At 41.8% G+C, this 271,337-nt stretch overlaps 7 protein-coding genes and 1 long non-coding RNA gene across 10 annotated transcripts; 3 read left to right on the top strand and 5 right to left on the bottom strand.

Annotated features, from left to right (window-relative positions):
* The first annotated feature begins 4,163 nt into the window (after positions 1-4,163).
* On the top strand, positions 4,164-28,180 carry CYSLTR1 (cysteinyl leukotriene receptor 1). 2 transcript variants are annotated; one of them, XM_045847527.1, is made up of 3 exons: positions 4,164-4,621; positions 21,344-21,429; positions 25,675-28,180. In XM_045847527.1, the coding sequence occupies exon 3, from the start codon at positions 25,702-25,704 to the stop codon at positions 26,713-26,715; it is 1,014 nt and encodes a 337-aa protein (XP_045703483.1). In that variant the 5' UTR covers positions 4,164-4,621; positions 21,344-21,429; positions 25,675-25,701; the 3' UTR covers positions 26,716-28,180. The 2 variants fall into 2 exon arrangements, 1 of the variants encoding a protein (XP_045703483.1); XR_006786682.1 differs by lacking the exons at positions 21,344-21,429; positions 25,675-28,180 and adding an exon at positions 11,683-12,412.
* Positions 28,181-37,446: 9,266 nt separating this feature from the next.
* Positions 37,447-51,328, bottom strand: LOC123824382. Its single transcript, XR_006786683.1, has 3 exons — positions 51,279-51,328; positions 40,253-40,504; positions 37,447-37,673 (listed from the first exon to the last, which is right to left on the bottom strand). It is a non-coding gene; the product is annotated as an uncharacterized LOC123824382 (long non-coding RNA).
* Positions 51,329-51,505: 177 nt separating this feature from the next.
* On the top strand, positions 51,506-60,126 carry TAF9B (TATA-box binding protein associated factor 9b). Its single transcript, XM_045847519.1, has 7 exons — positions 51,506-51,626; positions 52,228-52,309; positions 52,630-52,766; positions 52,845-52,979; positions 54,199-54,274; positions 57,244-57,354; positions 58,105-60,126. The coding sequence occupies exons 1-7, from the start codon at positions 51,576-51,578 to the stop codon at positions 58,263-58,265; spliced, it is 753 nt and encodes a 250-aa protein (XP_045703475.1). The 5' UTR covers positions 51,506-51,575; the 3' UTR covers positions 58,266-60,126.
* Positions 60,127-69,049: 8,923 nt separating this feature from the next.
* On the bottom strand, positions 69,050-95,778 carry PGK1 (phosphoglycerate kinase 1). The gene is made up of 11 exons (XM_045847403.1): positions 95,617-95,778; positions 86,075-86,125; positions 82,385-82,540; positions 82,125-82,269; positions 77,705-77,808; positions 76,953-77,072; positions 72,761-72,875; positions 72,351-72,530; positions 70,302-70,479; positions 69,926-70,024; positions 69,050-69,545 (listed from the first exon to the last, which is right to left on the bottom strand). The coding sequence occupies exons 1-11, from the start codon at positions 95,679-95,681 to the stop codon at positions 69,505-69,507; spliced, it is 1,254 nt and encodes a 417-aa protein (XP_045703359.1). The 5' UTR covers positions 95,682-95,778; the 3' UTR covers positions 69,050-69,504.
* Positions 95,779-102,846: 7,068 nt separating this feature from the next.
* On the bottom strand, positions 102,847-118,757 carry LOC123824400 (toll-like receptor 13). The gene is made up of 2 exons (XM_045847549.1): positions 118,249-118,757; positions 102,847-106,518 (listed from the first exon to the last, which is right to left on the bottom strand). The coding sequence occupies exon 2, from the start codon at positions 106,416-106,418 to the stop codon at positions 103,563-103,565; it is 2,856 nt and encodes a 951-aa protein (XP_045703505.1). The 5' UTR covers positions 106,419-106,518; positions 118,249-118,757; the 3' UTR covers positions 102,847-103,562.
* Positions 118,758-125,900: 7,143 nt separating this feature from the next.
* ATP7A (ATPase copper transporting alpha) lies at positions 125,901-228,523 on the bottom strand. The gene is made up of 23 exons (XM_045847397.1): positions 228,314-228,523; positions 195,348-195,488; positions 185,134-185,623; positions 183,405-184,130; positions 179,175-179,360; positions 175,138-175,301; positions 171,142-171,303; positions 155,077-155,153; positions 154,659-154,884; positions 153,378-153,611; positions 152,187-152,278; positions 150,659-150,786; positions 148,983-149,137; positions 148,617-148,751; positions 146,070-146,264; positions 144,534-144,716; positions 142,162-142,378; positions 135,907-136,053; positions 135,163-135,305; positions 133,242-133,445; positions 132,603-132,720; positions 130,697-130,799; positions 125,901-130,332 (listed from the first exon to the last, which is right to left on the bottom strand). Exons 2-23 carry the CDS (start codon positions 195,465-195,467, stop codon positions 130,053-130,055), a joined length of 4,485 nt encoding a protein of 1,494 aa, XP_045703353.1. The 5' UTR covers positions 195,468-195,488; positions 228,314-228,523; the 3' UTR covers positions 125,901-130,052.
* A 3,222-nt stretch (positions 228,524-231,745) lies between these two features.
* LOC123824316 (cytochrome c oxidase subunit 7B, mitochondrial) lies at positions 231,746-236,909 on the bottom strand. Its single transcript, XM_045847443.1, has 3 exons — positions 236,751-236,909; positions 233,588-233,712; positions 231,746-231,943 (listed from the first exon to the last, which is right to left on the bottom strand). Exons 1-3 carry the CDS (start codon positions 236,788-236,790, stop codon positions 231,869-231,871), a joined length of 240 nt encoding a protein of 79 aa, XP_045703399.1. The 5' UTR covers positions 236,791-236,909; the 3' UTR covers positions 231,746-231,868.
* A 1,201-nt stretch (positions 236,910-238,110) lies between these two features.
* On the top strand, positions 238,111-266,878 carry MAGT1 (magnesium transporter 1). 2 transcript variants are annotated; one of them, XM_045847525.1, is made up of 10 exons: positions 238,111-238,308; positions 245,053-245,222; positions 248,054-248,171; positions 254,820-254,960; positions 255,456-255,596; positions 256,121-256,210; positions 257,051-257,114; positions 259,832-259,906; positions 262,444-262,534; positions 264,866-266,878. In XM_045847525.1, exons 1-10 carry the CDS (start codon positions 238,111-238,113, stop codon positions 264,879-264,881), a joined length of 1,104 nt encoding a protein of 367 aa, XP_045703481.1. In that variant the 3' UTR covers positions 264,882-266,878. The 2 variants fall into 2 exon arrangements, with proteins under 2 accessions (XP_045703481.1, XP_045703480.1); XM_045847524.1 differs by lacking the exon at positions 264,866-266,878 and adding an exon at positions 264,387-264,545.
* The last annotated feature ends 4,459 nt before the right edge of the window (positions 266,879-271,337 follow it).

The following is a 271,337-nucleotide window of genomic DNA, read 5'->3' as shown; positions in this document are numbered from 1 at the left end:
TGTATAGATCTGAGCTATGGGTATAGTAACCCTCTTTACCTACCTCTCCACAGTGCCATTACTATTGATTGTAGAATAATTTCAGCTCTAGAAAGAAAAAAAAAAGACTCTTCTATTTTGTGGTGAAACAAATGCACCTTGAGAAAGTCTCTTTCTCTCTGGCCTGTCTCCTCATTTGTACCCTGAGAGAGTTGGACTAGGTCTATTGACCTGACAAACCAAACAAGACAATGAGCTAACAGCTAGGGATGCAATGAGCTGGAAACCTGTCATACGCTCAAGAACTCAATTGAAGAAAGTGTCTAAACAAAATGATTTCTCAAGGTGCCTTTTCCTCTCTCTGAGTTCATGTCATCTATAAATCCTATGACATCGTTAATGTTTTGAAAGTTGTATGAATGAAAATCTTTTAACCTGTGACCCAAATCATACGTCACTAAGACAGAATATTGAAGAAAGAAATTAAGGAAGATACAAATAAATGGAAGCATATACCACATTCATGGATCAGAAGCATTAACATCATCAAAATGTCCATACTACCCAAAGCAATTTATAGGTTTAACACAATCCTTATTAAAATACCAATGACATATTTCACACATACAGAATATTTCAAAAATTTATATGGAACTATGAATGACCCAAAAAATCCTCAGCAATTTTGAGAAAGAATAACAAAGTAGAAGGGATCATAATATCTGACATCAAATTATATTACAAGGCCACAGTAATCAAAAAAGCCTGGTACAGGCATAAGAACAGACACATTGATCAATGGAACAGAACAGAGAGCCAAGAAATAAACCCAAGTCTCTATAGTCAATTAATATTTGACAAAGGAGGTAGGACGACAAAATGGAGTAAAAATAGCCTCTTCAACAAATGGCATAAAGAGACCTGGACAACTACATGCAAAAAAATGAAACCTGACCACCAACTTCCACGATACACAAAAATAAACTCAAGATGGATAAAAGACTTAAGTATAGGTCATAACACCATAAAAGTCCTAGAGGAGAGCATAGGCAGGAAAATCTCAGACATTCCATGCAGCAATATTTTCACAGATATGTCCCCTAAAGCAAGGGACATAAAGGAAAGAATAAACAAATGGGACTTCATCAAATTAAAAGACTTCTGCACAGCTAAAGAAAACATCAGCAAAATGAAAATGAACCAACTGTATGGTAAAATATATTTGCAATGATATCTTGGACAAGGGTTTGATGTTCAAAATATATAAAAAGAACTCACATGAGTCCATACCAGGAAGACAAACAATACAATTAAAAAATGGGCAAAGCACCTGAGCAGACACTTCTCCAAGGAGGACATACAGAGGGCCCATAGACATGTGAAAGGATGCTCAGCATCACTAGCCATCAGAGAGATGCAGATTAAAACCACAATGAGATATCACCTCACACCTATCAGAATGGCCCTCATAAACAAATCAACAAACAACAAATTCTGGCAACGTGTGGGGAAAAGGGAACCTTAGTGCACTGTTGGTGAGAATGCAGAGTGGTGCAACCACTGTGGAAAACAGTATGGAATTTCCTCAGAAAATTAAAAATGGAACTGCCTTTTTACCTGGCAATTCCACTGCTGGGATTATTTCCTTAGAGCCCTGAAACACCAATCAAAAGAACCTATGCACCCCAATGTTCATAGCAGCACAATTTACAATAGCCAAGTGCTGGAAGCAACCTAGGTGCCCATCAGTAAAGGAGTGGATCAAAAAACTGTGGTACATTTACACAGTGGGATTCTACACAGCAGAAACAAAGGAACTCTTACCCTTTGCAACAGCATGGATGAAACTGGAGAGCATTATGCTAAGTGAAATAAACCAGTCAGAGAAAGACAAAGACCATATAATCTCACCTATAAGTAGAATCTAATCAACAAAACAAACAAGCGAGCAAGATATAACCAGAAACGTGGAAATAAAGAATAAACTGACAGTGACCAGGGTGTTGGGGTGGTGGGAGTGGGATACTAGGGGAAAGAAAGGGAAGGGTCAAGTCAAGGAGCATGTATAATGGACCCAGAGACAAAGATAACGGGGTGGGAGGATTGAATGTGGGAAGTCGGGGTGAGCAGGGCACAGAGAGTAATGTGGGGGGAAATGAGGGCAAGTATAATTGAACAGCAATAAATTTTTTTAAACAATAAAAATTTTTAAAAAGAACAAATCATACTTCACTAAGAAAGAATCCCCATTGAATTACATATTATTGCCCCCTCCATCACCATTACCCTGCCTGGTACTCTCTACCGCAATAATAAAGGAATATCTGAAAGAGTCTGAGAAAATGAGAAAGAGTAGAGAGATGGCAGCAGATAGGTATCAGTCTGGACATGTCACCATTTCCTGAAATAACAGGAAATGTGAAGATAAGTATGTAATGAAGATGTGCAAAAAAAAAAGAAAAGGACAGAAAGGTAAGGAAAGGAGATGTTTTAAAATCTGCTGTCAATTATAGTAAACATGGTAGAAATTGATACAACTGTACAAGGCAAAGACCTACCATATTTTGCAATGTCTAAAGCGCACCTACATTTGTGGCACAAACCTCCAGGGAAAAAATCTTTCGTTTTAATTTTTAATTCAATATTTTATTTACTTTTATTTAGAAACCAAACCAACTATCAGATGCAAGGGTATTATTTTGCATATGGATATCATTATTGCTTTCCAGAGTTACACTTTTAATGCATAAGCATAAATAAAAGAATTAAAAACATTTCTGGAGATACAGAATTAGTACTATCCATGTATAATGCGCATCCTTAGTTTTCCCTCAAAAATTTGGGCAAAAATGTGTACATGAAGCACAGCAAAATCTGATGCCTGGGGATGGGTGGAGTTATGCCCTTCCCATCACCCAGAAAGCAGAGAAGCAACCAAGGAAGGAAGAGAGCAGGGGACGACACAGAAGCAACACAGAGCATCCCGTCTCTGCCATAGCTGTTGTGGTGCCATCTTGAAAGTCAAGGATCTAGCCCCTTTCTCCTTTTTTTTGCCTTACATGAATATGAACTACGCTTCCACCATACCTCAAGATGGCTAACAGTCCAGACTGAAGAAGAAGGAACAGCTCACCCTTTATCTCCCATATGAACTTCCCCTAGAGGCCTGGGAATCCAGCTACAGCTGAAGAAATCTAAGTTATAATGTCCCTGTAGTTAGTAAAGCTCTCCATGGATGATTAAAGTGTCTGGTCTTGGGTCCAAATGTTATCTCCCCCTTTAATTTGGTTTGTTGGCCCTTCCCCCCAACTACTACCATGACAATGAATTCTATGAACAAAGATGAATATTTCCAAAACCTTAGAGCCCTGGCTCCAGGTTGGCCGTGAGCTCATTCTGGTACCCACAGATGTGGAATCTGAGTACATGGGTTCATCCCCCCAGCAGGCAGCAGGCCACAGAGATGTTGCTGGGTTCACATTGTACTGAGTACAACGAAATTAGTTAGTAGTTATTGGGCCAGTTTTTAACGTGTTAAAACAAACATAAATATGTCTATCCCTCCATAGACCATCTTATATACTATAATTCAATATAACTGATGTAACCAACTCACATCAGGGCCTCTCCGTTTGGTTCATGACCTCAAGATGCTATTCCAAGCTCAAATAAGCACACAGCAGAGTGTCACGTCCCTATTCTCCAGAAGCCAGGGAGAGCATCCCATAGTTCAACACCCCAGAGTCTACCCAAAGGTCAAGAGCATCATTAACCTGGCTTCCAAATTCTTGACCCAGGTCTGCTGACAACAAGCCCAGTCATTCCAGATCATTCTCAGTGTGACAGAAGGCAACCCACTTTTAATTCTGTGGAGGCAATTCTGTTGTGGGAGTTTCAGAAAACCAAGCTCAAACTAAGGCAATTATTTTCCAGGAAATAAACCACCAGAAAGGAAAAGCCTTTTTAGAATGTGGATGGCATCACAAGTATTATAATGGGGGGAGAGAAAGAATGTATCTTGCCTAAAATCAAGTTTCACATAATAGCAGTTAGATCAGTCTATCTTCTTTCTCTGCCTACAAATAGTCTAACCACCCCCCCCCCCGCCCCGCCGCCGCCCGGTCATAAAAATCAGAGAGAACTACGTTGGACAGAGTACATTCCTTCCTGCTTCCCATCTCAGAGCAGCTGTGTGATTTCCTGAGGACTCTGTTGCTGGTGCTAGGGATAAAAGCACACAATAACCTCCAAGTCCCCAGTTCCTATCCTTCCACCCTCCCTCACCCTACCCCTCCCTCATTTGGCACCAGAGGAGCCAAACTCACCCATGCTTTAAACAGTTTGAAGACCAATCTGAAAGAGGAAGAAGGATCTGTATACATTGACTAGCATGTGCCCTGCCCCCTCCGCTCTTCAAAGACAGCAGCAGCCCATCTTTTCAAAGAAGCTTGCCTGAAGAGCAGGCGCCCTGTGAATGAAGTACACTCTCAGGGTCCTGCAGATTATTTAGATCCACTGTGCAGATCACCAATGACGGCTTAGCTGTGCAAGAAACAGGTACATTGGATTTACTGAAGACTTGGAGTTTGCTTCTGAGAACAAAAGCAAAAGGACCCTAAAGTGTCAGCCTTGAACTGTGCAGGTAAGGAGATTCAATGTTTCCATGCAAGGACCAGAACCGTATGTAGTAAAATTTTGCTGATTTTAGCAAATTCCTGGTAGCTTGGGGATCTGTCCTACGTGCTTTCAATTGGACTGCTTTATGTATTGGTCAGAAATGTGATAATCTAATCAGTCTGTCAACAAGTGTTGCTCAGTGCTTCTGCTAGGTAGGGGCTCAATGCTGCAAAATACAGAGGGGACACTCCCCAAGCCTCCAGCAGCTTTGCAATTAAGTCAAAAATGTTAAGGTGTATTTTCAAATCCTATTTTAAGGACTTCATGGAGTTTCTCTAATCTGTAGTGGCAGTTTCCTTCAATGTTGAAAGAAATATATAGTGACAGCTAAAGGGGGAAAAAAAGTAGAGAATTATCTGGTATTTTCACAAGGTAGTTTCCCCTTCATTACCTAACTTGAACCTGTCAATATCATGCTATTTAGAAAGGGTAAGCTTTACGATCCCTGTTTTGCAAATAAGGAAAGGGACTCAGAGAAGTGAAGAAATATTCTGGAAACATACCACACAACTAGAAACTGGCAAATTGGCACTACGGACTGAAAATAGAAAGCTCTCAACACTATAAATGAATATAAGGAAATTGCATGATCTGGTTAGCATCTTAAGACATATATGATACAGAGTGGGTTTACACAGTGCCAGCACTCCATACATTCCAATCAAAATCATTGGCCAGGACCATTCTTTATACTGGACAGCAAAAAGCTCTTTTTAAGAGTAAACAAATGGCTTAGTGGGTTCCATTTGTAGCTAAAAAAAAAAGGAAAACACTTGACTTTTGAATGCAACTCTCTGCCCCGAATTGCTCTAGTTGTTTTGAAATCTAGAGAGGGGCCATGATACCATATATGTATGAGGTGATTATTTAAAACTAAATGTAACTAAACCTGGACTTGGGACTGCACTGCATGCCCATGAGTTCCTGCAAAGAAGATCAATCAGGCTAGGAGCCGTGAACCCCCCAAAAATGGTAAGCTAATGAAAGTTTGCAGACTGAGTCTCAGCTAGAATCCAGTATTTCTGTCTTTCTAACCTGGAACTATCAATTTCATTTTCTACTACCTTTTCCCTGCTATCTTTAATCAAACTTTTGACGTGTTGAAGAACTACTTATCTGCTACAAAAATCAAGAGTTTTCCATGGTACAGGAAATTATCAATTTGCCTTTGCTATATCATTGGGATTAAGGGGTTAAAGGGAATGATCCTTAAGGTGCATATCCAACCTTGTGAAGCTAATGGCATGAAGGGTAAGTATCACAACTGTTCAGATAACATAGATGTGTGGATCACTAGTCTGACCTATTTGGCTATGTCTTATGTTCTTATTACAATTTGTCAAATACATTGTAATCTAGTTAAATAAGTGTTGACTAAGCACAGTACAGTCTGTGGCACCAAGCAAGGTAAGCTGCAGGCCCTAGGCTTGGGGAATTTACACGTGGCCCTGCAGGACACACCAAGGTGCCTGATCGGGCTACATGAAGGGATTGAGTTGAGGAATCACAGAAAATGAATCTGGATAGAAATGTAAGACAAGCTTATTCGACCTTTAATTCCAGGTACTTTTTAATGGGAAATCTCATTAGCAAACTTGGAATAGGTGATAAAAAATATTTTGAGGAGATGAGTTTCATAACTTGACTATGCCTGGAGAGAACTGGAGATGAGAGAACACTAACAGAGCAGAATATAACGAGGCTCTAGATTAGGTGGATGGCAGTGGAAGTGGACCATCGAGGAACCCAAGAGACATCCATAAGGAATCATAGAGGGAAATTGGTGAGGGATTAGATACAGGCAGCATAGGAAAGAAGCCAGAGACATCTCTGAAATTTGGAACCTGTGGGATCTGGGCAGTGGTGCTACTACTATTCCTAGGAATAGGTAATTCGAGGGCAGAAATGGGAATTGTAGGATATGATTAGTTCTGCTTGGACCTATTGAGTTTGAGGAGATGGCAAAATTTCCAAGAAGCAACGTCTTTGTTTATTTATTGATAGGGTAACCCACCTGAAGTGAGTATCTCTGAGAGTAGATAGATTTTAAAGATTTTATTTATTTATTTTTAGAGGAGGAAGGGAAGAAGAAAGACAGGGAGAGAAATACCCATGTGTGGTTGCCACTCACGCTCCCCCAACTGGGGACCTGGCCCACAACCTAGGCTTGTGCCCTGGCTGGGAATCAAACCGGCCTTTCAGTTTGCAGGCTGGCACTCAACCCACTAAGCCACACCAGCCAGTTCCAAAAAGCAATGTCTTATGACTGGTTGGAAGGAATGACCCCAAATGTGAATGATGGAGAAGAGGTGCAGGCCACAGTTACATCTGGGAAGTGTGATTGATTGCCAAGATCATATAAATGGCTCAACTACATTTAAAAGTTAAATTCAGTAAATCTAAAACATGGGCCAATAACTGAAATTTGTGCAGTGCCTACATTTTCAGGCCAGAGGAAGAGGACGGTCCTAACAAATAAGAGCCACAGAAATACAATTCTTCTCAAAAGATAGCAAGCATCTTGAGGGAAGGTATCAGGTTACTTCTTCTTTTTAAATCCCCCCTTCTCTACAAGAACTAGCACAGGGCTTCATCCACACCATGAGCATTCAATAAATGCTAAGTTATTCTTACGTAAGCAGCATGGAGAATGGAAAAGGAAATGGAGCCGAGGTCCAGACTTATAGTCCCCTTATATGTCCCCTTATATGTGGGCTTTCTTTTCTTTTCATCCAACCACTTTTCCCTAAAAAGGAAAAAAAATCTAGTTTGGAATCACATTTTGAGATGTCTGACATATAAAACTTCTTGTGATTTATCATCTACTTGACATTGATGGCCTCTGTTTTTACATAGGGCTGTTTTGGTGTTGTCATGGATTCAACACGGTACATGGAAGGAAGCTAACAATAACACATCAGCATCTCTGACACATGCTCTGTCAAAGCTCCTATGCAGTTCAGGCCTCAGAAGATATTAAAAGCTTATTTTCATTCCAAATCGGTTACCCTTTCCATTTAACTTAAATTTGAATTCTTGTTTAAGACGAGGACCTTCAATCAAAAGCAATCTCCTACAGGGGTATCCAACCCGCAGCCCGCAGGCCACATGCAGTCCCGGGTGGCTGTGAATGCAACCCAACACAAGATTGTAAATTTACTGAAAACATGATAAGAATTTTTTTGTGATTATGTTTCACAATATACTTAATGTGTGGCCCAAGACAACCCTTCTTCTTCCAGTGTGCCCAGAGTTGGCCCAAAAAGTTGGACACCCCTGTAAGAGAATAATTCTTTTCCTTCCAAGATCAAGGCATCGAAATACCAAGAAGTTAGAGGCAGTCCTCAGAGCTGGCTATGAGCAGAACTTACAGGGATTCCAAGTTTCTGATAATAAGGCAGAGACTTATACAGGTATCCCCGGAAGAAGGTAGTGCTTTATAAGTTCAAAGGTATGTTAGCTGTCTGTTACACATTTCTACCACCCAGGCTAAGGATCAAACTCTCTTCCACTGTGCACTCCCACACACATGCATGTACTCCTCAAGATCACTATTGCCATTTTGTGACTTGCATTTCCCTTCAAGTCAGTTCTTTTTTTTTTAAGATTTTATTTATTTATTTTTAGAGAGAGGGGAAGGGAGGGAGAAAGAGAGGGAGAGAAACATCAGTGCATGGTTGCCTCTCACATGGCTCCCACTGGGGACCTGGCCTGCAAGGCAGGCATGTGCCCTGACTGGGAATTGAACCGGTGACCCTTTGGTTCGCAGCCCGCGCTCAATCCACTGAGCTACGCCAGCCAGGGCTCAAGTCAGTTCTCATACATCACTTTATTCTGATTACACAGGATAAATGTTTGTGTCACAGTACCATGCAAGGGGGACACTGCATAATTACCTGTGAATGACACAGTCAAAGTGCCTTTTGGACTGTGACATTCTCCTGTATTTGGACTCCTACTGACAACAGATTGGCCCGATTTGATGAGTTTGATGTTCTCCCTTCCCTAAGGGATGAATGAGCTACTAGAGAAGAAACATCTGAGAACTGCCAGCAATGCCGTACCAACCCCCCTGTAGTTTCTAACAGTGAGAAAGCTGCTAAGCATGTCCCTGAAAATGGCAAGTGAAAAGGCTACTTATTGTAATAATAAGGCTGCAGCAATGGTGGGAAGATCTTTTTACTCCTTTCCCTGAGATCTTTCGTTATGTGGAGGGAAAGACATTGGGATCATTAGTACAAGCCTGGTTGTTTGGAGATTAAAACCCCATGGAGGTTGTGTGGTTTTGCTCCAGTCAATCCATATCCAATCACTCTATTAATATCTATTGCCCATTTGTCTATGGGTGAAGCCATTGTGATAGGCTAGGCATTGCATTCACAGAGCTTAAGAAAATAAAAAGGCTGGACTTCTTTTCTCTGTCCCAGACAATGAATCTACTTAAAGAGACAACATTCCTACACTTAAAAGATACAATACAAGGTGCATGTAAGTGCAGACAATGAACAAAATACAAGTTCAAAGAATAGAGATGCGAGCAGGGAACGGGGCAGTCAAAGTTGGTGTCAGGAAGTGGAACGTGAGTTCAGCCTAGTACGAGCAGGAAAGAAAACCATACAAATTTACATGTGTATAGTGCTTTCTAGTTTCCAGAATACTCATATTTGCTGATTCTCCATTCATGTATCCACCCAACAAACACCTGCTGCATCAAAAAATTTAATTAAACATTGTCCCAGGTACTTTACTTGGAGAGAAACCCTTCACAAAGGTAGACATATATCAGATTATCACTTTAAACATCTTACGATGTTATTCATTCATTATACAGCAAGAAGGCTTGGAGGGGACATTGTCCCTCAGTCTCTCACTTCCCTGAGCTCAGCTTTATGAGATGAACAGCACAACTAACTTTTTTATTTGACAATAATAGGATACAAGGAAAATAGGAAAAAGGGCACTGGGGAGTTGTCCAAATAAAGTAGGGCCCCACTGGGCTGCACTCTCACGAAAACTACGTTTCCTGCATCTTGCCACTGCTTAGCAAAAGTGGAAGAAGTATCAGCCTTAGAAGGCTGAGCCCGGGGTTGCAAGCTCCCCCACTTCCTCTTTTGCTTTGGCGCTTGCCCTTATCACCCCACCCCTGCTGGCATTCAGCCAACACATGCAGACCATCCGGTGCATACTAGCTAGCATTTACTAGAAAGGTAAAGGAAGCCTTGGTGGGGGCGGGGAGTCATTCAACTTAATAGATTCATAAAACTACATCCAAATACTGATTTGATCTTTCAGTCTCTCCAGTTGGCTGAATTCAAAACCAAGCATTATCAGTTTCACCCAGGCCAATTGTCAGACATGTCCTTGGGTCTTTAGCTTCTATCAGTCTCTGGCCGAGGCCACTTTTCAACTCTCCTTGAGCCTCACCAGACTACTTTGATCTTCTTTCTTTGGTTTGTTTGTTTTAAGCTCTTTGCCTCCTCTTTCATCCTAAATGTGCACATTCATCTTCCCAGCCGCGTTTCTTTCTTCTCCAGTGATTTATAAAGTGTCCATTCACAAGTCATGCTCTTTCTGATTTTTTGGAGTTTGTTAATAGACCCTACCCTTCTAGGGGTGTCCACATTTCACTTCCACTTTACATGATTATCTAGACCCTTGCACAATAACGCCTACATTTCCACACAAAAAGCATGCTCTGCCCTCAACCCTTTAGACCCCCACCCCAGCAAGTTAAATACTCTAGTACTCAAAAGCATTTCATGATACAGAGTTACTCTTCCGAAGTTGCTCAATAGGAGAGGAAGAGAGCCAAAATTAATAAAGCAGACTCACTGTCATTAATGGGCTCACCATCTAAATGGGTATGACAGATGTGTAAGCTAAAAGAGTTATTACATCACTGTGAAAAATAAGAGAACCATGAACAAGGGGGCATTTGTAGAGAATAACTTCAACTTGAATCTTGAATTATGAGTGGAAAAGTGCCAAGTTCACCTCTCTGACCTTTATATGTAAGGGTGAAAGAGGATGCATAGTTCAAGTATCTTCAGCTAGCCAAGGCATGATGAGATAAGAATGCTGAACTAAGTTGGTGGAAGAGAGAGAATCAGAAGACTCTGTAATAAAAGACTGAACAAAACTTGGAATGTACACATGAAGGATGAGGTTAGGATGGAGTGGCATAAAATATGACTCTCAGGTTCTGTGCCTGAATGACTAGAAGATTATTCACGTCCATTAAAAAAAAAGAAAAGAAAAACCAGTTGGACAAGTTGATTTTGGAGGGAAAAATGTATATTTGTCAGTAAGTATTTGAAACTGAGAACAAGGCATGTGATCCAAGAAAAGCAATCTGACAGGCAGCTGAAAATGAGAGACTAAAGTTCAGGTGAACCCTGACTCATGTGGTTTAGTGGGTTGGGGGTCATCCCACAAAGCGAAAGGTTGTGGGTTTGATTCCCAGTCAGGGCAAATGCCTGGGTTGTGGGTTCAGTTTCTGGTCCAGGGCCATGCAGAGGCAATCGATCAATGTTTCTCTGTCTTTCTCCCTCCCTTCCCCTCTCTCTAAAAATTAAGAAACAAAGTCTTGAAAAAATAAATCAAGTTCAGGCAAGTATTTTGTGGCTGAGCTACAGATTTTGAATCATCCACATGAAAATGATCTTTTTATATTATAGCAGTTGATAAGTTCTTGAGAGAAAAGAGAGAAGCAAAACATTGAACACCAAAGATTTGCATGTCACCAATTTTGGGTGCACTGACAATTCCTTTGACAAATCTGAGAAATCTGTCTTTGACAAGGGAGATCAAAAAGAAGAGCTGTTAACCCTGGCTGGTGTGGCTCAGTGGATTGAGTGTCTGCCAGCAAACCAAAGGGTCACCAATTCGATTCCCAGTCAGGGCACATGCCTGGGTTGCAGGTCAGGTCCCCAGTAGGGGACACGCAATAAGGAACCGGACATTGATGTTTCTCTCCCTCTCTCTCTCCCTTTGCTTCTCTAAAAATAAATAAATAAAATCTTAAAGAAGAAGAAGAAGAAGAAGAAGAAGAAGAAGAAGAAGAAGAAGAAGAAGAAGAAGAAGAAGAAGAAGAAGAGGAAGAGGAAGACCTGGTATTGCAGCAGCAGTACAGGAGCAGAACTGGACAGATGACCATAGTGCCTAGGTTCCGATCTCAGTCCTGTTACTAGCTATGTGCTCTCGAGCAAGTCACCTCCACTCTACTATCACCCCCAGGTTTTAGCGTTTTCAAATGTAAAAATTCACTGGAACAGTATCTCAAAGATCACTTCTGGCTCCAAATGGCATCTCTTCTTGGGTTATTAACAGAGGGCACATTTTACTGGCATGGGTCAATAATATTTTCAGAAAAGAGAATGGCCTAGAATTTCACTAGGCATCCATGATGTTCCTGCTACGTGAAACACTCTAGGGGAAACATGGAGACGGATAAGAGGGAGTGAAATGGGAAGAGGAAAGCGTGGAGAAAAGATTTCATCACATTTCTCAAGGAATCTAGTTGAACCTATGAGACCACTTTCATATTTAGAAATCATACTTCTGCTGTCAGGCTTGCACACCATTTTAGTTGGATGGGAAACAAAAGGCTTAATTTAGCTCTCAGAAAAGTTGTACTTTTTTGCTTTGGTTAAGATGTTCCAGGAAAGAAACAACCCTGTTAACTATTTCAAAATTACACCAAAGGAAAATAATAAAGTAATACAATAAATGAACTGGAAAATCTAATGTGCCTCAATAAAGCAATTTTGAAATGAGTTAGTCTGATTTAACACATTCATTAGGCGGCAAATGTCATGTGTTTTGCTAGGTTCTACAGAAACTATTCATATTATTTATATCTAGTTTTTGTCTTCTAAAAGTATATAATTTAGTAGTAGATATTAGACAAATACAGAAATTACTCTAAGAGAAAGTCAAAAGAAGTAGAAACATCAAGTAAATAAAAATTGAAAATCGAATTCTGTAAACCATCAACCTCTGTGGCAGACTCTGGCCAGCAGAGTTCCGCCTTGTTGTGGCTGAAAGAGAAAATAAATGCACAGGCGACAGTAATCCTGTGGAGAAAAAGGGAACGGCACGACTACTCTCTCAAGGGGAGAGAGAGCCTATGAGTGCCTCGGCCACTCTCTCAAGAGGAGAGCGCCCTGACCCTTGCCTAGACAGGCTTTTATTGTTTTTCTTGGGTCTGACATCAGAGAAAGATTTATTATCTATTACACAGAATATTATTGTCTACATTTTAGATTTAATCAAGGAAGAGAAAATAACATGCAGAGGGGAATGGCGGTGAGCTGATGAGCTCTGTCATTAGGAAAATTCACACAGGCTTTGGAAATTACCTTGAAGATAGTTGATACACATTTGTTATTTTACACTAGGGTGGTGGAGTTTTAGCAAGAGCAAGCCATAACAGTCGGTATGCACATTCTAGGCCTGATTCCCATGGGAAAACTCAGTTTGAAGGTCTGGCTCCCGCCCACCACCTTGCTTCTGCAGGTTTTCCATGCAGAGCTGAGTCACAGTTGCCAGGCTGAAACAAACCGGTCCGCTGCAGACCTCTGTGATCTACTGCTTCCCAAGGTCCTAACATCCTGAGAACACCTTGTACTTCCTGCCTCCTAAGTCTTCCTTCCACGTCTAACCTTTCTACTGACCCTTTATTTCCTCACTTTGATCTCTGGACCCCTATTTCCATCATAAGTAAGTTCTACAACATCGTAAACCTCTTCAAATAATTCTCCCATTACCTCTTTGCTTTAATAGAAACTTTGTCCCTCCCATCAAATGTAAGCTGCTTATAACAAACTGATGGTTGCCAGGTGAGAGGGGATTTGGGTGTTAGTGAAAAGTGTAAAGGGATCAAGAAGTACAAATCAGTGCCCTGGCTGGTATGGCTCAGTGGATTGAACATCAGCCTGTGAACCAAAAGGTCACCAGTTTGGTTCCCGGTCAATGCACATGCCTTGGCTGCAGGCCAGGTCTGCAGTTTGGGGCATGCAAGAGGCAACTGATCAAAATGTTTCTCTCCCTCTCTTTCTCCCTCCTTCCTCCCCTCTCTAAAAATAAATAAATAAGACCCTAAAAAAAAGAAGTATGGATTGGCTGTTATGAAATAGTCCTGGGGATGTAAAGTACAGCACAGGGAATACAGTCAATAATGCTGGGATTAAATATGTAAGGTGTCAAGGGGATACTAGACTTAGGGGGGATCACTTTGTAAGTTATATAAGTATCTTACCGTGTGCTATACACGAATATAATATCAAATGCCAAGCATAATTTGGAAAAATGTTCACTAACATACACAAAAAAGGAAGCTGCTTACTTTTCTACATGCTATGCAGTGTGAGCCCTAGAGAATCAATTGGATGTCTGTCTCCTGGCTCCCTGGTGCCACTTTAAACAATGACCCTTCTGCCATCGTACAAAAGTCATGCATCTGTGCTGCCTTCTAATCCTCCTTATTAATGTCATCACCTGTTGACCTCATAGTTCTTTTTCCATAATTCACTCAGTATTTGGGCATTTGGCTTGCAGTCTTCCTTTTGAACCCAAATCCTAGTAACTTCATCTTTCAAGTAAACAAACCAACCCAGTAAAGTGACTTCAAATTCTCTTGATCATCTTTCTGGAAAAACACTCACTCATGTCCCACTTTGGTTACTCATTCCATGGCTATACTTAGTTAGGACCATATTTATCAGCACACAACTGAAAATCTTCACGTCCAGTGTACACACTCTGACCTTTGCTTCTTTCATTCCCTTAATGTCACTACACTGTAGGTTCTTAAATCTCCAAGAATCTTCCAGTCTCTGGGTCCATCCCTTTTCTCCAAAGCTGCTAAACTACTTCATGGTTTTACTTTTAACCATTCTTTAGGCAGCATTCTCAACTTCCAGTACCCCACTGTCCTTCCATAACACTTGCTCTATGACCACCCCACTTTATATCCATTTAAGGGTTTGCATTTCTTTCTCTCCTACACCCAGGCTGCTGAACATTGTTGAACTAAATCACAAACCATGGAAAGCAACTCCATAAGGTTAAGGTAGAATCCTTTGTAGTCTTCAAAGATGTTTTTGAGCTTAACTTAATAGGTCACTGGAGACCTTTTTAAGGGAAGTGATAAGATCGCAACTGTGCTTTGAGATGAATAATTTGGCATATGTGATAAAGACAGACTCAACAGAAGAAAAACAAGAAAATTAAAAAGAATGGTATAGTTTCTAATACTCAGTTAACAGCAGTCCCATCTCTTCCTTAAAGAAAGAACAAAGAAATGCACCAATTCTTGGCTTTTGCACAGTCCTCTACATAACAGTTTGTTCATCTGCCGTGGTTTTTGCCAGTATCTGACTTTGTCTTATGTCAGTGTTTAGTGACGGGTCTTGTAGAATCTGAAACTTACTGGTATTTTTTGGACTATAAGATGCATCCCCCCCCAGTCTGGGAGGAAATGGGGTGCGTCTTATAGTCCGATTGCGGCTTGCCTGGCTAGAGGGAGTGGTGGCCTGTGTTATTTATGTTATTAACTATTTTACCACATTTTTTGCTTCAAAATTTTTTTTCACATTTTCCTCTAAAACCTAGGTGTGTTTTATGGTATGAAAAATAAGGTAATAACATGGCATCATGAAAATAGCACTGGACAGTGAGTCAGGCAATATGTCTGTGAGAGAAAGACCAACACCATATGACTTCACGTACATGTAGAACATAAAGAACAAAATGAATGGGCAAAGTTAAAAGACTCCTAGACACAGAGAGCAGCCTAGCAGTTGCCAGATTGGGGAGGGTTGGGGGGCAGAGTGAAAGAGGTGAAGGGATTGAGAAGTAAGACTGGCAGTTATAGAATAGTCCCGGGATGCAAAGCACAGCATGGGGAATACAGTCACTAATGTTGTAGGAACTATGCAGGGTACCAGGTGGGTACTGGAAATACCAGGGGCAATCACTGTGTAAGTATATGACTGTCCAACTGCTATGCTATACACCTGAAAGCAATACAGAAAAACACTGAGTATAAACTGTAGGTGAAAAATAAAATTTAAAAGAAGGTTATAATCTCACTGTGGAACTTTCAGTGTTTTAAACATCTGTAGAACTGAAGAGATTTCCTGCCACTCCCTCAACACCATATCTACCTTTTGAAAAGTGCCATTTTCTGAAACCACTAACTGACCTTAAAATAAAGCATGTTTTTTCCTCTCATTTTGAATTTTTGCATTATCTTTCTGTATCTTATAAAACAAAGCAGGCTCAGTGTACATTTTCACTTATCTCCTTGCCCCTCATAGAAAGCATATCTCTCCTCTAATGCAGACAAATTTGGTTCCTTGCACCTTTAATAGCCCACATAAGTGAATCCCTTTTCCTAAGTAAAAATATTTGTAATTTATTTTACTCCAACGAAGTGAAATCGGTAAAGTCTCCAAATTTAGACTAATACAGATACTCTTATTTATCCATTTTTTGACATTTTCTCACAATCTTCTTAGAGCCAACTTCCAGAATAAAAGTCATCTCCTAAAATCATTTTAGAGCCCAGTTGTTAGAAAGCAAACAAACTCCCATCTCTCACCCTGCTGATCAAATTTGACCCCGGCATCTCCCTTGATTAGGGTTGTTAAGAGATATTAGGTGTATTTCACTACTTTCCAAGACCCTACTTTTAAGGAAACAAAAATGTTTATGATTTGTTTAGCCTGTGTGGTGGATACCGGCCAGCAGTATCCATGTCTGTTGCGGATGCTCGTCGAAACATGAGAGAAAACATATACAGAGACAACCAGGTCCTATGGGGGAATAGGGACAGAAGGGCCACTCTCTCTCGTGGAGAGCACCCCGTATCTATTCCCAAGCAGATTTTTATTGAGCATACAGACTTAGTTTGTGGATTCACAGTCTGGCAGAAAATATCAAAAGAAGTAGCTGACTTACAAAGGTGCAGACAGAACCCCTGCTGTCATTCTGGGCAGAGATTGGGGTTTTATCTAACAGGGCTCAAAGGGCAGTTTTGGTTTCCTGTCTGTGCCTTCAAATTCTAATCTAATAACATCCTCCAGCAAACAGATCTCACAGGATCTTGCATATTCTATGTCCCAGGCCTGATTACCCAGGGGTCCGCCGTTTCTGGTCTGGGCTGCACCACCCCTGCTAATTTCCGCAGGCCTGAGAAGGGCAGGAGACAGAGGCAGCCAGGAGACTTGGATTTCTCACATCTAAGAACAAAGACTCAGGCTTTGACAAAGCCGAGGGGGCAGGGGTTGATGTCCATCACCCCTTCATATCCACAGACCTAAGTCTCTCCCCTTAGGGCATTCCCACATGATCGTGTCTGTCTTAGATTCATTCTCTTTCTTAGAGAATTGTTACTCATCATTGACTGCCGATCATGCCAGGGAAATAAGTTTTGTCTCCTTAGTGGCTCCTGGTCCAGAGGTCTTTCACTCAGCCTAAGTCACGGGGGGGGGGGGGGGGTTACAGCTTCCTGAGACCAGGCAGGGCGGTCCCCAACAAGCCTGGATAAACAAAGAGGTCAAAATCTATGTTTCATTATTCAAAAGATGATTCTGGTGGGGCAAGGCTGGAGGTGGGCCCAGAGTAGTGCAGGAATACATGGGGTGGTAACCAGGGGTACATTTAAATGAGGACAAGATAACATAAGAAGAAGTTATACTTTGGTACTAGAAGACATAGCCTCAGGACAAAATCACTCATCTAAAGAGAAGGATATTAGCGTACTTCTGTGAGTCACTATACTACACTCAAGGGAAGACAATCAAAATTCTAAACTAGCATATCAGGGTAGTCTGGTTCCTCAACTAAGTTCTCCTAAGAGGCCCTATTCCAGTAATGAAGCTGTCACCTTCATTCTACAGTATACCTTAGGGATAACAGCACGTCCAAAACGATGCCTCAGATTATTACAAAGCTCTCTTCCTGAGAGCCCTAAACTCTCCTTAGTACTCACTCATGCAGTTCTTCTTTCTACATGGAGTAACCCTTCTGTGGCCTCTGCCATTAACACTTTTCTCTAAGACGTGGAAGTTTGGATAGGGAAGTAGGGCTAGTGTGTATACACGGTTGCCCGAAAGACAGGGTTAGGGCTTAATCACAGGCGTTTGTTAGCTCTTGAGCAACAAAAAGCCAGGGCAAAACCAAGAGCTAAAAATGACTAGTCTGGCAGTGCTTTGCAAGGTGCTTTTGAGAGAAAAGAGCCTGAACATAAGAGCGCATGACAGATATCTTCAGGAATTGGAAACTGTTCAATATAGTAAAATACAAGGTTCAAGGGAGAAGTAGGAGTATTATTATACGTCATCTATGTGTGGGATAATGAGAGCCAGAACTAAAGAAGGAGTAGTGTTCATGAGGAAGAATGGAAAGGAAAAATGTCAGGAATTGGTATTAAATTGGGTAAAACTTAGCTGAAACTGGGATGAAATTGGGAAGGAGTCCAATCCATCCCCCCTCCCCCACCAGCTTCTGTGCTGCTTTCCCCAGCTGCAGTGTATCCAGTGCCTTCAGGGCTCAGAGTGCCAGGGCCTTTCTTTTCTTTCCTCTTGCCTTCATCATACTCCTTCCATCTGAGATGACAGAGTGATCAATTTGGGGCCTGACAGTCCTAAAGAATGTCACTTTAACAAGAAATCAAAGCCCATTGGAAACTCTGTAGAGTAGATTACAGGCATCAGCTAAGATGTGGATGGATGGATTGTTTTTTTCTGACCTAGCAGGATGGGCATCTTACACAAGAGATATAAAAAGGAACCGACAAAGGTGACTTTATGAGTTTCTCTCTTACGAGATCTGAAGAGTGGTGACTATACTGCCAGAAGCAGAGATGTTGTAACTTGTAAAACAACAGGCATTAGGCCCAAGAGAAAGACCCGTGAGCCCTAGAAAGTGGGACAAGTTTACATTTCACTGAAGCCATAGGTCTCTTACTCTGCTTGCTCTTCTTCCCCCTAAGATCAAGACTATTTCAAGGGGGAAAAATCATACCCTGATGTTCAAAGGTTTACTGAATGGCAAACTACACAGGAATTCAGAGATTATATAACACAACCCTATTGAATTACAGATAAGTGGAGAGAACATTGGGAGGAAGTGATTTAGTCAAGATCATGCAATCATCCACTACAGCCTGAGTTATGATCCAGGTCTCGAGTTTACCGGTCCTGTGAATTTTCCACCATGCCCACTGTCTTTCTTTAGGCAAGGATTCCCAGGATTGCCTCTGATATTGATAAGACATCAATAAAATAACATAGAAAAGTGATTCTTCAAGTCAACCAGTATTTAAAAGGCATGGTACTAGGCATGAAACACAAAACGAACATGACTTGATTATTGCCCTTTAAGTTGAGTGGGACTAGGTGGGCAGAATGGGGAAGTTCATAACTCCAGAGATGATTATGACTTAAAACAGGAAATGAAAATCAACAAGAAAACTACAAACAAAATACTGCAAGACTTCAAAGGAGAGAAATATTACATGGGGTTAAGAGGATCAGAAATGACTTCTCATTTGACTAGAAACACAGAAGAAAGAGGCACGACTACTATCTTCACTTCATAGAAAATACCAGCCTGGGGACCACCTCAGGCCACCACAGATCACCAGCTCTACCTGAACCACACTTAGAAAGCGCGACAGCCCTTTCCGTGCATAGGGAGTTCTAAAGCAGCAACAATAAAGAGGATGGTGTGGGACCTTATATTTTTAGATTATCTCTGGGCTCTCTTATTTACCTCATTCACTGGAGCTTGACCAGGTTATACCTTCAACGGAGGTTATAGGCTGATAGAAAGAGAGTGAATGAGTGAGAGAGAGAGAGAGAGAGAGAGAGAGAGAGAGAGAGAGAGAGAGAGTGTGTGTGTGTGTGTGTATCCAAATAAAAGGACTGATGGAAAGAGAATGTATATATATTCTCCAAATAAAAGATTTGAATAACTCCTGAATTAAGTAATTGAAGTCAAATCCTGCTGAGGCTATTGTCAGAGACAAGAGCCCTGAAGGAAGCCAAACAGGAAAAAGAGAAAAGGATGAAAGTATAAAGTCCCTGCTAGGTGCAAAGTTCAAACTTACCAAAGGAAGCACAGGAGACAGCTCAGAGTCTCAAAGTGGAGGAAACAACTGCAGTTCCCTCCCAGACAATGTAATGAGTGCACCAAATGGTAATTGCACAGCTACCACGGAAATGGTTAATGAGTATATTGGCCTGGTAAGATTAAACTTCTCATAGCTGGGTCTTTGAAATTCATTAACTTTGTTTCTCTTCCCACACTAGGGAGGAATCTAAGTTTGTCTAAACACAAAACTGTCAAAGAGCCAAAGTTAATTCTCTCCGCAGAGAAGATGAGTGCAATTACATAAGTCCAGGATTGGAAAGGATTTTTTCATTTGCCTGAGTAACAAAATATAAAAGCCAACTCTGTTTTCCACCTGCAACCCATTCTTCACCCAGACTGCTAGGAACAGGTTACCTATGTCAACTCCTTACCTGTAGAAGGTGGGAAAGTTCAGGGAGGAAAAAGAAATTGAAGATCTGAAAAATAATTAAGAGTACACAGTAGACTCAAACACCAATATTGTAGTTGTGGATTCAGGCTCCTAGCTTTAAAACTTATCTGTTCCTTTTTTTTTTTTTAATTTCCTTTACTTTCCTCTTGGTTTCCTTTTTTTTTTTTTTTTTTCAGTAGAGTTCCTTTGGAAAGTCCCAGCCTGTTTATAGTTGCTAAGAATAAACTGGAGGAAGATGTTCATTTTATTGTCACTTAGGAGCACAGATAAGTGAAAAGTGGTAACCTCTGTGGTCTTTGCAAACAGGAATGAAAGGTGCTGTAGGGCAGTGCAAATTTAGAAGAAAAAATGTTCAGGTTGCTGCTGTTCTAAGCCCTTCTGCTCATTTCTTGAAGAGGTATTATACTTTGTTGGATCTTTTTAATCTTTTATTATATATTTTTTTGCATTACCATTTAGTCCCCTTACACCCCCCTCCCCCAGTAATCACCACACCGTGGTCCATGTCCGTGAGTCCTGGACTTTATGATACAGTTTAATGGAAGAGAAGAGACATACACTCGTGAAAAGTTCACTGTACAAACTATGAAGTCATTGATCTCCAAAGGTATACTAGTCATCTAAATAATTTTCAGGGAGAAGAGTTCAAGGTCCTCTAAGTTATCCTTCCTTCAAGGAAAACTGTCCCTAAGCCATCCCAGACCGATATACTTCATGGTTTTGATGTTCTAACTCTTCTTAGAAACCTAGACCCTTGGATGGGAACTCCTACATTATTTCCCCCTCTAACTTTATTAAAAACTGTTTAGAAAAGAAAATAGGGAAAATACCATGATTTCGTAGCAAAGAAGATTTTTATAATACTGTGTTCATCTTTAGATACAGAAGCTATACGCACACAGAAGCAAACATCTGTGGTGAGCCTTGGTCTGTATTCCAAGTTTTGCCCCTGGGTATGTCAAAGTAAATGGGGATAAAAGAATGCAGCATAGACTCCAACGAGTCCTAAATTTGTCCGTAGAGCTTAGATATCCCATCACTCACTTGGATCTGAGTGTAAGGCTGCTAAGCTCCCATGATCCTTCTGGACTGCTTTTAATGTCATTAACTTCCTTTTCAATCTTATCATTTCAGTTTAGGCTTTACGTGATATTACATCATAAGAGGAACTGACCACAAAGCAGAACCCTTCGTGAAAAGTGCCACAGTGCAACGAAGAGGTATGGCTCCGTTTTCTAAATGATTGTTTTTTTGACTTGCAAAGTATCTTCTCAAAGTAACTCCCTTTATCATCTGCACTAAAATTAATTTTATTTATGTTTATTGCTTGTTTATATTAATCAGTTGAAAACCTCTTTCTTGTGTGCTAACACAGCTCTGACCATACTGTATTGTAACCTCTCCATACTGAGCCTATTGAGCCATCACTGCTGACCCCACAACACTGTGAGCTGCTTCTTTTTTTTTCTTAAGATTTTACCTAGAGAGAGGGGAAGGGAGGGAGAAAGAGAGGGACAGAAACATCAATGTGCAGTTGCCTTGTGCACACCCCCAACTGGGGACCTGGCTGCACCCCAGGCATGTGCCCTGACTGGGAATTGAACCAGCGACCCTTTGGTTCACAGGCTGGTGCTCAATCCACTGAGTCACACCAGCCAGGGCAGCTTCTCAGGTAGGAACGGGGTATTAGGCATCTCCTTCTCCATATAGTATGGGTCTCATTATTGGGGGACCAGAGTAACGCCACAAAAAATGAACTAAATACTATTTAAGCCCAGCAAAAAGCCCTCATCTGTAAAATGAACGGCTCGGATGGAGTAAATGATGCCTACCCCTTAACGACTTATTGTTTGAGAGTTTTACAGTCTTTTCTAATGACCTAATATAAGTCACTAATTTGATTTAGTTATAAACAATTGAACCTTAATGGAAAGAGTACTTGGACATCTTAATTTGGTCTGTGAGAACTGGAAAGTTTATTAATGAGACTAAAGATCATCTGTTTCTTTGTTTTTTTATTAATTTCTTTATCAGTTTTATTCGGCATAGTTCATTCAATAATCTGGGCATTTGAAATGTACTTACAATATTTAACAAACAAATGATTACTCTGTATTACTCTGTATGATTTTACGGCCTTCCTCAATACTTTAGGAAGCAGCTGTACTTAACAGAGCCACTGTAAGCCCTGAGGCTGGGAAGCTTTTCTTTGGGTTGGCCAAAAAGTCCTTTCAGGTTTTTTTCTATAAAGTAAAAGACACATGTTTCATTTTCACCAAAAACCTTACTGATTTGGATATTCTGAGTATGTTGGCTTTGTCTTGTGTGGTAGAATGTTGCTTGTTCTCAATCAGTCAATGTCTTGATTTGATCGCTATCAACTTCAACTGGTCTACCTGACCATGGAGCATCGTCCAGCAAGAAATCTCCACCATGAAACTTCACAAACCACTTTTGACACCTTCGATCAGTCACAGCACCTTCTCCATAAACTGAATGTCTTTTTTTTTTAGTTTCAGCTGCATTTTTACCTTTCATGAATAAATAATAAATAAATAATAAAGCACCATATGCTGAAAATGTTGCACATTTTCTTCCATCTTCAGTATTAAAACAGCTACCCAAAAGTTCACCAATTTTGATTGCTTTTTAAATGCACGCTGATATGACAGTACGCTCACAGTACGATCTAACACAATTGTTTCGAATGAAGTTACAGGCAACTAAGTGCCACTAGAGCCATCTTATGGAAAAAAAAAAATGAACTTTTTGGCCAACCCAGTATTTATATTAGAATGGAAAGATAAGTGTAAGTGATTTCGAATGAGAATCACTTCAAATCATAAACTTGTTCCATCTTTCACTTCCTCATTCACTCAATTGAATGTTTTGAGCACTTATAGTCAAGGTACATCTGTGTTAGCCCTGTACGCGGTGCCTTCCTATGTAGCGTATAGATAGTCTGCGAAGGAAGATAATATAGGCATACAAATCACTGATCTGCAAGATAAATTTGAAGTTCCTCAGGAAGGAAAAATACAGAAGTCACTTTGGAGGGGCGCTGAGGAAAGCCTTGGTCAAGAAAGTGTCACTTAAGCTGAAGGACAGCAGTTTTTTGCACATAGACGGAGAAAAGAGCGTTTCTAGTAGAAGAAATCCATGAAGATAGACAGGCGGGGGGAAAACATGTAGAAAATGTCCCTGGAACTGTAGAATAGTTGTTCCAGTGAATCTGAGGGTGTGCAAAAGGAAGAAGTGAGACAAGAAGCTAGGCAAGTTTAGCTGCAAGCGAACTGTAAAAAGCCTTAATTGGGCCAAGGAATGTGGATTTTATTCTGCAGGCACTCAGGAATCAGTGAAGGTTTTAGAGCAAGGACGTGACATAATTGGAAGCTATTATGTATGGAAAATTATTCTGGAAAGAGTTCATGGCAGGGTATAGTGAGGGTCGACGGTGATGGGAAGGAGAGATGGTAATTATTGAGTATCCTGTGAGCAAGGTACCTAAAACAAAGGCTTTGTCAAAAATCCCAACAGCGCCATCTAGTGCTTCACAACGTAACACTGCTCTTTTGGGGGGAAACCCAATAGGCTAATGAAAAAAGCCTCGATTATGTTTAGGCAGTTTCCCTTTCTTTCACGATCACACCAGACTTCAGACAACAAATGGTGAAAGAGATAGGTAACTAGAAAGCAAACTGAGAAATAAGGCAGAGGTTGGGAATAGTGAACTCATTTCTCTCCATTGTCTTATGATATCCACCCTCAGGATGATTCATCTTCAATGTTTTATCATATACCAACAGTTCTTGGTGAACATAATAACATTTTTAATGAAAAGGAAATATGGGACTAGCCTGGATGGATAGATGGCTGACACATCTTTGCAGCAAATATAATTGCTAGCAGTAGTAAGCCTGAAGTTTTATCCCACCTACAACCCCTACCATAGCTGTCTGTTTCTGTGTCCCTGATGCAGACACGAGATCAGTCTCCTCCATTGCTGGCAGTTCTTGCATGCGCAAGCGGTCCTCTCAGCTTACAAACTCTAACTCCTCTCTTACCACGGAGCAAAAGCTTTGTAAAAGGCCAATGAATTAGACTTCAACCGAACATTATCCACCATATTATATATTGATGAGTTGCTCCCCTCTTCCCAAAGAATAAAAGAATCTGGAAGAACAGTAAAGAAATCACTCCTTCCACACTATCTTATCCCCATTTTTATCTGATCAGAGCTTATTGATTGCCCTGATTAACTGTCCTGATATGGTTGAGCTAAACCAGATTAAGTAACAAATTCCTGCTATAAGAAATGATCATGTATTGTCCAACAGGAAGGTTTTGAGTGTGAGTCTAACAGAACAAAGATGAACAGCAACAACAATATACTCACAAAGTACCGCATTTTGCTGGGTATAATGCACACTTTTTTGCCCACATTTTTAGGTAAAAATCAGGATGTGTATTACACATGGGTAGTACCTGAAATACCTTGTGTCTGTTCTTGTGTTTTAGAATTATTTGTTGCATAAAATTTCTTGTGCCGTAATATGTTCAATGCTAACATTTCTTTATAATACAAAAAAAAACAAGTATCTAAATGTAAATAAGTAAAAATTGAAATAAAAGTTACAACGAAAGACATTTTTTCCTGAAAGTTTGGGCCAAAAACATGGGTGTGCAATATACACAGCAAAATAGGGTATATTCCAATGAGTTATACTGCACCTTTCCTCAGAGACTTAAGTTATGGTATAGATTTTAGAAGTGCATTTCACCTCTACGCAAGTATTTTCCTCATTAAAATAACGGCATGGCTTCCGAAATGTCTCCCGCCTTGGTGGTCAGAGTCAACCACATTATAGATTAAGATTATCCCCCAGGGGAGTTCTCTTAACAACAATTCCAATTACTTTTCCTGGGTAGAAGCATCACCCAGCAGATGTTACCCACTAAGCTCTCTTCTTGATAGAACCCTGCATTTTCACCCAGATTATCTTTTCCAAAAGAATTCAGTGCTCTTCCAATAAATAGATGATAGATAAATAGATACATTGATAGATGATAGATAGATAAATAGATAATAGACACATAGATGCATATTTATGAAACTATACTTTCCTTAGAACTTTTCTCTAATTGAATAACTCACAGTGAAGATTGACAGATGAGTATTGGAGTAATAATACTTAAAATAAAGCAGAGCTGTTGTACCTAGGTCTTGGAGATTAAGGGGAAGTCCATCAGGCAAACATGGGGAGAATAGGGAAGATGAAAGAGTGCTTCTCCTGGGGACAAGGTGCAGCTGAATCCCTCCTCATTGTCCCCCAGCCCTTGCTTCCTGCCATGGTCAAAGTGCATACAGAGTGACACTATAAAGTGAAACCTTAGTACTTCCTGTTATTTATGGTCTGGTAAAAATTGATAAGCCTTTTATAAATACGTGCGTCTATGTATTGTAGGCACCGAGCAGACATTCCTAGAAAAACATGGATGGAGCTGGAAACCTGACAGCATCCTCGGCCAGCAATAACACGTGCAATGGCTCTATCGAAGACTTCCGCAATCAAGTGTACTCCACCATTTACTCTATGATCTCCGTTGTGGGCTTCTTTGGCAACGGCTTTGTGCTCTGTGTCCTCATAAGAACGTATCATGAGAAGTCAGCCTTCCAAATATACATGATTAACCTAGCGGTATCAGATCTACTCTGCGTATGTACACTGCCTCTCCGCGTGGTCTATTATGTTCACAAAGGCATGTGGTTCTTTGGAGACTTTTTGTGTCGCCTCAGCACCTATGCCTTGTATGTCAACCTCTATTGCAGCATCTTCTTCATGACCGCCATGAGCTTTTTCCGGTGCATTGCTATTGTTTTCCCAGTCAAGAATATTAATTTGGTGACAGAGAAAAAAGCCAGATTTGTGTGTGCTAGCATTTGGGTTTTTGTGATTTTGACCAGTTCTCCATTTCTAATGTCCAAAAGTTACAAAGATGAGAAAAACAATACCAAGTGCTTTGAGCCTCCACAGGACCATCAAACTAAGAATCACATTTTCATCTTGCATTATGTGGCGCTGTTTGTTGGGTTTCTCGTTCCTTTTACTATTATAATTGTCTGTTACACAATGATCATTATGACTTTGCTAAAAAATTCCATGCAGAAAAATCTACCAAGTCGCAAAAAGGCTGTAGGAATGATTATAGTCGTGACCGCTGCCTTTTTGATCAGCTTCATGCCATATCATATTCAACGTACCATTCACCTTCATTTTTTGTACAATGAAACTAAACCTTGTGATTCTGTTCTTAGAATGCAAAAGTCAGTGGTCATAACTTTGTCTCTGGCTGCATCGAATTGTTGTTTTGACCCTCTCCTGTATTTCTTTTCAGGGGGGAACTTTAGGAGAAGGCTGTCTACATTTAGAAAGCATTCTCTGTCCAGCATGACTTATGTACCCAAGAAGAAGGTCTCATTGCCGGAAAAAGACGATGAAATATGAAAAGAATAGTGTAAACCCATCTCTGACGCAAATCAATGAAATATAGTTTCCTGAGCAAGTATTTTCTCAAATAATTATAATAAACATGACGACTTCCACTAATAATTTACAAATACTTAACTAGATGCATGCCTATAAATTTATCTCATTCATGCATCCACATTATGATAGGCCCTAAAAGTGTTTTTAAGTGTTAAAATTTCCATCCACAACTATTAACTAAATCATCTGGCTGATAGCCCAGTGGGTTGAGCACGGGCCTGTGAAGCAAAGGGCCACAGGTTCGATTCCCAGTCAGAGCACATGACTCAGTTGCAAGCCAGGTCTCCAGCGGGGGGCATGCGGGAGGAAACCACACATTGATGTTTCTCACCTTCCCTTTCTCCTTTCCTTCCTCTCTCTCTAAAAATAAAATAAATAAAATCTTTTTAAAAATTTTCATCCCATAACTATTAACTAAATTATAAATTTGATCATTTGTCACGAGGTGAAGAATACTCATGTATTGGCACTTAAAAAAATGGGTACAAGATCAAGAATTTCCCCTCAACTGAAAGCTTTACAAAGGACAAGAACTAGCCTTTTCAGATGTAAAATTAACAAACAGTTTTCGACCATACTAACATGTCCTTCTGCATGCATGGCATCAGATGACAACTGGAATGACCCAGGAGCTACATAAACTGTACTGCCGCCTTCTTCCTTTGTAGCATTGACTGACGAGGCCAAGTAGGGCCATTTCTCCCAACAGAACATACAAATGCTAGAAAAGCCTGGTAGTCAGCCAAATGGCCCTTAAAAGGCCCCATGCAATGTATAGTCTGCAAACTAAGGGAGATAAACCTGGTCAAAGACCAGTTAGTGTCCAAATGTCTTCTGCTCCTGACTCCCAACCCCTAAAAGACAATGGTGACACTTTTGTTCATCACTGAGGTTCTTATAGGGAATTCTCCCCCTATATGACACACAGACCTTCCTCAAGAAACCAGACAACTGGCATTTCTATCTTTGAACAGAAGTAGTTAAAAATGTAATGAAAATGGGTCTACATTTCTACATGCTCATTACTGGGATCAAAATGTTCTAAAATAGATTTTTAAGAAAAAATTGTTGATATTATAAATTGTTTTAAGGAATACTTATATTTATGCTTATGTGTATAATGATATGTAAGAAATTTTGCTCTGTGATATACATTTATGAGTGGAAGTGAATTACAAGCTGTACTAGTGTTTTATACTTTTTACTTTTTTATTGGCATGTTGACAGGAATATCAAGGATATGTTTACAATGGTTTTTATATCACAGTGAAAGCTTTGTTCTTAAAACAGCAAACAAAAATTTGATTATTGCTGAAATATAATTTTCATGTACAAGTTTCTACCAAATTGTGGTCTGTTCCTTAATTCTGTGTTTCAAAAGGCATATTACTTCAGAGGAAATAAATGATAATGGGGAAAAAAGTGAAGTTATGAAAAGAGGACTTCTTTCTAAATGGGTATGTTATTTCTATTTCATATCTAATGTTGCAAATCCATTGGGTAAAAACTCAAAACATAAGGAGAGAGGACCTCAAAGACACAGTAATAACTGATGCCCACTTTTCTTTTTAATTAAATTTATAGGGGTGGCATTGGTTAATGATATTATACAGGTTTCAAGTGTACATTTCTATAATACATCATCTGTATATTGCATTGTGTGCCCACCACCCAAAGTCAAATCATCTTTTGGAGCCATATATTTGAACCCCTTTAACCTTCAATAACCCCCACCCCCTTCCCTCTGGTAAGTACCATGGGGGTTTTTTGTTTGTTTTGAGAGGATGTTTATTAAAGCTGGGGGCAGTGAAACTTGGAAGGGCTTAGGATAGAAGAAGCAACAGGAGAGAGTCTAGGTGGGGCTGCCTTAGCTCACTGAGAAGTCAGAGAAAAGGGGGCCTTGGAGACAGGTTCAAGGGGTAGGTGGGGACGAGCTACCAGTGCCCACTGTTCTCCTGCTTGCAAGTCTCATGGGGTCCCATAGAATTTAGGTGGTGCATGTCTGAGAGGGAAGGGGAGGAAGAAAACGGTGCAGGCCTGCTCCTGGGAGTGGGCGTGCACCTCACCTGACAGTATTATGAGAGCTGCCTTTCTGTAACTGACTGCTTTTCTCTTGCTGCTTTTAAGATTCATTCTTTGTCTTTAACCTTTAGCATTTTAAACATGATGTGTCTTGGAGTGGGCCTCCTTGGGTTTATCTTGATTGGGATTCTCTGCACTTCCTGGATTTGTGTGTCTATTTTCTTCACCAAGTTACATAAGTTTCCTATCATTTTTTAAAACAGGTTTTCAATTTCTTGCTCTCTCTCTCTCCCCTTCTGACACCCGCCATTGTTCATGCCCATGGGTCATATATATAACTTCTTTGGCTACTGCATTTCCTATATTGTACTTTACATCCCCATGGCTATTCTGCAACTACTTATTTGTACTTTTTTTTTAAAGATTTTATTTATTTATTTTTAGAGAGGGAAGGGAGAGAGATAGAGATAGAGAGAGAGAGAGAGAGAGAGAGAGAGAGAAACATCAATGTGCGGTTGCTGGGGGTTATGGCCTGCAACCCAGGCATGTACCCTGGCTGGGAGTCGAACCTGGGACACTTTGGTTCCCAGCCCGCGCTCAATCCACTGAGCTACGCCAGCCAGGGCTTATTTGTACTTTTTAATCCCCTCACCTCTTCACTCATTCTCTCTCTCTCCACTCCCATCTGGCAACCATCAAAACGGTCTCCATGCCCTGGCTGACAGAGCTCAATGGATTGAGTGTGGGCCCGCAAACCAAAGGGCTGCTGGTTCAATTCCCAGTCAGGGCACATGCCTGGGTTGCCGGCTGGGTCCCCGGTGTGGGGGGGGCATGTGAGAGGCAACCACACATTGATGTTTCTCTCCCTCTCTTTCTCCCTCCCTTACCCTCTATCTAAAATAAATAAATAATTTTTTTAAAAATTAAGACCTCTATATAAGTTGTCTACAAGGACCCACCTCAGAATAAAAGACACGCAGACTGAAAGTAAAGGGATGGAAAAAGTTGCCTCATGAAAATAAAAAAGAAAAGAAACTGGGGTAGCAATATTTATATCAGACATAACAGACATTTAAACAAAGGCTATAATAAAAGACAAAGGAAGACACAACATAATGATGAAGGGATAAATTCAACAAAAGGATAAAACCCTTGTAAATATTTATGAATTCATTATAGAAGTACATAAATATATTAAGTAAATCTTGAGGACATAAAGAGAATGATTGATAGTAATACAGTGATAGTAGATTTTAACACCCCATTGAGATCATTGGATAGATTTTCCAGACAGAAAACCAACAAGGAAAGAGCTGTCTTAAATGGTACACTAGACAAGATTAACTTAATTGATATTTTCAGAGCATTGTACCCCAAAGTAGTATAATACACTATTTTTTCAAAATCATATGGAACATTTTCCAAGATAAACCACAAGTTAGGCCATAAACAAAGTCTCCATAAATTTAAAAAGATTAAATCACAGCAAACGTCTTCTCCAACCAAAATGGCATAAATACAGAATCAATTACAGAAAAAAAGATTGAAAAGCACATAAACACATGAGGCTAGCAATCATGCTGCTACACGGTGAAGGAGTTCACAATCAGATAATGTGCAATAGGCCAGTCAGAGAAAGACAAACGCCATATGATCTCACTCATATGTGGAATCTAATGAACAAAGTGAACTAACAAGCAACATAGAGACAGACTCATAGACGGTGAGCAGGATGACAGCTGGGTGGGGGGAAGTAAAGGGGTGGAGGGATTGAGCAAAAAGGAAAACAGACTCATGGACATGGACAACAGTGTGATGATTGTGAGGGCAGGGGGTGGGTGGAGGTAGAAGAGAGTATAAGGGGGATAAATGGTAATGGAAAAAATACAATAAAAACACGAAAAGGATAAACATAAACCTTGAGACAAATGGAAATAAAAACACCATGACCCAAAATCTATGGGAAACAATAAAAACAGTCTTAAGTGGAAAATTCATAGCCATACATGCCTACCTCAAGAAACAAAAAAATTCACATAAACAATCTAACCATACACCCAGAAGAACAACAAAGTCCAAAGTGAGTAGATGGAAGTAATAATAAAGACCCAAGCAAAAATAGATGAAATGCAGTCTACAAAAAAATGAAACCAAGAACTAGTTTTTTTAAGGTTTTATTTATTTATTTTTAGACAGAGGGGAAGGGAGGGAGAAAGAGAGGAAGAGAAAGATTAATGTGCAGTTGCCTTTCACACGCCCCCTACTGGGGACTTGGCCTGCAACCCAGGCATGTGCCCTGACTGGGAATCAAACTGGGGACCCTTTGGTTCCCAAGCCCACACTCAATCCACTGAACTACAGCAGCCAGGGCCAAGAGCTAGTTCTTTGAAAAGATAAACCAGATCTGTACACTTGACCCAGACTCATAAAAAACAGAGATGACCCAAATAGATAAAATAAGAAATGAAAGAGAAGTGACAGCTTACACCACAGAAATACAAAGGATTTTATGAAACAGTAGCTATTATATGGCAAAAGTTGCTGGAAAATGGATAAATTCATAGAAACATACAATCTTTCAAGACTGAATCAGGAAGAAACAAAAACCTGTAACATACAGGATACTACCTCAGAAATCTAATCAGTAATCCAAAAAAACCCTCAACAAACAAAAGTCCTGGCTTCACAGGTGAATTTCACCAAACGCAAAAAATAATACATATCCTGCTCAAACTATTCCAAATAACTGAAAAGGAAAGAAGGCTCCCAAGTCCATTTTATGAGTTTATGCTGATAACAGAACCAGACAAAGATACTACAAAAAAGAGAATTAAAGGACAATAACCTCTGATGAACATAGAATCAAAAATCCTCAACACAATTACCAGCAAACCAAATTCGGCAAAGCATTAAAAAGATCATACACCATAATAAAGTGAGATTTATTCCTGGGATGCAAGGTGTTTTTAAATTTTTAAAGATTTTATTTCTTTTTAGAGAGAGGAGAAGGGAAGGAGAAAGAGGCAGAGAAACCTCAATGTGCAACAGACACATTCATCAGTTGCCTCTCACACATCCCCAAGTGGGGACTTGCCCTGCAACCCAGGCAAGTGCCCTGATTGGCAAACGAACTGGCAACCTTTTGGAGTAAAAGCCAGCAACCAATCCACTGAGCGACACCAGCCAGGGCACAAGGTGTTTTTAATATCCACAAATCAATTAACATGATAAGCCACATAAACAAAATGAAGGATAAAAATCATATGATCACATCAATAGATGCAGAAAAAATATTTGACAAAATCCAATGTCCATTTGATAAAACCTCCGAACAAAATGTGATCAGAAGGAATGTACCAAAACATAATTAACAAAGATTATATATGACAAACTCACAGCCAACATCATACTCAATGGGGGAAAGCTAAAATCATTTTCCTTTTTCTGAATTTTTTTTTTCAATTACAGTTGACATACAATACTATGTTAGTTTCAGGTATATAACCCAGTGATTGGACATCATATAACCTACTAAGTTATGACTCCAATAAATCCAATACCCATCTTTCACCATACTTAGTTACTACAATATTATTGACTATATTTTCTAGCTTTTTCTTTAGTATCAAGAACAAGACATCCCCTCTAAAAATAAACAAATAAAATCTTAAAAAAAAAAAAGAACAAGACAAGGTCATCCACTTTTACTACTTTTATTCAACATCATATTAGAAGTCCTAGTTACAGCAATCAGACAAGAAAAAATAAATCTAAATTGTAAAGGGGCAGTAAAACTGTCATTATTTATAGATGACATAATACTATATAGAGAAAACACTACAGACTCCACTAACTACTAGAAGTGATAAATGAATTCAGCAAAGTAGCAGAATACAAAATACCAATAAATATTCAGAAGTCAGTTGCATTTTATAAACCAATAATGAACTATCAGAAAGGAAAACTAAGAAAACAATCCCACTTAAAATTATACCAAAAAATATTGAATACCTAGGAATAAATTTAACCAAGGGGTAAGACCTATACTCAGCAAGTTATAATACTTTGAAGAAAAACATTAGAGATCATACAAATAAATGGAAGCATATACTGTGCATATGTATAGAAAGAATTAACATCATTAAAATGCCCATAATATCCAAAGAAATCTATAGATTCAATGGAGTGCCTATCAAAATACCAATGCAATTTTTCAGAGAGCTACAACAAAGAACATTAAAATTTATAAAGAACCACCAAAGAAAAACCTGAGTAGCCATGGCACTCCTGAGAAAGAATAAAGTTGGAGGCATCATGTTACCTGACGTCAAACTATACAAGGCTATAATCAAAACAACATGGTGCTGGCATAAAAACAGACACATAGATCAATGGAACAGAAGAGAGGGCCCAGCAATAAACCCAAGGCTATACAAACAACTAATATACAACAAAGGAGGCAAGTACATACAATGGGGTCAAGATGGTCTAGTTGGGAAAACTGCACAGATTAAACACAAGAAAATTAAATTAGATCACCTTAGTAAGAGCATATACAAGAATACATTCATAAAGAATGAAACACTTAAATGTAAGAGCCAAAACCACACAAGTTCTAAAAGAAAACATATGCAGTAAACCCTCTGACACTGCTCTCAGTAATGTTTTTTTTTTTTTCCCTTATATTTCACCTTGGGCAGAGAAAACAAAAAATAAACAAAAGGGACTACCATCAAACTACAAATCGTTGGAACTTCTGGTCAAAATGGCAGCATAGGTAAACATGGTTCTTGCCTCTTCCCACAACCACATCAAAATTATAACTAAACTGCAGTCCAACCACAATTCAGAGCTACCTGAAATCGAGCTGAATGGGAAGTCCCACGACTACAGAATTGGAGAAGAAACTGCATTGAGACTGGTAGGAAGGGCAGAGATGCAAACTGAGCTGGTCCCACACCCAGGGACAGTGGATAAAACTCAGAAAGGGTATCTCAGCTGTGGAGATTGGCCCTGAGGAGCACGTGTTCCCAGCCCACACCAGGCCTCCCAGCTCAGGGCTCCAGTGCCAGAAAAGAAGTCCCCATAACTCCTGTCTCTAAAAACAAGTGCAGGCTGAGGCTGAGGGAGATGGAAACTTCTGGAGTCCTAGGCAGTTCCTCTTAAATCCTCACCAGAAAATCTCTTTATTGATTTTAGAAAGAGAGCAATTGAGAGAGAGAGAGAGTGATAGAAGAGAGAAACATTAATCGGTTGCCTCCCATACACACCCTGGCTGGGGATCAAACCAGCAACCTAGGTATGTGCTCTGACTGGGGATCGAACCTGCAACCTTTTGGTGTACAGGATGACACTCCAACCAACTGAGCCACCTAGCCAGGGCTTAACCACATTTTAAATACAGCAACTAACAAGAACTATTATGTGTTATGTAATATGCTAAGTGTCTTCACATATATTACATATGTTACATCCTGAACGGAGACCTTTGAAGTAGAAATTATCCCTATTTTTTAAAGAGAGAAAAAGACATTCAGAGAGATTAAGGGACTTACTTAGGACCACCAAGCTGGTGGAGGGGGAAGTAAGCTGAAGTGGGAACTTGAACCCAGACCTGCCTGATTTCTAAGTGCACTGCCTTTCATTTCCAGGGGTTGGGTTTTAAACCTAAATGCAATAGGGAGTACCTCTCACGCACTATAAGAAATCTTTTTTTTTAAGATTTTATTTTATTTTTTATTTTTAGAGAGGGAAGGGAGGGAGAAGGAGAGAGAGAGAAACATCAATGTGCGGTTGCTGGGGGCTGTGGCCTGCAACCCAGGCATGTGCCCTGACTGGGAATCGAACCTGCGACACTTTGGTTCACAGCCCGAGCTCAATCCACTGAGCTATGCCAGCCAGGGCTATAAGAAATCTTTAGAGAAGTACCACATAGAAGTTCAGGGTATGTGGCCATAATTGATAAATGTGTATATTTTAACATGAAATTATACTCTTCACTAGAGATAAAAATGAGTCTTTTTTGGTTGAAATTAAAACTTATTTTGCATTTAGTTTTCAGAATTTTCCAGTCAAATAACTTTTCATGTTATTTGCAAATTCTACACATTTTCAAATCAGATATTTATTTCCAGTGGTCAATCAAGGTGTTCTCTTTTGCGCAAACAGATCTTTGCCCACAAAATGGAGGGAAGGAGTAACCCCAGTGGAGAAGTAAAATATACTACCTGTCCAGAAAAACCTGGATCCCCTAAAAAAACGCACGTAAAGGGAGAGATTCATGCATGTAGAGTAAAAATTGGGTGGTATAAGTAATATTTTTGTATTTAAAATTTACCATGTCTTAAAAGTAACTATTAAAAGGAAATCTTCCTCTAATTTGCCCTCAGTTTTAGAAAATATTGTCTTAATCATTTGTATCTGAAATATTTCACCATATAAATGAGTTTAGGTGTAAACTGTGTTGTTTTTACTAGTTCTCTATTGAGTTCCCTACTTCTATCTCATTCATGTATGAGCAAATTACTGAACTTTATATGGCCCTTACAATTATGATTATTCCAAATAAGACTGTATCTAATATAGAAGCCAAAATTAGAAGGACACGTCAAAGATAAATGTCAACTTGACATAAATTATATTTGTGCAAATTATTTTGCCTCCAAACTGGCAAAATCAACTTTTACATACATACGTTGAGCATTTCAGTCTTTTCCAGAGAACTTTAAAATATTCATTAAATGCTCCATGTCCAATATTTCAGCCTGTAACTTGGATTATGTTTTTATCATCATTATTCATGTGAAAATTAATATCCTATCAAACTTTGTTTCTATTTTCCCTTCCATGAAAAAATTTGAGATAACTTTCTGGTAAAATACTTTTAAGTTTATTCAAGAGGGAAAAAAAGGAATAATTTTAATTTCATTTCTCTTTTCAGGACCACCCAAAGACGATGGTAGGACATGCATTTCAAGTTATAGTTTAGAAGTTAGTGAAAATTCAAATGGTAAGGCATCATGGTTTTTTTTAAGTTTATATTTTGAAATAATTTCATATTATCCTAAAAGTTGCAAAAACAGTACAAAGAAGTCCCACGTATATTCTTCACCCTGCTTATTCTAATACCTAATATCTTATACAGAACTTACCTGGATTTCCCCAGTTTTTGGTAATAAATCATGTTCACTTACTGATGTTTTATGAGCTTATGATCAATTCTACAGGGAACATAAATATTTAACTATAGTAAAAAGGTAATTGGACCACAGCTAATTTCCGAAATGGTCATTTCTTTCTACATACATGAGAACACAGCAGGAAGCCATAAAATTTATAAGCTATACATATACTGGATACATTTGCTTTTATGTTTTCAGTGAATTTCTGGAACATAATCTGCAACGGAGCTACAAGAGAATTTCTATATGATCACCTGCAACCTGGTACTACATATAAACAGAGTCTTTTTTGTGCTTCTATAGGCCGAAGCCAGGTGAGGAAACAGAGACGGGGAAGTTTTTGAATTGAGAATTGAAATGAACTGTATCGTACTACCAAATGTGTTTACAAAAGTAAGATTGAATTCTTTACAGTCACAAGGCGTTTTGTCTTCAGACATACTAACCAAATGCCACGCTTTCTCTTACACGTTGCTGTTCTCTGCCCTTGAAGGGTGAAGCAGAGTCCAAACAAACCAACGTCCAGTGTGGTCAGGTTTCCTGCGTGATTTGCATAATTGTACCTACACTTCCTGTATTGTAACCTCTGGTTTGTAGACAATAAATGTTATTAAAGCAGAGCAAATGGTTTTCTCGAACAACAAAATCAAATAATGCTAGAAAATTGTTTCTCACATGGTCATTAAAATTCTAATTTTTTTAAAGCTAAGGGTTTTTTATATGTTTTTTTTAATATTTTATTTTTTAGAGGGAAAGTAAGGAGAAAGAGAGAGAGAGAAACATCAATGTGTGGTTGCTGGGGGCCGTGGCCTGCAACCCACGCATGTGCCCTGACTGGGAATAGAACCTGCGACACTTTGGTTTGCAGCCTGTGCTCAATCCACTGAGCTACGCCAGCCAGGGCAAAAATCTAAATCTTTTAAATGTCTGGAACTGAAAAAGTAAGTTGATACAAATTGAGTTCTACATTTTTTTGTTTTGTTTTTAAAGATTTTATTTATTTTAGAGAGGGGAAGGGAGGGAGGAAGAGAGGAAGAGAAACATCAGTGTATGATTGCCTCTCATGTGGCCCCCACTGGGGACCTGGTCCACAACCCAGGCATGTACCCTGACTGGGAATCGAACTGGCAACCCTTTGGTTCGCAGCCCACACTCAATCCACTGAGCTACGCCAGCCAGGGCAGTTCTATGTTATTTTATTGTTCCACAGAGTCTTAAATTGTTTTGTACTAAAGCAACTTTATGTGCAGGGTGGAAGGGAGTGAAGGGGGGGGGGAATGGGAGAACTGTAATAGCATAATCAATAAAATATATCTTAAAAAAGAAGCAGCCTGAAAGTTATTTGAAAAAACTTTACATTTATTTTGTGTATTTTTATAGACAACCCTCTTCCTAATGTAAACTCGGAGGCACTTGCATGTGAAAAAGGCGAAGGAGAAGCAAGATGACACCAGAGGGCGCTCTTGCTCCAAAATGAGATGCCTGGTGAGAAAAACAGGACTGGGGTGGTTACATTGTTCCCCTTGATCCATTTGTAGTTCATTTCACTTTGGATGAATATCAGGTGTACAGCTTCCACTTCCTGTCAACATGGGGAGTGAGCATGCCTGCGCAATAATTTGTGCGTTTGCTTATTTGTAGTTTGGATCTCCTTCAACACAGTGTGAAACCGCCAAGCCCAGGCCTTCCTTCTCCAATCCATGTGGTTGTTACCTGGGAAGTACGTTATCAATTTATTTTATTTTATTTTGAACAGATTTTTAATTTATTTTTTGAGAGAAGGGAAGGGAAGAAGAAAGGAGGGAGAGACACATCATTGTGTGGGTGCCTCTCACATGCCCCTTACTGGGGACCTGGCCTGCAACCCAGGCATGTGCCCTGACTGGGAATCAAACCCGAGATCCTTTGGTTCACAGGCCAGTGCTCAATCCACTGAGCCACAACAGCCAGGGCTCAATTCTCTTAATTTCACTTGTGCCTTTTGGTGTTAATTATGGCTTTCTTATGTTTTTTTCTACACTTATCTGTATCTCATAGCATTTAATACACTATAATCTGTGACGCTGAAAGGAGCATGTCATAACTCTCCACAGTATCCAGTAAACACTGGTAGGAAAAACTCAATTTCTGTTTGCTGCATCTTTCAGATATCCGCACGTAATGGTGCTCAAATCACCGGTTATAGACTAGAATAGGGACAAATTGAAGAATCGCTGCTCTTGATTTACCCTGGCCTTTGTCTACGCTACGAAGTGCAAGGTCTCAGTGCAGCAAGTACATATTTTTGCAGAGTTCAAGTAATCCTAACAGTTTTTCCAATGTAAGTAAGGCAACAACTGGTGGCCTATGTCATCCACATTTATAATTTCCAGTGTAGCATTTCCAGTGCAGATAGCACGAGGGAGTCACACACTTCTAAACCTTTTGATCTCACCCTTCACCGGGACCTAATCAACAAAAGAAAAGACATACAAAATATACCCAGAGACATTGAAATGAAGAACAATCTAACAGCAGCCAGAGGGAAGGGAGGAGGGGACAGTGGGGAGAAGGGTTTTCAGGAACTACTAATAAAGGACACGTGGACAAAACCAAGGGGGAGGGTGGAATCAAGGGAGGGAGGTGGGTCTGGCTGGGCTGGGGGGGGAGTTGTGGGGAGAAAATGCAGACAGCTGTAATTGAACAACAATAAAGTAATTTATGAAACAAAATAAAATAAATAAAAATAAAATGCTAAAGAGAAAAAAGAATAAATAAAAACAGAATATATTCCATTGTTATAACTTACTCTTTGGTTAAACATATCTGGGATGTTATGTTTTTACACAATGAGTACCCAAATAAACTAACAGAATATTGTTAAACTTTAAAAAAATGTTCCAGTATTTAGCAACAACTTTCCGAGCATTTTTACTTGGCACTTAAAGCCCCGCCTACTTTCTATTCCAGCTGGATCTGCCGTTATTTCCTCTACAGTTCCCTGGTTCCTGAATTTTCGTGAGCTTAACAAGCATCTGAAATGCTTGTTTAAAAACGTCGATTCCTGCACCTCCACCCAGACCTAACAAAATCAAAATTTCTTTTTTTTTTTTTAGAAAGGGGAGGGAGGGAGAAAGAGAGAGAAACATCAATGTGTGGTTGCTGGGGGTCGTGGCCTGCAACCCAGGCATGTGCCCTGGCTGGGAATTGAACCTGGGACACTTTGGTTCGCAGCCTGTGCTCAATCCACTGAGCTACACCAGCCAGGGCAAATCAAAATTTCTAATCCAAAGATTTGCTAATCTGTATATTTAAAAAGCACCCAACATGATAATTACCAATAGGAAAAATTTCATAAAGTATTTCATACAAACAAGTTTATACTACCACCACCTCTAAGTATGCCTTCTACATTTATTCATGCCGTGTTCTGCCCGACTTTTCCCATAAAACCATATTTTTACATGAATGCTTCCCTGAAAACCTTAGTGATCGGTGTCTTCCTCTTCTGAACTACTGGAATTACCACTCATAACTTTGCGGTTTGGGGAGACAGTGTTACCCAACAGCAAGCGGGGTCTTGCTGCCCACCTCCGCCCTCCAGGCAAAGTTCCAGAGGCAATGGTTTGGGAATAAAGGAACCGAGTCTGTAGTCAAAGGCTTCACGGTTTTGGAGTCATAGCTTTCCACGAGCATTACTCACTTAAGCCTATCCAGGCAACGCTCTTTAAGTCTTTAGTTCCAGCTGTAATCACTTAAGCCTACCCATTAAGGCTAAAGTCTTTAACACCTGAGTTCTTGAACACCTGAGTTCTATTCTTCCCCTGTTTGTTTTAGTTACCTTATTTCTTTTTTTTTCTTTCCCCTAATTCTTTTTTCTAGTACTATCACATAGAATGTCTTCTTTTTTTTTTTAAGATTTTATTTATTTATTTTTAGAGAGGGAAGGGAGGGAGAAAGAGAGAGAAAGAGAGAAACATCAATGTGTGGTTGCTGGGGGTCGTGGCCTGTAACCCAGGCATGTACCCTGACTGGGAATTGAACCTGGGACACTTTGATTCGCGGCCCGCGCTCAATCCACTGAGCTATGCCAGCCAGGGCTAGTTTTAGTTATCTTATTTCTTTAGGGTTAGTTTACACGCTAAAACAACATAACACACAAAAGCTACACGATTTTGGAAGAATGGCCACCTTCTGCCTCAGAGCCCATCCCCACTAGAACACCCAAAGAAGAACAACCCTGCCCCTCTCCGCCCGGCCAGCCCAACCCTAGGCTGCACCCACAGTTTCTCGTCCCGTCCAACACACCTTACCTTCCGCTGGGAAATGCACACAGCTGCAGCACAACCATCCAGGCATCCTCCAGGAAGACAGGAACCCAAGGGCCCTTCTTTTGTTTCAAATCTTCTATCCCATCATTCCATGCGCTCCGGAGGCATCCAGCTTCTCAGGCAATCGCGTCCTGAATTGTTTACCTTTGTCTGGGGCAGCCTCCTCCTCCTCCTCCTCAGTGATGTGATCAGAGTTCTCCGAATCCATAGTCCAAATTTAGAGCAACCTGATAGCTGTCCGTATAAAGTCAAGCCATTAAATCTTAGGAGTCCTAATACTGAGCACCTAAGATGCATCTCCCAGATTGCCTTTCACAACTGGAAGTTGTTTTTTTAAGCCTGTCAGATTTTTTCGTTGTCCCTATTTTTTGTATTAGAAAAACGTCTCACAGCCACAGCCCTAGCTGGCGTAGCTCAGTGGATTGAGCGCGGGCTGCGAACCAAAGTGTCCCAGGTTCGATTCCCAGGCAGGGCACATGCCTGGGTTGCGGGCCACGGCCCCCAGCAACCGCACATTGATGTTTCTCTCTTTCTCTCTCCCTTCCCTCTCCAAAAATAAATACATAAAATCTTTAAAAGCCTCACAATATATATTTATTAGGTCGAAGGCCACAGCAACAGTGCCAAGGATAGGTAAGCTACTGCAGTGGGAATGCGGAGATGAGTGCATTTCAGAGATAATAAAGGTAAAACATCAGTGGAGTGGATTTATGCCAGAAGAGAGTATCCCCAACCTCCCAGGTCCTCCTTCTTACAAGCAAAAAACCCTGACCGTAACACAAGAAACAAGCATAGGAAGACTTTGAATGATGGAAAGGAAGAAAAATGTGAAAAGTAAAAGATCCTCAGGGCCTCACAAGTTGAGAAACAACACAGTGGTGAGGCCCCTGGCCTTCCTCATCACCTCCCACTTATCCAATTAAAAGGGTGTGGGAAAAGCCTCCAACTCAAAACTGCCAACAGGGACAGACAGGAAAAAACCTCCAAGAAAAGTCAGTCGTACGCCCCCTGCACCCCCGCCCCAAGAAAAATGACTCTGAAAACGGTAGCCCAACAACAGAAAATAATTAACATCATACCCACCTTACCACAGCCAAATGTCAATGGAAAACCCACACACACCCCTGCCCTTCCTCACCTCTGAAGTTTTAACAGATGGAGTAGGAAGCTCGGCATCCAACTCACCCTAGAAGCAAGCAACGTGATTTCATTTCTCCACCCAGGGGTTTCAGTTTCAGCAGAGCCACATAGGGAGTTCATCTTCTTTTTTTTTTAAGATTTTACTTATTTTATTTTTTTTAGAGAGGGAAGGGAGGGAGGGAGAGAGAGAGAGAGAGAGAGAGAGAGAGAGAGAGAGAGAGAGAGAGAGAGCGCGCGAGCAACATCAATGTGCAGTTGCTGGGGGTCATGGCCTGCAACCCAGGTATGTGCCCTGACTGGGAATCGAACCTGCGACACTGGGAGTTCATCTTCTATACCCCGCCTGGCAGAAGCAGGCAGCAGCGCTCTCATTCCACTGCAGGGACACCGTTGGCAAGCTGAGCCTCCACTCTTACCCTGTAGCAACAGAGTGGACAAGACACTGTGATTCACACTAATAGCACTCCACTTTCTTTCTACTCCCGTGTCAGTAGGCTCAAGTGAGAAGCTCAACCTGCACTTTGACCTACCCACACGAGACTGAATAAGATATGGGAAGCAGGACTCGTTAGTACTCAGGTCCCCCACTAGCAAGGGCCAGTAGAGAGCTTAACCTCCATCTCTACTCAGCATCACAGAGAAAGATCTAGATGGTAAAAGAAAAGAAAACAAAAACAACTATCTTGCTCTGGCTGGTGTGGCTCAGTGGATTGAGCGCAGGCCTGCAAACCAAAGGGTCGAGAGTTCAATTCCCAGTCAGGGCACAAGCCTGGGTTGTGGGCCGGGTCCCCAGTAGGGGATGCGTGAGAGGCAATTACATGTTGATGTTTCTCTCTTTCTCCCTCCATTCCTCTGTCTCAAAAAATAAATTTTTAAAAATCTGTAAAAATCACTATCTTAATTAGCATCCTACTCCTCTAGCACCCTTCTACTTGTGCTAAGGCCCAGCTGGGAGCTGAGCTTTTACTCCCACCCTGCAGGGACACAGTTCGTCTTCCCGTTACCACCTCCATGGAATCAGCAAGGCTCCATGGGAAGCTGGACTTGCACCAGCACTCACACCCCTCCCCCAATGCAGCACAAAGAGTTGCCCCACTCTTGCTAGAAGGGCATCAAAGGGTCCTAGACAGGAGCTGAACTTCATCACTACCCAGCGTTTACACTATACCTCTCACGGATACTGTGCACAAAATGATTCAAGACAACCTACAGTCTTCTAATCGTCAAAATGTCCAGACTAGTCATTTGTCATGATATAAGAACCAGGAAAATCACCGCTTCATGACAAAAACAATCAACAGACTCCATGATGAATCTGGGCAGTTATTTATATATCTGAGAAGGATATACGAAATTTTTCGGACTGTAAGATGCACCGGACCATAAGATGCACCTAGCTTTTAGAGGAGGAAAATAGAGAAAAAAATTTGAAGCAAAAAAATGTGGTAACATGTTTAATAACATAAATAACATAGGCCGCCACCCCCCACACACAGCAGGCCAGGTACTCTACATTCAGACTATAAGACACAGCCTTTTCCTCCCAAATTGGGGGGAAGTTGTCTTCTAGTCTGAAAATACAGGTGAGCAGCTATCAAAAAATGCTTCAGCAAGCAATGTGGTTGGTGTGGCTCAGTGGATTGAGTATTGGCCTGGGGACTGAAGGGTTGCCCATTCAAATCCCTATCAGGGCACATGCCTGGGTTGCAGGCCAGGTCCCCAGTTGGGGGCGTGTGAGAGGCAACTGGTTGATGTTTCTCTCCCTTTCTTTCTCCCTCCCTTCCCCTCCACCTCTCTCTGAAAATAAATACATTAAACTTTTTAAAAAATGCTTCATTCAGCAATTATGGGTTATCTTGAAACCAATGAAAAATACTTTTCAAATCTCAGCAAGGAACTATAAATTATAGAAGCAAATGGAAATTACAGAACTGAAAAATACAACAAAAATAAAAACTGTACTGGATGGGCTCAATAGCAGAGTGGAGATCACAGAGGACAGAATCAGTGAGCTTACGGACTGATTAATAAAATGTACCCAATAGGAAAATAAGAAAGAAATTAGGAAAAAAGGGAAAAAAATGAACAGTCTCAGGGACATCCAGGACAATAATAAAAGACCTAATATCCCTATTATTAAACTCCCAGAAAGAGAGAAGAGAAAAAGTGAGAATTAAAAATGATCCAAAGAGCCCTGGCTGGCGTAGCTCAGTGGATTGAGCTCAGGCTGCGAACCAAAGTGTCGCAGGTTCGAGTCCCAGTCAGGGTACATGCCTGGGTTGCAGGCCATAACCCCCAGCAACCGCACATTGATGTTTCTCTCTCTCTCTTTCTCCCTCCCTTCCCTCTCTAAACATAAATAAATAAAATCTTTTAAAAAATTATCCAAAGAAATAAGGAAAATGTTAGGTCAGAGTTGCTCAAGAAACCAGCGAGCTAAGGAGCAGGGTTTATTAGTGGGAATGAGAGGGAAAGTGGAGACAACCTAGGGAGGTTGGGGAGCCAACCAAGGGAGGTTAAGACTCGCTCCGTTGTCCTCAGGGCAGGGTTTTTAGGCACAAAACCCTGTGAAGGGTAACTGCTTGGGGCGTCAGCATCTGATTGGCTAGAGCTGGTTGCTGGGTGCCATTTCTGCTGACCACTGTTCTTGATACCTCTTGTCAGGCTCAAGTCAAAGCTGCATCCTGTTATGCTGGACAGGCCGACCCCAGACCGAGTCTTAGCCGGGCATCTGTCTGTCCTGGGTAGGGTCACCAGGCAGTTTCCCAGGCAGGCATTTTCCCAGGCTACAGTTTCCCACGGTACAGTTTTCCCGCCTGGTGACTTTCCATTCCTCCTAGGCCTACTACCTAGGTCTGTGAGAAAACATTCCAATGTGGGGGAAAATATAAACCATCAAATTCAAAAAAGCTGAGCAAATCTAAAATAAGAAAACAACAACAAAGAAATCCATGCCACCAAAACACAGCATAATTAAACTCCTGAAAACAAAGGGCAAAGAAAAAAATCTCAAAAGCACCCAGAGAGATATGGCACATTACTTACAGGTGAAGCTAAATTCAAATTAACAAAGATATCTCATCTGCAACCATGGAGTCCAGAAAAAAGTGGCACAACATTTTTCACATACTCAAAGAAATTTACTGCCAACTGCAAACTATATCTAGCAAAATGATCTTTCAGGAATGAAAAGGAAATGAAGACATTCTCATATTACCTTAAAAATCGCTACAGAAGATACTGCAAATGAGAAAGAAATGATAAACAGAAGAAGGTTTAGAACTTCAGGAAAGTAACAACATCGACTTTCTGTTCTAAGTTGCTGACATAAGAAGCTCCTGAATGCAATGCCCTCCACCAACACTGCAACTACAGCTACGCAAGGAATAATCCCCTCTGAAAGAAATTCAGAAACTAGCTTAGCAACTCATAAACCTTGAGCAAATGAGAAAAATACCCACGTCAAAACAAGTAGCAAAGGCTGAGATACACCCTCACCATAAACGCCACACATAGCACAGCAACTACTAGCTTCTCCCAGAGTAGAGTTTGGAGCAAACACATACCACCTCGACTTTTAACATTTATACCCAAGGGATGAGCAGCCAAAACAACTAACTCTGCAAGCCGATGGGGCATTTATTCAGGGAACACACAAGTCTATAGTAAACAAAGAAACAGTTCTTAACAGGCTTGTGAGGATTCTCAGTGGCTAGTCCCTCAAAGCTCAGCACAGAGAAATGCCCACTTTTTAGTCTTTTCCCCAAACAGGCCTGTTTGCATATTTTAAACCTATACCCTGAGGGTCAAGGTCCTTATTTAGCTCACAACTAAGGGCCAACTGCAATCTTCCTCCAGCCCACTCAAGGTCACCAGTACCTCCATGAAAACAGCTTGTGCGCATGTCTGGCATCTCAGCATTTGGAAGTGACACGACACTGGATTTTCTGGCTCTTGCGGCCAGAGGAGCTGGCATTCCCATAATACCATAGCAAACAAAGAAACAGATTTCATCTGGCTATGTCCCCAGGGCTCAGCTCACAGGCAGCTGCCACAAATTCCCCTCGCCTGGTCTTTCCCTGAAGGAAGCTGATTTGAGTAGGTTAAAAATTGAAGCCCGAGGTACAACTTTCAATCAGCCCCAATGTAGATGCTCATTGAAATCCTTGCCTTTGGGACACAGACAGGTCTTGGCTCACCTCAACTACTGAAAAGCACTACCAACAAAGAAGGTGGCTTGCTCAATCACTGAGGCTGGAAAGAAGACAAGAAGCTGGGAGCAGGCTGAACAATAAGGCTCATCTCCTAGAGGAGAGCATCCCTTGAAGACTGGGGAGGTGGCTGATTTCCTTCATGCACAGAAAACAGCAGAGAGAGTTAGGGAACATAAAGAAATTGAGCCCTGGCTGGCGTAGCTCAGTGGATTGAGCACAGGCTGCAAACCAAAGCATCGCAGGTTCAATTCCCAGTCAGGGCACATGCCTGGGTTGTGGGCCATGGCCCCCAGCAACCACACATGGATGTTTCTCTCTCTTTCTTTCTCCCTCCCTCCCCTCTCTAAAAGTAAATTAAAAAATAAAATCTTAAAAAAAAGAAATTGAGGAATATGATCCAAAAAGAACAACATAAAACAGCATGGAATATGAAGTCCTACATGAAATGTGAAGAGAAGTCTTTTACATGATAAAGAGTTCAAAATCATTGTCACAAAGATGCTAGTCAACAGCGAGAACAATGTATGAAACAAGTGAGAAATTCAATGCAGAAAAAAATTTAAAAAGACCAAACAGAAATCACATAGGTGAAGAATATAATAATGGAACAAAAAAAAATTCAATGGAGCCCTGAACAGTAGATAAGATGAAATGGAAAAAAAATGCTCAGCAAAGATGAAACAGGCCAATGTGAAGCAGGAGACGGCATAGGAAGAGCGCTGAGACTGCAATACTGTCACTGGCCAGCATTCATCACCCTGGTTGCCAGGAAACGCCTTTGACCAATTAGGTAGAATAAACAGTAAACCGAGGCAGGGAGGAGGAAGGAGATAAGTCTCACACGCTAACTCAGCAGTCCTGAGCCTGGTCTGATAATATTGCCAGATGTTACAACATCATAAGAAACACTATGTTAGCAAGAAAGAAGGAAAGTCCTTGCAATTCTATGTAGCATTTCCACTATCTGGGAAAGAAAGCCTTGACACTGTGCTTCCATCCCAAGCCCTGAATGTGGGAGAGGGTCCCCGGGGGCCCAAAGAAAGAGCTCATAAAACAGCTTTGGTTAATTGCCCACCTCTGGTCACTATCTGTTTTACGAGGGAGTCCCTGATGCTTGCAGAAAGAGCCCATCAATAACTTTGGAAAGTGCCCCAATTTTAATGAACTGCCTCCTGTCACGTATTTGTTTTACAACAAGATGACCAAATGGGGTCTGGAGCAAGATAAGGACTCTCTCTCTCTGCCCCACACATCCCTATGTTTGAGTAGTCACATTTCCCCAGGAAAGCTGGTGCCACATAATCAACATGTGACTTTTTCCCCTCCTATCCCACCAACTATATAAGTCCTGAGAAAAAAGGACTCTCTCTCTCTCTCTCTCTCTCTCTCTCTCTCTCTCTCTCTCTCTCTCTCTCTTTCGCTCTCTCTCTCTCTCTGGCTCTTGGCTCTCAGGAAACAGGGCCTCCGGCCACCTGGCCTCAGGCTGCCCAGGGGCTTGCCACCCTGGTCTCTAGCCTCTCTTGCTTTTCTCGCCCTGCTTTGCCCTGAAACTTTGCCTTTCACCCCCTACTCTACCCAGTCCTGTTCTCTTCCATGGGAACGGCCCACTAATAAACTGATTATGATAGGGGACTCAAAACTTGGAAAATTTTAGCTTAAGGTAAAAAGCTGTAAATCTAGCAAGTAATGTGTATGTTAAGCTTTTGTTTCAGAAACTACCTTTCAGATAAGGCCCCTCCTGGCTCCTGGGAAAAGCAGCCGACCTCCTGGGGCACTGGCTAGAGATTACCGCCTGGGGACATGTTGGAGGCATCCCAGGCCTTTAGTGTGACCACCCCCACCTTGGGAACAGCTAGCTGCAGAGAACAGGAAGGCTGCAGCTTCGCTCACCTAATCCTCCCTGAATCTCAAAGTCCTCACTGCACCTTGTTTGTCCTCCCCCACCCCCTTATAAAAGATCTGGCCAGGAAAGAGAAGGGAAGATGGTGTGTTAGGGTATGAACCAGCCATCTTCTCGAATCGCTGGCCATCTGAATAAAGCGCCCGTGAAAGATTCAATCGCTGTCATTGCTTATTGGATTTGGTAGTGACAGGCAGCCTGAATGCTGGTGTCTTTTCCAGTTACAATTACTTACTACTAGACTTCCTGACATGTAATTTTTTACATGTGTCAGCAAGAAGAACCAGGTCCCTCCTGTCAACAAATGGAACTCATCCAATCAGAAGAGCAAAAAGAGAAACAATGGGAAAAAGTGAAGATAGCACAGAGGACTTACGGGATAACATCAATGAAAGGAATATTTGCATTATATGGTTCCCTTGAGGAGAAAAAAAGGGAAAAAGGCAGAAAGAGTATTCAAAGAAACAATGGTAGAAAACATCCCTAAAATGGGGAAAGAAACAGACAAGCAGATCTAGGAAGCCCAGAGTATTCCAATGTACAAAAATCCACTGCATTACAATATATTAACAATGAAACTTCAGGGAAAAAATACATGAAATAAACAATTTCTTTTGCAATTGCAACAAAAATTAAAATACCTAGGAATAAACTTAACAAAGGACCTATATACTGAAAACTAGAAAGCATTATTAGAAATGATTGGAAAAGACACAATGAAATGGAAAGATATTCCATGTTCATGGATTGGAAGACTCAACAGAGTTAAAAGAGCCATATTACTCAAAGCAATTTACACATTTAATGCAATCCCCATCAAAATTGCAATGTCATTTTTTAGAGAAATAGAACAAAAAATTGTCCGATTTGTATGGAATCACAAAAGACCCCTATACTCTGGCTTCTCTTCAGATCGTATAAATCTTTCACATTTTACAAAAGACCCCAAATACTCAAAGCAATCCTGAGAAAAAAGAACAAAGCAGGGGTTATCTCACTCTGTACCTTTTAATTATACTACAAAGGGACGATCATCAAAACAGCATGGTGTTGGCAGAAAAACAGAAACACAGATGAATGGAAGAGAACTGAAAGCCAAGACACAAATCCACATGTATATGGGCAATTAATTTTCAACAAAAGAGCCAAAAACATACAATGGAGAAAAGGAATTCTTTTCAGTAAGTGGTGCTAGGAAAATCGGGAAGCTACATGCAGAATGAACAAAACTACTGCTGTTTGTCCTCCTACATTGGGTTGGCCAAAAAGTCTTGTATGTTTTGTCTATAAAATAAAAACCACATTTTTCATTTTCACCAGCAACTTTATTGATTTGGATATTGTGAGTGTGTTGGCTATCTCCTGCTATTGGCTTCCAGTGGGTAGAGGCCAGGGGTGCTGCTAAACATCTTCCAATGCATAAGGCAGCCCCACAGCAAAGAATCATTTGGCCAAAATATCAATAGTAGCAAGAAACATCACAAACCACTTTTGACATGTTCAATCACTTACAGCACTTTCTCCACATTCTGCAAAATTTTTTTTTGCATTTCAGTTGTGTTTTTCCCATTCTTGTTATAATAAAGCATAATATGCCCAAAATTTTGAGTTTTTTCTTCCATCTTCAATAGTTAAATGGCTGCACAAACCTTCACCAACTTTGACTTTTTTTAATGCACGCTGATATGACAGCGGTCACAATACAACATAATAAAATTGTTTTGAATGAAGTTAAAGACAACTAAGTGCTAGTAGAGACATCGTACGAAAAAAATGTAACAGACTCTTTGGCCAACCCAATAGAAAAATTAATGCAAAATAGATCAAATGCATCAATACAAGACCTGAAACAATAAATGCCATAGGAGAAAACATAGGTACTAAACTTATGGACATTGGTGTTAGAGAACATTTCATGAATTTGACCGCAAAGACAAGGGCAGTAAAGAACACATGAAATGAATAGAATTACATCAGGCCAAAAAAGCTTCCGCACAGCAAAAGAAACCGTGAAGAAAACAAACAGGCAGCTAATCAAATGGGAGAAGACATTTACAAAAAACATCTCCAACGAGCGTTTAATATAGAACATATACAAAGAAGTAACACAACTCAACACAAAGATTCCAATTAAAAATAGGCAAGGGCCCTGGCTGGTGCAGCTCAGTGGATTGAGTATGGGTTGTGAACTAAAGGGTTACCAATAAATCCGATTCCCAGTCAGGGCACATGCCTGGGTTGTGGGCCTGGTCCCCAGTGGGGGCCACATCAGAGTCAGCCACACATCGATGTTTCTCTCCCTCTCTTTCTCCCTCCCTTCCCCTCTCTCTAAAAATAATAAAATCTTAAAAAAAAAAGTCAGAGGATGTGAATCACTGTTTTATAACTACTTATTAACAACTGCCATAGTGCTGGCCGGGCTTAACTGTTAATTCAATGGAGCAGTTTGTTGTGGTACAGCTTGACTGGATGGAGCAATTTTGGGGAACATTTTATTGAGTGTGGATTGTGCTGGGGGGGAGGGGAAGGGCATGGCCTGGCTGAGTGCTGGGTCACAGTGCCTTTCCCTGGAATGGAGAACTCTAGGCATTCCTTGGTCGACTGTGGAGTAAGCATGAGTTGTCTTGGGAACACTTTAAGTCAGACAAAGTTTACTGATGTACGGTTTTCTAAGTCGCTGAGGCTGTTCAGTCAAGAGTGCGCAAGGGCAGGCATTTGGGAAGCAAATAAGGGACAGAGAAAACCAATCAGGGCCAAGGGGCAAGGCTGGGGGGCTCCGGTGGGGAATCCTGGTAGTGGTTGTTAGGTCGGAGTCGCTCAAAAAACCAGAGGGACAGAGCGAGCTAAGGAGCAGAGTTCATTAGCGGGGAATAAGAGAGAAAAGTGGAGGCAACCAAGGGAAGGTCGGACTGGTGGAGGAAAGTGGAGAAAGTGGAGCCAGCCAGGGGAGGTTGGGGAGCCAACCGAAAGAGGTTAAGATTCATTCCTTTGTCCTCAGGGCAGGGTTTTGGGGCACAAAAACCCTGCGAAGGGTAACGGGTTGGTGTGTCCCAATCTGATTGGCTAGAGCTGGTTGCTGGGTGCCGTTTCTGCTGATCACTGTTCTTAATAGAGCTTGTCAGGCTCAAGTCAAAGGTGCATCCTGTTATGCCGGACAGGCCGACCCCAGACCGAGTCTTAGCCGGGCATCTGTCTGTCCTGGGTAGGGTGGGCAGGCAGTTTCCCAGGCTACAGTTTCCCACGGTACAGTTTTCCCACCTGGTGATTTTCCTGCTAGGCCTACCTAGATCTGTCAGTGGCGAAAAGCTTGATCTTTTCAGCTGTGTAAAATGGACGACTATAACAGGGTTTTCAGTGTCACCAGAGCTGATCAAAGGCCTGTTGTGTAGAGAACACGTTACAGAGTTGCCAGCTTTAGCAACTAAAAACAGAGACCGCCCTGTGAAATTGAAATGTCGCATCAACAATAAGTAATTCTGTAGTAAAGTCTTTGGCTTTACACCCATGCTAAAAAATGTTGTTGATCTGAGATATTCAAATGTGACTGGTGTTCTGCTCTGCACCAGGTACACCTTAGCACGGCGGCAGGTGGACGCAACGCCCCTGCGGGGATTCCAGGGAATCCGAGGGGGTCAGAGTGGCGGCAGCCGGAAGGGTGAGGGAGGCCCCAGAAAAGGCCAGAGTGGCCCTTTCGGGAGCTTTTACACAGAACGGCTCTGGAAGGAGGAGCCTCTCGGCTCTTCCAAAGACTAACCTCGGGCTCCGCGAAGTTTTACCCGCACATTCCGAGCCTCTGGCGTCCCGGTCACGCGCCGCGGGGAGGGGTGGCGACCGAGGGGAGGCTGCGGGTGGGGCGGGGCCGGGCGGGGCGGGGCGGGGCGGGGCGGGGCGGGGGCGGGGGCCGGGCCGGGCAGGGAGGGGCGGGGCCTGGCCGGGAGGGGCGGGGCCGGGCGGTCCCCCCGCCCCCTTGCGCCCCTCAGGGGCGGAGCCAAAGCGAGCAGCTTCTGCCCGCATCCGTCTCTCCGCAGACGACGACGAGTGGCAGAACAACATGGAGCCGGGCAAAATGGCGCTGACCAAGAACTCTCCGAGAGATGCCTTGGTAAGTTCCGACGGTGACAGGCGGAGGGGAAGCCCTGGGCGTCGAGAGCCGGGGCGGGCAGGCCCGGGAGGACGGCCCGAGAACGGTCTCGCGTGCCGGCCTCCGCCCGAGCGGGGCGTCCCCGGAGGAGCGGGATGCGGGTATCTGGCTGCGGGGCTCTGTCCCGCCATCCCCGCAGTCCCGCCGAAGTGCGTAGGCCCGCGGGCCGGTTTGTCTGCGGGACCTCGGTCCCGGCCGCCGCGTCGTCTCCGCGAACCCTGACTCTCGCGTCCCCGATTCTCACGCTCACTCCCCCCATCACCTGCCTGAATGACAATCAGCTGTGGCCACCCCTTCCTCCGCCGGGAAAACCGACCCCCGCCTTTTTCTTCTCGCTTTGCCCTCACCCCCACCCCCGCCAAAAAAAAAAAAGTTTTCAGCAAAGAGGGTACGACGGCATTTGATGTGTTCCTCACGCTCAGGGGGGACGGTAAGGATAACTAATAGCTGGCGGCCCAAAGAAGGGGGACCTTGTACCCTAAATATAGGTACTACCTTGGGTCCAGGCTGGCTTTCTCATTTCCGGATTACATAGCTGGCGTTTTTTTATTTCAATCCACAGGTAATGGCACAGATCCTGAAGGATATGGGAATTACAGAGTACGAACCAAGGGTTATAAACCAAATGTTGGAATTTGCTTTCCGTAAGTTCACGAAACACCAAAAACTTTGCCTAACCTGTGATTTTGAGAAGATTCCTTTCGTCTAAAAACATTTTCAGCTACATTACTTTCACAGTATCCTCAAAGTCAGCCTAAAGCAGTAAAAAAGAGCCCAGAGAGGGGAAGATAGTGTTTATATTGTGACATATTTTGAAAAATTGATCCTACACATAGGGCGACTAGACACTAAAAGCAAAATGCATAAACTTTCTGGAAATGAATGGCCTCTTCCCTTAAGAAAAGTTGCCATAAATGTTAAGATGTTGTCATAGCTGTAAGAAAATAATGTTTTGTTCTTCAAGGATATGTGACTACAATTCTGGACGATGCAAAAATTTACTCAAGTCACGCTAAGAAACCCAATGTTGATGCCGATGATGTGAGACTGGCAATCCAGTGCCGTGCTGATCAGTCTTTTACCTCTCCTCCTCCGAGAGATGTGAGCCAACTTTTACTTAAAGTTCACTTTGCTTCTGATTTGGTCACTGTAGGTCTAATAACGATGTTTTGTTTTTAGTTTTTACTGGACATTGCAAGGCAGAAAAACCAAACCCCCTTACCTATGATTAAGCCATATTCAGGACCCAGGCTGCCACCTGACAGATACTGCTTAACAGCTCCCAACTTTAAGCTGAAGCCCTTACTTAAAAAGGTAAACATGTTTTGGTCAATTGAGCTTTTGAGAAACTGGAAATGTGTTAGGGCCATTTGTAAAAAGCGAGTATCTGTACGTAGATTAAAAGCTGATTTACTAGAATTTTGGAAAGGTGACTGCTTTGGCCCTGGCCAGTGTGGGATGAACATCGGCTTGCGAACTCAAAGGTTGCTGCTTCCGTTCCCAGGCAGGGCATGTGCCTGGGTTGCAGGCCAGGCCCCCAGAAGACGCAGCCGATCCATGTATGTCTTGCACATTAGTGTTTCTCTCCCTGTCTTTTCCCATCCCTCTCCTTCTCTCTAAAAATAAATAAAACCTTTCAAAAAATGCAATTATTGCTTTGAAAATACCATGTATTTTAGCTGCTATGTTCAAATATAAAATACAAGATGTTTAGAGCTAAAAGGAATCTCAGTGTTCATCTAACACAACACTTATTTTTCACATCGGGGAACTCACCCTAAACTTACCCATTGAGTTAGCACTAAAGCTAGAACGGATTCTCAAGTCTCATAACTACCAATCTTTCCACTGTACCATAGGTTTTGTAGCGAAGCCTGATAAGAGACTAAATGATACACTGTCAGGAATTGGACTTGTTTTCAGAAACATGACCTAAGGTTCCCGCACCACTGAGAACATTCTCACACGGGGCTGCATGTGATGTCTGAAATTCCACTATAGGAGAGTTTGTTTATTTGAGGGGCTTTAGATGTTGATTAGTTACAGTAATATTTAAAATTATACGGAATTTAGTTGTTATCCTAAAAAACACTCTACCTTAAACCAAATACTATATAAAATTATATATGTACATACATATAGATTTATATCTGCTTATGAAAGCCCTAGTTTTTTTATTTTATTTTAATCATTGTTCAAGTACATTTTTGTGTCCTTTACTCCCTTCCCAGCCCACCCACCCATCCCTCTCCCCCTCCCTCCCATTTTCACCCCCACTAGTTTTTGTCCATGTGTCCTTTATGTTTCCTGTAAACCCTTCCCATTCTCCCCTGAGGGAATTTCAGCGGAGAATGGGAAAACCCTAGTTTTAATGTCAATTCTTAGAACACCGAGAAGAAGAAAAACAACAACAGGACATTCTTGCCATGCATTATCCATGAATCCTTCACACCAACCATCCTGATTTCATTCCTGGTAAGTTCAGGTGTCGAATCGGAACATTAAAACGACTTTGTCTTGTTCAATCCCCTAGGGACCTAACCAGGGAAGACTAATTCCACGCTTAAGTGTTGGTGCTGTTAGTAGCAGACCCACCACCCCTACTATAGGTAAGTGAGCAAGGGAAACGCCTGTTCTGGCGGGGAAAGAAGAAGTGCGTCAGCACTTGATTTGGGGCTAGAATCCAAGTCGAAAGGTGAGTCAGAAATTCCCACATGTGTGTTGCCATCATTATGTTTCCTCGTCCTCTAGTAAAACTGGAGACATGTATTTGACCAGACTTCAAAAATGAGAAAGCCACAAAGGGGATCCGATCCCAAATGAGTATACATTTGAAACATGACCCAACCTCCTTGGTGGTATAAACTGTGATGCCAAAAACAGGAGCTGAAGTTGTGTTTTCAAAACAAATGGCATCGCCGAACACACTGATGGCAGTAGCCAGCTTATCAGACATTAAAGACATTTCAGAATACATTGGCAGGAGAATGCAGTCGAAAGAAAGTTCAGGAAGGTACAAGAAGCTGAAGGATATCAAAGGGGAAAATCATTCTGTTTTTAATACTAACCTGTTCAAAAGCAGTATTGATTGTGCTGTATCGCCTCTTCGTCTGTGCTCATCTGTCTCCGTCATTCTGTGGCCATTTCCTGCTCTCCGGCACAAGGTGTTCCAAGCTCATCTTGATTTTTCATCTCAGTCCTAGAATCAGCCATTTCTTCAAAGAGCTGTGATTCCTTTCCGTGGAGAACGGTGTTTAGAAACCATTATTTCTATCTTTTTAATGTCATTGTCTAGCTCATAAGAAAAATAGAAATAATGGACTTAGAGTTCCTGATTTTATTTTTTGCCCTGAATGCTTGCTGGTTTTTTTTCACAAAGTGTTTTTTAGAAAACAGTTCCCTTCTCTTTGATCAGTATTATTTTTTGGCTCTTGCTTAGAACCACGTCCTGTAGATTGCATATAGCTGTAGTGAAAGCAACATTTGATCTTTCAGTGTGTAGATAATCTCTCCATATTCTCAGGACATGAATTTACATTTTCAGCATTTTCAAACCAGCCTGGTATGGTATTACTTACACACTTCTAATTACCTGCATGTGACCTTTGTGGATAAATTTGCATGTATAATTTGTGTAACTTTGTGGTCATAAACTTTCTATCTGTGGATTCCTATTAAGTGGATACCAATTTTTTTGAAAGTTTAGGCTGTGGTCATCATGTACACACATGTTGACGAGGTAACCAATTTTAGGTGTCAGTTGTGATTTTTATTCCCAGCTAGAGCGCTTCTCAGTCGTTTTGCTGAGATCAGTAGAGTGTTCCTAGTTAGATATTATACATTTTAGATAGTCTTAAATCTATAGTTGAGGGAGCTGCCAAAAACTATTAAAGGTGCCGTTTTTAACTTTAACATTTTTTTCAATGAGTTTCATAATACATAAGACCTAAGCAACTACCCTGTTGAATTTCAAAGCCTCCAGTCCATACTTACCTAAATGTTAACAATTCCTTATAAGTAGTGGCCAGGAAAGCAATTACCTACCGTGAATTTCCTCGACCAAATAAAATACTTACAGTGATTGCTTCATGAAGCTTCACCAGATTCTTTGGAGCACTCCTTAATGCACGAGAAAACGTGCCTAGGGTTGGAGATATGTTCAAGTCTCACTTCCAGGGTTTGGGAAAGAAAGCACTAGGGCCCACGATTGCTGGGGACCTTTGGGTTCCCTTCCCATGGTTAGGCTTTCTTCTTGTATCTGGTGAGGAGGAGAGTTGTAGGGTTTCTTCAGTGATAGTTTTAGGGGTGGTGGTTGTTTGTTTTTTCCCCAGTAACTCTATCTCTGGGCACACTGCTGGTTCCAGGGGGAAAGCCTGCATCCCCAAAGGAAAAACTAGGAACATACATGTTTTCCGCAAATGCATTTTTTTTGGAGGGAGCTGTGATATCGGTGTAGATGCTGAGTCTTGAAAAATTCATTCATGAATCAAATGTGCCTCAAGTGCCTGTGAGAAGCAAGGCACAAAAGCCATGTGCTCTCAAGAATAAAAAACATCAGCTGAGGCTTACAAGTTAGTGAACAATATAAGACACTACTAATAAGGCCCCTACGTCAGATTAAGGGAATTTCAGAGGCAGGCAACGACTTATGAATAGGTCAAAAAGGTGATAAAACAGAGGTGGTATTTGAATTTCACCTTGGAATAATGGGTAGATGTAAAATGAGGGGGGCTTGGACTGCTTTTATCTCCAGGATCCCTTTCTACTGAAAAAAAAAATGTAGATATACAAAAAGAGCATTGTTGTGCCCACCTGGGGACCCCTGTCGGCTGTATTTGATAGGCTTTTGTTAGACGCATGTTCATTGAGCTTCACGGGCATAGGGGACATCATCTACTTCTCAGCAAGTGACAAAGATGAAAAGTGCCTCATGGCATAAGTGATAGAAACCTTGGGTCTTCCTTCTGCTGGCTTATTTCAACGCTCACCTTTCTCACTTCCTGTCACTACAATTCAGTGCCAGCAGCTGTTTGAAGAGCTTTACGTGGATGGATTTCTTTTGTTTAATTCTCACAAGAATCCTCTGAAGTAGATACTGTTGTCCCCCTTTGACAAATAAGAAAACAGAGGTACAGGAAGATTCAAAAACGGGCCCAAGGACACTAGGCTAGTTAAGTGATAAAAGCCTGAATTCAAACACAAGCAGGTAGACTTCAGAGCCTATATTTTCTTTTTTTTTTAGTGAGAGAGAAGCATCGATCAGTTGCCCCACATACATGCTCTGACTGGGGTTCAAATCCACAAACTTTTTTTATTTGGGTGCACAGGATGACACCCCAACCAGCTGAGCCACCCTGCCAGGACCAGCCTACACTCTACTAACCCACTGCCCTCAACTTTCAGCATCTAAAAGCTTACAAACACTTTCAAAGCTACTTCGCTCTCCTAATGATATTTTTTCTCACCTTTTATTAGTTTCCTGTGCTTTGAAGGTAGTTTCTGGTAAGCTAAGGAGGGCAGAATGTGACCCTGTATAGTAAGTCACCTAACTAACACGGTCTGTTAATTATAACTACAGCAACCCCACAAACAGTGTCTGTCCCAAATAAAGTTGCACCTCCCGTGTCAGTGACAAGCCAAAGATACTCGGTGCAGATTCCGCCTTCTCAGCCCACACCCGTCAAACCAGGTAACGTCTTACACGGGGTGGGGGTGTGGTGTAAGTGGTCCTTTTAAAATACCTTTTCTGAGTTGTGAAATCTCTGAGTACCATGCGATTATAGAACAGTTGACGTTCCTATAGCAAGAGTTAAATTGTTTTAATATCATACCAGGAAGGTGGCAGTAATGCTGCAAATCTCCGGGGGTCGGGGGTCTATGAGCCCACTATAATTGTATCAAATTTTAAATATACGTACCATTCGGGGGAGGGAGAGTATATAGTGTGATCATCAGATTCTCAAAAAATACTGAACGAAACTCAGGGCGCACAAATCTGAGGCATCTTCAGGGAAAAGCACTTGGGGCCGTGGATTGAGGTTCGCGTCGGAAACGGAACCACACACGGTGAACGGCTTGCATAAAATATTGGCAAGTAGGGGAAGCGGGGCTCCTCACCTGAACGTAAGCGTGCCTTCAGCGTGCGCCATGAATCCAGTGCGCTGCTTCCCATCACTCAACAGTACTAAGTAAAATGTTAGGTAGTTAAGTTAAAAAAAAGCTAACAGAATTCCTTTAACCTACACTACATACTAATTTGAGTGTTTAAAAATTTAATTCAACTTTTAATGGAGCATAATACATGGATTTCTTCTGTGATGTAGTTGCACCTTGTGCTCTTGAAATTAGTAATTACGGTCAGCTCTGCTGAAGAATTTTTACCGTAGATTTCTGGTCCTCGGTAATTCATACCTTGGGGGTGTTTCTCCTTTGTTTACAGTTCCTGCAACAACTGCAGTTCCAAATGTTCTGATTAATCCTTCAATGATTGGGCCCAAAAATATTCTTATTCCCGCCAACATGGTTTCATCACAGAACGCGGCCAATGAATCAAACCCACTGAAGAGAAAACACGAAGATGATGATAATGATACCGTGTGAGGAATACAGTCTAGATGTACTTCACATGCATAGTTGGTTTTGAGCCCAATATACTGAGCTAGAGCATTCAAGATCACAAGTTTTATCTTAGAAAACTTAAAAGTAGCTGCAGTAGTTTTCATATTCCTGTAAAGCGTTAGATTTCTTAAGTAAGGCTGCCAATGTTTTTTTCATTAGGCATCAAGTAGAATAAGTTAAGCACTTGTTTCTTAATAGTTTTGCTAACGTCGAGTCCTGCTATGGCAGTTCTATTTTTGGAAGCAGTTTTCTGCCTTGTGTCACTGACAGCATTTAAGTTGCAGTCTCTGCAGCCTGATCAGTGGACTAATCTTTAACAGCATAATTTCTAATCTGCATTGGAGTACTTACTCCTTTCTTTGGCAAGGTAAAATAGTCACTTCTACTGTCACCAGCTTTTTAAACCAAATCTCTCGATTTAGAAGACCTTTTTGGAGAGGATGGATTTAGAGGGATTCTAAATCCAATTTTGAATGTACTTAAGTTGGTTTTTTCTTTTTCTTTTTTTTTTTTTTTTTTTTGCGTTTCCTAACCTACCTCCTCAACCCCATTGCTAACCCCCATTCACTTCCTGCACCATCTCCTCCCCAGAAGCTTAAGTGTCTCCCCATTGCTCTTAAATTTGAAAGGCCAAAACTGGAATTTTAAAAATATCATTCCTGATAATACACCTTTGCATCATTTTTATATTTTTAAAACCTACATGATATGCCTGCTGTCCTGCAGTTCACTTTACCCTGAATGTTTCCGTTCTTCCAGAGCACTTGAGTTTTATCCCTGGTCTTGTATGCCCATTACACTTCACTCTGCTTTTGACGGGCAGTTCTGGGTCAGTTACATTCACTTTCAGTCTTATATTCCAAGTTGATAAGTCCACCATATTTCACACAGGTGACGCCATTGCTTAAAATCTGCCTTGATAAGTATATTTGCACTAGACCTAGGCAAAACCACTAAAGAGCAAGTGTTGGTTTCCTTTTTACCACATGCTTTGATCACTACTGCTTGAACCCTCCTCCTATTGGTATAATTCAGCTCAGTTTGCTAGCTGATTGCTGAGGATGGCGCACTTAAAATGGGATCACACCTGAAAGTTTTCTCCTGGTCTTCCTTCCTCTAGAAGGCCCACCACGAAAACTCAGTAGTGTGACTCGAATTGCACTTAGTAGGTGCACTCTACGTAGGGCCCCCAGTAGAAACCCACCTATAAACACCATGTTGGGACACCGTATTGGGAACGATTTCAAAGCTTTCAAAACTAGAAGCAGGTTTGTGCAGTTTTTATTTAACTTTGACATATTCAACGCAAGAGCACTTTTGCAGAATTTTCTAAGATTAATTTTCATATTTGAAGATCCTCAAAATTTAAAACACAAGTAAGTTTCATCCTAGGATGGTGCTTAATACATCTGAGACAGCCAGTCCGGTAACGGAAGAAATGTCTCATCCTAGTTTGAGTGTTTGGGGATGTTAGGAAAAGGTGGGAAGCTTACGCAAACGGATCTGGGCAACATCGTGGGAGAGAAATGGTCATTCTTTATAGCGTAGGATGGCGTCACTTGAATGTTCTCAGGGAGGCAGCATGTCACAAGGCCTCGGTTCTAGCCCTGGCTCCATCATCTACCAACTGTGTGACCTTACTTCACCTCTGAGCCTTGTTCTGTTTATTATTATTATTAATAGTAATAAGAAGGTAACAGCGACCCTGCCTACCTCACAGGGATGTTGTGAGGGTTGAACTGGTGTATGTGAAAGTTCTTTAGAAACTGTAAAATGCTGTATAACAAAGAGATTGTTAATGTATGCTCCAAGATTATTAATAAAAATGGATGTTTATCACTTATCCTTCCTTTCTGACTTAAGAGACGCAGGGAAATGAACAAGGCCCAGTAATCCTGAGGTCCAAAAAGCAATGAACATACGTTGCGTGGATGAATTAATTACAAATCAGGGAATTGCTTGCTTTTATTTAGAATCAACACAGAGAGAAGCAAAATAAAAATGAAAGAATACAGGTTTAAATCTGTTAAGAACATCCCATGCTCTATCTTTCCTGGGAATCTGTACATGTAACTGAGCGTTCATTCACTTACTGCGTCAGCCAGCCAGTGGGTGGTTTGCCCTTTCAGATGGAGCGTGCTTTATCTTGCAGATCTCCCTTCCCTAATTTCATGTCCTCCAGCTTCCAGGTGGAACTTCTTAAAAAATGTACCGACGGTACTTGTGGTGAGGACATTTCTTCTACGAGTAGGAGACAAGCGCCTTTGATCAGAGTATAGGAATGCAGCCCGCATGCCGGAGAATGGAAACTGTCATTCACACTGCTCTAAGGAGTCCAGAGCGAAGGGAAGTACTCAACAGTAAAGGGAGAAAACACTAATCAGAATAGCACAAAGAAAGTTATGTGTTTAATGTGCCACCATGTAGTATAGGGAACCGTTCTGTGTAATATGGCGAATGTAGCCCAGCCCCTGATCCAGAGAACACGGGGAGCAACTCTGCACACAGGAGCTGAGCCCACGGACCAGTTTTCCCATGGGGAATCAGGCCTGCATTGTACCTAGGCTGCTATGAGGCTTGCTTTTTTTTTTTAAAGATGTTATTTATTTATTTTTAGAGAGGGAAGGGAGGGTTAGAGAGAGAGAGAAACATCAATGTGCTGTTGCTGGGGGTCATGGCCTGCAACCCAGGCATGTGCCCTGAGTGGGAATCCAACCTGTGACTCTTTGGTTCACACCCTGCACTCAATCCACTGAGCTACGCCAGCCAGGGCTGAGGCTGGCTTTTTGCTAAAACTCCCCCACCCTGGATGGAGGCAGCAAATGTTTACTGCATATCCTTAAAATGGCTTCCTAAAGTCTGCTAAGCTTCCCAAGTATGGAGTGTAACCAGTTCAACCACGTTTCCCCTTGATCTGCAACCCTTCTCTTTGAAGTAATTAGCAACATTCTTTCCTTTGCTATCTGTAAAAGGTAAATCACCTACAGTGAACCCGTGCATAGTAAATGAGGACCATCCTCCATGTAATGTACCCAGAAAAGCAATCAAAGCCTGTCCAGGCAGGGGTCGGGTCCCTCTCTCTCACTCAGAAAGTGGCCATGCCGTCCCTTTTTCTCCACAGCACTTCTGTAGTCCCTGTGAATTTGTTCGTTGCACCCACAACACATGGGCCCCACGGGCAGGGGTCCACATCATCTGGCACCCAGGAAGAGGGACCCAGGGCTATGAGCCACAGTGGTGGCCAACACACCAACTTGGTGTGAGTACGCACGCATCAGCCCAGGCAAAGGCAGAAGACACACAGTGCTTTTCGGTTAGGTCATAGTGGGTGCTGGATTTCAGAGGAAAAGGGATTTCTCCCAAAGTCTCCCTCTTTTGCAGCCGCCTTACACCTGCACCCTCTTTAGTAAGCAGGAGCCTTGCTCTCTCTCCCAGGCATCTGTCGCAATCTCGCAGGAACGGGTCGAGCAATTAAGAGCCCCAAGGGCGCTTGCCACAATAAAGACACCTGTGAGAGGATAAGTTGGAACGTGGACCGTGTCAGAACACTAGGTTTCCCACCAGCCACAAGCAAAAGTCCACACAATGAAAGGCACACTATAAAAACACTCACAGGCCCATCCCCACAGCACAACCCCTAACTAGGTCTGGGCTTGGGAGAAAGAGAAAAGACTTTCCCTTTAATCAGCTTTAAAAACTGCAACTACTTACAGAGCGATTTACAAGCATCGCAGCAGATTCTTTCTGGCCGCCTCTTAGGGTCCTTTCAATTAGCATTTTCCCTCCATCCGCCTGCATAAGGAGAAGCAGATAATGAATGAGTGTTTCGCTTTTGACCGGACTCCGAAGATCGCTTTCCAGAAGAATTTAGTGTTAGCCACGGGCTTTGTAGGAGAGCTTTTGACATCTGCCAAGCTCTGAAGACAAAAGGCACTTCCTCCCCTTGACCCAAGAAATCGGGTGTTCACACATGAGTTGGATCCTTGTGACAGTGTCTGGGATCAATTCCCGAGATGTGCAGGGGACTTACAGGGACCTCCAAACTACTTACTCTACTTCTGGCTCAATGGGGAAGCACGATATAAAGCTTGGTCACGTAGCGCTTCGAGCCCCCTGTCGCAGTCCTAAATGCTTGGGGAGGACCCGGAACCCATAAGCGGGGTGAGGGTACTTGGAAAGTCCAGTACCCCTCTCCCTGACTGTCTGTCACCAACAGCACATTTCAACCCACTACACGCTCCTCACTAGCAAGAAGTAGGATTTAAAGGTGCAGACGGAGTGAAAGCACAACAAACTGGTTTTGTAATTGCTGTGCTTGAGGAGGGAGGAATTTCGGAAAAGGTTCTTTTATTTGTTAAAAAATTTTCTTTAGCCCTGGCTGGCGTAGCTCAGTGGATTGAGCACGGGCTGCAAACCAAAGCATCACAGGTTCAATTCCCAGTCAGGGCACGTGCCTGGGTTGCAGGCCATGACCCCCAGCAATCGCACATTGATGTTTCTCTCTCTCTTTCTCCCTCCCTTCCCTCTCTAAAAATAAATAAATAACATCTTTTAAAATAAATAAAATCTTTCCTGGCTGGTGTAGCTCAGTGGATTGAGGGCGGGCTGCAAACCAAAGTATCACAGGTTCAATTCCCAGTCAGGGCACATGCCTGGGTTGCAGGCCATGACCCCCAGCAACCGCACACTGATGTTACTCTCTCTCTTTCTCCCTCCCTTCCCTCTCTAAAAATAAATAAATAAAATATTAAAAAAATGTCTTTAAAGGTTTCTATGAATCCTCTACCATGGGGAATGGGCTCTCTAAGGAACAGGAGCAATGTTTTCAGCAAATTCAGTAGTTTTTGAAGGCTGCTAATGTCTCCCAGATAAGGGATCTTTAGATTTAGAAATAGGAAAAAGCAGGGCAGAGAAGCCCTCAGTATCAGGAAAGCTTAGACAAAAAGAGAAGGGACCCATGCATGCCAGCCAGGCCCTTTTCTTGGGTCACCCCGGCTGCTGTGAGCATCACAGCTCCCCCAACCCCCGCGAGACCAGCCAGGGTGCGGGTGTGCGTGAGCTCGCAGCACGGCGGGGCCAGGTCAGTCTGCCAAGGATGGGCAGCGGTGGAGCAGGGGTTGGTCCCCCTCTCATCCCCTCCTCCCGGTGCACGCAGGAGCAACCTTTCCCCAGCGCTGGGCACAGTCTACTGGGTCTGCCCCCAGGGACGCGGTTCCCCACAGCACCTTGCCTTGGCGGGAGCCTAGCAGCACACTTGGAACTGGCACAGACAGCATGTCTAAAGGGGAGTTCCAGCCAGGTCATCCCTGAGATAAGGGACAACAGCCCCCTCGCTTTGGGAGGCCCCAGCATGCTTAGTTTTGAAAAAGGGATTTCTATTTTGTTTACATTTCTACAACTGGAATAGGGGGCATTTCTCAACCCCGAAAAGGTGTGTGGTCTCTTAAATGTTTTGGTCCAAATGGGCAAGTTGGACGAATTCAGTCTTACATCCTTCTCGCCCCGCTTAATATTTGCAGGGACCTCCTCACTCTGGGGAATGCAGATCGCCTTACTCTAGGCGTTAACCCCAGAGGGTTACAACCTCCATTAACTTGGCAAACGGATGTTACTCTCTATTCCCCTATTCATTTCATAATATACTCCTTAAGTCAAAAGTTTGCCAATCTCTGGCTGGCGTAGCTCAGTGGATGGAGCGTGGGCTGCGAACCAAAGTGTCGCAGGTTCGATTCCCAGTCAGGGCACATGCCTGGGTTGCAAGCTATAACCCCCAGCAACCATACATTGATATTTCTCTCTCTCTCTCTCTATCTCATTCCCTTCCCTCTCTAAAAATAAATAAATAAAATCTTAAAAAAAAAAGTTTGGCAATCTAATCAGGCTTAACTTTTAAAAGACAGTATGCTTATGTTGGAATGTTATGTGGACTGTGTATGTTGTAGAAAGTTCAAGTCAGTTGTAGATGGTCTGTAAGGAAGGGATTAAGAAAGTGAAGGAAAGGAAAGTGTAGTATTGTGAAGGAGAAGGGTAAGAAGGAATAAAGGAAAAAGATGCCACATTCATGTGTGGCAGGGGAAGGGGAAGTAGAAAGGAAATAAGACGAATAGTAAGCATCTAAGTCTTTGAAACACTGCAAATTCTAGAACTACCAGGTCCCTAGAACAATAAGGTAATTAACTTCACTGCTCAAACTCATTGCAGCTTGCAGAAGCAGAAGGAGGCCTGTCTTTTTTTTTTAAAGATTTTATTTACTTATTTTTAGAGAAGGGAGAGAGAAAGAGAGGGAGTGAAACATCAATGTGCGGTTGCCCCTTGCACACCCCAGGCATGGGGAATGTGTTTTTTTTTTTAAGATTTTATTCATCCATTTCTAGAGAGGGAGGGAGAGAGAGAGAGAGAGAGAGAGAGAGAGGGAGAGAGAGAGAGAGAGAGAAACATCAATGTGAGGTTGCTGGGGGTTATGGCCTGCAACCCAGGAATGTACCCTGTCTGGGAATCGAACCTGGGACACTTTGGTTCCCAGCCCCCGCTCAATCCACTGAGCTACGCCAGCCAGGGTTTGTTTGATAATGTTTTAAAGGTTTGGTGAGCTCTTTCAACAATTGCTTGATCTATAGGGGATACCTGTTTTATGCCGAATTCCCCATCTTTCTAAGAAAGCCTGGTTTATGCAATATACCCCAGGCCATTATTAGTCTTGATTTCTTGTGAACGGCCTAAGTGGCTGAAGGCTTCCAGCTCTAACATTCTCTGCCGATTCCCCAGTGAGGGGAGGGGGTCTGTGGAGCACCTGGGTTAGTGTTTGCTTGAAAAGACAGGCCCCTGCCCTGGCTGGTATGGCTCAGTGGATTGAGCACTGGCTTATGAACCAAGGGGTCACAGGTTCGATTCCCAGTCAGGGCACATGCCTGGGTTACAGGCCACGGCCCCCAGCAACCGCACATTGATGTTTCTCTCTCTCTCTTTCTCTCTCTTCCCTCTCTAAAAATAAATAAATAAAATCTTAAAAAAAAAAGATGGTTTCTGAGGCAGGAAACACGCAGCGAGGGGACTGAGTTACGAAGGAGTCCTCTCATTCTGTACCACTTTCTTTCTTATCATGGGCCACAGGGAAGGTTTGGACATGAGAAAAAGAAGGGATACAGAAAACACTGTGCCAAAGAAGAGACTGAATTAGTTTAGGACGTGAAGGTTATAATCTTTTGTGTGTGCAGCCATGCTCATATTAACTACGGGTTAAAAGTAAATTTGCTACAGTTAAGCCTAAACAATTGTCATGTGTCAGTAATTCATAATTCTACATTAAATCAGGAAGCATATCTTTGCAGTATTCTACTTAAAATGCTCATAAATTATCCTCCTCAACAGGTTGTACTTCAAAACATAAATGCTATCTTTTTAAAAAGATTTTATTCATTTTTAGACAGAGAGGGGAAAGAGGGAAACATCAATGTGTGGTTGCCTCTCACACGCCCCCTGCTGGGGATAGACTTGCCTGCAAACCAGGCAAGTGCCCTAGACTGGGAATCAAAGCGGCAACCCTTTATTTAGTTCACAGGCTGGCACTCAATCCACTGAGCCACACCAGCCAGAACCCAATGCCATTTTTTCTAAATATATTTTTTAAGATTTTATTTATTTTTTAAAGAGTGGTCAAGGGAGCGAGAGAGAGGGGGAGAGAAACATCAATGTGTGGTTGCCTCTCCTGTGCCCCCAACTGGGGACTTGGCCCGCAACCCAGGCATGTGCCCTGACTAGGAATTGAACCTACAACCCTTTGGTTTACAGGCTGGCACTCAATCCACTGAGCCACACAAGCCAAGGCCCAATGCCATTCTTTTAAAATATATTTTTTAAGATTTTATTTATTTTTTTAAAAGAGAGGGCAAGGGAGGGAGAGAGGAGAGAAACATCAGTGTGTGTAATTGGTTGCCTCTTGTGCACACCCTACTGGGGGCCTGGCCAGCAACCCAGGCACGTCCCCTGACTGGGAGTCGAACTGGCCACCTTGCAGCTCACAGGACAGTGCTCAATCCACCGAGCTACACCAGCCAGGGCCCAATGTCACTTTTAAAAAAAAAAATAGAACAAAAAGTCATCAGATTTGTATGGAACCACAAAAGACCCCAAATAGTCAAAGCAATCCTGAGAAAGGAAAAACCGAAAACCAAAACCGAAGCCAGAGGTATCACACTGACTTCAAATTATACTAGAGCTACGATAAGCAAAATAGCATGGTATTGGCAGGAAAACCACACACACAGACCAATGATACAGAGCCGAAAGCCCATAAATAAAACCAAATGTACATAGACAAATTGTTTTTGACAAAGGAGCCAAAAACACAATGGAGAAAATAAAGCCTCTTCAAATGGCTTTAAAGGTGCAGGGATGTTTCCAGATCTTGGCAAGCGCCTATCAGTAGATGAGAATAAAAAAGATGTGGTACATTTACACAGGGGATTACTATTCGGCCATAATAAAGAAGGAAATCTCTTTCCAACATGGATGGACCTGGAGAACATTATGCTAAGTGTAATGAGCCACTCGGAGAAAGACAAATAAATACCAATGACCTCACTCATGTATGTGGAATCTAATGAACAAATTAAACCAGAGGCATGAATGCATGGAGCTTACTGACAGATCTCAGAGGGGAGGGGGGTGGGGGGACTGGAAGAGATTAGCTAAAGAACATATATGCACATATGCATGGCCCATGGACACAGACCAACAACGTGGGGAAGGCCAGGGTGGGGGAGCAGATACTGAATACAGGGGGACCAAAGGGGCAGATGGGGGATATCTGTGATAGTTATCAACAGTAAAAACAAATAAAATGGTACTGGGAAAACTGGAAAGCCACATGCAAAAGAATGAAACTAGATTAGTTTGTCCCCATGTACAAAAAGTAATTCAAAATGGATCAAAGACCAAAATACAAGATTTGAAACAATAAATTTCATAGAAAAATAGATACTAAATTATGGGCTGTGGGCTTCGAGAACATTTTATAAATTTGCCCCCAAAGGCAAGGGAAGGAAAGATAGAAATAAATCAATGGGACTATATCAATCTAAAAAACTTATGCACAGCAAAAAAAAAAAAAAGCCAACAGAACAAAAAGACAACCAACCAGATGGGAGATGGTATTTGCAAACGTCTCTTACAAGGGCTTCATATCCAAAATATATAAAGAACTCAACACCAAACAATCCAATTGAAAAATGGACAGGGGACCCGAATAGATGCCTCTCCCAAGCCATACAAATGGCCAACAGATACACGAAAACATATTCGCAACTTCACTATTAGGGAACTGCACATCAAAACCACAATGAAGCCCTGGCTGGCTGGCGTAGCTCAGTGGACTGAGCGAGGGCTGCGAACCAAAGTGTCACAGGTTCAATTCCCAGTCAGGGCACATGCCTGGGTTTCGGGCCACAGCCCCTAGCAACTGCACATTGATCTTTCTCCCTCCCTTCCCTCTAAAAATAATTTTAAAAATCTTTAAAAAAATACCCCACACAATGAGATACCACCTCACACCAGTTAGAATGGCTATTCTCAACAAGGCAAGTAGTAAGTGTTGGAGAGGTTGTGGAGAAAAGGGAACCCTCATTCCCTGCTGGTGGGAATGTCAACTGGTACAGCCACTATGGAAACAGTTATGGAAGTTCCTAAAAAAATTGAAAATAGTTACCACATAACCCACCAATTGTTCTCCCAATTCTTCTCCCAGGTATCTACCCCAAAATTTAAAAAAATTATTTGCAAAGATATATGCACCCCTGTGTTCAGTGCAGCACTATTCACAGCGGCTAAGACATGGAGACAACCGAAGTAGCCTTCCATTGATGATTGGCTACAGATGTGGTTCATACACACAATGGACTACTCATTCATAAGACAAAATGAAATACTGTCATTTGTGACCACATGGATGGACCTTGAGAATATCATGCTAAGTGAAATCAAGACAGAAACCAGGAACCATATGACTTCACTGGTGTGGGACATAAAACTCAAACTCATGGACACAGACAAGAGTAGGGTGGTTGCCAGAGGGAAGCAGGGATGGGGTAAGTAAAGGGGTCAAATATTTGGCGATAGATTACTTGACTTTCGGTGGTGGGCACGCAGGGAAATATACAAATGATGCATTACAAAAATGTACAGTGGAAACCTGTACGATCTTATTAACCAATTCCAGCCCAAACTTAATTTTACAAAAAGGTACATAAGTATATATAATCATAGCTTATGACATAGATGAGCTGTGAATAGTGTTTACGATCACAATGAAACCTAATCTGGATTTATGACTAAACTGCGTTGAGAGAATGAATGGGTAGTATTGTGGAACAGAGACTATATGAAAGCTAAATCATCCCATGTAAGAAATTAATAACTTTTAAAAATCAAGAATTGAACAGTATAAGCACGTTACTTAGAAACACGGGGAAAGAAAATGCCAGAAAAAGGCTGTTACCAGTGGTCCCTGGTGGGGAGTGGGAACTACAAGTGGGAAGAATGGGATGAGGCCTGTGTTTTGTTCCAAGCCTTCACTTTTTAAATTATATTCATGTGTAAAAGACGACAATGTCTGCCATAAAGTAAGGACCTCGGTAGAAGAGTAAGGTGCTGATCTAACCCCCGCGCCTCCCCGTCACTGCTGTGCCATTTGTCCCATTTGGAAATGTAGTTGATTCGATCCTTTGAGAGTCTGTTCCCACCCTAAGAAAGTATGACAAGGAGAAAAAAAATCCCAGTTTCAAAGAATACTTTTATTATTTATTTATTTACTAGATCTCCAACTTCCTCTCCCTCCCTCCTCACAGCTGGAATTTTATCTTGTTTTCATGTAGCAAAACGACGACAACGCTCATCAGAGTCAGCTACTCCAAGAAGAGGATGAAGCTAACAGGTTAACAGGCGAAATATAAATATATGCACTCTAGAACGCACAGTGGTTTAGCCACGAGCAAATGCAGATGGGATCCCGAAGAACGTAGCCAGATCCAGGGCGCAGTGAGGGTGAGCTGATGTGCCGCTGCCGTGCGGCTGTGCTCCGGTTCCTGGGCTGCATCTCTCGGCCACTAGTAGCTGGATCTCACCGGGGGGTGGGCGGGGGGAGACTGTAGCTAATACCAAGTAGAGACGCGGAAAGCACAAAGTGGAGTTACAGGATGCGCCCAGGAACCTTAAGGCGGGAAAAGGACTAAACATTGCTGAGAGCATCCACCCCAGGAAGGACTTTACCTGTTTTTGAGAGAGCACACGCACACAGAGACAGTGTTACTACAGGGTCCACCACTGAGTCAGATCTGTCACTTTCTATTTTCCCCACCCAGTAACAGGTCGGCTCTTCTTTAGCATGTATGGCCAGAGTTGGGGTCCCTTTTACGTTTTGGGTCCCAGGTCTATTGGAGCGCAACCTCTTTGAGAGTAAGTCTTCCTGTGGGCCCCTCCCCGCTTCAGACGGATGCCAGGAGCTTTATTTGGAGTTCCTCCATTTGTACTGCCCAGCTAAAAATGACTGCTAACGACAATACTACCTACTGCTATTACGTCCAGTCCACTCTACCCTCCGCTCACTACGTAATCCCCACCCTTCCCCCAAACACAGGGAAGAGCCTCACCTTCCAGGAGCTCCAAGCTGGCACCACCCCCGGTGCTCACGTGGCTGACTTTGTCCTCCGTGTTCCATTTGGCACAGCAAGTGGCAGTGTCTCCACCACCTGTCGCATGAAAGCCAGGTAAAAATGGGGAAGGGAAGGGGGGGGGAGGATCGGCACCACAACTTCAGGGCGGTGCACTCTCGAGCCCAAACACAAGCCGATGAACCCCCAACTGCATCCCATTAAGAACCTCCCCCCAGGAGTTACATACCCGTTCAGCTCTCAAGCCACACGCAGTGCCAATAAACCTAGGGAGACGCGCCCATCTCCGTCCTCCTGTCCTCTGACCGGAACTCTGCCGGCTCACATGTGTTAGGCTCCTACAGGACCCACTTACCTATGATGGTGATGCAGCCCCTGGAAGTGGCTTTCACCACCTCGTCCATGAGGGCCTTGGTCCCTCGGGCGAAAGCTTCCCATTCAAACACGCCCACAGGCCCGTTCCACACAATCTGCTTGGCCCTCGCGACAGCCTCGGCGTACTTCTTGCTGCTCTCAGGCCCACAGTCCAAGCCCTGTGGCGTACAGTGAGGAGAGAGGATGGGCCACCAAGAAAAGCGACTTGGAGAAGCGAACGCTACCTCCACCATGACCAAAACTCAAGGCTGAACACCAGAGTGTCTTCTAAAACCAAGATACCGCCCCCTTCAGTCTTTAAAAATTATAAACCTGTAGCCCTGGCTGGCGTAGCTCAGTGGATTGAGCGCGGGGCTTCGAACCAAAGTGTCGCAGGTTCGATTCCCAGTCAGGGTACATGGCTGGGTTGCAGGCCATGGCCCCCAGCAACCACACATTGATGTTTCTCTCTAACTCCCTCCCTTCCCTTTCTAAAAATAAATAAATAAAATCTTAAAAAAATAAAATAAAATTATAAACCTGTTCATGCCCCTTATGGAAGACCAAGTGTAAGGGAGAAGCCCCAAAGTTCTTTGATAAAAACATTCTTTGTCACACTATTATTATCGTCGATTATTGTGAAGAACCAGACTGGTGATTTTCAACCAGGGTCGGTTATGCCCCTCCCCAGGGGACACGTGGCAACATCTATAGACGTTTCTGGCTGTCACAACAGGGGTGGAGGTGGGGGGTGCTCCTGGCACCCAGCCAAAGATGCCTAAAACATCCTGTGACACAACAGCCTTCCACGACAAAGCGAGAACTGTCTGAGAGACGGCCAAAGAGCCGAGGCTGAGAATCACTGGACAAATCAGCGCTCTGCAAACTCTGGCGAGCATCAGAATCACCAGCGGGGCGGGGCCTGCGTGTAACTGCTGGGCTCCGTGCCCAGAGCTTCCCATTCAGGAGGTCTGGAGGGTGAGCCCCTGGAGCTGGCAGTTTTTGTTAATGAATGCCAAAATGGTGCTGACGCTGTTGTTCTCGGGACCACACTCTGAGAGACACTGAACTAAATAAAACCCACATGCCTAAAGAAAGAAAATGACTAGGCGAACTAGTATATCAGCATGCTATAATAGGGCTTGGTTGTCAAATCATGTAACTCGATTTATGTTTCAGGAAAAAGGCTCATCACAGTTATATTAATATTAGGAGTAGACTGAAAGTATGTTATCATTTCTGTAGATTCAAAGCCTTTGTCTATTTAATATTTTATACAGCTATTAAAATTGAGAACGCTACTATACATACATTTTTTCCCTGCTTGTAACCACTATAATTTTATTGCCTGTATGTTTTCATAGAAGAAAGATTTCTGTTTTAGAAAAGATTTTATTTATTTATTTTTAGAGAGAGGGGAAGGGAGGGAGAGAGGGAGAGAAACATCAATGTGTGGTTGCCTCTCATGCACCCCCCACTGGGGGCACACAAATGAGGCATGTGCTCAAATTTTCCTTTGAAACCCTTCTCCTACCATTTTTCTCTCTTTTTAAAATAGTTTTTTTTTAAAGATTTTATGTATTTATTTTTAGAGAGGGTTAGGGAGGGAGAAGAGAGGGAGAGGGTGTTGCCCTGCGAGGACCCCCTGCTGGGGACCCGGCCCACAACCCAGGCAGTGCCTTGACTGGGAATCCAACCAGCGACCCTTTGGTTTGCAGGCCAGCACGTAGTCCACTGAGCTTTATCAGCCAGGGCAGAAGAAACATTTCTTATACAGTTTTCCACGTAGCAACATAACTCAGAACGGCCCAAACCAAGAATGTACACAGCATCTCCCCAGCACATAGTTAAATACGTAATAAACAATACATAGATGAAGAAACAAAAAAAATGCTGTTGTACCAACATTACTGATGAAGGCAACAGCAATCTGACACCACTGCTTTTTCCCCATCCTGTAGAGATTCTTTTAAAATGCTTGTCGGTTGGCTGAACGAATGCTACCAAGTATTTTGGTTCACGCACACTACCAAGCACCCACGTGACTCACCATCCAGCCGGCAGGTATGCCAGAGGCCACAGTGGCTTGGCCAGTCTTGGCGTTCTCATCAAACTTGTCGGCAGTGACGAAGTCAACCGGCAGGGTAATCTTCACACCGTTCTTCTCGGCTTTGGCCATCAGATCCTTGACGATCTTGGCTCCCTCTTCGTCGAACAGAGAAGTGCCAATCTACACAGCGGACCGGGATGATGGAGATCAGCCTCTATACTAAGAACACGATTACCTCCCAACAATACGACATAAAGGAATAATTCCAAGACAACAGGCAAACAACTTGTCAAAATGAATAAAAATAGGAGTTTTTAACGGCTCACGCCAAAAGCTGGCTTTCTTTTTAAATCTAAATCAGTTTCTCTCATCAAGAGCCGTTTCACATCCGCGTGGCACTGCGTTCCTACCTCCATGTTGTTGAGCACCTTGAGGAAGGTAAAACCCATTCCACCACCAATAATCATCTCGTTGACTTTGTCCAACATGTTATTGATCAGCTGGATCTTGTCTGCAACTTTAGCTCTAGAAGGGAAAGCAAGAATCATCACCAAAGGAACAGCAACATGTCCCACAAGGTGACAAAAGCATTGGCTAAATCTGCCTATGTTTCTCTAACCCAAAAGGCCAATTCATTACTAAGAAATCCTGTTAGATCACAAAGGGCTAAGAAGACCTACTGTCATCTAAAGGAAGCATGATTTACAAATAAGTCTATTTTGCCTCTTCGCCCCTCGAAATTAAACAGTCAAGACTGATTATGCCTGAGCAAGACTGCTAATTGTGGGATTCCCAGAGCTCACTCAGAAGTATCTTAACCCGCCCTGGCTGGCATAGCTCAGTGGATTGAGTGCGGGCCTGCGAACCAAAGTGTCGCAGGTTCGATTCCCAGTCAGGGTACATGCCTGGGTTGCAGGCCATGACCCCCAGCAACCGCAAATAGATGTTTCTTTCTCTCTCTCTCAAATCTTTAAAAAATAAAAATGCATTTATTAAAAAATATACTGAAACAATAAAACAATATACACTTTTTAAAAAAAGTATATTAACCCTAAAGCAAGGATCAGATTATACAAGGTATGTACAGAACAAGTCCAGCCACTGTTAATATAACGAGATCAGTTTGCACAGCATTGATGTAACCTGACAGCCAAGGAGAGTGGACTGGAATGTGCACGTGTTAACAATGATGACCTCACTGTACTAGTCAGTGTACTAGTGGGTAAACGCTGCTGAGTGAGCATGTGTACTATGTGACCATCACATTCAAAATGACCAAGCGAGTACAGTGACAAATCTGCATCAGATTTTGCATTAAGCTTGAACTTTCCTCCATGGAAATTATTTGGATAATTCAGAAGGCTGCAGCTATGGGCAACTGGTGATTGGCAGCTTCATCAAAACAATACACCAGCTCATGCATCATGTCACGTGCAGTTTTTTGGTGGAGCATCAAATCACTCAGGTGACTCAGCCCCCTACAGCCCAGATTTGATGCCCTGTGACATCTGGCTTTTCCCAAAAATTAAAATCACCTTTGAAGGGGAAGAGATTTCAGACTGTTGATGACATTCAGGAAAATATGATGGGGCCCCTGATGGCAACTGGGAGAACTGTGTGAGGTCCCAAGGTACCTACTTTGAAAGGGACTGAGGTGTCACTGTCCTATGAACAGTGTTTCTTGTATCTTCTCCCATAAATGCCTCGATTTTTCATATTACATGGCTGGATACCTTCTGGACAGACCTCATATACCAAATGAATACATACTGAGCAAAAATAGAAAGATATTCACACTCTTAAGTCTATTCTCCGTGAGTGGGACATTTACTTTATGGCATTCATTATTCTATTGGCCCACATGATTCAACGTATTTATGACTACCTACTCCATGCCAAGCACTGTCCTAGGTCTCTAAGAACAACCAGTTGGCAAAGCCAGACGTCCCTATGCTTTGGAGCTTATATTCTAATAGAGGAAAATAGACTTCCGTTCACCTCCCTGTGAAAGACAAAAAGATCAAAACTAAAGAGAAACAAATTCAGTTGAAGCACAACCTTTAAAATCTGTCACATAAGAGCTTGCCTTCCGCCCTGGCTGGCATAGCTCAGTGGATTGAGTGCAGCCTGCGAACCAAAGCATCGCAGGTTGGATTCCCAGTCAGGGCACATACCTGGGTTGCAGGCCACGGCCCCCAGCAACTGCACATTGATGTTTCTCTTTCTCCCTCCCTTCCCTCTCTAAAAATAAAAGTAAAAGAAAAAATCTAAAAAGAACTTGCCTTCCATGCACATTCCTATATTATCTAAACCCCACTTAAATAAACAAATCACCACGGGCCCATTTCCTCTTCAGTCAATAAACAAGATGATGGCTACCCTGGGACAGGCACTGTGCTAGGGTCTGTGAAGTGGGCATGAAAACTGTAGTGATGTGGGGGAATGGATGACGAAAGACTGTTTATCTGGCTTGTACAGACTGGTCATCGTGAAGGGTAAGAATGGAGTGACTATTATACGGGGAGCGGGCAGGGAGCGTTGGAGTGGGGAGAAAACAAGAAAAAGACTCAACCTCTTCTAAACAATGTGGGATAGTCTATGGCTCATATTTCCTACTTCAATAAATCAATGGCCTGAAAGGACGGAAGGACAGGGGACTAATATACAAAAGAGGAGATACCAAACAACCAAATGCAATGCATGGACTTTTTCTGGATCCTTCTTCAAACTATAAAAAGACATTTCTGATGATCGGTAATTTCTGAATACATTAGTTATAATATCTAATTAGACAGGATTATTAAATTGTATTAGGCGGTTACTTAAAAGAAATTGTCTTATCAGTTATGAGATGCATACATAAGTATTATATGATATCTAAGGCTTACTTTAAAATAACTCCTGATAAAAAGTATTAGATGGTAGATGAAACCAGACTGGCAAAAATGTCAAAAATTGTTCGAGCAGAGTGACAGGTACCCAGGGGTTTATTATACTGTTCTCTTAACTTCTGTGCATGCCTGAGTGCTTCCACAATAACGTTTTTTAATAAAAATGTACAAATTTCCCGCAAATCCTTAATGGTCTAAGAAGACTACACTGCAAGGAAGGTGGCAACCTTCCCCAAAACAGCTATTTCAGGCTGAGTCTAAAACCTAATCGTGACCACTAGGTGGCACTCACTCCCACATTCCAGGTCTACAGAAGGCTGGAGAACAAAAATCAAGAGCTTAAAATCCTATCTCCAGGGAAGCAAAGATCAATCTGACCTTTATAACCCAGTGCATAAGAGGGGCAATGCTCCCAGGACACAGATAACCTGTCCCCAACTGAATTATTTTTAGGACCCTGAAGCTGGGCTCACGAAGCCTGGAGAGCAACTATGCTCCGGGAAATTGACACCCGAGTCCAGAGTCGGCTTTCAGAGGGGAATGCTGAGTGTGTTCATTCCCACGGGGGAAAAGCCCTGCTCACGGAAGGGTCCGAGGCATCCAGTCACCAAGAGGCAGCTACCTACAGAGCCAAACCAAGTGACAGGAAGTTGTCTTTACCAAGCAGCACCAGGTCCCTGTCCCTCCTCTATCGCCTACAATGTATCCTGCTAGCCTCTTGACCCACAATTCTGAAATTGCTATTTTTAACTAAGCCACTGCAATGTAATTATCCACGTGACACCTTTAAAATAGGAGAGGATATAATAAAATGGTACGTGATCTGGAGAAATGAGTTCTAAATGATATATTAAAAACACAAATGAGCCCTGGCTGGTGTGGCTCAGTGGATTGAGCACCAGCCTGTGAATCAGAGGGTCACCAGTTCGATTCCCAGTCGGGGCACATGCCTGAGTAGTGGGCCAGGTCCCCAGTGGGGGGGGCAGGAGGCACGCACAAGAGGCAACCAATTGATGTCTCTCTCCCACATTGTTCCTCCGTCTTTTTCCCTCCCATCTCCTTTAAAAGTAGATAAATAAAATCTTTAAAAAATTAAAGAAACCCAAACAAGGAGATTCTCCTAGTCATCCCTTGTCAGACTGAATGTATGCGAAGGCCTCAAATGCTTCAAATACTGTTGGACAAGCACCTATGGCGGGAGTTTCCCATTCTTCCCCACAGAACCACCTTGTACTCCTTCCCGGCCCTATTCTGTCCCAGGAAGTTGACCTGCATGACGTCATCAAGGGACACCCTTGGCCTCGGGCTTCCAGCTGGGTTGCAGCCAACTGGAGTGGGGGCAGTATGTCAGGAGGAAACTGAAGGGACATCAGAATATTATGACACCACCCAATGTCCCCTGAGCAAAGGCCACAGTTCCTGTCAGAGAGCCGTCTCCACACTACCACCCTCTCTAGATTCTCGTCACCGTTCCCTCCCCCCTTTGCCCCTGCGGGCCTGGGGATGGTGACAGCTGTTACCAACGCCAGGTTACTGTACTGTCCCCTTTGAGTTTCCCTAAAAGCCACCTACACCTTTGGAGGTAGCCCCTTCGCTCAATTGCCCTGTTACCCAGTGTGATGGTGCTGCGTGACAATGAACCACCCACATTACACGGCCTCCTTCCGGGAAACACACTGCGGAAAGCATAAGGGTGAAGGGTTCCTCCTACCCGCCCAGGATGGCCAGGAAGGGTCGCTCCGGGCTTTCCAAGGCCTTCGCAAAGTAGTTCAGCTCCTTCTTCATCAGAAACCCGCCGGCTTTCTGCGGCAGATTGACTCCCACCATGGAGCTAGAAAAGACCAGAGACATTCGAAATGAGTACTAGTTCTCCCGATCCTAGAGACCGTCTCCTTAGCACTGAAGCATCTTCACAGTCTGTCTTTGGAGAGCATGCTTTTCATTCCGAAACTGCCACAAATATACTTAGTACAAGGTGCGCATTTCGACCCCCAGTGCAGTGTCCAGGGGAACTAATGAAAAGCAATGACCTCGCATTGATATTAACGGACCCAATTATTAATAGTCTTCAGGCCAAGGGTTTAATCCCAGTAAATAATCAGCCAGTTGATGACAAGAGAGGACTCCTCGATTTGCTTCCTACTGACAGCGTAAGACTGATTCCACAGCGTTCACAGAGGATGAGCTTTACATGCAGTAACCTAAGTTAGACACAGCGACTGCTTATAGAAGCTCAACCAAAAGCTGCACAATTCTCAAGTTTGACTTTTATTTATTTCCTCTTTGGACCAGAGACACTCAACAAGAGCCACGGTTGAATGAACTGGTTATCTCCAACTAGAGACAGAGGTCAACAGGACCACGCCGTAATACAGAAATTTCCGCAAGCAACCCAGAGTTTGGGCTGCTTGGGAAGTAGAAGCCTTGTGCTCCCGGCTCAACACCAAACAAGACTCTGGGTACCTGTGGGCTCGGTGTGCAGTGCCAAACGCATCGTTGACATACACATCCCCTAGCTTGGAAAGGGAGGCTCGGAAAGCTTCAATTTTAGCTGGCTCGGCTTTAACCTGCAGAGGAAAAAACAAAAAAATGGAAAAACCAACAGCAGTGAATGTTGATGGCTGCAAAGACAACTATAAAAGCAGGTCATACTGAGAGTCGTCTTGAACATCTCTAAAGACCCCGAGTTGGTGGGACATCGATTTTTACAACCAGCAATGGGGCCTGTCCTTTCTTTAAAATATTCCAGGTCTTCTGGTCATTTCTGCATGTTTCTGTTCTCTCTGCCTTCCAAAAATTCCCGAACCATGACTTAACCTGTAGTCCCATAAAACTAACTGCAACCTTTCTTTTTTACGTCAACACCTGAGGACATTTTTTTCCCTTGGTTTTTAAAGAGAGGGCGTGGGAAGGAGAGGGAGACAGAGACAAGATAGAGACAGAGATAGTGATGTGAGAGAAATGTCAAATGGTTGCCTCCCGTACACACGCAGACCAGGGATCACATGCACACGGACCAGATACAGAACCCGCAACCTAGACATGTGCCCTGACCGGGAATCAAACCCACACCCTTCCGATGTACAGGACGATGCTCCAACCAACTGAGCCACCCAGCCAGGGCACATCCCATTTTTTATTGGCCTCTCTGCAACCCCTACAACAAAATTGTGATTATTCTCCCCTCTCCTCATCTTGATTCATTTCCTCATTTTTACCATATTCTCCTTGTAAGAATGCTGGCTACCCCGGCCTTTCTGCAAAGGGAGCCCTCACACATGATCCTCATAAAAGCAACAGGGGAGGCCGACGGAAACAGGACACGAGAAAAGGGCCTCAGAAACAGTTTGTGTTGATTACAAGGAGGCAGTTTATACCATATGATCTCACTCATATGTGGAATCTAATGAACAAACTGAACTAACAAGGAAAATGGAGGCAGACTTACAGATGGAGAGCAGGATGACAGCTGGGAGGAGGGGAGGGGAGAGGGTAGAGCGATCGAGCAAAAAGGAAAAAGGACTCATGGACACAGACAATGGTGTGGTGATTGCGGGGTGGGGGTGGGGAGTATAAGGGGAATAAATGGTAATGGAAAAAATACAAGAAAGATTTAAATTTAAGCCCTGAGTGGTGTCCTCTGAACAAAAAGGTTGCCGGTTCGATTCCCAGTCAGGGCACATGCCTGGGTTGCAGGCCAGGTCCCCACTTGGGGGTGTGCGAGAGGCAACCACACACTGATGTCTCTCTCCCTCCCTCCCCTTCTCTCTACGCATACCAAAAAGGCATAATTCCTCTAGTTAGACTGAAGAAAAATGGCAAATTGAAAGCTCTCATGGAAAAGATGGTACAGAAATTAATAATAATGATAATAATAATCATCATCATCAGAACCTATTTCTCATTTTTATTGTATTTTACTTTTTATGCTATCACAGTGGTCCCTACTCTGTCTCCCTTTGCCCACCTCCACCCAGCCGCCGCTGCCCAGGCCTCCCCCTCATCACTGTCTGTGTCCATGGCTCAGCATCCCTTTCTCAGTTTTCACCTGCCAATACCTAGGGGAGAATGCTCCTAAAAGACCAATGCAGGGACACGGGATAAAGAAAACATTTTATGCCCTGGCTGGCGTAGTTCAGTGGATTGAGCACAGGCTGCGGACCAAAGCATCGCAGTTTCGATTCCCAGTGAGGGCACAAACCTGGGTTGCAGGCCATGACTCCCAGCAACCACACATTGATGTTCCTCTCTCTCTCTCTCCCCCTCCCTTCCCTCTCTAAAAGTAAATAAATAAAATCTAAAAAAAAAAACACATTTTATGCCTTCGCTTTGTTTTTTTACCCATTTTAAACTGGGGGGGGTGGAAATGGGAGCGAGGTGGGGAGGGGTGTGTGGGTGGGATGGCATGGGAGTAAAGGACAGAAAACTGTACCTGAACAACGATTAAAATAACATTTAAAAAAATAAATTAAGCAAGTAAGTAAACTCATGGCTGGCTCCTGAAATTTCCACCATTGAAAGCCACTGGACAACTTGAAATGTCAAGGAAACTAACTGAAAAAGTCAGAGACCAGCATGGTTGGCTCATGACTTCCTAAATGAAAGGTCTGGCCTCAATTTGCCAGCCGCCTCCGGCCGGGTCTAAGCCCTGGAGTCTATGCAGCTTGAGTTTCAGTCTAAAAGGGCACCAACTTTTCGGTCAGCACTTGACTGCGACAATTATAGCAAGAGCATGCCAAAGGCAGGGTAAGGCAGGCCCGGGGCCCGCAGTACTAAGAAAAGAAACTGCTTGAAAGCAGGCGCTCCGATGATCTTCAGCAACGTCAGGAGTACCACAGGGACAGAGACACTGGCCTCAGGACATCTCGTTCCCCAAGACACTGAGGACCTCGACAGTGCAAATTACTCAGAGGGTGACTTCAGCTTCCCTTCTACCAATAAGAAGTCCAACCATCCTCAAAGAGCTGGCTGTATTGTTTAATAGCTGAATTCCAGCTGTCTGATCAGAATAGTCTGTTTTGTGAGTTTCCTATGGTTGTTTTCGGATTTTTCTTTGTTTTAATTATTTTATTAATTTATTTTTAGAGAGAGGGGAAGGGAGGGAGGAAGAGAAGGAGAGAAACATCAATGTGTGGTTGTCTCTCGTGAGCGACAACTACTGGGGACCTGGCCTGCAACCCAGGCATGTGCCCTGATCAGGAATGGAACTGGTGACCCTCTGGTTCTCAGGCTGGTGCTCAATCCACTGAGCCACATCAGCCAGAGCAGCTTTTGGATTGTTTTTGTTCCATTTTTATTATTTGTCCCCCCCGCACCCAGTTGTTTTTGTGTGGCAACAGCCAAGTTGAGTAATTCCAACAGACATACACAGTCGTTATTGAGTGTATAACCCACAAAGTCTAAAATATTTACTGTCTGGCCCTTCCACAGAAAACGTTTGCTTCTCTAACAGACTGAACTACACATAAACCTCAGAACAGAACCACGGACTCTGTAACTTTAGTCAAGTGACTGCCTTTCTGAGGCTCAGTTTGTTTATGAGATGATGATACTTGTACTCCCTTATCTTAAGGAGAAATTCAAAGAAAAATGCTCTGTTCTTCTTAGGAAAAATGTCTGAAATCCAAGGCACTATCATTACGACCATCATTTACCAAAGTACAATCCATTGCCCCTTTCCACTTGACTTAGGAAAGTACTTTTTCCTACACACTTCATTCTTTTATAAGAAAATCCAACTTATGCCCTGGCTGGTGTGGCTCAGTGGACTGAGCACCAGCCTGAGAACCAAGGGGTCACCGGTTTGATTCCCAGCCAGGGCACATGCCTGGGTTGTGGGCCAGGTCCCCAGTAGGGGGCATGCGACAGGCAACCACACATTGATGTTTCTCTCCCTGTCTTTCCCTCTCCCTTCCCCTCTCTCTAAAAATAAATTAATAGAATCTTTTTAAAAAATGACATAGAGGAAAAAAAATTCCAAGCTCAAGCTTTACGTTTATTCCCCTTATAAATAAGAACGGACTGTCTTTCCATAACACACTGGGGCCTGTTGCATAGAAAAGCTTTTCCGGCCTCTACACACACAGATGAAAAATGGACTCTCTGGCGGAACCCCTGTGGTAGCACGACACCTCCCACCCCCACAACCGCCTGTGAGAATCTGCTTGCAGTACCTGGGAATCACAGCCTACACTTTGATAGAATTGTCACATACTGTCAGAAGCAAAAGTCTTATGTACCATAGGCCAGGCCTGAAACAAAGGGACAATTAGAAGCAGCATGTTCACTGAATGCTCTTACAGCCAAATGATGTTCATGTATGTTTCAAAGGTATTTTTTTATCCTTACCCAAGGACATGATTATTGGTTTTAGAGAGGGGGGGAAGGGAGGGGGAAGGGAGGGGGAAGGGAGGGGGCGGGGGGAGAGAGAGAGAGGGAGAGGGGGAGAGAGAGAGAGAGAAACATTGATTGGTTGCCTCCTAATATGTGTGCCAACTGGGGATCAAACCTGCAACCTCGGCATGTGCTGTGACCGGGGATCAAACCCGAAACCCTTCAGTTCACAGGATGATGTTCCAACCAACTGAGCCACAGCAGCCAGGCAGGGCTCAAAGGTATTTGAAAACTGCCTGAGCATATGGAAGAGTTCTAAGGGGCTAGCAATATTACATTCCTTGACCTAGGTGCAGTTACCCAGGTGTCAGTTTACTTTTTGATAATTTGTCAACCTGTAAAGCTATGTATTTGTGCATTTGATATGTGTTACACTTCAATGAAACGTGTCTTAGGAAAAACAAGCACGAGCTTCCTCTATTCTTCAATCACAGTCTCTTACAGACTCAGCCCTCCTCACACCACTAATGTCAAACACCGAAGGTCCTACCTTGTTCCCAGAAGCGTCTTTTCCCTTCCCTTCCTCCTCCACGTGAAAGCGAAGGTTCTCCAGCAGGATGACCGACCCGGCAGCTGGGTCAGCACAAGCTTTCTCCACTTCGGGGCCCACGCAGTCCTTCAAGAACAAGACATCCCTGGGGAGAGCACGAGAGGGAGAGGCATGAGCAGCGTGAAAGTGAAGAACCAGTCGCGACGTGCTTGACGTCAACTCCTGTGACAGAGCCCGCCCGCGCCGGAGCTGCCACTTACTTGCCCAGCAGAGATTTGAGCTCTACAGCAACTGGCCCCAAGGAGTACTTGTCAGGCATGGGGACGCCATCAGGCCGGCCCAGGTGGCTCATGAGAACAATGGACTTGGCTCCATTGTCCAAGCAGTATTTGATGCTTGGGATGGCAGCCTTGATCCTGCAACCAAAAAGAGACAGCAGGTAGAGAGCAAAGTCACTCCTAGGAATTCATGGGAAAGAGTGTGTTCACGGCTTCATGAAACATAAGGCCCCCTTTGTTCTCCCAATTCCTTCAAATCTCCTTTCGGCAACTCGACAACGGTCCTCAGGTACGTGCTCAGGGGAAGCAGTTCATTATAATAATGGCAACCCTCCACCTAGGACCGTACATTCTCATCGTGCTTTGCCCCTGATGCAGACAACACAACACCGCTGGCAGGCCCGAAGCTGCCATCTTCAGAAGGACTTGCCTGCAAGGCTGACCCTTGGTTAAGTGTCCAGAACTTGGCTTCCCATGTGGTCCCTCAGTTCTCTAACCAACAAGGGCCGTTCCCTCTTCCTAGACTGCCTATAAAAACAGGGCGATTTATGCTGGACACCTGCTTCCCTCTAGGGGGCTGGCATTTTACTAGCTGTCAGGCAGAAGGTACCTACATTAGCAGCTCCCAATAAAAACCTCGGACGCCAGGTGTGTAATGGGCATTTCTGAGCATAAACATTACACAGTTACTGCATTTTTTTTTCACTGCTGGAGAAAGGAACACACTTGGTGTGGCCCCTCATGGAGGGAGAGAGCATCAGACGCCCATGCACGGATTTCTCCAGACTCTACCCGTCTCTTCCCGTTGCTGACCCTGCCGTGCATCCTTTCAATGTAATAAACTTCAGCAGCGAGATGACGCGCTGTGTCCTGTGAGTCCCAGCAAATCACCAAATATGTGGTTGGTCCAAAACACTACTCTTATATGACTTTGGAAGAAATAGAAAACTCCTAAATCCTGAAACCATTAAAGGAAGTGAAGTGTAGGGAGAGCTGCAGTAACTTTTCTGCACCCATCACAGATCCTAAATCACTTTTTCACTTAGGAAAAAATATACGCATTACACAGAATGTTGTTTATATAACGCATCACCTTTACTATCTTACAGTTTAACAAAAATATTATTAAACTTCTTGTAAACATTTCCAATTTTTGTTACAAAACTGATACTAACTTTCCAGTTTTGCCAGTCTTCAAGAAATTAAAACTGATAATTAACACAACTATTCATCTGTTCAACAAGTATTATCGAATACTTCTTTTATGCCAGGTTCTGTTTCAGATTCTGAGAATACAACAGAAAATAAAAGTATCTGCTCTCATGGAAGTGAAATTCTAATGATGGGAGAGAGAACAGATAATAAACAAGTAAGATATATCTATCTCAGATGGTGATAAGAGCTATGGAGAACAATAAAGGTATTGGGGGGAAGGATGATTGGGAATGGAGGTGGAGGCTAAGTGACACAGGGTGGCCAGGGAAAGTGTCACCGATAAGGTGACATTTCAGCAGCATATGGAGCAATGACAAACCAAGTTCTGTTTCAAAAGTAACTTAAGCTATTAGGCAGATGTAAAAACTCATTTCTGCCAAATAAAGAGGAAACCTTTACCAGGTATAAAGTTTGCCCAATGAAACCAAATTAATCTTCACGGCTATCCTTTATCAGCAAGTTCTATTCTTTCTTTTTTTTTTTTAACAGTTGTTCAAATATAGTTGTCTCCATTTCCCCCCTACTCCCCTCTACCCCAGCCACCCCCACCTCCCTTCCCTGATTCCACCCCCTTTGGTTTTGTCCATGTGTCCTTTATAGGTGTTCCTGAAAACCCTTCCCCTTTCCCCCATAACCCCCTCCCACCTCCCCTCTGGTCACTGTCAGTTTGTTCTTCATTTCAATGTCTCTGGTTCTATTTTGCTAGCATCGCACAGTTCTATTATTTCTAATGCTTCATGAGTTCGTCGACTCCATGGGTTTCCAAAAATGAAGAGAACTACTCAGATACATTTCTCTGTGCCCCCCCCCCCCTTTTTTCCATAAAAGACCTTCATGGGCAGGCACATTTCCAATCTTTTCTGTGTGCTACAGAAAATGATGTAAACCACGAAGGGTCAGAGCTGCCTGCACAAAGACCTTCCACGTCGGTGCAGCAGGAATGTGCTTGGCAGGCTGCCAGGCTCCACTGTGGGGCCAACGTTCAAAAACGTTCTGGGTCTAGACCTGCGCGCTGTCCCATGTGGTTCCTCTCGGCCACGTGTGCCTCTTCAATATCACAGATGTGGCCAGCCCACACCGAGATGTGCTATAGTAGAAACACATGCAGGAGGATCTCAAAGACTTATACCCAAAAACCTTAAATGTCCATTGGATTATTTTATCAATTATTATACATGGAAATGATTATTTTGGGCTTCCTGGATTAAAGAAAATATATTATTAAAATTAAGTGCACCCATTTCTTTTGACCTTTTTCCGGTGGCACCTAGAAAATGGTAAAGTACATGTGGCCCATATTGTATTCACATTAGACAGCACCGGTCTAATGATTGCAAAGCGTCCTTCCAGCTTGAACCTTTCATTTAAAATAAAACGTTCTTGCTTTTGACTAAAATAATCTAGTCGAAAGCAAGAACAGAACTATCACTTAAAATTTCTGCTTCTGAATCTAGGAGCCAAAAACACTTGCAGCAGCTTAACCAGACTGAAGATATTACTTCTGAAGTCTCTTCCCTTAAGTCAAAATTCTCAAAAACGGATTTTTAGCTGGACCATCTGGAACGGGAGCTTGTAAAACTACATGTAAGCTTAATAATTACTCGTAGTTAAAAAAAAAAAATCCTTCTGTTGCAGTTCTTCATTTTGCAACTGAAGCCCAAGTACCCTGAAAGTTTCATTCTTTAAAAATACATAACCCCAGCCCTTGCGAGTGTGGCGCATTTGGTCGGAGCATCATTCTATAAATGGAAAGGTTGCGGGTTCAATTCCCAGTCAGTGTACATTACCTAGGTTGCAGGTTAGATCCCAGGTTGGGGGCATGCAAGAGGCAACCAACGTTTCCTCCCTCTTTATCCCCCTCCCCCTCTCCCTAAAATCAATAAGCATGTCCTCAGGTGAGGATTAAACAAATAAATAAAAATGTACAACCCCCCCTAAATTCTCCAGATTTTCAAAAAAATGGAGGCATAAAAAAATCACTTTCTTAAGATGCTTCTTTTCAATTTCTACATTCTCGTAAGAAAGCAGACCAGGGAGCTATTTAAATCTAGCTCCCCAGCGTATGTCATCGGTTTGGCTCAAATAAACTCTTATTTAAAAATCTCAGCCCTGGCTGCTGTAGCTCAGTGGATTGAGCACCGGCCTGTGTACCAAAGGGTCACTGGTTCGATTCCCAGTCAGGGCACATGCCTGGGTTGTGGGCTAGGTCCCCAGTAGGGAGCATGTGAGGGGCAACCACACACTGATGTTTCTCTCTGTCTCCCTCCTTTCCTCTGTCTAAAAATATTTTTTTAAATCTAAAAAAAAAAAGCAGACTAGAGGATAGGTTGGTAAACATTCAAGATGATATAGCTTAAGTTACCACAGTTCCACAATAAGAAAGGAAAAGCATTTCGTCCTATAGAGCCACAGCAATGCACATCTTAAACCTAACTCAACGCTCAGCAGGGACCTTACCTCTGGTTGTTCGTGATCTGGTTGTTCTTCATAGGAACATTGAAGTCCACTCTAAAAAAGAAAGTAAGTTTCAGGGTGAGAGCCATGGTCAATGCATTATTCCCTCAAACATAAGAGAGGCAGTTTTTGTAAACCAGTTGAATTAAGTTGCAAGTTCAAAATCACCTTAAAAGTAATCAGCGGTATTAGAAGCCAAGACAGCGACTGAATTACAACCTCAGAGTGGGTGTCTGGGGTTCGGATAATGTTTTACTTCTTGACCTGGGTGATTGCATAAATACGCTCATTTTGTAATTCTTTGAGGTTATGATCTGTGCCCTTTTCAGGATGTATCTCATACTTTAGAAGAAATTATAAAAAATTTAAAAATAACACCTAACTTAAATCACAGGAACTGGCCCTGAAGATCCTGGCAGCTAACACCTGTTCTATCTAAAGATTCTGTGCAGGCATCGCATGAAGAGTATCGAGTAACAGTGGCAGCTGGAGATGTAAGGGATAAGAAGAAACGAATCTGGATTCTGATTCCTTTGACATTATTTCTGGGTCCTAGTGAAGCGAACATCACTCAAAAGGAAAAAAAAATTATCTGGAAAAATAAAGCACATCAAGCGAACATCCTATTTTTTGGAGAAAGCCTGGGGCCTCGAGACCAGAAGAAACCCTGTGTTCGAGACCAAGTTTACACAGTACCCTTCAAGCAAAACAGACAATAAAAATCCGATAGGCTCTTTCAAAAAGCCTGCGAGGAGTGGAGCACGTGACCCTGCCCACCAGACACATGGGCAATGACAAAGGATGGCACGAGCAGAAATTTACTACAGTGTCTCCTTTACCATTTTTAAGAGCCAGCAACCCCTTCCCCCTTCTTCTGAACTCCTCGGAACCTCAGTCTACTTCAGTCCAACTAAACACAACAAGGTGTGGTAGGTCTTCGTAAGGTCTAAGTGTTGCTGCTAAGATCCTTTTCCAGGGATTTCTTTCCGTCTGCGGAATGCAGATGACATTATCTGCCTCACAGTTACCGTGAGATTAAATGAATTGGCGATTTGTAAAGTGCTTAGAAGATACCTGGTGTACAGTAAGTACCATACAAGTGGTAACTATTATTATATATGTTAATGCTCCTCCCCAGCGATAATTCTATGGGTTTAAAAGGCAGACCAACCATTACTAGTGTTAATCTAAAAGTAAGAAATATTTCAAAGTGAGAGGCAACAAGCATTCACAGAGACCACTAGGAATGCTCTTCGGGACTCACCTAACTAAGGCAGAAGCCCAGAGTTGCGATTAGGAGACAGAAGCAATGGGTGATTTATAAGACACAGACAGGGAACGATGACATCAATAGAAGGAATGCATCTCTGTTGGTGCACATAACACAACACAGTGATGGCAATTCTAAACAATGTTTCTAATATTCACTGCAGTAGTCATCAGCCCCTAGTGACAATAATTGACTTCTTGTTATCACTGCAAACAGTTCTCGGGAACAAAATGTTGTCCTAGGCCCAGTCCAAAGGTTACTGAGCCCTGGTCTATCACTCCAAAGATGCGAAGCACAGGAAGCGCAAGGCAGTTCCTCTGGCATGGCAGCTCCAGCTCCATTTGAAAGTGGCTCTGTTCATGTTACTCCTTGCACTAAAAACAGCTAGCATCACACGCTGAGGGGCTTCAGGGAAAGGATGACCGACCAGGGGTGTTCAACCTGTGTCCCACGGGCCGCAGGCAGCTCAGGATGGCTGTGAATGCGGCCCAACACAAAATTGTGAATTGACTTAATGAGATTTATTTTGTGTGATTACGTGTCTCAATGTATTTAACGTGTGGACCAAGACAACTCCTCTTCTTCCAGTGTGGCCCGGAGACGCCAAAAGGTTGGACACCCCTACTTGCTGCCATGCTTGAGCAGAAAGCTCCATTCCTAGTCCTTCCTCTCAAAGACCGAGGCCTGGCGCATGATTACGAAATCCTAGACCCAGTAAGATGCCCACCGACATCCTATTCCCTAGGCCTGTACAGGCACACCTCAGAGGTACAGCAAGTTCCGTTCCAGACCTTTACAACAGAGCGAGTATCACAATCAAATGAGTCTCACAATTTTTGTTGGTTTCCCACTGTATATAGAAGTATGATTATACTATACTGTTCACTATTAAGAGTACAATAGCATTACATCTTTTTGCAATAGGAATACTTTATTTTTTTTAAGATTTTATTTATTTTTAGAGAGAGGGGAAGGGAGGGAGAAAGAGAGGGAGAGAAACATCCATGTGTGGTTGCCTCTTGCATGGCCCCCACTGGGGGCCACCCTGCAACCCAGGCATGTGCCCTGACTGGGAATCGAACCGGCAACCCTTTGGTTCACAGGCCAGAGCTCAATGCACTGAGCCACACCAGCCAGGGTCAATGGCATTATATCTTAAAAACAATGTACAAACCTTCATTTCGGAATACACTATACTGCTAAAAGATGCTAACCATCATCTGAGCTTTCAGCAAAGTCATACTCACTTTGCTGGTGGAGGGTCTCGCCTGGACGTTGATAGTGCTAACTGACCACCTGAAGGCTGGGGTGGCTGTAGCAGTTCTTAAAATAAGACAGCAATGAAGTCAGCCACATTGACTCTTCCATTCATAAAAATTCCTCTGTAGCATACAGTGCTCCTTGAAAGCATCTGTATCATAGTAGAACTGCTTTTAAAATTGGAGTCAATCCTCTCAAACCGTGCCCTGCTTTATCAACAAAGTTTGTGTAATATTCTAAGTGCTTTGTTGTCATTTCAGTAATCATCACAGAGCCCTGGCGTGTGTGGCTCAGCGGACTGAGCACTAGTCCTGTACAAACTAAAGGGTTACCAGTTCGAATCCCAGTCAGGGCACATGCCTGGGTTGCAGCCCAGGTTCTCTGGTGTGGGGCTTGTGAGAGGCAACCACACAGATGTTTGTCTCCCTCTCTTTCTCCTTCCCTTCCCCTCTCTCTAAAAAGAAATAAATAAAATGTTTTAAAGAAACCATCACAGCATCTTCACCAGGAGAAAATTCCATTTCAGGAAACCACTTTCTGCCCTGGCTGGGTGGCTCAGTTGGTTGGAGCATCCCAAAAAGTTCTGGGATCGATTCCTGGTCAGGGCACACACTTATGTTGTGAGTTCGATCCCTGGTTGGGGAGTGTAGGGGAGCAACCAATTAATGTTTCTCTCTCACATTGATTTTTCTCTCTCTAAAAACCAGAAACATATACTCAGGTGAGGATTTAAAACAAAGAAACCAGTTCCTTTGCTCATCCCAAAGAAGCAGCTCCTCATTCATTACAGTTTTAACATGAGATTGCAGCAATTCAGTCCCATCTTCAGCCTCCACTCCTAATTCTAGTTCCCTGCCATTTCCACTACAGTTTCCATCTGTAGTTACTGCCTCCACTAAAGCCCTGAGCCCCTCGGTCATCTACGAGGGCTGGAATCAATTTCTCCCCAAATTCCATTGATGCTGATATTTTGACCTCTTCCTACGAATCATGCATGTTTTTAAAGGCATTTAGAATAGTGAATGCTTTCCAGGTTCTCACCTGGCTCTGCCCAGATCCATCAGAAGAATCACTGTCTATGGCAGCTGTAGCCTTGCAAAATGTGTTTCTTAAGTAATAAGACTTCAAAGTTGAGCCCTGGCTGGCGTAGCTCAGTGGATTGAGCGCGGGCTGCAAACCAAAGCATGGCAGGTTCGATTCCCAGTCAGGGCACATGCTTGGGTTACAGGCCATGACCCCCAGCAACCGCACATTGATGTTTCTCTCTCTCTCTCCTTCTCCCTCCCTAAAAATAAATAAATAAATCTTTTTAAAAATATTTTTTTAAAAAAAGACTTCAAAGTCGAAATTACCCCTTGATCCATGGGCTGCAGAGTGGATGTTGTGTGGGCAGGCGTGCCAACAACACTAGCCTCACTGCACATCCCTGTTAGAGCTCTTGGTCGACCGCGTGTATTGTCAATGAGCAGCACTGTTTTGAAAGGAATCTTTTTTTCTGAGAAGTAGTTCTCAACAGTGGGCTTCAAACAGTCAGTAAACCGTGTTGTAAACAGGTGTGCTGTCATTCAGGCTTTTTATTTCCTGTACCGAGCACAGGCAGAGTAGATTTAGCCTAATTCTGAAGGGCCCTAGGATTTCCCAAAGGGTCAACCAACACTGGCTTCAGCTTAAAGCCAACAGGTGCATTAGGCCCTAACAAGAGTGTCAGCCTGTCCGCTGATGCTCTGAAGCCAAGCACTGTCCTCTCCTAACTAGGGAAGTCCTAGATGGCATCTTGTTCCAACGTAAGGCCATTTCGTCTGCATTGCAAATCTGTTCTTCAGAGTAGCCACCTTCGTTAACAGTCTTAGCTAGGTGTTCTGGAGAACCTGCTGCAGCTTCTACATCAGCACTTGCTGCCTCCCCTTGCACTTGGGACGTTATGGAGGCTGGTTGTTTCCTTAGACCTCGTGAACCAACCTCTGCCAGCTGCAAACCTTCCTTCCTCGCCTTCTCCCAGCCTTCACAGAATGGAAGAGTTAGGGCACTGCTCTGGATGGGGATCTGGCTTAAGGCAACGTTGTGCTGTGGCTGATCTGAGCTCTCCAGGCCACTACAGCTTTCTCCACACAGGCAACAAAGCTGCTGTGCTCTCCTAGCATCCGCGTGTTCACTGGGATGGCACTTAGAAGCTTCTTCAGGAACTTTGCCTTTGCATTTACAACTGGGCTGACTGGCACCAAAGCCTAGCTTTTTGCCCTATCTCAGCTTTCGGCATGCCTTCCTCACGGGGCTTAATCATGTGTAGCTTTGGATTTAAAGTGACAGGTGTGTGACTCTTCCTTTCATTTGACCACTCAGAGGCCACGGCAGGGTTATCAACGGGCCTGATTTCAATACTGCCGTGTCTCAGGGAAGACGGACGCTCAAAGAGAGGGAGAGAGATGGGGGAACGGCCAGCTGGTGGAGCAGTCGGAACACACATACTATTTATTCAGTTCACTGTCTTAATATGGGGAGTCTGTGGCACCCCCAAATATAATCACAGTGGTCACATCACCGTAACCAACATAATAATGAAAAAGCTTGAAATATTGCAAGAATTGCCAACATGTGACAGAGACACAAAGTGACCAAATGCTGTTGGCACATAGCACCTGTGCGCTTGCTCAATGCCGATTGCACAAACCTCCCGCGTGTGGCGAGAACAGTGTTAAGTGCAGTGAGACAAAGCACAACAAAGCGAGGCCTGCCTGGACCCCAGGCTACCTAAGCAGAGGGCAGTCTTCCCAAAGGTGGGTTGAGGGGACAGTCTGATATTCAAACATTTTAGTTAATGTTTGCGTCCGCCTCTGAAAAAAAAGAACTACACTCTCCTTAGCTTCAGCATACTCGATTCTGACTCCAAGCATCTTCTTTAAATATCCTGCCAGCCAGAAAGCGCAGTCCAAAGAGGAGGGAGTATCCCATTACCACGGGTCATATGCTCCCTCTGCAGCCTCCCAGGAAGCCTGTGGTCAAAAGGGCTAAGAGCAAGAGGCAGGGCACAAGCCACCCCTCACAGGGCTTAGTCCGTCACCCAAGCCCTTTGAAGGAGGAAATCCTTTGGGCGCAAACACTGAAGATTCTGCCCTATCTATCCAAGCTTACACAGCTTACTGATGGGAACCGGACCTGTCTTCTCTTCTCACTGCACGTAGATTACCTCCTCTCATCATGTCCTGGACTCTCAGCAACAGCTCCCCTTTTAGCCCTTCCTCTCTGGGGACTGCACCCCAGAACCTGCTCTTGCCTACCCTTTCCACTCGTTCCATCCCATGTACAATCTGCACCCCTTCCTTTTCCGCTTCCCCGAACACTCAGGCATGAAATCAGATATGGCCACACACCTATCAGAATGGCTGCCATAAAAAATGAATGACAACACCAAATGCTGGTGAGGAACCAGAGACTGACCACTCGCATACTGCTAATGGAATGTAAAATGGGGGAGGGGGCTGCTTTGGAAAAGTGTGCAAATTCCTCCCAAGGTGAAGCAGAGGAATCCAGCTATTCCACTCCTAGGTGTTCACCCAACAGAAATGATAGCGTATGTCCGTATCAAGACTTGTGCATGAATGAATGTTCAAGGTTCGCACAGCTTTATGTGTAGTAGTCCCAAACTGGAAACAACCCAGATATCCTTTAATGAATGGGCTAAACTGGTAGAACATACATACCATAGAATTCTGTTCAGCAATACAAGGACTAAGTGAACTACTGATGCATGCAACAACTTGGAGAAACCTCGAGGGCATTATAATGAGTGAAAAAAGCCAATGGCAGCCCTGGCTGGTGTGGCTCAGTGGATTGTGTCAGATTCCCAATCAGGGCACATGCCTGGGTTGTGGGCCAGGTCCCCAGTAGGGGGCGTGTGAGAGGCAACCACACATTGATGTTTCTCTCCCTCTTTCTAAAAATACATAAATAAAATGTTAAAAAATTTTTTTTTTAAAAGCCAATGGCAGATTAGTCGTTAGCAGAGGTTAGGAATGAGGAAGAGGGATCATGACTCGATCGGGGTGGCATGAGGGAGATCTTAGTGGTGATCAAAGAGAATGACCGTGGTGGGAGTTACACACATCTGCACATGCGCTAAAACAGCATAGAACTATACACTTCTAAAGGCAACTTTCTACTTTTGCTATTGTACTATAATTACGTAACATGTATCCAAAGGGGGAAACTGGGTAAACACAGGACCTCCCTACTATCTTTGCAATCTCCTTGTGAGTCTCTGATTTCAAAATAAAATGTCAAAAATATTGACTTCATAGAAATATCAATTCTTTATCTCCTGAAATCTCAGGTGTCCAGGCCCAGTTCCATTAAAAGCTCTGAAAGGAACCATGTCCACCCTTGCTCCACCGCCCCTGACTGGAAAATTGGGATATTATGGCTGTCTTAAAGACTTTTTAAAATCTGCTCTCCGTTTTCCCTCTGTGTTTCTTTTTCTACTGCATCAAGGCTTGTTGCTTAACAAGTTGCAACAGGTCAGAGCAAAAGCGAGGCTTTCTGTAAAAATGGGGGGAGGGGCAAGCCAAAGGGAAGCGTTTCACAGACAGCAAAAGGGTGTGACTGGCATCCTATGAGAGGAAGAAAGAAAATGACATCGCAAAAATAAGCAGAAGTTTCTTCAAAGGTAAAGTCAGCTGATGTCCTAAAGAAATCAGGTGGGAGCTGGTGATTATTCCGTCAGGTTTCTGGCTATCTCAAGTTTCCTCGACAAAAAATCCCCCCTGGCCATGCAAGCAGGAGTCAGAAGACCCAATCAACAGGAGCTCTCATTTGCAAGACAAAGAAGAGCTAAGCGAAGCGGCCATTACTCCGGAGACCCCATTTCCAAAACACTGCCAGCAACCACCACCTAAGGGCATGGAAACAAAAAGAAATCTGAGCTGCCAAGGCATAGCCACCTCTGCTTCTCCAAAGAGTAGTGCTACCACGTGACTGTGTTCAAAAGAGGAGTTAATCATCAGGGAACAAAGCTTCCTGCCCTCAGGCCAAATAAGCACGATGTATCCAAATTCCAGGGGGCAGGAATTATAGATCGCAACCGCAGGAGACAAAAGGTCTGTTCTGCCTTTGTTCACTATGTCCCAGTGTTCAGAGGGCCTGGTCGGCTGCCAAGGAGACCCAGTTCTAGTCGTGGCTCTGCCACCAACTTGCTAGTTCAGTGACCTTGGACAGGTCATTTCCCATCAGCAAAACAGGACCAGCCAATCATTTCAAGGCTCAGGGTTAATCTGTGTCGAATGAAACTGATTCCTTGGGCAGGAAGAGATTTCATATTAGATCCAGAGTGAGAAAAGATAAGCACCTTCTCTAGTCCCAACCCCAGCCAACCCAGTGAATTCCTCAAGCCACTTTCCCAGCGGGGAGAGGAGGTAAACCCCAACACAGAAATTGTAGGAAGGTGACCAGTATGATGCCCCAGCATGCATCTGGAAAGGTCAGGCTTGAGCACAGAGATGGGAGGAAATAATTAAAACCTAAGATCTAGTTGCCCATGCCCACCTGTTTTTCAGAGGATCTGTCCCCTTTCCTTAACAACCTCTTAGGGGTAGGAAGGGCCTTTGTCTAATACCAAGATGACTGTAATTCCTACTTTGCCCAGATTGCAAAGGCCTTGATCATTTGGGAAAATGTGGACACCAGTTTTTTTTCATGGCCATTAAGCTATTGAGTTCTTTTGAGTATTTCCACAGCAAGGCACAGAAGGTCACTTGCAAATTCATAGCGGCCACAGAGAAATTAGAGGGAAGGAAGAGCTACTACATGAATTTTAGGGTACCCATACAGTTTCCTAATTCATAGTGCCTAGGGTAAAGGGAGATCCCCTACTACTTACGTGTCTGTTAATGTCCAAAAGATGCCTTCACTTGAACCAATCCGAGTTGGGAAAGGGGCTCAATCACATCATTTACATGGCTGGCCATCAATCATGTCCCAAAAAGGACAAGACTGCACAAGCCATCATAGCAGGTCCTTATGGTCCCCCAAAAGCACCACACTTGCATCCTCTGAAGTTATATAACAGTCAAGTGCACCAATCACACACCTAACTCCTCATGCACTTTGCCCCGGCACGTACACTCGTGCCACGCATTACAAGAAATGTACAAGCTCCATACACCATACTAGTAATGGAGACCAATAAGGGAGAAGCTATACTCGTTAAGTGACCAGGGATCCACACGTGCCGATTAAGAGACCCCGAAGGGCAAGGGGAGCTCTCGCCATTTCTAATACCCTGCTTCTTTAGCCACCTGTGGGGTGAGGCTGGAGAACAGTAAGAATGAGTAGCCACACCCTGTCTGCTTTTACGCAGCATGTGTCACGGTGCTGATGCCAACCTCACTGCCTGGAGTCCAACGACCAGGTAGGGCGCAGAGGCCTGTTACATAAACCGGGAAGGGCCACCTTCGGTGCATCCCACCCTTCTCCACTCTCCTACCCCCGATGCTTTAGGGGGTTCTCCTCCTGAACATCTAAACCAAAGCCCTGTAGGAAATCCTTCCTTTAACGCACCGACTTTTAAAATATGGGCCGTTCCTCATTTCCTTGAGATGGTCTAGGGCGGCAGTGAAGGGAAAGTAACCCAATGACCTTTCAAGGTCCCTGCCTTGGGGCCTAGGGTTTTCCAGACTAAGCCTTAGGTGCCAACTCGCCGAGTGGGAACTGGAGGAGACGGAACGCATCGCAGGAATAGGAAAGAGGTTAAAATGGGCCCCAGCAATCTGAGCTGTGCCTCCGCGGATCCACCCCAAAAGGGCAACTACAGCTGACTTAGTGGATTAGGAAAAAAGAGGTCAGAAGCCGTCCAACCCGGGCCAAGCCTCAGCCACTATGGTCAGCAGCCTCGCCCCGCATGACTAGACCCCATTAGACCGAGCCCAGGACTTAAAGCAACTTTGGGCAGGCGGAGAAGCACGTCGGCCCCGGCCGGAGGGCTTCCGGGGAGCCCCGAGGGCGCGCGGGCAGGTGTACAAATTACCTCATGACGACCCGCTTCCCCTTCACGTCCAGCTTGTCCAAAGTCAGCTTGTTAGACAGCGACATGTTGGCAATAGAGCAGCAGCAGCGAGAGCACGACGGACCGCACAGTGAGGGAGACAGCGGCGAGTGTGCGCTGGGAACGCGTGCGGACCGCGGAGATGCTCGCGGGCCTCCCCGCCCCGCCCCCAGCCCCGCCCTAGCCCCGCCCTAGTCCCGCCCATTCTCGGCAGCCGCGCGCCGCGCGCCGCTCACAGCTGCTGCTATTGGACGCAGCCGGAAAGCGCCGGCGCGCTTCCATTGCTCCAAACATCTGTCAGTCTCTGAGGGAGGTGGTCGGACGTGCGGCTACCCTTTGTCACGTACCGCACGCAGCGACCCGGAACCTTCCGGACGAAGGGCACCGCCGGGAGGTGGCGCTGCTGGGCCCCTGCGGAAGGAGAAAGGAGCCCGGTGGCTCCACGTGAAAAGATTGAAAGGCGACGGGCTGCCGCCTCGCCCAGAGCAGCTGCAGCTCCGCGCAAACCCACATTCTGGGGAAAAGCACCACCCCCAAGCCCAAGGAATTCCCGGCAGGCATGCCGGGATCGGTGCTAATGGCACCTCCCTTTGGAAAATTTCTGATTTCCTGGCTCCCCCAAAATAGTACAGCCTACGTGGAAAACAGCTTGGCGGTTTCCTATAAAATTAAACCTACACTTCCAATATGACCCAGCAATCCCACGTGTTTATAGCATCTGTATTCATAATTGGTGAAAACTGGAAACAATCCAGATGTCCTTGAATGGATACACAAACGAAGGCACATCTTACTGCTCAGCAATACAAACGAATGAACCATTGATATAAGCAACAATTGGCATGGCGATCATTTTGAATAAAAGAAGGGGTATTCCAAGAGTTAACGTATTGTATAAGATTCCAAATGTATGATGTTATGGGAAAGGCAAAAGTAGATGGAGATCAGATCGTTGGTTGCCAAGGACTAGGAGTGGGGGGAATGGGTGACTACCAAGAAATGCATGAGAAAGATTTTTGTGGTAATGAAACTATTCTGTGTCCTGAGTGTGGTAAGGGTTGCATGAATCTATACATGTGTTAAAACTCATAGAACTGTCCCCCAAATAAATAAAGTGGAAAAAAGAAAAACCTCTACAGGCTAGAATTGCTTGACTCAAACAATATGTGTAGCAACTGGATTCATCCCATAAGCCCTGAGGTTGTAAGTTCTGCTCTTTAGTTTGTAGTGCCCGTATTAAAAGAGAGCATCTTCCCCTGGCTGGTGTGGCTCAGTGGATTGAGCATGGGCCTGTGAACCAAAGGGTTGCCAGTTCGATTCCCAGGCAGGGCACATGCCTGGGTTGCGTGGACCAGGTCCCCGGTTAGGCAGCAACCACACATTGATATTTCTCTCCCTCTCTTTCTCCTTCCCTTTCCTTCTCTATAAATAAATAAATGAATGAATGAATAAAATCTTTAAAAGAGGAGCTCACTGAAAATTATATTTTAAAAAATAAAATACAGCATCTCAAAATAATCTATGGTGTTAGAAGTCAGGATAGCGGTTTCTGTTGGGCAGGAGGAGTGGGTAGTAACTGACGAGCTATGTAAGGGCTTCCAGGATACTGGCAATATTCTATTTCTTAATCTGGATGGGTTAGGGTTACCAGCTTTCTGATTTGCCCGGAACCGAGGGGTTTCCCAGGAAGCAAGACTTGCAGAGCTAAAACCAGAAGAGCCCTGGGAAAACTGGGACACTGGGCCACCCTAGCAGTTATATGAGTGTGTTCACTTTGCTAAAATCCATTGTGTCATATATTTATGATTCATGCACTTTCCTGTATGCATGCTATACAATATTTTGCCTTGAATTGGAAACAGATGAGCTCTGGTTTGCACAGCATACAGTACAACTGTTCTGTACAGTGACCTAGGCGTCTATTGACTCAGCTTAAGGTGGCATAATCATTTTCCTCAGTCATGTCATACAATTAGCCTTGTGCTAAATTAAACCATTTTCCACATAAACTGCTATTTATTTTTTAAACGTGTTATTTGTTTATTTTTAGAGATAGGAAGGGAGGGAGGAAGAGAGGGAGAGAAACAACAATGTGTGGTTGCCTCTCACACACTCCCTACTGGGGACCTAGCCTGCAACCCAGGCATGTGTCCTGACTGGGATCGAACCAGTGACCCTTTGGTTTGCAGGCCAGCAGTCAGTCCTCTGAGCCACACCAGCCTGGGCATAAACTGCTATTTAGACATGCTCTCCTTCATTTATACAAATAATTTCTAAATCTAGACACAGCGTTTTAGATTCTTCCCTATTAAAGTTCGGCCTGTTTCTGCTCTTATTCTGTTACATTTTACTGAAACATATAATGGCTTTGGGGACTCAGTGTTTTACCCTGGACCCCATGATCTTTTGCACGCTATGAAAAGGTATGGAAGAGCTCTCCAGCCACCCAACTCTATCCCCTTCACCCACCCTTGACATTATAGATCAACATCACCATTTTTCCCTAAGCAACACTTCCCAAAACACCAATTCAAACAAATACATGCAGCCCTATGTTCATATCAGCATTATTTACAGTAGCCAAGATCTGGAAACCACCCAAGTTTCATCAGTAAAAGAGTAGATAAAAAACCTGTGGTACGTCTACACAACGGAATACTGATAGGGGACTCAAGACTTGGAAAATTTTAGCTGAAGGTAAAAAGTTATGAGTCTAGCAAGTAATATGAATGTTAAGCTTTTGTTTCAGAAACTACAGATAAGGCCCATCCTGGCTCCTGGGAAAAGCAGCCGACCTCCTGGGGCACTGGCTAGAGATTACCACCTGGGGACAAGTTGGAGGCATCCGGGCCTTTTGTGTGACCACCCCCAGCCCCACCTTGGGAACAGCTAGCTGCTGAGAACAGGAAGGCTGCAGCTTCGCTCACCTAATCCTCCCTGAATTTCAAAGCCCTCACCTCACCTTGCTTGTCCTCCCCCGCCCCCTTATAAAAGATCTGGCCAGGAAAGAGAAGGGAGGATGGTTTGTTAGGGTATGAACCCGCCATCTTCTTGGATCGCCGGCCATCTGAATAAAGCACCCATAAAGATTCAATCGCTGTCATTGCTTATTGGATTTGGTAGTGACAGGCAACCCAAATGCTGCTGTCTTTTCCGGTTACAATACTGCACCGCAGTAAAAAAGACAGATTCTTACCTTTTGCGAGAGCATGGATGGAAGGACCTGGAGATTATTATGCTAAGTGAAATAAGCCAGTCAGAGAAAGACAAATACTATATATAATCTCACTTTTACATGGAATCTAATGAATGAAATAGACTAGTAATCAGAATAGAGGCAGAGGCATGGATGCATGAAACAGACTGACAGCTGTCAGAGGGGAGAGGGCGGAAGGGGGACTGAATGAAAGAAGGTGAAGGAATCAGCCAAAGAACATGCATGCATGACCCATGGACACGGGCAACGATACGGGAATGGCCTGAGGGAGGGGAGGAGAGGCTGAGTGGAAGTGGACTAAGGGAGAAAAAGCACGGACTATTATAATAGCATAAGCAATAAAATAAAATAAAAAAAATAAGAGACAGAGTTTCGAGTGATGCAACCATGAGGTCAGGAATGGCAGTCAACAGCCACCAGAAGCTGGAAAACTCAGGGTCCAAACATCCTCCTCTAGAGCTTCTGCAGGGATCATGGTGCAGCCCACACCTTGATTTTGGACTTCTGGCCTCCAGAACTGTGAGAGAATAAATCCCTGTTGTTTTAAACCACCATCCTTATAGTAAGTTGTTACAGAAGCCACAGGAACTGAATACAATGCATCACCCTTTTCTCTCAGTGAACACATTAGGCCTGGACGGTGGGAGAGGGCAGATGTGAGGCAGAGGAAGAGGGGAGATATTGTGATTTATTCAATAACCACCAGGTGGCAGTGCTGTGCAAGGGAACGCATAAAAACCTGTTCTACTGTTACTTCACGTTCTCCTTCTTCCCTCGGATATCAACTTTCATTCCAACCCACTGACCCCAAAACTTCTTTCTGGCCCTAAAAACTGCACACCTGGGCCTTGGACATCCAGAGGTTAGATGATAGATGTTAGATTGAGCATGTCAGGGATTGGTAAGCAAGGAAAGGAAAAATCTGTCTTTTAGTACTCTATAGTTTTAAGCACTGTCAACACTGTCACCTTTGGGAAAAAACAACCTAGGATTCCCTTCAGGAACGACCTTTAGCAGATGGTGAGGTGGACAAATCTGCTGGCTTTTATATTTCTAGCTGCTTCCCTTCAGTAAGCCCATCCTCCGACACCCATTGCTCCTTCTGCCCCAGGTTCTTCAATCGTGAGGAAGTAGAATTTCATAGCTAACATCTATGCGCCAGGCATTCTGCTAAACCCTCCTATACCTTATTCCATTTAATCCTTAAACCGGCCTAGAAAAAGCTATTATAATTATTCTGATTTTACAGGATGAATAACAGGTTTAGAGAGGTTGGGTAACAGGGTTACAGTTCCTAAGCGGTTGGAGCAAGCTTCAAACCTTAGTCAGCTGATATCAATTGTCATACTTAGTGCTACCTGGCTTCTATGTTTCGGCGCTAAAGCCCAGTTTCAAGACCAGGAAAGGAACCCAGGTGTGCTGTTTCCTTGAGTGGTGGGATCCAAGACACACTCCATCTCCAGGGAGGTGATAGCACTTCAGGAAGGAACGGCTGTGTCCAGTTTCAGCAAAGATGCCCCGCCAAGCATAGCTCCAGGGAAGAGGAGCCCTCAGATTCCAGAGATCTGGCTTGGACAATGGGCATGCAAGCGGTAATTAGCGTGAACCAAAGACTGGAGAAACTGCCCCAACCTTTTAATTTTTTTTTGAAGAATGCAAAATAATAAAAGTTCAGTTTTAGTTTTTTTTAAATCCCTGAACACACCCTGGCTGGTGTAGCTCAGTGGATTGAGTGCGGGCTGCGAACCAAAGGGTTACAGGTTCAATTCCCAGTCAGGGCACATGCCTGGGTTGCGGCCAGGTCCCCAGTAGGGGCCACGCTAGAGGCAACCACACATTGATGTTTGTCTCTGTTTTTCCCTTCCTTACCCTCTATAAAAACATAAATAAATAAAATCTTTAAAAATATATTTTAAAAATCAGGCACTATAATATCTTAAAAAACTAAAACAAAAGCCCTGAACACCTTTTTCTTTTAAAGATTTTATTTATTTATTTTTAGGGAGGGAAGGGAGCGGGGGGGGGAGAGAGAGAGAGAGAGAAACATCAATGTGCGGTTGCTGGGGGTCATGGCCTGCAACCCAGGCATGTACCCTGACTGGGAATGGAACCTGGGACACTTTGGTTCCCAGCCCGCGCTCAATCCACTGAGCTACGCCAGCCAGGGCTCCCTAAACACTTCTTTTCTACAAAAGCTCTCCACTTCTTTTCTTTATGCAAGAACATGATGGGTTAGTGTGTAAGGGTGAGGAGCCCACACCGATTTGAGCTTGAGTTTTCCACCAGTCTTGTCGAACAGGGCCTCAAAATCAGATATCATTCTATTTGAAGAAAATTAAGTAGTGTGATCTTTCTTGCATGGCCCATATGGCAGTTGTGAGTTATGTCCTGATACAATGTAATATTTACCCCATAAGCATCCAGCTGATGACATCATTTCCCACACAAATGGCCTCACATTATTTTTTACATTTTTTTCCAATATCCATCCATTTCTATGCAATTCAGGAGACTGGGAAATGTTTGAGTACACCTTGAAGGATGAACAAGATCAGCAAAATAGAGGGCTGGGGTGGGGGGTGGGCTGGGATGGGAGTAAAAGGCAGAAAACTGTACTTGAACAAAAATGAAAATAAAAAAATTTAAAAAAATACAGATTAACCCTGGCTGGCATAGCTCAGTGGACTGAGTGCGGGCTGTGAACCAGGCATCTCGGGTTCGATTCCCAGTCAGGGTACGTGACTGGGTTGCAGCCCATGACCCCCAGCAACCACACATTGATGTCTCTCTCTCTCTCTCTCTCTCTCTCTCTCTCTCTCTCTGCTTTTATTGAAGTCTGTATGTGAGGCAGGAGATAGTCAGGAAGGAAACTCCAGAGGCCCCGCAGGGCTGAGGTAGAAAACATCTATACATGACAAAGACCCCCTAAGACGGGTTGTTCCTGTTTTCTGGGACAACTCTGAATCATGGAATGCGCCTGCGCGCTACCCCTGGTTCATTATAATATCATTATGATGAAATAACAATGTGGGACTCCCTTCTCCAGTAGCCAATCAAGAAAATCATGGGAAACCACACATGCGCAGTAGCTTTGAAATCCAACTCCTTGTACCTGCGCAGGAAAAGCCCGCCAAAGACTAGCAAGGGGGCTTCTGCCCTATAAGAATAGAATCCCCCCAGCCCACGTGTCCCTTCTCTGCTCAGAGCTGGCTCACTCCCGTGTCCTGCGGAGTGCACTATCACTTAATAAATCTTCCCTCTTTCTTTATGCTATAAACTTTGTGTTCGGTTCAATTCTTTGTCCTCGATCACTAAGAACCTGGTTACCCGTGCACACCTGTGACATATGCAGTCTTTCTGTTGGTACAGATTCTTAGAAGTACAATTTGTTCTATCTTGACAGGAATTGCTTCGGAGAAACTAGCTGAACAATGTTCTCAAGCACCTATGAGGGTTCTCCTGATCGCCAGAGTGTCAGGCGACGTGTCTCCCAAGTCTTCTCCTTAATGAAACGGATACGCTTTCCAGATAACTAATCCCCTAGAGTGTGGACACCATACCTCAAGCAGCCCCCTTCACTCTTCCAACTGCCCAAAGTGTTGATGGGAGAGACCTGGTTCTCCTTGCTGACGCATGTAAAGAATTACATATCAGCAAATCGAGTAGTATGTAATCAGTTTATTAGTGGCCCATTCCCATGGAAGAGAACAGGACTGGGTAGAGTAGGGGGTGAAAGGCAAAGTTTCAGGGCAAACCAGGGTGAGAAAAGCAAGAGAGGCTGGAGACCAGGGTGGCAAGCCCCTGGGCAGCCTGAGGCCAGGTGGCCAGAGGCCCTGTGGCCCGAGAGCCAGAGAGAGAGAGAGAGAGAGAGAGAGAGAGAGAGAGAGAGAGAGAGAGAGAGAGAGAGACCTTTGTTCTCCGGACTTATATAGTTGGTGGGCTAGGAGGGAAAAAAGTCACATGTTGATTAACGGGTAAATGCGGCGCCAGCTTTCCTGGGAAAATGTGACTACCCAAATTTAGGGATGAATGGGGGTCTGTCCGCCCAAATCCTTATCTTGCTCCACTTGGTCATCTTGTTGTAAAACAAATACCTGACAGTTAAAATTGGGGCACTTCCCAAAGTTATTGATGGGCTCTTTCTGCAAGCATCAGGGACTCCCTCGTAAAACAGATAGTGACCAGAGGTAGGCAATTAACCAAAGTTGTTTTATGGGCTTTTTCTTCGGGCACTGGGGACCCTCTCCCACATTCAGGGCTTGGGATGAAAGCACAGTTTCAAGGCTTTCTTTCCCAGAGAGTGGAAATGCTACATAGAATTGCAAGGACTTTCCCTCTTTCTTGCTAACAGTGTTTCTTGTGACGTTGGAACACCTGGCAATATTATCAGACCAGGCTCAGGACTGCTGAGTTAGCGTGTGAGACTTGTCTCCTTCCTCCTCCCTGCCTCGGTTTACTATTTATTCCACCTAATTGGTAAAGGGTGTTTCCTGGCAACCAGGGTGCTAAATGCTGGCCAGTGACAGTATTGCAGTCTCAGAGTTCTTCCTATGCCGTCTCCCCCTTCAAAAGGACATTAACCACATGGTCTCGGGTCTGATGGCCATAAGCAGCTCACATCCTTTTCCCTGCAGAACACGAACACTCAGTCACACCCTTAGCCTCTGCACACCTTGGACAACATTGCACTTGCGGTCACCAAGACTTCCAGTCACTCAACCACAATTAGCTGCGCATTGTCCTTCTCCACGGTCTTGTTGCCCAGCGCATTTCTAATACGAGCCCAGAAGAGCGGCCTCTCGTGGACACAGTCTGGCCAGGTGATAAACGTCTGCCTGTTGACAAGCTTCCTGAGTCGGTGGTAGCTGGATAACTTATAGTTTGGGATCTCTTCCAGGAAGATCAGGATGATGACGTCCTGGTGCTCATAGAACATCTTGATGCTGGCCAGCTGCACTTCGAGGCGGCACCATTCACTGTGCAGGTAGTGGTTACTGACCACACACAGCGTCTTCCTGCTGGTGTTGATGGCGTTCTGAATGTTCTCAAAGATGTCTATCCCAGGTTCAAAGTCCCGGTGGTGAAGACAGAGCTTAAAGGTGGGCTGGCCATCTTTTTCAAGGGCTGGAACCAGCTCTTCATATACCCACTGCTCATCGGTGGCAGTGAAGGAGACAAAGGCATCATAGAGGAATTCCTTCTTTGTCCTATGCCACTTGGCCAGGTACCAGGCTTGAAATATGTAGAGCCCATACCATAGAGATGAAGTGATCTTGGCACCAGACCAAGAGAAGACCATTGTCGCGAGGACCAGACTGAAGGAGCTGAAGAAGCAAACCTTCGCCAAGTCAAAATTGCACATAGCATCGTCAAAGTCTACCAACAAGCTCTGGGTATCTGGCTGCTGACACGGGTAGCTCCGGAGGTAAGGGATATGGACATCCGCTGTGTTTATGGACCAGTTCTTGAGCCACACGTTGTCACAGTTGCATTGCAATTTGTTCCCATAGAGGTCAAAGTATCTCAGAGACGTCAAGTTCGCCAGATGACTCTGATTAACGACTTGCAGGTTGTTGAATCGTAAAGAGAAGACCTGAAGGCTTTCTAAGCCAGAGAACATGCCGGGAGTCAGTGACTCGATGTTGTTGTTTTCCAGGCGCAGCATCTGTAGTCTTTTGAGTTTTTGGAATAAGGAAATGTTTAAATAGAGACTCCGGGCTCCAGATTTTGTTCCGGAGATATCCAGCTTTGTGAGATTAGTCAGGCAGTCCAACTGGTGATGGTCCAAGAATACCATGGCATTCTTGCCTAGGAGTAGCTCCTCCAAGGCGTGCAGCCCTTGGAAGAGGTTGGTGGGAACGACCTGAACCCCATGCATTTGTCCTTCCAGGTTGAGTTGTTTCAGAGACTTGAGGTTCATAAATGGGGGAGAGCTCAAGGTCCTGGTGGTTTCGTAGGTGATTTTATTAAAACTGAGATTCAAAACTTCTAGATTTTCAAGGCCCAAGAAAATACTTGCAGTGAAGCTTGACAAGATATTGTATGCCAGGTCAAGTTGAGTAAGGTAGGTAAGGCCAGAGAAGGCATTCTTCTCTATACTATTCAGGCGGTTCTGGGAGAGAATCAGAACTTTCAGTTTCTTCAGAAAATAAAAGGTTTTGGATTTCAGAGTTCGAAGATTGTTGTATCCAAGGTCTAAAATCTCCAAATTTGGAAACTGAGCAAAGGAGTATCTGTCGATTTGCACTATCCAGCATCCAGCCACGTTGAGCTCCTTCAGAGAATACAGCCCATAGAAGGCCCTAGCACTGAGTTCCGTGATGGGATTTTTAGAGAGGAAAAGAAATTGTAGGGACCTCAAGGGTGAAAAGGCAAAATCTGGAAATCCTTTAAACTTGTTGTAACTCAGATGTAGGGTCGTCAAGTTCTGGAGGCCACTCCAGGTCTGGTTGGTGACAAAGGCAAGTTGGCACCTGTCTAGTTGCAGCCTTTGGAGGCTGGGCATGCCATTGAACTCACTGTCATTGAGGTGAACCAGATTATAGTTTTGTCTCAGGTCAAGGGACAAAAGCCTGGTACAGTTGGCGAGATGCTTTATGTCCCCTGCCTCCGTGGCCTTTTCCCTAAAGACCAAAGCCTCTAACATGGGCAGGCTTCTGAGGAAATGACACACACGGTTGACGTTTATTAAGTGGCTGCCTCGAAACACCTGGTCACTAAGGTCTATTTCGCTTAGATTCTGTAGGTGTTTGGCTGGAAGCATCTCCAGGCTCATGGATGTCCCACTGAGATTCAAGCTCCTCAGCTGGGGCAGAGTTTCCAGAGCCACATGCCGGACGTCTGCCAGGTTATTCTGAGAGACATCCAGAGTGGTCACATTAGGCAGTGACAAAGCAGAGAAATTTAATTCTGTTAGTTTGTTCCCCTGCAGGCTCAGCTGGGTCAGGGAGGCCAACAACCTGGGGCTGTGGTCCAAGATGCTGATGTTGTTGAGGGTGAGATCCAGGTATTCCAGGCGCGGGAGACGCTGCACCGCTTCGAGAACATTTGAAAAATTGCTAATATGGTTTCTAGACAAGCTTAAGTGTTTCAGGTTGAAAAGAGGGGCAAAGGCATGTTTGTGAATGTTGGTGATTCGATTATGGCTCAGGAGCAAAGTCTCCAAGTTGGACAGGCCCTCAAAGGAGTCGTTCACACTGCGAATATTATTTTCTATCAGGTTCAGAAGGGTCAGATTTTCAAGTCCCCAAAAGGCCCTCTTCTCAATCTTCCAAATGGCGTTCCACTCCAGTCGCAAGTCCACCAGAGCGGACAGATTAGTAAAGCCGTAGGAAGGAAGGGTTTGAATTTGGTTTTGTGTGAGGTTGAGGTGAGTAGTGTATCCCGGGATGTCAGAAATGGCCTCTGTCAAGTTGACGATCTTCTTCCGAATGCAGAAAACATGGCGAATATCCAATTCATACTGTGTACATTTACTGAATCCATATGTCTCTGCCAAAGACAGCAGAGACAGTGCAATGAAAATGAGGCAGAGCTGCTGAGGAGGCAAGGGGTTCTCTAAGCCCATCTTGTCAGCCCCAGACTTCAGAGTTCCCGTTACAAAGAATACCTCTTCCCGCGTCGTCCGATGCTCATTTTGGAAGAAATGGTCTTTCCATGTGACTTCGCTGCAAAGAAAAAAAAGAAAGCCATTTTGTTTCAATTTCTCTGTCAATATCTCCTCCCTCCTTCAAGAAGATGAAACAAAATTCTCCCCACGTTAACTTCCAAAACAAATCCACTTCTAAAGCAACTCTATGTATATCAATGAAGACCAGTGCTATTTCTCCCATAATAAAAATTGCTAGCATACGGAGGCATAACAAAACTTCCCAACACTCCTCTCGCCCCTGTACAATAAAATACCCCCCTTGGTATTTGGGCTGACACCTGAAATTCCACCATTGCAGATGCGCTTTGGGGTCTGTGGAGCTCAGTCCAGTTAAATGACTCATCCATGATAGGGGGAAAAAAACAACAAGGTTGACAAAGTTTACAGCTTGCCTCTATCTTTTATTCTGTTTTTAGATTTTTGTTTATTTATTTTTAGAGAGAGGGGAAGAGAGGGAGAAAGAGTGAGAGAGAGAGAAACATCAATGAGCAGTTGCTTCTCACACGACCTTAACTTGGGACCTGGCCCGCAACCCAGGTATGTGCCCTCACTGGGAATCGAACCGGCAACCTTCTGATTGGTGGGATAACCCTCAACCCACTGAGCTACACCAGTCAGAACTAATCCTGTGCTTTGGACAAACAATTTCACCCCTCTGAACCTCTTTTCTTATCCATACAATGGGAGAATGATACCTATTCCCTTATAATGTGGTGCAGATTCAACAAGACAACGTCAAGTGCACAGCTTGCTGCCTGGTACACTGTTCCATAAAAAGTTATTCCCTTTTTTTCACCTAAACTCTAGGCCACCACTGGCACAGTATTGTGTAGATCTCCTAGCTTTTGTCTCAAAAACACTGCTAGTCACAGAGGAACAAAGGAAATAGCATAGCTGCATTGAGTTGTTGTCTTTCCTTTGTATACATGTGTTGTTATGGGCACACACAAATATACGCCATTGCCTAGCACTATTTTGCAAAGCTAGGAATTACAAAACAAGCACCCATTATAGCAATATATACCTAATAACACAGGACTTTTTTGGATGGGTGCAATGATGATTAGCACAGTATTAGAACCAATAGAATCACAAAGCATGACTTTAAAAAGCTTTTTATAAGTGAAATAAGCTCCTTGCTGCTTACAACATCAGTCACCCTTGGCGCTACCCGCTTTTCCAATGTTTGTAATTCTTGTGGTAGTAAGTGGCATCTCATCGTCTTTGATTGACATATTTCTGAATATTTGTGATTAGGAGTCTTGCCATATATTTGGTAGCCATGTATAGTTTTCTTTCAGTGACCTCTTTAGGTATATCCTTTTTCCATTTATCAATAGGATTTCTTGTACATTAATCCCTTGGTGGTTTAATGATTTAAAGATCTTCCTTCACTTAACATTGTCTATAATATTCTTTGTTGACCGGAAATTTGTCATTGCGATGTGACAAAAAGCCTTTTTTTTTTTTGCTTTATGATTTTGCATGTGGATTCTTATTTTTTTAAAAAAAAATCATTTCCCTCTTTAGCCCTGACTGGGATAGCTCAGTGGATTGAGTGCGGGCTGCGAACCAGAGTCACAGGTTCAATTCCCAGTCAGGGCACATGCCTGGGTTGCAGGCCAGGTCCCCAGTGAGGGCCACACGAGGGGCAACCACACATTGATGTTTCTCTCTCTCTCTCCCCCTCCCTTCCCCTCTCTAAAAATAAAAAAAATAAATATATATATTTTTAAAAATAATTTGCCCTGTCTGGCATAGCTCAGTGGATTGAGCGTGGGCTGTGAACCAAAGCATCGCGGGTTTGATTCCCAGTCAGAGTACATGCCTGGGTTGCAGGCCACAGCCCCCAGCAACCGCACATTGATGTTTCTCTCTCTCTCTCTCTCTCTCTCTCTCTCTCTCTTTCTCCCTCCCTTCCCTCTCTAAAAATAAATAAATAAATAAATAAATAATAAAAAATCATGTCCCTCTTTAGATTACATTAAGTGCTGTACCTTTAACTCTACCTCTTCCATTTATGTCTAATCCATCTAAATCCCACCTTTGTATATTGTCTAAGGTAGGGATCCAGCTTTAGTCTTCAATTAGCAACGTAGTTCACTAAAACCTAAACAAAATCTGCTCCTTTTCTGGTGCTTTGAGGGGCATCTTTACCATAAGGCAAATTACTATATATACTTGAATGTAGTCCAGAGCTCTTTTCTTTTTTTTTTTCCAATGGCACCATTGTTTTATTTATTTTTCTTTTTCAATTAAATTTATGGGGGTGACATTGGTTGATAAAATTATATAGGTTTCAAGTGCAGAATTCTGTAATATATCATGTGTGCATTGCTGAACCTTTTTCTGTTCCTTTGTTTACTGATTAGTTCCTACAAGGGTACTGGGCCATTTTATTACTATGGCTTTAAAGTATACCTTAATATGGGAGAAAATGCAGACAGCTGTAATTGAACAAAAAAAGAAGAAACTAACATAAAGATAACAAAAAGAAAGTATCCTAATATCTAATAGGGTGAATCCTTTGTCTTTGCCCTTCTCTCCCAAGTTGATTTTTAAAGTGATAAGCAATTCATGAACTATCTTTCATAATTTAGATATGGATATATCTTCCAATATCTAAATATAATTCAGTCTATCAGCTTTCCCCCAAAGTCTTGCTGGAATTTAATTTTGCACTGCACTGAATTCGCAAGTTAATGTGAGGTGGATTGCTACAATTATCATGTTAAATCACCCCCAGTACGGACATGCTATATCTTCATGTAGTCAAAACTTCCCTTATATTTTAAATAGTTTTTTACCCTGGCTGGTGTAGCTCAGTGGACTGAGTGCGGGCCTGCAAATCAAAAGGTTGCAGGTTCGATTCCCAGTCAGGGCACATGCCTGGGTTGTGGAACAGGTCCCCAGTGGGAGGTGTGCGAGAGGCAACCACACATGGATGTTTCTCTCCCTCTCTTTCTCCTTTCCTCCCCCTCTCTCTCTAAAAATAAATGAATAAAATCTTTAAAAAAATAAATAAATAGTTTTTAAGTATTCTCTGTACAATTTTGTGTTTTCTGTGTTGTTTTCTAGAAACGTTTAGATTTTATTACTTTAAGGGATATCTTATTTTTTTTCCCTATTTAATTTTCTAGTTAGGTACAGCAAGGGTACCACAAGTTTTGAATTCTTTGTGTTATCATTAATAATAATAGAAAGCTTTCTGAACTGTCCTATTAGTTTTAAAATGTGACTGTATAGTCTTTTAGGTTTATCTGTCAATGATTATATTCTCTATGAGTAATGGAATTTATATATATATATATATATATATATATATATATATATATATTTTAACTATATCTTTTAAAAATTCATATTGAATATATTTCCTGTGCCTTTCCTTTATGTTGGTCTCACATAATATTGGTCGCAACCTCCAATACTATATTAAATTATAGTGATGATAGAAAATGTTTTTTGGTTAATAGGATGGCATCTATACATTTTGCCGTTGATTATTTTATTTGCTGTAGCTTTGGGTATACATCAAGTCAGAAAAGTTCCCCCCTAATCCTAATTTTTAAAGAAAGAATATAGTTGAGTTTGACGAGAACACAAACGAGGGAGGGGAAAACGGGGAAATTAACGGAGGGAGAGTGTACAGGAAAAGGACTTTCTTGTACAATTGATAAACTGGCTCTAATACGGCAGCATGAACATGGGCATTACTGGCTCACTACAAAACTCAGCAAGACCAATAATCTTAACCCGAGTTCATTTTATTTATTTTTAAAATATTTTTTTAAAGACTTTATTTCTTTTTGGAGAGAAGAGAAGGAAGGGAGAGAGGGACAGAAGCATCCATGTGGGGTTGCGTCTTGCGTGCTCAACTGCAGACCTGGCCCCGCAACCCAGGCACATGCCCTGACTGGGAATCCAATCGGTGACCTTTGGGGTCGGAGGCCATCATGCAGTCCACTGAGCCACATCAGCCCAGGCTGAACCGCATTTTATACATAGGGAAGTGAAAGTTCAGAGAGAGGAACTTGCACAATATTGCACAACTTAATATGTGTCAGAGTCGTGATTGAAATCATCTCAAAACCTCATGCTCTTTCCATGATATCCTGTCACCCTGTAATTCCAAAAGAGGAGTCACCAAACATTTGTAACGGTGATTTTATTATAGAGATATTTGTGTTACCCATCTTGGTGATTGCTTTGAAGAACGTAAATTAGGTGTGTAAATTCTAGAATATTCCAGAAAAGATGGTGTCAGAAGTTTCTGCTTACACTTTATATTCATGTCCATGACAGAGCAAATGCAAAAGCAATGCTCTTGAGAGTTTCAATTTCAAGTTCAAGGCAGCCCACCAGCATAATGACTGAGACGAATACATTGATTTAATACTGGAAGGCATTTTGACTTTATTAGGCCACAAGAAACAATGGGCCAGAGGAGGAGAGATTTCATTGTAAAAGTAAATAGAAGAAGAAGGAGAAAGAGGAAGAGGGGCAGAAGAGGAAGAAGAAGTAGTATAAGTAACTATGTCTTGCCTAAGTGTAGGGGTGCGGGAAACTGGGTAGACCAACACAGCGCCGCCAGATTAACGTATTCTCTGCTCTCAGACATGACAAGGGGTACCAATATGACCCCTAAAATCTATCCCTGTTTGTTACAGGACATTTTTTCTTTTTTTAATATATTTTACTGATTATGCCATTACAGTTGTCCCATTACCCCCCTTCACTCCCCTCCACCCTGCACACCCCCTCCCACCCACATTCCCCGCTTTAGTTCACGTCCAAGTGTCATAAGTTCTTTAGCTTCTACATTTCCCACACTATTCTTGCCTTCCCCCTGTCTATTTTCTACCTACCATCCATGCTACTTACTCTCTGTACCTTTTCCCCCTCTCCCCTCCTCCCACTGCCCTGTTGCTAACCCTCCATGTGATCTCCATCTCCATGGTTCTGTTCCGTTACAGGAAATTTTAAGTGAAGCAAAAATGTAAACATCCAAACTTGTCCAAACATCCAAATTTCCTGCCCTGACAAGAGACAGAAAGGGACAAGCCTTCTTGGTTAAGTTTCCCTGAGGACAGGACTAGTGGAAGGGAGTCCTTTTACCTGAAGCTGCTGCTGCTGTGGCTGAAAGCAGAGAAGCATTGAGAGCCAGTGCCAGAGCAAGAAGCCGAGTCCTGTCAGCCAGAGGAGGGAAGCTCTTGAAGGTGGTCAAAATGAAGGGCTTCTGGAAGAAGGTGCGGAACTAAGTTTAGCAAGCTGGGGAGATAACACCAGAGAGCAGACAGTCCAAAGAGCGAATAGTATGGGAAATCGAGAAGCCAAAGAACTTATATGCATGACACATGGACATGAACGAAGGGGAGGATGTGGGTGGGAGGGGGTGTGCAAGGTGGAGGGGAATAAAGCGGGGTATGGGACAACTGTAATAGCATAATCAATAAAATATATTAAAAAAAAACTTAAATGTACATCTCCATACCATAAAAATCCAGGAAAAATACATAGGCAGTAAAACCTCTTACATTTCCCATAGCAATACTTTTTCTGATATATCTCTTCATGCAAGAGAAATGAAAGGAAAAAAAATTAGCAAATGGGACTATATCAAACTAAAAAGGTTTTTTGGTTGTTTTTTTTTTTTTTGCATAGCAAAGATAACCATCAACAAAATGAAAAGACAGCCTACTAAATGGGAGAACATATTCACCAATGATGCATTTGTTAAGGGATTAATATCCAAAATGTATAAAGAAATTATAAAACTCAACAATAAAATTCAAACAATCCAATGATAAAATGTGCAAAGGACCTGAACAGACTCTTCTCCAAAGGGGACATACAGATGGGCCAGAGCCATATGAAAAGATGCTCAGCCTCACTAGCCATCAGAGAGATGCAAATTAAAACTACAATAAAATACCACTTTGCACCGGTCAGAGTGGCCATCATAACCAAGTCAACAAACAAGTGTTGGAGAGATTGTGGAGAAAAGGGAACCCTAGTGCACTGTTGGTGGGAATGCAGACTGGGGCAGCCACTGTGGGAAGCAGCATGAAGCTACCTCAAAAAACTAAAAATGGAACAGCCTTATGACCCCATGATTCCAGTTCTGGGAATATATAGAAAGAAAACAAACCCAAAACACAGATTTGAAATAATATATGCACTCCTATGTTCATTGCAGCGTTAATTACAATAGGCAAGATTTGGAAACAGCCCAAGTGCAGAGCAGTAGATGAGTGGATAAAAAAGCTGTGGTGCATTTACTCGATGGAATACTACTTGGCTGTAAAAAAGAAGGAAGTCTTACTGTTTGCAACAGTGTGGAAGGACCTGCAGGGTTATTATGCTCAGTGAAATAAGCCAGTCCGTTAAAGAGAAGTACTCCATGATTTCACTTATATGTGAAATCTGAAAAAGCAAAATAAACTAACAAACAAAAGAGAAACAAACTCACAGATACACAGAGAATAGACTGACAGCTGTCAGAGTGGAGGGGGTTGGGTGACTGGGTGAAAAATGTGAAGGGATTAAGCAAAAAACAATACAACAAACAAAAACTCAAACACACAGACAACAGCATGGTGATGACCAGAGGGAACGGGGAGGGGGGGAGGTAGAAGAAGGTAATGGGAAGATAGATGGTGAGAGAGAGAGACTTGGCTTTGGTGATGAAACAAAAAAGAAAAAGGTGAATGGGAAGAAGAAGGAGGAGGAGAGAGAGGAGGAGAAGGAAGAAGAAGAAGGAGGAGGAGGAGGAGGGAGAAGAAGAAGGAGGAGGAGGAGGAGGGAGAAGAAAGAGAAGAAGAAAAGCAAAAAATATATTTTAAAAAGATTTTATTTGTTTATTTTTAGAGAGGGAAGGGAGGGAGATAGAGAGAGAGAGAGAGGGAGAGAGAGAGAGACATCAATGTGTGTTTGCTGGGGGTTCTGGCCTGCAACCCAGGAATGTACCCTGGCTGGGAATTGAACCTGGGACACTTTGGTTCCCAGCCTGCGCTCAATCCACTGAGCTACGCCAGCCAGGGCAACAAAAAATATTTTTTAAATTTATTTTTAGAGAGGGAAGGGAGGGAAAAAGAGAGAGAGAGAGAAACATCAATGTGCGGTTGCTGGGGGTCATGGCCTGCAACCCAGGCATGTGCCCTGACTGGGAATCGAACCTGCGACGCTTTGGTTCGCAGGCAAAAAAATATTTTTAAAAAAGAAACGAAAGTAAAAGTGCCTGGTGCAAGTTGATAGACTTGTGTATCCAGTGGATCTGAGAATAACTGGGAGGTAATGAAAGAATTGAGGGAACTAGAGATATCCGGTTTGAAAAAGGGAACCATCAGGGACCACTGACTGTATTTCAGCAGCCACCACCCCCATTCCTTCTTTCTGCACAGCCTCTGTTTCCAGGCCTGTATACAGTAAGCAGGTAATTGTTTCTTCAAGACCTCGAAGGGAGGAGAGACAGAAGAGCATAATAGGGAGAGACACTAGCTTTCTTACCAAGAAACATGGACTTCATACTGGGCCTAGGCATTGATTCCATCACAGAGAGAGCCCTGGAGCCAGGAAATGCCTTCTAATCCCCAAATTATACCCTGTAATCCAGACAAAAGGGCCCATGACCAAAGCACAGCAAAGCCCTGAGTAGCTTGTCCATGAGGAGCAAATGTATTTGTCGTTCTCAATCCCGCCTGAGCAATGGAATCATCTAGGGGTTAAAAACAGGTATTTCCTGGGCCTCTCTCAAGTATCTGGGTTTTAAATAAATGCTTAAGTTATGCAGCCAGGGAGGAAAAGACCTTTGCCCAGTTGTTCTCAAATTTCAGCTTCAACCAGAATCACCTGGAAGGCTTTTTTTTTACTTTATTTTATGTGAAGATTTTATTTATTTATTTATTTATTTATTTTTAGAGAGAGGAGAAGGGAAGGGGAAAGAGAGGAAGAGAAACATCAGTGTGTGCTTGCCTCTCACACATCCCCCATTCAGGACCTGGCCTGCAACCCAGGCATGTGCCCTGACCAGGAATCGAACCAGTGATCCTTTGGTTCACAGCCCGCGCTCAATCCACTGAGCTACACCAGCCAGGCTACATTATTTTTATTGTTGACTCTGTTACAGCTGTCCCCATTCTCCTGACTCCCCATTTGCCCAAGGCTTTTTAAAACACACGTTGCTGAGCCCGACTCCCAGAGTTTTAGATTCATTTGGTCTGAGGAGGAGACAAGAACTGGAATTTTGCCCAGTTTCCCAGGTGATGTTGAGTTACTGGTTCAGGGACCATGTTCTATGAATAACTGGCATAGCCTATCTCTTTTAAAAGATGTTATTTATTTATTTGTAGACAGAGGGGAAGGGAGGGAGAAAGAGAGGGAGAGAAACATCCATGTGTGGTTGCCTCTCATGTGCCCTCCACTGAGGACCTAGCCCGCAACCCAGACATGTGCCCTGACTGGGAATTGAACTGGTGACCTTTCTGGTTTGCAGGCTGACGCTCAATCCACGGAGCCACACCAGCCAGGGCTTGTTATTATTATTTTTAATACATGATGTTTTCTCTGTGAAATTGGGAGGAGTGGACGCTTCCATCTCTACTTTTGGAAGGGTTTTGACAGTGCTATTTTTTGAAAATGTGGCTGGGGATGGCAGAAGTGACAGAAGGGGTGATCCCCAGTGCATGCTCTAGTTGGAGGGGGTCTGTGGAACTTGATGCCCAGAAAAGATATGTCAAAATTGCTGAGCACTTCACAGTTTACAGTGCTGTCACGGTAAGCTCCGTGAGGTTCTACAAAACAAGGAGGTGATAGAGGACTCAAGACTTGGAACATTTTAGCTGAAGGTAAAAAGCTGTAAGTCTAGCAAGTAATGTGTATGTTAAGCTTTTGTTTCAGAAACTACAGATAAGGCCGGTCCTGGCTCCCGAGAAAAGCAGCCGACCTCCTGGGGCAATGGCTAGAGATGACCTGGCGACATGTTGGAGGCATCCGGGCCTTTTGTGTGACACCCCCACCTTGGGAACAGCTAGCTGCAGAGAACAGGAATGCTGCAGCTTCGCTCACCCAATCCTTCCTGAATTTCAAAGCCCTCACCGCCCCTTGCTTGTCCTCCCCCGCCCCCTTATAAAAGATCTGGCCAGGAAAGAAAAGACAAGATGGTGTGTTAGGGTATGAACCCGCCATCTTCTCGGATCGCCGGCCATCTGAATAAAGCGCCCATGAAAGATTCAATTGCTGTCATTGCTTATTGGATTTGGTAGTGACAGGCAGCCCGAACGCCGGTGTCTTTTCCCGTTACAAAAGGAGGGCCAGAGAGGTAGCGTGATGGCACGTAGTCAGCAAATGGCACGTAGGATTGAGATTCAAGTGCAGACTGCTTGACCTCCAATCCCGGGCTCTTGCAACCTCAGCACAAACGGCCCAGGCACACACTTTCATGCCTGATCCCTAAGTCCGCTGTGTGGTCTCAGGGTCCCGTGGGCCCAGAGCACTATCTAGAATTCCTCCCTTTCCTTCCAACTGCTTCCTTTCGGAATTTCTGAGGCATGATGAATCCAATGACAGATCCCTGTAGTGCTCACAGTGAAAATTAACTCTAAACTGCCATATGTCATCTTAGAGAGCTTATTAGATTGAGAGTGAATGTTTCAAAAGCACTGTGTTAGTTTGCACAGCATATACCATGCCGTTGTGCTGGTGATAGGGGCTTAAGACTTGGGAAAATTTAACTTAAGGTAAATAGTCATAAATCTAGCAAGTCATGTGTATGTTAAGTTTTTGTTTCAGTAACTACAGATAAGGCCTATCTTGGCGCCTAAGAGTAAGCAGATGACCTCTTGGAGACGTCTGTACCAGGAAGAAGCAAGCGACTAGCCTTCCCCCTTGGAGGCAACTGTTGAATTTCAAAGGCTTTCGCTGACACCTTGTTTGCCCTCCCCCACCCCCTTATAAAAGATCTGGCTGGGAAAGAGAGAGCAAGATGGTTTGTTAGGGTATGAACCCGCCATCTTCTCGGATCGCCGGCCATCTGAATAAAGCGCCTATGAAAGATTCAATCACTGTCACTGCTTATTGGATTTGGTAGTGACAGGCAGCCCGAACGCCGGTGTCTTTTCCGGTTACAATGGCAGCACCTAACTGAGGATGCACGGGCTATCCCAAGTTCTTTTCTCCTACTATAGGAGACTGTTCTGTTGTGGTGTGGTCCCAGACAGGACCCACGCCCACGGATAGGTTCTCCCGTGGGGAATCAGGCCTGCAATGTACCTAGGCCGCTTTGAGACTTGCTTTTACTAAAACTCCCTCACCCTGCATTGAGACAGCAAGTGCTTACTGTAACTTCCTCAAATCCATGCTAAACCTTCCAAGGAGGAGTGTAACCAGTTCAAGTACTTTACCCTTTGCATTTGCAAAAATCCGTCTTCTGTGATGTGATTAGCGGTTTTCTGTAAAAGGCAACCACCAAAAGCGAACCTGTGCATAGTACATGAGGACCATCATGTAATGTGCCCAGAAAAGCAATAAAAGCTTGTCAAGCCAAGGGCCGAGGCTTGCTCTCCCCTTGAGAGAGAAGCTGCGCCGTCCCTTTTCCTTCACAGGACTCGGTGGTCCGTGTGACTTTCTCGTGCCTCATCCACCATGTGGCGGACCGCACGAGCCGGGGTTCGCATCAATCTACCATTGTAGAAGCTCAAGGTGCAAAACACAATGATTTGATGTATATATGTGGTTGGAAAAGATCATCACGATAAGTTCAGTTAACTCCCATCACCTCACAGTTACAAAATTGTTTTCCTTCTGATGGGAATTGTAAGATCTACTCTCTTAGCAATTCTCAAATACAGAAAACAGTACTGTGAACTAGAGTCACCCTGTTGCACGTTGCGTCCCCGACTTAACTTGTAACTGGAAGTTTGTACCTTTTTACCATCTTCAAGCCATTCCCTCATCCTCACCCCCGCCCCCCGGCCCCGCCGCCCACCACCTCTGGCAAGCACAGGTCTGATCTCTGTTTCTATGAATTTTTTTTGTCAGATTCCACATAGAAGCAAGATTATGCAGTATATTTGTCCCCCCACTCTGGAAGTGCACCCATGTTATTGCAAATGGCACGACTTCTATGGGGTTTTTTATGGCTGAATAATATTCCATTGTAGAAATATAGCACATTTTCTTTATTCATTCATCCACTGTTGGACACTTAGATTGTTTCTATAATCATGGCTATTATAGATAACGCTGCAATGAATGTGGGAGCACACGTATCTCTTCAGATCCGAAATTCATAAAAGCTACTTTAGTCACTGGAAACAAGCCTTGCTGGCTGATATGAAAATAAATGTTGGCCCTGGCTGGCGTAGCTCAGTGGATTGAGCACGGGCTGCGAACCAAAGCACTGCAGGTTCAATTCCCAGTCAGGGCACATTCCTGGGTTGCCTGCAGGCCACGGCCCCCAGCAAGAGCACATTGGTGTTTCTCTCTCTCTCTCCTCCCTCCCTTCCCTCTCTAAAAATAATAAATAAAATATTAAAAAAAAAAAGAAAATAAATGCTGTACCACCTCCATGTAGTTCCACTGCGTATGGTGAAATTTCTGTAAGTTACTTTAAAGACAACATATTATTTTCCTGATCCCTCAGGCTCTAGTAATGCCATCTGTCTCTTGGGACAATTCCGGGAAAGGGTTTCTTTTATTTTACAGCAATATACAACATACTAATCAAAGTTCAAAGAAAACAACATACCCGCAAGAAGCTCTTGGTCCACGCTCCCGTTGCTCATCTTTCTGTACTCAGATTTTCTGTAAAATAAGGAAATTCTTTCTTGGGAAGTTTCAAAACTTCAAGATGATCGCTCTGAGCTCTTAAGACATGTGACCAACTAAGAAGCATTTCTTCCTCTTCAGGCTTCATGGTTTGGTGTTGTCGCTGGATTTGCTCATTTTGGGGTCACTAAAGGAGTTTCCTCAGAAGCGCCAAAATCCCACTCGGGGTGTGTTGCAAAACAGAATTTCTAGGAGGAAGATGTTATCTTGCGCCCATCGCATATTCCTCCAGATTTCTTGCTCCCTGGGAGCTCATGGGGTTGCTCAGCTCGCTCAAGCCCTGTGTTGGCAGCAGTTCCAGCAAACTCGTCTGGAACCGCCCGTGTGAATGGGTGGGGAGAGGCCTCCCTTCCTTTGTTTTCTTCCTGGAACCGGTGTGCTTCTCCAGCTAGGTCTCAGCTACGTTTGAGCTTCGGGGTCAGGCTGTGCGACCCTGCTTCTTTCCGCTCTGACTCCTCCTTTTGGTCACCAACTTGGCTGCCTGTTAAAGAGATTACCCATGTTGCACTGCATTTTCTTTAGTCTGGGCTGCTGAATTTCTTCCTTCCCCTAAATGATAGGCAAAAGAAGCTCGTGAAGAGATTGAATTCTGAAGACATTGAAGCCACGCTATTAGGAACTGATTCAAAGCACTGACGCTTTCATTTTTGTGGGAAGAAGTAACACCACAGAAACCCATTTCCAGGGCCAGCCTTTGCCAGAACCGAGGAATTTGTAGCCAGGCCTTGGTAGTTTAATTTCAGTACTCTGTCCTTCACACATCTCTATAGTTCTATAGTACTGGGCACGGGAGGTGGGGAGGGGGGCACAAAGATAGCACTCCAGAAGCTTGGGTATCTGCCTTCTTTTGACAGCCCAGTGCTCCTAGTGTTTAAGTACTACAACCACAGCCTTTAGGTAGAGGTGCAGCTCATAAAAAGAGAAAAAAACAAGCCCTGGCTGGCATAGCTCAGTGGATTGAGCATGGACTGTGAACCAAAGCATCGCAGGTTCGATTCCCAGTCAGGGCACATGCCTGGGTTGCAGGCCAGGTCCCCAGTGGGAGCCACATGAGAGGCAACCATGCATTGATGTTTCTCTCTCTCTCTTTCTCCCTCCCTTCCCTCTCTAAAAAAAAATAAATAAAATCTTTAAAAAAGAGAGAAAAAACAGAATAGTATATTTTGTAATAACATCACCCTGGGGAAGGGGTGGGCTATACCTGAACAAAGTCTCTTTTTTTTTTTCCAGAAGAGGAGAGATTTCCCCCTAGCAGGATTTCCGAGACATTTTTTTTTTTAAATGGACGGTCCTCTCTTTTGGCTTTTTAATATTCTCACTCATACTATGGAGTACCTGTTGAATAATAGTAATAATAATAGAGCCCTGGCTGGCGTAGCTCAGTGGATTGAGCGCAGGCTGCGAACCAAAGTGTAGCAGATTCGATTCCCAGTCAGGGCACATGCCTGGGTTGAAGGCCACGGCCCCCAGCAACCGCACATTGATGTTTCTCTTTCTTTCTCCCTCCCTTCCCTCTCTAAAAGTAAATAAATAAATAAAATCTTAAAAAATATAATAATAATAGTTGCTGGAAAAAAATAGGGAGCATTTATCATATCCCAGGCATTGTAATGAGTGCTTTACATGTATTTACACAGGTAACAAAAAACTTTATGAGGTATTATCACTTTTGCAGTTTTTAGATGAGGAAACCGGGACACGGCATAGTTACATAATTCGCCCAAAGCCACCCAGCCAGTAAGGAACAGAGCTGTGACGGTATCTCTGTCCCACCAGCACCTGTGTTGCTTCCCTCGAGCCTGTGTCCTTTCTGCTGCCGCATTGAGTGAGTGTCTCCTCTTCTTCTGAACTCTCTGGATGTGCTGTGAGGCATCTGCCTTTAAAAATATTATTTATTTTCCTGGCTGGCGTAGCTCAGTGGATTGAGTGCAGGTTGCAAACCAAAGCATCACAGGTTCGATTCCCAGTCAGGGGACATGCCTGGGTTGCAGGCCACGACCCCCAGCAACCACACATTGATGTTTCTCTCTCTCTCTCTCTCTTTCTCCCTCCCTTCCCTCTCTAAGAAATAAATAAATAAAATCTTTAAAAAATTTCTTAAAAAATTATTTTAGCTGAGACAATTTGCAAAAGCAGGAAAGAAATTTAAACAGAAAGTCACACTAAGTGACACCACTCCTGAAACATTCTCTTCATTCATCTTTCTGGGAGTACTAATCCCAGGAGATTTTTCCTAATAGAAAGGTCTTTATAAGGCTACCAGCAAGGTATCCTCCCCTTCCGGGCTGCTCAGAGATGTAGTCTTTACATATTTCTTTCCAGAAACCATGTATGACCAGTTCTCTCAACTGAGTTGCAAGGAAGGCAAGGGTAAAGACTATCTCTGGCTCATCATGTAAGTAACTTATAGAAGAAATTCATGGTGCTAATAAGTGCTGTTTTGTGGGAAAACATACCACACTGCTGGTCTGGATGCTCTCTGAATTACACAAGCACTATCAGGCAAATAGCCTATAAAGTAGGGGTGTCAAACTCATTTTCACCGGGGGCCACATCAGCCTTGTGGTTGCCTTCAAAGGGCCAAATGTAATTTCAACCCCTTAACAGTTAAGGAGTAGTTACATTTATATAGTCCTAAAATTACCTTGCTACTAGCCTTGGCTGGTGTGGCTCAGTTGGTGGAAGCATTAATTCCCATAAACTGAAGGGTCACAGGTTCGATCCCTGGTCAGGGCACATACCTAGGTTGTGGGTTCCACCCCTTGTAGGGGTCCATACAGGAGGCAACTGATCAACATTTCTCTCACATCCATATTTATTTCTGTCTCTAGAATCAATGGAAACATCCTCAGGTGAGGACAAAATAAATAAGTAAATAAAAAGATGTTCTTAAGCCCTGGCTGGCGTAGCTCAGTGGATTGAGCACGGGCTGGGAACCAAAGTGTCCCAGGTTCGATTCCCAGCCAGGGTACATTCCTGGGTTGCAGGCCAGAACCCCCAGCAACCTCACATTGATGTTTCTCTCTTTCTCTCTCTCTCTCTCTCCCTCCCTTCCCTCTCTAAAAATAAATAAATAAAATCTTTAAAAAAAAAAAAAAAGATGTTCTTTGTAAGATGCCTAGGGTTTATCAGTCTTGAGTTATTAGACGTAATCCAGAAAATCAAATCCTGTTTTCTTTTGTCTTTTGAAACATTGTGGTACAATGTATGTAACATGAAATTCGCCCTCTTAAGCATTTTAAGCATACAACTCAGTGGCATTAAGTACCTTCACACTGAGTCACCAAATCAGACCTACACATAATCTGTGTCTGTATCTTTAAAAAAGTGGACCACCCACCTTGTCGGCAATGAATATCCTAGTACCTGCTGGTATCTTCGCATCATCCTCTATGTTCTTTTCACGAACCCAGGAAAGTGACAGCCTCTTCAGAAAGTCACTTCCTACCTATTCGGTAGGTCTAGCAGTTCAGAATTGATTTTCTTGTCTTTATTACACTCTTTTTTTTAAAAGATTTTTTATTTATTTTTAGAGAGGGAAGGGAGGGAGAAAGAGAGGAAGAGAAACATCAATGTGTGGTTGCCTCTCACATGGCCCCCAATGGGGATCTTGCCTGCAACCCAGGCGTGCGCCCTGACTTGGAATCAAACTGACAACCCTTTGGTTTGCAGCCCGCGCTCAATCCACTGAGCTATGCCAGCCAGGGCTTTATTATTACACTCTTAAATAACATTTTTATTCCTTTCTTCCTGCATATTGTAGCTTAAGTTGGAGGGTACAAACAGCCTCCTCTAGTCAAAACTGTTCCTTCTGACACATCCCTACAATAAAGTTGAAACCATTGCTTAGCCTTTTGTGTTCAGGTATGGACCATAAACATGTTACCTATCACTCACTTGCACACTCTGTACTCAACTGAAAAATGGGATAAATGATGTCTGTCTTACTCACGGGGTATCTGTAGGAGCCAGGGGAATATAAAAAGCTGCACTGATATGAAGGGTATGAAGGTTCTATCATGGTGGTCATGTTCATTAAAAGAAAACCTTCTGGATTGTTCTCCATCAATATTGCATTTAATTATTTTAATATGTTAGAAGTTCAATGTTTACTTTTCAAGACCAAATGAAATGTTAACATGTTGATGAAGAATAACACCTAACCTCTACTTGTAAGGGGATGCCTTTTAGTGCCAAGTGATAGCAAACCAAACCGGAAGTGGCTTTAAGGGTAAGGGAAATAAATGTACTATCCATCTCACATGGCAAAAAGTCCTGAGAGGGGCGGTTCCAAAGTTGATTATTGCCGACACCAGCAAGGGCGAGACAGCTATAGCAGCTCTGGGAATCATATCCTCATTTAATAACATTCAAAAATCTTGTCTTTTTTTAACCCTCTTATTTTAAAAAAATACCTTTTAAGGGGGCATACAATAAAATTGACTCTTTTGGTGTACAGTTCCATAAGCTTTAATACATGTAAACACACTGCCATAATCAATACACAGAAGGGTTTTCTCACGCCCCCCCCAAAGCCTTGAGGAAACCACTGATCTGCCTTCTGTTGTTATAAGTCTGTCTTTTGAAAAATGCCATCTTCCCTGGCTGGCATAGCTCAGTGGATTGAGCACGGGCTGCGAACCAAAGCATCGCAGGTTCGATTCCCAGTCAGGGCACATGCCTGGGTTGCAGGCCATGGCCCCCAGCAACCGCACATTAATGTTTCTCTCTCTCTCTCTCTCTCTCTCTCTCTCTCTCTCTCTCCCTCCCTTCCCTCTCTAAAAATAAATAAATAAAATCTAAAAAAAATGCCATCTAAGGAGTGGATAAAAGCATTGTTGAACATATATATATATATATATATATATATATATATATATATATATATATATATATATATATATATATATAATGGAATATTATTCAGTCATAGAATTGAATCTCACCCTCTGCAACAGCATGGATGGACCTGGAGAGCATTATGCTAAGTGAAATAAGCCAGGTGGTGAGAGACAAATAACATATGATCTCACTCATATGTGGAATCCAAAGAGCAAAAGAAACAAAACAGAAACAGACTCATAGACACAGAGAACAGACTGCTGGTTGCCAGAGTGGAGGGGGTTGAGGGGACGGGGTGAAACAGGTGAAGGGATTGAGAAGTACAGACTGGCAGCTACAGAGTCGTCACTGGGATGGAAAGCACAGCATAGGGAATGCGGTCAATAATACTGTAATAACTATGTACGGTGCCAGCTGGGTACTGGAAATATCAGGGGGACCACTTTGCAAAGTATATGATTGTCCGACCACTATGCTGTATATCTCAAACTAATACAAAACAATATTGAATGTAAACTGTAACATAAAAAAACATTATCTAAACAGAGTCACAGTCTGTAAAATTTTGAGACTGACTTCTTTCACTCAGCATATTGTGTTTCAGATCCAATAAATTTTTTGTGTATATTAATGGCTCTTTCTCGCTTATTGCAGAGTAGTATTCCATGGTATGGGTTTAGCACTGCTTGCTTACTCATTTGCCAGTTGAAAGACACTTGGGTTGTTCCTTGTTCTCGGCAATTACGAATAGAACCCCTAGAAGTACTTGGGAATAAGTTTTTGCATGAACGTAAGTTTCATTTTTCTATAGTTGTGTATCTCAACCAAGGACTCTTTTGCCCCCAGAGAGTATTTGGCAATGTCTGGAGACATTTTAATTGTCTCGACTTGGGCCGTGGGGGCACTACTACTGCCATCTACTGGATGCGTCCGCCAGGGACGCTGCTAAACATCCTACAATGCATATAGGACAGCTCCTCGCAACCAGGAATTAGCTGGCCCGAAATGTCAACAGTGTCAAGGCTGAGAAACCTTGATCTAGTGTAAATGCCTAGGAGTGTGATCACTGGGTCATATGGCAAGTGTATGTATACAAGAACTGGCCAAACTTTTCTCCGCATTGGCTATGCCATTTTAGATTTCCACCCGTAATATAGGAGATTCCAGTTGCTCCATATCTTTGCCAGCAAACTTGGATGGTTTAAATAGGTATATAGTGGGATATTTCACTTGTGCCACTTTTTAAGAGTGAAGAAACAGCTCCGTCTGGTGTGGCTCAGTGGATTGAGTGCCAGCCTGCAAACCGAAAGGTTGCTGGTTCAATTCCCAGCCAGGGCACATGCCTGGGTTGTGGCCCAGGTCCCCAGTAGGGGGCACATGAGAGGCAACCACACACACATTGATGTTTCCCTCCCACTCTTTCTCCCCCTTCCTTTCTCTCTAAAGATAGATATTTTTTTTTTTAAAAGGGAAACTTTGCCCTGGCTGGCATAGCTCAGTGGATTGAGCGCGGGCTGCGAACCAAAGTGTCGCAGGTTTGATTCTCAGCCAGGGCACATGCCTGGGTTGCAGGCCACGGCCCCCAGCAACCGCACATTAATGTTTCCCTCTCTCTCTCTCTTTCTCCCTCCCTTCCCTCTCTAAAAATAAATAAATAAATCTTTTAAAAAATTAAAAAAAAAAAAGGGAAACTTTTCCAGAAGCCCCAAGGAGAATCCACCTCGTCTCATTGTTCAGAACTGCATCACACGCCGCCTCCTAAATCAATCACCAGTTATGGAGAATAGAATTATGATTCATCACTGAGAATACTTGCTGACTTCTAAACATATGTTCTATAATTTTGTTACGCCTTCCCATATTTTCTCATGAAAAATAACAAAAATGCATTACTTATAAGAAATGCCATACTTTGATACTGTTCTCAGAAGACCATGTAATGACACTTTCCCTGCCTGTGAATACGGTAGGGGACAACTCAAGAATTGGCCATGTCCCATGTTCCTCCTGTTCCCAAAAGCTGTTGTCACAGTACCATAAGCAAATCAATTGTAAATCTGCTTTTTCCTTTCTCCTTCCAGATATTTGTCCAGTAGTGCAGACTTGGAAAGTGGATGGTCTCATGTCAGACTCAGGAAAGGGGGCAAGGGGAGTTGCGACTGATTTAAAAAAAGGATCTGACAAAATGAATACATTTTATCATTTTAGGTACATAATAAAGTGCATAAATGTTCTTTGTAGCATCACACTTCATTGCTTTATAGCAGGGGTGTCAAACTCATTGTCACCGGGGGCCACATCAGCCTCGTGGCTGCCTTCAAAGGGTCAAATGTAACATTAGGACTGTGTACATGTGACTACTCCTGAACAGTTAAGCGAGAGCTCGATGCTGCTGCTGGGTAGACACAAGGTGCCGGGCCGGATAAAACAAGGTGGAGGGCTGGACTTGGCCCTCGGGCCTTGTTTGCCACCTGTGCGGTAGACTGCCTATCAAAAGGACAATTACCTTCCTGTCTTGGATTCTCATCTTCACAAAATGATACCCAAGTGGAGTCTGAAGGAAAATAGATTTCTTCCCTCCCACTCTCAGTGAATAAATGGTGCTCCCTCTAATCCTGTCTCATTGTTAACAGTGAAAAAAAAACAAAAAAAAAAACACTAAAAAGGATAGTTTGAAAGTGCTGGTAGAGGAGCTGGATGATTTAACAAACGAGACACTGACAAAAACAATTTTTTTACAATACTATAATTATAAAGTTGAAGGCACATCCTTGGCAAATCAAAATATGATCAATTACATGCTTATGGAAAAACGAACTACTCAATAACTTGACTCTAGTACATGATTATTGCACAACATCGCCCACTGCTGTTTGGGTAGCAAACAATCAATGTTTAACAATGTTCAGTTAAACATTTCTTGAACCAAAAAAATGTAAGGTTGAGACGCCTGGTTTTGGCTACAAAAGGCATTTATTATCGATGCCCTTATGGAATCTGTTTTAAATGAAGAACAAGAATTCTTGCTTGTGTGCTTTATCTGGCTACTCACGCCAGATAAACTTCCCGAAGGACTATAGACATTTAGTGTCAAAACAGCTAATCATTTGGCATGGATTTATATCTTTTTATATTTGGTAAAATAATATTTTTAATGATAGAAAAGTAAGAATTAAACCACCAAAAAATCCAAAGGGAGTGATTCCAGGGATGTTTTTATTCTTGTTAAAATAACCAGTAACCAGATGCCTCAGCCACAGAAAACAACAACAGAGTAAAATAAATATTAAGAAAAACATTTTTAAAGCAAGATCCATAAGTAATGGAAAAAATTCTCTAAGAACATACATTCTTGATTTTAAGCTGTGTACATGAAAGATATGCACGCTTAAATTTTTGGAAACATCTGTCTACAGTGTTATTTAAGCATTCTGAACAAAATAATTTGTAAAAAGTTACAGCACAATATAAAAGTGTTTGTTCACAAGGCATCAAATTTAACACTAAACTGTTGATACTAAACTAGGAAAAATAACATTTCTAGTTTCACAAATGACAACCACACTTCTGTAGACTACAACACTAAATACTTTAGGTGTGTTTTAACCTTTGAAGTTCAAAAGGCATCTTTGGATATTTAAGAGAAAATGTGCCCGTAGTTGAGTCTGAATAAGCACTGAATATCAAAACATCCTGTTCACGTCAGCCTGAGGACATGGTTGCTGAGTGAATACAGAAGAATGATAACCGAATAACAAATAAAGAACCTCAAATATCAAATTCAAATACACAGTAGTCCCTACGTACCTGCGGTTTTACTTGCCCCTATCACTTATCTACAGTCAATTGTGGTCGGAAAATCCTCAATGAAAAATTCCAAGAAAAAAAGAGACAATTCATAAGTTTTCAATTGCGTGCCATTCTGAGTACCACGATGAAATCGCACGCTGCCCCAGTCCGTCCAACCCGAGACCCGAATCATCCCTCTGGCCCGCATCTCCACGCTGTATCCGCTCCCCACCGGCGAGTCCCTTAGTAGTCGTGTCATGTATCAGATTGACGGTCATAGTATCACAGTGCTTGTGTTCCAGTTGCCCTCATTTTACTCAATAACGGCCCCAAAGTACAAGAGTAGAGACGCTGGCAATTCAGATATGCCCAAGAGAAACCATAAAGTGCTTTGTTTAAGTGAAAAGGATGTATGATAGGGAAAAGCATAGTCCATGTAGCGTTCAGTGTTATCCACGGTTTCAGGCATCTATGGGGGTCTGCGAACATGTTCCATGTGGGTAAAGCGGGACCACTGTCAATTTAGTTTCTTTCTATATGGTAATGTGTGTGTATATGTGTGTGTGTGTTTATATCTGAATATGAATAGACATAGACACATTAATAAATAAACTTTGTTCTCACCAGCAACTAGTTATTTAACGCAAGTTACAACTAACTGAAAGCCACGTTTTGGGTCCCCTCCATGTACTGCCTCTCTCTCCCGTGAATACAGCCGCTCTGGGAAGCTCACGGGAGTTCAAGACTGCAAACAAGACTTGTGGGAGACAATTCAAAGATGCCTACAGACATTGAAAGATGGATTCTTTCTAAAGAGAGCATGTCTTCTGCTCTGGTAGTAAGGGCTGAAATGCGATCCTTAATTTCCCCCAGACTATAGGCTGCTCCTTGCACAGTCCTGTGACTTGGGTCCCTTGGCAGGTGGGGCTCAAGAGCACAGCTCAAACACACACAGAACAATGACAGCGGGAACTAGCTATATTCAAGTGCTTGAGAGAGAGAGAGAGAGAGAGAGAGAGAGAGAGAGAGAGAGAGAGAGAGAGAGAGAGAGAGAGAGAGAGAGAGAGAGAGAGAGAGAGAGAGAGGTGGGCTTCTTTTTTGAAAACTCCAATATACACCTGTCATATTAAGTGTTTCTTCTAGGTAAGATAGGCCATTGGAATGAAAGGTAGAAAATGTTGAAACTCAAACCAGCAGCATGGAAGGTAGCATAGGCGTTGGTCTAAGGAAAGGCCTAGACTACAAACTCATTCACACTTCATTACAATGGGTTTGCCTTTCTAGATTAATAGCACCTTCATGAAGTTTCAGCTCTCTCTAAAATAGCTGAGATAAAAATGAGATCTTTTCCAAATCTACAAAGACAGCATGGAATAATGTTGTAAACTTCTTGTGTGTGTGTGTGCGCGCGCGCGTGCGCATGCACGCGCGTGTGTAAAGGTAACAGGAAGTAGGCTGGGAAGACACCCATCCCCCACTCCCACCTGATGGCAGACTCTGTCCTATCAAAATGATTTTTAATCGTTATTACTGACCTCAAGCAGAGAAAAGAACATGTACTGATTACCAACAGCATGTGCCAGGCACTGTGCTAGCAGCTTTACATTATGGCAGTGGGAACAAAACATTGGAAATTCATTTATGTGTTCTCTTCACTTATGTATTCCACATATGAAATCCATCTCACAGTTAACAAGGGAATTTCAATAGTGAGACAAGTACCAGATCTCTGGCCAGTAGTGTATTATTCCCAGGCACTTGCAGGGGAATTTCTAAATTTATACGGCAATGAGAACAAGCCCCTGAATTTGCCAATCATACTAACTAATTAGCGAGTGCAAATGTTTTCAACTAGGGAAAAGTACACATTTGCCTGAAAGGTATATCACAACCTAGGGAAATTCTCATTGCGGTATTACAATTCATTGTATTTTTGGTAAAAGCAGTTTTGTGTAATAGCATTACTTTAAAGTCATTTTGAGGGGTTCCCTAAAACACTAAAAGACAATTAAAATCTATTACATGATATCTACCAGCTAAGGTCTTATAAAAAAAAGGGGGGGGGGGACAAATTTAGTGAGTCCAGGTAATTGTATGACCCGTATATGTTGAACATGGTTTAAAAAAAATCTTTGACAAATCTTTGATCTTTGAAAACAACAACTGTGGAAGAGGCTCAAAATCTTCAGTTTGGGCACCGATGCGGACAGAACCACCTAGCACTGAACTTGAGGAGTGAACGGAAAGCTTTCACCAAGCTCGGGAGTCACTGCGGGAAGAATCTGCTATGCTTTTTACAACGGAAAGATGAGAAGCAGGGCATGCTACCTTTAAGGACGTTTGAACTACAAGATAAAGAAAGGAACAAGATATTGGGAAAATGGTCAGTTATTTTTATCAATGAAACAACCACCCACGCTTAGCGTCCTCAAAGGAAACTACAAAAGAAAACACACTGGGTCATCTACGAAAGCAACTGCAAGGACGTAGGTGCAGGGAGAATAAGGCGGGGCGGGGCGGGGGGGGGGGGAATCAAGCCAGTACTAATTAAGGCACATCTATGTTTAAACAGTTTCTACTGTTTTCTTTCTAAAACTAGATGCTTTATACAATGCTCTGAAAGCCACAGTTCCCCCATCAGGCAGGGATCAGGGCTCGAGAAGTTCCTCAGGATCGTACTCTGAAATCTTCAAATACTTAACTACCGTTTCCTTCAGTTTTTTTTTTTTTTCATCAGCGAAAACGAATGATCTATCACTTCAGCAACAGTTTGGCAATCTTCAATGGTAGGGCTTGCTGGCTTGCTGTAAAGCTCACTGGCTCACTTTACCTCTTGCTAGGGAAAACAAAACAAGAGATTGGAAATTCACTCTAAATAAAGCTGGGTTCAGAGTGCCGATGCCCTGAAAAGGATGTTGTTACCATCGGGAAAAATGCAATGCCAATAAAATCCCTAGTATAAGAGCACGAGACCAACACCAAGTCCTTCCTCAATATTTTGCAAGGCGAAGGTGACGGCGGTGAGTGGCGAGTCAGTGCACACACCGACAGGCGGACAGGCGCTCAAGGGGCTGCCCCCTGCGGCCTGGCCTGTTACAACGCCGTGTCATCGTCGTCTTCCCTGTAATCTCCCACCAAGAGTGAGTGCTTGTCGGGTTCACTGGTGGCGATGCTGGTTAGGGACCGTTTATCCGAGCGCAGGGAGTTGATGGAGGCTCTGCTGTAATTCACAATGCGGTGCAGCAAACCCAGTTTCGGCGAATTTCTTGAGGTGTCATCTATTCCGATGTGAACGCTGACTTCCGAAGGGCTTTTCTGTCCCATCGGGCTTCGGGCACGCAGTTCGTAATTCTCGTAGGTTGGTTTCCTGTACCTGGACACAGGCAAGAGCACGCTGGTTTGAAATAACCACATGTGAACTAGGTGCCTGTTACATCCAAAACTGAAAGGAGATCTGCCCGGGATGAAATGCGCAAAGGCGTCCCTGCTAGGAAAGCAGCTCGAAAGGCGGCCCACGTGTAGTCACGTGATCAGTAGCCCCGCCTCTCAGAGCCCACGTGCTCGGTTTTACCCTGCTTGGTCTTTGTGCTTGCAATGTGATAATTACGTAGCTAACATTTGCATTAAGGCATTTGGGGCTTATCATGGATCAACATATACGAACAAAACCCACCAAGACAGACTGTGGACGATAAAAGGGATATAAAATAGGAACGTGAGCAAGCCATCGTACTTACAGTTTCAGGAAGAGAGAAGACAGTACTACCGAGACGGATGAAGCGGCCATCGCAGCGGACCCCATCCAGGGCTGCAGAACCAAACCGATGGGCATAAACACTCCTAGGAAACAAGGGTCGGTCAGGTAGGGCAGATGCTACTACGCGGATCCCTGATGTGGCTTCCAGTGCTTATTTACAGATCATTTCCTTGTTTGGAATTTAGCTTCCTGTCGCTGCAGATGTATGTGGCCGCCGATTTTCCACTAGCACAGCGCTGCTGTGAACATTCTCGAGAATGTCTCCCGGGGCACGCGTCTGAGAATCCGCCCAGAGCACATACCTACAGGGCACGCTGCTGGCTTATAACATGGACACATGTTCGGCTTCCGGTGGACGTTCCTAGCTTGTTCCCCCAGGCGGTCGTACCAGATCACAGTACCATCGACAGGAAATGAGAGTTCATGTTCCAACAACTCATTCACACTTGGTTTTGACAGACATGTTAATATTTGCTCATATGATATGGATGAGACAGGCTTATGGTACTTTTTAATTTTTTATGAACTTCTATGTATTTTCTACTTTTTGTACAATGATCACATATTATTTAATGTTTAAAAAATCGCTTGCCCCGTGAATTAATGTCTCTGAATTTTTAAAAAGATCTTATTTACTTATTTTTAGAGAGGGAAGGGAGGGAGAAAGAGAGAGAGAAAGAGAAAAACATCAATGTGCAGTTGCTGGGGGCTGTGGCCTGCAACCCAGGCATGTGCCCTGACTGGGAATCGAACCTGTGTTGCTTTGGTTCACAGCCTGCACTCAATCCACTGAGCTACGCCAGCCAGGGCTTGGATTTTGATTGTTCTTTGATTCTTTGTCCTCTCAGCATTGGTGTGTTTCTCAACAGCTTTGTGTTTGCTCTCATGTCATTTTATGTCTTTCTTTGGCTCCCAAATCAGAGAGGACAAGAAGAAAGTGACTATTTCTTCTACGTGATTACTAACTTGTACCAAGCTAAGTACAGGAGATTATCAGATGTTTATTATACCATTCTATATTGGTTTTTCTTGGTCATATTTCTTCATTCAGTATCTCTCTCATCTGGTTCCCAAACTGAAAAAAAAAAACCCCTGTTGGCTGTTATAACACTACATGAAGAGCAGGAATTCTCTGTATGTTGTAATTACAAACACGTGGCAATACAGAACTTCACGCAGAGGAAAAAAGACAGAAACTACACAGACTAAAATGCTAATGACAGTTGTGTTTGGGTAGTGAGATTAATGGAGAATTTGCTCTATTAAGCAAAAAACATAAGTAAACAGTTATACATGAGTATGACTGTACATGTAGAAAGAAATGACCTAAGGTAGCAAAATATAATTAACTGATGAATAGGTTAAGGGCATAGAGGTTTTCACTGCATTACTTGTTTCCTTGTCTATGTAAGTTTGGAATTTTCAAAATGTAAATTGGGAGGAAAATGTAAGATAAAACAAACCTGCCAGAATACTTATACATTCTAGACTATAATCAACATTGCTGAAAATTAAAATTGTTGATTTTGCCCTGGCTGGTATGACTCAGTGAATTCAGCACAGGCTTGTGAACCAAAGGGTTGTCAGTTCGACTCCCAGTCGGAGCATATGCCTGGGTTGCAGGCTGAATCCCTGGCAGGGAGGGGTGTGTGAGAGGCAACCACACATCGATGTTTCTCTCTCTCTCTCCCTCCCTTCCCCCCTCTCTAAAAATAAATAAATTCTTAAAAAAATAAAATTGTTGATTTTAATATTACCTCTCAGCACACCAGCACGCTACATACAAAAAAAGGAGCTCAAAACTAATAAAAGGACTAAAACTTCCAAAGCGATAGGTCTCTGAATGACTTCAGACGACAAAGCGATACTCGTTAACAGTCACATACCAGCAGCTATGGGGATTCCAACCAGATTATAAATTAGAGCGAAGACAAAGTTTATCCGAATCCTCTTGACTGTCTTCCTTGATAAATCAATACTTGCTACGACGTCCAGAAGATCATTCTGAGAACAGAAATATTTGTAATATTAGTGAGAGACTCTAGCTTGACTAGTAACCTCTGCATATGCTACTGTGTATATTGGAGGTGACATGTACTTTAGGGTGATATGTGAATAACTACAAATCTCAGATATCGCCAACAATTTGAGTCAGCCTTGGGAAGATGTTGTTCAAGAATTTTTCTCAGGGTTCTGAAAACACTCGTAGAGTTGTATGCTGGAAGAGGGATTAAATGCTATTAAAAGAACCTCAGTATGCATTGAAGCTAATTTTATTAAGTATATTCCCAAGTCTTGCTCTTCACTTTAGAGGCTTGTCCTCATTTGCTTCACTGGATTGAGCAAGTCTGGAAGTAAGCAGTAAGACTTCTCATACACCCACCACGAATCCTCCCAGACTCCGTAGCTGGGAGGAGCAAGGGACTTAGGAGAACAGAATCGTTGTGCTGGATGTACTTTACGACACTACCCCCGAGCATGGAGAGCAGACTTACACTCCGCAAAGTTCAGGCTACAGCGCTTACCCTTATCAAAACCACGTCGGCCGCCTCAATGGCTACATCTGTGCCCGTGCCGATGGCAATTCCCACGTTGGCCATGGCCAGGGCGGGGGAGTCATTGATTCCGTCTCCTACCATTGCTACCCGTTTGCCCTCTTCTTGAAGTTGCTTCACCTTAGCCACCTTGTGGGAAGGGAGAACTTCAGCAAACACCTTAGTGATGCCGACCTACATCAGGAAAAATAAACTCCAGTCAAGGAAGATTACTGAGTACCTGAAACAGAGCTCGGCGTTAAGGAGTTATCATTTTCCACCCACCAGATGTCCAAGTTTTAAAAGACTGATAATATCCAGTGACAGTGAGGATAGGGAGAGAGGAGCTCCCTTATACACTGTTGGTGAGTGTGTACATTGGTCCTGTCTTTTGCAGGGTATTAGCTAGCATCTATCAAAGTATGTGCATCATTTGGTTCCGCTATTCCACATCTCGCTCTATTTTGGACATACTTGTACACGCACAAAGGTTACATTATAATATGCAATATTACAACAATATTACCCTGTTGTAGTAACAAAATTTTCAAAACCACTGAAATGCCCATGATTAGAGAAATGGTTAATTAAATTATGACGTAGACCATACCATGGAATTCCATGCAGCAACGTAGAAAAATAAATAACTGTATGTTCAGACATGGACAAAGCGCCAAGGCATTTATACTGTTATGTAAAAAAGCAAACTGCTAACAATCTATACAAGAATCATCCAATTTATGTTGAAAATGCCAGAATGGTACACTTGTATATGAACATGGACACATATGAAACAGTGTGGGGGGGGGTAGGACTCGACAGGGAGCTTGGGAAAAGGAGGGCAAACTTTTCACTTTATATTCTTTTGTATTTTTTATGCAAGAATGTTATTTAATAGATGAAAAGACTGACATTGGAAAAGTTTGGAAGGAAAGGCAAATGTTGGGCTCAATAGCAGAAAAATGCTATTGGCTTGGCCAACAAATCCATTAGTTTTTTTCCGTAAGATGGCTCTTAGTCGTGCTTAGTTGTCTTTAATGTCATTCAAAACAGTTTTGTTAGACTGTATTGTGACAGCTGTCATACCAGGGTGCATTTAGAAAACTTATCGAAATTGGTGACTTTCTGTGTAGCCACTTTAATGTGGAAGATGGAAGAGAAGAAGCGACATATTCGGCATATTATGCTTTGTTATTGCAAGAAAGATAAAAATGCACCTGAAACACAAAAAAATTTTGTGCAGTGTGGAGAAGCTGCTGCAACTGATCGAATGTGTCAAAACTGGATTGTGAAGTTTCGTGCTGGAGATTTCTCACTGGACCACGATGCTCCACAGGAGGGCAGACCAGTTGGAGTTGATAGCGATCAAATTGAGACACTCACTGAGAACAATCAATGTTCTACCATGTGGGAGATAGCCGACATACTCCAAATATCCAACTCAGTTCAGTTATTCGTGAAAATGAAACATGTGTCTTTTATTTCACAGAAAAAAACACACGGACATTTCGGCCAGCCCCGTATGCCAGGCGGTGCATCAGAAGGCGGTGTTCAGCGTGTGCTGGAGGAGAAGTGCGCATGGATCAGAGCCTGGCTCAGGCCGGCAGCTCTGGTGAAAAAAGTATCAGCGACATTTGAAGGGAAGCATCGACAGAAATGGCTGCACAATGTCACTTAAGCATCTCATGAACTAAGCCAATAGATTTTTACTTATTACAGTAGCACATAGAGCCCAAACTCCTGGCTGAATAACATGTCGATTCTTTAAAGAACCACATCTGTGTACTTGGGGATAATGAAAAGAATAGCTCCTCTAAATTTTTTAGCATCTGAAGGAAGGGCAAGAAAGGAAACATATAAAGAGTTAGAAGTTACCACATACCCCGCCCCAACAACTACATAAACCGGTTACCTGAGTAGCGATAGACCGAGCCGTCTTGCTGTTGTCCCCAGTCATGAGAACGACCTCTAAGCCCATAGACTTCAGGGTACGGACAGCCAGCTCCGCTTCGGGCTTCACTGTGTCGGCGATCGCTATCAGGCCGCACAGCACGTCTAATACAGGGGCCCAAGAAAATGGGAGTTTGGAAGACGGAGAAAGCAGAATAATGTTCTGAGTTAACATTTCAGAAAGAAAAGAATTTTGTGAAGTCAGACTGTGCAGGGCTTGGCTTAACTCAAAATATCACCAAACCCACACAGAGTGGATACCACAAACCCTGCAACACACCTCCCGATGTGGTCATGAAAATTTCACACAGTAAGGCAGGGATTTTTCATGATGGTAGTAATAGGAAAATAAAAGGACAAGCTTTAATGGATACTAGAAGACCCCTTTTCTTTCCTTTGAGAAATACTGGCTGACACCCCAAACACTATAGCTAATTTAAAGGCAAATGAGCCAAAGGACCTGTATGTACAACCCATGGACATGAACTGAGGGAGGGGGAAAATGCTGGAGGGTGGGAGGGGTGCAGGGCAAAGGGGGGAATAAAATTGGGACAACTGTAATAGCATAATCAAAACAAATAAAGGCAAACGGAATTGAAAACTCATTTTTCTTCTGATAACATTATCAGAAGTCTCTCAAAACTGCACATGAAACAGTAACTGACATCACGACACCGAGTCACAGTGTACTTCTGCAAAACCTTACCATCAATGGCCACCAAGACGGCAGTCCGACCCTTTCTCTCATGTTCAATCATGCAGTCATCTACATCATTATTAATGACGAGACCATTCCTGATCATCCACTCCCGGTTACCAATGAGGACTTTGTACTGCTGAGCATTAACAGCATCTGAAAATACAGAAGTAACACTTAGCGAGTTCATTTCATTAGAACTTAGCGAGTTCTAACAACCCCACAAGGCGCATTCTTCCTGTCTAACCTTGACACTCACTACATGGTATATTTGACACAATGCAGCCTACAACACTGACTTTGCAATTTTCAAGAAACATACTCTGCTCTTCCGTGCCTCTGGGCCTTTTCATACGCTGCTGCCTCCACCTGGAACACCCTCCCCCCTCCTCCCAAAATACCAAACTCCATCATGTCCTGCAGGAGTCAGTTCAAACGTTTCTTTCTTGGTGACGCTTTCTGTTCGGCTCTTCCCTTTGACCTTTCAAAGCCACTGAATTAAATGAAAACTATCTGTTGTGCGTCAGTAACTGAATGTGGTTGAACAAAAACACGTAACCACGCTGATGCCCCAGTGTAAACGCGTGACCGTTAAGCTTCAGGGGGCCCTTAGTGCTGTCTGGCAATTCTACTACGTTTCCCTGGTCCAGGGGTGTCCAGCCTTTTGGCATCTCTGGGGCACCCTGGAAGAAGGAGAGTTGTCTTGGGCCACACGTTAAATACACAAACACTAACGAAAACTGATGAGCACAAAAAAAGGTCCGTGAATATTTTTTGTGATATCCGCCACCACAGATAAGCAAAAGAGTCTTCACATAGTAACCCTAATGATGCAGCAGCCCTTTTAATAATCTTTTAAAATCGTCAAATAGGTCCCAAGTCATCACTACTATAGAAAATGTACACATCCAAGTAATAAAACTTTTTTTTATTTTTTAAAGATTTTATTTATTTTTAGAGAGGGGAAGGGAGTAAAGAGAGGGAGAGAAACCTCAATGTGTGGTTGCCTCTTGAGCGCCCCCTACTGGGGGACCTGGCCCACAGCCCAGGCATGTGCCCTGACTGGGAATTGAACAGGTGATCCTTTGCTTTGAAGGCCAGTACTCAACCACTGAGGCACACCAGCCAGGGCTGATTTTTAAAATATTTGTACTATAAAAGAAAACAGAGCAACCCAAAACCTGTCAGATGTTTGCCATTGTATTTGAGAAACTAGTACATCAATATCTAGTTTGATAGAAGTACTTGCAAATCTTTCTGATTTCTCAAGGTTTTCATCAGATATTTTGGTTCTAATTTTACTCTTAGTATGTTTCATCCTTCAAAACAGTTGCTCGCAAATGTAGGTGCTGCCAAACAGCGATGACATGAATAAAGCGTGATTACGGAGCAAGGGCTACCTGTCTCTGGGAAAATAGGACCCGTAAAATTCCAATAAAGAGACACGACCAAATTTTTCTTTTAAGTTGAACATCCATAATGTTTTAAGTTGAAAATCTCATAACGTTTTAAGTAAATTTACGATTTTGTGCTGGGCCGCATGCAGCCTGTGGCCCATGGGTTGCATACCCCTGCCCTAGCCCATTCATTCCCCATTCCTTCTAAGATGTCTTCTCCCATCCTCATACCGGAGGATGACTGTGTGTCCTATTTCAGAAAGGGAAGAAAAGCAATTGGAAGAGAACTTCTACAAGCTCTCATTGCCACATCTCCTCAGCTACCTGTGCCCGTGCACACATTAATCTAGCTTTGCTTCTCTTATTATAAACTGCCCTGCTCCTATTCAAGGCCAACTTCTCCACTTGGGCACCCGCTCCCCCTCCTTTGCCTATTCTAGAACATCTCTCTAACAACTCACCCCTCGCTCTTCCTATATAATCAAATTTTCTGTCTCTACTATACATAGTCCGTGCTATCTTTTTAAAAAAGCAAAACCCTCTTGATCTCACTTACCTCTCTAGCTACTGTCCCCTTTCTCTACCTCTGTGCATGTGGCAAAAGTTCTGAAATGTGTTGAGTCTATTGGCTACATATGTCCAGTTCACATCTTCTCATTCTCTTGTGAATCCACTCCAACAAAGCTTTTGTTTCTACCACTTCAAAGAATTGTCCATACAGTAAACCAGTGACTTTTACTTTTTTATTTTCACTTATTCAGTTTTATTTTTTACCAGTGACCTTCCTTTACTTTAGTAAAATCTAATGGCAGTCCTCATTACACTTGTCCTACTGGAAGCATTTTGAAGTTAATCCCTCACTGCTTGTTGAAATACTTTTTTCCCTGGCTGGCGTAGCTCAGTGGATTGAGTGAGGGCTGCAAACCAAAGCATCGCAGGTTTGATTCCCAGTCAGGGCACATGCCTGGGTTGCAGGCCACGCCCCCCGGCAACCGCACATTGATGTCTCTCTCTCTCTCTTTCCTCTCTAAAAATAAATAAATACAATCTAAAAAAAAAAGAAATCTAGAGTCAAATTAGTTGGGATCTTCGTGGAAAAAGAGTGTTTAAAAAAATATTTTTTTCAAGTGGCTTCTAGGACACCCTACTCTTAGCAGTTGCCTCCTCACTCATCACCTCTTCGCAGTCTTCTTTTCGGATTCTCCCTCATCTCCGTGACCTCCTAACCCAGAGAGCTGCACAGCTCAACCCTCAGACCTCCTTCCCCCACTCTATCTGCTCTCACTGCTTGGCCATCTTACCCAGGCTTTAAACACTTTTTATACCAGCACTGTCCGACAGGACTTTCTTTGCTGAAGGAAATGTTCTATATCTGCTCCATCCAATGCAGTAGGCGCTAACGACACGTGGCAACCGAGCACTGAAAACGGGGCTAGTATGGTTGAAGGGCTGAATTTTAAATCCAGTTTCACTTTGCTTAGTTGAAATATTAGAAGTCACGTGTAACCAGTGGCTGCCATGTTGGACAGCACAGACCTATATATAAGTGGATCTTCTAAATCCACATCTCCAACCCAGTCCGTTTCCTGGAACTCCACACTTGTGCAGCCAACTGCCTACCTGATAGGCCCATTTATGTGACATCTCCACTGGAGTTTCTAATAGGCGTCCAAACTTCACATGTCGAAAACTGAACTCCCGATCAGCTTTCCTCTACAGTGCCTACCGCCCCGCACTGTGGTCTCCCCATTTTATTTAAAAGGTAACTCTACTCATCTATGTGTGGTTGCCTCTTGTGCACCCCGCACCGGGGACCTGGCCTACAGCCCAGGCGTGTGCCCTGACTGGGAATCAAACTAGAGACCCTTTGGTTCGCAGGCTGGTGCCCAATCCACTGAGCCACACCAGCCAGGGCTCTACCCATCTAAATTGCTTAGGCCACACACCTTGGCATAAAATTCTTGAGTCCTGTTTCACTTATACCCCAAACCCAGTCTGTGAAAAAAAATCTGTCAGCCAGCTTCAAGACACATCTCAAAACTGACCACTTCTTCTGATCCTTACTGTTACCTCACTGGTCCAAACCACCTGGACTACGGCACTAACGCATCTCCCCTCTTCTGCTCTCGCCCTCCCCCCAGTAGTGTGTTTTTACCACAGCAGCCGAAGTGCCAATTTTAAAATGTTAAGTCATATCCCAACACCCCTACACCCCAAACTTTCCAGTGGCTTATATCTCAGGGCAAGAACACAAGTGCATTCAATGTCCTTACCCAATCTAGTCCCGCGCTCCCCGCCTCTCTGGTCTTATCCCCGTCCCACGCATTTCCTGTGCTCCAGCCACACTGTTCTCCTTGATGTTGATGTTCATTCATTCTCCTGGCTCCAGGCTTTCGCGCTTACCACTCCTCCTGTCTGGGACGCTCTTATCACACATACACACATAACTTTCTCCCTCACCCGCCTCTGATTTTTGCTCAAATACCACCTTCTCAGGATTACCCTGCTTTATCTTCCTGCGTCGGACACGCTATATAGATATATTTAAATTTCATAGCTCACTGCCTTGTATTCTCCCCCCTCGAACTTAAGTTCCGTGAGATAAGCGCTTTCTCTATTCTGCTCGCTGCTGATTCTTCATTGCCTGGAACAGTGCTTAACGAAAGTGGCCACGTGAACAAAATTTTACAAATTGCAGGGGAGCAGAATCAGACAGGTAAATGTAGACTTTTCGTGCAGAGTGTCTAGTACAGTAACAGAGGCCGGGCACAGGTATGATTTAACAGGAAGGCAAGGAGTTCTGCCTGCGTGTGTCAGTCAGTGATGGCGTCACTGGAGATGTGAGCTGAGTCTTAACTGCCATCGTGGCCGAGGACACTGCCCAGAGAAAGTAGCAAATGAAATGATCCAATAAGCATGAAATGATGTGATGTAAGGAGGAGCTCTAAGTAGTTTCATATGGATGGAACACAGATGACATGGGAGGGGGAGGGGCAGGCAGTGGAAAAAGACAAAATGGGTGGTGCACGGAAGCAGGAGGCATATCACAATGAACATATCATAAACGAAGTCCAGAGAGCCTGGACTCTGCCCTCCAGGAAACAGAGAGCCATGAAAGCTGGGATCATTAACAGAATTCCTTGGATGAGCCCTGACTGGTGTTGCTCAGTGGATTGAAGTGCAGGCCTACAAACCAAAGGGTCGCCAGTTTGATTCCCAGTCAGGGCACATGCCTGGGTTGCCAGGCAGGTCTCCCCTGCCAGTAGGGGGCGGGCGAGAGGCAGTCACACATTGATGTTTCTTTCTCTCTTTCTCCCTTCCTTCCCCCCTGTCTAAAAAATAAATAAATAAAATCTTTAAAAGAAAAATAATTCCTTGGATGGGCTTTAGGATGTATGCAAACCTCTAAGACGGCAATTTTCTGAGGGATGGGCATAACTATTATCAAATTCATCAGAAGGTTGAAGATTTAAAATGGGTTATAAGCCACTGCAATAAAATGTATTAGAAAGTACTATCATTGCCCTGGCTGGCGTAGCTCAGTGGATTGAGCGTGGGCTGCAAATCAAGGTGTTACAGGTTCGATTCCCAGTCAGGGCACATGCTTGGGTTGCAGGCCATGGCCCCCAGCAACCGCACATCAATGTTTCTCTTTCTCTCTCTCTCTTTCTCCCTCCCTTCCCTCTCTAAAAATAAATAAAGAAAAACTAAAAAAAAAAAGAAAGTAGTATCATTAATCAGACTTGCGGGTTAGCAAAATCACTCCAGCACAAATCGGTGGGGAGGTGCTGGAATACTTAGGTGGGTGTTCAGTGTTTTGGGGGCAATGGATACACCAACAAAAAACTCAAGAAACAGGCCTTGGCTAGAGATACGGATTGTGGAGCGGGAGTGGAAGCCCACACGTAGCATAGTAACCAGTACGCATGCATTAGACTAGACAGGCAGTACATGAAAAATGAGGAAAAGACAAAGGACAAAACCCTGACAGCAAGAGAAACGAGGAATCAGAAGAGGATTAGAAAGAACAGCCAGGTAAGTGAGAGGAGAATCCAGAGAAAGCAGGGTCATGGGAGGAAGGGAGCAAAGAGATTTAGGGAGGAAGAAGTGGCCATCGCTGTCGCGTGCCTCAGCAGTATGGATGGGGCAGAATCCAGAGTGTGCAGTGAACAGGTGAGTTCAGTGAGCCTAGGCTACTGTTTCTGGAAGCTTAGATATAAAGGGAAAAATAGATGGGACGAAATGTAGATGGAAATACAGTGATTTTGATGGAAGATATGTTTATATGTTTAGAAGAAGGAGCCACTACAGGAAGAGAGTGGAGAAATAAAGCAGCACGGGGACATAAAAGAGAGGGAGGTCCCTGCGGAATCAAGAGCGCGTGGGATCCTGAGCAACAATGAGGGGATTCATTACACAAGATGGGGGATAAATCTTCCCCTGAAGCAGGAATAAATGCGGGCAGAAAAAGAAAGAAACAGCAAGTGTGTCAGAGCCTTATTTTTCTATGTGAAAAATAAGTCAGATAATTTGCTTAAGAAACTAGGTGTAAGGGCCACAGGGTCGTGTGAGGGATATAAAAGGTTTGGAGGAGCTGCGGTGAGAACTAAAAGAAAGAGAACTGAAATAAGATGGAAGATCAGCTGAGGTTAGATTTTATCACCCTACAGTGGAATCAAGGAGCACAGCTGGAAAATGTTTTCCAGGAACTGGAGCAAAGTGACCAGAGGCCTATGGTGAAATTGATTGGCAAGGATGAAACCGTAAGGCCAAGTTTTGTGTCTTAGATAACAGCTCAAGATTAGCAAGTTAGACATCAGGTAATAACTGTCTCATAATTGGCACTGCAAAAAAAAAATCAGCTTACTTGAGAGGTGGGCATCAATGATCATGGAAGACGAAGCTGATAACTGTTCATCACTTGCATCGATCTGAACCAGGGATGCATTTTTCACATTATTTTCCTCTATCTTCCAGTTATTCTTTTGTAGCAAGCCTTCGATATTGGTGACTTTACAGCTAATACCACAGCCTGGCACAACCTGGAAGTCTATGCAGGTACCCAAGGTTTCAGTGGCCAGCTCCTAACAAATAGAAACAGAAGAATTTCTCTGCTGCTCTAATAATCCAAGGTCATCATTAGCAAGATCAAAGATTCCTGCTGGTTAGCTACACGTTTTAGAATAAAACGACCACTTAGCACACTGCATTATTTGATAGCACATTTTAATGAGCACGAAGGAACGGAGTGTTGAATATAACGTTCAAAGTTACAGGCGAACCTCGGAAGCCTTTGTTTTAATCCCGCTCTCTAAAATGTACACCAAGCTCAGGGAAAGAACACACGGAAGGTTGAGCAATATTTTCAGCCCTTTCCAGTAGAGAATTACGAGGGAAAGATTTAATTCTGTTGTCATGTCAGATTTTCGGTTCAGTAGAGGGCAAAGGGTAATAAAGAACAGGCCAGTATCGCTAGAGTGCCCCTCTAGAACAATTCTGTGCCCTCGGTACGCCAGGGAGTTCTGGCTCTTTACATCTTCATCCTGTCGATTGTTTCATGTGGGTGTAAAGAAGCCCAGTCAGCCCTGGCTGGCGTAGCTCAGTAAATTGAGCACGGGCTGCAAACCAAAGCATCTCAGGTTCCATTCCCAGTCAGGGTACATGCTTGGGTTGCAGGCCATGACCCCCAGCAACTGCACATTGATGTTTCTCTCTCTCTCTTTCTCCCTCCCTTCCCTCTCTAAAAATAAATAAATAAAATCTAAAAAAAAAAATAGGAAGCAAGAAAAGTGAATTAAAAAAAAAAAAGAAGCCCAGTCAGTAATAGTTAATAGGCAAAAAGGAAAAAAAAAAACACAAATAAAGAATGGTAGAAATCGCCACATTTTAACTATAAAAGTATGTGGATAACTTGCAAAGACCTTGTACAAAGCAATGAGAAAGAGGCAAACAATTGTTTGGAAAAACGGGCAAAGGATTTGAGCAGACAGGTTACAGAAAAAGAAATTCAAATGGCTAATATACACATATGATAAAATGCTCAACCTTATAATTAAGGAAATGAAGAGCAAAACCATCAATGAGTTAACATTTTGTACTTATTACATTGGAAAAAAATAAAGTGTTGGCAGGAACGTCAGGAAACGGGCAGTCATAACTTCTGGGGGGAGTACACACCGGTACGACCTTCCGTGTGGGTGCTGGTAATACCTGTCACATGGGCACTGGTAATATTCATCAAAATTTAACTGCATGTACTCTTTATCCTTTGAAGTAGCAATGGCATGAATAGGCATTTAACAGAGAGATAAACTTGAAAAGCTGATAAGGATGTTAACTACATTGTCAGAGCCAAAAACCATCATACAATAGAATATAATATAGCCATTAGAGGCACTGAGGCAGATCTGTATGTCCTGCTATAGAAAAATCATTTAATAAAATTACAAAGTAACGAAGATTAATCATTGTGTGACCTTCGTATGTGAAGTTAAAAAAAACAATAAATGCATATATTTTGTTATATGGATTAAGAGTGGTTAATAGTCCTGGCTGGTGTGGCTCAGTGGATTGAGTGTCAGCCTGCAAACTAAAGCGTTGCCGGTTTGATTTCCAGTCAGGGCACATGCCTGGATTGTGGGCCAGGTCCCCAGTAGGGGGTGCAAGACAGGCAACCACACACTGATGCTTCCCTCCCTCTCTTTCTTCCTCCCTTCCCTTCTCTAAAAATAAATAAATAAAATCTTAAAAAAAGAGGGGTTAACAGACATACACTAATGAATATATTAAAAATCCTGAATTGTATACTTCAGAGGGGGGAACTTTGTAGTACATGAATTGTATCTCAATAAAGCTGTTATTTAAAAATATCAACAGCTTAAATCTTGGTAAACTTTGGAGAGAGGAATTATGGAAGTGAGCGGGAATGAAGCTCTCCCTTTTGTTTACGTAACTCTCTGAATCACCTGAAGTTTCCTATCATACGTATGTATTACTTCTATTTTAATTTTTTAGTCAACTGGGTTTTCTGTGTAGGATTATAATTAATTTGTTTTCATCTTTATATCTTTCTGTATAAAGAATCTAAGGCACATTATAAAGCAAAATAACAAAATACAAGTCTCTCTAACCCTCATAGCAACTAGTATATATGTAAATCATAGTCAAATGCCAGGCTGGATGTGGCCTGAATAATCCTACTAGCAGAGGACTACATTAATATACGAGGGGAAACCGTACCTGCTTGCAGTATTTGGTCACAGCCGCTCCCAGAGGGTGCTCACTGTGACTCTCAGCGGTTCCCACGATGGCCAGGATCTTAGTGCGTGGTATTCTGTTACTCTCCACTAGAACCTTGACTTGACTCACTACTGGGGTTCCATGGGTAATGGTTCCAGTCTTATCGAACACCACTACCTTCACCTGTAACAAAGGCAAAATACAATGCACCTATGTGACTTGATAATCCTTAATATCACCTTTCCAGAAATGAGAAGAAGGTTACCTTCTTAATAAACTTTGACTTCATAAACTGCCTCCGGGAGAATAAAAGGGAGGGAGTGAATAAGGGAAGAAATACTCTGTTACACGTAACGCCCCCTAGTGTAGACACATGTTAAAGAACTAGAACTCATTGTTAAAGGTTGACGGTTAATAGTTAATTACGAGTTGCCTGTAGTGCCTCCAGGGAAAGACACAGGCTTTAAATAGTCATGAACCACAGGTCTAGAGGGGAAATATGGGCATGGGGAACACAATTACAAGAGGAACGTAAATAATTAAGTTGCAGTGAGCGGCAGATAAGACCCGCTGGGAGGCTCTGAGTTTACTGCGTGTAGGTGAGCAGCTTGGCCTGAGACAGCTCAGGAATCAAAGGAGGAAAGGCAGCCCAGATGGGGGAAAAAGGACGAGTCTGGAATTAGAGAACAGTCACCTCAGAGTCGACAGAGAAATGCGAACCTTGAAAAATGAGTAGCTTGAGAAACAGATGAAAAGATACAACTGAATACAAAGCATGATTCCAGACAAGAGGGGAAAAAAGCTATAAAGGATACTACGGAGACAATTGAGGAAACTGGAATATGGACTGTAGGTTAGATAATAGTACAATATCAGCGTTAATTTCTTGGTGTTGATGTTTGTACTGTGGTTTTGTAAGAAAATGTCCCTTTTCTCAGGAAAGGAGGCTGATATCTGTAGTGAAGGGGATACAGAAGTTCTTTACACTATTCTTGCAATTTTTCTTTGAGTTTCAAATGTGGTTTTAGTTGAAGTCAAGCAGCCTTGATGGAGGTTGTTATGAACATCCTAATACGAGAGAGGCCAGGGATAGGATTATATTCCTGCAGTGGCGGTTGCAAACTGTCATCTGCTGGCAGAAAGGCACAGACACTGCGATGGAATCACAAGCAGTGTGTCACGGTGAGGGACAGAGTCACACACAGACAGGTTAGAAGCCTGAGAGATGATGGCGAACACCCCCTCTGTCTTCCTGCCCTAAAGACTTTTCTAGTCTGAGCTGGGGTGAGACTTCCGGTTTTCACACTGGCATCTGCTTGAAGAGACGAGGTCTCTGGAAGTTTTAGAGATCTTGGATAACCAACACTGACCTGGAGCAGAACCAAAAGAACACCTCTCCTACCCCAACCCTCAGGGTAGTGCCAGAAAGAGGCTCAGATTATGGGCCGGGTGGAAATAATGCAGGACTCTGTGTTCCTCAGTAGGCACGCTACTGCCAGTTACGATGGGACAATTCTTAAGTCTGGGATATCTTACCTTATGGGCCATCTCCAATGGCTCACCACCTTTGATTAGTATGCCGTTTTGAGCGCCTACTCCCGTACCCACCATCACAGCAGTTGGGGTCGCCAGACCCAGTGAGCAGGGGCATGCAATGCACAGAACTGTGATAGAGGCTTGGAAAGCAAAGCGTATTATCGTTTCGGTTTGGGAGATACTTCTGTTGTAGCCCTTTAGAAGAAATGCATGAATTTTGGTTACTGATTTAGAGGTGAACAAAGCAAAAGGAAAAAAGTTCACTATTTCAATAAAACCTCAATTTTGAAGTCATGCACGATCCTACTTAGCTACTAAAGTATGTGTTTTACTTACTAGTAAGAAAACTCTTTAAATTTTATGAAGATATTGTGACATAACTGGTAAACTGAGTCATGGTCCCCAAATCAAGATTTCAATTTTACTGATTCACAGTTACAAACTATGGAATAAATATAAGGAACATAAAAGTCAGCCTTTTTTTGCCCCATATTGAGAGGAAACGTTTTTATTAGGGACTTTCAAAAATAGCTGCAGCCCTGGATGGTGTGGCTCAGTGGACTGAGTGTTGGCCTGCGAACCCAAAGGTTGCTGGTTCGATTCCCAGTCAGGACACATGCCTGGGTTGTGTGCCAGGTGCCCAGTTGGGGGCATGCAAGAGACAACTAATCAGTGTATCTCTGGCACATGGATGTTTCTCTTCCTCTCTTTCTCTCCCTTCCCTCTGTCTAAAATTAAGTAGATTCTTTAAAAAATATGTGCAACCATGGAACCTAATTCTCAACCAATTTGATCCTAAACAAAAGGAATTCTGAACCTCTATATACTGACACCATAAATCTGCCTTTCACACTATTCCTGAAGACAATGGGGAAAAATCATCCAGCATGCGAAGGGAGTTTAATAACATCTCAATAAAAGTATCTGGGATGTAATAATGTGAATTGAGTATATCAGGTAGTGTAGCGCTCTTTTTTTAAAAAGATTTATTTATTTATTATTTTTAGAGAGGGAAGGGAGGGAGAAAGAGAGAGAGAAACATCAATGTGCGGTTGCTGGGGGCCATGGCCTGCAACCTAGGCATGTGCCCTGGTTAGGAATCGAACCTGCGATACTTTGGTTTGCAGCCCACGCTTAATCCACTGAGCTACACCAGCCAGGGCAAGGTAGTGTAGCTCTTAATGGCATGGAATACTTGCTTGTGTGGGTAAATATGATCAACTGTATTAGGGAAACTCTCCTAAGATCCCCTGAACTCATGATACAAATTCCAAAATACCTCCCAGCAACCCTCTTGCCCAATGCATGCTTAATTGACATGAATCATTAAAGAAACTTAAATATTGCAGTAATAACCACGTCACCAAACAGACACACAGTTGTTGTGATTCTACTTGTTCTTTAATTGAAGGGACAAACAGCATAAAAGTAGTGTGTAGAACAGGATGTTTTAAAATAAAGAAACAATAGTAAGACTTTCTTAGTAGTAACTGTTTTACAGTGCTAGCTTCTTACTGGGTTCTTAAATAAACTAAGTGATATACAGCATGCTATTTCTGTACAGTAACAGAGCTACAGGGACTTTCATAAACATCTAAACTGATACTTTCGTGTATGTCAAATGTGCGTGTTTTCACCTACACTAATTCCAATGCTGCAAGTTAGGTGTTATTGTCACTATATCACACACGACAAAACTGAGGCTGAGAAGTTGACTTAAAAATTATATCTCTAGCCTTGGCTGATGTAGGTCTATGGATTGAGCCCCAGCCTGTGAACCAAAAGGTAGCTAGCTGGTTCAATTCACAGACTAGGGTGCGTGTCTGGGTTATGGGCCAAGTGCCCAGTAGGGGGCGTCCGAGAGGCAACCACACATTGATGTTTCTCTCTCTCTTTCTCCTTCCCTTCCCCCGCTCTAAAAATAAATAAATAATTAGTTTTAAAGGATTATCTTTCTAAAGTGAAGCACAGTCCAGGTCTAGTTATCCACCTCATGACACCATACTTCAGAGTATCAAAGGACTAGAGAGAAGTAGGCACTAATATCACCTTTTATTTATAAAGCATTTAATAAATTCCTAAGTGTTTTTAATATATCATCTGATTTAACTTTCACAACAACTAGAAGTTATACAGGATGGGATTATTAAAATCTCATTGTATACACGGGGAAAATGAAATGCAGAGAGAAATTAAGTTGACCCAAGAGCACGCAGACCGTGTGTGGTGGAGCTCACATTGTGAGATTTGCCTCAGTATGTCTACAGTCCTTCATGAAAGCAGTATCATGCTGGAAATGAGACTAGGTATGAAATGTAAAAGTTCAGCACTTGCTTTGGGGAAGTCACGAGTCATAATGAAAAAATCCTTGAAAAGGAAATCTTTTATATACAGAAGTTCAAAGAAAAAGAGCCTATTCTTATCACTCTCCCACTCCACTCCCTTAAACATAGTAATGACTATTAAGGTTATTGTCCAATTAATGACTTATGCAAAAAATTCACGAACTGTTTTACATATGGTAAAGAATTGTCACGTGTCACTTACAGGAAAGTAGGTTTCGACAACTTGAAAATGTAGAAATCCAATTATAATCCAAACCAAGAGGGTAACAATGGAAATAATAACAATAAAAGGAACAAAGTAGCCACTGAGTTTGTCTGCAAACTGCTGGATGGGAGCCTAGAATTAAATAACATAATAACAATAACAATAACAATAACAACAACAAAAAGAACAATACGTAAGTCAAAGTCTCCTTTTATAATGAGTAGAGCACAAACGGAACTATTTTGATAAACTCCATATTAATGCAAATAGAATGAATCAAAGGAAAATACGAAAACTAAATAAACATTTACACTGAGTGGGCTTTAAAGAAGAGACTTTATTTCTCCCAAAGAGGTAAGTTACCTTTGAGGTTTGTGCCTCCTCCACAAGTTTGACAATTTGAGAAAGGGTTGTGTCCGCTCCAACGTGGGTTGCGCGGATGAACAGGGACCCATTCTGGTTGATGGAACCAGCAATCACTGTGCTGCCAGATTTCTTGGCCACAGGCATTGCCTCCCCTGGATGAGGAGTAAAGATAGATTCGGGGAACATAAATAAGCTGTATCATGACACATACCATCATTTGTTAATTGTCAAAAAATATCTAGAAAGGAGATTCTTTAAAAAAAAAAAAAGATTTTATTTATTTATTTTTAGAAAGAGGGGACGGGAGGGAGAAAGAGAGAGAAACACCAATGTGTGGTTGCCTCTCAGGTGCCCCCTACTGGGGACCTGGCCCACGACTCAGGCATGTGCCCTGACTGGGAATTGAACCAGTGACCCTTTGGTTCACAGGCCAGAGCTCAATCCACTGAGCCACACCAGCCAGGGCTAGACAGGAGATTCTTAATTTATGAAATAGAATCTGGACAAATGCCCAGGTGAAAGTTGCCCTCCCTATTTCTTTATGTTAGTTCTGGGCCAAATGCAGGCAGACATATCTAACACTGAAAAAACCTAATATGCTAGCTCTTTTTGTTTGTTTGTTTTTTAAAGATTGTATTTATTTATTTTTAGAGAGGGAAGGGAGGGAGAGAGAGAGAGAGAGAGAGAGAGAGAGAGAGAGAGAGAGAGAGAGAGAGAGAGGGAGGGAGGGAGGGAGGGAGGGAGAGAGAGAGAGAGAGAGAGAGAAACACCAATGTGCGGTTGCTGGGGGTCATGGCCTGCAACCTAGGCATGCACCATGACTGGGAATCGAACCTGCAACACTTTGATTTGCAGCCTGCAGTCAATCCACTGAGCTACACCAGCCAGGGCTTATGCTAGCTCTTGTTAGAGCCTTTTGGAGCTCCATGCAAGCCTCAGGTTACTTGTTCTCAGCCCATTCCCAAGGAACATTTAGAAATGTAGGAGGAAGTTCTCATCTGTAATAACTACTAATGCGGCTGCTACTGCAATTGAGTGGGCCAGGGTCAAGGATACTAAATGTACTACAATGTGCAAGAGAGTCCTCCAGAACTCAGAATTGTCCCATCCAAAGTCACAGTATCACCCCTACTGAGAAACGGAGAGACCTAAATTATTTCCTCCTTGATCTATAATCTAAGCCTCTTTCAACACTATCCTCAGGGTTGAGGTAGGAAAGGTGTTCTTTTGGTTCTGCTCCAGATTGGCCTTAGTTATCTAAGATGTCTAAACTAGTACAGGCCTACTCTCCGAGAGCAGACACTGACGCGGAAAACCTGGAGTTCCACCCCAGCTCAGACTAGAACAATGTTTAGGGCAGGAAGACAAAACAGGTAATGGGTCAGGTACATTTGCCACAGTCTATTGGGTTCTACCGCAGAATTACACAATTTCCTTTGGTTGTCCATTCCTATAATGAACAGTTCTCAGCAAAAAGAGCCGACACTAGCATAGCTAAATCCACAAAGCAAATCTGCAGAAATTGATTTGCTACAGTTTTGAAAAGAAATCATACTGTCTTTGCACATTATTTACTCATTCCAGTTTCTAGAAAAAGCTCTTCACCTTGCATGCCTACTCTTCATGAACACTTTGGATTCACTTCACTTTCATGACCCGCTGAAAGAACATACCTGTGATAAGGGACTCATCTACCATAGAATGTCCTTCGATGACACGGCCATCCACTGGAAATTTGCCTCCTGGGACCACTTTAATGATGTCTCCACGTTGTACAAGTTCCACATCCACTTGTTCTTCACTGGAAATGAGTGAAAATGAAAAGCATTATGACAATACGCTTTTCACACTGATTTTCCCGTGCAAGCTTTTTAGTTCCTAGCAAGCTTGCGGCTACATCGTTGTCAGCAATGGAAGCTTGAACCAACATCTCAGCGGGGAACCCCAACGCCAGTCCTGTTCTCTGGTGGGAAACAGCTCAGTGCCTGGCACAAAGTCAGAACTCTAACTATTTCTTACATGGTCTCTGAATGAATAAATGAAAACTTTTGAAAATAATGTCCTGGGTTTTATTTAACTGAATAGTTTATTTATTGTATAAATCTGCCTACATAATTTCTTTAGTGTACAAATGAGACGTACAAAAGAATGAAATCTAATCAACACTGTAGTTCTCACTTCCGGTTAACAGGGAACACAGGAGTTATAAAACAAGGTAAGTGACAACAGAAGCGAGCGAAGAGACACACCTGGACTGTGGCATATTTACGGACAACTGATGGATGTTTCTTTAACAAGTCGAATGTTTGGAGAGGGAGAACAGAGGAGGAAAGAAGAAGAGAAAAAGAGAAGAATGAGCTCTTCTAGAGTAAAAGAAAGTATAACGATTATAGCCTTGACTCAATTCCAGTGCAAACAATGAAACTTAAACCATTTTGGACACAACAGGAGAGATGTGAACACGAACCGCATATGAGACGACATTAAGGAGCTTTTGTTCACCTTATTAGATGCAATATGGTGTTACAGTTATATAAGGAAATGTTCTGCCCTGGCTGGTGTGGCTCAGTGAATTGAGTGCCGGTCTGCAAACCAAAGGGTTGTCCCAGTCAAAGGCACATGTCTGGGTTGAGGGCCAGTCCCTAGTGGAGGGTGCGTGAGAGGCAACCACACATTGGTGTTTCTCTCCCTCTCTTTCTCCCTCCCTTCCCCTCTCTAAGAAATAAATAAAATCTTTTTAAAAGGGATATGTTCCTGGCCCTGGCTGGCGTAGCTCAGTGGATTGAGCGCGGGCTGCGAACCAAAGTGCCGCAGGTTCGATTCCCAGTCAGGGTACATGCCTGGGTTGCAGACCATGACCCCCAGCAACCGCACATTGATGTTTCTCTCTCTCTTTCTCCCTCCCTTCCCTCTCTAAAAATAAAATAAAAATAAAATCTTTAAAAAAAAGGATATATTCTTTTTTTAGAGATACTACAGGAATATTAAGCAGTCAAATGATATGACTGGAATTTACTCCAATACTATTGCAACAACAGAAACAAAAATAGAATGTACAGATGAAGTAATGTGTGGCAAATGTGAATAACTGTTAAATCTGGGAGGTGGATTATGTGTATGCATTACACTGTTCTCTGTGTGTATATTTGATGTTTTCATAAGGAGTTAAAAAAGAAAAGTAGAAAGAATGAAGATAAATACCTCAAGAGGATATTATCAGAGTCAAGAGTTACAATAGTTGCTTCTGTAGCTTGCAGTGAAATTAGCTTGGCAAGAGCCTCTGATGTCTTGCCCTATAAATTAAAAAAAAAAAAGTCAACAATGCTAAGGAAGAAAAAGCCCAGGTCTTACCTAAAATAAATATACAGTCTTTAATATTTCACTTAAAAAGATGAAGTAAGCAAAACAGAAAATGTATAATTAGCTCTAATTTATAAATAAATAATGTAAATTAGTAAGGAAAACATCAGGAACCCAATAGGTACACAGGCAAAGGACATGAATAGGTAATTCCCGTCAGAAGAAATAAAATCCCTGATGTACAAGAAAATGTTTATCCCTGTTATTAATGGAATAAATGCAAACTAAAGCAACTCTATGACACCATTTCATGCCTACTGACTTAGCCAGAATTTAGACAGGAATCCAAACTGATGAAGTGGTAGTCAAACTATTTCACTAACATACCTTGCTGGCAAAAATTGTTTCAACTTGTAGCATAAACCACAGAAAGAGTTTTGTCTTTCAACCATATGCTTTGTAATTTATCCTAAGACACTAATTCAAGGAAAATGACATTGCAGAGTTATCTCAAATTAAAAATTGGAAACAATCTAATTGAGAAGAAAACCAAAATGATTTAGTAAATGACAGCACACTGATTTGACAGAATATTACTCAGAAATGCCAAATAATTATCTAGACTGAAAAAATGGGGGGGGGGGAATCTTTATAGTGTTAAGGGTACAAAGTGTCATGGGATACTATGTTTGCCAGTCTGGAAAATATAAACGTATGTGGAATAGGATAAGAAAGTGATTTCCATTAGAGCATTAGATTATGGGTAAAATTTTTCCATCATTATTTTAAACCCTGCAGTCACATCAATTTTTTCCATTAATCATATGATAGAAATAAATTTAAAAAGTAGTTCTCAAATGCCTCTCTCTTAAAGTAAACATGGATGTATTCCACTATCTACAATATTAATGCCACAAACTTGGTAAACCTTCTAAAAAGGGATACTTAAAATACTGCCAAACAAAAACAAATACTTCAGTAAATGATTAGATACATAAATCAATATATATATATTCTATTAATTGGTCTAGAAACTATTATGGTCATTTATCCACCCAAAATTTTAACAAATGGCATGTTTTCTGACTTTACCTTTGCTATATGCTCCAGCCACCGGCCTAGCGCAATAAACACAAATAGCATAGGAGGGGTGTCAAAGAAGGTAATAGGGTTCACTTCGGCTCTCTCAAACATTGCGACAAGAAGGATAATCAAAGAGTAGGCAAATGCAATGGTGGTGGCCAGCACAATCAGCACGTCCATATTTGCAGTTTTATGCTTCAGCGCTTTGTAGGCCTGAATGTAGAAGTACCAGCCTCCGAAAAACTGTAATAGAGAAATAATAATCATTGCTTTAAAAAAAACCTGAAATTCAAATATATACCTCCATAACTAAGGTACAGCATCCATGTTAAATTCCTTTGGCTCCTACTTAATCCACTAACACTAAAGAGAAATTTGAAGTCTGCATTTTAGCAGCTATGTGTGTGCAAGGATTTAGCAGCAAGGATTCCAATTGGTGCACCAGCTTCTGGCAGCTGTCCTCTGCGGTCCAATGGATATTCCATAATAGAAACTCAGAAGGTTCTCAGAATTTTCTCTTTCACTCTAGCCAAAACAAGAACTAGGAAAAGAATGTCATTCTTTTGACAAGGAGTTTTTAAATATAAAAATCATCTCCCCCTTTCTGAAATTCAACCTAAGTGCTATATGACAAGCTATTACATCTGTTGGCTGGTTTCATTAGTAAACATGAGCAAAAAGCTTGTTTTTCTTATAAAGAAACATGCTAATATTTTTAAGAAATCAATATTGCATTTTACAAGAATCAGAAAAAGGGATATATTTGTCAGATGGAAGTGTTCTATAATAAGAGTTTATCTCAAAAGAAGCTTTGAAAATATACAAAAAGCAGTAAGTTTAAGTCCCAGGGGAAAGCAATACAACTAATAGTAAAATAATTACCATAATTATCTTATTTTATACAGTAAATTAATAAAGATATTAAAATATATTCAATATCATTAATAGAAACAGAATTCACTTAAAATATTAAATACATAAATAAATGTATTTGATTATAATTTTACATATAAAATTATATATAATAGCAAAGATAAACACCAAAATCATATCTGAATACAAATTAAACTCTTATTGTCTGCTTTGTCATTAAATACTATCTTTAGGGCTTAAGTGGAATTTATTATCTACTTTAACTAACCACTCAGTTTAAGATTATTTTTGTAAAACATTCAGCATAAAATGACCAGCTTCTGGCTAACATCTGCTTTCCAACTGAAAATAGCCTTGCCTGCCACGTCTCAGCTATTTTTCATTATTAACACATAGACTTATTAACAGTTCACTTGCCTGCACAGGTACACACAATATAAAGGATAGCAAATTCATAATGGACAATCCTGGCAGGATCTGGTGCTCCAGGGGCATAGAAGAATGACTTTTGACCACTTCTTCTTGGCTCATGGTCTTATTATGGTGCAGACTTGCAAGCTGGTGGTCCACAACCATCATATATATCATCAGCCCCATAACAGGAATACAGAAAAACAGGCTCACAAGGAAGGACCGTCTCCATCTTATGTAGAAAAAAAAATCATTTTAGTAAGTAGCTAATGGTTAATGAGTCTATGTACTACAGGTAAACACAAGTTAGAACCACTCACCCAAGTTTAAGGATGCTATTGTAAAAACTCACACAATCACAGGATGTTAAGTTTCTAAAAAGGAGTCAAAATGTATTTTTCACGGGCACTCCAAAAGTACTTACTGTCTTATCTCTCGCTTATGGTCTAGGTGGCTTGCTGACCGATCCTTCTTGACCAAAGACGCTTCGAAACCTAAGCTCTACAAGAAATCCATGAGAAAACAATGATTTCACTGAGAGTATAAATGTGTGGAGAAATCCTAAGCCATGGTATTGTCATTAAGAACAATTCAGCCCTGACCAGTGTGGCTCAGTTGGTTGGGCGTCATCCTGCAGGGTGAAGGGCCACCAGTTCAATCCTGGTCAGGGCACATGCTTGGGTTATGAGTTCAATACCTGGTCGGGGCATGCATGAGAGGCAACCGATCAGTGTTAGTCTTTCACATTGATGTCTCTCTCCTGCTATTCCTCCTTTCCTTCCCCTGTCTCTAAGAATAATTTGAATCTTTTGGAAAAAAAAAAGAAGAAATCACAACAAAGCTCAGAGCAAGTAGAAAAAAGAAAATAATCAAGATCAGAGCAGAATTAAGTGACATAGAGACTAAAAGAACAATTCAAAGGATCGATAAATCCAGGAGCTGGTTCTTTGAAAAGATAAACAAAATCAGTGTCACAGGTTCAATTCCCAGCCAGGGTACATTCCTGGGTTGCAGGCCATAACCCCCAGCAACCGCACATTGATGTTTCTCTCTCTCCCTCTCCCTTCCCTCTTCAAACATAAATAAATAAAATCTTTTAAAAAATGCTTCCCTTTAAAAAAAAAGATAAAATCAACAAGCCTTTAACCAGGCTCATCAAGAAAAAAATAGAAATGAAATAAATAAAATCAGAAATGAAAGAGTAGAAATTATAACTGACACCACAGAAATACAAAGGATGTAGGAAATTACTATGAACAACTGTATGCCAAGAAATTTAAAAACCTGGGTGAAATGGACACATTTCTAGAAATACATAACCTTCTAGAACTGAATGAAGAAGAAGCAGAAAGCCTGAACAGACCATAGCAGCTAGTGAAATGGAAGCAGTCATCAAAAAACTCCCGACACACAAAAGCCCTGGACTGGGTGGCTTCACAGGAGAATTTAACAAAACATTTAGGGAACAGCTAACCCCTATCCTCCTCAAACTATTCCAAAAAATCCAACAAGAGTGAGGACTCCCAAACTCTTTTTATGAAGCCAGCATCATCCTAATCCCAAAACCACACAACAAAACTACAGGCCAATATTGCTAATGAACATAGACACTAAAATCCTCAACAAAATATTGGCAAACCACATCCAGCAATGCATTGAAAAGATCATACACCGTGATCAGGTGGGATTCATCCCAGGGATTCAAGGATGGTACAATATTCGCAAATCAATAAACGTAATACATCACACAAACAAAAGGAAAGACAAAATCACAGGATCATATCAACAGATGTGGAAAAAGCATGGGAAAAAACAGCACCAATGGATGAGAAAAACCCTCAGCAAAGTGGGAATAAAGGAAGCATAACTCAAAATAATAAAGGCCATATACAAGAACCTACAGCCAACATTATACTCAATGGGCAAAAACTAAAAGCTTTCTCACTAAGATCAGGAACTAGACAAGGATGCCTGCTTTCATCACTTCTATTCAATGTAGTATTGGAAGTCCTAGCCACAGTGATCAGAAAAGAAAAAGAAATAAAATGCATCCAAATTGGAAAGAAGTAAAACTGTCATTATTTGCAAATGACATGATAGTGCACATAGAAAACCCTATAGACTCCACCAAAAAACTAAGCCAAATAAGTGAATTTGGCAAAACAGCAGGATACAAAGTCAATATTCAGAAACTGAAGGCATTTCTGTACACTAACAATGAAATATCAGAAACAGCCCTGGCTGGCACAGCTCAGTGGATTGAGCATGGGTTGCGAACCAGAGTGTTGCAGGTTCGATTCCCAGTCAAGGCACATGCCTGGGTTGCAGGCCACAGCCCCCAGCAACCGCACATTGATATTTCTCTCTCTCTTTCTCCCTCCCTTTCCTCTCTAAAAATAAAAATAAACAAAATCTTAAAAAAAAAAGAAATATCAGAAACAGAAATCGGAAGAAATCCCATTTGCTATAGCAACAAGAAAAATAAAGTACTCGTATTTTGCGGACCATAAGACACACCTAGGTTTTAGAGGAGGAAAATAGGGAAAAAATTTGAACCAAGAAAAGTGGTAAAATATTTAACAACATAAATAATATAATATTTCACCAATGTAAATGTAAACAGAACTCAACAGCAGCATTCACAACCATTATTCCTCCCAAATTGGGGGTGTGTGTGTCTTATAGTCCAAAAAATAAGGTGCCTAGGAAAACTTAACCAAGGAGGTAAAAGACCTGTACTCAGAAAACCACACAACACTGAAAAAAGAAATTACAGAAGACATAAATGGAAGCATGTACCATGTTCATGGATTGTAAGAATTAACCTCATCAAAATGTCCTTACTACCCAAAGCAATTTATAAATTCAACACAATCCCTATTAAAATACCAATAACATATTTTACATATGTAGAGCAAACATTTCAAAAGTTTATGTGGAACCAGAAAAGACCCCAAACAGCCACAGCAATTTTGAGAAAGAAGAACAAAGTAGGAGGGATCACAGCACCTGTTATAAAACTGTATTACAAGGCCAGTGTAATCAAAACAGTCTGGTACTGGCAATAAGAACAGACACATAGATCAATGGAACAAAACAGCCCAGACTCTCTGGGCCCAGAGAGCCCAGAAGTAAACCCAAGTCTCTATGGTCAGGCCCAGTGACATATGAAAGGATGCTCAGCATCGCTGGCCATCAGAGAGATGCAAATGAAAACCACAATGAGATACCACTTCACACCAGTCAGAATGACCACCAATAAATCAACAAACAAGTGCTGGCGAGGTTGTGGGGAAAAGGGAACCCTAGTGCACTGTTGGTGGGAATGCAGTCTGGTGCAGCCACTGTGCAAAACAGTACGGAATCTCCTCAGAAAACTGAAGATGGAACCCAGTGGTCCCACTGCTGGGATTATACCCAAAAACCCCCGAAACACCAATTCAGAAGTACCTATGCACCCAAATGTTCACAGCAGTGTTATTTACAACAGCCAAGTGCTAGAAATAGCCTAAGTGCCCATCCGTGAATGACCGGATCAAAAAACTGTGCTACCTTTACATGATGGAATTCTACACCGTAGAAAGAAAGGAGCTCCTACCCTTCTCGACAGCATGGATGGAACTGGAGAGCATTATGCTCAGTGAAATAAGCCAGGCGGTGAAAGACAAATACCATTATGTATGATCTCACCTATAATTGGAACCTAATCAACAGAACAAACAAATGAACAGAATAGAACCAGAGGCATGGACACAAGGTACAGACTGACAGGGACCAGAGGGGACGGGGGAGGCGGATAACAGGAGAAAGAAGGGAAAGGGTAAAGTCAAGGAACATGTATAAAGAACCCGTGGACATAGACAGTGGTGTGGAGATTGACTGTGGGAGTGGGGGGTTGGGCGGGGCAAGCAAGAGCAATGGGGGAAAATTGGGACAACTGTAATTCAACAATAATTTTAGAAAAAAGGAAATCTGCCCTGGCTGGTGTAGCTCAGTGGATTGAGCACGGGCTGCATACCAAAGGGTCAAAAGTTCAATTCCCGGTCAGGGCACATGCCTGGGTTGCAGGCCAAGTCCCCAGTAGGGGGCATGTGAGAGGCAACCACGCATTGATGTTTCTCTCCCTTTCTCCCTCCCTTCCTCTCTCTCTAAAAATAAATACATGAAATATTTTTTTAAAAAGGGAATCTTACTCTTACCAATAGCATGGATGGGCCTGGTGAGCATTACACTAATTGAAATAAGCCAGTCAGAGAAAGACAAGTGCTACATGATCTCACTTATATGTGGAATCCAATGAACAAAATAAAATGATGAACAAAATAGACACAGAGACATGGATACATGGAACAGACTGACAGCTGTCAGAGGGTGGGCAGTGGGGGGACTAAATGAAAGGAGAGGGGATTAACTAAAGAACGGGTATGCATGACGCATAGACACAGACAACAGTGAGGTGATGGCCAGAGGAGAGGGGGGCTGAAGCTGGGTAGAGATGGGAAGAGAGGGGAAAATGCAGGGGGAACTGTAATAGCTAAACAAGAAAATAAAGAAAATATTTACTAAGAACTTAGATCTTATGTTGTGTTTTTATCACAAAATGACGACGATGATAATGATAGTAAATAGTAATAATAATAATAATAGAGCAAGAAGAAATTTTGAAGGTGATGGATAGGTTCATGGCATAGACTGAGGTGATGGTTTTATGGGTGTATACTTATCTCCAAATTTATAAAGTTGTACACATTAATTATGTATAGCTTTATGTATGTCAAAAAATTTTCAGTAACCGTTTGAGAAAGCCGTGTGGTATCCAAGTGGAGCTTAGAAGAGACATTTCAGCTGGAAGATAATTTGGAATCAAATAAGGACAGGTATTACTTGAGTTCAGAAAAGTAAGCTAGAGGTCACATAGCAAATTGGGTCTCAAATCCAGGGTCACCCTTGAGAAACAATAAATGAGAGTTCACTAATCGCTTTGTGACTTCCTCTCCTGCTAGTCCCTCTCCACCTTTGAGAAACCTGTCCCAGCAGACAGCAGGGCAGGGGGGCAGGTGATGACTGGGAGGCACTGTCCAATCACAGCTGGCGCAGCCATGGCATTATGACACGGAGCCTGGTTGCCGGGTTACTGCTGGAGGCAGAGACTTCTCTCAGATCAGAGCAGCCTCTGCCAGATTCAGATGGTGCCTGTGAGGCTGAAAAACAGACAGACCTCAGAGGGGGCCTAAGAAAAGGTATGGATGAATAAATTGGGGTCAAGTGGAAGTGCCTCAACATTTGTACTCAACTAAAACATTTAAAATGTGGTCAAATGAACAGAAAGATGAGGGGGATCCAAATACATTGGAGATACCCGCAAATACTCAAGAGGAGTTAATTCAGATCATCGAGACGTCTCTGCACAATATAGTTACACAAGTAAATACTCTAAGTAAACGTGCTGTAGATATGATTGACGAAATGTTCGAGGAGACTGACAGACTCTCTTTCCAAGTTACAGTTTTAGAAGAACAGGTAATCCGGAAGACAAATACTGTTACCTACAAAGATCAAAATGGAGGATTGCCCTTGAGAGTTACAGAATCAGAGACATTTCAAAGTACAACTATTCAAACACAGCAGGTATACTCTTCCAAGCAAGTGCCTGTTAAAATGTGTGAAAGGCACGATACTCATGGACTGACATTACCTATGAATAGGTCGTCTCCTTTTGTCCCAGATGATACAGGAGGTTTGGAAGTGTCTCCTGATGCTTCATACTGCTTTGAACTTCATAAAGAAAAAGACTGCCCGTGAGAGTGAAGAAGCAAAGGGGGGCAAGGCGCAAGCAAAAGCAGCCCAAAGATCATCGCAATAAGCCAGCAAGTGTGCCTCAGACTCAACGGATGGGAGACATTTCAGTGCACCATGTCCCAGCTGCTTGCAGTGCGGCCTCTCGTTCACATGCGGATCAGCCAGATGAAAGTTGCTCATTTTCCAGTTTCCCACTGTGTGAAATCAATAAGGTTGTAACCAGAGCTGTAGAAACAGTGATATCCAGCTCTCACTATCTGCCGATGCATGAATCCAGAGAAGTGAAAAATCCACCTACATACGTTAGATACGGGACTGGAAAGGGAGAAGAATTGAAACCCCAACCTCAAACTCGCCTTAAAAACAAAGGTGTTTGTGAGCCCTACAGCTCCAGCCTCAGCACCGGCATTGCCAGCTGACTGGTTAGCTGCATTAAGAGCTCCGAAGGTGGAAACTCCTTCCTCAAGCATACATGTGCCAACTCAACTTCCGTCGCCTGCTTTGCGAACCGCAGCAGCAACATCTCCTGCTGCTTGCCGCCCAGGTGCTCCTGATAGAGCTGTTCCAATTATCCCACCTAAAGGGGCCTTCTCCACTCCAGCAACAGAACCTTTCCCGTACTATGAACTGACAACACATGATCTACTCGCACAAGCCGAATATCAGGGCTTGCCTCCACCTCTCTCTTCTTCTGCAGTCACCTCACGTAGTGTTCAAACAGAGGTCACAGTTTCACATCTCAGTGGCCGTGCTTCTGTTGTACAATCAGCAACAGCTTCAGTTACAAAATTATCAAAGTCTTCAATTCCTTCATCGCCAAGATCTTCACTTTCACCATCACTGAGCTATCGTATTCCACCACCAAGATTTCCAGTTACACTATTGCCAAGATCATCAAATCCACAAAATTCAAGTCCACTCTCACCAACCTCTTCACGTCCACAAACATCAAGAGCTCAGATTCCATCACCAAGGAATTCACTTTCCCCGTCCACAAGAAGTTCAGACACCACGCGGTCAAGACGCTCAGGGGCACAGTCATCCGCTGTGACCTTCAAGCCATCAAAACCTTCAGCTGCTCAGTCACAAAGGCCTTCAACGGCACAATCGACGAGGCATTTGATGCCACCCCAACAAAACTCTGCAAGGGCGCAGTCAGCAAAATCTTCCACCGGACAGTCTTCAATTCCTTTCGTTCAATCACCTTCTCGCACGTTAAGCTCACCAGGGCGATCAGTGACCCCACCTGCACGAGCTCCAATGACTGCTACCTTCCAGCAGTCTCCACCAGATCTATCACTAATCGCTAGAGTCAAGAATGCGGTGATGGCAGCAGTAAGAAAAAGTGTTCTGCTCCACAACAGTGAAGATCAGTAAATGCCAAAAGCCAAAACTGAAATTCCTAAAAGTGAAGCAAATTATACTGATTTATCATGGAACTGTGGGGGTATAACTTTGGTCAATCGGTGAGACTGGATGGAGAAAATGAGCAAATAAATAAATCCAACTAAATTGAAACTAACTCTGTACTGTCTTACTTTCCACTAGTTAAGTCATTAATCGTGATTTGCATTTTCTTTAGAATAATCCATTATCATCTTTGTCCAAGAAAACTATTACCACTTTCTTCACAGTAAATATTTTAAAGTTTTCTTAAATGGCATCATTTATTCAACAGAACAAAAATGTCAGTTCTTAAAGTAGTTTTTAAAATATTTTTTTAAATTTTTTTATTTATTTATTTTTAGGGAGGGAAGGTAGAGAGGGGGGGAGAGAGAGAGAGAGAGAGAGAGAGAGAGAGAGAGAGAGAGAGAGAGAGAGAGAGAGAGAGAGAGAAACATCAATGTGCGGTTGCTGGGGGTTATGGCCTGCAACCCAGGAATGTACCCTGGCTGGGAATCGAACCTGGGACACTTTGGTTCCCAGCCCGCGCTCAATCCACTGAGCTACGCCAGCCAGGGCAGTTTTTAAAATATTTTTAAGATGACTAATATTGAGATTCTGGAGTTATCAAGGGTCTTTATTTCTGGTACTGTTTAATACAGGTATCCAAAATGATTGCTTCAATTACATGAGTGTATGCAGATACTATGTATGACATGTACTCGTCTATACCTCAGGAGAAAAAAATCACATCTTTCATTTTCTGTTAAACAGCATTACTGTCTGGAGAGATTGGGCTATCTCTAGGAATTTAAAGTTTTCTAAATGAAATATTCAGAGTTAATAACTTTTATTAAATATTGTTAAAATATAGTAAGTTTTAATACATTACTTTTAAAAGTAAAAGGAAGCCATAGGATTGAGTGAGCCACCTAAGTTAAGAATATAAAGAAGGGATTCAAGACCTGAGCTCTGAGTAACTGTGCGATTCTAAAATATGAGAGGTGGGGGATCCCCAGACGAAAATGAAGGTAGATGTTCAGAAATATAGCAGGGGAACCAGGAAACTGGGTGCCAGAGATGGATCACAAAAGTGCAAGGGTGAATATTTCAAGGAGGGAACCGTATCTAATCTTGCACAGAATTCAAGTGAAATCAGAAATACTGGTTTTAGCAGCACAGAGATCTGTTGACTTCGAACAGAACAGTCTCAGTGGGGAGTCAAGAGGCGACCGCAGTACATTTGGGATGGTTTGAGTTAATGCACCAGGAGGAAGTGGACAGACACCTTTTCCACCAGGCTGGCTTGTGAACAGATGAACAGAAGATGGTGCCTGGGTGGGCAAAGAGTGCCTGGGGAGGATGGGAGTGCGGAAGGCTTGTGTGTGTGGTGTGAGAAAGAAGAGAGGAGGGGGAAAAGTTAAATCCTCTTATCCAATGCCAATATGTCAGTGAACAATTCCTCAAATTGAAACATCAAGGAACAAATATTATTTAGAGACATGGAGAGAAATACCAAAATGTAAAGATTTCAATTTATCTACTGGAGAAAATGTACAACATTAACCAAGGAATTTTAAACAATGAGGAACAATCTGCCCTCTCAGATATTAATGCATTCCACAAAGTTATAATAGTTAAAACAGTATGTTTAGCACCAGTATGTTTAGCACCAGACTTGTTAAAATATTTCAGTAAAATAAAGAATCCAGAAAACATAGGTATATATATGAATTGAGTATTTGATTAAACTAGCACACTTGCAACCAATGTAGAAGGAATGCAAATTTCATAAATAATATTGGGGAAAGAGTGTAATTTCTTCTTTCAAATTTATTTTTATAGAGAGGGGGAGGGAGGGAGAAAGAGACACAGAGAAACATAAGTGCAAGAAAGAAATATCGATTGGTGTCTTTCAAACGTGCCCCAACAGGAACCAAACCTGCAACCCAGCTGTGTGCCCTGACCGGGAATTGAACCTGCGACCTTTCAGTTCCGGGACAACGCCCAACCAAGCCACACGGGCCAGGGCAGCATGTCTGCCTTCTAACTGCATTGTTTAATGCATTCACATTCAGTGTCATTTATGTGGTTTTGTTTACTTTAGCCATTTTGCCTCTTCTGTGTCTCATGACTGTTCTGTAGGAACCTTATACGTTTTAAATAATATTCTGCCACTCCGGGGACTGACCCCTCCCACCCAGGGCTTGTTGTTGCTATTGGCTTGCTTGTTTGTAAACTAACCCACTGGCTGGCTGGGTTATCTGAGTGAGGTCTTTCTCCTCCCTCGGGTGAAGAGCCTCCGTTGCTCCTCCAGGAGGCTCAGCTCTGGGCTGCCCACAGTCACCTGGGATGACAGGCTGGGAAAGGCATCTCCGCCTCTCGCTCGCTGACTGCACCCAGCTGCGACACCACTGAGCACACACGGACTGCCTGCTCAACTGTTTCCCGCCGTGCCCTGTGCCACAAGCTGCTCTACAAGCGAAAGCTTCTGAGGCCACCGCTTGATACGCGTTCTGACCTAGGGCGGGCCCCTCGCAAATGTCTTCCTCACCGGTTCCGTCCTGCAAACCAGCCTGCCACGGTGCAGCCTGCTTCTTGTGTCTCCTCTCCCTCGCCTTGGACTACAGCCGCCACTGTTCTTAGGAGCATTCCTAGGTCTGCTGTGCCTTCAGGGCCTTTGGGAAGAGACTAGCAGCTGCTTCATGGTCTGCCTCTTCTGCCAGGAGAGACGGGAGCCAGTGCTCCGCAGCAACACGTGGGGGGGGGGTGTCGGAGTGCGGCACTCGGTGCAGGGGTGGCAGCAGCCTCAGCAGCCCGAGGTCCTCTAGCTTACAACCACCGCTTCATGACCTGGGGTGACGGTGACTAGGGCCTCGGCCCTCCCAGCCCACAGCACCCTAGGAGAGCCCCCATTCCATGGGGGGGCCAGAGAAAAGAAGGGAGCCCCATCTGTCACCTCTACTCACTGGGGCTCAGCCCCAAAAATAGCTAGGGGAGGCTTCCGGTCACGATGCTGACGTAGGCAGACACGGCTGGCCTTCCTCGCACCCCATTACAACTCGGATATAGAACCACCATCACTCAGGAACATCAGAAATCGAGTTGAATGAGCCTGACAACTATGGAATTAAAGAAACCACAGCCATCCAGACTGGTAGGAGGGGGCACAGACACGGAACGAGCTGGTCCCATACCAATGCAGATAAAAATTCGGGAGGGATATCTCAGGAGCGAGGAGTCCCAGCCCTACCCCAGCCACCCCCAGCCCAGGGTTCCAGTGCCGGGAAGATAAGTCCCCACAACCTCTGGCTGCGAAAACCAGCGGGGACTGAGTCGGAGGAGGAGGCAGCTGGAGCCCTAAGCAGCTCTTCTTGGGGAACCCACACACGGACTCACCTGCTCAGACCCGCTCCCTCTGGGCTCCAGCACCAGGTGGCAGCTTGAAGGGCACCAGTGGTGCACAGGGAGAGACTGAAGTGTCTGGCATCAAGGTGAGCAGAGGCCATTGTCCCTTTGCTGAGCCCCTTCCACGCACAAAGCCGGTAGGCTGATGCCATATCTGAGACTCCATCCACCTAGCTAACACTGCGCGACGCACAGTGAAGATCCACAGAGGCTCTGCCCCACCCAACTTACAGGTCCACCCAAGCTGCTTTCCCACAAGAATGGCTGACCTCCAACTCCTAAATCCTCTCAAACAAGCAACAGCTGGCTTCAGTGAGCCCTAGCAACAGCCAGATTAGAGTCACAGCTTGGCTTCACCTGGGGATCTCCAAGCCCAGCACAAGTAGCAGCCATCTCAGATTGCTTTACAGCTCAGGCAGGGTGGCCCCAGGCAAAACACAGATGGGGGCTCACCTTGGCCTGCAGCACCCAGGAAACCCCAGGACCAGAGCACCCAGTGGACAGCTACAGACCACTTTGGAGCAGCACCGCCCTGCCCCTGCACAGCTGATCGTCCACAGAGGGTGGGGGTTGGTGGTCAGGGGTCACAGCCAGTCCTTGAAGCTGACTGACCTGGGTAAATCCCTCCCACTGATCTGCCAACAGCAACCGAAGCTCAGCTACAAGAGGAGGGTGTATTCAGCCCACGTGAAGGGAATATCTTGAGTGCCCAGCTTGGGTGATAGGGGAGGCTCTGCCACTAGACCCTACAGGACACCGACTACAGTAGCCCACACTAGCAAGACATAGAGTCGAAGGCACTCTACCTAGTACATAGAAACACACACAGGGAGGCTGCCAAAATAAGGAGCAAAAGAAACATGGCCCAAATGAAAGAACAGATCAAAGCTCCAGAAAAAGAGCTAAATGAAATGGAAATGAGCAATCTATCAGATGTAGACTATTTATAAGGATGCTCAAGGAACTTAGTGAGGACCTCAGCAGCCTAAAAAAGACCCAGTCTGAAACAAAGGATACACTAATTGAAGTAAAGAATAACTTACAGGAAAACACCACTAGAATGGGTGAAGCTGAAAATCAAATCAATGATTTGGAATATAAAGAAGCAAAAAACAATCACGAAGAAGAAGAAGAAGAAAAAAGAATTTTTAAAAATGAGGATAGTACAAACAGCCTTGAGACAACTTTAAGAGGTCCAACATTTGCCTCATAGGGGTGCCAAAAGGAGAAGAGAAAGAGCAGGAAATTGCAAATCTACCTGAAAAAATAGTGACAGAAAACTTCCCTAATTTGGTGAAGGACATAGACATGCAAGTCCAGGAAGCACAGACAATCCTAATTATGACTGGGATTGTCAAAGGTTAAAGATAGAGAATCTTGAAAACAAGAGAAAGGAAGTTAGTTACTGGAAGGCTGCCAGATGGGAGCGGGGAGGAGAATGGGTGAAGAGATGAGGGGATTAAGAAGTACAGATAGGTAGCTGCAGAACAGCCATGGGAGTGTAAATTACAGTATAAAAAATGGAGTAGCCAAAGAACTTATTATACCCATGACCCATGGGCATGAACAATAGTGTGGGGGGGGACTGCCTGAGGGAGTAGGGGGCACTGGATAAGGGGGGCAAAGGGGGGGAAATCAGGAGAACTGTAATAGCAGAATCAATAAAATATAATTTAAAAAAAGGGCAAACAACCCAATGGGAGATGATTATTTGCAAACAACAGCTCTAAAAAAGGGTTAACCTCCAACATATATAAAGAATTCATAAAACTCCATACCAAACAACCCAATTAAAAAATGGGCAGAGAACTTGAACAGACGCTTCTCCCAGGAAGACATACAAATTGCCAACAGATATATGAAAAGATGCTCAACGTAGCTAGCCATTATGGAAATGCCAAGCAAAACTACAATGAGATACCACCGCACACCTGTCCGAATGGCTACTGTCAACAAGACAAGCAATAACAAGTGTTAGTGAGGTTGTGGAGAAAAGGACCCCTCACTCACTGCTGGTGGAGGTGTAAACTGCTGCAGCCACTGTAGAAGACAGTGTGGCAGTTCCTCAAAAAATTAAGAATAGTTACCCTATGACCCAGCAATGCCTCTCCTGGGTATTTGCCCCCAAAACTGAAAAAACATGTATTTGTAAAGATACATGTACTCCTATGTTCACTGCAGTGGTATTCACGGTGGCCAAAACATGGAGACGACCAAAGCGCCCTCGCTAGAGCACCGAAGAATGTGTGGTACACATGTGCAATGAAATGCTACTCCGCCGTAAGGAAATACAAAATGCTGCCATTTTTGGCAGCATGGATAGACCCTGCGAATATGCAACCCAAAATTAGTCAGTCAGAAAAAGCGAAGAACCATATGATCTCACTCATATGTGGCATATAACACTGAAACTCATGGACACGGACAAGAGTGTGGTGGTGACCAGAGGGCAGAGGGTGGTTGAGGGGGTGTAACATATGGTAACAGAAGATGGTTTGACTGTAGGTGGTGGGCGCACAGTGCAATATACAGATTATGCATCACAGAAATGTTCATTTGATACACCTATGATCCTATTAACCAGTGCCACCCAAATAAATTTAATAAAAAAAATGTTAACTAAATGCTTGAATAAGTAGTTTTGGAAAAAAGCAGAACGTTATTTGGTCATACTGACCAAATGTTTGATGATGTAACGACAGAATTCAGCAGTCAAATCATAACTTTTACATTTAAACAACAAATGCTAGTATTGATGTATATTAATCACTTTTAGCTTTGACATCTATCCATCCACCCCCTGAACCAGTAGAGAAAACTGAGCAATAATAGGCCACAAAAGCTAGCACCGTACTAAATACAGGGTGCGGCAGAAGTAAGGCCTGCTTATGTGTGGTTGGTAGGGTAATAATATGGGTGTAATCATTTAGAGCTTAAATTGAACATTTCACCTAAAATGGCATACAGTGTGCTTGACAGTGATATTGTCATGTTGCAGAATTACATATTTATGATTTTGTAGTGAAAATCTTTGTAATAAAAGAGAGGCATTATTTGTGTTAGACCCCTGTATATTACTCAAGGTTTGGATATGCAGCCTTTATTCTTGTTCTATCGGAAAAGGAACAAAATTGATAAACCTATAGGCAGACTCATCAAGAAAAAAAAGATCCCAGATAAATAAAATCAGAGATGAACAGGAGAAATTACAACGGACTTTACAAAAATGCCAAAAATACATAAAAAATGACTAGGAACAGCCCTGCCCGGTGTGGCTCAGTTGGTCGGAGCATCATCCTGTAAACTAAAAGGCTGCAATTCCCAGTCAGGGCACATACCTAGGTTTCAGGTTTGCAGCCAGGTAGGGGTGTGTGTGAGAGGCGGCCAATCCATGTTTCTCTCTCACATCACCGTTTCTCTCTCTCCCCCTACCCCTGTCTCTAAAGTCAATAAGCATGGCCTTGGGTGAGGATCAATAAAAAAACAATACTATGAACAATTATATGCCAACAAATGGGACAACCTAGAAGAAATGGATAGCTTTCTAGAAACCTACAGCCTTCCAAGACTGAACCAGGATGAAACAGAAAACCAAAACAGACCAATTACTAGCAACAAAATTGAAGCAGTAATAAAAAAAAAAAAACTCACATTAACTAAAAGTCCAGGGCCAGACAACTATACAGGTGAATTCTGCCAAACAGTTAATGGAGACTTAACACCTATCCTTCTCAAACTATACCAAAAAATTAAAAAGGAAGGAATGCTTCCAAACTCATTCTATGAGATCAACATTATCCTGATAGTAAAACCAAAGACACTAGCAAAAACAAAACTACAGGCCAGTATCTCTGATGAACATAGATGTAAAAATTCTCAACAAAATATTAGGAGACTGAATTCGACAATACAATAAAAGGATCATACACCATGACCAAATGGGATTTATTCTTGAGACATAGGATGACCCAACACCCACAAATCAATCAACGTGATATACTACATCATCAATACCAAGTATAAAGATCATATCATTTCAATAAATGCAGAAAACACATTTGACAAAATTCAGTGTCCATTTATAATTTAAAAAACTCCACAAAATGGGAATAACAGAAACATACCTAAATATAATAAAGGCCATATGAAAAACCCACAGCCAACATCACACTCGATGATGAAAAGCTGAAAGCTGTTCCTCTAAGATCAGGAACAAGACAACGATACCCACTCTCACCACTCTTATGCAGCACAGTACTTGAACTTCAAGTCACAGCAATCAGACAAGAAAAAGAAATAAAAGGCACCCAAGTTGGAAAGGAAGACGTAAAACGGTCATTATTTTCAGAAGACATGATACCATATATAGAAAGCCCTTAGAGACTCCCCCAAAATCTATTAGAACTATTAAATGAACTCAGTAAAGGTGCAGGACACAAAACTGAAATATAGAAATTTGTTGTGTTTCTACATACACATAACGAACTCTCAGAAGAAATGAAGAAAAAAAAGAACACAAACAAGACTTTTTGTTACTAAAATAAGGTATTAAAAGAAAACTACACCTAAGTAAGACTCACATGAGCAAAGACAGTAACACACTGTATTTTCAACTGCTAAAAACAGCGCTGCCATCTATCACTGGTTGGCAGTGTGGTACAATGAGAAGAGCAGGCATGAGCTTTGGAGTCTGAAAGATGAGACTCAAGTCCCAGCTATGATATTTACTAGCTATTGGACTTTGGACCAGTAACTGAACTTCTCTTATCCTGAGGCCCCTCACCTCCAAAATGAAGATGACAGCACTGCTGTGAGAATCAAATTAAGAGCTGAAGCTTGGCTATCTTGGTAACTGACACACAGTAGATACTCAATAATTCCAGCTTCACAAAGATGCTAGCGGTACTATTACCTATTCTAATATGATCTTGTCTGAACTATTAATATGCTTTATCAGGGCTGTCCAACCTGCATCCTGTGGGCCACATGCAGCTTGGGATGGCTATGAATGCAGCCCAAGACAAAACTGTAAATTTACTTAAAACATGATGAGATTTCTTCTGTGTGTAGTTATGTGTCATAGTGTATTTAATGTGTGAGACAACTCTTCTTCCATTGTGGCCCAGAGACGCCAAAAGGTTGGATAACCCTGCGCATCACTAGAACACCAATAGTATATGATATTAAAACTGGTTTTGAAGATTTTATTGATTGATTGACTGATTGATTTTTAGGCAGAGGAGAAGGGAGGGACAGAGGGAGAGAAACATCAGTGTGTGGTTGCTTCTTGTGCTCCCCCCACTGGGGACCAGGCCCGCAACCCAGGCATGTGTCCTGACTAGGAATAGAACTGGTGACCCTTTGGTTTGTAGGCCTGCACCCAGTCTACTGAGCCATACCAGCCAGGGCTGGTATTAAAACTTTTAAAGCACTTGCACATGTACTACCACTTACGACATCCTGAAGAACACAAGATGAATTTATCACAAAGAAAGGAGTTTGATCTTTTAAATTTCTTACTTTACCATAAAAATACATCATTTGCTTTGACCTAACAAACAATAAAGCATCTAGCAGGATGCCTCACTTCTGAATGATTGACATAAATCTTGCTCATAACAAATTGTATGTCAGTTACATTTTCTAAATACTTTTTGAATATGGTGCATCTCTATTTTAAATCTGCTCCTGATTTACAGCACCAGTATCCCTTCGCCTGACTCTTCCTGACAAATACCAAAAAAAAAAAGGCAGACACATCTGCATTACATTTTGACACAGACGATGTCTAAAGTAACCAAAGATGTCAGATTTTTTCACTCCCTTTCTCTGATACAAACCAGAGGCAATTCAAAGGCGCGCTGATCAAATAGGCAAGGACAAAGAAAGTGGCACTTACTTCAATTGTATGGATAATATCTCTGGGACCAATAATTTCTGGATCATATTTAATATGCGCTTTGTTGGTCGCCAGGGCCACAGAGCAGTAGAAAACCCCCCTGTGCTTGGTGAGGGTAGATTCTATTTTATGGACGCAGGAGGCGCACGTCATTCCTCTCACCTGTGAACGACAAACGCATTGTTATTCAGAAATACACTTTTTTCTCCATTAAACACAAGTTATTAAAATAACTGGTGCAACATGGGATAGTCACACAAGATCTTCCTGCACTAGGATTATGCTTTAGATATCATCATTAGGACACCTGTATACCACATGGAACAAGGATATGGTCCAGCGGCCACAGATTACACAGAAGCAGGTGTCAGAAAAAGTCTTCCTCTTCTTGTCACTACTTCTTGTAGAGAAGTTGATAAATCATTGCTTCTTTTTTTATTGATTGATTTTAGAGAGAAAGAGGAAAGTTGGGGGGGGGAGAGGAAGATAGATTTGTTGTTCCACTTATTTATGCTTTCATAGGTCGATTCTTGTATGTGCCCTGACTGTCGATCGAACCTGCAACCTTAGTGTACCAGAACACTCCAACCAACTGTGCTACCCAACCAGGGCTCACTGTTTCTTGTATTCAATGCCTTGCTTCCCTCTAGATAGTTTTTCATTATGCAAAAATCATACAACAGTTCATATTACTTTTAGTGAAGGTTAACGGGAGACAAAAATGCTCTACATCTGTCTAAAAATATTTTTTGCCCTATGTGTTGGTTGACGTTAAATGCAGTTTAGTTGGACATGGAATTCTAAAGTCAGGGGACTGGAAATTTAGAATGACTGTGTAAGGAGCTCATCAATTCATTTCCCCTACAAAGCAATGATAAAACTGGGGGAAAGTCTCCACAGACAATTATTGAAAATGGTGCTCGAAAAAATTGGACAGATACATGCAAAAAAGTGAAACTACACCACCTTCTCACAACATACACAAGAACAAATTCAAAATGGATTGAACACTTAAATGTAATATTAATCCATAAAACTCCTAAAACAAAACACAGGCAGTAGAATCCCTGACATTTCACTTAGCAATATATTTTTCTGATTATTTCCTCAGGCAAGGGAAACAAAAAGAAATAAACAAATGGGACTACATTACACTAAAAAGTTTTTACACAGCAAAGAAAATCATCATCAAAATGAAAAGACAACCCACTGAATGGAAGTAGATATTCATCAAAGATCTCTCTGACAAGGGGTTAATATACAAAATTTATAAAGAACTCATAGAGCTCAACACCCAAGAAGTAAATAATCTAATTGAAAATGGGCAGGCCTTGGCTGGCTTAGCTCAGTGGATTGAGAGCGGGCTGTGAACCAAAGCATAGCAGATTCGATTCCCAGTCAGGGCACATGCCTGGGTTGCAGGCCACAGCCCCCAGCAACCGCGCATTGATGTTTCTCTCTCTCTTTCTCCCTCCCTTCCCTCTCTAAAAATAAATAAATAAAATCTTTAAAAAAAGTTAAAAAAAATGGGCAAAGGACCTGAACAGACACTTCTCCAAAGAGGACATACAGATGGCCCATAGATATATGAAAAGATGCTCAACATCGCTAATCATCACCGAGATGCACATTAACACCACAGTGAGATATCACATCACAGCTGTCAGAATGGCCATCACAAACAAATCTACAAACAACAAGTGCTGGCCAGGATGTGGAGAAAGAGGGACCCTCAGGCACTGTTAGTGGGAATGCAGACTGGTGGAAATGCCACTGTGGAAAACAGTATGGAGATACCTCAAAAAATTAATAATGGAGCTCCCTTATGACCCAGCGATTCCACTTCTGAGAATTTATCTGAAGAAACCCCAAACATTAATTCAAAAGAATATATGCACCCCTGTGTTCATTGCAGAGTTATTTACAAAAGCCAAGCCATGAAAGCAACACAAGCGTCAGTAGATGAGTGGATAAAAAAGCTGTGGTACATTTACACAATGGAATATTACTCAGCCATAAAAAAGAATGAAACTACCATTTGCAACAGCATAGATAGACCTAGAGGGTATTGTGCTCAGTGAAATAAGTTAGAGAAAGATAAACACCATTTGATTTTACTTATATGTATAATCTAAAGAAAAATAAATGAACAAAAAAATTGAAACAGACTCAAAGACACAGAATGACATAGACTGATGGTCACCAGAAGAAAGATGTGTGGGAGACTGCATGAAAGAGGTGAAGGGATTAAGAAGTACAAATTGGCCCTGGCTGGTGTAGCTCAGTGGATTGAGTGCTGGCCTGTGAACCAAAGAGTCACAGGTTCGATTCCCAGTCAGGGCACATGCCTGGGTTGCAGGCCGGGTCTCTAGCAGGGGGTATATGAGAGGCAACCACATGTTGATGTTTCTCTCCCTCTCTTTCTCTGTCTCTTCCCCTCTCTCTAAAAAGAAATAAAACATTTGAAAAGAGAAGTACAAATTGGTAGTTACAGAGCAGTGACAGGGATATAAAGTACAGCATAGGGAATATAGTCACTAATACTATAATAAACTATATATGGTGCCAGGTGGGTACTGGATATACAGGGAGAACCCTAAAGTATATGATTATCTAACCACTATGGTGTACACCTAAAACTAACAGAAAATAATACTGAAAGTAAACTGTAATTGAAGAGTAAAAACAACAACAACAAAAAAACCTATTGAAATACTCAGACGTGACCGAAGAGTATACAACAAATCACGAAGCATTTATTCAAGAATACCTATTATGGTCATATCAGTAATGGTGGAGTAAGGATCTCTAAAAAATTGTATCCTCCATAAAAGCAATAAGAAAACTGGCAAAAATGGTTAGAACCAACTTTTCCAGAAATTTGGAATTTAAAAGCTTGCAGCAACCCAGGAAGCATTTCTTCAAGAAAATGTGATGAGCCCTGCCTGGCTAGTGTGGCTCAATTGGTTGGGGCGTCATCCCCAAACCAAAAGGTTGCGGGTTTGATTCCTGGTCAGGGCACGTGCCTAGGTTCCCAGATTGATCCCCGGTCCACGGCACGTGCAGGAGGCAACCTGTCCACGCTTCTCTCTTGCATCAGTGCTTCTCTCTCTCCTTTCCTCTCTCTAAAAGCAATGAACAAATGTCGTCCTCAGGTAAGGATGGAATAAAAAAAAAACAGATGAATCTCAATAAAACAACAACCTATGTGCCATTATAACTGCCCCTCCCCTCCAGCTCTGTGACAGTCTTGAAGACCACCAGCTCACAATCCTGGTGAAAAACAGAATCAAAAGCCACCAGAATGGGCAAAAAGGGTTGTGGCTTCTTCAAAGCCTCTTTATCAGCAGACTTTCGTTATTTGAGCTATCTGAGGGTTCTATGAAATATTCCACTTGCCCTGACTGGAGTTCAGTGGGTGCAGAAGCCTTTTCCTCTGGAGAACTGTTTCAAAAACAACCAGAGCAGCCCTGGCTGGTGTGGCTCAGTGGATTGAGCACCAGCTTGTGAACTGCAAGGTCACTATTTGATTCCCAGCCAGGGCACAGGTCTGGGTTGCCAGCCAGGTCCCCAGTAGGGGGCGAGTGAGAGGCAACCTATCAATGTTTCACACGTCGATGTTTCTCACCTTCTCTTTCTTCCCCAACTCCACAAGTAAATAAATATAATCTTTAAAAAAACTTAAGTCTTTCATGTACCTGGAACTTATTCTTTTACATGTTATACGTAAGAATCTTATTTTCAAAACTTGATTTTCATTTATTCATTCCAACCCAATTCTTCTTTTTTGGTTTCTAATAGACATACGATGATTATCTTTCACATGCCATGCTTGAAAGTCGCCATAAAGTCCTATCTTATCTTACCATTTTCCAGCTCTCTTAATTTTCCTTTTGATGTCTTATTTTTCCAACTTTAATTATTTTTGGAACTCTTTTCTGAATTCTCATTAAATTTTTCTAGGAATTTTATTAATTACACAAAAGTGTTACTTACAACAAGTTCCAAAACACCATCGCCTTCCTCGGCATTTTCTATCACAGTGGCTCCAAATCCAAGCTCTCGGATGAACTCGGCTATCATCGGGGGTTGTATAACAGCAGGATTATATCTTACTTCTGCCTTGCCAGCCATCAGAGCCACGAGTACAGAATATATTCCTAGGAGCATTGATAAGAAAAGCAATTCAGATAACACTCCGTATTTAAAAAAACAAACAAACAACAAAAAACAGTAATGTCCCTAGCTGGTGTGGATTGAGTGCCAGCCTGTGAACCAAAGGGTCGCCGGTTCGATTCCCAGTCAGGGCACATGCCTGGGTTGTGGGCCAGGTCCCCAGTGGAGGGCTCACAAGAAGCAATCACACACTGATGTTTCTCTCCCTCTCTTTCTCCCTTCCTTCTTCCTCTGAAAATAAATTAATAAAATCAAATAAATGAAATAAAATTTTTAAAAAGTAGTGTAATAATATTGTTTTCACTTAACTGTGACAGGATTAAAGTGAATCTGGAGAAACTGGTTAGTTACCTTTTACATAGTGTTAAACCTAAACCAAATAAAACTTTTTGAAAAAGGGGCCTTAATTTCTTAAAATTTTTATTATATAATTTTTCAATTTTATACATATGTACATATACACACACAAAAGAAAGAACATAGTAAACTTGATATACTGATTACCCAGCTTCAACAGTTAAACAGTTATCAATAATACCAGGCTGATCTTGTTTCATTTATATTCCCAGCCAAGGAATCCCTGCCCTCTACCCTGATTACTTTCCAATCCCAGACATCATATCATTTCCCTTGTAAATATTTAAATATATATTTCTATTGGGGGAAGGAGGATAATGGTAGGAAGAAGGAGAAGGGACTAGACAGAGAACATGTATGAAAGACCCATGGACATGAACCACAGGGTGGGGACCGACTGTGGGAGCAGGGGTTGGGATGGGCGGAAGAAAGCAAAGGGGGAAAATTTGAGACAACTTTAATAGAATAACAATAAAATATTTTTTAAAAAAGATACTGTTCTCTTTAAAAATAACCATAATACCATTATCATACCTAAAATAATTCTTTGTTATCATCAATTATCCACGCAACATGCACATTTCCACTAATTGTCTTATCACTGTTTATTAGTTCATTTTACACAGTTTTATTTTTTGTTTAGAGTAGGCCCATGACCTGCAATCAGTTGAGACCTCATCATGTAAATATAAAGCATTTTGAGAAACTAATAAGACAGAGTCCTAGAGAAAGGAACCTATGAATGTAAGCAATCACTGCAGTTGTAGCAAAAAAATCCAAGAACGTGCCAACATACACATTATAGTATTACCAAGTAATAGTCATTTCTTAAAATTCTCAAGTTTTCCTATCTGGCACACACTAATCTGAAGTGCTCTTATCCCTCGGATGAAAAAGGGCCACACAACTCGGCAGCAGAACAATGGAGTTCATTTTATGACAGTCACGCCGTGCTCTGGGGAAAGCCTTTTGTTAACAAGCTTTCTTTTTGTCTAGGCCAGCCATCACTGTCATTGCCAGGAAGGAAATTAATTACACACAGGAGAAATGGCAGCTCTTTCTAGGAATCTGCGGCACTTGGTGGCTACCTGACAGGGAATGAGGGTCAGTAGTTAGTAAGTCAGCTGTGGCGGGAGGTGGGGGCATGATACAAAGAAAAAAAAAATAACCGAATGTTAATTTAATACTTTTTCATAAGAAAACAAAGTACTTCATATAATCTAAGCTTTCTGTATAAAGTGCTTCTCTGGGCTAATAATTCAGAGGAACAGTTCACGGGAAAGTGTCACTAATAAGAGGACAGAGAAAGTAAGAAAAGTTCTTTTTGCTTTGGTTGAATGTAATCTATACCCAAACAGAAATACAAAGAAAGAAAAAAACGCTGATTTTTCAAGGTTCAAAAATAGGTTTTAAGCTTACATAAATTAGGGATAATTTAAAAAAATTCTTACTTCAGCCCTGGCTGGTGTGGCTCAGTGGATTGAGTGCCGGCCTGCAAACCAGAGGGTTGCAGGTTGGATTCCCAGTCAGGGCACATGTCTGGGTTGTGGGCCAGGTCCCCAGTAGGGGGCGCAGAACAGAAAACCACACACGGATGTTTCTCTCCCTCTCTTTCTCCCTCCCTTCCCCTCTCTAAAAATAAATAAAATCTTTAAAAAATTCTTACTTCAAACTATAATTAGAAATCTTTGTGTCCGTTTTTTGAAATGTGATGTGAAGACCAGTGTTACCTGGTTTAAAAAACCAAAAGGTCAATGTGGTCACCCAAGCTACGCCAATGATATTCCTAATTGGGTTAAAAGGAGTTAAAGGGGTAATAGGGAGTAACTGGGAGAGTCAGCTTAACAGGTTTTTTAATAAAAAGATTTGTAGCCCTGACCAGTGTGCCTCAGTTGGTTGGGCATTGTCCTGAAAAGCGAAAGGTCACTGGTTCAATCCCCAGCCAGAGGACACGCCTGGGTTCCGGGTTCAGTCCCCAGTGGAGGCATGAAGGAGAGATAACTGAGTGATGTTTCTCTCCTCTGTCTCCCTCCTGTCCCCTCTCTCTAAAAATAAATAAATAAAAATAAAAATCTTTAAATAAAAGATTTGTAATTCACACAGGCACCGCTTGTCTCATGAAAAAGGCTATTTCTGAGTTGCCCCAAAATAGTTGATTATAAAATTAAACAGGAACCTCGGAGACTTCTTTTTGCTTTTATTTGCTTGCAACCTTCCATTTTTTTTCTTTTTCAGCTAATCAAAGTGTACTGTAAGCTTTAGCCTTGACTGCATTTTAATTAGATGTAATGGAGGCTGAAATGAAAGATGCAGAAATGACAGGATGAAGTCAAGATAATATTGAAATGGAGACGGCTCTGTATAACATACATTTGGTGATAATGTTTTGGCCATTATATATTAGGTGATTCTACTGGCCAGAAGCCTACATTATTACCATATATGTTTTGAGTTACTTCCCTAATAGTAGGGATAAGCTTATACTAATCTTACTTATTTGGCCCTTGTAACTAACAACATATATATCTTTAAAACACCTGGAGCTAGGGCTACCTAAGTACTAAGCCCATGACTTCATTCTCACTAAACATAATCACACATCTCTATGGTTAACAAATCTACTATGTCATGCTGTGCAGTAATATGAATGTAAATTTTTAAGCTAAAACATTCCACAGAAAACTAAAAATGGCACTGCCTTTTGACCCAGCAATTCCACTGCTGGGATTATATCCTAAGAACCCTGAAACATCAATCCACAAGAACCTATGCACCCCCATGTTCCTAAATAATGTAGAATTTCTAAGATTTTGTAACCTAGGATTAAAACTTACACATAATATTAAGTAACTTTTGATCACTTTTACTGCCAGCAAAGATCAAATTGTTGGAAAAGAATATACAGGGTTGGCAAAAATAGGTTTACAGTTGTGTATAATCAAAAGTTTATTTTTGCATGATTTATTAATTACTGTATTATTTATATTATTTGTTTTCTTCTTCTTGTTATTATTTTATATCCTTACTTATGATTTATCTTTTAGATAATGATGGCTAGTAATTTAACCTACTTTTGCCCACCCCTACAATTCTAAACAAACTTGGTTTTCATCTCGTGCATGGGCTGGGTATAGTAATACTAGAATTTATGGATGCCACTTATTAATTTTAAACATAGCTTTATCACAAAATTTATATGCTTCTTAAAATACATTGCAGCCAAGATCCATACAGAATACTAATATTATGTATTTCCTTCTGCTATTGCCCTACAAATGTCATTGATATTAAAATGTGCTCATGAAGCAAACAAGCTAGGAGCTATATCTAAGGGAACAAAACACTAACAACAACTGGCTGTCAGAAAGTCAAGGTTGTCCTGAATGTCACTGACAGGGTTTATGAGGTCTTGGCAAGAATCACAGACATTGTAACAAAACATATACAAAAGGACAGAGTCCTCAAACTAGAACATAAAACAGGCTTTATGAGTGTCTCACCTTCTTCTCGTCTTAAATTCCGTTCAATGTTTGCTACACAGGAAGCACAGGTCATACCAGTGACCTGTATGTAACACTTAGACGAAGTCTTTACGTCCTCCTTGTCATGAATTGGTGTCATCATTTTAGTATGAAATTCATTAGTTGGGGTCAAATGTGGCATTTCCGATGGGGGCTCATTTGTACCTGGTGGACAGAGAAAGAGTATTTTTATTTGAGGTGTTCTCCAGCTGCATCCTAGTCATTCATCACAATCCACCCCGAGGCACTGTCAATCCATTCCTTTCAAACCAGTTGGTGTGGCTCAGTGGACCGAGCACCACACTGTGAACCAAAAGGTCACCGGTTCAATTCCCGATCAGGGCACATGCCTGGGTTGTGGGCCAGGTCCCCAGGCAGGGGTGTGAGAGAGGCAACCGGCTGATGTATCTACCACATATCAATGTTTCCCTCCCTCCCTTCCTGTCCCTCTAAAAATAATTTTTTAAAAAATGAGTTCCTTGGGGAGTGGCAGAGAGTAAACAAAACTGGGGTCGTATCAACTTCTTTCAGCCATTATTTCCTGCCCAAACCCTAAATAGAGAGCAGTTTGTTAACAGACAGCTTTTATATTTAGAACAAATTTTTAACATCATGTTAACAGTTTACATGCTCATAGTAACGCATTTTGTGGTATAGTAAGTGGAACAAGAAGCAATTTACAAAATAGTTTTGCAGTCTCAGAAAATGTGCTATTCCGTTTTAGTTTATTCAGTGCAGTATTATTAATCACCTGCCAAGAAAGAGAAAAAATATTCCTCTCTAGCACATCCAAACACCTGCAAAAAAATAAAAAAAAAATAGCTGAAGATTTTCAGCTCTCCTGCAGAGATAAGGAGGAAAAGAAGTGATGTGGAAACTTCCACTAACCTAACTTGTTCTTTCTTCTCCTTGAGCAAGAAACTGGTTCAGGTCTATAAGGACAGCCCACAGAGAAAGTCCTACACGACCGGTTTGGTTTTCAGGATGCTGAGGGAGGGCATCTTTGAAGAAACTTTAACAAAAGCCTGACCATTTCCCTAATGAATACTGATATGGACTCCTCAAATCGGTGTAATAACAGCTCTGAAATTTTCACGCCCATACAGTCACCTGGGGAATCTTGTTAAAATGCAGATTCTAATTCAGTGCATGCAGGATAGGGCTTGAGATCCTGCTTTTCCACCAGTCTGGGTACAGCAATGGCCACCATGTACAGCAAAGGACTAGATTCTACCAATTCTGAAATTACTCAGTCCCTGGTCTTGAGTGAAAGACTCAAGATTATGCAAGCATCATTCAGAACAGAGAGAGCGCCCTAGCTGGTGCGGCTCAGTGGATTGAGTGCAGACCTGGGAACCAAAGGGTTGCCGGTTCGATTCCCAGTCAGGACACATGCCTGGGTTGTGGGCCACGTGCGCAGTGGGGGGCACGTGAGAGTCAACCACACACTGAAGTTTCTCTCCCTCTCTCTCTCCTTCTTTTCCCCTCTCTCTGGAAATAAATAAATAAAATCTTAAAAAAAAAAAAAAAGAACAGAGAGTGCAGAATTTACCAAAGAGTACTGGAATGTTAAAGAACTCAAAAAAAAAACCACAAAAAACAAAGAGGCCCATTTGCCCAGAGGAAATAGCTTTGGCTTTGGAAAAAGGATTATTTTAATCTAGCCAGATCTTACTTAATTTTCTCATAATTACTGTCAACATTTAATTTTGAACCTGGAATATGAAAAAAAAATAAAAAGTTTGTCCTGCAAATTCCTTTATGTCTTGCTCCAGAGAAAGTTAGTTATTTCAGGCACAAGAGGTAATCTGCAATCTTCACACACTCTAAGTACACTATTCAATTAAAATAGGTCACAGAGGTAGTCCCTTTTAAGTTATCTCTGCAAGACCGCTCAACAAAGATCCATAAAATTGTGGCCTTTACCCCAGTTAGTATGGGAAGCAGAAGAGGAAAAGCTTCCATTTTCCACTTTCCATAGGCTGTAGCAACAGGACTTATGTTTAAATGTATTTAAAAGAAAGGTTAACTTTCCTGCACTTGAGACACCAATCGGAAAAGATTCCAAAAATTTCAAGATAAGGATTTCCAATCTGATGCTCAATGCTGGTAGGTTCATTGTCTAAATTAACGTGAGGAATAAATATGCAATCAAAAATGGCTTAAAAACAATTATAAACTCAGGTCTGTGACTGACTCTCAAAATGCTTCACAAAAAGGTATATATGAGTGATTTTATATGTGTGTGTCCATATGTCTGTCATGGAGAAAGAGGATGGTAAAACAAATGTGGTGAAATATTGACAAGTGGGGAATTTGAGGGCAGTAGGTCAACAGAAATTCTTTGTACTATTCCTGTGGCCTTTCTGTAAGTTTGAAATTAAAAGGAAGTTTAAATAAAATATTTTTTAAAAATTAAAATGCCGTGGCTGGTATGGCTCAGTGGATTGAGTGGCCAGCCTGTGAATCAAAGAGTTGCTGGTTCAATTCCCAGTCAGGGCACATGCCTGGGTTGTGACCCAGGTCCCCAGTGGGGGCGCATGAGAAGCAACCACACATTGATGTTTCTCTCCCCTCTTTCTCCGTCCCTTCCTCTCTCCCTAAAAATAATAAGTAAAATATTTTTAAAAGAAAAATAATTTATACACAATACTAAAATGTTAAAAAGCCCCTGGAATTAAAGGTCTAAACAAAGTATAAGAAATACATGATTGCAGCCCTGGCTGGCGTAGCTCAGTGGATTGAGTGCGGGCTGGGAACCAAAGTATCCCAGGTTCGATTCCCAGCCAGGGTACATGCCTGGGTTGCAGGCCATAACCCCCAGCAACCGCACATTGATGTTTCTCTCTCTCTCTTTCTCCCTCCCTTCCCTCTCTAAAAATAAATAAATAAAAATCTAAAAAAAAAATTCTACTTAAAAAAATAATTTAAGCATGGGTTTAATATAATTTTTTATGCTTCTCAGGTTTAGTGAGCTTAGAAACAGTACAATGTCATTTAATACCCTTCATTCTGAGCAAAAGAGCAAAGGTTAAGGATGACATGGTCTGGGAATTAGCTATTGTTATTTACAATAAGAAGTTTCATTAGGGTATTTCCAGTTTAATGCAAGGCTACGTTCAATTCCAGTTCCAAACAACTTCACACAGGCAAGTTCTACCTCATATACATTTTTGGTTTCAGTTCAAGGTAAGAGCTGTCAGAAAACAGGAAGACTCTGAATGCCTAAAATCAAAACTACGGTTTGAATTTTATGATTTTTCCATACCTCGTTTCTTTTTAAAATATTTGCCTCTCCCATTATACAGGGTCTGGCAGAAGTAAGGCCTGAATGTGGCTCACAGGGTGATAATATGGGTGTAATAATTTATAGTTTTGATTTGAACATTTCACCTCAAATGTCAGATGGTATGCTTGACTGTGACATTATTATGTTACAGAATTACATGCTTATGATTTTGTAATAAAAAGGGGGCGTTATTTGTGCCAGACCCTGTATATACATAACTACATACATCCTTGTCATAAAAAACTTAAAAGACATGTGAAAGCACAATGGAAACAAATATCATCATTATCCTACCTCATTTCCTGCCAGGAATTTTATTCATATACATAAATAACATATACATGGCATAAATCTTTATACATGTGTTTATAAATTTATCATAAAACTGAATACACAGCTTTTTAGCTTATTTTTCTTCACTTAACAAAATATTTGACACTCTCCTGTGGCATTAAGTACCTTTAATACCACAATTTTTTAAAAAGATTTTATTTATTTTTAGAGAGGGAAGGGAGGGAGAGAGGGAGAGAGAGAAACATCAATGTGCGGTTGCTGGGGGTTATGGCCTGCAACCCAGGCACGTACCCTGGCTGGAAATCGAACCTGGGACACTTTGGTTCCCAGCCCGCGCTCCATCCACTGAGCTACGCCAGCCAGGGCTAATACCACAATTTTTATGGCTTCATAACCATTTCATCACATGGATATATCATGACTTAAGGTCTGTACTTTTTAAATAATTATGCAAACATCCTTACGCATCTCTGTATATATACATCACTGAATACTTACATTGGCCTTATTTCCAAAAAGTGGAAATAAAATGCCTATTACTCCTTTCTCATTGATAAAAGACGAAAGAATCAGCAAATTGGCGAGGAAACAACATTAGGCATATTAAAGAAAAAACTGATAATTACCTGGCAAGGTAGCATCAAATCCCATGTCTTCTATTGCTTTCCTCAAGGTTTCTGGAGAGGTCAGTAGAGGGTCGTATTCTACAGTTCCATTGCTGTTTGCGAGGGACACTAGTACGGATTTTACCCCTGCCTTTTTTGACATGACCCCCTCAATAGACTGCACACAGGAGTTACAAGTCATGCCATTGATGTTGATCACGGTTTCTTGAGTCAGGGGCTGGCTAACTACATTCAAGGGAATCTTCTGTGGACAGGAGCCAGAAGGAGAGTTTGAGGTACTGTCAACTCCACTTGTAATACTAACTCTATATTGTCCTGGTGGTACGGCCTCTATTGCTTTTCTCAGGGCTTCTGGAGTGACTAAGTTTGCATTGTACTTGACGACAGCAGATCTGTTCTCTAAAGAAACTACTATGCTGCTTATATATTGGAGTGTAGATAAAGCACTTTCAATATTTGACACGCACGATTTACAATGCATGCCTTCTATGGAGAAAGTGGCTGTGGAAAAACCATCAGCACATGCTGGACTCCTCGTCTGTGATCCCTCTGGGGATTTGACTGGTGTGTTTTGTAGACGTCCTATATCAATATTTCCCAACATGCACTTGTGCTGCTTTTTGATGAATGCTGGAAAGCCCGCAGCTTCAATCTGCTTCTTGATTTCCTCTCCTGTGATAAGATGAGGTTGATAAACAACAGTAGCTTCTTGGTTGTCCAGGGAGACTGATTAATAAAAAGAAAAATAGTTATTTAATTCCGTTATTCCTGGTCTGCTTCAGAAAACATTCTTTACTGAATCACTACCACACAAAATCATTTCTCTCTCACCGTTATTATCCTTTCTTAAAATAAATCTGTTCTTTTCAGAAAATGTTAGTGATGGAGACTAGAAAAAAGTTAAAGATATACCACTATATCCATGGTCTCCAAGTTTCTGCATGCCTGAATAGACATATATTAGACATAAAGAAGACCACAGGCATGTTGTATTAAGAACCCTGAACTCGCCCTGGCTGGTGTGGCTCAGTGAAATGAGTTCCAGCTGCGAACCAAAGGGTGGCCGGTTCAATTCCCTGTCAAGGCACATGCCTGGGTTGCAGCCCAGATCCCCAATAGGGGGCACGTGAGAGCAACATTGATGTTTCTCTCCCCATCTTTCTCCCTCCCTTTCCCTCTCTCTAAAGATAAATAAATAGGTAAATTTGTTAAAAAAAAAAAAAGACCCTGAGCCCTGACTGGCGTAGCTCAGTGGATTGAGCGTGGGCTGCGAACCAAAGTGTCGCAGGTTTGATTCCCAGTCAGGGCACATGCCTGGGTTGCAGGCCACGGCCCCTAGCAACTGCACATTGATGTCTCTCTCTCTCTTTCTCTCTCTCTCTCTCTCTCTCTCTCCCCCTCCCTCCCTCCCTCCCTTCCTTATCTAAAAAATAAATAAAGATTTTAAAAAATCTTTAAGAAAAGAAAATAAAATAAATTTTAAAAGGCCCTGAACTCCATGAAATGCCACCCCAACTGCCTTTTCTGCTAGTTCAAGACTCATGTAACTTTTAATCATTCTCTTTACTAACATTAATCCTGGCAATACACTCTACTTCAGTCTTTAATGAAGCAATAAGCATTCCAGTCCCACGAATTCAAATTCCGTGCTTAAGAAGAAGAAAAGGCCGAAAGGCCAAAACAGCAAAGTCAGCCTTACAAAACACACCAATACCACCAGGCGCATTACCTTTAATTTGCTGAACACCCTGCAGTTTCCCTATTTTCCCTTCGATGGTGCTTGTGCACGAGTGGCAGCTCATCCCCTCCACTTTCATCTTCAGCTTGACTTCACCCGCTGGGGCCGCCCTGTAATCTTCACAGGTCCCTGACTTTTTCTCCACAGTTCCAGTATCGAAAATGAGATCTGGAACCAGCTCCATTATCCGATTGGCATTCACTAAAGAGGGGATTATTGTCACCACTGCACTTCTTTGCTGAGGGGAAATGTTAATGTCTGTGACGCCCTTGGCCTTGAGCAATGTGCTTTGGATATGGTCCCACGGCGCAGTCAGGGAACCAGGAACTCTCAGACACACGGTGTCGGTTAAAACAGGGACAGGGTGGGGACTGTGGAGAATGGCATCAAAGCCCATGTCGTCGATAGCTTCCTGCATGGTCTCTGCAGTCTGTAGTTTAGGGTCATAAATAATAGTTGCATTTTTTTCTTCCAGTGAGACCTTTGGAAGGAAAGTTCAGAAGTCACTTTAATTACATTACGTGACAGAGAGCCAAAAGCGATCATCACGCCACATTGACGAATGAAACTAATAGTTCAGTCTGATGGGGTTTGTCTATTATTTCTTATCACTACTATTATCTTCAGAGAGAAACACCAACTGTCTTGTTTGCGACAGGAATGGTAAAGCTGTATGTAGGTGCAAGTGACTCAGGTACTTACTGATCAGGCATTTGAAACCCTGTAGACAAACACACGGAGAACTACTACCATGACTGTGTGCAACTGTTTGGCAGGTATCTGACACAAAATTGTGATGCAGTGTCACACACACACACACACACACACACACAGACACACACACACTTGGCTGGAAGTCATAAGACTGGACTTGGAGTTTCACATCTCCACTTATTAGCCAGCCATACTCCTTAGTTCTGCCATCTGCAAAGTGGCAAATATGCCCTGTTATCATTCAGGGCTGTTACAAGGATCAGAGGAGTAAAGAAATAGGAAAGCAGCTCTTTGCGGCAGCGAGTTATAGAAAAGTACACACCGAACAACTAACATTTATCGAGCACATATTGTAGGTGCTAGGGACTGGGATTCTCAGAATACAAAGCCAAGCATGACAGAGTCACAGGGAACGATACTAAAAGAGAGAATACAGAAAATGGACAGCCACTTATTCCTGCGAGTATGGGCGGGGAAAGGCTTCTCCATGGAGATAACACCTGAGTGTTATAACACAAACACAAATCGGCAAGGACATATGAGGCAGGGTATTCCAAACGAATGAATGCACAACAGTAGAGAAACATGACAGGCTGGAGAATTAAGCAACTGCTTTATTACGGGGCCTCTTGTATGCCAGTAATGGCTTGTCATTTACCCTACAGGTAACAGAGAGCCATGGAAAGGTTAGGCAAGGGGATGACATGACCATATGTGCATGTGAGGGAAGAATCACCTGGGAGGCGCCGTGGAAGATGATGTTGGGGTGACACAGCACAAAGGGAGATCAGCCAGGAAGCTGTTGTAATGCAGTGATGGTGCAACAGAAGCTCTGAGTGAAAGCTCAACACTGGGGCTTGAAAAGGGGCAGCGCCAAGAGACATTTTAGGAGGGGCGGCACCTAGCAAGGAGACTATAGACGGTAAAGGAAACAAGAGGGCACAGGTGACAAACACAAGGCCCCTGGGCTGAATCTGGCCCTCCACCTTGTTTTATCCGGCCCGGCACTTTGTTTCTACCCGGCGGCAGAGCCGAGCTCCTTGCCCCTAGTTAAGGGGTAGTTCCATGTACACAGCCCTAACATTACATTCGGCCCTTTGAAGGCAGCCGCGAGGCTGATGCGGACCCCGGTGAAAGTGAGTTTGACACCCCAGCAATAGGGTATCAATGCTCTAAAGGAGGTTCAAGATGATGATGATGATGATGATGATGATGATGATGGATTCCTGGTGAAAAGCTTTGTTCCATAAAATAAAAACCATTGCAAAATATAATTAAAAGGAATTCAGAGTAGGAAATCTCACTTTAAATCATCTAGGATAGTTATAGAGTCAAATCTTTCTCTTATTTTAATATGAATCTTTTGTTTATTTTTCCTGCAGCTTGGTAATCAATGGCTACGTATTTGATAACATCTTGAAATGTGCCCATACCATGAAATATCACGAAGACTGGTAACTCTACTTGGTCAGGTTGCTCGCTCTTAGCTTAGTCTCCTTCTGTAATCACATATTTTGACCCCTTTTACCTCTTCATCTGCTTCCCAACCCTTGAACTCATTTCCCCCTTCCAAAAATGTCAATTTACCAGCAAACCCAATGAGAAATTATTCTCTAAACCGATTTTAAGAGCAACATTTACTTTGTCACTAGACAGTTTGCTGTGCTTTCTACTGCTTTAGTCTCTCTTTTTTTCAAGATTTTATTTCTTAGAGGGGAAGGGAGGGAGAAAGAGAGGGAGAGGAACATCAATGAGTGGTTGTGCGCCCCCTACTGGGGACCCGGCCCGCGACCCAGCCATGTGCCCTGACTGGGAATCGAACTGGTGACCCTCTGGTTCACAGGCTAACACTCAATCCACTGAGCCACACCAGCCAGGGCGACTTTAGCCTCTCTTCTACTGATACAAAGACATAAGGAAAAAAGGCAACTATGAATATAAAATAATATACAAAAGATTTTATTACCCAATGAATTTTTTTCACACTGCAGCCTGGAAAACATTTCTTTATTTAGTAACTTCTACGCGTGTGTTTTAAAACAGGCCAGCCACACCTAGCACACACAGAAATGTTCCCCTGGTTCCCCTCTGGAGTAATGGCACTCAACTTGTCCTCTGAATGTTAGATATCAAAGAGGCGTTTCAAGCCTAAGGTCTCCAAGGGAACAAAAATAAGCAGCTCCTTTATTTCCACTGAAAGGAAATTCATACAGTGATTCTCACAATACTCTTGTGGAGGCTAAATCCCCGGGGAAGGAAGCTAAAATAGCATTTATTTATTGCACAAATATTAGCCGCGTGCCTATTATATGCCTGACACTGTGCTAGACGCCACGGTAACAAAAGCGGGCACCGGCTCCAGGCTGGTTCTGGACCTGCCCAGCTCTTCTTTCCCATGACCCCGCCCCCCGCCGACAAAAACCACCTCTGCCTATTCCCCACATTGCTCCAAATTTTCCACAGCTTGTCTTTGTCTCAGAATCTTTCATTAGTCACCAAAGCTGTCATTTTCAGAGGAACTATTTGTCCACTGTATCAATAGAACCTCTGAAAATAAACAGCCTAGAGCAGGGGTGTCACACTCATTTTCACCGGGGCCACATCAGCCTTGTGGTTGCCTTCAAAGGGCCGAATGTAACTTTAGGACTGTATGAATGTAACTACTCTTTTAACAGTTAAGCGAGAGCTCAGCGCTGCCACCAGGTAGTAGCAAGGTGCTGGGCCGGATAAAACAAGGTGGAGGGCCAAATTTGGCTACTGGACCTTGTGTTTGCCACCTGTGCTCTAGAAATTATGAATGTGGCTCACAGGAAGGACTCGAGGTGGAGGACTATTTGTTGTATTTCTTTTTTTTTTTTAAAGATTTTATTTTTTTCTTTATTTTTAGAGAAGGAGGCGAGGGGGAGAGAGAGAGAGAGAGAGAGAAACATCCATGTGTGGTTGCTGGGGTCATGGCCTGCAACCCAGGCATGTGCCCTGACTGGGAATCGAACCTGCGACACTTTGGTTTGCAGCCCACGCTCAATCCACTGAGCTACGCCAGCCAGGGCTATTTGTTGTATTTCAGTGAAGGCGGGAGAGTAGAAAAGAAATCAAATGCACTCTGTGATCTCCATAGCATTAATCGTGGTGTAGAGGTGCTAACTGTCCACGTGGATTGTGGAGATCCACTATTTTAATGAGCCTGGTGTTCTTTATCTACTGAAATGTCTAAAGCATGAAACTCAGGCAGAGCATACTTTATCTGCCTGTGATTTCTGTATAATTTTCATAAACAGACAAAGGCTGCACAAGCTGTTCTCAAGTAAGATGAAAGCCAGACCTTGGAGAAATCTCCCTAACTCACAAAGAGCTATAGTTTCTTGACAAACTGAAGCAGATAATCCTTTTTAGCTGTAACTTTCCATAAAAGCTAAAAACTGTGCAACTACCACTTTTGGGGTTGTCATCAGCACATTTTTCTCTTTCGTATCCCTTCTCATCTGATAATAAAAGGTGATCCAGTGACATTTATGAAGCTTAGCAAACTGAACGCATTGCCCAGAAAACCCAGCAGGAAAATGAAAGCTACGATATAGATACAGGTTTATGTAACTCCAAGTCCATGTTCTTTTTCCATCTGTAACTGAAAAGGCAGGATGATCTTGAAATTTCTTGAGTAACTAAAATTCTACTCCTGTAATATGAGTAATGTGTGATTTATGGATATAAATTGTTTTCTAGAGTCTGAACCAAATTTTAGTTCCCTGTTTGTCTTCCCTCCTACATTTCCTATCTTGTGCCCTACTGCTTTAGGTTTAAAATGATTTAGAGAATATGTTTCTTTGGGTTTTTATGAGAATTGACAATTAGTATAATGTAAAATTTCCCCATTTTTAAACATGACATGATTCATCAACTATCTTGAGTTTCTAATGTTTGATTCACCACTTACAATATCTTTAAAAAACGTTTTTATTGATTTGAGACACAAACAGAAACACTAATTTGTTGTTCCACTTAGTTATGCATTTGTTAGTTGATTCTTGTATGTGCCCTGACCTGGGATCGAACGAGCAACATTGGTGTATTGGGATGACACTCTAACCAACTGAGCTATGGGGCCAGGGCTACAATATATTTCTGACTCAAGTAAGAACTATTTTAATACATAATAGGAATCTCATTGAGATATGTATAATATATCTCAATACAAATTCCATTGTTTTTTAAAATATGTGCATATTACTCACGTAACACTCTACTTTGATGTTTCAGCACAGAATACTAAAAATTATGATATCATAAAGTAAATCATCAAGCTCTACTTACACAGACTTTTTGACCAACCTCAATAAAGGTTACCAGTTAAAATAGAAACCAATTTATAAACTAGCAGAAGACATTCTTACAATATAAAAATTCAAAACCCAACTATTTCAAAAATGAAAAAGATACTGGGATTTTGTTAGTCTTTTTAAGTTGTAGCATTAATTTCATTAATTAAATGATCTGTAAACTGAGTGCTTTGTCAGAATTTCATTGCTAAGATATATTGGTTTTACTTCCAAAAGTATACAACTCATGTATAATTATTGATTATCAAAATTAAAGTAATGAAAAGGAAATAGTGAAAGTCCCTCTTCACACCATTCTTCCAGGAAGCTGTAGGGCCCAATGTAAAACTGGTAAGTGACTATTATCAGGTCAAAGAATATTTGAAACTAATCTCTGCATAAGTAAGCTTTTTGGAAACGCCCTGAAATCATATAGCTCCTATATGAAAGAAACTGGATATTTTTTTTCTAAAGGTGACAGCAGGCCTAAAAATTTGTCAGTACCTAGTCATGCTGTTGTAAGGAACTTTTCTAAACTTTCATTAAAAAATATATTTTTGACCTGTAAGAAAGACAGTTATGTTTCTTTTCTCTAGATTGAAAAGTGTTTTTACAAGAGCATTGTTAAATGAAGCAGCAGAGTATACAGGCAAAACTATAAGAAAATAAAATGTAGAGGTAGACGTGTATTAAGCATTAGTATTACATCTGTTATTTTATGGATTTTATAGTATTTATGAGCTTTAAATTTTTTTAAGATTTTATTTATTTATTTCTTAGAGAGGGAAGGGAAGGAGAAAGAGAGAGAGAGAGAGATACATCAATGTGTAGTTGCTGGGGTCATGGCCTGCAACCCAGGCATGTACCCTGACTGGGAATCGCACCTGCAACACTTTGATTCGCAGCCCACGCTCAATCCACTGAGCTATGTCAGCCAGAGCAAAAATTTTTGTAAATTGTAACTTTATTACTTGTTCAGAATATTTACTTTTGAACAGAATTGTTTTCAGTCTTGGATTCTTTTTCTTTTAAAAAAAAAGATTTTATTTATTTTTTACAGAGAGGAGAAGGGAGGAGAGAGAGGGAGAGAAACATTGATTGGTTGCCTCTCACACGCCTCCAATCGGGGACCTGGCCTGCAACGTGGGCATGTGCCCTAACCGGGAATCAAACCGGTGACCTTTCAGTTCACAGGCCAGTGCCTGACCTGCTGAGCCACACCAGAAAGGGCTGGATTATTTTTCTTAAAGCAAGTCCCCCCAAATGTTTAAGTTTCAGTGGCTACAAAAGGTAGATGCACCTCTTTCTAGGAATCATATAGAAAAATTTCCATGTCCAAAAATACTTTATAGTCAGAATTTACCTCGACATGTTAATACATAAATATTGGTCACTTTTTAGAGAATGTCAAGGTTTAACATTTCTAGATCCTAGTTTCTGAGATTACATTTCCTAAGACTAATTTGCAGTGAATTTAGAAACCAGGTTTGGGGAGGACATTGTTTTGACTAAGTCAAAAAGTTCTGGTAGGATTTGGAATAAAATTGACACGAAGTGATGCAATTGTGACGTCACGTTGAGTGTGGTTGCTTTATGGAAAAGAAAAACGCTTCAGTGGAACAGGTCAGAGCTTTAACACAATTCAAGGAGAGTGAATAGTCAAGGAGTCTGTAATTTTAGCAGAAGTAGAATGGATGATTATTTCTTACTGCAGCTTCAGCTCCTAAATACATTTTGGGAATTGTGTCTTAAATTGTCAAGTTGCGAGTGTAATACTCTTGTTTGTTTCTGCCACTGTCAAGACTGCAGACTTTGAAGGGATTAACCTGAAGTTTAATTTAATCACCCCAGCGGTCTGTTAAGGGGGGAAATGAAATAGGCAGATAATGTGAAGGTCTTTCTCTGCGATTGGTTGGCCTTTTTGAAAGTAGAAATGTAAAAACAAATTTAATTAGATATAAGTACTGAATGACTCCAAAGGTTAATGCTTTATTAGCAAATTACTTTGTCCTTGAAATTTAAACTGCCAACTCTGAGTGCTTTCTCCCTTCATGTAGATAAAGGCTGTCATCCATTCTGCTAATATAGACTATCCTTTTACAAAATGACCACCCAGATGCTGGCAGTAACTCAATTCATTCTGTAGATCAATATGTTGCTTGCTTCCCTTAAATTTAACTATTTTTTAATTCTTGAAAAGGTTACACATGTACAGAGTAAAATCTCTCTCTCAAAGGGAAGTAGTTATCAGTTTGTAGTGTATATATCCTTCCAGAAATAGACTATGACTACAAAATGGTTTATATGTATATATGTATATCTATATGTATATATTTATATGTATATATATATCCCTTTATATAAATGGAATCTCACTATAAATATTGTTCTGCACCTTGGCTTTTTACTTAGCAAGTATATGTTAGATATTGTTCCATATCGGCCTACAGTGATTCGTCTTTTTGATTTCTGTTTGGAACTTTTTTTTGTTTCTTAATTTTTGCTATGGCAAATGATAGTGTATTGAACATTGAACATTCCTTTTTCAAACACTGTATTAGAGTAATATCGCATTTTGCTTAATATAAAGTCCTAGGTAATAATCATTCTTCCAAGAAGATATAGAATCGGTTATTCAAGGAGGCTTAGGTCTCTGATTTAGTTGAACTTCACCCCAAGTTTCAAAGAAAGGTCCAATCCAAGGTAAAAATCTACCTGCCCTGGCCCTGGGTGAGTCGGTGGGCAGCAGTGTTGCTGGAAGCCATTCCTATACCACAATTTTGAGCAAAAATGTCGCTGTACACACAAGTGACTAAGAACCACATATAGCTAAATATCCTAGTAACCCCAAACTAAATATATCCCCAACTCAACCTCCTCTTGGGCAGATCCTCCAGGTGCCCACGGCACATCCAGTACCACCCAACACAAAGGGGAAGTCTAACGGGGAGGGGAGTCAAAGTGGCGTTAGACAACAGACTTAAAGGATTGTGGTTGAAATATTTTATATGTTTTTTAAAGATTTTATGTATGTATTTTTAGAGAGAGGGCAAGGGAGGGAGAAAGAGAGGGACAGAAGTATCAACGTGTGGTTGGTTGCCTATTGCACGCCCCTACCAATGACCTGGCCGGCAACCCAGGCATGTGCCCTGACTGGGAATCGAACCGGTGACCCTTTGGTTTGCAGGCTGGCACTCAACCCACTGAGCCACACCAGCCAAGGCAAAATATTTTACTTTTGCAAAGACGTGTAACCATGTGAACCTATTGCTAACACTCCGTCCAGGGTGTCAGAAGGTGCCACTATTAAGCTAGGGGCTATGAAACGTAAGCTTCTTTAACTTCACAATAAATCTGTTTCTGGGCCTAGGAGAAACACTCAGTAAAATATTTTTTATTAAATATATTGGAAAACATTGCTTAGTAACATCATATAAATTTCAGGTTACAATTTATAATCCAACATCTGCACACTCCGTTGTGTTCTGACTACCCGAAGTCTAGTCTCCTTTCATCACCTCGTATTTGACTTCCTTTGCCCTCCTTCATCTGCCCCTCACCCAATAAAATACTTTTTAAAGCAAGAATAAAAGAAGAGATATTAAAACGATATTCTATGTGGGCTTTCGACTAAAAGAGGACAGGCGAGCTGGAAAAGGCAGAGATGGTGTGCTTCCTTTTGTTTCGGGCAATCAAATTGCGAGCGTGCGCTGGAAAGCATGGCCCTAAGCATCTGTCACCGGGATCCCTATGAATCACTGCTGATAACACAAAGTGCTTTCACATCACATCGCTGCTACTTTCCCTTTACACTTAATCTAATTCAAATGCGTTTTGTTTTTTTCTTTACCTTAAACAGGCTTTATTAACAGAGGTGAGTTCTGGGAAGATGCAGTAGAAACAGCAGCCTTACAAATGAGTGTGATATAATAGGCTTTTTAAAAAATCTATACAGGAAAGTACCTGCAAACGTCAAAGCAGGATTTAGCCATTCCCTGATACATGGATATATTAGCAAAACAGGTATTAATGTAAAAAAGTTTGCTAGGCAAAGAGTAAATACCAAAGTCACTGGGAGAAAAATTATGTGAACTAGTTTTTTGATGGTAAGTAGCTTTACTCCAATTAGCACAGACAATTAGTAAGATTTAGCTTCCATTTAGCGCCCAGCACCAGCCCCTTAGATCAACTGGAGGACATGTAATTGGTTTCATTTGCAGGTAAAATCAAATGCAGGTGTCAGTTACTATGCACTGAAATTAAACTTGTTTTTAAATCTTTGGGTGGGAAGGCTGTGGGATCACCTTGGCCATCCTCTTTTCAAATCAACACACTGCAAAATATCTGCCTGATTTTTGGATAGTTTACCAATTAGTGAAAAAATTACAAAATTTTTTAATAAATTTGAATATTTTGAAGGTAAAGGAGTTTGACAAAACCCTCAATGTTGTAAATACTGTCACTTCTCAGCTTTTCCAACGTGGAAATCTCTCCAAAGCGAATTAAAGAAAGCAGCATCCATGGGGGGGGGGCAGGGGAAGGGGGGATGAAAATAAACAGCCTTTAAGCCTGGAGTTATGTGAAGGTAAATGGTGAATACAGAAGAAAATCCTACTTGTGGAGCATGGGAAAGTGGAAAATTCATATCTAAGTACTCCTATGGGCAGAAAGCTTTGCAGACAGCTTAGCACGTTATGTAAATAAAGCTTTTTTAACCACAACTATCCACACAGTCTTAGCTGACCAGAGTGTGTGGTACCGACAACAGATGTGAGCACTGCTTTCCCGCCACAGAAATAGTAAGAATGGATCCAAAGCTTACTTGGCTCTCTCTTGCCAAGATGAATATGAAACTCAGACATGGAAAAAAAAATCACCTACTGTTTCAGACACGGAAAAGAACTACCCACGTATTGCCACCGCCCTTCACATGACTCTTGATTTGAAGAAATTTTGTATTAAACTGCATAAAGAATCACTATATGCCAATTAGCCATTTTTTTTGTCATGAAAACAAGGCAAATTGAAGTCCATTGGCTCAAGATCTTAGGAGCAGTCTGAATCACAGACGGGAATATTGTAGAGACAGGAAGGGTAAATGCTGTACGTACTTCACTGAGAAGTCGGACCCAGTCTGAACTCTGCGACTTCACTAATTCCCGGAGGGTCACTTACTTTAATGTGATGCACACCGTTCAGTTTTCCAATGTGCTGCTCGATGGTCCAGACGCAGGAACTACACGTCATCCCCTCCACAGAGATGCTGACACAACTCACGCTCATATTTGGATCCATTTTGATTTCTTCTTTACATTCCTATGAGGAACAGTGAACTCATTAACTTCAGCCATGGAAAGAACACTTCCTCAGCCCTGGCTGGTGTAGCTCAGTGGATTGAGCACGGGCTGGGAACCAAAGCGTCGCAGGTTCGATTCCCAGCCAGGGCACATGCCTGGGTTGCAGGCCATGACCCCCAGCAACCGCACATTGATGTCTCTCTGTCTCTCTCTCCCCCCCCTTCCCTCTCTAAAAATAAATAAAATCTTAAAAAAAAAGAACACTTCCTCAACTTTCCCCCACTACCTCAACCGAAAATGTAGTACTAATAAAATATAGTCAGCACTCTTTCCTCGCACGTCACGTTGTTCCCATTTCAGGGCCTTTGCTTTACGGGTTCCCTTGGTTTGGGGCTTTCTTCTTCCGGATTATCCGCTTTGCTAGCTTTAATGAGTCTTACACTGACCACCCTGTTTTAAATTGCAACCCACATCCTTCCACAAACACACACTCTGATTCCCCGTGCCTCTGCTCTGTTTTCTTTTTTCATAGAACTTATCACATTCTAATGTATTCTCTAATTTACTTCTTATGTTTATTGCTTATTATCTGTCTTCCTGTGATGGTTTTAACAGTATGTTTACACATTCTTTGTTACTCCTTCCTTCCAGAGGTGGAATTTAACCCCCGTCCCCTTGAGCGTGGCCTGGATTCAGTGACTTGCTTCCAACGAACAGAATATGGTAGAAGCAAGGAGGTGTGACTTCCCAGACTAGGTCATAAAAAGCACTGCAAGGCATGGAGAGGAGTCACTGTAGTTTCCTCCTTGTCCTCTCTCTTGAATCATCAGACCTGGGGAAAGTCACCTGCCATGTCACAAGAATGCAACATTATGAAGAGGTTTATGTGCGAAGAAACTGAGGTGTCCTGTCAACAACGAGCAAGACCTGAGTCCTCCTGCCAATGGCCAGGTGAGTGAACTGTCTTGGAAGCTGATCCTTCAGACTCAGTTAAGCCTTTAGATCACAGGTGGCAAGCACAAGGCCCAAGGGCCGAATCCAACCCTCCACCTTGTTTTATCCAGCTCAGCACCTTGTTTTTACCTGGTGGTAGTGACGAGCTCTTAGTTAACTGTTCAGTAGTTACACTTATACAGCCCTAAAATTACATCTGGCCCTTTGAAGGCAACCGTGAGACTGACGTGGCCCCCGGTGAAAATGAGTTTGACACCCCTGCTTTTGATGCCTGCAGCCCCAGCTGACGTATTGACTACTATATCACCAGAGCCCTTGAGCCAGAATCACACAGCTACACCACTCCCAGATTCATGGCCCACGGAAACCCCGAAATAATGTTTTAGGCCACTAAATTTTGGGGTAATTTGTGACACTGAAATCATTAACTAAAACACTTCTCAGCAGAATGAAAATTCCATGGAAACAAGAATCTGGTTTTTTCACGGCTATTAATTTGAACTGCACGAAGTTGCCATTGCTGCATATCAAAATAGTCCAATGTTGGCAGCTTCATATGGATCAACCGAATAGATCCCATGGCAACAGTGGTTTCCTTTGGTGAGGAGAACTGAATGGTCAGGGGATGAGAGTGAGAAAAAAAAATTTCACGGTATAACCCTTTATACCTTTTTTACAAACTGAGATGTAACTGGCATAACATTGTGTAGTTTAAGGTGCACAATGTGTTGGTTTGATACACTTTTTATGTTGCGATGTGACTTCCACCATTACTAACACCTGTCTCATCACGTACCATTTTTTGTGGTGAGAACAATTAAGATCTAGTCTCTCTTCTACTGTCTGAATGTTATACCATAATGCACTGTCTATTCAAACACAGACACGGGCACAAACACACATAAAAAAACAATAGACCTGAAATACTAGAAAGCAATAATATGGATGGGAGTTTGTAATTAAGGCATTCTAAGGTCCTTGGTCTTATTCAGAATATATATAAAGAAACACGTAAAACCTAGATTTTCTTAAGAATACATGTTAAAAACTTAAGGATAACCGGCAAGAGACTAAAAAACAATATATAGCTTCCAAAACAGAACAGTGAAAAAGGGAATAAAGAATATTAAACAAATAGCCCTGGGTGGTGTGGCTAACTGGACTGAGTGCCAGCCTATGAACCAAAGGGTCACTGGTTGAGTCCCCGTCAGGGCACATGCCTGGGTTGCGGGCCAGGTCCCCAGTGGGGGCACGTGAGAGACAATATATAAACTCTATGAAAATATATAAAATATAAAAAATATTTTTTAAAATATATTTTATTGATTATGCTATTACAGTTGTCCCATTACCCCCCCTTCATTCCCCTCCACCCTGCACACCCCCTCCCACCCACATTCCCCCCTTTAGTTCACGTCCATGTGTCATAAGTTCTTTAGCTTCTACATTTCCCATACTATTCTTGCCCTCCCCCTGTCTATTTTCTACCTACCGTCTATGCTACTTATTCTCTGTACCTTTTCCCCCTCTCTCCTCCTCCCACTCCCCTGTTGCTAACCCTCCATGTAATCTCCATTTCTGTGGTTAAAAATATTTTGTAATATAGTTAATGTCCACCTTTTGAATTTTTAATGTCTCAAAGACAGGTACAAAGTCAAGAACATTTTTTTTAACCTCCCATTACATTTAGCAAAATGACTCAGAAAACAGAGTAAGAGCATAAACAATTTCATATGGTGTGGCAAAAATGCAGGCTTCTGAGAGATCACAATATTAAACAAACCTGGCATGCAGCTATTAGTAATGAGGCGACTCTGAGAACAAGAGCATCCAGCAACATTGTGGGAAATAACATCTAGATATTACAGTGTTTTTGAGTCACTCCCTAAATACAAATGGTAATCACCATTGGTAATAACATTCCCGAAAGGAGGAACAGTATTATGACTAGATCAGCATCTCTGGTCTCAAAACAGAAAGAGCTGAAGTTATGTACAAACATCATATGCATGAAGTCCAATTGCTCAAAAACCACTTCATAAAGCTGACCACAAAAGTTCCAACATTGTTCATAAAATCCCCCTAAAAATAGTTCCCATAATTTAGAAAAGGTTTCTGAATTCGCAATAAAATTTTACAGTAAAACTTAAAGTTCTTTTTGCATTCAGTTCTACCTGGTACAGTTTTTATCACTATGGTAATCAAGGAAATGCAAATTAAAAGCACAATGAACATGATTCATACTCATAAGGTAGACAAAAAATTCAAAATCTGACAATAACAAGTGTTACTGAGGATGTGGAGGAACAGGATCTCTCTAATTCAGCTGGTAAGAGTGTAAGTTAGTCATATTTTGCTCGCTTGTTTGTTCTGTTGATTAGGTTCCACTTATAGGTGAGATCATATGGTATTTGTCCCTCACCGCCTGGCTTACTTCACTTAGCATAATGCTCTCCAGCTCCATCCACGCTGTCACAAAGGGGAGGAGCTCCTTCTTTCTTTCTGCTGGGTACTATTCCATTGGGTAAATGTACCACAGTGTTTTGATCCACTCATTGACAGATGGGAACTTAGGCTGCTTCCAGCACTTGGATATTATAAATTGTGCTGGAACCTAGTCAATAAAATAAATGAACAAGCAAAATAAAACCAAAAACATGGAAATAAAGAACAAACTGACAGTAGCCAGAGAGGGAGGGGGAGGGGAATAACAGGGTGGGAGGAGAAGGGTCATCAAAGAACATGTAAAAAGCACACAGGGACAAAGCCACAGGGGGGTAGGACCAAGGGTGGGAGGTGGGGTGGGGGGTAGTGGTGGGGGGAAAATGGTGACAACTGCACCTGAGCAACAATAAAAAAAGAGTGTAAATTAGTACAACCACTATGGAACCCGCTTGGCAATATCTGGTAGAGCTGAAGACAGGCATATGCCAAAATACAACATTTTCAGTCCTGGGCATATTTATTACCCCGCAGAAAGTCTCACACATGTGCACAAGGAAATATGAACAGCAATGCTCATTTCAACAGTGTTCCAAATACTCAACTAACAGTTAACATGTCTTAGGTTATGTCCAACTCTTAGAAGCAGAGACTAAAATGGTGGTCACAGGGGCTGGGCAGTGGGGGAAGTGGAGAGATGTTGATCCAAGGGTTCAAAGTCTCAGTTTTGCAGGATGAATAAACTCTATAGATCTAACGTACATACAGCAGGGTGACTACAGTGCATAGTATTGTGTTATGTACTTGAAATTTGGTAAGTGAGATCTTAAGAGTTTTTTAACAAAAATTGGAAACTGTGTGAGGTGATGGATATGTTAAATAGCCTAATTGTAGTTATCATTTCACAGTGTGTAATGTATCAAAACATCATGTTGTATTCCTTAAATACATACAATTTTTATGTCAGTTATACCTCAATAAAGCTGGAGGGAAAAGATTTTTAAAAACTAGCCTATTTTAGGGCAGAATAAAGAAAAAATACATAGGGAATGTGCAGAAATTAAGAGAAAAGTCATCGAAACTGAAATAATTCAGTAAGTGAGACCAATAATAAATTCCAACATATAAGCAGTCAAAATCATCCAGCCTATTTTACCACGGCTCTAAAAGTACCCGTTTGTTAAACAAATTGACGAGTTCAAGCTTTGCAAACAGCACTGAACTAGTGTTGCACTCAGGGTAGCTACAGAATATTTCCAAATCAATATAAGTTTTTCTACCTGTTTCCTTTATTTAAAATCATGACCACCTCCAAATGGAAAATCAAAGGGGAAAGCATTAGCTTATCTCTTACTTTATGTAATTCATCTAATTCATTTAAATTGTGCAAGCCTTTGAAATGAAAATTGATCTTACTCCTTAACCTGTTTTCAAAATACTGGGTGCCTAATCTCTTTCATCAGACAACTGCCATTATATAAACACAGGACTAAGGCTCCAGATGAAACAGCTGGAGTGGACAAGTGTATGTTTTAAAACATAATTGTTCTTTTCATTTGATCATGTCCAAAAGATTAGGAGCCAATAAAGACACACTAGTGAGGTCAAAAAACAACAGAACATTAAAAATTAAGAAAAGGCAACATGCTTTGCTGGTCAGTCCTTTTTTTTTTTAGGCTGTTGGTAATCACTGCCTTTCTTTAAAAAAATCCTTGTGATAATAATACAGATATTTCATATTTCTATAGCATCACAGAGTTGACAAAACTTTCATATATGTGAATTTCATGACAATCCTGCCACATAAAGAGGGTAGGAGCCTCCTTTTAAAGTTAAGGAAGCTTAATACTCAGACTTACCCACGCTCACACAGCCAATTCAGGCTGGAGTCCAGAGCTAACAATAGCCTCCAGGGGATTAACTTAATAGGGTGGTGTTTGCAAAAGGCACAAAATAAAACCAGCCAAAGGAAGGAGTAGAGTAGGGCAAAAAATGCTAGAAAAATAATGGTCCCCTGCAATAAACACAGGTGGGGACAAGTTCCTCAAAACTGAGAAACAGTTCTCCAGTTAGTAGTTTCTTTCCCACCAGGGGCTGAGCATCTGCTTCCGTGTCAATAATAGACTGGAGGGGAAAAACAGGTTTTGTTTTAATAAGGGGAAACTTTTCTTGCCTCAGACAAGGCCTTTCTAATTTCTGGGAAGTAGGATTTGACATGAAAATTATTTGACATGAAAATGTGCCAGCTACTTTTCAACCATATTATGGGTCAAAAATGGCCTTGGTGCAGTTGTCTATCTTAGATTCTAAGAAGACTAGTAGTTGGAACTCTTTTCCTCCCATTAAAACCACCATCAAATTCAAGTGTGTCAGATACAATCTGAAGGTAAATCATGGACTACTTGTAATGCTATGGCTTTCTTCATAAGGAAAAATCCAACTTATAATTTTAGCTCTAAGACAAAATGGTGCCCCAAGCCACTATTGAAAATAAAAACTTTAAATACCTATGAAATTTTTTTAAAAAAATACCAGTATTTAACCATTTTATGAAGTTGAGAAAGCACTGATTTTACATTTACTATAACTGATTAAGGACAACTATAAAATAAATGATAAAAGTTTGGCAAGGCTTAAAATGACAACTCAGTTTAAGCAAACTTTTCAAGGCTGTCATTATTTTTATTTATTTATTTATTTATTTTTAGAGAGGGAAGGGAGGGAGAAAGAGAGAGAGAGAAACATCAATGTGCAGTTGCTGGGGGCTGTGGCCTACAACCCAGGCATGTGCCCTGACTGGGAATCGAACCTGCGATGCTTTGGTTTGCAGCCCGCGCTCAATCCACTGAGCTATGCCAGCCAGGGCCATTAATTTTATTTTAAAAATTACTAACAAATAATAATGTGAATTACCCTGTCATACATGAAAATGTCTTCAAAAGTATTAATTATTAAAAAGTCTTGTTCTGATGTCAGAATAGACAGATCCTTGCAAGAGAAGAGAAAATCCAAGAAACAGACGTATGTGTATATATGAGAATTCAGTACACACGGACAACAGTTTGGTGATCACCAGGGGGAAAGTGGGGTGGGGGGTAGAAGAGGGTGAAGGGGGGACAAGTGGTGATAAAAGGAGACTTGACTTGGGGTGGTGAACACACAATACCATATACAGATGATGCATCACAGAATTGTACACCTGAAACCTAATAATTTTATTAAGCAATGTCACCCCAATAAATTCAGTAAAAATGAATAAAGAAAAATACATTTTAGAAAAAAATTTAGTATATAATAACAGCCCCATCTCCAGTCAATGGAGAAACCATTAAGTGGTGTTAGCATAATGTGCTAACCATTTTTTTTCAATGAAAAAGGAAGCTTTATTCAGTGCAAACTGGTCAGCTGTGATACAGCACGCCTGTGGAACAGCTCAGTACGTGTGTGCTAACCATCTGAGGTGAACACTTTTAAATCCCATCATACACCAAAAGTAATTCCAAGTGAGTTAAAGAGGGAAATGTAAAAAGAGAATAGAAAATGCTACAAAGATATGAAAGCAAATATTAGTTAACAACAGCAATAACAAAAGCATAAACCCAAAGCAGAAAACATAAAGGAATAGGTGTTAAAATTTAATTATGTAAAAATTTAAAATTTCATGCAGCAAAATACATCATGTGAACAAACTACAAAAACATATATGAATGGAGTTTCTTTCAGGACTGATGAATTGTTCCAGAATTAGGTAATATGTGTGAATATACTTAAAAAACCACTGAATTATACACTTCGATATGGTAACTTCTAGGATATATAAATTATATCTTAAGAAACCCAAATAGTAATTTATAAGTCAGGCAATTGACAAAGTAAGAAATTCAAAATACCAATAAACACATGAGCATTTATGTTTAAAGTTATAAGTGAAAACAACAAAAATAAAACACTTCCTCCCTATCAGGTTAGTAAAATGTGACTATTACCATATAGCTTAAAACAGAACAAAAATAGGAAACCATCTCCATTTCTGTATTAGGGCATTACTGCCCCAACTACTGAAGCCAAGGTGAGAGTGAGATATTTTCTTACCCGTCATCCTTGAAGCTGAGATGCTGCTAAGTGCTTCTAGACCTGGCTGGACAGATGCTTCTGCCCAGGGTTTTGAATCCTGGGGAAGTTACAAAAACCCACAGTGGCAGGCACAGGGCATTACACGGCAGCTGCAGCAGCAGAGTGAAGAAGCCAGCGGTGGTGACGGCAAAAGGACTGAGCAAGCCAGTGCCTCTGGAGAGGTCCTCACCAGACTGTTCCTCCAGGGTGACCTTGCCCTGTTTTAGCCTCGCTGGGTTCCTGCCCATTGTCCAAGCCGGGGTGACCATCTTCCCTGTTGACTCTGTAAGCAATCCTAATAGCCTACCAACAAATTCCTTGTCTGCTTAAATGAGTCAGAACTGTTTTATATTGTTTGCAAGCAAGAACTTGGCCTAATACATGAATAATACCATGTGGCCATTAAAAACAAGGATGTAGCCGTGACTGGCATGGCTCAGTTGGTTGACCATCATACCACAAAGGCAAAAAAGGTCACCGGTTAGATTCACAGTCCAGGCACATGCCCAGGCTGCGGGTTCAGTTTGGACCCTGGTCTGAGCGTGTGCAAGAGGCAGCCAATTGATGTTTCTCTCCCTTTCTCCCTCCCTCCCCCTCTGTCTAAAAAATAATTAAAAAAAAAAACATGATCTAGATCTCCATTTACGAACAGGAAAACTGTTCAGGGCATATTAAGTAAGAAAAAGCAAATGTTCATTCTGCAAAAGTTCTCTTAACCAACCTCCAATGGATTGATGGTTTCTCTCCTACCACTATAATATTCACTCCTTGCTTATAGGCACTCCCTGTCTCGCCAGGAGTGTGTTGGCACACTTAGCTCAGCTGTGTTTGCTCCCAAGCCTGTTTATGGCCACTGAACTTATAATCATGTGATTCAGTTAAATATTATGTAAACAGGTGAAATACGAGTATAAAAGAGAGCTATTCTTTCTATGAAAACAAAGGTAAATCCTTTTAGAAACACTCACTAAAGGTGAGCGATAAACTGCTGAAATAGCTATACATAAAACAACTTGAAGAGATTGGGGGAAATCATAAAAATCTAAAAGAATGCTGCTCTCTACTTACAAGAAACTACACTAGAAACTGGAAATCTGCAATAAAGCAATATGGATGTGGTATGTGCAAGAAAGAAAAGGAAGAATTCCAGAGGACCCGTATACAAAGAAAGAGTTTTGGCCCTACATATAAGTATTAGAGAATGAACAAAAATGTTCTAGGTTTTAGCCCTGGCTGGTGTGGCTCAGTGGATTTGCGTGCCAGCCTGTGAACCATAGGATCGCCGGTTCGATTCCTGGTTGGGGCACATGCCTGGGTTGCAGGCCAGGTCCTCAGTGGGGGCCACACAAGAGGCAACCACACACTGATGTTTCTCTCCCTCTCTCCTTCCCCTTCTGTCTAAAAATAAATAAATAAAATCTCTAAAAAAATGTTCTAGGTTTTTAAAAAAATGAACAACCCACATATACACAGTTTTTATGGTTCCCTTCTTCAATTAGCCACCACTGAATGGTTAGGAAAGTTTTTAGCATGGTTCCATTTTCTGTGAGGGAAGATTCTAATAAACCGTAGACCAAAGAGGAAAAAATCTGATTCCGTTTAGGTTTTTTTTCCCAAATAATGTTTAATTTTATTTATTTATTTTTAGAGAGGGAAGGGAGGGAGAAAGAGAGAGAAAAAGAAAGAGAGAGAGAGAGAGAGAGAGAGAGAGAGAGAGACAGACATCAATGTGCGGTTGCTGGGGGCTGTGGCCTGCAACCCAGGCATGTACACTGACTGGGAATTGAACCTGGATGCTCTGGTTCACAGCCCATGCTCAATCCACTGCGCTACATCAGCCAGGGCTTCTGTTTAGTTTTTAAAGGGCCCTAGTAATTTACATTTTCAGCCTTGACTAAAACTTGTAATAAGCCAAATTTTATAAACAGTTGAATAATAAAGTAGGATTGAGCCCTGACTGGTATGGCTCAGTTGGATATGGAGAAAAGGGAACCCTCATACAGTGATGGTGGGAAGGCGTAGTGTGGCAAACAATATGGAGTTTCCTCAAAAAATTAAAAGTGATATGATTTCACCTTTAATAGGAACCTAATCAACAAAACAAAGAAACAGGCAAAATATAACCAGAGACACTGAAATAGAGGACAGGCTGACAGTGACCAGAGGGGAGAGGGGAAATTTCAGGGGACTTTCAGGGGAAAAGGGGAAGGGTTTACAGGAACAAGTATGGGGGACCCATGGACAAAAACTAGGGGTGGGTGGAAATGGGAGGGAGGTGGGGAGGGCTGGGTGGGTAGGCTGGGATGGGGGTAAAAGGCAGAAAACTGTGCTTGAACAACAATTAAAATAAAATTAAAAAAAAATTAAAAATGGAAGTACCTTTTGGCCCAGTAATCCTACTTCAGGAAATATATGCAAAGAAACCTGAAACACTGACTCAAAACAATATATGCACCCTATGTTGACTGCAGTGCCACGTACGACAGCCAAGGTCTGGATGCAGCCCAAGTGTCCATCAGTAGATGAGGGGATAAAAGAGCTGTGGTCCACGCACACACTGGAATACTACTTGGCCATAAAAATGAAGGAAATCTTATCTTTTAAGACAGCATGGATGGACCTGGAAATATTATGCTAAGTGAAACAAGCCAGGCAGAGAAAGACAAATACGAATGATCTCACTCATACGTGGGATGCAATGAATCAAGTAAACTGACAAGCAAAATAAAAGCAGAGGCATGGCTACACGGACCAGACTGACGGGTCTCGGAGGGGAGTGTTGTGCAGGAAACTGGAAGAGATCAGCCAAAGAACATGATGCGTATGTGCGTATCCCATGGACACAGAGAACAATGTGGGGAAGGCTAGGGGGTGGGAGCTGGGTGGAGGGGAGAAAAGGGAGGCATGGGGGACCGTCTGTAATAATGTCAACAGTAAAAAAGAAATTAATTTTTACAAAATAAAACCAAATCTTGAGGTGGGAAATAATGGTCCTTATTCCAAAGCTACACAGTTCAGTCAGTGTCTGAGTCTTTGCCAAGAGCTTCTCAGGAAAAAGAGGACCCGTAAGGTCCCAGCCGGGAGCACCCAGCAGGCCTCTCTGCGGGACTCAAACTTGGCAGGTGTCACTGGTAATTAGAAGACGGGGTTATTCCCAGTCATTCTTTTGTTAATTTTTTTTTTGCTTTTTTATTTCATTTCATTTCATTTTAATTGTTGTTCAAGTACAGTTTTCTGTCATTCATTCATTTTTATAGCTGTCACTGTAAGGGTGCACAAGCCTGGGAAGGTGGCGTCTGGGGCTCCAGCAGACGCCCTTCTCTCCCTGGCTGACTGAGTCCCCACTGACTTTCACCACAAGATGCTACACGGGCTCCTCTTCCCATCTCGTGCTCTGGGCCGGGGATCCCTGCCTGGGGTAGAGACCACACGCTCCTGGGGAAGGGAGTTTTACAGCCAAGATATCCCTCCAGCTTCTCAGCTGCCACATGTAGGTGCAGGAGCTAGCACTTTCTGCATCTCTGCCCTTTCTACCAGTCTCTATGCGGTTTCTACTGTAAATCCTTGGTTATAACACTTCAGTTCAGCAAGCTTTCATTTGCTCATTCAGATTGATTGTGCTATAACTGAGCTGTAAATCAGGTTTGGCACCGTAGCTACCTACTCTGCAGCCATCTTGGAATCCAATACAAAATGATATTGAATGAAACTAATATAAAATAGTATTCAACCTGGCTGGTGTAGCTCAGTGGATTGAGAGCGGGCTGCGAACCAAAGTGTTGCAGGCCACAGCCCCCAGCAACCGCACACTGTTGTTTCTCTCTCTCTCTTTCTCCCTCCCTTCCCTCTCTAAAAATAAGTAAATAAAATCTTTTAAAAAATAATATTGAATGTAATTGAAAAATTGTTTAATTAAAAAGTGTTATAATGAAATCAGGCACTGGTATTCTGCTTAGAAAAGTGATAAAGGAAAAACTCCATGCATTTTACAAGGTAGTTTATAAAAATCATTCATATAGTATATGCATGCCCTTTATAGTCCAGTAATTCTACTTCAAATAATATATCCAAAGAAGAAAAAAGGATAAGCAACTCTACTAAGGGTGCTTATAACAATATTGTTTAGAAAGCCCTGCCTGGCGTAGCTCAGTGGATTGAGCATGGGCTGCGAACCAAAGTATCGCAGGTTCGATTCCCAGCCAGGGCACATGTCTGGGTTGCAGGCCATGGCCTCCAGCAACCGCACATTGATGCTTCTCTCTCTCTCTTAAAATAAAGAAAAATAATAATAATAATTAAAAAAAACAATATTGTTTAGAAAAACTGGAACTAATCTAAATATCAATGTGGATTTGAACAAAGAAATTATCATATTTTAAAAACACAGTTGTGTCCTGGCTGGTGTGCCTCACTGGACTGAGTGCTGGCATGCAAACCCAAGGGTCACTGGTCTGATTCCCAGTCAGGGCACATGCCTGGGTTGCGGGCCAGGTCTCCAGTTGGGGGCACGCAAGAGGTAACTGCATATTGATGTTTCTCTTCCTCCCTTTCTCTAAAAATAAACAAATATTTTTAAAAAAACAGGAAATTATAAAATCAAGTAGTGATAAATATTATAAAGATAAAACAAAGCCAGGTAAGGACAGATATCTAAATATTGCCTGGATTTTGCTTTACTAATTTTCTAATAAGAAAAAAAAGGTATTTTTATTTTAGAAAAAGGAAATGCATTTCCAGGATACTTTTGAAGGATTCATGCATTTAGATATGAGACTGGTCCAGGTCACCTTTAAGAGCTCTGAATGACAAAAAAGAAATAATAATGCAATAAAAATTAAATTTAAAAGAAGATCTCTGAATGATTACAACTGAAAAGGGTAGACTTCAGTTATCTGGAAAATTCACTTTTGCAAAATACCTCCTTCCTCAGTGAAGCTCAATAAAAGATACCATAGATCAGAAAAAGCTGCACTGAAGGCCCAATTTCCCAGGATTCCCAGGGGTTCACCTAAAACTTCTCTACTCAACCTAGAAGAGCCTATTCACCCCTCACAAAAGTTGTTTAGTTTCAAGTGCAAGACTCTACACGTGGAACACTAGACACATCTGTTGCAATCACTTTATGAAGATGAAAAAAAAAACCTTATTTCTTTCTACTAACATATAGGCTTTTTCTTGGTTCTCTGAAATCATAAAGTTTTGGGTCAAAAGGGTCTGGAGATAAAGGCAAGAAGGTTTCTAGCGTTGAAATCACAAAGATACTTTATGAGCAGAATATTCTAGATGTCCAAAAGACATCTAAGTGCTTCTGAGTGCAGCCTCCACTGGCAAGTGATATAGTAAAAATACATATGACATATTTCAAAGCCTGGATATTACAGACCCTCCTCTCGGGAGGACAAAGGCATGGTATTGATGATGGTTTGCTGAGCTACCTTTTCTCTGGACAAGTCCCCCTCTTCATGAAAAAACTGCCTTCAGAAAACCGTGCATCAGAGGTGGAGGCGCAAGTAGTGACTCCAGAGGACAAGTGCCTCCCACAGAGATGAAGTCTGTAACTTTGGCTTCGTTGACACTATTTACCATATTTGTAGGACTATAAGACATACCAGACCATAAGATGCACCTAGGTTTTAGAGGAGGAAAATAGGAAAACAAATTTTTGAAGTAAAAAATGTGGTAAATATTTGATAACCTGTGACCCCGCTCCAAACCCCCACCCCCACAGCAAGCCAGGTAAGCTACATTTGGACTACAAGACGCACCCCCCATTTTCCTCCCAAATTTTGGGGGAAGTGCGTCTTACAGTCCAGAAAAATACGGTAATGAGCTAAACTGAAAGGAATCAGGTAGATTTATACCACCAACCAAATACACACTAGCATTTGACTTGTGTTGGAGGAAATGGTAGTACTCACTATATGTGGGATATCTGGGTGACCGATCTTGCTGATTATGGAAAGGTATCTCCCCTATCAAGTAAGAATACAGTCAATTTTGCCAGTACTTAAAAAGAAGCAATTAGTATATTTGCATACTAGTATATTGGCATTTTGTCTTAATTTTTATAGTTGAACTAGTTATGTGGTGTGGCTGACACCTAAAAATTAACTAGTACAGACTTCGGGCCAAGATGGAGGCATAGGTGGACGCGCCGTACCTCCACGCACAACCAAGATTGGAAGAACAACAATTTAGAGGCAGAATTAACACCCAGAACTGACAGAAAATTCATCTGAATGGAAGTCGCACAGCCAAGAAGTTGAAATAGACCCGTTATCCAGACAGGTAGGAGGGGTGGAGACGAGCAGCCAGCGAGGGTCGTGGCCCAGAGAACAGGGAGAATTGGGCACATAAGGCAACCGGGAGCGCGTAAGGCATCTGGGGCGCACAAGTTCGCAGCAGGTGGACCCTGACTGCACAAGCGGCAGCTGGCAGACCCAGCGAGGCGGCGATTGTGGGGCAGGGAAGAACGCGCAGCCCAGGATCCCAGGGAAGGGACTGAGATCCCACGGAGAACGGAGCTACCGCCATTGTTCCCTCCCGCCCCTGCCCCCACATACAACATCACAATCTAGCGACTGGGGTGCCCAGCCACGGTGAACACCTAAGGCTCCACCCCTCACTGTAACAGCAGCAACCAGACCAAAAAGAGAGAGAGAGAGAAAGAGATGGCTCAAACAGAAGAACAAATCAGTGCCCCAGAACTCATCCTTTTGAGCAACCAAGAAATAGCCAACCTATCAGATGCACAGTTCAAAACACTGATGATCACGAAGCTCAAAGAATTGGTTGATTTTGGTCGCAAATTTGATGAAAAAATGCAGGTCACCATAAAAGAAATGAAGGAAAATGCACAGGGAACCAATAGTGATGGGAAGGAAACTGGGACTTAAAACAATAGAGTGGACCAGAAGGAAGAAAGAAACCACCAAACAGGAAAGAATGGAGAAATAAGAATTCAAAAAACGAGGAGAAGCTTAGGAACCTCCAGGACATCTTTAAACGTTCCAACATCCGAATTATAAAGGTACCAGAAGGGGAAGAGGAAGAGCAACAGATTGAATACGTATTTGAACAAATAATAAAGGAGAACTTCCCCATTCTGGCAAAGGAAATAGACTTCCAGGAAGTCCAGGAAGCTCAGAGTCCCAAAGAAGTTGGACCCAAGAAGAAACACACCAAGGCACATCATCATTACATTAGCCAAGGTAAAAATGAAAGAGAGAATCCTAGAAGCAGCAAGAGATAAGGGGACAGTAACCTACAAAGGAGTTCCCATCAGACTGGCAGCTGATTTCTCAAAAGAGACCTTACAGGCAAGAAGGGGTTGGAAAGAAGTATTCCAAGTCATGAAAGACAAGGACCTATATCCCAGATACATGTATAGTAAAAGGACAGCAAACTCACAATTATTAACAACCACACCTAAAGCAAAACCAAAAGAAAGTAAGCAAACAACTAGAACAGGAACAGAACCACAGAAATGGAGATCACATGGAGGGTTAGCAACAGGGGAGTGGGAGGAGGAGAGAGGGGGAAAAGGTACAGAGAATAAGTAGCATAGATTGTAGGTAGAAAATAGACAGGGGGAGTGTAAGAATAGTATGAGAAATGTAGAAGCTAAAGAACTCATAAGTATGACAGATGGACATGAACTAAAGGGGGGGAATGTGGGTGGGAGAGGGGGTACAGGGTGGAGGTGAGTGAAGGGGGGAAATGGGACAACTGTAATAGCATAATCAATAAGATATATTTAAAAAGTAAAAATAAATTTTAAAAAAGAAAGAAAAAAATTAACTAGTACACATATGTATTTTCCAGAATACTGACTTCTCCTAACATCCATATTTTTAATAAATTTTCTCTTTTTAGCAAACCAAGGTCCAAAGAGCAATTTTGAGCATGAAGTGAGCAAATGTTCCATAAACATAGGTCATATCTATACCCCCACCCATACTCAACCCCTCAATTCCTTTAATATCCTATTTTATGGACTTTGGTTAATACAGGTGAAAATCTGATAACATTCTCTCCCATTCAGTTGAATCACTGTAAGCACAGATAAGGATGAAAAATTATCTACTGGAAATGTGTGGGAGCTCAGTTTTTAAAAAGGAACTGGCAATTAAAAATTGTTAAGGACAACTGTTTAACCAGGTATTTTTATACATATGAATGAGAATGAATTCAGGGAAGGCCTACATCATTCCAGACCTTTAGGAGTTTCTTTTAAAACACAGTTTTATTAAAAAAAATAATCTGGGGGCAGGGAAGAGAGAAAGAGGGAGAGAGAAACATCAATTTGTTGTTCCATTTATTTATCCATTCAGTGGATGCTTCTTGTACGTGCCCTGACCGGGATCAAACCTGCAACCATGGCTTATCAGGACTATGCTCTAATCAAGTGAGCTACTCAGCCAGGGCAAGAGTTCTTAACCGGCAAGTTTCAAGTGTTTTGTTATCACAAGCAAGCAAAGGCCCTAATACTGATGGCTCTATAAAATCCACTGAATTTCTGGGGAAAAAATTTAAATTCATTGCACATTTGTTGAACAATAATCTACCAACATCATTTACTATTTTGGGAATTTAAAGGGCAAATTCTGCCCTGGCTGGTGTGACTCAGTGGACTGCACGCTGGCCTGTGAACCAAAGGGTCACCAGTTTGATTCCCAGTCAGGACACATGTCTGAATTGCCGGTCAGGTCCCCAGTGTGGAGCATGTGAGAGGCAACCACACATTGATGTTTCTCCCTCTTCCTCGTTCCCTTCCTCTGTCTCTAAAAATAAATCAATAAAATCTTTGACAAAAAGTAATAAAGTGCAAATTCATTATGATTTACGGGAAATTTTTTTCTCAGAATTCATTCCCCAGTTCTATGATTCTGTGCTTTCTTAGAAAACACTAGGATGAACTTTGTCATTGCACAAAACTAAGACTCTAAAATACACAGGAATCTTTAGAAAGTAGTTCTTGTAGAGTAAAAAGTGTGCTTTATCTACAAGGGATCTATTTTTTCCCCCATCTTAGACGTGCAGTTTTCACAAAGTGAATGCTTTCCTTCAGTTAGTTTGCTTTAAAGGGGATTCACCTTTTTAACTCCGAAAAACCTCTGAGGAGTCAAGCTGTAATTAATTCCTAAATTTTGGTTTAGTATATTCTGTTGAGTTTTTGAAATAAATTGTTAAAGTGCCTCTTCCCTTCCCTTGTCTGCCTTTTTTCTCTACTTTTGAAGGGTTCGTGTGTACAAACATACATACACACAAATAAGTAAGACAGACTGAACTAATTAGTATCTTCCAGCTAAAAGCTAATTCTGATAACACATCCTATGAATGTAGGAAATTAAAGTTGGACATAGCACAGAGAAAAGTAATCAGATCAAACTGGGAAAAGTGTAAGTATCTGTGTTCAAAGATGATACTCTTATACTTTTCTCATGAAACAAATTGTATACGGCCAGATTATTGCAAATCAGTCTCTTCAACATGTACACACAATAGAGAGTTTGATGGAAATGGCTGGGTTAATCTGAAAAGATTAATAATTATGAACTAAGTTCCTACAGAGTGGGTAGAGCCTGGGCAATATTAAAAAAAAAAAAAACAATAAAAAAAACAGTATGGACTGGCCAAGATGGAGGTGTTAAGTAGACATGCTTCACCTCCTCTAACAATCAAAAGAAGGACAACAACAAATTTAAAAACAAGAAACAACCCGAACTGCCAGAAAATTGAACTGTATGGAAGTCCCATGACCAAGGAGTTAAAGAAACATTCATCCAGACCGGTAGGAGGAGCAGAGACAGGCAGCCAGGCGGAGAGGACACGCAGTGAGGGGGCAGCTGACAGACCAGCCAGGAGAGGCAGCGGCCGGAGGACCAGGTAGTCCCCCGTTCATGTGCAGATAAAAACCATGAGGAACAACTGGGGAGCGAGACAGATTGCCCAACCCAGGGTTTCACCTCAGGGAAATAAAGCTTCAAAACCTCTGGCTGGAAAAACCTGTTGGGGTTAGGGCAGTGAAAGAAACAGTCTCTCGGGAGAATCCACTGGATGAGTCCAGGGGGTCCTAGAACATACACAAGCCCACCCACTGGGGAATCAGCACCAGGTCAGCACCTGGAAGGGTGCCATTCACTTGAGGGAAGTGAGGAAAGTGACTGAAAGTGGGGCAAGAGCCGAGCAAGCAACACTGTTCTCTCTCTGACCCCTCCCCCACATACAGCACCACAACATAGCAAAGTGGGTTGCTCCACCCTTTACAATATAACAAGTGCGCTGAGACAAAGAATTATGGCCCAAGTGAAAGAACAAATTAAAACTCCAGAAAAAGAGCTAAGCGATGAGGAGACAGACAAGCTATCTGATGCAGAGTTCAAAACAATGATAATCAGGATGCTCACAGAATTGACTGAGCCCCGTAGCAAAATGAAGGAAGAAATGAAGGCTACACAAAATGAAATAAAGCAAAATATACAGTGAGCCAACAGCGAAGAGAAGGAAACCGGGACTCAAATCAATGATTTGGAACAAAAGGAAGAAATAAATATCCAACCGGAACAGAATGAAGAAACAAGAATTCAAAAACAATGAAGAGAGGCTTAGGAATATCTGGGCCAACTTTAAGCACTCCGACATCCGTATCATAGGGGTGCCAGAAGGAGGAGAGGAACAGCAATAAGTTGAAAACTTATTTGAATAAATAATGAAGGAAAACTTCCCCCATCTGGTGAAGGAAACAGATTCCCAGGCAGTCCAGGAAGCCCAGAGTCCCAAACAAGTTGGACCCAAGGAGGAACACACCAAGGCACATCGTCATTAAGTTACCCAAGATTAAAGTTAAAGAGAAAATTTTAAAAGCAGCAAGAGAAACAGAAAGAGTTACCTACAAAAAAGTTCCCCTAAGACTGTCAGCTGATTTCTCAAAGGAGACCTTACTGGCAAGAAGTATTCAAAGTTGTGAAAGGCAAGGACCTACATCCAAGATGATTCTATCCAGCAAAGCTACTGTTTAGAATGCAAGGGCAGATAAAGTGCTTCTCAGATAAGATCTAGTTAATGAGTTCATCATTACCAAGCCTTTACTGTATGAAATGTTAAAGGGACTTATCTGAGAAATAGATCAAAAACTATGAACAGTAAAATAACAACAAACTCATAACTATCAACAATTGAACCTAAAACACAGAAACTAAGCAAATAAGTAGAACAGGCACATAATCACAGAAAGAGAGATCACATGGAGGGTTATCGGTGGGAAGGGGGAGGAGAAGAATGGAGAGGGTATGGTACAGGGAATAAGAAGCATAAATGGTAGGCATAAAATAGGTGGGAGGAGGTTAAGAATAGTACAGGAAACAGAAGCCAAAGAACTTAAATGTACGACCCATGAACATGAAGTAAGGGTGGGGCGGGGGGGAATGCTGGAGGTGGCGGGGGGTGCAGGGCAGTGGGGGCATAAAAGAGAGAAAAAAACTGGGACAACTGTAATAACGTAATCAATAAAATATACTTAAAAAAAAACCAGCTGAACCTGAAAAAAAAAAACCCTAAGCAAACAACAGGAACAGAATCATAGAAATGGAGATCACATGGAGAGTTATCAGCTGGGATGGGGAGGGGGAGAATGGGGAGAAAAGGCACAGGGAATAAGAAGCATAAATGGTAGGTACAAAATAGTCAGGAGGAGGTTAAGAATAGTCTAGGAAATGGAGAACACAAAGAACTTATATGTGTGACCCAGGAACATCAACTAAGGGGTGGTGGAATGCCTGAGGGAATGGGGGTACCAGGCGGAGGGGGACAAAGGAGAGAAAAAAATGGGACAACTGTAATAGCATAATCAATAAAATATACTAACACGAACATATGGAGAACTAACATGCCAGCTGAATGGAGAGAGGAAATCCTGTGCATGGGAGCAGGAAAGCCGGTTTGCCCAGTCAGGATCAAGGGTGTGGGTGGGAATGTGGCAGGAAAGGAGTAACAATGCCGTATCTTTACATTCACAGAGCATACTTATGTTTACAAAGGGGCCTTTCATGAATTATTTCACTGGAGATAGCTGGCATATTCATTAGGCAATTCATTAATTTGATATACATTAAAGAGAAGAGTTTTGGCATCGGACAAACTTAGACTTGAATCCAAATTCTGCCACTTTGTAGTTGTGTGACCATCAGCAAACTGATCTCTCTAATGCTCAGTTTCTTCACCTCTCGCCAGATAACTCTTACCCATGGGGCTGCTGAGAGGAACATATCAGATAACACACGTAAAGTGCTTGGCAAGTAATTCCACCTCGTCTTTGCCTTACTGATCTTGCGAAGAGCCCAGTATCTCTCAGGTTCTGTGCCAGGCCCACAAAGGCAAGTGAATATGACATAGACTCTGCCTTCAGGGGGCTCAGGGATGCTTGGTTACTATGGTGACCGAACGAAGAAAGGGAGTTGAGCAAAGACTTCATAGAAGGGATGCTTTGTCTTTTCCCCTTTTTACATATAAGACAAAAGTCTACTAGAGAAAGCCAAAAAATTTGGATGTGCAAATATAAAAAGAAACAACAAAACAGCCTACCATCGAGAGATAACTAATATTAACATTTTGAGGTAGGCGGGCGTCTGTGCATGCATGTGTGTTTGTAAGTTTAGGGGGATATTATATATACACACACACACACACACACACACACGTGTATATATGTGCACACAGATTTTTTTAAAAATGATACACCATTGTTTTATAACATGCTTCTTTTTATTCAATGCTATAATGAATATTTTCTAGTTCAGTAAACAGTAATATATAATAACACCTAATACTTTTTACTATTTTCAACTTCACAGCCCAATGGCACAGATAGCACTGCTACGTCCAGTTTGCAAATGATGAAATTGAGACTCACAGAGGGTAAGTGACTCTTCCAAGGCCACACAGCTAGGAAGTGACAAAACTGAAATTTGAACCCAGTAAGTCCAGTCCACATTCTATGCCGTAACTTAAAATGGCAAAATAGAAGTCCATTATATATGACTGCACCGTAATTTAACCAAACTACTATTATTGTTAGGTAAACTGGGTCTTGAAGGTTGAGTAGTTCTGCAGAAGAACAGAAAGAAACTCCAAACAAAAGGGCCATGAACAGAATTACAGGTGTCACGCCATGTGGCGCATTTGAAGGAACGCTTTTACTATGACTGGGAATATCATATGAGTGCAAAAGACAAGGAGGTTGAAAAGATAGGGAACGTTACACCACGAAGGATAAATTTGAAAGGGACAAGACTAGAGTCAGGAAGACCAGCTAAAAGTCTGTTGCCCAATAATGGAGTATTATTGAGCCATAGAAGGGAATGAAACTCTCACATATACTTCACCATGGATAAACCCTAATGACATTAGGCTAAGTAAACTAAGCCAGATAAAAAGGAAAACTTTGCATGATACCTGTGATCAGAAGTATGGAGAAGAGGTAAAATTTGTAGAGACAGTAAACAGAATAGCAAAAGGCATGTAAAGTAGTGGTCTTTGTCACTAAGGACACCTCTAGCACCTAATGTAATGGTGGAGACTGGGACCTACAGGAAAATTCAGCAAGTGCCTGTGATAAACAATGAAAGGTGTGCCCAGGCTGGTGTGGCATAGTGGATTGAGCACTGGTCTGCGAAAAGAAAGGTTGCAGCTTTGATTCCCAGTCAGGGCACATGCCCGGGTTGTGGGCCAGGTTCCATATCTCTCACACATTGCTGTTTCTCTCCTTCTCTTCCTCCCTTCCTTCCCCTCTCTCTAAAAATAAATAAATAAATAAATAAATAAAGTCTTTTTTTTTTTTTTTAGAAAGAGCCCAGACTGGTGTGGCTCAGTGGATTGAGTGCTGGCCTGCGAACCAGAGGGTCACTGGTTCAATTACCAGTTGGGGCACAGGCCTGGGTGGGCCAGGTCCCTGGTGGGGGGTGGGGGCATGCGAGAGGCAACCACACATGGATATTTCTCTCCTTCTCTTTCTCCCTCCTTTCCCCTCTCTCTAAGAATAAATAAAATCTTTAAGTAAAAGAGAAAGAAAGAAATGAAGGTGGGAAAACAATCAGAGACCAGTCACTTGTTTGCGATGGAAATACTAGTGGAGGAGCCAGGTCTCCTCATCTTCTGACTCAGGAATATCGTATCCAAAGGGCTCTGTGGTGCTACGTGCACATAGAGTCCCAGATTGTCTCTCTGACTCTCCCCAGTTCTGCTTGGATGTCGCCTGCAAATGCGAGATAAGTTCAGGCCTCCAAAAATATCTGCATGAAGACCAGACTTAGAAGCTGGTTGTAGTAAACCCTGACGTTTGGTTTTTCCTTTTTGTAGTGCAAATACTTGGCTTAAGCTTTGATGGCTGAGAAATCCACTTCAAAGAAGGCTATCTCTAGTAAATGCATTGCCAGCCACAGGGCCAGATAAACCTCTACTCCTCTCCACAACCCAGGCTGCTTTTAAAATTTTTTAAAAGATTTTATTTATTTATTTTTTAGATAGAGGGAAAGGGAGGGAGAAAGAGAGGGAGAGAAACATCAATGTGTGGTTGCCTCCCCCCACTGGGGACCTGGGCCTGCAACCCAGGCATGTGCCCTGACTGGGAACTGAATGGCAACCCTTTGGTTTGCAGACCGGCGTTCAATCCACTGAGCCATGCCAGCCAGGGCATTAAAGGAAACTTAAAATGCCACTCATCTACCCAAAAACCTGAGAGTTATTTTTTTTTCTCACATCACATTGTCAATCACCAAGTCTGTTTAGTTCTTGTATTTCTCAAAAATTTTTAAGAGATAATAGCTGAAACCCTGGCTGGTGTAGCTCAGTGGATTGAACGTGGGCTGCTAATCAAAGGGTCACCAGTTCGATTCCCAGTCAGGGCACATGTCTGGGTTGCAGGCCAGGTCCCCAGTGGGGGGTGTGCAAGAGGCAACCACACATTGGTATTTCCTTGTCTTTCTCTCTTACTTTCCCTCTCTCTAAAAATAAGTAAATAAAATCTTAAAAAAAAATAAATAAATGTCCTTTTATATATAAGGAAACAAAAGCCCAGAAACACAAAATACTTTGTCCAAATTAGTTTGTTAATAGTAGAACTGGTGTTTAGAAGAACTTAAATGCCAGACTCCTTATTCAAATTCAGTACTCTTTCCATTATAACACAACATATCATGAAAGAATATTATCTTACATTTATATAGCATTCCATAATTTAAAAGTGCTTTCACACGCATTATTTTGTTCAATACCCATCACAACCTATGAATTACACAAAGTAGGTTTCATCATAACTTTACAGATGAGTACACTTAAATAGAGGAAGAAAATTGATGCAACTCCTTAAAATCCTCAAAGACCTAAATTTCTTCTGTTTGAGTACAGGAGAGCCTTAAGGTGGGAAGTGAGATGCAAGTAATGAACTTGGGACTACCATGTTGCTGTATGTAGTAGGTATTGACGGATAACTGCGGCTAAAAATAGAAGTGGTTTCAGTAGGTTTCCGGGCTGCCATGTTGCATAACTCCATGTCATAATTTTTATGGACTCATAATGTGATTGCTGCCCCCTGGAGTTGTGTAAGACAGCCCTGGATGAATAGAAAGTGGGAGTCTCCAACCTGCAAATCAGGATCTGCTGGTAGGTTGAAACCTCACCTCACAGAGCAATGAGCCGGTTCCCAATAATGACTTCTCCTCTCTGGTACCCACCCTTTCTGCCACAGGTCTCAGCTAACATTCTGGGGAGGAAGGGGAGAACAGCGCAGCCAGCATCAACTTCTCAAGGACTGCAATGCTTGTACCTGTCCTGATCTCAAGACTTGGACTAAAAGAAGCTCCTCCATATAATGAGGTTGGACATCACCATAATAAAGGATTGGGACCTGGCTAGTGTGGCCCAGTGGATTGAGCATCAGCCTGCGAATCAAAGGGTTGCTGGTTCGATTCCTAGTCAGGACACATGCCTGGGTTGCAGGCCAGGTCCCCAGTGCGGGGTATACGAGAGGCAACCACACATTGATGTTTCTCTCCCTCTCTTTCTCCTTTCCTTCCCCTCTCTCTAAAAATGAATAAGTAAATATATTTAAAGGATTGGGAGGAGACAAAAATGGTCTCCCGTGATCATTTCTACTTGTCTGGTGTAAAAAAAGAAATCTAAAAAGTGCCAGGATATTGCTGTTAAACCTTCTTAGAATATGATCATACCAACATCAAATCCAAGGGTAACGAGAGAATAAGGCAGGTCATAACAGGCAGTCACTTGGCAAACCACTCATGCCTTATGCCAAGTTGAGAGAATAGTAATACAGATTACAAAGAAAACTAACTACATAAGACTTCTGACCAACTTGTATTGAGGTACCACACAAAACTAGGACAGAAATGGCTCAGCCAGATGCTTCAAATATAGAATATAATCTAAAACTGACCAGGTGCTTCAAATGCAGAGCAGAACCTAGAGCAATGACCACCGGTAGTCCTCCAACGGGCCAGTCAAATGACTGCAGTTACGTTTCTCCTCCTTTTTCTTACAGAAAGACAACCAAAACCAAAAGTTAGGCCAATGCAGTCAGTTTTGCTCGAAGACATTTCTGATGGCATTCCACTAAGCATCACAGAATGCATTTCCTTTCCTGGACTAACCTTCTACTTCTCCCAACTTCTCACGCTTCCCACTGGCACGTCATGCGTACACTGCTCTCCACTGTTATCTAGTGCTGCTTGGGTTACTGACCCCAGCTGCCGTGTAAATATCATTTTATTGCCTTTATAGTTGTGTCACTAGGAAAACTTCATACAAACTTCTAAACTCAGGAAACACATCAGAGATGGTACCAAACTAAGTCAGTATGACTCCAAAGCCCATGCTCCTAACTCTCCAAAACAGGGTATGCAAAGGAATTTAGCACAGATTAAACAGCTGTTGAAAGCATTCACAACACGATGGACTGTACTGGAAAAACCCAGCCTTCCCTCCCGTGTTTCTCTTTCACTCTCATACTATGACCACAGTCACAGTACTTCTGACACCAGATGTGCGTGGATTTCTCCCACCGAGCATCAAATCTCTGTGACATCAGCTGAGTGCCCTACAATTCAATGAACTCTGGCGCTGTCTACCTGGAGACAGTGTCAGATCTCATGGGTTAAGGGCTCGGTCCCACAAGACTGCTCTACCCTACTTCTGACAGACTTAAAGAGCTGTTGAAATCATTCAAAAGATGGTCCACATCTATCCTTTTCAATACTCCTCTCCGACATAAAATCTCTACTACAATCAGGCAAGTGCCGTCACTGCCACGGGCCCATGCCTGCCATTTCTTTCTGATTTGTTTTATTTAGATGGTTCTCCCCACCCAGAATGTTCTCTTCCACATATTTAAATCCTATCACATTACTTGTCTGGAAGCTCCACAAAACAGGACCATATCTGCTGTGCTTACTACGATATCCCCAGCACACTATACATGGTAGCTACTCAAATAATCGTTGAGTGAATAAATGAACCCAAGTCCCACCTCCTCCATGAAAAGCACTATCAAATACTTGTACCCACCTTCTTTTTGAACCCTGAATACCCTTGAAATAAGATTCGTAGTGTAGCACCTAATTTCTCTGTAATTGTTTGGTATTAGACTTCTTTCTCTGGCTAGACAACAGAGCAAATGCTTTATGAATCTTTGCATACTACAGAGAGCCGATGTAAGCACTAGATGTACAAGAACATAATAAACACTTATTAATTGGAGTTCTGATGTAATTCAACATACAAACTCAACTTGTACTCAACTTTGTAAAAATTCAGTTATTTCGCAGAGAAGGTTAGACATGAATAAAGCCTTTTCCATTGCCTACATTTTACATATCAGTAGAAGTTTGGTTGAGCATTTGGCAATTAGAAAAACAATCTAGAAAATCTCAACAGCCCAGAGTCTGTCTCTCACTAATTCTACAAGAAGATCGGTGGAGAAACAGAATGAGTATATCAGGGTGATAGGATGTTGGGAACCGCCCTGACTGGTATCAGAGGCTGAAACCCCCGCCTAGCTAAGGCTAAAGGAACGCCCTTGGAACCGTAAGCCAGCAAGGAGACAAAAGCTTATCTCCCTGGCAGGAATGCTGCTTCTGCTGCTTTATTCATGACTGAACCCCAAAAAGCTTGGTCGGTTAGCCAAAGACGGGTAAGATTCCCCACGGGGGAAAGCGACCTAAGCCAGGCACGATCACTTTGGGAGGCCCCCCAAAAGAAGGACTTGGGGGGGCTGCAGCAAAAGGGGGGTGATGGACCCTCGCTCCTCGGCTTTGACATAGCCTGAGTTCTCAGCGTCTGGAAGAAAATCTCCTTATGTCTTGGTTGCCTTAGTTCCCTTGCTCCACCTAAGCCTGAAACAATGACAGGGTAGTACAGCTCGGTACTGAGAAGTGCGGATTTCCCGGGGGTGATCAGGCCTAAGAAAGAACATGTGAATTACTGTGAAACCTTCTTTGTTTAGAATGCTCTCAGTTGAATGAGAAGGGTCTTAGGAGGAAGTTAATTTGTTCCTCAGTCTTACAGCTCTTTGACCCCCCAACTCAATAGACCGGCAGAGTTCTTTGTTTTCTATAGTTCCTTACTTCCCCCTAATGAGTACTGTACTTTACCTGAATTATTATGCAAAATGAGCCTAATAAAAGCAGGTATGGATGGTAAATCAGCGCGCTCCCCACTAGGGGGGGTGGCCATTCCGTCCCTACTTCCCCACAGAAACTAGTCTGTCTCTGTGCATGTGTGTTTTTTCTCGAGTATTGTCGAGCCATCCACAGCGTTCCGTGGTCACTGCTGGCCGGTGACCCACGCACAACAATAGGACTTGCTAGCTGTCACGATGAGTTTCGAGATGGCATGTCGGCATACTGTAGGTGTATTGTAGGCTACTAGATCCTCCCAGTCTGAGTTTTCCATTTTCTACGGTGCAATGTAGAAATTATTGGGTTGGCCAAAAAGTCTGTATGGTTTTTCTCCATGACATAAAAGACACATTTTTCATTTTCCCCAATAACTTTACTGATTTGGATATTTTGAGTGTGTCAGCTATCTCCCACGTGGTAGAACGTTGCTTGTTCTCAACAATGAACATCTTGATTTGATCGCTATCAACCTCAACTGGTCTCTCTGACCGTGGAGCATTGTCCAGCAAGGTATCTCCAGCACAAAACTTTACAAACCACTTTAGACACATCTGACCAGTCACAGCACCTTCTTCATACATTGCACAAATCTTTTTGTGTGTGTGTTTCAGCTGTATTTTTACCTTTCTTGAAATAACGAAGCATAATATGCCGAATATGTTGCTTATTTTCTTCCATCTTCAATATTAAAATGGCTACACAAAAATTCACCAATTTTGATTGTGTTTTTAAAACGCACATTGAGCCCTGGTTGGTGTGGCTCAATGGATTGAGTGCTGGCCTGCAAGCCAAAGGGTCGCTGGTTCGATTCCCAGTCAGAGCACATACCTGGGTTGTGGGCCAGGTCCCCAGTAGGGGGCATGTGAAAAAGGACCACACATTGATGTTTCTCTTCCTCTCTTTCTCCCTCCCTTCCCCACTCTATAAAATAAATATTAAAATCTTTAAAAATAAATGTACATTGATATGACAGCTGTCACAATCCAATCTAACACAATTGTTTCCAATGAAGTTAAAGATAACTAAGTGCTACTAGAGCCATCTTATGGAAGAAAAACCCCAATGAACTTTTGGTCAACCCAATAAATACTGCTTGCAGGTACTGATTGATTAGTATATTGCTCCTATAGTCTACTAATTAATGGTACAGCAAAACTGTAATTTCAAATTCTATTATGCAGGTTGCTAAAACTACATTTACAGTAAATGATGGATGTAAAGAATAATAGTAACTACACTTTGTGTGTTCACTACCTGCCAGGCACTCCTTTAGGGCTTTACTTGTACGAACTCACTGACAATACTAAGAGGCAGGTATTGTTATTGACACCATTTCAGAAACTTGGAGGAACTGAGGCAAAAGAGATAAGAAATCTGTGGAGGGTGACATGAGCAGTAAGCAGAGGAGCTGGATGAGATTCCCACCCAGGTGCCAGTCTGGTGCCACACACCCCATTCTTAATTCTATGTTGCAGTGCCTCTAAATGAGCACATCACGATACAGTGGCGAAATGAAGATGCCTTGAAGTTATCAAGATAATAATATCCAGTAGTCCGGAAACTGTAACCAGCAATGTTCCAATTTATGTTCATCAGCTTTTATTGCATGATCTCTTAGTACAGTTTAAATTCTAAACATGTTATTAGAAACATCAAAGTCTAACCAAGTTCAAAGATGTGCTCACTTTCAAGACGATAAAACAAACAGCCCTGGCTGGTGTGGCTTAGTGAATTGAGTGGCGGCCCGCAAACCGAAAGGTTGCTGGTTCAATTCCCAGTCAGGGCACATGCCTGCATTGTGGGCCAGGTCCCCAGTTGGGGGCACCAGTGTCAGAAGCAACCAATCGATGTCTCTCTCACACATCAATGTTCTTTTCCCTCTCTTTCTCACTCCCTTCCCCTCTCTCTAAAAGTAAATAAATAAAACAAATAAACAAACAAACATAAACCATTTCTTTTCCTGGAACACTCTGAGAATACAAATAAAATAAGACTAACACCATCTTAAACATCAGAAAACAAAACTATGGGTGCTTACTTTTGAATTTAGTTTGAAACTACCAAGGGAATTTTCGGCTACCACTACTTTAACCTTTAATCATCAAATCAATTTGTTCATACTTCCAAAGAAGATAACTGGGCATTTCTCTCTTTAGGACAAACAAGGCACTTAATTCATTAGCCCAAATTCTGCTCAAATGTCTATGTTCTTTTAAAAAAAATGCAGTCCACGTGGAAATAAAGAACAAATTGAGTGATCAGAAGGGAGAGGGAGGGAGAAAATGGGGGAAAGAAGGGGAAGGGTCAAGTCAAGGAACATGTATAAAGGACCCATTGACATGGACAATGGGGGAGTAGGACTGATGTGCAAGGGGGGCAGGGGACAGTAATAGGGGGAAATGGGGACAACTGAAATTGAACAATAAAAATTATTTTAAAGAAAAAAATTCAGTTCATTTTTTTTGTTAGATAAGAGCACAGGTTCTCAAGCCAGACTGACTAGCTAGTCTCAGTTTAGCCATTTGCTAGGTCTAGGAATAAAATTTTGCCCTATGAAGCCCTCTCTGGCGTAGCTCAGTGGATTGAGCACGGGCTGTGAACCAAAGTGTCACAGGTTCGACTCCCAGTCAGGGCACATGCCTGGGTTGCAGGCCACGGCCCCCAGCAACCGCACATTGATGTTTCTCTCTCTTTCTCTCTCTCTCTCTTTCTCCCTCCCTTCCTTCTCTAAAAACTAAATAAATAAAATCTTTAAAGCAAATTTTGCCCTATGAAAGTATATGTCAACTCTCACCAAAGTACAAATAACAGACAAAGTACCAGATTTATTTTTCCACAACAGACGGAGAAATGGCTCTGGTCTTCCCTTATCTGCAACAACAACAGAAACAGTAAAAATTTCAGGATCCCGTAACTTACCATTTGCTCTAAAGATAATAAGAAAGGAATTTGTGGGTACTTCTGTAATAACACAGTGAACAATCCTAATGATAACCTGATACTCAAGGTCAAATAACACACTGTACTAAACAAATTTTTCCTTTATCGATCATACATGAATTTAAGGCTTTAAAACTATCTGAAGACTACGAAGGTTTATCCTTTTATCATGTAACTAGAAAAAGCAAGAAAAAACACTGCTGTAGATGGAAAATACTTGAAGACCTGTGACACCAATCCAATTGTTAATACATAAAAATGAGCGTACAGTTGTGATTAGAAATCAATAGTAAGATATTGTAGCTATAAGTCTGAATTAAAAACTGATATTTAGAATTAACAGTAAAGTGGTATAGTAAAATAAGGGAAAGCCTTTACTGACCAAAGTGAAACCAGCTGTATACAAGTAAATTAATATTAGTGTTTTAATATAATAAATATATTTATAAATAATGGACACTGTATTTATATTATTAAATTAATAATTAATAATTCAATTAGAATTCTTAGCACAAATAATTTTAGCATGACCAAAAACAATGAAATACCTTCTTTTTTTCCTGCTATTGTCTAAGTCCAAGGGTCAAAAAGGAGATTACATGTGTAACTCTTTAACAGCTAAGCTGTTAAGACTTTGTTTGCTGAAAAAAAAATCAACTCTTTTTTTTTATTGATTTGAGAAAGAGGGAGAGAGCATGCGCGAGAGACATCAATTTGTTGTTCCACTTAGTTATACATTCATTGGTTGATTCTGCATAAAACCAAATGCTTTAGTTTTCACAAACAAAATCAACTATGGTAAATGGGCAAACTAAAACAATTTCCCTAAGATGTGAAATAACCCATTTATTTCAATCAGTTAATTGCTAAAATGCACTTCTGATTATAGGTTTGGAAAAGTGAAAATTCTACACTACAGAATTGTAAATTTTAAAACAGGTTAAAAAATCCTTGACCCATAGCTGTATAATTCTCAATGTGGGTGAAAAACATGGGACAAAGTGCACCTAATTAGTTGAAAATGGGGATATTTTACTGTTTCTTTCCAGGAAAGAAGTATCTGTGAAAACTGCTGTAACCTACCAATCTCCCACACATTTGAGCCCACAGGATAAGGAAATCACTTACATTTTCTAACAGTGCTGGAGAAACTGGGAACACATGTATGAAACCAGAAAGGAAATCTACGCTTTCACTTTAATGAAACACATTCCAAAGGTATTGTGATGTATTACTTCCTGCCATACTATCTCAGCAAGTCAGTAAGTTATATCACATGAAGTCAACCTGAAGACAAATTTGTAAGTGAAAAACGTGACTGCTGGGATGGTAAACTGAAATGAATAGGCCTGACTGTTGCCTGCCTCCCCGCTCCCTGCCCCCATCTTGATTTATGTCCTAAGAGAGATCACTGAGTGAAGCAAAACTCTGTGAAACCTTTAAATGTTCTACTGTCCTTTAACAAAGATGAGTCAAGTTTGAGACAAAACTCCCAAATGTTATTCACCTATGTCAGTACCTGTACTATCTCAGACAAATCTCTTCTCAAAATTTACCAAGTGACAAATAAAGATTATTGTCACTCACTGAGATGTCAAATCCAAACAAGGATTTATAAAAAAGGAATGTATTGCCTCAGAGCCCTTAGAGAAGTAAAGATTGTAGTGTGTTAAGCCGGGGTTATTTTTCCTTGCTCTCTTGTCATTTTCAAATAAATTTCACTGCTTCTTGCATGTACTTTTAAAAGAAGTACATGCATTACAGACCTATCCTCTGTGGAGGGATTACTGTTTAAGCTAACACTACCTAGAAGCCACAAATCTATGATTGGAGGGAGAGGTGGGTGGAAGAGGGTATAAAGGAGATAAATAGTAATGGGAAAAATACAATAAAAAGGGGGGGGAAAGACTATGATTGGAAAAGAATCGTTTCTATCACGTTAAAAAGACTAGTAGAGCAATCAGTTTAGAAGAGTAAAGGAAATGCACAAATTCCTTGGGGAAAACCTGGAACGGCTTCTGACCTTAGACAAAGTTGTTATTCATTCCCAACAATTTAAAAAACGACTCCATGAAGGGAGAGGGGTATAAGGGGACTAAATGGTAATGGAAAAGACACAATAAAGATTAAATAAAAAAAAAACATAAAAATGATTCCAAAGTGTATTTCGACACAACACTCAATCAGAATTGAAGTACAGCTAGCTTCACTTTTTCCTCTTTTAGACTTGAGTTTACATTAGAAATAAATATCATACATTAACACTGTCTTTGTCATTTCATGTATTTTTTCTTTATATAAGCTTTTGCTATGGATGAAATGTTTAATGTTAATAAGGTTACAAAGTCTCACTAATACAGAAGAACAAAAAACAAAAACCTTTAAAAGAGTGGATATATTGCGAGGCGAAGAAAGTATGTGTGATTTCAATTTGCTTTTATGTTTCAATTCTACTCTATTCTATTCCACCATCTTGACTGGATGTACATAAGCTTTTGGTTACCAGCCTTGTATTCTGTATTTTTTTTGTCTTAACCAGTGAAATCTTTCAACATGTGACTATGTTAGAAATAGGGATGAAGTAGTGTTGCTGGATGTCCTGCATGTTTTTGGCCCCCCAAGCCTTTGCTCGCATTTTTTCTACCTGTCCTGCCCTCCCCTACAAAGGTAAACGCTATCCATTTATCAAGGCCTAGTTCAAATGCTCCTTTCCCTCTATTCTCATAATGCCTGTCTGTTTCTAATATATGTTGAGACTACAAGGGTGTATCAGTCTTTCTTACTCCATTGTGAGACTCGCCAGTATTTTAAAAAGCCCTCTCATGTCATCACTGTACATATAAGAAAGTCTGAAAGATAAAAAATAAAATCTCAGCTCGAAATATTCTTTAAAGAGGGTGAGATAGGTAGCCTAATTATTCAATTGGCGGAGCTGCTCTAACCCATTGTCTTCAGGACTAAATTCAACTACTCCAGTGCAAACTCTTTTGTGGCCAGTGACTCTGTCGTATTTTTTGTGTGTGTCCCCCACCTCCCCTCAGACATCACTATCACCTAATTAAATGTTGTGCACACACTCTCAATACAAAGCCATATTACTGCAGGTGAACAGGCTGTAATTAAAACAAAGACGAGGTGCTGAAAACTAGTGACTTGTGAAACAATAAGAGTTGTTGATTAAGATAACCTCGCCGCCTACGAGAAAACGTGACAAATGTAAAGATGCCACCGGGTGCGACAAGGAGGGCAAGTAACTTTACTGGATGGGGGCAGCATGGGCAAAATGGAATGGAGGGAAACAAGAGCGCTCTCTCAGTTTAGCTTCTCCTCGCAGAGCGAGACAAGCAGCGAGATATTTTTACATATTATTTCATAAATGATGATCAATCTGTGTAACTTCCGACACCCTGCACAGACCTTTTTTGTACCTTCAATTAATTAGGTAATGAGATAGGCCACGGATAATCAGGAAAGTACCCCAGGAGGGTACAAGAAATTAACACAGATCGGGACTTCATTTCCCATCGGCAATCCTGGGTAAGGGGAGGTAAAACCCGAGCGTGATTAAACACCGGAGTTGTAAAGAACCGAGAGTTCGGAGACTGCCCCAGATTAAAATGACCTTCTTGCCCCACTCAGTAGTAGAGGCTGACAATACAGTACCCTGGTCTAGTGGAAGGGGAGGACTGGAAGCCGAGAAAGGACTAACCTGGTTTTCGTCCTACGGTTAAACCTCCGGAGCTACGCAGCCCGTGACAGCGACCAATTCACGCGCGGAGGCTCCGAACTCACGCGTCGGGAGAAATCATAGCAGCGCCGGTGGCTGTGGCCGCGGCAGTGGTCTCGGCGACGGAGGCGGCGGCAACTCCTACCTCTGCCGCTTCTCTTCCTCCACCCTCTGCCGCCCGCCGGCAGCCTTCACCCCTCCTTCTCGCCCTCCCCCCACTTCCGGGTGAGTCCTGGGCCGGAAGCGTGGCGGCCGAGGCGGGGGAAACCGACGCGTCACGTGACGGGGAACGCGCCGCGGGTAGAGACGTGCATTCCCGTCCTCTACTGCCCCCTGGCGAGCACACGGCGTCGGTGGGAAAGTCATCTCGGTGCCGCGGAGTGCCTCCTTTCCCCTTCAGCGACCCGAAACCAAACAGGACGTTTTCTTAAAAAGCCACTCAAACTTCTGTCATCTGGAGTTTCCTAGCCTCCAGCCAAGAAGTACCATACGGTTCCTTGTAAATCAATAATCTTCCCAGTAGTTAACAGCCTAACCGAGCATGAAATTAACGTACTTCTGTCGGACTGGACAGCCTACCGCCAGATGTGAATGTTACAACTATCAACTTCCTCTCGTCTCGCCACTGAAAAGTGAGTTCAAAAAATTCTGAATTCACAAATTTTTTTATATATTTAGTTCATACATCTAAATTTCTACTCTTGAAAGTGCAGGAATCCCACCGCACAGTACCTTCACATCACCACTCCAAGCTCTAAATCACTTCCACATTTATTCTTTCATTTATTCAGCACTTAAAAACCTAGCATTCCAAGGGTGCAAAAATATTACAGTATATATCACCATGAGTTTGAGAGAGAAATACGATGCATAAAATGTAACGACACTGCAATAAATGCTACAGAAATCACTTGAGAAAAATGTATTCTTTTGTTTTCCAATTTGACCTTTCAAAAAGCAGCAAAATCCTACCATTTTTAAAACCATGAACGTTAAGTGTAACGGGTGAGGCTCCATCTCACTAACTTCAAATAGACATATAGTCTTTACATATTTCGTTTCATTAAATATCTGTCATAAGATGCAGGGGAAAATAATTACACGATTATTTATATTTTCAACAGCAACCACTCGAACCCAGTTCTCATAAAAAGACTATCAAGTCTAATAATGTTGTGGAACTCAAAATAGTACAGAAACTACAAAGAATAAGTTAGTATTTGAAAAAAGGCTTACAAGTGCCTAACACACAATAAGCATGTTTGAAATAATTTACATCCTATCTGTTGTCAGATTCCTATTAAGCCTTGACACCTAAACTGCCTGCAGATGGAAATTATAGGCCTATAATTATTTCAGAAAGAATTATTCCTTCCCCCTCAACACCGATACACATAAATTACCTTCAAAACTCCTTACCTTCCCAGTCAAGAACTTCTAGTTGTCAGTGTGCACAGCCTTAACCATTAAGATACACATTTACCTGCAATTTTAAAATCTTAAAAATACATCACATGAAATTTAAATAGCTCTTAAGTGGACTGCCAATTGTAAGCAAGTTACTTTTTAACTACAATATTAATGCCGCGTTGAGCTTCCAAACAAATGGTTAAAGGCAGAAACCCAGGTTTATCTTCTGGAAAACTTTTATCAGAAGAGTATCAACCTACTAGCTCTCTAGTTCTATGAAGTTTATCATTATAAACTGCAAGACCCAAGGTGTGTACATCCTTCCTTAGTCACCAACCCATTCATTCTAAAACACCTCCTGTCTCTAAAAGGATCAACCCTAATATTCCTTGTCAATGCATAAGCTTATTACAATGTTATGGTTGTATTATTTAAAGAAATTTTTAATGTATTTTTAGAGAGGAAAGAAATGTAGACAGCAATGTGTGATGGCCTCTCATGTGCCCCCCTCCAACCCCCAGGGACCTGGCCCACAACCCAGGTATGTGCCCTGACCAGGAACCAAACCAGTGACTCCCTGCTTCATAGGCCGGCACCCTATCCACTGAGCCACACCAGGGAGGGCTGATTGTGATATTGTTTAAACTGAGATTTCAAATAGAAGGGAATGTTTCAAGAAATCAAGTTTTTGTGTGGTTGAAGTCCATTCAGTGTCCCCAAAATGCTTACAAAGTGGTTATCAATATCTCCAGTAAAAGTCATGAAGGTGAGAACTCAACATTTATGCCTCTATAACTACCATGATACCTAGTTCTAAGTAAGCTTAAGGAATCTAAACCACACCCACAAAAATGTTTTAGGGTGAAATTAACAATAGGACTCACGACATTCACCCTAATTCAAAACACTTGATAGCCCTTCAATAAGTAACATTTTGAAATTGGCAATGCTTTTAAAGTAAATCACATGCCTACATTCTACAGACACAAGATTTTTTTATCTTTCAGTTAGCATTCAATATTTTTCTGCACCAGCTTCAGGCGTGGAGCAAAGTGGTCAGAGAAGTCACACTATTGTGAAAGGTAAGACTTCATTCTTCTTTTACAGCCAAGTAGTATTCCATTCTCATCCACTCTGTTAATGGCACTTGAGTTGCTTCCCTACCCCGGCTACTCAAAATAATGTTGCTAGGAACATAGGGTGCATATATTCTTTCAAACTAGTGTTTTTGGTTTATTTGGATATACTCCCAGAAGTAGAATTGCTGGGTCATAAGACAGTTCTATTTTTAATTTTTTAAGGAACCTCCACACTTTTCCCCATAGTGGTTGTACCAAGCTGTGTTCCCACCACCAGTGCACTGCCGGTGAACTATAGAATTGTACTTCTAAAACCTACATAATTTTATTAACCAGTCTCACTCCAATATTCAGTAAAAAATAAAACAGTGCAGAGCTCAGTGATAGTGGGTTAAGTGAACAACTGTATTCAACAGATTTTTTAATAACACCATAAACATCTCAGATAAGTATACTAAAAAATCTAAAGGTCTAATTAAAAATAAATGTGCCAAGGGAACCAAGAAGCTAGTTAGTCCTGAGACATCCTAGGAGTACATTTGATAGGAATGCTCTGACCTTGAGCCCAGTGGCACCCCAAGTTCTCCTGGCAGAAGTGAAAAGAACTAATAATGCCAATTTCAAATATAAACATAAATAAGAGGTACAAAGTAGGAGACGTAGCCAAGATCTGGATATCACATTTTAGCTCAAAGACGACCTAAAATAATGCTGTGAGTACTTATTCATGAAATATAATTTCAGTCTACTATGAAGTCGACTTCCAGGTGATAACCAAATTTTACTTTCCCACTAGCTCATGTAGAAATTCTATTTAAGATGTTGTATACCATTTTGATTTTCTTAACACAAAGGTTAAATAAATGAAAAGTCATCAAGCTTTCATTCAAGGTTTCATTCACAAGAGAAATAAACAAACCTACAATGAAGGTTTCAAATGTACTTTATTTTATCAATCATGCCATATTTTAGGGGGTACACAGTGCTTTCACTTGGCATCAACTGTGAGTTGATTTTGAGACAATTATTGCACCAGCTGCGAAGACTGCTAATCTCTCCATTCCTTTGGGGTGACTCTGCCAACAGGGGACAGGTTCCATTCTATTCCAATTTGTGTTGCTGTCTGTAAGAATTAAAATGCTGTCAGTTATACATGTTTAAACCAGAATCCATTCTTCCTTGGAGACTACTTCTTAAAAGTGACAAAGTCATTCTTCTGCTCTATAGGTGAAAACCAAACAGAAACTCACCGGGATATAGTGCCCTCTGCAGGCAAATCTAATCGCTGTCCTAATTCTCTAGAGCCATGCTGTTCAACAGAAGTTCCTGATGCAGGAAATCTGTGATCCGCACTGGCCAGTACTGTAACCACGGCCACAGAGGTTATTAAAATGTGGCTAGTATGACCAAGGAAATGAATTTTTAACTTTATTTAATTAACCAGGTTTGTATTTCACATTTTATAGTACCTCCTCAAAATGTTGATTCATTCATGCCCAGCTACCTATACACTGCTGGAAAAGCACTTTTATAATATCCCTTCATGAAGGAGCACTTCACCTCCAAAAGTGCCCCAACACATGTTTGTTCAACATCTGTTCACTCTTCTAATTAAGTACACATGCTTATTTTAATAGTATATCTGGTCTTGGGAAGATCAAAATCAGAGTGAAAAAAGCCTATTATAAAGTATCTTCGTTTATTAAGGCAAGCACTGACTCCTACCTTTTAAAATCAACTTGTAGATTTATTATAACTTCAAGACCCCTATTTTTTTTAATCCTCATGTGAGGACATATTCATTGATTTTAGAGAAAGGAAGGGAGAGGGAGAGACAAACATCCATCAACTGCCTCCTACAGGCGCCAAACCCACAACCTAGGTATGTGCCCTGACCTGGAATCGAATCCACAACCTTCTGGTGTGCAGGACAATACTCCAAACAACTAAGCCTCCCAGCCAGGGCAAGATTCCTCCTTTTAACCAGCAAGTACAGTGACTAGTAACTAGAGCATGGGAAAAACCCCCTAAAATATTGAAAGCAGGTCACTTTGTATCTCATCCACCAGAAATGCTGTATTCAGTTCAGAGGGCAGAGTTTTAGAAGAAAAACTAATTAAGTGAAGGAAAGCGACCCAAGATGGTGAAAACCCTGGAAACCATGTAACAAGAACAAAAAAAAAATTGTTGCCCTGGCTGGCGTGGCTCAGTGGATTGGGTGCCAGTTTGCAAATCAAGGAGTCACAGGTCTGATTCCCTGTCAGGGCGCATGCCTGGGTTGCAGGCCCTGTCCTGGTTGGGGGCATGTGAGAGGCAACCGACTGATGTCTCTCTCCTTCTCTTAAAAAAAAAAAAAAGATTGTTAATCTGAAAGATCCAGGATACATGATAGCAATGTTTCTAACATCTAATGGTTGATACACAGATACGAGATCCGAATCTGTTACAATGGAATCATCAGTAAAATATGAAGAAAGTGGATTTTAACTCAATATGTGATCCTTTTAAAATAGCTACACATCATGGGAAGGGCTGGCTGCCTTAGGATCAAGTAAACAACTTGTTCCTGGAAATGTTAAGAACAGATGATGGATGAATGCTAAATGTTGACAAAGAAATTCCTGCACTGGGTAGTGATTACATTAGAAAATCTCTCAAGTCCCTCTTAACCAGAAATGTATACTACTGTGTGAAAACATTTTGAACACAGAAGCTGAACAGGAATGAAAAACATCTCAACCAGAAATTATCAATCAATGGTACTTACATATACCCATGCAGAAACACAGAAAATGGCTCCGCCAGCTAACACAGCATTACCATATTTGTCATGGAAATCAGGTGTCCGTTTCTGGTTGATCTGTCTTGCTGTTATTTGCTGAATATTTCGAACTTAAAGAAAAAATATCAAGAAGCATATCTATGAATTATCAGGAAAAAGAGAACATGTATAGTTGACATTGGTAAATGAGAAAGCCAAGGAAGTTAACTGTGCAGTATTATACAGTTCAATAAAAATGTTAAAACATATTATAGCTAAAAGTAACATATTTTGAAAGACATCAAAATAAGACGGACAGATAGAAAGATATGTGACAAAACAAATATACCAAAATGTTAGTTATAGAATCTATATGGTGGGTATGTGGATGCCCATCATACAACTGTTCCAACTTTTCTGCGTGTCTGTAAGTTTTCATAATGAAGTATTGGGAGGAAAACAAAGAACAGGTTATGTCAGTAATATTCACTACAAATTGCTATTTGTATTACCTCTGGAACTTGGCTCCTATTCATTCATTTGAATATTTATGACTTAAAATTTCACCAAAGTTTATTCAGCGGTGCTCAACATAAAAAATAAAGACTCAGCCCTGGCTGGCGTAGCTCAGTGGACTGAGCACGGGCTGCGAGCCAAAGTGTCGCAGGTTCGATTCCCAGTCAGGGCACATGCCTGGGTTTCAGGCCACAGCCCCCAGCAACCGCACACTGATGTTTCTCTCTCTCTCTTTCTCCCTCCCTTCCCTATCTAAAAATAAATAAATAAAATCTTTAAAATAAAGACTCAAAACGGATGTCAAATTAAAGCACACTAAATGTTCATGACCTTAAAAATGGAAAACCAAGACCTCCAAAAACTAGAGTAATCTCAATTTTTTTAAAAAAAATTACTAACAAGTACTATGCTAAAGGAAATGGTGTATATTAAAATGTGGAAGACACAGACCCTGTCCTCAGGTAACTTCTGGTCTAGAGGAGGATGTTAGGCATGTAAACACAAATCACAGTAATACAAGGAAGAAGAATTTTTTTTTTTAAAGATTGTATTCATCCATTTCTAGAGAGGGACGGGAGGGGGAGGGGGAGGGGGAGGGGGGAGGGAGGGAGGGAGAGAGAGAAACATCAATGTGCAGTTGCTGGGGGCCATGGCCTGCAACCCAGGCATGTACCCTGGCTGGGAATTGAACCTGGGACACTTTGGTTCCCAGCCCGCGCTCAATCCACTGAGCTACGTACGCCAGCCAGGGCAGGAAGAAGAATGTTGACTAAGTGCTTTGAATACCAGGCAGGATTTTGTTATATAGATGTGGGGAAGGGGAATCTGAAAAGAGGCAGACAGAAAAACCCAGTATACTAGAAAACTAATTCCCTTGTTTGTATGGACAAGCAATAGGGGGTAAAACTGAAAGGATCATGGAGGGCCACTATTTTGGTTGAGGCAAAGGTTTCTGAGCAGAATGACCACATTAAAACTTTGCTTTTACTATCACTGTCTCTGGAGGAGCTTAGGAGGGCTTGGGAAAGAGCCAAGACTCGAACATGCATATTCCCAGCTGTTTTTAAATTCCCCTCCAATCTAAGTGGCAGGTTCTTATTGTTTAAGAGCCCCCAAAGGTACTTATGTACTAATGGAAAGCATATTAAAGAAACAGCCCCGGCTACTGTGGCTCAGTGGATTGAGTGCCAGCCTGCAAACCAAATGGTCACTGGTTCAATTCCCAGTCACATGCCTGGGTTGCGGGCCAGTCCCCAGTAGGGGGCGTGCAAGAGGCAGCCACACACGGATGTTTCCCTCTTTTTCTCCTTCCCTTTCCCTCTCCCTCTAAAAAGAAATAAAATCTTTAAATCTTGACCATTCACTACATTAAGAATATAATTACTTCTACATGGTACAAAGTGTTATTTCAGGATAGTTACTACTTATTAATGGCTTAACTGCCTGATAATTTTTTAACCGTTAATTACACGTGGATGAGCAAATTTACAAACATTTCACTATATATTCTGCTCTAGAGCAGTTAACAAGTGAGTTTGTGAATTCCACACTGGAAATAAACAAAAACAACCCAAAAAACCCTTTCCTGAGTTACAACAAGGCCCTACCTGCTCAAAGGGCAAAAAAAATATTAATATTACCCAACAATTCTGCAGCACCTCATGACCTGAACACACAGGTCTCCCAAGTAGATTTCTTTAGACTTCTCCGCGACAAGAATTGGTTTAGTTACCACCTATTAGTAATCTCATAACCCTCAAGAACTTGATGGGGTAGGTTTTGTTTAATAACCCCGTATTTTACAAAGAAGGAAAATGAGGTTCAGAGAGGTCTGCACAATGTGAAACAGGTAATAGATGAGGATTTTGGATTACAAAAAAAAAAAAAAAACCCCAGCTGAGCAACTATTTTTTGGTTATAGTCAAAGCTGTTTGAGTGTTCAGAACACAAGCTAGTTATACATCTAGTTATAACTCCAACTGCTCTGTAAACTGAAAAGAAAAAGGTGGCTAAAAAAGCTACATAATTGCTTGAGGTCACTTTCGTTTAAAAAAAAAACACTACTCACTTTACTCAAGGTCACCTTCAGTGCACATCAATCATGGAAATGACTTTCCTCTCTCCAATCCAGTGCATCCCAAATACATGATCCTGGTGTCAAATTTACCCTGCACCTTCCTAACTTTTCGATGAGGAATAACCCACAAATAACAAAAAGCTGCTGGACTGCCATTCAGGTTGTCTCCCTGTGATAAAAGCACATGAAGAGCTAGATTTACAGCTTCCTTCCATTATGGTTACAGGAATTCTATTTGGGGGTAAATGTACCCACAAAGCTAAAAATTAACGAAATTACTTAAGGAACAAAGGGGTGTCCATCAAGCCTATTCTTCCCTGAAATCGTAGGTTACTACTGAATAATTTAAAAAAGGCTAAGGTATGATTCCGGTAACTGAAAGAGCTGTGAACGGCAACAATAACACTGGGTAATTAAGCTAATAATGCTAAGGACATCTTTCCAATTTGGGCGAAGCGAGAGACCACCCATTTAGAATAGAAGGTCAGGATGCAGGTGGAGGAAAAGGGAAGGGAAGACTACGAGGGCAAAAGGATAAAAGGTCATTGGAAATCACCTGTTTACAAATTTTCTCACCTGGGAGACGACTTAACGCGTTTTTGGCCAACGGAAACATCGTGAAGCTGAAGCGTGAACTGCAGCAACTGTAGCTGCCGGTTTGCTGGAACTTCGCGTCAAGTACCCTTGCAAAGAACCCTTGCAAAGAACCCTGAAAAACAAAATGGCTTCCGGCAGGGTGCTTCAATGAGATTTACTGAAATCTCGCGCGATCTGTGAAAACCTATAGAAATTGTAACCTCTTTAAAACACGGAAGACAAATGCCTGTTGGGAAACGTAGTTTCAGGCTTTACAAATGACATACGATGTCTTTTACTGAAGAATGAGACACCTACCCCCCCAACCTTGAACCCAGGCTTAGGGTCCTTTAGAAGAGAGCTGAGACCCTGCTTCGAGATACGTAGTGTTTCAGATGCTTGAGTTTGTGTCTCGCTCCGCACTAGCAATTCTTCCTGTTCCACCCAAACTTCCCTCACTTCTTTGATTTTTTTGCCTCCTATCACTACATACTAAGTCGTTTAACTTTTATTTTTTAAACAATTTTAAATTTAGAGAAAGGATACAAGGATAATAAAAAAGAATTCATAAATGTGGATAAATATGTGATGAAGCCAATTTAACAAATTGTTGATTGTAGAATCTTGCTGAGTATTCAGAGTACAATTCTTACACGTTCTCTTTTTTAAAATATTTCATTTATTTTTTACAGAGAGGGGAAGGAAGGAGAAACAGAGAAAGAAACTTTGACGTGCAAGAGAAACATCAATCGGGTGCCTCTCGCAGCCCCCAGCCGGGAATGAACCCTCAACCCAGACACGTGCCTTCGTTGGGAATCAGTGAGCGATCTTTTTCTCAACTGAGCCACACCAGGCAGGGCTGGGTCACTTGTAAAAATCGCCCTCAGTGATATTAAGTATGTTTTTGCTTTCCTGCTTTTAAAAATTATTTTATTTGAAATAATTTGACGGCAAAATGAGGGACGAAGAAAGATGCTATCATGCCATCAATCACATCTGATAGTCCAATCACATAAGTCCACTTTTTCTAGGATATTACATGAAAGAGGTGGGTTTCAAAGACTTCTAAATGAGTCTCCGTGAAAAAAATCCTATCCACCTTAGGCCAGTTCGAACTTCAAAAAGCCGCAAAGCTTCACGATTGCGCACGCCCGATTGAAGAGCCGCAAAGCACGACCTCCTTAGGTAAAAAGAAGGGGCGCTCCATTATCCTTAGCGGACCAATGAAAACCCTCCAGATTATCCTTTTTCTATTGGTTAACGCAGACCAATGAGAAGTGACCCGTCTTTTAGCGGGCGTCTCACGGTAGAGCGCAGTGACGTAATGTGAAAGCTCGCCCTGTAGGGCCGAGCTAGACCAATGAGCAGGGCCAAGGGCTTTAGTTGCTTGTTCTCACGCCCAACCCGCAGACTCAGCCCGAGGAAAGTTTCGCTTTTAGGAGGGAGAGGAACAAACATGGCAGCGCATTCATGGCCTTGGTGTGTCTCTGCAACCATTGCGTTGGCGCTGCTGCTGCTTTATGAGGTTCCCTTAGCCTCTGCCCAAAGAAAGAAGGAGGTAAGGACGGTGTTTCCCGCAACACGGGCTTTTCCCAGTGAGTGGAGCTCGAGAGAGTCTGTTCTCTCTTTCCCGACCGCCTTTCCCCGTCGGTTCTGTGTCTTTGGTGGCTGCAGTTCTGCCGTTTTTGGAGTTGTGGAGTTTGCCAGATAAGAAACTAACTCGTTGTCTTCTGTGGATGTAGAGTCTGACAGTTGGGTGGGGTATGGGATAACCTGATTTCTCTAGGCCTGTGCATGTGTATGGGCCCCATCAGTTGGTGGGGGAAGTTCGACTTTAAGTCCAGCGGGTAGAATATCTGAGTGTTCTGCTGTCAGTAGATGTAACTCCGTTAGAGACACGTAAGAACTGATTATAGCATTTGCATTTCAGAGATATAAGAATTAAACTGAACCGGGAAACTATGCCAGGTTTATTACATTGTCCAAACAATTGATTCAAAGCAATTTACGGAGGCGGAAGCTATTAAACCATTTTCAGTCATTTACCAAATACCAAGCATGCCAGGCACTGTCCTAGGACCTTAGTATTGAGAAATAAACAAAACTAAGATTGCTCCTTGTGGAATTTACTGGCTTTAGCAAGTGGAAGGGATAACAGTATTTCCTCACAGTTAAACAATCCAAACAGGAATTTTAACACAGTGTTCAAACAGTTGTGACTTAGCCCTGGCTGGGTTAGCTCGGTGGATTGAACGCGAACCTGTGAACTAACGAATCACTGGTTCCATTCCCAGTCAGGGCACAAGCCTGGGTTGCAGGCCAGGTCCCCAATAGGGGGCGCATGAGAGGCAACCACACATTCATATTTCTTTCTCTCTTCCCCCCTCCCTTCCCCTCTCCCTAAAAATAAATAAAATATTTTTTTAAAAATAGGGAAACACTTTAACTTTTTGCCTTATGTACTGGTATTGTCTGAATTTCTACAGTGACCACTTATTCTTTTTTAAAAAAAGTGAAGATTTTTAAATACTAGTATTTCTATTAGTTCAGTTATGTTTATTTGAGAGAGAGGAAGGGTGGGAGACAGAGAAGGGGAGAAACATCGATGTGTGAGTGAAACAGCTATGGGGCTGCCTCCTGCAGGGACCTGGCCTGCAATCCAGGCATGTGCCCTGACTGGGAGTCAAACCATGAGCTTTCATTTGCAGGCTGGTGCTCAGTCCACTGAGCCACACCAGCCAGGGCTATATTCATTTAATCTCTCACTGACCTAGAAGCAGGGGGGCCTAGCAGGAGATAAATTACTTAAAAAATGAATCAGCGATGGACTATATACTTTAAAATAGTTAACATGATGGATTTTGCTATGTGCATTTTATCTCAAAAATTTTTAGAAAGTTAACAGATTCTGACTCCCTTTACATCATGCCCACTGTTCACATCCTTTATCACTCTCAAAAGTTTTGGCGGGTCATCCTTAAACCCATCCTTCATAGTGTTGTCAGAGACGAAAATGCAATTCTGAAAACCTTCTCACGTATTTTGCAAAGTATAAAAGGGCTTCTGTAGCCTGTCCCTGGTCTACTTCTTCCAGCCTTGTCTCAGTCGCAGATCCTCCTTGTAGTAGTCATACTGAATTACCTGCCTTCCTTGGTCTTCTGTATTCGCTTGTATCTGTACTTGCTGGACTTCCGCTGGGGTATCTCTCTCCTCTGTCACCCCCAGCCCTCATTCACCTGAGGTTTCCTGCTCTTCAAGTCTTAGCTCAAACATTACTCTCTTCCTCAACTAAGCTTTTCCCGGTTCCCCCAGGTGAACTGAGACCAATTCAGCACATTTTATTATCATTGTTCATACACCAGTCTTTCCTATTAGACTGGGAGTATCTTAAATACAGACACTTACAAATTAATTTTTCTTTCCCCTACCACCCAGCAGTGTCTGTCAAAAAGGTCCTCAGGAAAGATCTAAGTAATTAATGAATTAACTGAGTGTATATGGAGTCATGACTCTGTTCTTTCACTTGCAGGTTTCACAACCTAAAATTGGGTTTTCTCATCAGTAAACAAGGGATAAATATAGGCTGGTAAAGGTGCTTTAGGCCTTACCCTCTAACTGAGGATGTTTTAGGCTTTAAAAAAAAGAGTACTGTGATATTTAAAGCTACTTACAGACAGTTTAAAAATACACATGTTCTGCCCTGGCTGGTGTGGTCCAGTGGACTGAGTGCTGGCCTGTGAACCAAAAGGTTGCCAGTTCAATTCCCAGTCACGGCACATGCCTGGGTTGTGGGCCAGGTCCCCAGTAGTGGGTGCACGACGATCACCCACACATTCATATTTTTCTTCCTTTCTTTCTCCGTCCCTTCCACTCTCTCTAAAAATAAATAAATAAAAACTTAAAAAATGTATACATACGTGTTCTGTTGCAGAAAACTTAGGGTTGTCTTTGTCGATATTTGACCATTTTATTTTAACAAAACCCCAGGTCTACCTACCACAATAGGTTTGGCTTTAAACAGAGGGTAATATTTGACCTTATAAGTACACTTTTTAAAAAGACACATCTCCTGGTGTCACAGGTTCAATTCCCAGTCAGGGTACATGCCTGGGTTGCAGGCCATGACCCCCAGCAACCGCACATTGATGTTTCTCTCTCTCTCTCTCTCTCTATCTCCCTCCCTTCCCTCTCTAAAAATAAATACATAAATCTTTTTTTTTTTAAGAAAAGTTCTTTCTCTAAAAAAAATTTTTAAAAAGACACATCTCCTAATTGACTATAATTAAAAATCGCTCAAGTTCCTCATGGGAGTCTGTTGTTAAATGGAATGGTACCACCTACTTCTCTGATTATTTACACCTGTAACAGTGTTTTCACTGGAATGTTGTTGACTTTTTCTCTAATACTTATTCAATGCCTTCTCTATGTCAGGCACTGTGGGTAACATGCATTATCTCTAATCCTCACAGTAACCCTGCGGAGTGAGTATTAACCCCTTTTGAAAGATGATAGAACAAGAGAGGCATTGGGGGTTTGTCCACAGAAGCACAGCTCTAGAGGCTGAGCTGGGATTCCATCCCTGGTCTGACTCCAAAGACTATGCTCTCTGCCAGGCATGAAGTTTTGTTTTGTAGTGACTTGTTTTACTTTTATGGTGAATTACTTTTTCCCTGTAGTAGGAGGTAGGTTGCTTGTCCTTGCATCTGGTGGTGTTTTTTGGAGGCAACATGATAGAAGTGAAAAAGCATGATCTTTGAGAAAATTGTTCATATTTTTTATCTCTTTATTGATATTAGGGAGGAAGGGAGAGGGATAGAGTTCAATGTGGGGATTGAACCCCAAACCTAGATACCATATGTTGTCATGTATAATGTGCGCTTCTTGCCCAGAGTTTTGAGGAAAAAATAAGGATGCACATTACACATAAGTATAATAACGACCATAATAATCCCATGTATGATGCGCACCAAACGTGGGTGCGCATTATACATGGCAAAATACGGTAAGTCTTACTGTGAAAATCCTTTGCATCTTAGAACTGTTCTCAGTGAGGGAGGGGGGAATTTTGCTCCCCAAGGGTTATGTGGCAATATCTGGAGGCATTTTTGGTGTTTGTAGCTGGGGGTAGGGGTGCTACTGGGATCCATTGGGTAGAGGTTAGGGATGCTGCTCCACATCCTGCCATGTGCAGCGCAGGCGCACACAACAATGAAGGATCTGGCGCAAGATGTCAGTAGTGCCATTGAGAAACCCTGGTCTAGAATGATCAAGGGCAGCTTGAGTCCTAGCTCTGTCTTACTACCTTGGGGCATTGTCACCAAGTCACTTAACCTCTGTGATTCTGGTTGCTCACCAGTTAAATGAGCATAAAAATAGTGCCTCACAGTGTCGTTTTGAGGTTTGAACTAAATTCTGTACTCTATAATGAGAGAAGTTGTTGCCTGATACATACATACTAAGCGTTCCAAATACAGCAGGTTCCCAAATAATGTCCTTTTAACATAGGAACTGAATTCTTGTTCATATCAATTACCTATGTTAAAGTTGGGTTTATTATTATACTTCATTTTACTTAAAGTCACAGAACCATTGGACGACGGTAAGCTACTTTTTTTTTTTTAACAGTTACCAGTTGTCTTTTTTTTTTTTAAGATTTTATTTATTTATTTTTAGAGAGGGAAGGGAGGGCGATAGAGAGAGAGAGAGAAACATCAATGTGCGGTTGCTGGGGGTTATGGCCTGCAACCCAGGCATGTACCCTGGCTGGGAATCGAACCTGGGACACTTTGGTTCCCAGCCCGCGCTCAATCCACTGAGCTACGCCAGCCAGGGCTGGTAAGCTACTTTAATAGCTGCTATTTTCTCAAAAAAAATCAATTCAAGAGATGCATACTTTAAGATATATTAAAATATTAGATTATCATGAATAAGAATTATAACTTATTATATTCTAGGCTATGGTTGTACAATTTTATTGTAAAAGTTTAAAACTAGTTTATCTTTCATTGTGATCTACCTTAAATTCATTTTAAAGAAAACGAACTCAGAAAGTAACCTAATGGCCCCTGTATTAGGCAGTCTTTTGAGGTGATAATCTCATAAAAGCTTTTAGAGAATTTGTAATTGCACTGAACTAATTTCTTCTACTGGATAAATTCTTTCGAGATTGAATAGCCAAAAATCAGGTCTTTCCAGTCTGTTAATAAACAGGAACAGGAATATTGTAAATGTTTTACATAGACCTAATTAAAAGTTTATTCAAGACTTTTCTTTAAGAAGACTCCACATATTTATAGTTAATTCAAAGCACATACACTTGTTTCATTGGAATGATCATATACCTCTGTGATTGAAGGGAGATAAACTATATAAAAAACTATTTCCTTACTTGTTACTGCTTTACACTTTTTGTCTAAAATAGCCCCAAGTAGCCCTGGCTGGTGTAGCTCAGTGGATTGAGCATGGGCTGTGAGCCAAAGGGTCGCCAGTTGGATTCCCAGTCAGGGCACATGCCTGGGTTGTGGGCCAGGTCCCCAGTGTGGGCCACAGAAGAGGCAACCACACACTGATGTTTCTCTTCCCTCTCTCCCTCCCCCTCTCTCTAAAAATAAATAAATAAAAAATATTTAAAATAGCCCCAAGTAGAATCTGCAAACTATGGTGAGTAAAGTACGCAAATTATGTTTATCTTTTCATCCTCTTCACACGGTCTTTCACAGAGCAAAAGTTTTAAATTTTGATGATGTCTAGTTTATTAATTTTTTTATGAATTGTGCTTCTGGTGTCAGCTATAAGAACTTTGCCTATCCCTTGATCCTGAGCATTTTCTCCTAAAATTTTTATAGTTTCATTTTTACATCTAAATATGTGATCCACTTTGAGTTAATTTTTGTATAAGGTATGAAGTTTACTTCAAGGTTCTTATTTTTGGCTATGGATGTCCATCCAGTTGCTCTAGTACCATTTGTAGAAAAGGCTCTCTCCTCCCTCTACTGAGTTGCTTTTGCACCCTTCTGAAAAATTAGTTAGCTCTACTTGTATAGGTCTATTTCTCGGTTCTTGGTTCTGTTCCATTGACTTATGTGCCTATCCCTTCGTCACTTGGACCCTGCGTTGCTTACTATAGATCTGCTAGAGTGATTCTTCCCACTTTCTTCTTTGTTTTCAAGATTTGTTGAACTATTCGTGTGTGTGTGTGTGTGTGTGTGTGTGTGTGAGAGAGAGAGAGAGAGAGAGAGAGAGAGAGAGAGAGAGAGAGAGAGAGAGAGAAGCAAAGTGGTGTTACATAAAACCAGCAAGCAAGTTGGGTACTGGCTGGTGTAGCTCAGTGGATTGAGCATGGACTGTGAACCAAAGGGTCGCTGGTTTGATTCCCAGCCAGGGCACGTGCCTGCATTGCGGGCCAAGTCTCCAGAAGGGGATGCACAAGAGGCAACCATGCATTGATATTTCTTTCCCTCTCTTTCTCCTTCTCTTCTCCTCTCTCTAAAAATAAATAAATGAAATCTTTAAAAAAAAATGTTCTTTTCAAATCAGCCAGTTGGTTTAACTGGCTGATTCCATATTCTTTGGAATCTTTGGCAAATGTGAAAGGGTTTATGATTTGATACTATTGTTGATTGGTAAATAATAAGCATTTCACATCAAAAGTATAGTGTTTGATTAAAATGTCATCATGAAGCCCTGGCTGGTGTAGCTCAGTGGATTGAGCATGGGCTGCGAACCGGGGCTTGCTGGTTTGATTCCCAGCCAGGGCACATGCCTGGGTTGCAGGCCAGGTCCCCAGTGGGGGCCACATGAAAGGAAACCACACGTGGATGTTTCTCTCTCTCTCTCTCTTCCTCCTTCCCTTCCTTTTCTCTAAAAATAAAAAAAATAAAATCTTTTTTAAAAATTTCATCATGAAATAATGTAATTATAAGAATAGTTATCTCCCTGTCTGGCGTAGCTCAGTGGATTGAGCACAGGCTGCGAACCAAAGTGTCGCAGGTTCGATTCCCAGCCAGGGTATATGCCTGGGTTGCAGGCCATAACCCCCAGCAACTGCACATTGATGTTTCTCTCTATCTATCTATCTATCTATATCCCTCCCTTCCCTCTCTAAAAATAAAAATGAATAAAAAAAATAGTTGTCATCATCAGGCCCAACTCCTAAAATTTGTATTTAGGTCTCTCACATTTTCTGTGTACCTCTGCTTGTTATTCTTGGTGTAAAGTTGCCTTGATATAAAGGATCCTTAGATGAGAAGTTGAGAGTATTAACAGCATGCTCCCTTTGTTTTGTTTTGTTGTTTTTTTTTAGATGGTGCTTTCTGAGAAGGTTAGTCAACTGATGGAATGGACCAATAAAAGACCTGTAATAAGAATGAATGGAGACAAGTTCCGTCGCCTTGTTAAAGCCCCACCAAGAAACTACTCCGTTATTGTCATGTTCACTGCGCTCCAGGCTCACAGACAGTGTGTCGTGTGCAAGTATGAACCTTTAACTACATTTTCAAATTAACTAACTCATGCGATTTTAACTATTTTGCAATCTCAGAAGAACTAGATTAGTTTAGTAGGTACATAAGTAATGTGTATACCTTCCTTAGTACTACTGCTTTTTCAGTCATTTCTTGATTGTCCATGTGAGTGGGAGGAACAAAGAGGAAGGATAAAGTATTGTAGCAATCATAGGAATAAATCTAAGAATTATCTTCTAAATTGTTATCAACTTATATGCCCATAGCATTGATGTTCTGTTTCATTATTTGTAACTGTTTTCAACTCCATGCTCTTGTCGTATCACAACAACCCCAGAAGCTAGTAAAGCAAATATACTCTTCGTTTTGGGAGAAACAAATTCTAAATTTTAAGTGTTTTACCCAAAGCTAGAGATAATGTATTAATGTCGTAATGGTCACTAAAACCAAGTTTGGAATTGCAAGAGAACTTCTTTAGAAAACGAAGATGTATGATTTAGAGATGTTTCTTTTTTTTTTATCCTCATCTGAGGATATGTTTATTGGTTTTTAGACAGAGAGGAAGTGGGGGAGACAGAGAAACATCAATGTGCAGGATTAGTTCCCTCCTGTATGCCCCCTCACTGGGGATCGAACTCGCAACCTTTTGGAGTATGGCATGATCCTCCAACCAACTGAGTCACTTGGTCAGGGCGAGATGTTTCTTTTTTCTCTACATTATTTGGTGGTGGTGATAAACCTTGACAATAGAGACTAATTTCCCTTAAACTTCCATCAAATAATGGTTTGTTGCTTTTATTTCACCGTTTCTGCACGATCTGAGGAATAAAGATTGGTTTTTCTTTAAATAAATGCTATGGATAATTAAAACTAGTGGATACTAAAAGAATAAAATACCTTTTGCCTTTCAGTGTTCTTGGGTTGTTTTGTTGTTGTTTTTTTTTTTATTTATATTTTTAGATCACTATGTGTGATCTGGGAATTTACTTTAAATGAAATGACAAAGCTGCCCTGTGGAGAACTAATTTAGTAAAACCTTGGAGGCTTTCCAAATTCTGCCAGCCTGCGCCCATGGGAAGAAATAGACAGCCTCCTTTCAACAGACTCCAAGCCTTGCTAATGCTTCTTAAAGGATTTTCTCCTTGGAGGTAGGAGATAGTCAAGGTATTTGGTGCCACACTGCTTATTTTATGGGCTGTGTGCTAAATATAAATTGAAAATTTATAAGTAGAAGTAGAAGAAGGAAAAAGAAAAGTAGGTATTAACTACGAAGAAACTTAAAATCTACAATTACTTATGATTCAGTCAGTTCACTCACTGGCAGTCAGCAATGCACAAAAATGTCAGGAAATAAACACAGACTCCATAATGTTGTGTTACATGCAAATGAATGGACTTTTTTAGCATTAATATTTTTTTAAGATTTTATTTATTTATTTTTAGTGAGGGGAGGGGGGGAGAGAGGGGGGGGAGAGAGAGAGAGAGGGGCGGGGGGGAGAGAGAGTCATGAATGTGCGGTTGCTGGGGATTATGGCTTGCAACCCAGGAATGTACCCTGGCTGGGAATCGAACCTGGGACACTTTAGTTCCCAGCCCGCGCTCAATCTACTGAGCTATGCCAATGAATGGACTTCTTACTAACCTAAGTTTTTATTTGTCTCTTACTTTCTATAGGATCAAATTTAAAATTAGCTCACATTTTCCTGAACTCACAAAAAATAAGCCCTAGCTGACGTAGCTCAGTGGATTGAGCGCGGGCTGGCAACCAAAGTGTCCCAGGTTTGATTCCCAGCCAGGGTACATGCCTGGGTTGCAGGCCATAACCCCCAGCAGCCGCACATTGATGTTTTTCTCTCTCTGTCTATCTCCCTCCCTTCCCTCTCTAAAAATAAATAAATAAAATCTTTAAAAAAATAAAGTTAAGCAACAGCAGTATGTGTAATACTACATATTTGGTGTTATCAGGGTGAGAAGTATAAGAAAGTTGACCTACCCTCATCATCTGGCTAGGGAAATGAGTTCCACACACGGACATTTTAGTGGCAATATAACACAATTTATTATTTAATACCTTGTGACTTGTGTACATAATAATTATTGTAAAATTCCAGGACAGACATGTAACAGAAGTGGTTAGGGTTGGCCTAAGGAGAAGATAGTACTTTGTACTAGGACTAGACAGATGGATCAGATTAAGATAGAAGTAAGATATTCTTGGTTAGAAGCAGTGACGTATACAGGAGTACACAGATAGGAATGAATAAAAAGCTGCAATGAAGATAGTCTGTTTGAGCCCTGGCTGGGATGGCTCAGTGGATTGAGCACCAGCCTGCAAACCAAAGGGTTGCCAGTTTGATTCCCAGTCAGGGTATATGCCTGGGTTGCGGGCCAGGTCCCCAGTAGGGGGTGCACGAGAGGCAACCACACATTGATGTTTCCCTCTCTCTTCCTCCCTTTCCCTCTGTCTAGAAATAAAGAAAATCTTTTTTAAAAGAAGTAATTTAGGGTATTAAAAATTGTTGTAGACACAATTAGCTGCATTTTCCAGTGACTACTGAAGAGCTTTGAGGTAAGAAATGTGCACAAAATATGAGGTGTAGACAGGTAATTACTACTTTCTATTGACATCCCCAACACTTGGGTGTGGCGTCCCTTATGCCAAAACAATGGCAGGGTTTGCCAACATTTGTCCTAGCGCTGTCAGCAGAGCCTGACTTGCTTGTCCACTCTCCCACCCCCACTGGAAAAACTGCTGTAGCGTCTTTGGGTCTGTTGTACTGCTGATGAACTAGCTTTTAAAAATGTTCTCTCTTTTATCTTCACAAATCCGATGGCATCCAGGCAAGCCGATGAAGAATTCCAGATCCTGGCAAATTCCTGGCGATACTCCAGTGCATTTACCAACAGGATATTTTTTGCTATGGTGGATTTTGATGAGGGCTCTGATGTATTTCAGATGGTAAGCTCTTTTGGTTTATTCTATTAAGTAGAAGTGGGCAAATTATGGAGAAAGTGGAATACATCTTTTTCAATGGCCACAAGAAGTTAAATAGGACTCGTCTTATGTAAGATCTAGAGGACAGGTGGCAAACACAAGGCCCAAGGGCCGAACCCGGCCCTCCACCTTGTTGTATCCGGCCCAGCACCTTGTTTCAACCCGCGGCAGTGCCGAGCTCCTTGCCCCTAGTTAAGGGGTAGTTACATGTACACAGTCTTAACATTACATTCGGCCCTTTGAAGGCAGCTGCAAGGCTGATGTGGCCCCCGGTGAAAATGAGTTGACACCCCTGATCTAGAACACTTAGTGAAATAAAAGCTAAATTTGAGCTCGTGTGAAATGTAATGGTCAATGCCTAACCTATTAGAATATGGAAATTGGGCAGTAATCAAGTCAACTATATACGTGAGTGCATATATACTTGTGGTAAATATACATAATAAAAATGACCATTTTGACCATTTTTAGTACACAGTTTTTCAAGTAACTTCAAAGAAAAAGCTTATTTGAGTCACAGTGACAATATATGCCAGGGAGCAAGGTCTCAAATGCTCCTCAAGTAACTTTTTTAAAAAAAGATTTGATTTATTCATTTTCAGAGAGAAGGGGAGGAAGGGAGAGAAGCATTGATTGGTTGCCTCTCTCACATCCCCTACCAGCCTGTATAGGCCCTGCATCCCAGGCACGTACCCTGAGATTAAAACCATGACCTCTCGGTTCACAGGCTCAATCCACGGAGCCACACCAGCCAGGGATCAAGTAACCTTTTAAATCACACCATTAATCCATCGTTATGCCACCGTTGTAATATTGAAGTTGTTGTAGAGCTAGGTGCTTGTCTTTACCCCTGTCCTTCTTGTCTTAGCGGAAAAGCTCCTTTTTCTTGTTCAAAGCTTGACCCTTTTCCTGTGCCCTGAATCCCATATGTACGGGCTGTATCTATCAATCAATCATGACCTCTCTAATCTGTATTTTTGTTTTATTAAGACCGTTTTTAAAGAGCAGCTTAAGGTTCACAGCAGAACTGAGGGGTAGATACAGAGATTCCCCATAAACTCCCAGCTCCCACACATGGATAGCTTCCCCCACATTCAACATCTCCCACCAGAGTAGTGCATATTTACAGTTGCTGAACCTACGCGGACACACCATACTATCCAAAAGCGCACAGCTTATATTATGGTTTACTCTTGGTCTTGTATGTTCTACTGGTTTGGACAAATGTATAAAGACAGTTGTCCATCAATATGGTGTCATCCATACCCTGCCACTTCGTCCCTCCCCTGCTAACTTTTGGTAACCATTGATATTTTCACTGTCTCCCTAGTTTCACCTTTTCTTGAATGCCATATAGTTAGAATCATACAGTATGTAGAACTCTCAGATTCCCTTCTTTCACCTAGTTATATGTATTTAAAGTTCCTCCATGTCTTCTTTTTATTTTTTTATTTTTTAGAGAGAGGGGAAGGGAAGGAGAAAGAGAGGGAGAGAAATATCAGTGTGTGGTTGCCTGTTGTACACGCCCCACTGGGGACCTGGCGCACAACCCAGGCATGTGCCCTGACTGGGAATTGAACTGGCAATGCTTTGGTTAGCAGGCACGCACTCAATCCACTGAGCTACACCAGCCAGGGCCCTCCATGTCTTCTTATGGCTTGATGGCTCATTTCTTTTTATTGCCAAATAATATTCCATTGTCTGGATGTACCATTGTTTGTTTATCCACTTATATACTGAAGGACATCTTGGTTGCTTCAAATTTTGGCAATTGTGAATGAATTGCTATAAATATCTCTGGTCAGGTTTTTGTACAGACAAAAGTTTTTAACTCCTTTGAGTAAGTAACAGAGAATGTGATTGTGGATCATATGGTAAGAGTATATTTTAGTCTTGTGAGAAACTGCCAAACTATCTTCCAGTGTGGCTGTATCATTTTGCATTCCCAGCAGCAATGAATTATGCCTTTATGGTTGGGTTTTTTGTTTTGTTTTGTTTTTGTTTTTGCCTGCTGGATCTGTCCACTGGGTGTGGTAGTGAAATCTTCACTATAATAGGTTCACCTGCCCTGGCTGGTGTAGTTCAGTGGATTGAGTGTGGGCTGCGAACCAAAGGGTCACCGGTTTGATTCCCAGTCAGGTTGCAGGCCAGGTCCCCAGTGTGGGCTACAGGAGAGGCAACTACACACTGATGTTTCTCTCCCTCTTTTTCTCCCTCCCCGCTCTCTAAAAATAAATAAATAAAAAGAAAATATTAAAAAATAGGTTTATCTGTTTCTCCTTGCAGTTCTATTACTTTTTTCCTTGTATACTTTGACACTGTTGTTTGGCACACACACATTAAGGATTGGTATGTCTTCTTGGAAAATAGAACTATATCATCATGTAACGCTCTTTTTATCTCGGATACCTTTCCTTCTTTTAAAGTCTGTTTCTGAAATGAATATAGCTATTCCTGCTTTCTTTTGATTAGTGTTAGCATGGTTTATTTTCCTCCGTTCATTTACTTTTAATCTATAAATGTCTTTGTATTTATTTATTTATTTTAAAACAATTAGCAATAATTCTGCCTCAGGTAAACCTCATTAGCTACAGTACTGCCACTGCACAAAGCTAGGTGCACTTTATATTTAAAGTGGGTTTCTGCCCTGACTGGTGTAGCTCAGTGGGTTGGACATCCTCCCACAAAGCGAGAGGTCCCACAAAGTGAGAGGTCACCAGTTCAATTCCCAGTCAGGGCACATGCTTGGGTTGTGTGTTCAGTCCCCAGTCGGGGTACATGCAAGAGGCAACCAATCAATGCTTCTCTGGCACATCGATGTTTCTCTCCCTCTCTTTCTCCTTCCCCCTCTCTGAAAATAAATAAGTAAAATCTTTAAATAAATAAACAAATAAAGTGGGTTTCTTGTAGGCAACAGATACTTGGGTCTTATTTTTTGAATCACGCTGACGATTTGTTCTTTAATTGGTGCATTTAGACCTTTGATATTCAAGGTGATTATTGGTGTATTTGGATTAATATCTGCCATATTCCTTACTGTTTTCTGTTTGTTGCCCTTATTTTTTTGTTCTTGTTTTGGTCCTCCAATATTTTTCTGCCCTTTGTGGTTTTAATTGAGCATTTTGGGTGATTCCATTCTCTCTCCTTCCTTAGCATATTGGTTATACTTTTTTGCTTTTTTTAGAGGTTGCCCTAGAGTTTGCAGTATACATTTACAACTAACCCAAGTACACTTCAGATAATACTATACCACTTAGTGGGAAGTATTGAGAACCTTATAATAACAAATAATCATAATTCTCCCCACCTATACCTTATACATTTCCTGTCATTAATTTCACTTATATGTAAGCATATATGCACACACACACACACACCACTGAAAATACTGTTGGTACTATTTTGAACAAATTATCTATTTGATTAATTAGGAATAAGAAACATAAAAGGTTTTTTCATTGTTCAATTACACCTGTTCCAGTTTCCCCCCTTGCTCTCCCCTGCCCTATGCCCCCGCCCCCACAGTCCGCCCCCACCCTATTGTCCATACCCATGGGTCACTCATGCGTGTTCTTCACCTAGACACTTTCCTTCTCTATAGAACTTCTTTTAACGTATCTTGCAAGAAATTCTCTCAATTTTTGTTTGTCTGAGAAAGTCTATTTCTCCTTCATTTTTGAAAAATAATTTCACAAGTACAGTATTCTAAGTCTGTGGGTTTTTTTTTATTCTCCATACTTGAACTGTCACTCACTCTCTTCTCGCTTTCATGGTTTCTGAAGAGAAACTGGATATAATTCTTAGATCGCTCTTCTTGTATTGGTAAGGTATTTTATTTCTCTGGCTTCTTTCAGAGTTTTTCCCCTTCATTTGGATTTCCTGCAGCTTAAAATGCTTATATGCCTGCATATAATTTAATTGGCATTTATCCTGCTTGATGATCTCAGAGCTTCCTAGGTCTGTAATTTGAAATATGACATTAATTTGAGGGAAATTCTCAGTCATTACTATTTCACTATTATTTTTTAAAGATTTTATTTATTTAGCCCTGGCTGGTGTAGCTCAGTGGATTGAGCGCGGGCTGGGAACCAAAGTGTCCCAGGTTCGATTCCCAGCCAGGGTACATGCCTGGGTTGTAGGCCATAACCCCCAGCAACCGCACATTGATGTTCCTCTCTCTCTCTCTATCTCCCTCCCTTCCCTCTCTAAAAATAAATAAATAAAATATTTAAAAAAAAATATTTTATTTATTTTTAGAGAGAGGGGAAGGGAGGGAGAAAGAGAGGGAGAGAAACATCAATGTGTGGTTGCCTCTCACATGCCCCCTACTGGGGACCTGGCCCGCAACCCAGGAACATGCCCTAACTGGGAATCAAACCAGTGAACCCTTGGTTTGCAGGCTGGCACTCAATCTACTGAGTCACACCAGCCAGGACTATTACTGTTTTAAGTATCACTCCTGCTCTTTTCTCTCTTTCTGGTATTCCCATTATGTGTATGTTACGTACATACACCTTTTGTAGTTGGCTCTCGGTCCTTGGGTAGTCTGGTCTATTTTTTAGTGTTTGTTGTCTTTTTGGTTTTTGAAGATTCTATTGATATATTCTCCAGCTCAGAGATTCTTTCCTCAGAGATTCTTGTCCAGTGTGCTAATAAACCCATCAGTGGCATTATTTATTTCTGTTACACTGTTTTTCATCTCTGACATTTCAGTTCTTAGTATTTCCATCTGTCTGCTCACATCGCCTATCCGTTTTTTGCATGTGGTCTATTTTATCTATTAGATCCATTCGCATATTAATCATAGCTTTTTAAAACTTGCCAATCTGATAATTCCAACAGTCCTGCCTTATATAGTTCTCATATTCTTTCTTTTCAAAATTTTTTTTTTTACTTTTGATATGACTTGTAACTGTTTTCTTCATAGCTAGATATGATGTACTGGGTACAAGGAACTGCCATAAATTGCCTTTTGTAATGTGGTGGTGAGATGGGAAGGGAATGTTCTCCAGTCCTGTGATTAGATCTCCACGTTTTAGCAAGCCTGTGCTTCTGAACTCTGAACTTCTCCAGAGTTTCTCAGTTGTTTTTCTCCCCTCTAAGGGGTCAGGGCAAGTGGAGGGAACTGGAGTTGGGTGTTTCCCTTCTTCTGGGTCACTTAGGCTCTGGTAATACCCTAGCAGGTTAGGTTCTGGCCAATTAGTTTCCACGAGGACAGGCCTTATTAGGAAAAACAGAGTGCTCTGGAGTATTTTATTTCAAAATCATTAGTTTTCCCCTCCCCCTGCCAGAAGCATGAGAGCATTTTTCTCCAGTATTTACTGTGGGAACCTAGTGGAGTTTTCGGAGGTAAATCTCACAGTATTGTAGCTGCCCACCCCCTGAATGATCATGTGCCCCTGGAGTTTTTAACTCTCAGAGTGGTCCGCTCTGAGCCTTCAGCAATTCTTCATTTACAGGCCGGGTTTCTCTGCCCTGGCAATGGTTTCTCAGGCAGTTTCTGCTCACAGCTCTCTTCTTCTAAGTGTGGCCTCCCGTTTTTGCCTGTTGGTGTCTCCATTTTTGCCCTATGTCCTCCTCCTCGTAGGGACCCAAGAACAGGCATTGATTTTTCAGTTTGTTAGGTTTTTACGTGTTGTTACAGTAGACGAGTGACTTTCAAGCACGTTACATGCACACGCAGAAACCGTAAGTTTCAAATGTATTTTTAACTTTAGCCTTCACAGTAGTCCTTTCCTGTTTGCGTATGAGACAGAGATTCGATCAGTACCTTCAAAGACGTAGATTCAATTTTGTCTTTTTATAATTAAGTCTAACTCATATACTTGGACATTTTTATTCAATAATAATTGTTTAAAATACGAAATAAAAGCTGGTGTAGCTCAGTGGATTGAGCGCAGGCTGCGAACCAAAGTGTTGCAGGTTCGATTCCTGGTCAGGGTACGAGCCTGGGTTGCAGGCCACGGCCCCCAGCAACTGCACATTGATGTGTCTCTCTCTCTCTCTCTCTCTCTCTCTCTCTCTCTCTCTCTCTCTCTTCCCTCTCTAAAAATAAATAAATAAAATCTTAAAAAAAAGATTTGGGTATAACTTTTTATGGTAGAGCTTTACCTGAATAACTTACAAACCCAAAAATTCATTATGCCTCATATAAAACCATTCACTGTTCCACTTCCACCCAAAGCTGTCCTCTTGTGTTCTATACCATTAATGGTAGTTCTTGTCATCTTCATCGTACAGGGTGTCCAACCTGCAGCCTGCGGGCCGCGTATGGCTCAGGATGGCTGTGAATGTGGCCCAACATAAAATCATACATTTACTGAAAACATGATGAGATTTTTTTTTTATTACATGTTGCAATATATTTAATGTGTGGCCCAAGACAACTCCTCTTCTTGCAGTGTGGCCCAGAGACACCAAAGTGTTGGACACCCCTGTAGCCATATACCCTTTACATTCCAAGACCCGTATCTTCTTTCATTTCAACTAATGCAGTAGCCTTTTAGCTCCTTCATTTACCATCCATATATGCCTAATTTTCAAGATAATATTTGCCGTTAAGATTTTTTTTTTCCTCAAAAACTTACATTTCACGGACTACTTTTTACTCAGCTCAACATGAATTCGGCACCAACTTTCATCAACTTTCCAGCGAAAGGCAAACCCAAAAGGGGTGATACATATGAGTTGCAGGTGCGTGGTTTTTCAGCTGAGCAGATCGCCCGCTGGATTGCCGACCGAACTGATGTCACCGTAAGTTTCCCTACTCTGTAGACAGTGACTTTGCCGTTATCCGCTTGGAATCTTACTGGGCAGGTCCCGGTGGGTCTTGTCCACACCTCACTGAGATGGTAGTAGTTGGGCAGTCTATTTCATAGAAGCAGCATTTCACACGTGAGTAGCATTTCACAGAATCATCTTGATGAAAGCATGAAATTATAAAACACCCTCCATCATTGAATTCGGCATGGAAACCACTCTTTTGACCTTATTAAATCCATAGATTATCTAGTTGTACTTGACTGACAATACTATAATATAAAAGATGTTATGTTGTGGTTAAGCAGAATTTTGTACCTATTCCATCCCATCTTAAGATACAGTGTAGATTCTTGATTAAGATGCAAATAAAGAAATGTAATCTCTCCTGAAAGCAACCACAGTGATTTTGATTGTGTTCATTTCAAATCACTTTCACCTGTATAATCAGTTTCATACTTTAACATGTTTTTCTCTCTTTCCCATTAGATTAGAGTAATAAGACCCCCAAATTATGCTGGCCCCCTTATGTTGGGATTGCTTTTAGCTGTTATTGGTGGACTTGTGTATCTTCGAAGAAGCAATATGGAATTTCTCTTTAATAAAACTGGATGGGCTTTTGCAGCTTTGGTGAGTGAATTTTAGAAGAAAATCGTATGAATAAAACTAATATTGCATTGTTAGGTACCGTTTTGTTTATTTCTTAACTGTGGAAAGGATTTCATATATTATTATTATTATTATCATCATCATCTTATACCTTAAGATGGGTTTGTTTCCTCCATTATCTCATTAAGATGGCCAAAGCTGGGAAGAACTGATTTTTGTTCAACTTAAGTGATAGACTGTCACCTCTAGAAAATCTGCAGTTCTTTTGGAAATAATCTCCTAAAAGGCTTTTGAATATTCAGTTTTAAAACTTGTATCAGCTTATCGATAATTTTAAAATGGTGTTTTTCTTTCAAAGTAAGTATTTAGTCTTGTGATCCTTGTGGTGAAAGACAAGCCCTTCATTAAGAAATCATTTCTCTGGGAAAAAAATGTTCTTCATGTATTACTTGAGTAGATGCACTTTTCATACACCTATCAGTTGATGGAAGGTGGGAACGGCTGCACCGTGTTATATGAGTATTTCATTATTTTTTGTTTCGTAGTGTTTTGTGCTTGCCATGACATCTGGTCAGATGTGGAATCATATAAGAGGCCCACCGTATGCCCATAAGAATCCCCACACGGGGCACGTGGTAAGAGAAGCCAGGATTTCTTTCCATTGTACACGAGAGTTAACCTTAATGCTTATTAGCCTGCAAGACCAGCACGTGCACGTGAGGGAACTAGATTTTAGCTTTGGATTTTCGATCTTTCTGTTAAACAAGCTTCAGTTGCTGAAAAAAAAGATGCAGTACTCTTGAAAGGAGGAAGTTTCTTATCGCATTCGAGGAGTCGTTTTGAATATCCTAGCTAAGAATGAAAATCAGCCTTCAGCTAAATACAATGTTTGATCAAGTACTTGAGCATCTATGGTTTCTAGGCACTGTGCTAGGTATCATTAGATATACTGATAAACAAGAGAAACACGATCCTATCTTCATGGAGCTTACATTATGTACCTTCTAGTCTTATACACCGAAATACTCGTTTTCACATATATTCTGTTGTTGAAAACATAGTATAAGTGCCCTGGCTGCCGTAGCTCAGTGGATGGAGCACGGGCTGGGAACCAAAGTGTCGCAGGTTTGATTCCCAGCCAGGGCACATGCCTGGGTTGCAGGCCATGGTCCCCAGCAACCGCACATTGATGTTTTTCTCTCTCTCTCTATCTCCCTCCCTTCCCTCTCTAAAAATAAATAAATAAAATCTTTGAAAAAATAGTATAAGTACAATGAGAAGAAACAATTATAAATAACACACAAATAGTTTTTATTTTAGCCAAATGTATTTACTGATGAATACCACAGACCGAATGCCTTCATTTATAAGGTGAACCAATAAGTTCATATAGTTTGAAAATAGCCCATGTTAGGATTAGGATAACAAAATTCAATGTATATTTAAAGATTTTATTTTGTCTTTTTTCCTTCCAGAATTATATCCATGGAAGCAGCCAAGCCCAGTTTGTAGCTGAAACACATATTGTTCTTCTGTTTAGTATCCTCTTTATAAGTCCTTGGTGCTGTGTTTTAATTTGTGTGGGGTTTTTTTTTTGCGTGTCTATTGTAGTATTCTCTCCACAGAATTTGGTTGCAGCTGCTCTCTTATTAATGCAAGTAATAATATCTTTGGAATTATATTACTATGTCATAAGTCCTAGCCTAATCAACTAAAAACCATCAGGGACAAACCAGAGTGTGACAAAGCCATGGTCTTTGGATCTTGCAACAAGGCAGATTGCATATGGGGGAAACAAGGGACATCTTACCTAAAGAGAGAGAGAGAGTTCTGAGATTTGAGGAAGGGGCGGGGCTTAGGTGAAATGTAAATGAAGCCATGTTTGGATATGCTCAAAGCAAAACCAGGCTAAGTGTAAAGGGGTCAGCATCAGCTCTGGACTGTGAAGTGGACTGGGTTGTTTCCTGGAAACTACCAAGTTTAGAGAAATGTGGGATTTTTGTCTTCAGAAACTCCTTATTTGAAGCTGTGCACCTTGGTTGTAAATTGTGGCAGCTTAGAAGTTGTACTTATAAATTGAGTGACTGTGATCCTCTAGGCAAGAATGGAATGTTTCATTCGAATCAGTCTAGGATTTTAAAGAACAGTGTAATTCATAGAGTAAGAAAAGAGTGTTAAGTATAAAGAAAAAAATCAGCCCTTGCTGGTGTGGCTCAGTGGGTTGCACGCTGGCCTGCAAACCAAAGGGTCGCTGGTTGGATTCCCAGTGTGCCGCACATGCCTCTGTTGTGGGCCAGGTGCCCAGTAGGGGGCTCATGAGAGGCAACCACACACTGATGTTTCTCTCCCTCTCTTCCTCCCGTCCCTTCTCTCTAAAAATAAATAAATCTTTTCTAAAATCATCATTTTAAAAAAGAATGTTTTCTTGGATATAAAAATAATTTGGCATATCTCCAAATTTCGAGCAGTAAGTGTACGAATCTGTCTTTTGCTCCTGATGCTTTGTCCAAATTGTTTCCCGAAAGGGTTTTGCTGCAGAAGGGGCGGCGTTGCTGCCGGGTGTGTATATGTGCACCGATGTCCCTAGCAAGTCATCTCCATTGTTATGTGTCCTCTTTTATATTAACGGCTAATTCAACAGGCCAAAAATTGTAGGTCAGTTTTAAAATCTACCTTGGCAAATAATAATCAAGGTTATTTAAACACTTTCCCGGAATTTTGTAATGAGGTTTCATTTTATGCAAATATCTTTTCCTTCGTCGTGTATTAAGGTGCTTTGATTCTACTAGCTCTTTCAGTGGCCCCAGTGCTTACATGTTCTGGACTGCTACCTCCTCTAGTTCCTATTCAGTTATCCCAGGGTAACATTTAATGATGGTTATTTATGTATTTTTTTTTTCATTGTCTCTCCCTACTACAGTGTAAACTTGTCCAAGGAAGGGTCTGTATTTCGTCCAACTTTGTAACTCCAACCTATAGTAGGCGGTGACTGCCGTATAGTAAGCAGTGCTAGTAAAAGTTTAAAGAATCAGTAAATGAAAGGAAACCGTACACAAGGAAGTGCATCATAGCTCTTGGTAACTGAGAACAGCACACAGAAACCCTGGTGGTATATTGCGAGATGGAAAACTCATTCAAACAGAAAGCATATAGACCATGATACAGAAATAAACCGTTCCAAATATAAAAGTGGCAACCGTTAATCAGAGTACTCTGTAGACAAAGCCTATAGAAGTGACCAGTCTTTACATGTACCTGCATTTAAGTAACTCAGGAAGAAAAAATAATTTCCGGAGGAGGTGACTTGGCCAAGCAACTAAAAATATGATGAATGGGCATCATTTCTAACAAGAGGCTATGGGAGAGCAAGTGCAAGATGGGAATGAAGGGATGAATAGACAAATTGTAGAGCCACTTACTCATTTAGGCCTTATCTGAACACCTTTGTTTCCCTTTCTGCTTCGTTACACCCCCTTGCAGAGCATACAGTGTGCATGCGTGTATGCATAATTAATGTGGACATTTTTACCTGCTGTTTGAATTAACCAAACTGCAGGGTGAATCTCTCTTCTATAAGAACACATTCTATTTGTTTTTATTTTAGCATTCAGCCATGCTATGTGTTACCTATTTGCTTGATAGATCTATTTTGTAGTTATGTAGCTTCTATATTAAGCTGAATAAAAGTGAGATCATAGCATGTGGGATTTTCTTTTTTAATTAGAATAGGACAAAATTAGGTAGTTATTTGTACTTCAAAGGCTAATTGTTGACATTCTGGAGCATTTGGGGGAAGTTATTTTTCAAATAAAAATTAGTTGCTCTTCTATCTAAATGGTGCATATTTCAAGTGTGTCCTTTTTTGGATGGTGGTTGAGACATTCAAAATGTCTTTAATATTTTAAAATATGTATGAGATTGAAGCAAAAGTTATAAGACTATCCAGCAATGTTATATCAAAGTCCTCTTGCAGGAAAACTCATAGTTCATCTGTAAGTTACAACGGTACATTTGTGTAAAATATCAATTTTGATTTTTACAAATAAGCAATTTTTCAACCTTAATATTTTTGTTATATCTTCACAGTAAATGATTCTGCTGTTTAGACCCAAGGTTACTCATTTAACAGTATTTTCTAATTAAATTTTGTACATTTATGTATCCTAGTTTTCTATATGAAAGACTAGGACTAGGAATATTGAAGTGGTGTGTCTTTTGTGTCCATGTGAATTTTTCCTTAAACAGTTTTTTTAAAGATGGCGGGGTTACCTTAGGGATGGTGCTTTTATGTGAAGCTGCTACATCTGACATGGATATTGGAAAGCGAAAGAGTAAGTCATATCATATACTAATTCTGCCCTTAAGCCTTTAATCAAGAAAAAATGGCCCTGGCTGGTGTAGCTCAGTGGATTGAGCCCAGGCCTACAAACCAAAGGGTTGCCAGTTCGTTTCCCAGTCAGGGCACATGCCTGGGTTGTGCGCGCCATGCCCCAGTTAGGCAGTAACCACACATGGATATTCCTCTCCCTCTCTTTCTCCTTCCCTTTCCTTCTCTATAAATAAATAAAATCTTTAAAAAAATAAAGAAAAAAATGATGACCCCTTAATCACTTCCCCTCTTGTTTACTTCTTTACTATTTTAAAAGTAATATATCCTAATTATATAAAATGTGGGGGGATAGTAATATGAAACATTTGGGGGCAGATTTATCCATTATTCCACCATTAAAAAAGCTAATGTAATATAGTTCTTTCCATTTGTAAAAACATCTCTAAAACACTAGTGCAAAATTTTGAATCTTGTCTTCCCCCTTTTTAAATGGAGTTCAATAATTCACTAATAAATATTTTCCTTACACAATTTTAAAGTTATACTCTATCCTATAACTTACTTACTTAACTGTTCTGATTTTGTTAAGCATTTATTTTTTTTCTTTCATTATGATAAACTCTTCTTTAGTGACTATCATGGTATATTAAGCTTTATCCTCATTTCATATTGATACCTTAAGGTAGATTCCCAGTAGTCAGATGATTGTGGTCCTGCGTGTATTTTCAATTTTCTTGATGTTTTAAACTGATGATGTCAAATGGATTGAGCGCCAGCCTATGAACCAAACTGTCACCTGTTCGATTCCCAATCAGGGCACATGCCTGGGTTGTGGGCCAGGTCACCAGTAGGGGGCATGTGAGAGGCAACCGCACATTGATGTTCCTCTCCCTCTCTCTCTTTCTCTTTCCCTCCCTTCCTTCCCTCCTCTCTAAAAATAGATAAAATCTTTTAAAAAATAAAAAATAATCACTCTTTGATCTATTTCTAAGATTCTAACCTAATGAAATAATCACAAATAGTACTAAAAATTTCTTTAGCACTTCCTGTGTGCCTGGAACTGATATATGATAAAAGTACAGTTCAAACATATCCACAGTGATACTGTAAGTATATGTATGCGTGCATTTTAATTAGGGGAAAAAATGGCTTTTCTACAGGGAGCATGCATCAATACTCACGAAAAGATTTTTTGACTTTTATATTTTAGCCACTGATGATGTTGTTTGAACATTTAAAAGCGAAAAAGTGTTCCGTCCATATAAGAGAACTAAAATTTGGTTGTAGTATTGGCCCGTAAGTGTATTTCCCTAGAGCTCTAGCACACAATGCTTTCGCACATCCCTGCCTTTATGCTCCGTAGCCGGGCTCAGTTTGGGGACTCAGAGTCTCAACGTCTGGGAATCGTACTGGAGCATCGTGGGGCCAGTATCTACAGTCAGGATCATTAACTGCTGTGCTAAACCAGGGCAGATGAGATTACTGGAGACAGCTCTGAATTTAGGGCAAGGAGTCAGGGGTTTCCCCATCATTTAAAATGAAGTGTCCAGCCCTGGCTGGTGTGACTCAGTGGATTGATTACTGGCCTGCAAACCAGTCGCTGGTTCAAATCCCAGTCTAGGGCGCATGCCCGGGTTGCTGGCCAGGTCCCCAGGAGGGGGCACACAAGAGGCAACCACACATGGATGTTTCCCTCTCCTTTCCTCCTCCTCAAAAAATAAAAATAAATGAAATCTTTTAAAAATTAATGCATGCTGGCCCTGGCTGGCGTAGCTCAGTGGATTGAGTGCGGGCTGGGAACCAAAGTGTCACGGGTTCGATTCCCAGCCAGGGTACATTCCTGGGTTGCAGGCCATGACCCCCAGCAACCGCACATGGATGTCTCTCTCTCTCTCTCTCTCTATCTCCCTCCCTTTCCTCTCTAAAAATAAAATATTTTTTAAAAAATTAATGCATGCTGCAATGCTTATTAAAAAATAGCAGCCCTCTGCCTACTGTCTTCTATTTGTGACCTAAGCAAACATATTGGACAATGTCAAGCATTTAAAAAATACAATGAGGTGTCAGTGCTGAATGAGTTCCTCACACAGGTAGCACAGCTACCTGTGCGTGGATCAGGTACTTTCAAGGGAGACTGTCACATGTCATCAGATGTCCTTAAGTCAGTATTTATCAATAATGCAATGAGGCCACTTTTAAGGATTTAAAAGGAGTTAATAAGTGTTTTTCTTGTCAGTAGAAAAATGTTTTAACACTAGATTCCTGATTGTCATGGCTTTAAAGGAATTCATTAATTCATACAGTTAAATCACACAGCTATGTAAATGAAGCTACTCTATTATATTGTAATACACATATTAAAGGGCAAGGCAGAATCCTGAAGATCAAAGAATGGGCATGTAAAGGGTTGGAAAGTTGCAGTTTACCAGTAAGTTGTAGCCCTTCTGTTTCACTCTTTGAACTGTAGACTAAAATTCACGCCCTGCTTCTTCATCACACTCACATGCTAATTTTACTCTGTGTTTTGTTTTTCTGCAGTGATGTGTGTGGCTGGCATTGGACTTGTTGTGTTATTCTTCAGTTGGTTGCTCTCTATTTTCAGATCTAAATATCATGGATATCCATATAGGTATGATCATTATTCAATTATATAGCAATTACCTCTAACTTACAAAGATTAGAGTTGATGTTGCTTTATAATATTTTCTTACCTCCAGGCTATTCCAGCTTCTAAAACAGATAGTCTTTAATTTAATTTAGGTATGTTGCATATAAAAATTAATTTAAGATATTTATGATATAATGGGCAATAGTATATGATTTCTCGGGGACATCTTTCAGGGTTATTCTAACATTACCTCATTTAAGACAGAAATGTATAAAACAATGCAGAGAACACCTTATACCATATCTAGTCAGCACAGTTCCTTGTCTGCATGCTATACTACCTCTTGAGGAGAAAATTATTTTTTAAATGTTTTTGAAGACGTCTCACCTCTGCTTTTCAGGGCTCTTTAGATGCCATAAACAGAACATTTGATTAAAATCCAGTTTGTAGAAAGCATGCGAAAGAGTGTTTAAGAACATCTTGAAATGTTCATAGAAATATCTAAGCCTCAGGGAGGTGATTACTCACTTGGTTGTAAATTCTTGATTTTACTCTGTTCATAACCAAGAGAAATGTACCTACATAGGAGGGGAGACCCAAAAGAAAACCTGGAATTACCTTCTGGAGGGCCGGCCCCTTGTACTATAGGCTTCCCCTGCTAAGTGACTGTTCTAGGCACCATCTGCATCAGTGAGCAGCTGGCATTGTTGTGAGAGGCTGCGTTAGGCTTCAGTGAATTTTTCTTAAGACTTAGCGCATTTGTCCATTTCAGGATGGGTGATTTATGAGGAAACTGCAGTTTTTGACCAAAACCAGCATGACTGCCCCTCCCCCTGTCTCTGCCCCCTCCCACCCTGTGCCCCACCCTCCCCATTCACCTGATCTAGCCCCGAGCAACTTTTGTCTTGTTTCCCCTGATGAAAAAAGTCCTCAAAGGGAAATTTTTTGACCTGGTGGAAGAGGTGAGATAAAAAACAGCAGTAGCACTAAAAGATCAAAATTAACAAGTTCAAAACTATTTTGAGCACTGGAAAAAAGTTTCAGTAGGTGTATTGCATTACATGGAGAGCACTTTGAAGGCGACTGAAGTTTAAACATGTAAGAATAAATACACAATTTTTAATACATAAACCTTGGGCTTTTGGGGGGAGGTCCCCCTCGTAATTGGGATTATTGTGATTAAGTTTAGCTACGTAACCAGAGTGCCAGTTACTATAATTTCTATTCTTTTACTATAACATTGTTTTGTTGTATAAAGGTTATGAACAGTAAAGGTAAAGTATATCAAGTGATATTTTTTAAACATAAGTTCATTCTTCGTATTTTTAACACAACTTTTTAGTGGATAATTTTGAACAACTCCCTGATGGATTAAGACTAAACTCTACTAGTACTTTGATTTTTTTACTTATAATCTTTCACCTTTATATTCTTATTGTTCTGTGTAAGTATATTTTAAAAAACTTGCACCTCTGTAGAATACTAACTGGGATGCATAGTAAATTTTGCTGGGATTTCTGTTACTTATTTGACCATATGGTTTATTCAGTTATTTATTGTTGTCTGCTTTCAGGACATACTTTAACTTGAAGTTATATCTGTTTCCTTTCCTCCTATAAGACAACCTCAGTAGGTCAGGGTTTGCTCACTTTTTGTCATCGATACTCAAAGTTTATTATATTGGGTTGGCCAGAAAGTCAGTTTAGTTTTTTTTTCTTTTTTTTCTATAAAGTAAAAGACACATTTTTCATTTTCACCAACAACTTCATTGATGTGAATATTTTGAGTATGTCAGCTATCTCCTGTTTGGTCGAATGTTGATTGTTCTCAATTAATGTCTCAATTTGATTGCTATCGACTTCAACTGGTCTAGCCTACCTTGGAGCATCATCCAGTGAGAAATCTCCAGCATGAACTCCGCAAACCACTCCCGACACATTCCAGTCCCAGCACCTTCTCCACACACCGCCCAAATCTTGTTTTGCATTTTAGCTGTGTTTTTACCTTTCTTGAAATAATAAAGCATAATATTCCGAAAATGTTGTGTATTTTCTTCCATTTTCAATATTAAAATGGCTACACGAGAATTCACCCATTTCGATAAGTCTTTTTTTTAAATGCACGCTGATATGACAGCTGTCACAATACAGTGTAACAAAATTGATTCCAATGAAGTGAAAGACAGCTGAGCGCTACGAGAGCCATCTTGTGGAAAAAACACCAAACAACGTTTTTGGCCAAGCCAGTACCTGCACTCAAACACTCTTTGCTCTATTAAAGTCAAGATATTTATTAGAAATAAAGCCTACCTTTTTCCAGAGACTAATAGTTTGGTATATATTTTTGTTTCAGCTTTCTGATGAGCTAAAAAGGATCCCAGAGATATGTAGACACTGGAGTAATGGAAATTGATAAAATGAAGAAAGGTGTGTGTGCAAAAAGAAGAACGAATTTGTGTATTTTGTATTACCTCTTTTTTTTTTCCAAGTGATTTAAATAGTTAATCATGTAACCAAAGAAGATGTGTAGTGCCTTAACAGCAGTTTCTTGTCAAAATCATGAAGTATTTGGATACAATCTTTTCTTTCCTTTCCCAGTAAACTTTATGGAACATTTCATTTAATGGTATTAAGAGTATTATAAAAACTTTAAAACTAGGACTCCATTTTAAGTAGAACAAGGTTCCAAACTCCTTGACTTAACTTTTGTCCACGTGATTTTACTTACCCAAAGGAGGAAGGAAGTCCTAATCAGGTGTTCTGCATATACATACCTTTGCCTATTGCAGATAAGTGCTACATCCGGAATCCATTCTTAGCTTTTCCATCTTTGCATCGATGTGTATACTTTCGCACATTTTTCCTTTTGAGCAGAGAAATCATATATGCTATGTGGTCTCCTGAAAATAGGACACTATTCTTCAGAGTACATGTCTAGCCTTTAGAAAAAAAGACTAGCCCATCCTCCTCCATCTTTCCGACCGAAATACAGTGCTGGCTATCTAATGCTTCCTGGTAGCGGTAGATGTTAAAAAGTATTTCTAAATACAGGATTATGATTTCTGCATGAGTATGGAAGTAACTACTTTGTATTTGGAAAGATTTCAGGTTCGTTCTGTCTCCCTAGTTTTATTTAAGGCAGGACACTCGATAATAAAAATGTAGCTTAGGGCTAAACATCGTCACTTCTTTCATTTGTACCTAAATGAAAAAAAGGTAGGCTTATCTGGTTAATTTGGTTTTTGTATTACAGTTACAAAATATTTCAGTAATCCCTGTGTTTGGGAAAAGGACTCCCCTAGATTAGGAGAAGACAGTCATGAAATACTGATTGTTGCCTGTAAATAGCAAGTCAGTGCTTCTCAAAAGCTGTTCTTTGTTTGCTATTATTTTAGCCTTTATTCTCCCCTTTAAGTGATAAAACCAAGTAAACATTTAAAGAGATTTAGTTTGAACGTTGTCTTTTTGGGTCAGTGGAAATAACCATATGTGCTAACCAAATTTCTGTGAAGAATGAAAACCTAACGGTTATCATTAGATCTAGCTATAACCTCCCCATAGTTATGAAGAGTATACTGAAATGCCGCTCTGCCGGAAATAGGAGAATTATGATTGTGAAACAGAAATTGTAGAAGTATCGAATGAAAATAATACTGTGACTGCCTGCTACTATTTACTATCTAATAAATCTTCCATGTCATCTAGAAGTCCTATATAATAGAGGTTTGCAGAAAGAGATGGATATAAGTATCTAAGAAATGTTTTATATGACTTTTTTAATGTGTTTTTGTTAGTACATTGGGTAGGTGCAGGGATCTAGTCTAACTCTTTAGTGGAGCCCCTTTTTGTTCATTACTCCCCTGTAAATTGTGTGATTCTGGACTCCTTCTCTGCTGTTCTTGTACGTGTCTCAGGCCAAATACACATGCTGTGATTCTTACGAGACTTGTATGAAGATGCCCTGATTTGTGCAGCCTGGCCAGGGGAAGACTACTGCCATGTAATCTGTGTTAGCTCCAGATAATTTGCCATGAGCAATCAAAAGAATGACCGTTCTTTGCATTTGTTTTATCTCCCTTAAGAGCACATTCTTTTTATGTAAGGAGAAGAGTTGCATTGTGGCTAAAATCTGTACAAAGCAGATATTTACTACACTTAGAATAGTGTTGCCTTTGTGAAAATGTTGGAATTCGCTTTCATCTGAAGTGCCTTAAGTAGACTCTTTACTTTTCTAGTAATGGTTTAAATATTATTTGTTATGCATTGTTAAAATACTATTAAAAATGACACATTGTAGTGGCAAAAAATAACCAAATGTCTGCCTGTTTGCTTTTTGACCATATCAATAAACTTTTACAATCTAAAAGTTCTGAGTGTTTGCATTAACATCTAAAGAGGGGTGAATTTCTAACACTAAACCAGTATTGTAATATTAGGATATTCCATTTTGAAATTACAATGAAATGTCTTATTGTCCTAATGAAAATGAATTTGATGAGCCAGTTTCTTTAAGTATTTCTAAGGTGAGATACATTACCCAGGATTCCATACGTTATCCTTCGTGAGTATGGCCACCCATTAGATTAGTCCAAACAGCCGAGTAGATAAATAGGTTGAACTAGCTTTTGTCCCAGTGAACACCATGACTAGATAATTCCCTTTTGGTACTAAATAATTTATTTGAAACAGCCAGATGGATTATCAAGTTAGACTGGACAGCAGGACATTTGCCAACATGGACTAGAAGCACTGGACAGCAAGTAAAGAGATCTGGCTATTTTTTTTTTAAGATTTTTTTCTTTATTTTATTTTTTTTATTTTAATCAGTGTTCAAGTACAGTTTTCTCCCTTTTACTCCCAATCCAGCCCACCCTCCCAACCCTCCCCCTTCCCTCCCATTACCACCCTCCACCTAGTTTTTGTCCACACGTCCTTTAAATTTGTTCCTGTAAACCCTGTTCTCTGAAATTCCCTCTTCTGTCCCCTCTGGTCACTGTCAGCCTGTCCTCTATTTCAGTGTCTTTGGTTATATTTTGCTTGCTTGTTTGTTTTGTTGTTTAGGTTCCTGTTAGAGGTGAGATCATATGGTATTTGTCTCTCACCGCCTGGCTTATTTTGCATAGCATAATGTTTTCCAGCTCCATCCATGCTGTGGCAAAGAGTAGGAGCTGCTTCTTTCTTTCTGCTGCATAGAATTCCATTGTGTAAATGTACCATAGTTTTTTGATCCATGCATTTACTGATGGGCACCTAGGTTGCTTCCAGCACTTGGCTATTGTAAATTGTGCTTCTATGAACATTGGGATGCATAGGTTCTCTTGGATTGGTGTTTTAGTATTCTTAGGATAGAGTCCCAGCAGTGGAATTTCAGGGTCAAAAGGCAGATCCATTTTTAGTTTTCTGAGGAAGTTCCACACTGCTTTCCATAGTGGTTGTACCAGTCTGCAATCCCACCAACAGTGCACTAGGGTCCCCTTTTCTCCACAACCTCCCCAACACTTGTTTGTTGCTTTGTTTATGATGGCCATTCTGACTGATGTGAAGTGGTATCTCATTGTGGTTTTAATTTGCATCTCTCAGCTAGCGATATTGAACATCGTTTCATGTGTCTTTGGATTTTCTGTATGTCCTCCTTGGAGAAGTGCCTGTTCAAGTCCTTTGCCCATTTTTTAATTGGATTCCTTGTCTTCTTAGAGTGTAGTCATGTAAGTTCTTTATATATTTTGGAGATTAAACCCTTGTCTGAGGTATCATTGGCAAATATGTTTTCCCATACAGTTGGTTCTCTTTTAATTTTGATACTGTTTTCTTTGGCTGTGCAGAAGCTTTTAATTTTGATGAAGTCCCATTTGTTTATTCTTTCCTTTATGTCCCTTGCTCTAGGGGACATGTCAGTAAAAAAGTTTCTGCATGAAATATCTGAGATTTTCCTACCTATGTTCTCCTCTAGGACTTTAATGGTGTCACATTTTATATTTAAGTCTTTTATCCACCTTGAATTTATTTCTGTATAAGGTGTAAGTTGGTGCTCAAGTTTCATTTTTTTTTGCACGTAGCTGTCCAGTTCTCCCAACACCATTTGTTGAAGAGGCTATTTTTACTCCATTTTATGTTGCTGCCTCCTTTGTCAAATATTAATTGACCGTAGAGACTTGGGTTTATTTCTGGGCTCTCTGTTCTGTTCCATTGGTCCATGGGCCTGTTTTTATGCCAGTACCAGGCTGTTTTGATTACAGTGGCCTTGTAGTATAGTTTAGCGTCAGGTATTGTGATCCCTCCTACTTTGCTCTTCTTTCTCAAAATTGCAGCAGCTATTCGGGGTCGTTTATGGTTCCATATAAATTTTTGAAGTGTTTGTTCTATGTCTGTGAAATAAGCCATTGGTACTTTAATAGGAATTGCATTGAATGTGTAAATTGCTTTGGGTAGTATGGACATTTTGATGATATTAATTCTTGCAATCCATGAACACAGTATATGTTTCCATTTGTTTGTGTCTTCCTTGATTTCTTTCCTGAGTGTTATGTAGATTTCTAAATACAGGTCTTTTACCTCTTTGGTTCGGTTTATTCCTAGATATTTTATTTTTCTTTTTGCTATTTCAAATGGGATTTTTTTCCTTGATTTCTGCTTCTGCTGTTTCATTGTTGGTGTACAGAAATGCCTTTGATTTCTGGATATTGACTGTGTATCCCACTGTTTTGCCAAATCTTTTAAGATTTTTAAAAAATATTTTATTCATTTATTTTCAGAGAGAGGGAAAGAGAGGAAGAGAAACATCAGCGTGTGGTTGCCTCTCACACACCCCAACTAGGAACCTGGCCTGCAACCCAGGCGCGTGCTTGGATGGGAATCTAAGTAGCAACCCTCTGGTTACATAGGCCGGTGTGCAACCTGCTGAGCCGCAGCATCCAGGGCAGACATCGGGCTTTTAAATAGCTTTTAGTCCTTACTCTTTGTGTGGGTGTGTGGCCATAGCCAAGTCCCTTGAACGTCTCTGAACGGGCTTTTTTATTCTTATGTGAGTGCAGTGAGGACTAAGTCATAAATCACCTCAATGTTCCTTCTGGCACTACTGTTTTATGATGCAAAATAGTAAAGGTGTCTTTTTAAGCTTTGAGTAGATACCTGTGATTCTCAGGTTTGGTGTTGAATGAGATAAAATGTAGGATGTTTTATAATCCGATTTATGAGGAAATAGACCATGAAGCTGCAAATTGTTTAATAATATGTATTGAAATATGTTTTAGAAAGGATACACTTGAAACCGATATGTTAATATCACATCTTGATTTAAATGGGTTTTGCCCAATTGTAACCAAGGATGAAATCAACACCTGTAATAGCTATGCTAATAAGATGAAAAGTTAAAACCAAAAAGACCTTAATACCATTTAATCGGCCCCTCCATTTCTAATGCTAAAGAAAACCTTCCCTGGAGAGGTGAAATGATTTCCTGAAAGTTATACCAAGGAAATGCCTACAGGTTTCCTATTTCCTGCTAATTCCCTTTGGATTGGGTTTCTTTTGAAGATGTAAATTATTACCCCCTGGAGACATGAAAGCCATAGGTAATTTGACCTTGGTTGCTTCCTGACCTTTATTTAGATTGCTGGGAGAAGGGTCCTAATGAGAGACACATTACCCATAGGGGCTGACACATTGGAAGAAGGGAAGAGTTTTATTCAGAAGAGAGGCAAGAAACAATAGCCTAGAGATCATTCTTCAGAATTTTGCCTGTTTTTAAAGATTTTATTTATTTATTTTTAAGGAGGGGAAGAGAGGGGGAGAGATTGAGAAACATCAATGTGTGGTTGCCTCTGATGCGGCCCCCACTGGGGACCTGGCCCACAACCCAGGCATGGGCCCTCACTGGGAATTGAACCTGCAACCCTTTGGTTCGCAGCCCTCGCTCAGTCCACTGAGCTACGCCAGTCAGGGCAGAATTTTGTCTTTTACATCTGTTTCACTCTGTGTCCTCAACTTTTCCTGGGTGTAATTAGGGGACAAAATACCACTGACTGTCAATCATAAAACAGAAATGCAAATCAAAACAATGAGATGCTACCTCACACCTATTTACGATGGCTACTATAAAAAAAAAAACATGCAATAAATGTTGGGAAGAATACAGAAAAATTGGCCCCAGCTGGTGTGGCTCAGTGGATTGAGCGCCAGACTGCAAAGCAAAGGGTTGCTAGTTCAATTCCCAGTCAGGCCACATGCAGGCCAGGGTTGCAGGCCAGGTCCCCAGTATGGGGCACACGAGAGGCAACCACACATTGATGTTTCTCTCCCTCTCTTTCTCCTTCCCTTCCCCTTTCTCTAAAAATAAATAAAATCTTAAAAAAAAAAGAATACAGAAAAATTGGAACCCTTCTCCACCATTGGGCGTGGAGAATCTAAAATGGTGCAGCCACTATGGAAAACAGTATAGAGCTTCCTCGAAGAATTAAAAATAGAAGTACCATATGATCCAGCAATCCCACTTCTGGATACAGATCCGAAAGGATTAAAAGCAGAATCTCCATGAGATATTTGTACACCTACATTTACAGCACCACTATTCCCAACAGCCAAAAAGTAGAACCAACCAAGCGTTTGTGGATGGGTGAGTAGAAAAACAAAAGGTATATACATACAATAGAATATTATTCAGCCTTAAAAAGGAAGGGAATTTTGACACACAACAGGGATCAACCTTGTCAGGGCACTATGCTAAGTGAAATAAGGCAGTCACAACAAGAAGTACTATATGATGCCACTTCTGTGAGGTACCTACAGTAGTCAAATGCATAGTGTAGGGTAAGTGCGGGCAGTCTGGC

The sequence above is a fragment of the Phyllostomus hastatus genome, unplaced genomic scaffold (assembly GCF_019186645.2).
Source record: "Phyllostomus hastatus isolate PE091 unplaced genomic scaffold, TTU_PhHast_1.1 phas_contig_551, whole genome shotgun sequence".
In the NCBI taxonomy this organism is placed as follows: Eukaryota; Metazoa; Chordata; class Mammalia; order Chiroptera; family Phyllostomidae; genus Phyllostomus; species Phyllostomus hastatus.
The sequence above is the reverse complement of the archived record's forward strand: the minus strand, read 5'-3'. Positions and strand labels throughout refer to the sequence as shown.

Bases quoted from the DNA above. Each gene is read 5' to 3' on its own strand.
- CYSLTR1 (XM_045847527.1), top strand. From the start codon at position 25,702: ATGGATGGAGCTGGAAACCTGACAGCATCCTCGGCCAGCAATAACACG.
- TAF9B (XM_045847519.1), top strand. From the start codon at position 51,576: ATGGAGCCGGGCAAAATGGCGCTGACCAAGAACTCTCCGAGAGATGCC. The intron at 52,767-52,844 runs GTGAGCCAACTT...TTTTGTTTTTAG, and splicing joins CCTCTCCTCCTCCGAGAGAT to TTTTTACTGGACATTGCAAG. The intron at 54,275-57,243 runs GTAAGTGAGCAA...TTATAACTACAG, and splicing joins ACCCACCACCCCTACTATAG to CAACCCCACAAACAGTGTCT.
- PGK1 (XM_045847403.1), bottom strand. From the start codon at position 95,681: ATGTCGCTGTCTAACAAGCTGACTTTGGACAAGCTGGACGTGAAGGGG. The intron at 86,126-95,616 runs GTAATTTGTACA...TTTCTTTTTTAG, and splicing joins GGGAAGCGGGTCGTCATGAG to AGTGGACTTCAATGTTCCTA. The intron at 69,546-69,925 runs GTGAGGCTCTTC...TCTCAAAAACAG, and splicing joins CAGCTTGGAGCTCCTGGAAG to GTAAAGTCCTTCCTGGGGTG.
- LOC123824400 (XM_045847549.1), bottom strand. From the start codon at position 106,418: ATGGGCTTAGAGAACCCCTTGCCTCCTCAGCAGCTCTGCCTCATTTTC.
- ATP7A (XM_045847397.1), bottom strand. From the start codon at position 195,467: ATGGATCCAAATATGAGCGTGAGTTGTGTCAGCATCTCTGTGGAGGGG. The intron at 185,624-195,347 runs GTAAGTGACCCT...TTCCTTCCAAAG, and splicing joins ACGGTGTGCATCACATTAAA to GTCTCACTGGAAGAAAAAAA. The intron at 133,446-135,162 runs GTAACCGGTTTA...TTCCTGATGTAG, and splicing joins CTCGGTCTATCGCTACTCAG to GTCGGCATCACTAAGGTGTT.
- LOC123824316 (XM_045847443.1), bottom strand. From the start codon at position 236,790: ATGTTTCCGTTGGCCAAAAACGCGTTAAGTCGTCTCCCAG. The intron at 233,713-236,750 runs GTGAGAAAATTT...TTTTTCTTTAAG, and splicing joins CGCGTTAAGTCGTCTCCCAG to TTCGAAATATTCAGCAAATA. The intron at 231,944-233,587 runs GTAAGTACCATT...TAATTCTTACAG, and splicing joins GTGTTTCTGCATGGGTATAT to ACAGCAACACAAATTGGAAT.
- MAGT1 (XM_045847524.1), top strand. From the start codon at position 238,111: ATGAGCAGGGCCAAGGGCTTTAGTTGCTTGTTCTCACGCCCAACCCGC. The intron at 238,309-245,052 runs GTAAGGACGGTG...GTTTTTTTTTAG, and splicing joins CTGCCCAAAGAAAGAAGGAG to ATGGTGCTTTCTGAGAAGGT. The intron at 257,115-259,831 runs GTATCCTCTTTA...GTTTTTTTAAAG, and splicing joins ACATATTGTTCTTCTGTTTA to ATGGCGGGGTTACCTTAGGG.